The sequence below is a fragment of the Dendrobates tinctorius genome, unplaced genomic scaffold (genome assembly GCF_039654945.1).
Source record: "Dendrobates tinctorius isolate UK_male_01 unplaced genomic scaffold, ASM3965494v1 ptg000192l, whole genome shotgun sequence".
Taxonomy (NCBI): Eukaryota; Metazoa; Chordata; class Amphibia; order Anura; family Dendrobatidae; genus Dendrobates; species Dendrobates tinctorius.
Window position 1 is genome coordinate 4,412,501 of NW_027361859.1, and position 208,054 is coordinate 4,620,554.

Genomic DNA, 208,054 nt, shown 5'->3' on the forward strand with positions numbered 1-208,054 from the left:
TCCCCCAAAAGAAATTCATGAAACGCTGGTTTTTGTTCATTCTGCGTCCCAAAAATCGGAATAAAAAGCGATCAAAAAATGTCACGTGCCCGAAAATGGTACCAATAAAAACGTCAACTCGTCCCGCAAAAAATAAGACCTCACATGACTCGGTGGGTCAAAATATGGAAAAATTATAGCTCTCAATATGTGGTGATGCATAAACTATTTTTACAATAAAAAGCGTCTTTTAGCGTGCGACAGCTGCCAAATATAAAAACCGCCATAAATAGTAAATCAACCCCCCCGTTATCACCCCCCTTAGTAAGGGAAAAATAATAAAATAATTTTTTTTTCATTTATTTCCATTTTCCCTTTAGGATTAGGGTCAGAGTTAGGGTTAGGTTTGGAGTTAGAATTGGGGGATTTCCACTGTTTTGGTACATCAGGGGTTTTCCAAACGCGACATGGCGTCCTATCTCAATTCCAGCCAAAAAAGTTAAATGGCGCTGCTTCCCTTCCGAGCTCTGCCATGTGCCCAAATACCCCCATATATGGGGTATCAGCGTACTCAGGACAAATTGCACAATAACTTTTGGGGGCCTGTTACTCCTGGGAAAATAAAAATTGGGGTGAAAAGATCATTTTTGTGGAAAAATATGATTTTTTTTAATTGTACGGCTATACGTTATAAACTTCTCTGAAGCCCTTGGAGGTTCAAAGTGCCCACCACATATATAGATAAGTTCCTTGGGGGGTCTAGTTTCCAAAATGGGGTCACTTGTGGGGGGTTTCCACTGTTTAGGTACATCAGGGGCTCTCCAAACGCGACATGGCGTCCAATCTGAATTCCAGCCAATTTTGCAGTGAAAAAGTCAAACGGCGCTCCTTCCCTTCTGAGCTCTGCCATGCGCCCAAACAGTGGTTCCCCCCCACATATCAGGTGTCAGCGTACTCAGGAGAAATTGCACAATAACTTTTGCTGTCCAATTTCTCCTGTTACCCTTGGTAAAATAAAAAAATTGAACCTGAAGTAATTTTTTTTGTGAAAAAAAGTTAAATGTTCATTTTTTTTTAAACATTCAAAAAATTCCTTTGAAGCACCTGAAGGGTTAATAAACTTCTTGATTGTGGTTTTGAGCACCTTAAGGGGTGCAGTTTTTAGAATGGTGTCACTTTTGGGTATTTTCTATCATATAGACCCCTCAAAGTGGCTTCAAATGTGATGTGGTCCCTAAAAATAAAATGGTGTTGCAAAAATGAGAAATCGCTGGTCAACTTTTAACCCTTATAACTTCCTAACAAAAAAAAATTTTGGTTCCCAAATTGTGCTGATGTAAAGTAAACATGTGGGAAATGTTATCTATTAAGTTTTTTATGTGCCATATCTCTGTGATTTAAGAGCATAAAAATTCAAAGTTGGAAAATTGCGAACTTTTCAAAATTTTTGCCAAATTTCCATTTTTTTCACAAACGCAAGTTATATGAATGAAATTTTACCACTAACATGAAGTACAATATGTCACGAGAAAACAATGTCAGAATCACCAGGATCCATGGAAGCGTTTCAGAGTTATTACCTCATAAAGGGACAGTGGTCAGAATTGTAAATTGGCCCGGGAGTTAACGTGCAAACCACCCTTGGTAGTGAAGGGGTTAAACATTATTTTTTTTTTACTTTTGGCATGCTTAAATAGCCTCATAGAGACCTCTATGGTTGTTGTAGGCAGATCGCTTTGAGCGCCACCCGGTGGCCGGCGCTCAAAGCTCAGCAGTAAATCTGCTACTTATGGGCGATCTGCTCATCGCCCATATGTAGCAGAGCCGATCGAGTTCTGCATGCTATGGAGGCTTGAAGCATGCAGAACTCGATCGACTCTGCTACATATGGGCGATGAGCAGATGCAGGGGAGTCTGACTGCTGACGTACTATCCTGTCAGCGGTCAGAAAGGGGTTAATGTGCTTATGATTAGGTGATCACCTGAATCAAATCTTATTTATCGAAGGAATAGATAGGTAGGAAAGGAAAAATTTCCCCTAGTATCAATTTTGTCACTGAATTTTATTCTATCATTGATATTATAAAAAAAAAATGTTCCCATTTTACATGGTGATGCTAAGTTGTCTCAAATTCTGAATAACTCTCATTTGCGTTTTGTTGCTAAAAAAGCGCCATCATTAGGACATATACGTGCTCCCAGTTTATTTACAAGCTCCCAAAAGAATGGTAATAACACGTGGTTAAATTATAAGGGCTTTTACAAGTGTGGACATCACCCATGCAAAACTTGCAATTATGTAAGGAAAAATGATAATTACTTACCGGTAATTTGATTTTCCAGAGCCATGACTGCACCGCCCTCAGGAACATGAGAGATGGCATCCGCCCCCAGGAACCGGAAACCTGTAAAAGAGATAAAAGAAGGGGGCGGCTCCTCTCTCCTCAGTTTGTTTCAGAGTTTGCAAGGTAACCGCCTCATTAGTTCACGTGTATATTTTACTTAAGTCACTCTTATCCTTCTTTTTATACATTATACTTTTCCCATATATACGTATATTTTTGCTTCACACAACCATCACCAAGATAGGGCAGGAATCAATGCGGTGCTGTCATGGCTCTGGAAAATTAAATTACCAGTAAGTAATTATCATTTTTTCCCTTCCCCATGACAGCACCGCACATAAGAGGAAGAGATAGAATAGACTTCTTGGGTGGGACAACAGCAGATAACACCTTTCTCCCAAAGGCAAGATTCAAGAGCCCTAGATCTAGCCTATAATGATGGAAGAAAGTGGATGGTGAAGACCATACTGCTGCTCTGCAAATCTGTTCCACAGATGCATTCGCCCTTTCTGCCCAGGATGTGGCTATGGCCCTTGTAGAGTGAGCCGTTACACCCAGCGGGAGAGTCTGACCTGAGGAAGAGTAAGACAATGAAATATCCATACGAAGCCATCGTGCGATGGTTGATTTTGAAGCCTTTTTTCCCTGGTTTGTCCCCTAGAAGGAGACAAAAAGGGCTGATGACTATCGCCATGATTTTGAGACCTTTATATATTGGAGTAGGCAACGTCTGACATCCAAGCAATGAAAGGTTTGCGCTCCCTGGGATTTCGGGTTGGCACAAAAGGAGGGCAAATTTATTTCCTGGTCCCTGTGAAATTTGGAATTGACCTTCGGGAGGAAGGCCAGGTCAGTCTTTATGATTAGTCTGTCATCCAGAAAGGTAGTATATGGGGGATTTACAGAGATAGCTTGCAGCTCGCAGACACGCCAAGCTGACGTCAGGGCAACCAGGAGCACTGTTTTCACTGTTAAGGCCTTTACCGAAATAGTAATAGGCTCGAAAGGAGGAGACGTTAGGGTATTTAATACTATATTTAGTTCCCAGGTAGCTACATTAGTCAATAATTTCGAGGGTCTGGTTGTGAAGGAGGCTCGATTGAACCTATAGACCCAAGGTTGATCGGCAAGTTTTTGGTCAAACAATGCACCCAGGGCAGATACTTGCACTTTTAGGGTGCTCGTGGACAATCCTCTTTCTAGCCCTTTTTGGAGGAATTCCAGGATCTCCTACATTGGGACTTTCTGGGTTGTTTCGGATTACTGTCGGCCTGAGAACCCCAGGAACTTTTCCCAGATTTTTTGGTATTTGAGTGAGGTTACCTTTTTTCTGCTAGCGAGCAGGGTGGTCACCAATGGGGCTGAGAATACCTTTGCTAAAAGGAGTCCCCTCTTAAGTTCCAAGCGGTGAGATGAAGTCTGTGCACTTGAGGATGTAGTACTGGGCCCTGGTGAAGGAGATTCGGGATATCCGGGAGGATACATGGGTCCGAGATAGACATGCGTCTGAGCCATGTGAACCATGCCCTTGTTGGCCAGAAGGGCACAATAAGGATTACTCGTGCTTTGTCTTCCCGAATCTTTTTCAGGACTATTGGGATTAAAGGAATGGGGGGGGAATGCATAGGCTAGGCGAACTTCCCAGTGGTGTAGCAGTGCATCCACCCTTTCTGGGTGTTCCCTTGGGTTTAGAGAGTAGAACTGTTTACTTTCCGATTCCTTCTTGTGGCAAACAGATCCACTTCTGGTGTGCCCCAGACGGCACAGACTTTCTCAAATATCACAAGATTTAGGGAACACTCCCCCTGGTGTAATACATGCCGGCTTAAGAAGTTGGCCAGAAGATTGTCTGTCCCTTTCAAATGTGTTCCCGTCAGGGACAAACGGTTGCTTTCTGCCCATATGAATAACTCTCTGGCCTCTGCCATCAGGGATGTTGACCGTGTACCCCCTTGTTGGTTTATGTAAGCTATGTAAGCTGTTGTCGGATAATATTGCATCATTCTTGCCTTGAATTTCTTTTACAGAGTCCACTGCGGCATCTGCCAGGAATCCTGCCGCTTTCTGTAGGGAAGGTATTGCTTCTAGCAGCCTTTCCCTTGTGCATTTACTTTTTATCTGCTCACTGAGTTCCTCTAACCACTTGACCATAGCACACGCTGTGCAAGTGGCGGCTACCCCAGGTTTAAATGACCATGCTGACGCCTCCCAAGCAGATTTTAGAAAAGCATCAGCTTTCTTGTCAAGGGGATCTTTTAAGGTACCCATGTCTTCAAATGGCAGGGCTATCCCTCTAGAGGTACTGGCAATAGCAGCATCCAGTCTAGGAGCTTTTTCCCATTTTTCGCATACCTCTTCATCAAACGGGTATTTACGTTTAAGTGTTTGTGGTATGGATATCTTTTTGTTGGGCTTTTTCCACTCCCTTTTGATTAAATTTAATAGATTATCGTGGAAAGGGAAAACTCTGTGTTTCCTCCCCTCTAAATTACTAAACATGGAATCCTGCACTGTCCGTGTCTCCCTAGGCATTTCAATCCCCATGGTAGACCTGACACGTTTGAGTAACTTTCCGATATCTTCGGATAGAAAATAGGGGTGACCTTCTTCCTCGTCCGAGGAGTCCAGGTCTGAGTCCTGATCAGTATGAATCTCTGTAGGGGGTGGGGTTGGGGTGGGTGTGGTGGAGCTGAGCGCAGTATGCTGCTTTAACTGCTCCTTCACTGTTGACTTTACTTCGTCCCGGATAATAGTTTTAATATTCTGGAGTAGGGACGGTGATTCTTCGGCCACTTTCCTAATACATGAGCGACAGTTGCTTGTCGTATGTTTTAGGGAGGGTTTTCCTGCATAATGCACATGCTTTGTTCTTTTGTTTGGACGTGGCCTTTTTTGCCTAGGGAAGACATGACATAGAGGGCATCATTACCCACACATTTTTGCCTTACAAAGGCACTCACCCAAACCCCCGGGTACCACGGTAGCCTCTGGGTCTTCATCTGGTGTGTGCACTTCAGTTGCGGGGCTGTCATGCTTGACCAGCTGCTGCCGCCGCCTGAGTGCGCCTTGTTTCTTTATCTGGAGGAGCAGCGTGCGCGCTCCTGGAACAGCTCCCTCCTGGAAGTGGCCAGCACACCGTCTTCCCCCGGCGTGTGACGTCACTTCCGGTGCGACCGGAAGCCGTCTCCCATTCAGTCGGCGCCAGCGTCGTGAAGGGCAGGCCTCCTCCCGGCCAGCCTCCCAACAGGAGCGGCCGACGGGGAGTTCAGCGGGGGGATGAGCGTGGCACTGACAGCCCCCCCCCCGGCTGGGATTACAGGCGCGCGTGACCAGCTGCCTTTCCCCCCCATACGGACCTTGGCCTCCAGATCGGACTTCATCAGAGGGGGATCCCCCCGGAGGTATGAGACCTGCCACAGGCATCCACCTGCAGGAACACGAAACCAAAGTGAGGAGAGAGGATCCGCCCGCTTCTTTTATCTCTGCTACAGGTTTCCTATTCCTGGGGGCGGATGCCATCTCTCATGTGCGGTGCTGTCATGGGGAAGGGCAAAAAATAAAAGATTTACTTCTACCGCAAAAGATCTTTCTTATCCAATTACTACACACATGAATTATAACATAGAAGAAGGTTTAATTCATGTAATAGAATGTGTGACCTGCAAATTACAATATGTGGGATGTTCAATCAGCCCTTCTAAAAATTATTATGCATTTATAAAGCGCCATTTATTCCATGGCGCTTTAAGTATGAAAAGGGGAAATATAGACAAGTATAATAAACATGTGTAAGACAAGGGACACACAAGTACATAAGGAGAGAGGACCCTGCCCGGGAGGGCTCACAGTCTACAGGGATGGGTGAGGATACAGTAGGAGAGGGTAGAGCAGGTCGTGCGGTGGTTCAATAGACCGAGGATCATTGCAGGCTGTAGACTTGTTGGAACAGGTGGGTCTTCAGGTTTTTCTTGAAGGTTTCCGTTGATGGTGAAAGTTTGATGTGTTGCGGCAGAGAGTTCCAGAGTATGGGGAAGCACGGGAGAAGTCTTGTATGCGGTTGTTGGAAGAAGAGATAAGGGGAGAGTAGAGAAGGAGATCTTGAGATGATCGAAGGTTGCGTGCGGGTAGGTACCTGGAGACCATGTCACAGATGTATGGTGGAGACAGGTTGTGGATAGCTTTGTATGTCATGGTTAGGGTTTTGAATTGGAGCCTCTGGGCAATATGAAGCCAGTGAAGGGCCTGGCATAGGGGGGAAGCTGGGGAATAGCTGGGAGACAGGTGGATTAGTTGGGCAGCAGAGTCAAGGTGATCTCATTGAACGGTAGTTCACATTAGGCAGTTAGAATAGGGACACGTTCAATGAGATCACCTTGACGTTGGTGAATGGGCTCACATCTTTTGGCCAAATTTTGTGCTAAGTATCTCATATGTTTTTTCTAAATTCCAAAAGCCATTATGCTATTCACATTTCATATATTTCATATTTGAGATAGCAGACAGACATTGTGGGATTTCAGTCAGTAAGGAGGCGAGGTTGGGTCCAGATAGGTAGATCTGCGTGTCATCGGCGTAGAGGTGATACTGCAAACCATGGGATTCTATGAGCTGTCCCAAGCCGAAGATGTAGATGGAGAATAGTAGGGGTCCTAGGACAGAGCCTTGAGGAACACCGACAGACAGGGAGCGAGGTGAGGAGGTGGTGTGTGAGAGGGAGACCTTAAATGTTCGGTCTGTTAGGTATGATGAGATCCAGGATAAGGCCAAGTCTGTGATGCCAAGAGATGAGAGAGTCTGTAGCAGGAGGGAATGGTCTACGGTGTCGAAGGCAGAGGACAGGTCCAGGAGAAGGAGGACAAAGTAGTGTCGCTTGCTCTTGGCGGTTAGTAAGTCATTAGTGACTTTCATTAGGGCAGTTTCAGTTGAGTGATGCGGTCGGAAGTCAGATTGTAACCGGTCAAAGAGGGAACAGGAGGAGAGGTGGGAGGACAGTTCAAGATATACATGCTGTTACAATAGTTTTGAGGCGTAAGGGAGAAGAGATATCGGGCGATAGTTAGACACAGAGGATGGGTAAAGGGAGGGCTTTTTAAGGATGGGTGTGATTGAGGCATGTTTGATGGATGGGGGAAAGACACCATTTGTAAGTGAAAGGTTGAAGAGGTGTGTTAGAGATGGGATGAAGACTGTGGCCATTTTAGGGATGAGATGGGACGGGAGTAGGTCGAGGGCACAAGTGGTGAGGTGTGATCTTGACAGAAGGGTGGAGAGCTGATCTTCTGTCATGGTGGAGAAGCTGGCTTTTGTAGAACAAGGCTGAGCGACTAAGGGGGGCATTGGGGGCTGTGGGCCAAAGTTTTGTCTGATCGTGTCGATCTTCTGCTTAAAGAAGGAGGCAAAGTCTTCAGCAGAAATGAGAGGCGAGGGAGGAGGTGCTGTGGGACAGAGTAGAGAATTGAAAGTGTTGAAGAGCTGTTTAGGGTTGTGAGACTGGGAGGATATGAGGGATGCGAAGTAAGTTTGTTTTGCAGCAGAGAGCGTGGACTTAAAGCTGGCAAGGAACTGCTTGTATGCGCTGAAGTGCTCAGTAGAATGGGTTCTCTTCTATCTCCGCTCAGCGGCCCTGGAAACCCGTCTCAGTTCTTTGGTCAGGCTGGTCAGCCAGGGCTGCCTGTTGATTGTTCGAGTTTTACTCTGCGTGAGGGGGGCAGCCGAATCAAGTGTTACTGTTATTGTGGTGTTATAAAAAGTGGCAGCAGCATCTGTGTCATCAAGGGAAGCTATGTCTGTAAAAGGGAGAAGGGACTCAGAGAGTGATTGTAGATTGAGGTGTTTGAGATTCCTGCGAGGATGAGCGAGTTTACGGAGCGGGGGTTGCGCAGTAGGAGAGGAGATGAAAGAGAATGTCAGTAGGTTGTGATCAGACGGGGAGGGGTGAGTTATTGAGATTAGTGAGGGAACAGAGATGGGTGAAGATAAGGTCCAGCGTGTGACCATCTTTGTGAGTGGCCACAGAGGACCATTGAATGAGGCCGAGGGAAGCCTTGAGCGATAGAAGTTTAGAGGCAGCCGGGGTGGAAGTGTCAATGGGGATGTTGAAGTCGCCCATGATGATGGTGGGGATGTCAGCAGAAAGGAAATGGAGTAGCCAGGTGGTGAAGTGGTCAAGAAAGGTGGAGATGGCTAGTTTTGGGGGGTGGTAGATGACAGCCGGTTGGAGGGGGAATAGATGCGGACAGAGTGTACCTCGAATGAGGGAAGAGTAGCGGAGGGTGGCAGAGGAATTGGGGTAAAGGAGCAGGTATCAGACAGGAGCAAGCCAACTCCTCCACCATGTTTGTTGCTGGGGCGAGGGGTGTGAGAGAGATGGAATCTGCCATAGGAAAGCGCAGCTGGAGAGGCTGTGTCAGAGGGAGTGAGCCAGGTTTCAGTGATGGCATGGAAGGAGAGTTTGTTGGTGATAAAGAGGTAATGGATAAATGACAGCTTGTTGCAGACAGAGCATGCGTTCCATAGGGCTCCAGGTAAGGGGGTTGGGGGAGTGGGGGCTGGATGAATGGGTATGATGTTATCATGATTGTGAAGACGTGTAGAGGATCGTGGCAGGGTGATAGAATTGAATGTAGGGATGTGTTGAGGAGGGCCAGGATTTGGGGATACGTCGCCAGCAATGAGGAGTAGTAGACAGAGCATTAGAAGGTGGGAGGAGGATAGGACATGATGTGGTCGTGTGTGTCTGGAGAAAAAGGATTGTATGTGGAGGAACAGTTGTGACGAAGAGGTGAGATGGCTGGGAAGGATGGAGGGGGAAATGACAAGTTCCTTACTGGGTGGAGGGATTGCAGGAGTTAGGGAGAAATAGTGTAGTATTGGGGTCATAGTAAAAAGAAGGCGAAACATAGTTGTGGTGTTATAGTCCGTTACCTTACAGTCAATTCCAGTCCAATTCTAGTCTAATTCAGAGTATTGTACTTAGAAATCTGTACTTTGAAATATGGATTTTGAAATAGATGGAGTTGACTACATCTGGAGCAGACCCATGGTACTGAATATATGTGCAGCTAAAGACAATCAGGTGTGAGTGAAAGTGGGGTGTGACTGCCCAGGCCAAATGCACAGAGTTAAGGAAAGGTCATAAAAGGGGGAAGGGGTTACACAGACCACTTAGATGTGTGGCAAAGATAACAAGAATGGAGTACAATTATGGATACAAGAAGATGGGTAAGCAATGCATACCATATAAAATACAATGCAGTTCACATGGGGGCATTCAGGAGCATGAGAGAGAGGTGGAATTCAGCAATGCATACCATATAAAATACAATGCAGTTCACATGGTGCATTCAGGAGCATGAGAGAGAGGTGGAATTCAGCAATGCATACCTGTGGGAACAGAAGAACATCTCGGTCAGATGGTGATGATGACAATACTGTAGGAGTCATGAGTGGCCAAATGCATTCTAGACTTCTAGTCTAATTCAGAGTATTGTACTTAAAAATCTGTACTTTGAAATATGGATTTTGAAATAGATGGAGCCCACTACAAAATAGTCGGCTCCATCGAAATAGATTTCGAAAACATCTTTCGGAAGCCACAAGCTCCACTGCCCATAATATTTCAGCAATGGGCAAAATGGTTCATGCAGGCAGTACTAGCACCATTGTGGCTATGGGTATTGAAAAGGTTAATAAGCCCACGAGAGGAGGTGATTATAGACGCAGAGTCCTCAACCGTGAATCCTTTTGGATTTTTAAATTAAATACAAGAGTGCCCCTTTGGTTTAAATAAACGACTAGACCTTATTTTGCAATATGATTGAAAAAAAAATTTTTTTTTGCTCCTGTTCCCCCCCCCCCCTTTAGTGCGCTTTCCTAAGTTGTCATAATATGATTCCAATGAATGTATTTCATTACAAGTTATAGGTTTTCCATAATAAGTATACTTGTATTTTTTTTTTTAAACCATAATTTTTATTGAAGTTTAACAATAAAAATAGAAATTAAACATACAGATTATGGGCAGTTACAATCGTTTATACAGTCTTCCAATCTGTTATCTTTAATAATAATAAGCAATTATCTCTTTTCTGGTTTCCAGTTTCAAAATTTAACAATCATTATAGAACATTGAAACCCCAATGATTGAGCCTCCACCTCTACACCAGACAGCCTGAACTCCTATATGCCCCTTAACCTAATCTCGCCTAGAATCCGAGTACTCCAGCCATTTTCCCCAAGTAACTTCAAACTTATACCCTTTATTATTACTGATTGCTATAATCTTTTCCATACTACAATTATATAGCATCTTAGCCCTTATTTCTTGAACAGTAGGAACCTGCGAAGTTTTCCATTTGCTCGCAATACATCCTCTAACCACAGTCAAAAATTGTACAGTTATTATTGCATCGTTATGATCCATATCTTCCAGGCCTATGGACAGCAATGCAGTTTCGGGCCCCATCTCCACACCATAGCCCAGTATCGAGCTTAAACATTGTTGTGTCTCCGCCCATACAGGCTGAATCAGCTCACACTCCCACCAGATGTGTAGCAACGAGCCTGGCTGTTTATTACACCTCCAGCACCCGTCTGATAATTGAGGATAAATTTTCTGTAAACGCGTTGGCGTATAATACCATCTATATAAAATTTTTCTTGATATCTCCAAATGATTAATACAATGGGACATTTTTTTGTGTATTTGAAAAGAGTAATCCCATTGTTCTTCCCGAAAATGTGTTTTTAAATCAATTTCCCATTTCCCCACAAATGGTAGGGAGTGCGAACCGCCCACGTCATTCAAGACCTCATACGCTCATGAAATTCCCCCTTTTGTATCTTTGTTGACTTCAAAGAAGTTTTCGTATGGTGAGACCAAATCCTGTTGATCCGTTTTAATACTTGTTAGCAGGTGTCTAATTTGGAGGTATTTATAAAAATCCCTCTGATGTACCCCAAACATTCTAACTAGATCACTAAACGGTCTAAGGACCGAGTTACTCATAATATCTCCAACTTTTAGTAGTCCCTTCGCGATCCATTCTCCCAAATCCAAATTTTGGATCAAGTTACCCACTACATTCATAGGAAGCTTATGTATTCTTGTAGGGAGTAATTTTTGTCCTATCGTCTGCAACCAGGTGTTTGCTCCTGCTCGTATCGTAGGGTGTCTTGGCAATTGCTCCTTTTTGGCCAATCTGAGATGCCACATATACGAGGCCATAGAGGGATGCCCCACTATTTGCGCTTCCAGTTTTACCCAAGCCTTTGTAGAGTTTCCATCCCACCAACATCTTAGCTGATCTATCAACGTAGCACGATAATATGCTCGTACACATGGGCAACCCAGCCCCCCCCTTCTTATTGGCAAATACAAGAATTTCGCTGATACTCTCACTCTCCGTTGGTTCCATATGTAATTCATTAAAGCAGACTGGAGTTTTTGGAGTGTGTGAAGTGGGACTTGGACAGGCAAGTTGCGAAAATAATATAAAATTTGGGGTAATACCATCATTTTTACCACTGAAATCCGGCCCAACCAGGAAATCATTGCTTTGGAAAATGACTGCAACTCCTTATGGATATTCTGTAGTAAACGTGTGTAATTTGTTTTCCCCAAATTTTTGATTGGGTAGGTTAATTGAATCCCTAAGTATGGAATTGAGTCAGCCCTCCATGTCAAAGGATATTGTTCCATTAGTTTCTGTTTTGTAGTCTGTGGGATACCCATGTCAAGGATTAAACATTTACTTAAATTAATTTTGTAATAGCTAGCTTTTCCGAATTGGGTAATAAGTCTTAATATGTGGGGCAGGGTTACTTCAGGATTCGTGACACATAATATAACGTCGTCAGCAAATAGACCTATCTTATTTTCCATAGTACCCACTCTGATCCCAGAGATTTCTTTCTCCATTCTTATAGCCTGGGCGAATGGTTCCATCAATAAGACGAATATCAATGGGGAGAGAGGGCACCCCTGCCTCGTTCCGTTTGTGATATTAAACCCAGGAGACAAATACCCATTTGCATATACCTGGGCCGAGGGCCCAGAGTATAAAGCCATAATGGAAGACAGAATGGGTCCCCCAAATTCAAAACATCTAAGCGTCCTTTCCATAAATCCCCAGTGGATTCTGTCAAACGCCTTCTCCGCATCCAATGACAGGAGCAGAGAAGGCGCCCGACTCCCCTCCACCTCAGCAATCAGATCAATAAGGCGTCTGGTTCCGTCACTGGTTTGTCTATTTTTGACAAATCCAACCTGATCCCAATGGATCAACTCGGGAAGGATGTCTAGAAGTCTCAAGGATAGTACTTTAGCAAATAGTTTAACGTCCGTGTTCAAAAGCGAAATTGGTCGAAAGTTTGCCGGGGTATTTGGATCCTTTCCTGGTTTGGGTAGGGTAATAATATGAGCCTTCAGCATTTCTGCTGGAAAGGCACCATTCTTGGAGGCTTCTTTGAATACTCTCGCCAAGTAAGGAGAGATCAGATTTTTATATTTTACATAATAGTTGTTTGGGATGCCATCTGGTCTTGGGGCCTTATTTAGCTTCAAAGTATCAATAGCTCTATGAATTTCCAATATTGTGAATTCCTGAGATAATTTTTCTTTCTGTATGGGTGATAGCGTGGGTAAGTTTATTGAATCTAAGAATCTCCCTATTTCTGCATCACTTGGTTGGTGGGTTTGATTATCTCCTTTTAAATTGTATAAAGATTCATATGCGATTCTCTGAGGATCTATTATTTTTCCCTTATTGGGGCCGTTTAAATATGGGATACGGGATTTTGCTGCACGTATTTTCACCTGTTTGGCCAATAATTCCCCAGATTTATTTCCATGCCAATAATATTTCATTTTGAGTTTTTGGAGGGCTTTCTCGTATGTATGTAAATTAAGCTCATGTAGCCTTTTATGAAGGTTTGAAATCTCAGCCGCTCTTGTGGGAGAGTATGATCTTTTGTGCAATCTATGTAATCTTCCCAATTTGGTTTGAATATCATATACTGCATTTTGCGTAGATTTTTTATAATGGGAAGCCTGCTTTATAAAATGCCCCCTCATTACTGCCTTATGTGCACACCATAGGGTTGCGTCCGATACTTCTCCATTATCATTTTGTATAAAATAGTCTTGAATGGGTTGTTGCGTTTGCGAAGCATAAGTGGGGTGGTTCAGGATATAAGTATTGAGCCTCCAAATTGGGGATCTATCTATGACATGCTTCTCTTCAATTTCCAGTGTGATAGGAGCATGGTCGCTCCAAGTTATAGTACCTATGTTAGCGGTTAATACTCGAGGGATTATTGTTTTATCAACTAGAAAAAAATCAATTCTCGTGTACGTATTATGCGGGTAAGAAAGAAACGTATAATCTCGTGTAGATGGGTTTTTAAGTCTCCAAATATCATACAGTTCTTGCATGTGACACAGTTTGGCAAGTGGGCTGGGATTGAGTTTATTTGATCTGGTTGTAGTATCCATATTGGGCCACAACGCTACATTAAAATCCCCTACTATTATAAGAGAACCTTTCTTGACTTTAATAGCTTTTGCTATTATTTTCTTAATGTGAGTATATTGTCCTGTGTTGGGGGCATATATGGTTACCAGTGTGTATGGGATGTTGTTGATTAAACACTGTAGCATAATGTATCTTCCATGAGAATCTATAATTTGGTTAGTTAGGGAAAAGGCCACCGTGTCCCTTATTGCAATCGGCACCCCACCTTTTTTCCTATTTGCCAGTGCTAAAATCACATGAGGGAATCTTTTATGTTTGAATCTACTCGTATCTTCACTGTTTAAATGAGTCTCCTGTATACACAATATGTCCGCATTGGACCTCAATGCCTCCTTCCATAGTATTGACCTCTTGTAAGGGGAATTTAAGCCCTTGGCATTTACAGATAAAAACTTAATCACCATCTATGAGTGTGACCAAGAATGCTAAGTGCCGCTGCTGTGTATAAGGTATACTGGTGGGATATACTCCCCTGTGCAGGCTTACCAAACATGCCATGAAACATACAAACTCATACTTATCCTGGGCATTGGTGCCCACATGAACAAATTGCTTCTCACCCCTTTTCCCCACCCCTGTAGATCCGACTGCGAAGTACTGCCACTGTGAATGTAAAAAACAGTAAACACAAACACAAATAACATTCAAACTAATAGCAATGCCCTCTAAGGCACACATACAGAGAGCCTTTGCAGGCTGCCTGTCAAGGGTATCGGGAGCCCAGCAAAAGCTTAATAGGCCACAAACAGCCTGGGCCTTGACATAAGTCCCAAACTTGGACCAGTACCAGAAAAAGTACCAAATTTGGAGAAAAACAGCACAAAAAAACATAAAATTTGGGAAGCAGTAAAAAATCAAAAAGGCTGCATGAAAAATCTCCATATGAGGGAAAAAAAACACAAAACCAAAAGCCAAAGTTCCAAAGATCCTGGTGAATGATCCATGTCCAAGTCCCGATAGCCGTAAGTAATGGGGTCCTGCCATAAATGACCCCCGACTTCTCAGACCCGGACAGTCATACCTCAACAGGTTTTACTGCTCTCAATTTGTATAACCAAAAAGAACGAAGCCATCAAAGTTCCCCTGATAAATATCAACCACCAGAGGACCTCCTCCAGATTTCCGTTTTCTGTTCCAGAAGACTAAGCCAGTTCCTTATTGCAAGCTGCTCACGCTTGAGACCATTCCTCCAAGATTGGTCGTAGTAGTGTGTTTTTCCCCCTAAGCTCCCCATCTTTAAGAGGGAGATTCCATTCTTTACAAAGGCGTAAGGCTTGCTCCAAGTTGCTCGCCACATGCTTGCGTCCATCTTTCGTTATTATCAACTTCACTGGGAACCCCCACTTGTACGGGATATTATGTTCTCTTAGGATCCCTGTGCATGATGAAAATGTTCTCCTGCGTACTAGAGTGAAAGCTGACAAGTCCGCAAATATAATTATGTCTTTAAAGCGGTCGGGCAGAGATGGCGGACTTCGAGCAGCTTCCATCACCTTTTCTTTTATATGAAAGAAATGGATTCTTACTATAACCTCTCTCGGTATTGCGGTTGGGAGTCGGTTTGGCTTGGGCAATCTATGCGCCCTGTCCATAATCAGATCGAGCTGTGAGGTCTCCGGCAACAGACATGAGAAATAGTCAGTAAGAAATTCTTTAAGGTCTTCAGTCTTCACCGTTTCCGCAATGCCCCTCAAACGGATGTTGTTGCGGCGAGATCTGTCTTCCATATCTGCTATTTTCAGTTTTAATGCATCTACCTCTTCATCCGTGGACACCACTGTGTCTACCACCTCATTGTGCGCAGCGGTTAACTCCGCCATCTTATCTTCTATGTGGGACGTGCGTTCTTCCAGAACATTAATGTCCTTTTGCATAGATCTAAGCATATTTTGCTTATCTTTTTTAAAGGTAGACATTATTTCAGACATAAGTTGTCTCATAGTGTGCTCGTTTAGTGGTTCTCCAGCAGAGGTAAATACATTGCTTTGTCTGTATTCTTTAGAGCCGCTTGAGGCCCTTGAGCCACTTCCATGAGGGGAAGCCTGGGGCTGGATATCCCCACCGCTTCCATCCCTCTGCGCCGTGGAGGTTCCAGAGTCAACCCCATCCCGGTCCTCCCTGCTATACTCGGGTAGGTTGCTCGCCCTATTTTCCCCCTCCGCATGCCTCCATGGGGATTCTCCTACCTCTCCCCTTGTGCGTGGGGCGGATGAGCGCTGTGTCTCTATGCCGCGTCTGTGCTTCCCAGCGCCATTTTGTTCACTTTCCGCCGCCGGATAAAACTGGGTGAGCTTAAGGGGGCTTTTCCTGCCCTTTCCTCTGCTGCTGCGAAGGTCTTTCATGGCCCCACACTCCCACTACTGTCCGCAGTCTTTCGGGTCTGGAGCCGTTGCTGTACAAAGCTGTGTGCCGCTTTATGGGGTCAGTATGCACCGGAGAAGTTCTACTATGCTTCTGTCTCCATGTGCAGCAGGCCACGCCCCCCCAGTATACTTGTATTTTTGTCATTCTCTTGTCCAAGTGGATTTAATTGTGTGCTCTTAAGATTTTTAATTACTGCACCTGTTTTGTCATGTGCAGTTAAGTATTTAAGGTTTGGACAAGGGATCTCATTTCATACCATGACTAAGACTGCAAGAGGTTGAAACGCGTTGGTTGTTATGGGGACCCCAACCTTCCATCCCTTTGTTCATTTGTATTTTTGATACATACATTTTAATATGTCTTGAATAAAATAATTGATTTTATTGGATTACGTGCTGGAGATATTTTTCCTCTTCCCCTCATATACGGCGCAAATGACCTTGTCACAATATAACAGGTCTTTTTATCATAGGTACACTTCAACTGTGAGACAGAATGAAAACAAATCCAGAAAATCTCATTGTATGATTTTTACAAAATTAATTTTACATTTTACAATAAGTACCATATATACTTGTGTATATGCCGAGTTTTTCAGCACTTTTTTGTGCTGAAAACGCCCCGCTCGGCTTATACATGAGTCAATTGTCCCAGAGGGCCAGCGGGGGAGGTGGTGTGACGGAGCAGCGTGTCACAGTAGGCTGGAGGCTGCGGCTGTACTGTGCCCGCTGCTAAAGAGAAATATTCATTTCTCTTATAGCACACACCGTGTCACCCACAGCCGCCGGCTTCCAGAACACATCCTACTCACCTTCCTGCGCGCCCTCGCTGCATCTCGTTGGTTCCGGCGCCAGCAACCTTTCCGGCCGAGCGATCACATGGTACCGCTCGTTATGGTAATGAATATGCATGCCTCTCAACTCCCATAGGCGTGGAGTGAATATTCATTAGTTTAATGCATGGGGTCACATGATCGCTCGGCAGGAAGAGCTGCTGGCGCCGGAATGAGATGCAACAAGGGCTCGCAGGCAAGGTAAGTAGGAAGTTTTTTTTAAATAGGAAACATGCACACAAGGATAGGCAATAAGGAGCCATGCATACAAGGACAGAGATGAGGGGCCAATGCATACCCGGATTAAACTCGAGTCAATAAGCTTACCCATTTTTTCGTGTCAAATTTAGGTGCCTCGGCTTATACTCGGGTCGGCTTATACACGAGTATATACGGGTACACTGGCTGGAATCTACAGAACATTGTAACTTCACTGCAGGATCATGTGTGTTGGTGGGTAGTAGTCAGCCCACAGCAAGGACATCAAGCTAGGCTTTACAGAAAAGGGAGGTGGGAGGAAGAGACGCAAAGGCAGCAGTCCGGATAATTGGCAGACACAGAGCTGCACCCTGATTGATCCACCCAGCAGATGAAGAGCAGGATCGCTGGGTTATTGCTGACTCACAGCACAATAATTGCCTTTATATACTGTTCACAGCCCAGCGATCTTGCTCTGAATCTGAAGCAGTACTGCTTACCCTTCACATAAATGTCAGCAGCACTGATCACAACCAATATCCGTTACAGTGGCGGCAAGAGCACAGAGCGGCAGACTGCTGCTCACTTTCCTTGATGCACTGCATCGTGGGAGAATGATGTCAGCAGAGCAGGGGAAAATGGGGATTTCCTGGAGGTGACTTCATGAAGGGGAGTTTTGTCACAATCCAGCGAGGACATTTCATGAAATTGATCCACTGTAGCTTAGACTGTCCATTCTAACAGTGTCTGTCAGTTATCTTGTTAGGATTATAATTATTATAAGGATTATTGTCATAGAAATATTAAGATCCATGAAGCCACACTAAAGAGGTGGCATTCTCCCCCTTTGTCTCATCCTCTCTCTTTTCCAGTAGGAACAAAAGCTGACGTCTTGAGTTTCTTGGAAATAGACTTGTACAATGGGCATAGGTAGGACATTGCGGGTAGCTGGGAAGTGACAATGCTAATTAAAGTGCAGGTGGCTCCTTTTGAACCAAAGGACCCTTTCTTTCCAAAGGAGATGTCTATTGTGAATGAGACAGAGATTTATAGATTGGACAGGTAATTAGAAAGGAAAGGCCTTTTAAGTTTTGAAAGGAAGGGAAGCAAATATCTAACACCTTTTAGAGATACAGTGGGGAAAAAAGTATTTAGTCAGCCACCAATTGTGCAAGTTCTCCCATCATTGAAAGATAAAGGGTAAGAGAACGATGCAGAACGGTGGGACGGGGGTTTCCCATCTTGAACTCCACAGTGCTGTTCCTAGTGTTCACTTTGTAACTCTTCTCTGTCTTCATTATTAAATCTTTCATGGCAGGCCTGTAATTGACATCATAGGTAGACAACAACTTTGAGAGTCAAAATCAGAAAACAAATCCAGAAAATCACTGTGTCTTATTTGGCAAGATTTATTTTTCAAATTATGATGGAAAATAAGTATTTGGTCATTAACAAAAGTTTATCTCAATATTTTGTTATATATCCTTTTGTTGGCAGTGACAGAGGTCAAACGTTTTCTGTAAGTCTTCACAAGGTTGGCACACACTGTTGGTGGTATGTTGTCTCATTCCTCCATGCAGATCTCCTCTAGAGTAGTGATGTTTTGGACCTGTTGCTGGGCAACACAGATTTTCAGATCCCTCCAAAGGTTTTCTATGGGGTTGAAATCTGGAGACTGCCTAAGCCACTCCAGGACCTTCATGTGCTTCTTACAAAGCCACTCCTTCGTTGCCCTGGTGGTGTGCTTGGGATCATTATCATGCTGAAAGACCCATCCACGTTTCATCTTCTATGCCCTTGCTGATGGAAGGAGGTTTGCACTCAAACTCTCACGATACATGGCCCCATTCATTCTTTCATGTAAACGAATCAGTCGTCCTGGTTCCTTTGCAGAGAAACAGCCCTAAAGCATGATGTTGCCACCCCCATGCTTCACAGTAGGTATGGTGTTCTTTGGATGCAACTCAGCATTCTGCCTCCTCCAAACACGACAAGTTTTGTTTCTACCAAACAGTTCTACTTTGGTTTCATCAGACCATATGACATTCTCCCAATACTCTTTTGATTAATCCAAATGCTCTCTAGCAGACTTCAGATGGGCCCGGACATATACTGGCTTACGCAGGGGGACATGTCTGGCACTGCAGGATCTGAGTCCCTGGTGGTGTCGTGTGTTACTGATGGAAACCTTGGTTACGGTGGTCCCAGCTCTATGCAGGTCATTCATTAGGTCCCCCCGTGTGGTTCTGGGATTTTTGCTCACCGTTCTTGTGATCATTTTGACCCCACGGGGGAGAGATCTAGCATGGAGCCCCAGTTTGAGGGAGATTATCAGTGGTCTTGTAGGTCTTCAGTTTTCTTATTATTGCTCCCACAGTTGATTTCATCACACCAAGCTGCTTGCCTATTGCAGATTCAGTCTTCCCAGCCTGGTGCAGGGCTACAATTTTGTTTCTGGTGTCCTTCGACAGCTCTTTGGTCTTCACCATAGTGGAGTTTGGAGTGTGAATGTTTGAGGTTGTGGACAGGTGTCTTTTACCCTGATAACAAGTTCAAACAGGTGCCATTACTACAGATAATGAGTGGAGGACAGAGGAGCCTCCTAAAGAAGAAGTTACAGGTCTGTGAGAGCCAGAAATCTTGCATGTTTTTAGGTGACCAAATACTTGTTTTCCACCATAATTTGAAAAATAAACCTTGCCAAATCAGACAAGCTGATTTTCTGAATTTGTTTTCTCATTTTGACTCTCATAGATGTGGTCTAACTATGATGTCAATTACCGGCCTCGCTCATCTTTTTAAAATGGGAGAACTTGCACAATTGGTGGCTGACTAAGTACTATTTTCCCCCACTGTAGCTATTGTTCCTCCAGGATGAGCGTTCTTCCATCCAAACATCTACAATAGACAGTTGGGCATCGGTGGAAAATTATGAATATTGGCGCTTGCATAGATCCAATATCGATGGGACATGCATTTTTAGCTTTATGACTAATCGGGGGAGAATATGCATGTTTTCTCATAACTGTAAAACCTGACTATAAGCCTCAAATAGTGGCCAGATAACTGACACCAGCCATGTCATGTTTACGATCCCAAAGCAAGGTCAGATAACAAGGTGGGTCAGATCCTAGTAGCAACACTTACAATCACAAAATGAAGCCAATTGTCTAAACAAATAGCTGTCACAGAGTGTCTGATCTGACATGTACGTAGTTAGATTGGGAGACAACGTGTGTTGTACACGCATCGTGCAGCATCTCACTAGCACGGCCATGGACTTTTTTAATTCAGCTGGTATGACGTGAAGCACAGGAGCATGCCAAGTGCATTATAGCACAATCATGCTTACCAATATCATTTTTCTTTATTTAAAAGCTTTATATTTGCTGTGCCTACTTTTTTTATCTTTTTTTTTTTTTTTTTTTTTTTTAAATCCTGCTTAATATACCGTAATATTTTTATAAGCTTCAGTATTTTGGACAAAGATACAGAACTGATCTTGATGCAGAAATGTCTAAAGTTTTCTGTAAGGAATATACAATACATTTTATGTAAGGTAATGTAGAGATTGTGCTACCCCAAAATCTAATTTTTTTTTAAAGCTAATCTGTGCAGTATTGTGATATACACCACCTCTATACATCTTGTTTTTTATTTTTTTATTTGTGCCTTTCGTTCCTCCTGAATTTCACTTAATTCCTTGTACCCACTTTGTTTACCTGCGGCTCTACCTAGCTTAACAGCTGGCAACGCTAGCCTCAGTGTCAGTATCTGAACCCTTCGCTGACCGCGGTTATCATTTCAGTATTGGAAATAACAGAGTTGTTTCCTGTGTCTGTGGAAAGCAGCACAATCACAACACACCACATCCACAGTGGTGATAGATCTCACATGTCCCCACATCACATCCACAGTGATGATAGAGCTTCACATGTCTCCATATCCCATCCACAGTGGTAATAGATATTCACATGTCCCACATCACATCCACAGTGGTGGATAGAGCTTCACATGTCCCCACATCACATCCACAGTGGTGATAGACCTTCACATGTCCCACATCACATCCACAGTGGTGATAGAGCTTCACATGTCTCCATATCCCATCCACAGTGGTAATAGATATTCACATGTCCCACATCACATCCACAGTGGTGGATAGAGCTTCACATGTCCCCACATCACATCCACAGTGGTGATAGAGCTTCACATGTCCCCACATCACATCCACAGTGGTGATAGAGCTTCACATGTCCCCACATCACATCCACAGTGGTGGATAGAGCTTCACATGTCCCCACATCACATCCACAGTGGTGGATAGAGCTTCACATGTCCCCACATCACATCCACAGTGGTGATAGAGCTTCACATGTCCTCACATCCACGGTGGTGATAGTCCTTCACATGTCCCCACATCGCATCCACAGTGGTGATAGAGCGTCACTTGTTTCCACATCGCATCCACAGTGGTGATAGAGCGTCACTTGTCTCCACATCACATCCACAGTGGTGATAGACCTGCACATGTCTCCACATTACTTCCACAGTGTTGATAGAGCTTCACATGTCCCCACATCACATCCACAGTGGTGATAGAGCTTCACATGTCCCCACATCACATCCACAGTGGTGATAAAGCTTCACATGTACCCACATCACATCCACAGTGGTGATAGAGCTTTACATGTCCCCACATCACATCCACAGTGGTGATAGAGCTTCACATGTCCCCAGATCACATCCACTGTGGTGATAGAGCTTCACATGTCCCCACATCACATCCACAGTGGTGAATAGAGCTTCACATGTCCCCACATCACATCCACAGTGGTGATAAACCTTCACCTGTCCCACATCACATCCACAGTGGTGGATAGAGCGTCACATGTCCCCACATCACATCCACAGTGGTGATAGAGCTTCGCATGTCCCCACATCACATCCACAGTGGTGATAGAGCTTCGCATGTCCCCACATCACATCCACAGTGGTGATATACTTTCACATGTCGTCACATCACATCCACAGTGGTGATAGAGCGTTGCATGTCCCCACATCACATCCATAGTGGTGATAGACCTTCACATGTCCCACATCACATCCACAGTGGTGGATAGAGCGTCGCATGTCCCCACATCACATCCACAGTGGTGATAGAGCTTCGCATGTCCCCACATCACATCCACAGTGGTGATAGACCTGCACATGTCTCCACATTACTTCCACAGTGTTGATAGAGCTTCACATGTCCCCACATCACATCCACAGTGGTGATAAAGCTTCACATGTCCCCACATCACATCCACAGTGGTGATAGAGCTTCACATGTCCCCAGATCACATCCACTGTGGTGATAGAGCTTCACATGTCCCCACATCACATCCACAGTGGTGATAGAGCTTCACATGTCCCCACATCACATCCACAGTGGTGGATAGAGCTTCACATGTCCCCACATCACATCCACAGTGGTGATAGACCTTCACGTGTCCCACATCACATCCACAGTGGTGGATAGAGCGTCGCATGTCCCCACATCACATCCACAGTGGTGATAGAGCTTCACATGTCCCACATCACATCCACAGTGGTGGATAGAGCGTCGCATGTCCCCACATCACATCCACAGTGGTGATAGAGCTTCGCATGTCCCCACATCACATCCACAGTGGTGATATACCTTCACATGTCGTCACATCACATCCACAGTGGTGATAGAGCGTTGCATGTCCCCACATCACATCCACAGTGGTGATAGAGCTTCACATGTCCCACATCACATCCACAGTGGTGATAGAGCTTCACATGTCCTCACATCACATCCACAGTGGTGATAGACCCTCACATGTCCCACATCACATCCACAGTGGTGGATAGAGCTTCACATGTCCCCACATCACATCCATAGTGGTGATAGACCTTCACATGTCCCACATCACATCCACAGTGGTGGATAGAGCGTCGCATGTCCCCACATCACATCCATAGTGGTGATAGACCTTCACATGTCCCACATCACATCCACAGTGGTGATAGAGCTTCACATGTCCTCACATCACATCCACAGTGGTGATAGACCCTCACATGTCCCACATCACATCCACAGTGGTGGATAGAGCTTCACATGTCCCCACATCACATCCATAGTGGTGATAGACCTTCACATGTCCCACATCACATCCACAGTGGTGGATAGAGCGTCGCATGTCCCCACATCACATCCACAGTGGTGATAGAGCTTCCCATGTCCCTACATCACATCCACAGTGGTGATAGAGCTTCACGTGTCCCCACATCACATCCACAGTGGTGATAGAGCATCACTTGTCCCCATATTACTTATGACATTTGAGTATTGTGAAGAATCTATAGGGATGGATGTGTGTGGATGGATGCACACAGCACATTATAATCCCCTATGTACAAGCCTTTTACTTCCTGCTTTGTCCAATCAGTCATTTTTATTTACTTGAGACACTAATTAGGACAGGACTATTTAAAAATACAAAAAGTGACAAGACTAAAAGAAATACAAAACATTTTATTAAAAAAAAACGAAGGGGAGCAGGTCAGCACCTACAGCACTGATAAATGTGACCAGTATATAGCATAGGCAAAACTTGAGGTTTTCTCTCGTAATAAGCAATATGTAATTTAAGCAGTATAAAGTGCAGTGCTTAAAAAGATGGTGATGGTCACCTACGTGTTGTCACATAAGTTCATAGTAAGAGATATAATCAGTATCCATTATGTGCAGCATTGTAATAAATAAAGGTGCACAGTAAGGTACAAATAGGGGTGAGTAAAAGGTGCCTATATACTCACGTATAAGCTGAGATTTTCAGCCCATTTTTTTGGGCTGAAAGTCCCCCTCCCGGCTTATACACGAGTCATATACCAGGAGGTCGGCGGGGGGAGGGGGGAGCGGGGTTGTCAGGTCATACTTACCCCCTCCTGGCGCGGTCTATGCAGCCCCTCTGCTTCTCCCGGTCTCAGGCTCCTTCCTTCGGCGGTCACATGGTACTGCTCATTAAAGTCATGAATATGCACATATTTATGACTTTATTGAGTGGTACCACGTGACCGCTGAAGGAAGGAGCCTGAGACCGAGAGAAGCAGGGGGGCTGCAGAGACCGCGCCAGGAGGGGGTAAGTATATGCTATATTCACCTGTCCCCACTCCATCACTGCCCACTGCTCTGTCCTCTCCTCCACGTCCTCTGGCTTTGATGTTCAGGTCAGAGGGCACGGTGACGTGGTTAGTGCGTGCCGTGCTCTGTGCCTGAACGTCACTGACAGAAGACCCGGCAAACAGAGCGACGCGTGCCAGGGATCGGTAAATATCGCCAGTGTTGGGGTCCTGAGCTAGCGGCTGCACCAGCGCCTGTCCCCGCCTGCTCAGGACACCGGCACCGGGCCCCCAGCGACGATAAGTGAGTATGTCATTTTTATTTGCAGCAGCGGCAGCATATGGGGGCATAATCTATGGAGCACCTTATGGGGGCATAACCTATGGAGCATCTTATGGGGGCATAACCTATGGAGCATCTTATGGGGGCATAACCTATGGAGCATCTTATGGGGGCATAACCTATGGGGCATATTCTATGGATCATTTTATGGGGCATAATCTATGGAGGATCTTATGGGGGAGCATTTTATGGGGCATAATCTATGGGGCAGTGTTATGCATGGGTCACCGAGGAGGAGAGCGCAATAGGCTATGCAACCAGAACACAGGAGAGGTTGGTCGCTCAGCGGATTGCAGACCCCTGATCTTAACAACAACTAGCAGTAGCCGTGGACTGTTCCGACGTTGCCCTAGACACTTCGTCACAGCCGGAGGACTAACTAAGCCTAAAGACAGGTGAAATCTAAACTGCCCCGGAGCAGATCCCCAAAGGAATAGACAGCCCCCAAACATATATTGTCGGTGAGACAAGATGAAGCACAAACAGACAGAAAACAGACTGAGCAAATGATGGGGCCCACACTGACTAGATAGGACGGGACAGAAAAGGCACTGTCTGCAATCATGCAAAAACCCTAACAATTCCAACATGACTGATGTACAAAAATACTGCGGTTTGCACAACCTCGCCCCCACTATACCAGCACTCAGGTGTGAACTGGCGGCTAGCAACAGGCTAATACAGCAGGGGACTGAGCAAACAAACACAAGATACAAAAATACAGGGCAGGAGCCAGCAGCCCCAAGGGGAGTAAGCTGACCCCTGACAGCAAGGCAAAATCAGATGCAAAGGGTTTAGCAAATGACACTTAGCTGAAGAAATGCAGGATCAGGCAGGAGACAAAAATCCTCAGTAAGCAAAGAAAGGAGTATCACCGGCAGCCACTGAGAGAAGTCTGCTCGCTTATGTAGTCCCAGTCACTACCCCCACTCCTCCAATTATCCTCTGCAGCTGTTGGGTTAACATCATGTTGACCAGCTCCGCTACCGGCAGTATCCACCAGAGGGAGACTTGCCTCAAAAGTCGGACCAAGAGAGTTCACAACAGGACAGCATATAGGGGCATAATCTATGGAGCATTTTATGGGGCAGCATATGGGGGCATAAACTATGGAGCATTTTATGGGGCATAATCTATGGAGCATTTTATGGGGCATAATCTATGGGGCAGCATATGGGGCATAATCTATGGGGCAGCATATGGGGCATAATCTATGGAATATTTTGTGGGGCCATAACCTTTATGGAGCAGCATATGGACCATATTTTTCTATGGAGCATCTTATAGGGGCATTATTAACCTTTGTGCAGCATTATATGGGGTGTATTTTGTATAGAGCATCTTATGGGGCCATCATGAACTGTATGGAGCATTATATGAGGCTCCTGATTCAATATGGATTTTCAAAAACATTTAACCTACTGATGTCTCAATTAATTTCACTTTTATTGGTATCTATTTTTATTTTTGAAATTTACCAGTATCTGCTGCATTCTCCACCCTAGGCTTATACGTGAGTCAATAAGTTTTCCCAGTATTTTGTGGCAAATTTAGGCGGGTCGGCTTATACACGGGTCAGCTTATACATGAGTATATATTGTAAGTATTTACTAACCGGAGTTCATGCTGTTGGTGCTGGCACTGCTATGCCACACTCCAGTGACACCACCTAATAGCACTGACTTACAGGCCTCTTTATGATTTTTCACTGAAGACTTCATTAGAAAAATTTGATGACAAATACATTGAAGTATAAAGCTATAAAAAATTCTGTAAAAGAAGATAAATTAAAAATTGCACAACCTCCTGACTTGATATCATAATTTATTAGTCCTTGCATTGAAGTCTACAGTTTGTACCTCCTGTCTTCGTCAACTAGTAATTGAATTTTAATGCAATTTGTTTCCAAAAGCAGCATTTATGAAAAAATATTTATTTTTCTTGGCAGATGACTGTGCGTCAGAGGAACATGTGACAGTTACTGATTTTGAAGCAACTGTTGATGTTACCACACCATATATATGTGAAGAGCATGACATTATTCCAGATATACCGCCAGCCCCTCACAGCAAAAATCTGTCATCTATTCCTTATCAACAGGTCCAATCTTCTGATTCATTACAGACTGATAAGCAAAATAAAAGGGATGCTAAACATCAAAAAGCTCATACGGGGAAGAAGCCACTTTTATGTTCAGAATGTGGGAAGCGTTTTACCCAGAGAACAAATCTAACTGCACATCAGAGAACTCACACAGGGGAGAAGCCATTTTCATGTTCAGAATGTGGGAAATGTTTTACCCAGAAAACAAATCTAACTGCACATCAAAGAACTCACACAGGGGAGAAGCCATTTTCATGTCAAGACTGTGGGAAATGTTTTACTACCAAAGGAAATTTACGTAAACATAAAAGCACTCACATGGTGGAGAAGCCATTTTCATGTTCAGAATGTGGGGCATGTTTTAGCAACAAAATAAGTCTTACTGTACATCACAGAATTCACACTGGGGAGAAGCCATTTTCATGTTCAGAATGTGGGACATGTTTTACCCAGAAAATATGTCTTGCTGTACATCAGAGAATTCACACCGGGGAGAAGCCATTTTCATGTTCAGAATGTGGGAAATGTTTTACCAAGAAATCAAGTCTTACTGCACATCAGATAACTCACACAAGGGGTAAACCATTTTCATGTGCAGAATGTGGGAAGTATTTTACCTTCAAAACAAATCTTGTTAAACATAAGAAAATTCACACAAGGGAATAGCCATTTTCAGATCAAGAATATGGAAAATGTTTTACTAGCAAAGGAGATCTCTGTAAACATAAAAGCACTCACACGGGGGGAGAAGCCATTTTCATGTGCAGAATGTGGGAAATGTTTTACTAGCAAAGGAGATCTAGGTAAACATAAAAATACGCACAAGGGGGAGAAGCCATTTTCATATTCAGATTGTGGGAAAAGTTGTACCAACAAATAAATCTTGCTGCAAATCTGAGAATTCACACAGTAGAGAAGCCATTTTCATGTCCAGTATGTGGGAATTGTTGTTCCTGTAAATCCACTCTTTTTATGAATCAAAGAATACATGCAGAGAAGCCTCTTCTTACACATCAGAGAAAATACACAGAAGTAGTAATTTCATATTTTATTTAATAATTTATTAATGATTTGTATAAGGAAAGTTACAGTAAGAGTTAAGTCACAAGTCTAAAAGTGAGAGCATTTTAGAACGTAAAATGATACTGATTGCAATGACCAATAAACATCAGCAAGTAGAATGCATATAACAATCCTAAATGTTTCACCATGTATATAGAATACTTCATCGTTATGTGAACACTATAACTGTATCTTAAAGGGGTTGACCAGCACTTCTTTGCTAAGGCAAACGTCAGACATAAAGCATGTGACAACTAATAAGGATGATGTCTTATTAATCAGATGAGACCAAGTGGAAACTGGATGGTTCCCTCTTCAACTGTCCTAATCAAGTTCAGCAGCATCTACCCACAAGTGATACCAGACCACATGAAAGAGAAAGGTGTCTGGCCACCTTTTTATACTTATGACCAAGGTTTAATAAACAACTGCCTTTAATACTAATATACATCGTTTTGCATCTATCTTTTATATTGTCTATATGTTAAGATATTGCTGTAGGACCTGTGTAGTTGAGGGAGAATTGGTATGGTTTGTATAGAAGTGTTGAAGGAAGAATTACATTAAGGATCTTCGGTTTGTTAATACGCTTCCTTTATTGAAATTGTCCTTTTTTATAGAATTGATCAATTGATTGCTAAATGTCTCATTTTGAAATACAGTTAGAAATCAATATGTGCATATGCACTTTATGTATTGCCTTCTGACCATAAGCAGCACTGGCTTCTCCCCTTCTCCCACAGAGGAATCACGGAGGACACTGGTACAGTTGGCAAGGTACTCCTTCACCATCTTTCCCTCCTTGTCAGGGCCTGGCTCTGTTGGACTTGATGTGTGTCTCCCTTGTCTCTTCTACTTGTTTGCAAAGGAACTATGACCTCTGTCGCCTGCATTGTCAGATGGGAAATTTTCTACTAATTGTTCGACTAGGGCCTTCTGGTATTCCACCATTTTACTAGCCCTTTACACAGCAGGAAGGATCACCCTGTGTATTTTCTTCCTCCATCTCTACATGCTCCATCTCTCCATCTTCTTTAATTGTGAGCATTTGAGTAGACACAGAAAGCAAGATGGTTACACTGATTATAGTGTCATTGCCGCTGACCATCTTGGTTGATTCCTCAAAGTTTTGTAGAAGCTCACAGATGTCTGACATCCATGCCTACTTTTTGGTGTTATGTGCGGAGGATGAGCAGAATACTGACGGGCATGTTATAGCTGGTATTCAACTATTGCCTTCTGCTGCTGACAGAGCCTTGCCAACATGTGTAATGTGGAGTTCCAGCCCGTGGTCATGTCGCACACCAGTTGGTTAGCTGCCACTTTCAAGTGCTGCTGCAGCAATGCCAGACCGGCTGCAGCTGTAGCTGACTTGCGAAAATGGGCGCACAAGCTATGTAACTACAAATGTAGCCTAGGCAAATCTGGGTAGGTTTTCAGAAAGCGCTGAACCACTAAGTTGATCACGTGGGCCTGGCATGGTAACGTATGCAAACTTGAGAAGCTTCAGAGATGGCACCAGGTTATGGCCATTATTAAACAGGACAATGCCTGTTTGTAGATTCACTGGTGAAAGCCACAGATCTGTCTGGTCTGTTATACCGTTCTACAACTCTGTCGCGGTGTGCTGTTTGTCACCTCAACAAATTAGTTTCAGCAGAGCTTGTCGCTTTACCGAAGCAGTGCTGCAGTGATTCCAGCTTGCGACTGATATGGACGACGTGCTCCGAGATGACAGTTCAGAGATGGAGGATGAGGAGGAGGGTGTCCAGGAACTGGTGGAGGTGAAGGAAACCCTGATGGAACTACTGTCACTAGCACGTGTGCTGTCCCTGGGTCTGAATTGGTATCGACCTACACAAGGTTCATCCAGTGTGCAGTCAGGGAATGGTAGGTTCTCTAGCCACAACCACTTGTCCACGTGTCAGTCGTTAAGTGGACCTTCCCATTAACTGCATTGGTCACGGCATGGGTATTGTTATGTGACATGTGCTGGTGTAAGGCGGTGGCAGCACACCGGAAAATATAGTGGCAACTGGGGACCGCAGACCGACGGACGGCCCCTTGAGGTTGTGGAAAGCCTCAGTAGCCACAAGTCTAAACGCTAATATTTCCAGAGCAAGCAATCTGAAAATGTGTCCATTACGTGCTTTGTCCTGTGGGTGGGTGGCTGCAGGACTGGCGCCAGGTTTTTGTGGGCCCTGGGCGAAAGAGTCTCAGTTGGACCCACATACCACAATTCATGAAGTACAGATATGGCAGAGAAATATAGGTATAGTACAGTGCCTAAGATTTCACTTCTTGACATCTATTGCAAATTCTACAATGGGTCAGAAACTGGGCAGTATAGTCCTCCATACAGTATTATGGGCACCACATAGTGCTCCATACAGAATAATGAGCCCCATATATTGCTCCATACAGAATAATGAGCCCCATATATTGCTCCATACTGTATAATGGGCCCCATATAATGCTCCATACAGAATGAGCCCCATATATTGCTCCATACAGAATAATAAGCCCCATATATTGCTCCATACTGTATAATGGGCCCCATATAATGTTCCATACAGTATATGATGGACTCCATGTAATGCTCCATACAGTACAGGATGGGCCCCATAGAGAATGAGCCCCATATATTGTCCATACAGTATGAGTCCCATATAATGCTCCAGAGTATATGATGGGCCCCATAAAATGCTCCATACACTATTGTCCCCATATAATGCTCCATGTGTAATGGGCCCCATATGCTCCATGATGAGCTTCAATCTCAAAAAACGCTAAACCCGGACATTTATCCATCAAATTAAAACTAAAAAAGGCCAGGTAACCCAGAATTATAATCAAATAATTGATGCATTTCTGACCTTCTATAAAGACCTATATCAAATACGCTGTAATGAATATTTGGAAGAAAGGAATCAGAGGAATATCGACACGCAATCCTTTTTGCCCTCTCTGCGTTTACCCAAATTATCTGACCTTCAGCGGGAAGTCTTGACTAGGCCCTTTGAACTCCAGTCCATCCTGTCAGGAGGCTAAAAAGGCCAATCTCCAGGTCTCGATGTGTTCCCAAAGACCTACTATAAGACCCTCCTAGAGGATTTGTACCCATATTTACTAAACATGTACAATGCGGTCCTGGGTGTAAATCCCCTCCCCTCTCAGTCCTTAGAAGCACATATATCCCTCCTTCATAAAGAAGGAAAAGGTCCTAAATGCTGTTAGAGTTACAGACCCATATCTCTACTAAATGTTGACCTAAAAATATGCGAGTCTTATATCTAGACGCCTGGTAGAGTTGTTACCGCAACTCATTTCTTTTAACCAAACTAGGTTTGTGTGCCTGGCAGAGAGGGGAGGGATAACGCAAACAGAATCTTGCATTTGGTACAATATGGTAAAATAGGACTCGTCTCGACTTACTGGGGACGGACGCGGAAAAGACCTTTGACCGGGTGGACTGGACGTTCTTACGCGATACACTCCTGGCATTCCATATTCCATATCCGTAAACAACTGATTGATGCAATATTTCAAATGTATACAACACCCTCGGCACGGCTAAAAATTAACAACTTGTCAGACCCTTTTCGGATCCAGAATGGCATAAGACAAGGCTGCCCTAATTTTAAAGTAAATTCTACAAAATCGGAAGCACTGATCTCAATATCCCCAAAATCTCTGTTGACAAACTCAAAAAACTTCACCCATTTAATTGGCCTTCCAAATACATAACAAATTTGGGCATCAAGATTGGGAGGTCGGCTGGGGAGCTACTAGAGCTTAATGTTATGCCTACATTGAATAAAGCTATCACCATAGTACAATCATGGAAAGTGCCTTTCCTATCCTGGATTGGCAGAAAAAAACCTGCTGAAAAACATAATCCTGCCCAAATTCTTATACTTATTTCAGATGCTCCCTATCCACATTCCCAATCATTATCTTGCCAAAATCAATTCCTTTTTTTTAAACTTTATTTGGAAAAACAGACGTCCCCGCATTAATGCTAACACGCTTGCGTTACCCAGATCCAAAGGAGGCATGGGTGCCTCAGATATTTTTAAATACTATAAAGCTGCAATGCTCACTAGAGTGGTGGATTGGATTAGAAAACCCCCAGAAAAATTATGGCTATCTATTGAGGAGCACTTGGCTCCCACCCTCCTGAGAGTTCTGCCCTTATTGTATGATTACATTAACTCAAAACAACTAATCGCAAACAAGATCACGTTAGCCATTCTCAAAATATGGAGGTGTGAACATCCCAGAGCTACCCCTCCCTTATCACCGATTTTAACACTACAAGACATCACAGGCCCTATCCCCTCCAAATTGCCCAAAGATTTTGTCAGTGCTACCCGGCCTTCGTTTAATCTGCCAATACTAATAGACCAAATGTTCGCTGATGGTTCCCTGTTGATCCTCTTGGAGCTTCAGGCATTTGAATCGCAGCTTAACATTTCTTTCCTTCATTACAACAGATTGAAGGACGATTGCCGTAAATATAAAGGCCAATTACACTTGCTCCATCCAATCACTCGTTTTGAACAACTCTGTGTGCTGCAGAACTCACCAAGAAAAGTTTTATCTATAATTAGCTAGTTCTGGAAAAAGCTTGCCCAAAGAATACAAGAAAATTCTTATAAAGTGGTGTCTCGCTGGTATCGTACCCCGTCTCAATTACCCTTTCTTATGAGGAAAGGTTGCAGGATTTGGGAATGTTTAGTTTGCAAAAGAGAAGACTGAGAGGAGACTTAATAGCTGTCTACAAATATCTAAAGGGCTGTCACATTGTAGAAGGATCAACTTTATTCTCATTTGCACAAGGAAAGACTAGAAGCAATGGGATGAAACTGAATGGGAGGAGACACAGATTAGATATTAGAAAAAACTTTTTGACAGTTAGAGTGATCAATGAGTGGAACAGGCTGCCACGAGAAGTGGTGAGTTCTCCTTCAATGGAAGTCTTCAAACAGAGGCTGGACAGACATCTAACTGGGATGATTTAGCGAATCCTGCTTTGAGCAGGGGGTTGGACCAGATGGCCCAGGAGGTCCCTTCCAACTCTACGATTCTATGATTCTATGATTCTATGATTCTATGAAACGAATGGCACCCCTCCACTTCGGAGTTGTGCTGGAGATGCAATGGAAAAGCAGGAACCTATTTAAACATTTAGTGGTCTTGCCCAAAAATTATGCTCTATTGGCAATTGGTGGCTGGAATAATATCTCCTGTGCCATGGTAGGGTTCCAGTGCTGCAGTCTCAATCTACTCTACCTACCTCTATGGCCAGAAAACACTTTAGCTTCAAAAATGGCTAGCAATATAATAGCAGCAGGTAGATTCTTAATACGCACTCTATGGAAAACGATCCAAATCCCCTCTAAGAAAAAAGTTCTCAAGAAAATTGATCTATTATATTATACAGCAGAATTAGTGGTTAATACGCAAGAATAAATCAATATTTTCCAGAATGTCTGGGAACCTTGGGTCAAATACAGATCCAGACCCGAGTTTATTCTCGAAGTTTCAGACTCTGAAAGAGACACAGACATACCCTCATACCACCTAATCCTTCTCTGCTTACTCCATCAGATCATTCCCCCCTCCCCCCTTTTTTTCCCCTTGCTTTCCCTTTGGGTTCTCTCACGGAACTCCCCTTCACCATTTTCTTTCCAAACTGTACTTCTATGGTTAGCATATTTTTGTTGTTATAACTGAGTCACAAAACGTGTCCTTCTAGTTTATGTTGCCTTTTGAATACATTGTTGTGACGAAGAGATGGGTTCTCTTGCTGTTTCAAAAGGTCTAAATTCTGTGACTCTTTATGACCTGTTTTCATCACTGTTCACTTGTTTTAACCTAAACTCAATAAAAAGAATGTTGAAAGAGGGTGGGCATGTCATAGGAGAGAAAATGTGGAAGCCAGGTGGCAAAGTGATCCAGGAACTGATGGGAGGGGCCCAAAGGACGATTCAGCACCGACACTCGCATGGAGACAGGGATGTAGAGTCTGACAGCATGGACCTCAAAAGAAGGGAAGACAAGTGAGGGTACTTGAGGGATAACCTGAAAGGTACATTTGGGTGATAGGAGCAGACCAACACCTCCACCTGGTCTGTGTTCCGATCTTGGGGTATGAAAGAAGTCTAGTCCACCATAAGAGACAGCAGCAGCAACGGAGGTGTCTGACTGCTGGATCCAGGTTTCAGTAAGAGCCAGCAGGTTAAGAGAATTAGAAAGAAAGAAGTCATGGATGAAGGAGAGTTTATTACTCACTGAGCGAGAATTCCAAAGGGCACAATTAAAGAGAAGGCATGCAGGGAATATTAATGAGATTTGAGGGGTTTCTGAGTGTAGCAGTTGAGGGGTTTGACTTACTATAACATGAAGGGCCAGGGTTGGGAGAGATATCTCCTGCGACTAGGAGAAGGAGGATGGAAAGAGTGAGCAGATGGTTAAGTGATTTGTGAGAGCGTCTCTTGTGTTGGATGGTGGGACTGAACAGATCTGTGCAGTTTAGCAATGTGAAAAGCGTGTGAGTGCTATACATAGGAGAGTTGAGGACTGTGGGGCCGATATGGAAGGAGTGTAAAAAGTTAATGCACGGACAGTGGATGTGAGTGAATGCAGTAGCCAGGATATAAATTATACAAATGCATATGGTGAATAATTGTTGCAATCCAAATGTACTGGGAATAGATTTGTTTAATTGTCTTACCTGTCTCCTGCCCTGTCTCCTGCCCTGTCTAACTGGGGGCTTGGTCCAGGAACAGGCTCAGCCAGAACCCAAGATATCCCTCCCTGACAGATTTTCTGGAGGGTGAGATCAATTCTTGGTGTTTCAACAAGCCTGTAAATTGTATTTCAGGCTGCGCCCTCGTTCATCAGGGAGTGAAGAGCAACAGGTGGGAATCATTATGTCCCTTCTTAAAGGGGATCCCCAATCCTGGGCCTTCTCCCTACCGGACGATTCTCCATCATTAGAGTCCGTGGACGAGTTCTTTGCGGCTTTGGCGCTAGTGTATGGGGATCCTGATGGCGTCACCCTTACGGGATCTCGAATCCGTAGGTGTAAACAGGGAGCCCAGGTCGCTGAGGTGTACTGCTCAGAGTTTAGGAGATGGGCCACTAATACTCAGTGGAATGACCCTGCACTTAGGAGTCAATTTATGCAGGTTTTGTCTCCAAAGTTGCAGGATACTCTGGTGCAGTACGCCGCTCCCAGGTCGCTGGAGGCCGCCATGTCCCTTGCCATCCGGGTGGATAGACGCCTTAGGGAAAGACATATACAAAAAGTGCCCCCTGATGTCCTCGCTAGGGAGGAGGACCCACCAGTGCGGACGGAGGAACCCAGACAGCCCGGTGTTGTTGATACAAAAAAGGGGGTGTCTGCGGCTCGTCGGGGTATGCTTTTCCTGTGGGAAGCCTGGCCATTTTATGAGAGCCTGCCCAGTTCATGCCAAGTCTCCTGATGAACCCATGCAAGTAGGAGGAGCTAGTTTGTTTACGGAGATGCCTACGGTTCGGGGAGTGGGGTCGGCATGTTTGTATTGTAGGCAGACTGGTCATGTCCTGAAGGCTTGCCCATTGCGCGCCAAATTATCTGTGCCATCTGAGAAGCCGCATTCCCCTGGTCGCTTGGAGGGAGGCGACCAGGGAGTATACATTTCCTCCATTTTGCCCTTCCAAAGAACCATGTCAGCAGAGGTCTTGGCTGGCGGGGTACCGGAGGTGATACCGGTGTTTGTGGACACCGGAGCAGGAGTCAGTCTGGTGGATGCTCGCTTTGTCCAGACTCCTGGTCTGAGGTGTAGGACGCTAGCCCAGCCTATAAGCGTCCGGGCCATAAACTCTGTTCCACTGAGCCAGGGGAGCTTGACCAAGGTCGTAGAGAATATCCATCTGCGATAGGACATCATGAGGAGTCCTTGTCATGCTACGTCTTGGAGGGAATGCCAGTACCTATTGTTTTAGGCCTCTCTTGGCTGAAAAGACACAACCCGGTAATAGATTGGCGGGCGAGGGAAGTAGTCAGCTGGGGGCACTCGTGTGAGGAATGCTGCCTAGGAACTACTGTCTCTGCCGTCTCTCTTCAATGGACCCCTTCCTCTCCGGTGAGGGCAGCAGATGTGCTGCAGGAGAGTAGGGGCAAGTCTCAACCCTCGCCATTGACCAACCCTGGGAGGTGCAGACCTCGTGGTGGAAGGGGTTGGAGGCTGGTGTACCCCTTGGTGAGGTGCGGGGGTGTGAGTGTGGTGACACAGGGGGACACCTCTGTTGTCAATCCCAGAAAGAGTTCTCCAAGTGGTGACAAACGAACGAGTGGCAATAAACGTTCAGGTCCGGACTTGTGTGTGAACGAGCGTGTATGGGTGGCCACCAAAAAACATCCAGTGGAAGTGTGTTGTGGAGTCTTACCAGCTCATACCAAAGATACACATACACAACCCGTTCCCCAGGTCAGAGCTTCGGAGATGTGTGTTGCCTCGAGAACATATGTTGCCAATACCAGCGGGCTCGTTTCTCATCAACCTGACATGCAAGTAGTTGCTGGGGCGAACTCTGGGTCTGGGCATTCCGCTGTTGGCGGTTCCCTGACGGGGAGCTGTCTTGAAGGTCCAGAGGCCCCTCATTAAAGGGAGGGTACTGTCATGATCCATGCTTGATCAGGACTGATATAAAGCACAGGTAACCTTTTTTTTCCCCTAAGCTGTGCTTATGGTTGGTTTTTGCCCCTGGTGGCCATTAGGATTATTGCACTGTGGTGTCATTTGTTCTAAGTTTGCCCCCTGTGGTAGTGAGCGTCATTGCCCTCTAGTTTCTTTTGTTTAGTGTACATGATTATAATGCAGGTGTGATTGCTGGCTCTGCTATAAAAGATTCACAGGTGTTGCAATCAGTGTTGGTGATAGTGTTCATTTCAACCATCCTTGGTGGAGGAAGGAGCTGGAGAGGTCCTGGCAGCTCAGTCAGAGCCCTGGTGTGAAAGGAGTCATAGGGGATTTCCTGGTAGCTCTGACAGAGCTTGGTGGCAGCGATTCAGGAGGAGAGCTGCATGCTGGTGGTGGACTCTGTTTCCAGGAGCAAGTGCAACAGAGTAAAGCTAAGTTGTGTTTCCCTGTTTGTGTTTTCTCCTTAGTGTGTATTAGTACAGCGGTGGGGCCAGTGCCTGCGCCACCCAGCTCCCTAGCAAGGGATAGGTGTAGGGTGTGCTAGGGCGACAGGTTCCTGATTGGCGCCCAGTGCGTAACCGGCATAGGGAACGTTAGGAGCGTTAGGGACACTGACTCAAGGGAGTGCAGGAGGTCTCCACGTCCCCTTTCCCTATTGCAGGGCCCACCGTTGTAACTGTTTCCCTACCCCTTGTCTTGTTGTTTTAGTTACCAGTCTGCGAGCCGTGTCACACAGGACAGTATCACGTGCCGCGTCCTGTTGTTTTAGTTACCGGCCTGCAAGCCGTGTCACACAGGACGGGTCCACGTGACACTGGGGTTGTCAGTGTGTTCTTAATGACACTCCTGTTTTCTCCACCTCTCCCCAGTCTCATGATATTTATTCCAGATTATTTGGCTGATTTTTCTGATGTATTTAGTGAGAGTAAGTCTGCGTCTTTGCCTCCTCATAGGAGTTATGACTGTGCAATTGAGTTAATGCCCGGGTGTAAATTTCCCAAGAGTCGGCTTTTCAACTTATCGGTACCCGAACATGATGCTATGCGATCTTATATCAAGGAGTCGTTGGAGAAGGGTCATATTAGACCATCCTCTTCGCCCTTTGGTGCTGTTTTGACTATCGTATTGACTATCGTTTCCTTAACAAAATCACTGTTAAATATCAGTACCCGTTACCCCTAATTTCTGATATATTTTCCAGAGTTAAAAGTGCCGGCTGGTTTACCAAGCTTGACCTCAGGGGGGCGTATAATCTTATTCGCATCAGGCACGGGGATGAATGGAAGACAGCGTTTAATACTCCGGAGGGACGTTTTGAGTACCTAGTGATGCCTTTTGGGCTCACTAATGCCCCTTCTGTCTTCCAATCCTTTATGAATGATATTTTCCGGGACTTTGTTGATAAGTTTTTGATCATTTATCTGGATGATATTTTGATCTTTCCCAGTGATTGTGATTCTCATGTGGAACATGTCCGGATTGTGTTCCGGATTTTGAGGGAAAATTCCCTGTAAAGGGATCAAAATGCCTCTTTGGTGTACAGAGGATTTCATTTTTGGGATTTATTTAGTCTTCGTCGGCTATTGAAATGGACCCGGCCAAGGTACAGGCCATTTATGATTGGGTTCAGCCCACTTCTTTGAAGGCTTTCCAGAAGTTTTTGGGTTTTGCTAATTTCTATCGTAAATTTATAGGTAATTTTTCTGGTATTGTCAAACCACTGACCTGACCAAAAAGGGCGCTGATGTGGTGAATTGGTCTCCAGAGGCAGTCTCGGCATTTCAGGAGCTTAAGCGGAGATTCACTTCTGCTCCGGTTGTACGGCAACCTGATGTCTCACTTCCATTTCAGGTGGAGGTAGATGCTTCTGAGATTGGTGCAGGAGCTGTTTTGTCCCAAAAAGATCCAGGGACTTCTAAAATGAATCCCTGTGCCTTCTTTTCTCGAAAATTCTCCCCATCTGAACGTATCTATGATGTGGGGAATCGGGAATTGTTGGCCATGAAATGGGCATTTGAAGAGTGGAGACATTGGTTGGAGGGAGCTAGACATCAAGTTGTGGTCCTCACCGACCACAAGAATTTGATTTATCTTGAATCAGCCAAACTCTTGAATCCTAGACAGGCCAGGTGGGCCTTGTTTTTCACGCGTTTTAATTTTGTGGGCTCTTTTCTTCCGGGCACTAAGAATGTTAAGGCGGACGCCCTTTCTAGGAGTTTCTTTGCAGATTCTCTTATTGTGATCGAGCCTACTGCCATTCTAGGTGAGGGGGGTAGTCCTTTCCGCCATCTCGCCCGATTTGAGACGTGCCCTGTAGGAATTTCAGGAGGACAAACCTGAGCGTTGCCCTATGGGAAAATTGTATGTTCCTGACCAGTGGAGGAAGAGAGTAATGTCTGAAATTCATTGCTCCGCGTTGGCTGGTCATCCAGGTATTTTTGGTACCAGAGATTTGGTGAGTCGGTCTTTTTGGTGGCCTGCCTTATCTCGTGATGTCAGGAATTTTGTGCAGTCCTGTGGGACTTGTTTTCAGTCTAAACCCTGTTCTCGTTCTAGTGGGTTGTTGATGCCCCTGCTGGTGCCCAAGAGGCCATGGACCCATATCTCAATGGATTTTATTTCTGATCTTCCTGTCTCTCAGAGAATGACTGTTATCTGGGTGATTTGTGATAGATTTTCTAAGATGATCCATCTTGTACCACTCCCAAAGTTGCCATCTTCTTCAGAGTTGGTGCCCTTGTTTTTACAACAAGTGGATTGGTTGCATGGGATTCCTGAGAACATTGTGTTGGACAGAGGAGTCCAGTTTGTTTACAGATTTTGGAGAACTTTTTGTTCCAATCTGGGAATTCAGTTATCTTTTTCCTCTGCGTTTCATCCTCAGACCAATGGGCAGACTGAGAGAACAAACCAGACTTTGGAGTCCTATTTGAGATGTTTTAGATCTGCTGATCAGGATGACTGGATCTCATTTTTGCAATTGGCCGAATTCTTGCTAAACAATAGAGCTAGTTCTGCCACTTTGATGTCGCCCTTTTTCTGTAACTTTGGGTTTCATCCTAGATTTTCTTCAGGGCAAGTGGAATCTTCGACCTGCCCAAGTGTGGACACTGTAGTAGAGAGATTGCAGCAGATTTGGGACCAAGTGGTGGATAAGTTGTCCCTCTCTCAGGAAAAAGCCCAACGGTTTTCCAACCGGCATAGGACCATTGGTCCCAGGTTTATAGTGGGTGATATGGTTTGGCTGTCGTCAAAGAATATTCCCATGAAGGTTGTGTCTTCAAAGTTCAAGCCAAGATTCATTGGACCTTATAAGATTTTGGAGATTCTTAATCCTGTTTCTTTTCGATTGGCTCTTCCAGTTACGTTTAAGATCCAGAACGTGTTTCATAAATCTCTGTTGAAGAGGTTTGTGGAGCCAGTAGTTCCTATGGCGGCACCTCCTGACCCTGTATTGGTTAAAGGCAATGTGGAATATGAGGTAGAGAAAATATTGGATTCTCATTTGGCTAGACGGAGACTCCAGTACTTGGTCAAATGGAAGTTATGGCCAGGAGGATAATTCTTGGGTCTCTGATTCTGACATTCATGCCGATAGATTGGTTCGTGCTTTTCACCGGGCCCATCCTGATCAGCCTGGTGGCGTAGATGAGGGTTCGGTGACCCCTCCTCAAGGGGGGGGTACTGTTGTGAATTCACTTTCTGGCCTACCTCTGGTTACTGGTGAAGGTAATGGAGATGGTTATATTGACAGAGGGGTCGCGAGTTCTCTTTCCGGGCTCCCTCTGGTGGTTACAGGAGGTAATGGAGCTGATCTAATTAACAGAGGCCTGCCACCTAATAATGAGGAGGACGATTGGACATTGGGAGTTTCTGACTGGATTTAAGACAGCCAACTCCCTCTGTCCCTGCTGGTGATTTTTTCCTGCCTCCTGAGGTCTTAGTTTCCAGCTCAGTCCCTGCATGCTCAAGCTAAGTGTTCTTGTAAGGGTCCTGTCAGCGCCGGCGTGCAGCCTCCACTGAGCAGGGACTCACCCGCACTGTAGGGGGGCCCGGGGTCAGGTACAGCCAGAAAGTACAGGCAAACAGGACCTGGGGACGCTGAAGTTTAGCAAGCAGTGAAGGACCTACGGTCATGTGACTGCAAGGGGCGGGGCTTAGCATCCTGCTTCCAGAGATCGGCAGGACACAACTACAGGAATGCTCAGTCAGGCCAAACGGAGGTCATACACAGAGATAGCAGTAAAGTACCAGGGATGAGACAGAACAGATAGTCGGGGCCAAGCACGGCTCAAAACCAAACAGACATAGAAGGTACCAAGCAGAATCCAACAAGCAATATCCAGAGAACAGACCGAGTCGTACACAAAGTACCAGGCAACCAGAACACAGCACAAACACACTCGGGGTCAACACAACTCTGCCAAGGGCGAAAGTATAACTGACGGGGATGGGAGCTTCCTGAGGCTATAAGAAGCTTTCCCAGAACCAATGAGAGGCCACCATAATAAGCCCCAGGTGTGCAGGTAAGAGTCTGCACTGAGATCAAAACATTAACCCTAGAAGTGCAGGTCCACCAGCACTGGTATCATGACAGTTCTTTTGCTATTGTTCACATTTGATTTGGTTTTGTCTATTTCAGTTTTGTGTGGTCAGCCAGCCCCGGCTGGGGCTGTGCTGAATTTCCATCCTTATGTTACTGTTTGTGCCAGTTTGTTTTTGTCCCTTATTAGATTGGCCTCTCTTTGCTCTGCTTTCAGAATATACCAGAGTGCTGATATAGTGGGCGAAGTCTAGTGACTTCAGTATTTTTTGCAGGGTTTTTTGCGTGATTGCAGACAGTGTCTTTCATTTCCTGTTCTGTCTAGTTAGTTTGGGCCCCATCGTTTGCTCAGCCTATTTTCTTACCTGCGTTTGTGTTTTCATCTTGTCTCACCGACAATATATGTTTGGGGGCTATCTATTCCTTTGGGGTCTGCTCTGGGGCAGTTTAGATTTCCCCTTTCTTGCTTTAGGCTTATTTAGTTCTCCGGCTGTGTCGAGGAGTCTAGAATCATCGTAGGTATGCTCCACGGCTTCTGCTAGTTGTGTGGATAGGATCAGGGGTCTGCAATCTGCTTAGTTACCAACCTCTCTGGTTTTCTGTGGCTTAGCTTGGTCTTGCTTTCCTCCTCGGTGACCCAATCATAACACCCTACATAAATGCATCCTCAACCTGTGTCTGAGGCTTGCTCTAAGATCACTCACTATTTTACCTCGCTAGCAATCAATCAACTAAGTTAAGACAGCAGGAGACAATAAATGAAGAGATAAACAAACAAGTTTGCAGGCCTACATGGATAAGCTTCTGTAAGAAGTTCCATCTACGGCAGCAACATTTACTGTCATTCATCTAGCTAATGCCCTTTTCAGCATTCCTCTACACCCAGACTGCCAATATCTTTTTGAATTTACCTGCCGAGGTCCCAGTATACATGGACTATTATGCCTCAAGGGGTCCAGAACTCCCCTAATCAGTTCTCTCGAGCTCTCCAGGTTTGTCTCCAGCCATGGAAGGATATTCACTCTCAGGTCAATCTGCAGTACGTTGATGACCTCCTCCTGTGAGCCCCCGATGAGGACTGCTGCATGTCATTTAGTCTGGATCTCCTCTTGTTCCTTTCCTCACAAAACTGCAAGGTCTCACTAACCAAGATATAGTGGTGCCAGAGCAAATTTATTTTTCTCAGACACTGCATCTCCCAAGGACTTAAACATCTAATCACTGAGAAAAAGGAAGCTATATATGGAATCCTCACACCTAGAGGCTTCAAGCAACTTCAATCTTTTCTTGGACTTTTTACCTACTGCCGCCAGTGGATCCTGAATGCCTCGCAACTCCTAACACCGCTGTATGATGATCTTAAGTCAAGTGCAGTCAGCAGTTCCTATTTCAGACTTTCTTCTAGCTCCAAATGCAATATTGCTGCTCTGAAAGAGCCTATAATGTCAGCACCAGCACTTCGTATACCAAACTATGATTTACCTTATACTCTTTTTATCAGTAAAATTGACAGCTACGCTGCTGGAGTTTTATGCCAGAAGCAGGGAAGGAACATGTGTTCTATCATCCTATTGGATACTTTTCCGCTAAACTGGACCCTGTTGCTCTTGCCTCACTGTCCTGTCTCAAAGCCGTTCATGCAGCTCACAACCTCTTGGATAAGGCAGCAGACATAACTCTAGGACTCCAAATTGTTCTCTACGCTCCCCATGACATACAACCCAACCTCTCCCATACGCATCATCAGCACCTGTCTACTTAGCGACACCTCAGACTCCAATGTTGTCTTCTCCTTCCAAGCAATTTAACGCTGAAGATATATACTGTGCTCAATCCACCCAGAGACCCCCCAACCCTCCAAACGATCTTTTGCCAAATGAATTGGGCTCCTTCAATCATGACTGCCTGGAACACATGCTATTGGAGACTCAATATTTACTTTGGATATCGGAAGCACAGCTACCAGGAGCCGACCTTGTGGTCTATACAGATGGATCCAGATATCCTGATGACACCGGATGATTTCCCACCGGATGGGCTGTAGTGACCCAAGAAGAACTTATCTCAGCCGGATCCTTGCCACCTTCAATGTCAGCACAGGTAGCCGAACTCCAAGCTGCAACTGAAGCCTGCAAGATTGCAGAGGGGAAGGTGGTTAATGTCTACACAGACTCTAGATATGTTTTTGGAATTGCCCATGACTTTGGGTGACTGTGGGCTGCTAGAGAGTTCCGAACCTCAGCCGGGACCCCTGTGAAGAATGCCGAAGCAACTCGCCAGCTAATGGAGGCTCTGACGTTCCCAAAGGTGGTTGCAGGCATTAAGACCAATGCTCATGGCAAGTTGAGCTCTGTAGAAGCAAAAGAAAACTACTTCGCAGATCAGATGGCAAAACAAGCAGCCCTGTGGGACCCAGGGAAAGAGGAAGTAAGGGTGTATGTGTTCACGAGAAGTAGAAACAAGGATATGCGGGAAGAAGAAGAACCACACTATCAACAAGTACTATTTGGCACTGGGCATAACTACACCAATACAAGCCTACACCAAGTCCTGTCTGGTCTGTGCCACTTGTAACACAGGGAGGACAGCAAGAACACCCCAGAAACATTTGGCAAAGCCCCTCTACCCCTTTCAAAGGATTCAGGTCGACCATATCCAGATGCCTAATTTCAGAAGATACGAATATGCCTTGGTGGTGGTGAACATGTTCTCAGGATGGCCAGAGGCTCTCCAGTAGCCAACATGACAGCCAGGACCATGGCAAAAAGACTTATGACAGAAGTGGTTTGCAGATATGGTATCCCTGAAGTTGTGAAGAGCGACAAAGGTCCGGCCATCACGAAGGCAAACACACAAGAATACTTTTGGGACATGGCCAGGGCGGGACTGGGCTTACACACTCACAAAGCAGCAGTAAGGTTGAGCAACTCAATGGCACCCTCAAAAACAAAATCCTCAAAATTAGCCAGTAAGGATCTTTACCCTGGCCAGATATTCTCTCAATTGCCCTGTATTCTGTCCAAAACACTCCCCAGGGGGATACACAGACTGACAGCCTATGAGATTCTTTTCAGTGGTGCACCCAAGTTAGGATGCTATTTCCCTCAACAGCTTAGTGCAGGACATGATGGGTTGGTAATTGTATTAACCAAAGAATAGTGATGAGCGAGCATTAAAATGCTTGGGTGCTCGTTGCTCTGGCCAAGCAAATTGGAATACTCGGCTACTCGGACAGAACTAGCCCAATGTAAGACTATGGAAGACCCGAGCATTTTTACTGCGATCCTCCCCGGGGTCCTTTTAAGGTCTAAAAACGTCTGAAAATGACGGAAACACTGCTCAGATTACATGGGGACATCATGGAGATCGCCCCTGGAAGCATTTCTGACTCCTAGTTCACAGCTTTAAACAATGTTGTCAGAGTTATATGCCATTTTTACCGGTGCGCCAAAAAAAATACCAAAACTAAACCAAAACGGATTTTGCTGTGAAATATGTTGAGGTACATCCTTTCCAGGTTAATGACTTGTATATAAGGCAAAATAATTAACCCCAGACCAAAATGTTCCTCCCTTACTTGGGCTATGTTCAAACGCAGCGTTTTTGAAGTGTTTTTCAACTTTAACATTGCATTAAACCAATACAAATGCATTTACTTGGAAATGTCATTGTAACATTTAACAACCCTAGCTTGCCATGTGGTGTGTGACACATAAGCAGACACATTTTGTTTCATTTATGAAGGAGGGACTCTTAAAGTCACAGCCTATTTTTACCGGGGCATCAAGTGGCATTAATCTTCTTAAAGGGCCATTATTAAACAGTGGGTCTCCTAAACTGTTAATGCCTATGCAGTGAGTGGATGGGCTGCCAAGAATTGCGACATACCACAATACCCCTTTCACGAGAGGTATAGGAGGGCTTCCAGAAAAAATGTTGCATTGAATGCAAGGCCTGGCTTGCCCCAAAGTTACATGCACCCCAATAAGCCTTTCAAGCCACGTACAGAATGGCCACTGGAAAATCCACTTCCTTTATTCATTTTGTACTCCCATACTCTTTTCTTATGCATTGACTGCAAAGCCTGCCCTGCCGCCAAGTCATATGCACCCCAATATGCATTTGAACCCAGGTACTGAATGGGCACAGGAAAATCCACTTCACATTATTCATTTTGTACTCCCATTCTGTTTTCTTATGCATTGACTGCAAGGCCTGCCCTGCTACCAAGTCATATGCACCCCAATAACCCCAATCCCCCCTTGGAAGAAACATGGAGGAGGGCCTCTTAACCAAAAATGTCCCATTAAAAAGGAGCGGGTCTCCTAGACTTGTAATGCCCACACACTAAGTGTATGGGCTGGCAAACATTTCCCCTGTGGGGTACACCTCAACCTTTTTCAGAACAAGTATTTTACGCACAGCATAATCACCGACCCTTGTTAATAATTCGACACTGGCTGTAGCTGCACTGAACACGTTAACCCTTTTGATCTAGTGGCGGTGGATGATGAGACTTGGAGGAACGCCTGATTAAAATATAGGCCCAATTTCTAGTAGTGGGTCTCCTAGACTTGGAATGCCCATACACTTAGTGTATGTGTGGCGCCTCTGAGGCTCAGTTGCCACAGAGGTACTGCACCTCCTCCTGAGGTGTGGTGCCCCACCATCCAGGTAAGTTGGAGGCTTCTGACCACGTTCCAACACTCGCACCCCACACAACAGAGTAGTCCAGCAAAACCACATTGCGGCTCCTTGTTTAGAGAGTAGCAGAGCACCTTTGGTGGTTCCCTGCTTGGAACACTAAACGTGCTGGGAGGCGGGTGGAGTGGAGAATACATAAAAGAGCGGGAAGGTTTAGAAAGTCAGTCAGTAGGTCAGTCTGAGAGAGGAAGCCACTCAGAGAGGAGTGAGGAAAGAAGATCCCTGAGAGAGGGATGGAGGAAGGAGGTGCTGCAGCAGACCTGAGTGACCCAGGTCTGCTGGCACGGAAAAGGAAAGAAGGAGAAAGACATTGAACTGAAACCTGATCTTCCATAAGAAGGAAAGAATAGTACGGAACGTAGGAGTAAAAGGGAACAGAGAGGACATGGGTTAGAGGAAGAACCCTGCCTAGAAGTTCTAAGTGCAAGGCCGGGGCCCGGTCCCCGAGGTTGTATGGACACTAACGGTTCTGCAGCAGACACCGGTTGAGTAGTGGGCTGTAAATGCACTACTCCCATCTAAGACTTGGGGGCACAACAGCAACTCGGATAGTGAGCCGGGACTCAGGAGTAAGGAGTCCCCGAAGCAGGCTACAGCTGTCTGCCGTACAAGTAGAGAATGCTCCCTTTCCATCTTGCCTGGAGGTTGACTGAGTCCCTGACCCGGAACACAAGGCACGGAGGAAGGCACCTGTGTGTACTACAGACTGTGAGTAAAGCTTTGGAACTACAAGCCCTGGTGTCCTCCATTCATTCTTGTGCCAACCCAGCACCGCTACATCTGGGTACCAGCTTCTACACCGCTTGTGCCTCTCCTCTAATTCCACATCTACACTGCCCTGGGACTACAGCTCCACCTGTGGGGAGCTTCACCATCTTGGCGGCAACACACCATCAGTCCCAGAGGATCTGCATGCAGCGTCGGCCTAACACCTCACTTGCGAACACCACAGATGGCGTCACAAACTATTCATTTAACTACATTCCACCACCATTCCAATTTCCCCATTACTTGGGCGCCCAGGGCCACGGTCCAGGTCACCGCTGCTGTGACACATCCCGCTGATACCGGCCTGGTACCGAGTACCCCACGGCCCTGGGAGGGCGACCCATATGAGCTGGCAAACATATCCCCTTGGGTGTGTAGATATTTTTTGTATTTTGGTGATGGGCATCAAAACACTCTTGTCAAAAAAGAGTGGCTGGAGCATGACGGAATACGTTCACCCTGGTGTTCGAGTAATGGTGGACGGTTAGGATGAGGAGGAGGAGGACACCAAATAGCCAAAATCAGGAAGCGTATACCCATGTTTGGTTGTGAAGTGCATGAGAATACACCTCCCAAAAAGACACTACATTGGAGTACTGTTATCTCTGCCGCCAGCGTTTTGAGATGGGAATTTTTTAAATAAATTTGCAAAAATGGGCCTCTGGTACTGCACCATTTTGGTACACCTGTCTGCCTATGGAACAAGAGATTGAAAGATCTCCTTGTAGCGTGGGTCTAAAAATGTCACTAGCCAGTAATGACTGTTACCCAATATTTTGACAATACGAGGGTCACGGGAAAGGCAGCCATGCGTGCCAGACTGGTAACAGGCAAGCTTTCCATGTCCACACCAAGAGGACAACTGACCAAGGTGTCCTCCTCTTCTTCCCTGTCCTCAGGCCATCCACGCTGAACAGATGGTATGATAGTTGTGGTTGTAGTCCCGTCTATAGGGCATGAAAGTAGCTTCTGTTCTTCCTCCTCCTCCTCTTCCTCATTGTCAACCAATCTACGTTGGGATGACATGAGGCGGGGCTGTGTGTAATCACCCTTGATCCATGTCCTCATGCTCTGCCTGCAATGCATCCTCTTTCATTGTGAGCAGAGAGCTTTTCAGAATGCAGAAATCCACAAAACTGATTCTACTCCTACAGGCCCACCTACTTTACCTGAACAAATCAATAATCTACCTATTATTACCCAACACCATCAAGGACATAGGGAATTTATGAAGATCATCCCCAAACACTGGTTTATCTTACAGGGTGACAAGACAACAAGCGATTTTTTTACCGAATTATCCAAGAATTGTGTTTAGTAAAGCTCAAACTGTATGAAATCTGGTAGCCCCTACCATCAAATCTTCTTCATGTATATTATCAGGTGCACCACCTAGGGGTTTTACACCTTGTGGTACATGCCCTTGTTGCATTCGTACCAATTTCAAGAAAGTAATACAAACCACATTTACTGATTCCCATTACAAATCAATGTTTAGTATTAGGGATACCATTATGTATTTCACTACTGGTGTCATTTATGTAATCAGGTGCCCGTGCAATAACATTTACGTGGGTAGCACCAAACACAAATTAATGGATTGGGTGAAAGAACATTTTAATAATAGTGAAAAAGGTTTTAGTGGCCATCCCCTTTCCAGACATTTTAAAGATTGCCATAATAAATCAACAAAAGGGGTATTGTTTTGTGGCATTCCAGTGGTACGTAAAAACAAAAGGGGTGGTGATTACCTTAAGCAGATGTCCCCTGTACAATCACGGTGGATTTTCACCTTGGATTGTTTAGCCCCTAGGGGCTTCAATCAAGAGGTTGATCTTTATGCTTTTTCATGACGGGCATTATTTACCCTGTTTTAAATATATTTAAATATATTTTAGCATATTTATTAATCCATTTTATTTTTATTCCACTTTATCAAAGGCCATTTTTATATATCCATTTATCTCTTAAATACATGCATATAATTTTTAATGTGATTGTATTTTATTATATTCTCCCTTTTAATATATATCTTCACAGTTTTCATCATATATATTTTGTAACTCATTTAAATAATAAAAAATAGTTTTTAATGTATTTTTCTTTTTATTATTGTCCCATCTTTTAAGTACTTATTGGGTTATATATATATGCCATAAACTTTAGTGTGCCTAACCCCATATATCAGCAATGGGCATGTTGACCATTCATCCTTTATCAGTGTTTTTTTTATGGTGGCAGATGAGGGGAGGTCTGGGTTATGTTATATAAAGGGATGGGCGCAGCAGGGGCTGACAGCCCTGACGAAGAAGGTCTGTGTACCTTGGAAATGCGTTGGCTCTGCTTTTGGCCCACTTGCGCTCCCTTGCCTGCTTCACTTGTGGTGACGTCACCCTAACCCAGCCTCCTTTTCCCCACTGCACATAGGCGGGGCCTCTCGACCGGACCGCGCCGCCATTGCCCACCTGACCCAGCAGCTGTCAGTTCCAGAGGCCCACTGTACCACTGCAAAGTGGGGACACCCCCCTTGGTGCCGCGCCACTGTCCTCACCGCAGCTTCTCGGCCTCCACTCCACATGCTTGATGCATGTTACATGCTGGATCTAAAGTATCTTTGCAGACACCGCACCTCTCCATTCACATAAGGGCTATATTATTTGTTGCTTACCTCCAACTGGTGGCTGTATGATCTAGTACTGGTACATGGAGCCACATATTCAATCTATTTATTCACACATATATATCTTTGTTATTTGGTTTTGGCATTTATATATTTCTTATATCCATTGGCGAATGTCTACTTAGGGGACTATTTAGGATTATTGCACCTTTGGTACAGATAGCGAATGCAGGTATCCATCAGTATATTCAGTTTTATTCTTTTTTTTGACTGAGTGCGCACAGACAGCCTGTATACCAGCAGCTGCTATTTTGCTCTTCTGTCCTCCGTTTCATTTCAATCCAGTTTATCCCCCTTTTTTCTTGCACTCAGGAGCGCCAGTGTATATCGCATTTACACTAAAAATGTTTTTTTTGCCTTATCAGATTTGTGTCAATAAGTATGTTAACAGACTGACACACAGGACAAAAAAGGAAAACCAGCCTAAACTGGCCAAACTTTGAGCATGATATCAGCTGGCACGGAGATACCACACCGACAAATGTGTGACCTGTATTTTTTTATTTTTTTGGCTAAAAAGTGCTGTACAGTGACAGACAGCAAAAAAATTTGAATTTAGGGCTAAAAATACCAAAATATTTAGCAGACGTATGGATGAGGCGTGTCACAGATATACCGTACTGTAAAATATGTGGTCTTTTTTTTTGGGGGGGGGGGTTTCAGCAAAATAATGTCAAGAAATTGTGTAAGACACTCAAAAAAGAAAATCTACTCATCCGTGCCACATAAAAATTAAATATTTCTCTGCGCACTCAAAAGTGATTTTTGAAACCCCTTTAAAATTGCAGGATTTCACGCTGTGTTAGGAAAGGGATAAGGCTGTATTGTGCACTGTCAAAAAGCAAATGGAGAAAAAAAAAGGGCTCTGGATTGCTTTGCAATAAAAAAAAGCTCTATTAACTTTGGCCAAAAAATTTTTCCAAGCCAATTACACCTGTGGCTAGGTATATTTGGTCGATATATCCTACAGGTAGCAGCAGCATCACCACCACCACCAGTACACAGGAATGGACTGGACCCTCTTGATGTATGCAATGATATGTATATACACACATACAGAGCCTGCAGGCCTTGCACTGATATGTATAGAGCGACATACACTACCCTGCCTACCTAATATTGGAACCTATATACTCTGGAATTAGTCCTTAGAAGGGCTGTCGGTTTAGCTGGATTTGAGTAGTTTACGATGGTAGAACCCAACACTGACTAATAAATCCCCAATTCTGACCCTATCTTGGCAGCAGCTCTCCCTACACTATCTAAATCCAGAGCTGAATGCGCCAAGCAGGGAGGCGTCCTGTCTCTTATACCCCTGATGATGCTGTGCGGCCAGCCAATCACTGCACGACCACAACAAAGATGGCTGCGGCATTTCATTGCCTGGCAGACAATCTTTGCATTGTGATTGGGTCTCTAAAGTCCGACAAAAAAGCTGGGTGGAGACCCGAGTTACCGACAAGTAATCCCGGAAATGCTCGGTGCTCGCAGAGTACACCGAGTACCGTGATACTCGGGCGAGTAACGAGTAGTGGCAAGTACAATCGTTCATCAAGAACTGTCAGTAACACATGCAAAGGTTCTGTCTTCCATCCCCGATCCTGACCAAGATGAGTTCGCCCACAGTTTGCAGCCCGGGGACTTCGTCCTGGTCTAAAGGTTCACCAGGAAATCGCCGCTTGAGACCAGATACGAGGGGCCATACCAAGTACTCCTGACAACACCTACCTCAGTGAAACTTGAAGGGAGATCAACATGGATGCACACTTCACATTGCAGAAAAGTGGACCAACCACCCAAGTAATACATATCCTTCACATTATCTACCTAACACTGTTATGTATAGGAAAGGGGAACCAACACTTTCTGGTCCAACTCTTCAAGCACAGTGGTGGCCACATATGGGTTTGATGCCTGTAACATAATATGGTGATGGCCATGATTCTCCTATAAAACCCTTAAAGACCAATTTGATTTATTACATAGGGATAAATACACCTGACTTCCACATTTGTAAAGACTGCACCAAGGGGGAGGGGGGGCAAGGGCTTAGCATTGCCCATCTAATGGACAGTAAAATGAAGAGTTCGAGAGACACATATGGAGAGATGTGTTGGGTTTTTAATAGGGACAGCTCAGGTTAATAACTGGATTTAGGGAGGACTGTGAAGGACAGGATGCCTAATGAAATCAATTATTAACCTTACATAGGCTAGTTTAAATGTGGTGTGGCAAGATGGCATCTACGTCCTGGAACTACGCCCTGAAATCCTTGGACTGTGAGGTGGTTACACTGAAGACCATATATGGAATAGACCCAGAGTGGACCTAACACAGACTGATTCAAGGCTGAAGCTGTGCAATACCCTCTTCCTGCCTGCTGCATGATCTTTTGTTTGTACTAATAAAGTTCTTTTTAGTGCCAGCTCTTGTCGAGAGAAGAGGACACATCTGACCCTGCGTCCGATGTCTTTCTTCTATGCATGCACTTGGCTCATATTTATTAGGTTAGGGGCAGGCAAATCACTAAGATCTCACCTTAAGAGATCACCCCAACACGCCCACCTTTTAATTATTTATAACGGGTCCTTTGCATCTTATTGCCTCCTCTCCCATGTCCCAATAAATTTTAAGTTTCCTATAGCATCACAATCAATTGTGAGATGGGGAGGATGCTATCAGAGGCTTAGCACCCTCCTCCACCACCCAATTTAATTTTACATCCATATCTAACAACCTCCTGCCCTCCCCCTGCTCATAAGTCCTTTATAAATTCCCCTTTCACCAATGCCAATTCCCCACACCCCTCATTGTCCTCCCCTCTGCATCCCATCGTTGTTCTCTCCACCACCCCCATCATTGCCCTCTCCACCATCTCCATCATTGCCTTCACCACCACCCCTTCATTGCCCTCTCCACCACCCCCATCATTGCCTTCTCCCCCACCTCAATCTTTTTCCTCTCCAATACCCACTTCATTGCCCTCTCCATTATTGCCCTCTCCAACACCCCAGTCATTGCCCTTTCCACGAACCTCTATCATTGCTTTCTCCCCACCAATCCCATCATTGCCCTTTCCACCACAACGCCATCATTGCCCTCTCCATCACCTCCATCATTACCTTCTCCCCAAATACCCCCATCATTTCCCTTTCAACCACCTCCATCATTGCCTTCTCCTCCACCACCCCCATCATTGCCCTTTCCACCACCTCTGTCATTGCTTTCTTCCCCACCACCCCATCATTGCTCTCTCCATCACCTCAATCATTGCTTTCTCCTCCACCACCCCATCATTGCCCTATCCATCACCCCCATCATTGCCCTCTCCACCACTTATATATACACACACACCACAACTCACCTCTATGCATGTTCCTCGCAGCTGCAGCATCTTCATCACCGGCAGCTTTCTGACACAGACGCGCACTGAGTGCTGACGTCATCCAGCCACGCTGTTGTGTCAGACAGGAAGTGACGGGCAGGAAGCAGGACTGATCCTTGCAGCTCCGCTCTGCTGCAATTTTCTCTTGTAGACAGCAAAGTTGCAGGGATCGCTCCCTGCCCACCGCTCCCTGGAGCCTTGGGGTCAAATAAACAGGCCAGATTGCCCTCAGTGTTAGCCGCCCTACAGGGGCCTCCCTCCACCTCTGGTCCCCGATGCAGCCGTACCAGCTGCACATGCGGTATGTCCTCCCCTGTCCCAAACAATAAACGGATATGTTCCCTCCACAGTGTTTACTGAGAAATATATGTCCAGGGAATTTTGCAAATCTGTCCTGACTATTGGTTCATCAAGGAGAGCTAGCTTAAGGCACCAGTGACATGGTTTGGTCTTAAAAGCGGAAACCAAAGAAAGATAGCCAAACATGTGATCAACAAGGAAAGTTGGAACCAAAGACAAAAAGGCAGCAACACTTACCTGCCCAGATCTTGAAACAAATGCACTACAGGGTGCAGCCAGCCCATAAAGCAAGCAGCCACTCTCCACCTACCCATTCTTAGAGGAGGTGACTGCCCAGTATACAATTGCACAATAAAGGCCCGCATAGGGTGCTGTTCACAAAAAGGTACTGCACAGTGTCTGGTTCACAGCCTATTAGTCACGCCCTTTTCGATTAGGCGGGCTGGCCAGCACACTCTCAGTGCATAGCTATGGGAACACCCCTCATGAGAGACCAGACGTGTCTGGGCTTGGCTGCACCTTTATTGTGCAATTGTATACTGGGCAGTCACCCCCTCCAGGAATGGGTATGTGGAGAGTGGCTTCTTATCTAGTATTTTGCACCTGTGTTGCTGACATCTTGCTTTATGGGCTGGCTGCACCCTGTAATGCATTTGTTTCAAGATCTGGGCAGGTAAGTGTTGCTGCCTTTTTGTCTGCTGCTTAAAGAAAGCTGGGACCATTTGCTTTATCTTGCAAAAGTGGTAAGAGGTAGCACCACGTACAAGAGGTGCCCGAACAATTTGATAAAAGGAAAACATAATTACGCAAGGTAAAAGGGAAACCACTAGGTAATATTCTAGGTAATATATATACGTCAGCCTAAATATGCTTTCCAGACAATATAGTTTGTGCATCAATATGTGCAACAAGTGCATCCCTATTCTGACCAGGAAGTGCTATGCACTATAATAGCAGCATGCAAGGTGAGGACTGAAACTACCAAAGAACTGATTAGCAAAAGGTGTGTGTGTGTGTGTGTGTGTGTGTGTGTATATATATATATATATATATATATATATCTCAGACCAGAATATATGTCCTCCTTAAATAGAGAAGAATGGCAGTTATATGGAAGTATCAGTAGTGTTGTGCCCAGAATATCAGAGGCAGCTCCTTGACCATTTCCTTTGACCTCATGATTCACATTTGGTCTGACATGCACTGTGAGCTGTGAGGTCTTATATAGACAGGTGTGTGCCTTTCTAAATCAAGTCCTATCAGTTTAATTAAACACAGCTAGATTCCATTGAAGGAGTAGAACCATCTCAAGGAGGATCACAAGGAAATGGACAGCATGTGACTTAAATATGAGTGTCTAAACAAAGGGTCTGAATACTTATGGCCATGTGATATTTCAGTTTTTCTTTTTTTAATAAATTTTTCAAAAATTTCTATATTTCAGTTTTTTTCAGTCAAGATGGGGTGCAGAGTGTACAGTAATGAGAAATCAATGAACTTTTTTGAATTTACCAAATGGCTGCAAAGAAACAAAGAGTGAAAAATTTAAAGGGGTCTGAATACTTTCCGTACCCACTGTAATTATTTGTACTAAATGTCCAACTGGGGGTCTTTATGTAGGGGAGACAGGACAAAAGCTTAGAACAAGATTGAATTCTCATCGTCACACAATGAAAGAAAAAAGTATAGATTTACTTTTGGCCAAACATTTTTATATCCCTGATCATAGGACCATGGACAGGAAATTACTTGTATTAAAAGTAGAAATGGGCGAACCCGGACAGTAAAGTTCAGCATCCCTAACAAACACCTACTGTTCGGGCACAAACACCAAACACGGACTTCACCTGGAAGTCCATGTTACTGTTTGGGTTCAGCTTCCCGAACACTGTGTGTTTGTCGCGCTGTCATGTGCCTGCTCCTACTATTAGCTGTAGAGGAGAAGACCGGGCTGTGGGTGCTGACAGGGCACCGTGTCCGGAACTGCTGGGGCCGAACCTATTGTTGTAGGGGGTAGGAGATGGGAGACGGAGAAGACCCTTAACCTGTGTAGAAAGGGCGTGGCGAGCCAGGGAGGAATAAAAGGGTTTGCGCGGGAAAAGAAGGGGGCTTCCCGCCAGAGAGAGAGGAGTTAGAGAGGACCGCCGTCGGGCTGCGGGGAAGCTAGGCCGCATAGTAGTGATCACGGCCGGGTGCGGTGAGGACACCCAGGTTTTGGTGGGTGTGCGAAGGAGCGCACACTGAGTGGAGGATTGCAGTGAACAACACTTTGCTGCGCTGTAGCATAACCAAGTCACGCTAAGTGCAATTAATATATAGACTGCCATTCTGAATAGCTCTTTCCCTGTTTACCCCTCATCCTTTATCTGTTTATTTCCTGTTGCTCCCTGTGAGGAGGTTTCCCCTGTATTGATAAAACAAGTAATTGTTAAACCCTGCTCTGTGCTTCTGTGTCACTGCATCCGAATATCTGTGTTACAGTTGGCGTAGTCGGCAAGATGCAGTCCTTGGACACAGACACTGCAGACCAGTCCACCATGAGTACCCCCAGGTCTAGCTTGCCATTGGGGGCCATGCTTAGCAATTTCCCAAAGTTCACGAGAAGAAATATGATGTTGTGGGACTGGACTGAGAGGGTTAAGAGCATGTTGCAGATGCTCCCCATGACTCCTGCTATGCAGGTTGAGATAGCTTTAATGACCCTGGATGGTGAGGCCAGGTACTCTGTTATGTTCCGCAGCCCCATCCCTCACTAGCGGGATACGTTGGAGAAGATGGTGCAGATCCTACAGTAGAAGAAATGCATGGTGATCCCACTGATGTGGGAGAGCTGCGGATGCGACTGTTTCACCACGTTCAGCGAGAGGGTGAGACTGTGACGCAGTATATCAATGCATTGCAGGAGTTGCATGCGCACATCACTAAAAGGGATGATGTGGAGACCATGGGAGTGGGACCCCCTGATAGGATATTGAGAGATCAATTTGTGTCAGGTCTCAGGGACACGCCGCTTAAGCAGGCTTTGCGCGAACGCCTGCGCACTAGCCCAAGTATGACCTTCTTAGAAGTAGGGGTGGAGGCACGCGTGAGAGAGCAATGAAGTACTTGCCTCGCTCACAGCCGAGTGTCCCAAATCCTGGGAATTCCAGAAAAGTTAATGCGACCTGAAGTGGTACAACTGGCTGTCATGCGAGGAGATCCCTGGACTCTAGCAGTTACAACGACACTGGAACCCCCGCCTGGTAGCACGAAGGAGGGTCGTAGGATCTTAGACCAAATGCGGGATGAATTAACGGGACTATCACCGCCACAGGTGCAACAAATGGAAGATGTGCTAGAGTGTTATCAAGAGGTCTTTGCTCGCCATGAAGGTGACTTCGGTTGCACTCAGACCATTGCTCATAAAATCCCTACGGGGTGTGCCGCGCCAGTTTGGGAAAGATACTGACAGATAGCTCCCCAGATGTACAAAAAAGTGAAGGAGATGTTAGCTCACATGTTGCAGAGTGGAGTGATATGACAAAGTCAGAGTCCGTGGGTGGCTCCCATTGTTCTGGTCCGAAAAAAAGATGGGTCCTTACGTTTCTGTGTCGACTGCAGACGGCTTAATGCCTGTACGGTGCGGAACTCCTATCCGTTGCCAAGAATTGAGGAGTCCCTATCAGCCTTGGGACAGGCAAAGTACTTTTCTTTCCTTGATCTGGCCAGCGGGCACTGGCAGGTGCCCATGGCTGAACATAAACGGCCAAAGACGGCGTTTATGTTGCCCCTGGGACTATTCGAGTTTAACTTTATACCCTTTGGCCTGACTAACACTCCTGGGGATTTGAATTTCGAGGCCACAGTGATCTATCTTGACGATATCATCGTCTATGCGCCCACCTTTGAAGAACACCTCCGGTAGCTGGAACAAGTGCTAAGTCGGTTACAGAGCCACGGCCTGAAGGTGGAACCACAAAAGAAGTCCTCTTTTTCGCAAACAGATTGAATATTTGGGGCATGTTGTGTCCAGTGAAGGGGTAAGACCTGCACGTGAGAAGGTGGCGGCTGTGCAAGAGTGGCCCACCCCCACGACGGTGAAAGACGTATGGGCCTTCCTGGGACTTGCTGGGTACTACTGAAGATTTGTGAAAAATTTCACCCACATAACCAACCCATTGCTGGAGCTGCTAAAGGGGGTGTCGGCCGGCTCGAAGAACCGTACCATTCAGTGGGGAAGCCATCAAGAAGAAGCCTTTCGAGCTTTGAAAATGACCCTGACGGAGGCAATACTCGCCTATGCAGATTTCTCACAGCCCTTCATTCTCTATACCGATGGAAGTTTACATGGTCTGGGGGCAGTTCTGTCACAGATGCAAGGGGAGAAAGAATGAGTGACAGCCTATGCGAGCCGGTGTCTTCACGACTCAGAATGGAACCCAGACAGTTATAGCTCTTTCAAGCTGTAACTGCTGGCATTGGAGTGGGCAATGACAGAGAAGTTTGCGGAGTACTTGTCCGAATCAGAGGTACTGGTACGGACGGACAATAATCCCCTGGCCCACCTGGAAAATGCAAAGATGGGGGCCTTAGAACAACGATGGGTGGCCCGCATGGTGAAGTATCTGTACAAGATTGCCTAGCGGGCTAAGGTCAAGAACACTCATGCTGATGCTCTCTCCAAGGTGACTCACAAGCGACCTGAACGTGATCAAAATGAAGAGCTTGAGGCTGAAGAGATCCCTGATTTCCAGAACTTGGCCAAGTTGTTAGTGGCGACGCAGGGACAAATCAAAGAGGCATCTGAAAATCAGGTGCTAGGGCAGCCCCGGGACGACTGGGTTTGAATTCAGCAGGTGGATAAGGAGATGGATAAGGAGATCACCCAGCTGCGACAGTGTTTGGCACTGAAACTCCCCAGCCAGAGAGAGGAACGCCCTGTCTCCTTGAACCTTGCGGATTGTGGGGTAATGGGAAAAGCTCTATTTTAAGGATGGATTGTTATATCGGATGGTACAACTGTTACGAGAAGAGGGGGTCACTTGGCAAGTAGTGCTCCCAGAGAAGTTTATCAGAGTAGTGGCTATGGAGGCTCAAGAGTGAGGGGCTCACTTCGGTCCAGAGAAGGTGTTCTTGTGGTTACAGAAGTTGGTGTATCACTCACAATGGAGGACTGTAGTGGAGAAGGCTTGCCAACAACGTCAGAGCTGTGAGCTGGCCAAACCCCTAGAGCAGCAGGCCCCGATACAGACCATAGTGACCTCTGCTCCTTTGGAGGTTCTGATGTTTGATTTCTTGACTGTAGGCCTGGCGCATCTTGGATATGAACATTGCCTGGTGATGACCGACAAATTTCAAAGGTTTGCTGTGGTAACCCTGACCAGAGACCAAACCACCTAGACAGCTGCGCAGGGCATCGGCCGGGATTTCATATGCGTGTACGGCTGTCCAGAGAGGATCTATTCCGACCAAGGCGCCTGCTTTCAGGTGCAGGTGATGGAAGAATTACACCGTTTATACCAAATTGAGAAATCCAGAACTACTCCTTACCACCCTCAAGGGAATGGGGCCTGTGAACAATTAAGTCAGACACGCATCCAGATGCTACACACGTTAGAGGAAGATCGGAAGATACGGTGGCCTGAGTTCGTGGCTGAGCTAGTGTGGGTGTACAATAACCGAGTACACAGTACGACAGGGTTCACTCCGTATACCTTGCTGTTCGGGAGAAGGGGGCGAAAGATTACTGAGTTGAATTTGGACCCGGAGGAGGACTACCCATGGATGGGGGTGTCTTCCTGGGTTCGAGAGCATCGGCGTCGACTGCAGACTCTCCCTTGGCTGATATGGACGAAGTTCCAAGAACTCAAGCATCATGAAGCGCCACCTATCCGAGGGACAGCTCTGAGACCTGGGGATCAGGTACTGATCCGGAATAAGCGGCCCCGGGAAAAATTGAGAAGCCGATGGGAGCGAACCCCGCATCGAGTGACATGACGAGTCGGCTCTGATGGGCCGGTGTATGAAGTTCAGCCTGAACAAGAGGGAGAAGCACCCACCCGAGTGGTCCACCGTAGAATGCTGCGGCCTTGCCTGTCCAAGGGACCCAAGGGTGGAGCGAAGACACCAAAAACTACTGAGGTACCCACTTTGATGGTTCCAGACTTCAACGGAGAAGAAGAGGTGCCAGTCTTGTTCCCAGATCCCAATGCTTCGCCACCTGCCGCTCTCAGGTAGGTGAGCGATGAGTTACCAATGCTTGAAGCCACAGAAGCGTCGAGCCCACTGGACCAGAGTAGCTCTCCACCTCCAATTAGTCAGCCCGAATTGTGATGATCAGAGTGAACCACAGCTGGGGTGCCTCCCACCTGTTATGAGCTCTGTATGGCCCACTTCACACAACTGAGTATAATAATGCTTTTCATGGATGCCACATGTCCCCTATTTAACCTATGGTGCTGCACTCATGTCCATGTTTTCCCAGCAGCACAGATGACAAGGGCTAATATAAGTCTATGGGTCCGTGTAAACATGCCGTACGTGTGCCAATCCTGAGCCATACATATGCTGTATGTGTGCCATCCGTGTTTAACATTGAAAGGCTTTGTAATTTCATTTCCAGTATCCATATCGGAAAAACACGAATGGCACATGGACAGCACACTGATCGAAAACACTTGTGACACTGATATCGGTGTAACACGTACGTGTTTTATATGGACATGTGAAGGGGGCCTAACAGTGTTGTTGGTGGGGCAAGTTTGATGTGCTGCTTTAGTGGTGCTGCTGGGTGATCCCAGCATATTCTCAACATATTTTGAGCTAATTTTGTGTATTTACATTACTGAGTAGATGCTAAGAATATGCTGAGATGGCTTGTAGGCAAATTTGATTTCCAATTTTTAAAATTGGGAAAGGTGAAATTCCTATTTCTTTGGGAATTATACATTTTGTTCAGTAAATATATATATACCCATAATCCTAATCCCAAAAGGCTATGGTCACTTCAACAAACATATTTTAAACATAATATATCATGGTAGTTGCCATGAGAAATAAGAAGTGAGGTGAGAGCGTGAATGAATAAAAAAATATAATTTTTATTAATTACCAATTTTAAAACAATGATTTATCAACATTAAAAAGACAGGGCAAAATGGTCTCCAAATAAAGGGGGAAGAGATAACCAGCAGCAATTGGATGAAGGTATTTTGAGATTTTATTAAAATGCATAGTGCATAAGTAACCAAAAAGAAGAATAACAAATTATATAAGGTCCATGATACCTAAAAGAAAAAACCTTCAAAAATGGCTGGTATTCATGCAGCCATTGCAATAGTTGCTAAATATTCTGACAGAGGTGCCGAAAGCCCTAAAGAAATGCAGCCTATTTATAATATAAGGGAAAAGAAGGACCAATTGTGGCAAGAAAACAGCGTAGAGAGTAATGTAATGGGGATCAATTATCCCATATATTGATGCAAAAATGAAGTTTGCAAAAGAAAGAAGTCCAGTGCATAGCAAGAAGTTATGGATAAGGTTATCCTAAAAGTTTGGTATAAATTAGCTGTAGCTGGCAACTGGAACACAGGGCAATCACTATGGGACTTATGCACAGAGTGGTAGATGCTGGTGATGCTCTCCCTTGCCGCCCGACCAGCGCCGTTTCGCAAATGTTGCTTCTTCCAGGGGTGTTAGGTTCTCACCTCACTTCTTATTTCTCATGGCACCTACCATGATAAATTTTGTTCAGTAAAGTCAGTTTTATATAATATTCATTTTTATCTAGTAAATAATACTCATTTTTTCTTATTGCACTTTAATGGGTGCTCCCATATTTCCAGGATGTGAAACAGTAGTAGATGTGGTTTTCACAAATGGAACAGGCATCTGTTTCGCTGTTACTGGAGAGATGGCCAGAATTTTGTCTATCTCACCATTTACATCACTGTGTGATGTTGCCCCATGCTCAAAATAGATGTAAGTTCCCTTTGTGGGACTTATACTTTAAGGAAATGTACCTTGAAAGTATTTATTTTTGTGTTAAACAACTTTCCAACAGGCCCTGAGCGAGACATAAGTGTTTCTTTTTTGTCTGGAGTGTTTCTTTAGTTTTTTATTTATACATTAATTTAAATTACAGTAGTTATTCATTGGCTAATTATTATTATTATTCACTATTATAGCGCCATTTATTCCATGGTGCTTTACATGTGAAAAGGGGCATACAAAGACAAGTACAATAAACATGAGCAATACAAGGCACACAAGTACAGAAGGAGAGAGGACCCTGCCCGCGAGGGCTCACAGTCTACAGGCGATGGGTGAGGATACACTAGGAGAGCGTAGAGCTGGTCGTGCGGCAGTTCAGTAGACTGAGGATCACTGCAGGTTGTACGCTTGTTGGAAAACAGTAGTTTTCTCCCACATATGAGGTATCAGCGTACTCGGGACAAATTGCACAACTTTTGGGGTCCAATTTCTCCTGTTACCCTTGTGAAAATAAAAAATTGAGGGCTAAAAGATTTTTTGTGAAAAAAAGATTTTTTATTTTCACGGCTCTATATTATAAACTTTAGTGAAACACTTGGGGGTTCAACATGCTCACCACACATCTGGATAAGTTCTTTGGGGGTCTAGTTTCCAAAATGGAGTCACTTGAGGGGGGTTTCCACTCTTTAGGCACATCAGGGGCTCTGCAAAAGCAACGTGACGATCTCAATTCCAGCCAATTTTGTTTTAGAAAAGTCAAACGCCGCTCCTTCCCTTCCGAGCTTTGCCATGCGCCCAAACAGTGGTTTACCCCCACATATCATCGTACTCAGGACAAATTGCACAATAACTTTTGGGTTCATATTTTCCTGTTACCCTTGGGAAAATAAAAGTAAAATTAGTTTAAAGTTAGTTTTTAATGAAAAAAGTTAAATGTTCACTTTTTCCTTTCACATTCCATTAATTCCTGTAAAGCACCTGAAAGGTTAATAAACTTCTTGAATGTGGTATTGGTCAGCTTGAGGGGTGCAGTTTTTAGAATGGTGTCACTTTGGGGTATTTACTGCCACATAGACCATTCAAAGTGACTTCAAATGTGATGTGGTCCCTAAAAAAAAATGGTTTTGTAAATTTTGTTGTAAAAGTGAGAAATCGCTGGTCAACATTTAACCCTTATAATTTCGTAACAAAAAAAATGTATTTCCAAAATTGTGCTGATCTAAAGCAGACATGTGGGAAATGTTATTTATTAACTATTTTGTGACATATTTCTCTGATTTAAGGGCACAAAAATTCAAAGTTTAAAAATTGCAAAATTTTCCAAAATTTTTTACACAAATAAACGCAAGTCATATCGAAGAATTTTTTACCACTAACATGAAGTACAATATGTTACTAAAAACATTCTCAGAATCTCCAGGATCCGTTGAAGCATTCCAGAGTTATTACCTCATAAAGGGACAGTGGTCAGAATTGTAAAAATTGTCCCGGTCATTACCATGCAAACTACCCTCGGGGGTAAAGGGGTTAAAGAAATGACAGCTCCCCCTAGAGCTCACAGAACGGGGTCAAGAATTAACTCCATAGCTGCTTTGCTAAGCAGCACCAACATATCCAAGAATCAAGCAATACCGTCGCTTTGCATCGTCTACAACAAAGGCACGGCGCCTCTCAGTGACCGAAGTGGAAACAGAGGGGACAAGCACTGGCCTGGATGTTACAATTAGATGTAGTAATAAGAGGGTCCTCATTCTGCATTCAAGCAGTGGCAGCACATAGACATAGAACAAACAGCAAGGACAATGAAACTTTTGCTCCCTGTCATGTCCCTGTAACGGGGGCCAGGGTGTCAGTCGTGGCGAGGGGCTTTTGTGTCATTTCCACTCCCTGATGCTCCCCTACAGAAATATAAGAATGTCCATTTTGTGGTGTACTGTGCGTGTCAAGTGCTTCTCCCACCTGTGGGTCAGGAATCTCTTCAGCATTCAGTACTCCAGTCCTTTTCAGGCACACACAAACATAACCAGAGTCCTGGATCTTTTCCAATAAAACATTACTGAACTCAGGCTACTTCATAACAGTTACAGTCCATCCATTTTCACAATACATGAGAATCCCATCTCCTGCACGTTCCCTGGTCTGCCCCTTCTGCTTTTCTTCCTGCACCGTGGTATCCAAGCCCGAGAGTCTCCGAATCTTCCAGCTAGCTGTTACTTTGTGCTCCCCGTCCACATTCCCCATTCGGGGTGAAAATTTCAGGTTGCCTTTTGCAATCCCTGTTCGGACCGTAGGTCCCGGACATCACGGAAGGTGACCCACAGACTAGTCAATGATCCTTCCAAGCTGCCTTGCTTCTCACGTGCTCCAAGAACAAGCATCCCCAGACCTTCCTTCTTAGACCTCTTTCTGTCTCCAGCCACTGTAACTCCCCACATTGTTCTCTCTACTCTCCCCTAGAACTTCCAAGAAAAACTACTGTTCCCTCTGGTAACTCCTCCCACCAACTATTCCATTGGTTTAAACAATGAACTATTAGGGTGTGCGCACACGCTGCGGATTCTGCTGCGGTTTCGCAGCGGATTTGGCCGCTGCGGGTCCGCAGCAGTTTTTGCTGCGGTGTACAGTACCATTATTCCCTATGGGAATAAAAAACCGCTGTGCAGATGGTGCGGATTTTTCTGCGCGGTTTTGAAACCGCAGAAAGAATTGACATGTCAATTCTTTCTGCGGATTCCCCTGCAGTTTGCCATCTCCTCCATTGTGGAGATGAAAAACCGCAGGGCAGAACCACAGGCCAATCCGCAGGTAAAACCGCAGGTATTTTGACCTGCAGATTTACCTGCGGATTTGACGAAATCCGCGCGGCCAAATCCGCACCCCAATCCGCAGCGCGTGCACGTACCCTGACTATCTTATCTCAATCTACATCTCCCTATATCTAAATCTAACATCTTACTTTCTAGTTCTGTAGTGCCCTCTAGTGTCCCAAGCACTACATAACCCCACTGTTATTCTATACAAACCTCTGTACTATCCCTAAATTTAGGCATATTACATGACAAATACATTCACATTACAATATATGTTGATAACAGCAGAAGACCTTACATTACATTAGCATTGCTAAGACATCAGAGTGCCGCACTAGACACCTAGGAGTCCAAAAGCGGGGAGGTATGTGACGTACCAGGTCACCCCCTTATATCCCTGCATATACTACTGTCTTACCAAAAAGACAGTAAGCGTCGGGGTGGACGCATCCAGGAACAGTTCTACATCCCTCAGCTTACAGGTAACTTTAGGGTGTGTGCACACGCTGCGGATTGATTCGCGTGGATTTATCAAAATCCGCAGGTAAATCCGCAGGTCAAAAGTCCTGCGGATTAGCCTGCGGTTTTGCCCTGCGGTTTATCACCTCTACAATGTGGAGGAGATGGCAAACCGCAGGGGAATCCGCAGAAAGAATTGACAGAATTTCCATTTCCCATAGGATATAAAGGTACTGTACACCGCAGCAGAGACTGCTGCTGATCCGCAGTACCAAAACCGCTGCGGATCCGCAGCAGAATCCGCAGCGTGTGCACACACCCTTAGTTTTTGCACATTTATCCTTACTTGGGCATGTATATATGGGGCTCATGCACACCACTCGGTTATCATGTATTGGCCCATAGAGACATACATACATACATATGTATATGCATTTTGCATAGGATATTCCCTTATATGGGGCTCTTGCATACTACTTGGTTATCTTTTGTAACTGCTGGCCCATAGAGAGTATATTCGCTCATGCACATGCACTTTACATTGGATACTTACTTATATGGGACTCAGGCATACCACTTGGTTATCTTTTGTATTTATTTGCCCATAGAGAGATAAATATGCATTGCACTTTACATAGGATATATACTTTGTGCAAAGTGCACTCTATTTAGGACATTTATCTTCTTATTACATGTACCATAATATATGCACTTTGTCACAATTTGTTCAGAGATTTTCTATCCAGTTACCCAATCTATTATGTTTATGCACTTTGCACTTTATATAGTATACAACTATAGGTATTGTGCTTTGTGACTTAAAATGTATATATACTTTACGTCCGCTTCTTTCTGGTTATTTCTCCCACCCCTATTCAAATTTTTATTACTATGTAACTAATAAAATTTCACTTTATGTTCATAAAAGACTTGTATTCGGTTTGTTTCTTCTTTTTATGCTCACAAAGCCTTGCCAACATGTGTAATTTGGAGTTCCAGCACATGGTTACATCGCACACCTGTCGGTGAGCTGGCACTTTCAAGCGCTGCTAAAGCACTGCCAGACCGGTGGCAGCTAAAGCTGGCTTTTGGAAGAAAGTAGAACTTGGCACTCCTTCAATGCTGAAATAATATATTTATTGCACAAAAAGAAAAAACAGAAGGATCCACATAAAATAGTTGATGTTTCAGCCTAAATGGCCTTCCTCAGAACATATAGTGGATCAGTTGTGAATAATAAATGCTGTAAAGGTGGTGAAGCCTACAGTAGAAATAAGACAGACCGCGCTGCTGAAAAAAAGCACAACCGTGCACGGTCTGTGATCTGCCATGCTTCCTGCTCGCTCTTCCTGTGTGACACAGCAGTGCAGCTGAATGACGTCAGCATTCAGAGCACATCTGTGTCAGATAAAAAGCTGCCGATGACTAAGATGCTGCAAGGAACATCGGAGAGGTGAGTGGTATGTGTGTGTTTGTGTTGGTAGTGGAGAGGGCAATGATGGGCGTGAAGGAGAGGACAATGATAGGGGAGGTGGGGGAGAAGGCAATGATGGAGGTGGTCGAAAGGGCAATTATGGGGTGGTGGGGGAGAAGGCAATGATGGAGGTGGTGGAAAGGGCAATGATAGGGGTTTGGAGAGGGCAATGATGGAGGTGGAGGGGGACAACAATGATGGTGGAGGGGGAAACGATAGGGGTGGTGGAGAGGGCAATGATAGGGTGGTGGAGAGGGCAATAATGGGGGTAGTGGAGAGGGCAATGATGAGATGCAGGGGGAGGACAATGAGGGACGTGGGGGATTGGGATGGGAGGAAGTGGGACTTACAATGGACTTGCAAATGGGGAGATCGAGGAAGACGTTAGATATGGATGTAAAATGAATTGGGTGGTGGAAGAGGATGGTAAACCTCTGATAGTGTCCTCCTCCATCTCACAATTCATGGTGATGCTTTTGGGGACTGGGAGAGGAGGCGATAAGGTACATAGGACTCTTTATGATGAACTGTAAGGTGGGAGAAGAGGCTGTCACAGACTTGTAATGAATTGAGATGTGGAGGAGGATACTCAGTACCTGATAGCATCTTCTCCCACTTTCCAAATTTATTTTGATGTTTGTTGTAAAATCTCTTATTCTACATTCTCACATTTCCAGGTTTTTATTATCGGACAGCACACGGACCCATATAGAATCTGAGAATGAGATCCATGAGTGTCAGAGAATGTCCTGTTCTGATCTGATTTTGAGGATCAGAATAGGACATGCTCAATGCATCTGTAAAAGGGGGCAGCACACCAACACTGCACACGAATATAGGAATGTAGCCTTGTTATGGATAGCACGGTCCCTTAGTATAGTGTACTCACTTATTATGTATAGCAGTCTCTTAGTATATAGTGTACTCACTTATAATGTATAGCAGTCCCTTATTATATAGTGTACTCACTTATAATGTATAGCACAGTCCCTTAGTATATAGTGTACTCACTGATGTATAACACCATCCCTTATTGCGTACCATCCTCTCTAATTATACATGGTGTCGTCCCTTATTACAGTATATAGCTTCCTTTGCTGTTATGTACAGTGCTGTATCTTACATAGTGTATTCTTGTTATTTTTAGTTATTCACAGCGCCCTCTCTGCTCCGTACACCTCATACACACATGGCTCCGCTCCGTACACCTCGTCAACACATGGCTTTGCTCCATACACCTTGTACACACGGCTCTGCTCTGTACACCCAATACACATTCGGCTACGCTCTGTCCACCTCGCACACACGCGGCTCTGCACACCTCGTACACACACCTGGCTCGGCTCCGTATACTTCATACACACAGCTCCACTCCGTACACCTCGTACACACGGCTCCGCACACCCCGTACACACACAGCTCCGCTCTGTACGCCCTGTACACACATGGATCCGCTCCGTACACCTTGTGCAAACAGGGCTCTGCTCCGTACACCTCATACACATTCGGTTCTGCTTCATACACCTCGTACACACGCAGCTCCGCTCCATAAACCTCATACACACATGGCTTTGCTCCGTATACCTTGTATACGCTCGGATCTGCTCCATACACCTCGTACACACACGGCTCCGCTCGGTACAACTCGTACATGCACGACTCCGCACACCTCATACACACAGCTCTGCTCCATACACCTCATACACACACAGCTCCGCTCCGTACACCTTGTATACGTGCGGCTCTGCTCCATAAGGCTCATACACACGTGTCTCCGCTCCGTACACCTCGTACACACACGGCTCCGCTCCGTACACCTCGTACACACACGGCTCCGCTCCGTACACCTCGTACACATGTGGCTCCGCTTCGTACACCTCGTACACACGCGGCTCCTCTCCGTGCACCTCACACACACACGGCTCCGCTTGGTACACCTCGTATATGCGTGGCTCCGCCCACCTCATACACAGCTCTGCTCCATACACCTCATACACACACAGCTCCGCTCACACGGCTCCGCTCTGTACACCTTGTACACACAAACGGCTCTGCTCCGTACACCTCGTACACACATGGCTCTGCTACGTACACTTCATACACACACGGCTCCTCTCCGTACACCTCGTACACACATAGCTCTGCTCCGTACACTTCGTACACACACGGCTCCGCTCCGTACACCTCGGACACATATGGTTCCGCTCCGCACACCTCGTGCACACACGGCTCTGCTCTGTACACCTCGTACACACACGGCTCTGCTCCGTACACCTCGTACACATACGGTTCCGCTCCGTACACCTCGTACACACACGGCTCTGCTCTGTACATCTCGTACACACATGGCTCCGCTCCGTACACCTCGTACACATATGGTTCCGCTCCGCACACCTCGTACACACGGCTCCGCTCCGTACAACTCGTACACACGCGGCTGTGCTCTGTACACCTCGTACACACACGGATCCGCTCCGTGCACCTCGTACACACATGGCTCCGCTTCGTACACCTCGTACACACATGGCTCCGCTCCGTACACCTCGTACACACGCGGCTCTGCTCCGTACACCTTGTACACACACGGCTCCGCTCCGTACACCTCGTACACATATGGTTCCGCTCCGAACACCTCGTACACACACGGCTCTGCGCTGTACACCTCGTACACACATGGCTCCGCTCCGTACACCTCGTACACATATGGTTCCGCTCCGCACACCTCGTACACACGCGGCTCCGCTCCGTACACCTCGTACACACGGCTCCGCTCCGTACAACTCGTACACACGTGGCTCTGCTCTGTACACCTCGTACACACACGGCTCCGCTCCGTGCACCTCGTACACACACGGCTCCGCTCCGTACACCTCGCACACACGTGGCTCCGCTCCGTACACCTCGCACACACGTGGCTCCGCTCCGTACACCTCGTACACATGCGACTCCGCTCCGTACACCTCGTACACACGCGGCTCTGCTCCGTACACCTCGTACACACACGGCTCCGCTCCGTACACATCGTACACACGCGGCTCTGCTCCGTACACCTCGTACACACACGGCTCCGCTCCGTACACACACGGCTCCGCTCCGTACACCTCGTACACACACGGCTCCGCTCCGTACACCTCGTACACACGCGGCTCCGCTCCGTACACCTCGTACACACGCGGCTCCGCTCCGTACACCTCGTACACACGCGGCTCCGCTCCGTACACCTCGTACACACGCGGCTCCGCTCCGTACACCTCGTACACACGCGGCTCCGCTCCGTACACCTCGTACACACGCGGCTCCGCTCCGTACACCTCGTACACACGCGGCTCCGCTCCGTACACCTCGTTCACACGCGGCTCCGCTCCGTACACCTCGTACACACACGGCTCCGCTCCGTACACCTCGTACACACGCGGCTCTGCTCCGTACACCTCGTACACACACGGCTCCGCTCCGTACACCTCGTACACACGCGGCCCTGCTCCGTACACCTCGTACACACACGGCTCCGCTCCGTACACACACGGCTCCGCTCCGTACACCTCATACACACACGGCTCCGCTCCGTACTCCTCATACACACACGGCTCCGCTCCGTACACCTCGTAAACACGTGGCTCCGCTCCGTACACCTCGTACACACGCGGCCCTGCTCCGTACACCTCGTACACACACGGCTCCGCTCCGTACACACACGGCTCCGCTCCGTACACCTCGTACACACACGGCTCCGCTCCATACTCCTCATACACACACTGCTCCGCTCCGTACACCTCGTAAACACGTGGCTCCGCTCCGTACACCTCGTACACACGCGGCTCTGCTCCGTACACACATGGCTCTGCTCCGTACACCTCATACACACACGGCTCCGCTCCGTACTCCTCATACACACACGGCTCCGCACCGTACACCTCGTACACACGTGGCTCCGCTCCGTACACCTCGTACACACACGCCTCCGCTCCGTACACACATGGCTCTGCTCCGTACACCTCGTACACACACGGCTCCGCTCCGTACACCTCGTACACACACGGCTCCGCTCCGTACACCTCGTACACACGGCTCCGCTCCGTACAATTCGTACACACGTGGCTCTGCTCTGTACACCTCGTACACACACGGCTCCGCTCCGTGCACCTCGTACACACACGGCTCCGCTCCGTACACCTCGCACACACGTGGCTCCGCTCCGTACACCTCGCACACACGTGGCTCCGCTCCGTACACCTCGTACACATGCGGCTCTGCTCCGTACACCTCGTACACATGCGGCTCTGCTCCGTACACCTCGTACACATGCGGCTCTGCTCCGTACACCTCGTACACATGCGGCTCTGCTCCGTACACCTCGTACACACACGGCTCCGCTCCGTACACATCGTACACACGCGGCTCTGCTCCGTACACCTCGTACACACACGGCTCCGCTCCGTACACACACGGCTCCGCTCCGTACACCTCGTACACACGGCTCCGCTCCGTACACCTCGTACACACGCGGCTCCGCTCCGTACACCTCGTACACACGCGGCTCCGCTCCGTACACCTCGTACACACGCGGCTCCGCTCCGTACACCTCGTACACACGCGGCTCCGCTCCGTACACCTCGTACACACGCGGCTCCGCTCCGTACACCTCGTACACACGCGGCTCCGCTCCGTACACCTCGTACACACGCGGCTCCGCTCCGTACACCTCGTACACACGCGGCTCCGCTCCGTACACCTCGTACACACGCGGCTCCGCTCCGTACACCTCGTACACACGCGGCTCTGCTCCGTACACCTCCTACACACGCGGCTCCGCTCCGTACACCTCGTGCACACACGGCTCTGCTCTGTACACCTCGTACACACACGGCTCCGCTCCGTACACCTCGTACACACGGCTCCGCTCCGTACACCTCGTACACACACGGCTCCGCTCCATACACCTCGCACACACAGCTCCGCTCCGTACACCTCGTACACAAACGGCTCCGCTCCGTACACCTCGTACACACACGGCTCCGCTCCGTACACCTCGTACACACGCGGCTCCGCTCCATACACCTCGTACACACGCGGCTCCGCTCCGTACACCTCGTACACACACGGCTCCGCTCCGTACACCTCGTACACACACGGCTCCACTCCGTACACCACGTACACACACGGCCCCGCTCCGTACACTTCGTACACACAAGGCGCCGCTGCGTACACCTTGTACACACACGGCTCCGCTCCGTACACCTCGTACACACGCGGCTCTGCTCCGTACACCTCGTACACACGCGGCTCCGCTCCGTACACCTCGTCAACACATGGCTTTGCTCCATACACCTTGTACACATGGCTCTGCTCTGTACACCCAATACACATTCGGCTACGCTCTGTCCACCTCGCACACACGCGGCTCTGCACACCTCGTACACACACCTGGCTCGGCTCCGTATACTTCATACACACAGCTCCACTCCGTACACCTCGTACACACGGCTCCGCACACCCCGTACACACACCGCTCCGCTCTGTAAGCCCTGTACACACATGGATCCGCTCCGTACACCTTGTGCAAACAGGGCTCTGCTCCGTACACCTCATACACATGCGGTTCTGCTTCATACACCTCGTACACATGCAGCTCCGCTCCATAAACCTCATACACACATGGCTTTGCTCCGTATACCTCGTATACGCTCGGATCCGCTCCATACACCTCGTACACACACGGCTCCGCTCGGTACAACTCGTACATGCACGACTCCGCACACCTCATACACACAGCTCTGCTCCATACACCTCATACACACACAGCTCCGCTCCGTACACCTTGTATACGTGCGGCTCTGCTCCATAAGGCTCATACACACGTGTCTCCGCTCCGTACACCTCGTACACAAACGGCTCCGCTCCGTACACCTCGTACACATGCGGCTCTGCTCCGTACACCTCGTACACATGCGGCTCTGCTCCGTACACCTCGTACACATGCGGCTCTGCTCCGTACACCTCGTACACACACGGCTCCGCTCCGTACACATCGTACACACGCGGCTCTGCTCCGTACACCTCGTACACACACGGCTCCGCTCCGTACACACACGGCTCCGCTCCGTACACCTCGTACACACACGGCTCCGCTCCGTACACCTCGTACACACGCGGCTCCGCTCCGTACACCTCGTACACACGCGGCTCCGCTCCGTACACCTCGTACACACGCGGCTCCGCTCCGTACACCTCGTACACACGCGGCTCCGCTCCGTACACCTCGTACACACGCGGCTCCGCTCCGTACACCTCGTACACACGCGGCTCCGCTCCGTACACCTCGTACACACGCGGCTCCGCTCCGTACACCTCGTACACACGCGGCTCCGCTCCGTACACCTCGTACACACGCGGCTCCGCTCCGTACACCTCGTACACACGCGGCTCCGCTCCGTACACCTCGTACACACGCGGCTCCGCTCCGTACACCTCGTACACACACGGCTCCGCTCCGTACACCTCGTACACACACGGCTCCGCTCCGTACACCTCGTACACACGGCTCCGCTCCGTACAATTCGTACACACGTGGCTCTGCTCCGTACACCTCGTACACACACGGCTCCGCTCCGTGCACCTCGTACACACACGGCTCCGCTCCGTACACCTCGCACACACGTGGCTCCGCTCCGTACACCTCGCACACACGCGGCTCCGCTCCGTACACCTCGTACACACGCGGCTCCGCTCCGTACACCTCGTACACACACGGCTCCGCTCGGTACAACTCGTACATGCACGACTCCGCACACCTCATACACACAGCTCTGCTCCATACACCTCATACACACACAGCTCCGCTCCGTACACCTTGTATACGTGCGGCTCTGCTCCATAAGGCTCATACACACGTGTCTCCGCTCCGTACACCTCGTACACAAACGGCTCCGCTCCGTACACCTCGTACACACACGGCTCCGCTCCGTACACCTCGTACACATGTGGCTCCGCTTCGTACACCTCGTACACACGCGGCTCCTCTCCGTGCACCTCACACACACACGGCTCCGCTTGGTACACCTCGTATATGCGTGGCTCCGCCCACCTCATACACAGCTCTGCTCCATACACCTCATACACACACAGCTCCTCTCACACGGCTCCGCTCCGTACACCTCGTACACACGCGACTCCGCTCCGTACACCTCGTACACACGCGGCTCCGCTCCGTACACCTCATACACACGGCTCCGCTCTGTACACCTTGTACACACAAACGGCTCTGCTCCGTACACCTCGTACACACATGGCTCTGCTACGTACACTTCATACACACACGGCTCCTCTCCGTACACCTCGTACACACATAGCTCTGCTCCGTACACTTCGTACACACACGGCTCCGCTCCGTACACCTCGGACACATATGGTTCCACTCCGCACACCTCGTGCACACACGGCTCTGCTCTGTACACCTCGTACACACACGGCTCTGCTCCGTACACCTCGTACACATACGGTTCCGCTCCGTACACCTCGTACACACACGGCTCTGCTCTGTACATCTCGTACACACATGGCTCCGCTCCGTACACCTCGTACACATATGGTTCCGCTCCGCACACCTCGTACACACGGCTCCGCTCCGTACAACTCGTACACACGCGGCTGTGCTCTGTACACCTCGTACACACACGGATCCGCTCCGTGCACCTCGTACACACACGGCTCCGCTTCGTACACCTCGTACACACACGGCTCCGCTCCGTACACCTCATACACACGTGGCTCTGCTCTGTACACCTCGTACACACACGGCTCCGCTCCGTGCACCTCGTACACACACGGCTCCGCTCCGTACACCTCGCACACACGTGGCTCCGCTCCGTACACCTCACACACACGGGGCTCCGCTCCGTACACCTCACACACACGGGGCTCCGCTCCGTACACCTCGTACACACGCGGCTCCGCTCCGTACACCTCGTACACACGCGGCTCCGCTCCGTACACCTCACACACACGGGGCTCCGCTCCGTACACCTCGTACACACGCGGCTCCGCTCCGTACACCTCGTACACACACGGCTCCGCTCCGTACACATCGTACACACGCGGCTCCGCTCCGTACACCTTGTACACACACGGCTCCGCTCCGTACACCTCGTACACACACGGCTCCGCTCCGTACACCTCGTACACACGCGGCTCCGCTCCGTACACCTCGTACACACGCGGCTCTGCTCCGTACACCTCGTACACACGCGGCTCCGCTCCGCACACCTCGTACACACGCGGCTCCGCTCCGTACACCTCGTGCACACACGGCTCTGCTCCGTACACCTCGTACACACACGGCTCCGCTCCGTACACCTCGTACACACGCGGCTCTGCTCCGTACACCTCGTACACACGCGGCTCTGCTCCGTACACCTCGTACACACGCGGCTCTGCTCCGTACACCTCGTACACACGCGGCTCCGCTCCGTACACCTCGTACACACGCGGCCCTGCTCCGTACACCTCGTACACACACGGCTCCGCTCCGTACACACACGGCTCCGCTCCGTACACCTCGTACACACACGGCTCCGCTCCGTACACATCGTACACACGCGGCTCTGCTCCGTACACCTCGTACACACAAGGCTCCGCTCCGTACACACACGGCTCCGCTCCGTACACCTTGTACACACACGGCTCCGCTCCGTACACCTCGTACACACACGGCTCCGCTCCGTACACCTCATACACACACGGTTCCGCTCCGTACACCTCGTACACACGCGGCTCCGCTCCGTACACCTCGTACACACGCGGCTCCGCTCCGTACACCTCGTACACACGCGGCTCTGCTCCGTACACCTCGTACACACGCGGCTCCGCTCCGTACACCTCGTGCACACACGGCTCTGCTCTGTACACCTCGTACACACACGGCTCCGCTCCGTACACCTCGTACACACACGGCTCCGCTCCGTACACCTCGTACACACGCGGCTCTGCTCCGTACACCTCGTACACACACGGCTCCGCTCCGTACACCTCGTACACACGCGGCCCTGCTCCGTACACCTCGTACACACACGGCTCCGCTCCGTACACACACGGCTCCGCTCCGTACACCTCGTACACACACGGCTCCGCTCCGTACTCCTCATACACACACGGCTCCGCTCCGTACACCTCGTACACACGTGGCTCCGCTCCGTACACCTCGTACACACGCGGCTCTGCTCCGTACACACATGGCTCTGCTCCGTACACCTCATACACACACGGCTCCGCTCCGTACTCCTCATACACACACGGCTCCGCACCGTACACCTCGTACACACGTGGCTCCGCTCCGTACACCTCGTACACACACGGCTCCGCTCCGTACACACATGGCTCTGCTCCGTACACCTCGTACACACACGGCTCCGCTCCGTACACCTCGTACACACACGGCTCCGCTCCGTACACCTCGTACACAGGGCTCCGCTCCGTACAACTCGTACACACGTGGCTCTGCTCTGTACACCTCGTACACACACGGCTCCGCTCCGTGCACCTCGTACACACACGGCTCCGCTCCGTACACCTCGCACACACGTGGCTCCGCTCCGTACACCTCGCACACACGTGGCTCCGCTCCGTACACCTCGTTCACACGCGGCTCTGCTCCGTACACCTCGTACACACACGGCTCCGCTCCGTACACATCGTACACACGCGGCTCTGCTCCGTACACCTCGTACACACACGGCTCCGCTCCGTACACACACGGCTCCGCTCCAGGGACCTCCTGGGCCATCTGGTCCAACCCCCTGCTCAAAGCAGGATTCGCTAAATCATCCCAGTCAGATGTCTGTCCAGCCTCTGTTTGAAGACTTCCATTGAAGGAGAACTCACCACTTCTCGTGGCAGCTTGTTCCACTCATTGATCACTCTAACTGTCAAAAAGTTTTTTCTAATATCTAATCTGTGTCTCCTCCCATTCAGTTTCATCCCATTGCTTCTAGTCTTTCCTTGTGCAAATGAGAATAAAGTTGATCCTTCTACAATGTGACAGCCCTTTAGATATTTGTAGACAGCTATTAAGTCTCCTCTCAGTCTTCTCTTTTGCAACCTTTCCTCATAAGACAGGGTTTGCAGACCGGTCACCATTCTGGTCGCTCTTTTCTGAACTTGCTCCAGTTTGTTGATGTCTTTTTTAAAATGTGGTGCCCAAAACTGGACACAATATTCCAGATGAGGTCTGACCAAAGAGGAGTAGAGGGAAATAATGACTTCACGTGATCTAGACTGTATGCTTCTGTTAATACATCCTAGAATTGCATTTGCCTTTTTTGCTGCTGCATCACACTGATGACTCATATTCAGTCTGTGATCTATTAGTATACCCAAGTCTTTTTCACATGTGCTGTCACTTAGCCCTATTCCTCCCATTCTATGCTCACTAGACATCTTTGAGCCTGTTTCAGAAGAAGAAGTTTCCAAGCTCCTCACTTCTGCTCGGCCTACAACCTGCAACAGTGACCCTATTCCTTCACAGCTCCTGCAGTCTCTCTCACCAGTGGTCACCACTCACCTGACTAAAATATTTAACCTCTCTCTTTCTTCAGGTATATTTCCCTCCTCATTTAAACATGCCATCATAACCCCTTTACTTAAAAAGCCATCCCTGGACCAGAACTGCACTGCTAACTACAGACCTGTCTCTAACCTTCCCTTCATCTCTAAACTCCTGGAACGCCTGGTCCACTCCCGTCTAATCCGCTATCTCTCGGATAACTCTCTTCTCGACCCCTTACAATCTGGTTTCCGCTCTTTACACTCTACTGAAACTGCCCTCAGTAAAGTCTCTAATGATTTAATAACAGCTAAATCGAAAGGTCATTGCTCCCTGCTGATTCTCCTGGATCTCTCTGCCGCATTTGACACTGTGGATCACCAGCTCCTCCTCACTATGCTCCGCTCTATAGGCCTCAAGGACACAGCCCTCTCCTGGTTCTCCTCCTACCTCTCTGACCGCTCCTTCACTGTATCTTTTTCCGGCTCCTCTTCCTCTTCTCGTCCCCTTACTATCGGGGTCCCGCAGGGCTCAGTCCTAGGCCCTCTCCTCTTCTCTTTATACACTGCCCCTATTGGACAAACAATCAGCAGATTTGGGTTCCAGTATCATCTCTATGCTGATGACACCCAATTATACACTTCTTCCCCTGACATCACCCCTACCCTAATTCAAAATACCAAGGATTGTCTGTCTGCTGTCTCTAGCATCATGTCCTCCCTCTATCTGAAACTAAATCTCTCTAAAACTGAACTTCTTGTGTTTCTCCCCTCTACTAACCTCACTCTACCTAACATCGAAATAACCCTGGAGGGTTCAACCATAACTCCCAAGCAGCATGCCCGCTGTCTTGGGGTCATATTCGACACTGAACTTTCCTTTACTCCCTACATCCGATCACTCAGTCGCTCTTGTCACCTGCATCTTAAAAACATCTCCAGAATCCGACCTTTTCTCACCTTTGAAACTGCTAAGACTCTTACTGTCGCTCTTATTCATTCTCGTCTGGACTACTGCAACTCTCTTCTGATCGGTCTCCCTCTTACCAAACTTTCTCCTCTCCAATCCATCTTGAATGCGGCAGCCAGGGTCATATTTCTGTCCAGCCGCTTCACCGATGCCTCCATCTTATGCCAGTCATTACACTGGCTACCTATTCGCTACAGGGTCCAGTATAAACTCATCTCTCTCACCCATAAAGCTCTCCACTGTTCTGCACCGCCTTATATCTCCTCTCTCATCTCTGTCTATCGCCCTACACGTGCCCTCCGTTCTACAAATGACCTAAGACTAACATCCCCCGTAATCCGAACCTCGCACCTCCGTCTCCAAGACTTCTCTCGTGCTGCTCCAGCTCTCTGGAATGCACTTCCCCAGACGATCAGACTGATACCTAGCCCTGACCTATTCAAGCGCGCTTTGAAAACCCATCTCTTCAAAGAAGCCTATCACATCAACTACTCAGCAAGCTAACTTTGCCCTGTTCCCTCCTTCCAAATATTATTCTGAATCTGCACCCTACTATTCATCTGTCTCCACACCCTTCATGCACATAACTGCACTTGATACTTGTCTATTGCACTTAAACACACGGGCTGATGACCGGATCATGCAGCTTTATATGAAAATCCCTATTATAATTGCCAGACCTGAATTAACAAGCATTTCTCACCTACTGTGTCCCCCCATTTCCTTGTAGATTGTAAGCTTGCGAGCAGGGACCTCACTCCTAATGTCATTGTTTGAATTGTCTTAACTTGTATTGAATTTATTGTCTGTACATGTCCCCGCTTAATTGTAAAGTGCTGCGGAATATGTTGGCGCTATATAAATAAAAATTATTATTTATTATTATTATTCTATATATGCTTTTTTCGTTTTTATTGCCCAGATGTAGTACTTTGCATTTCTCCCTGTTAAAAACCATTCTGTTAGTTGCTGCCCACTTCTCCAGTTTATTTAAATCTTTTTGAATCCTCTCTCTCTCTTCTCTAGTATTAGCTATCCCTCCTAGCTTTGTGTCATCAGCAAATTTAATCAGTTTACCCTCAATTCCTTCATCTAAATCGTTGATAAAGATGTTGAACAATACAGGGCCCAGGACAGAGCCCTGTGGTACCCCACTTGAGACATTCTTCCAACTGGATGTGCAGCCATTTACGACCACTCTTTGGGTCCGATCACTAAGCCAGTTATGAATCCACCTAACAGTTGCCTTGTCCATTCCATACTTAGTCATTTTTTCAATAAGGATTGTATGAGAGACTTTGTCAAATGCTTTGCTGAAGTCAAGATATACTATATCTACAGCATTTCCTTGATCCACCCAATCAGTGATACCGTCATAGAAGGAAATTAAGTTTGTCTGACATGACTTATTAGTTACAAACCCATGCTGACTCTGTTTAGTCACTTCATTCTTATCCAGGTATTGACATACATGTTGTTTAATAATTTGTTCAAAGATCTTTCCTGGTATAGAAGTCAGACTCACCGGCCTATAGTTGCCTGGGTCCACCTTCTTCCCCTTTTTGAAGATAGGAACAACATTTGCTCTTCTCCAGTCTTCTGGCACTTCTCCTGTTATCCAAGAATTTTCAAAGATTATGGAGAGGGGTTCAAAAATTTCTTCTGCTATCTCCTTCAGTACTCTGGGGTGTAATTCATCTGGACCTGGAGACTTGAATTCATTTAGGTTAGCTAAGTGTTTCCTCACTATCTTTCTGTTTATAGATATCCTGGATTCTTCTATTCCCTTAATAGGACAGTGAATAACAGTTGATGTTACATTTCCTTTCTGAGAGAAAACAGATGCAAAATAGGAATTTAAAAGTTCAGCCTTCTCAACATCCTGTCTTACCATTTCATCATTTTCATCCTGTAAAAATCCTATAGCATCTTTGACTTTTCTTTTACTTTTGACATATCCCCAAAATCCTTTATTATTGCTTTTGACATCTCTTGCAAGCCTCAATTCATTTTCAGCTTTAGATAATCTGATTTGTGCCCTGCAGGTTCTGCAGACAGCATTATATTCTTCTTTAGATATGCCTCCCTCTTTCCATTTTATAAACATTTTTTTCTTCCTTTTTAGCATGTGCTTAAGTTCTGTGTTCATCCATCCTGGTTTCCTTAAATGCTTCCTATTCTTCCCTCTTTTCGGAATTGTTAACAACTGTGCTTTGAGAATTTCATTTTTCAAGATTTCCCATCCTTCCTGGACATTTTTGTCTTTAAGGATATCCAGCCATTGGATCCCTCCAATTCTCTTTCTGAATCCCTTAAAATCTGCCTTTCTGAAATCTAACCTTGACGTCTGAGTCTTCACAGATCTTCCGCCTCTAGTTATCCAAAATTCTAAAATAGCATGGTCGCTACCTCCTAGGGTCCCAGCCACTTTTACCTCCTCAACCATTTCCTCCCTGTTTATAAGGATTAGATCCAAGGTAGCAGTTCCCCTTGTTTTCTCCCTTACCTTTTGGAAGATAAAGTTGTCAGCAAGAGAGGATAAGAATTTCCTTGACCTGTTAGTTTTGCCTGAGAGAGATTCCCAACAAATGTCTGGATAGTTGAAATCTCCCATGACAACTATGTCATATTTTTTGGAGAACTTGGCGATTTGATGCATAAAGAGTTCATCCATATCTTCAGCTTGCACAGGCGGCCTGTAGTAAATGCCTACAATGGTGTCCTTTCCATTGTTCTGTCCTTGTATTCTTACCCAAACAGTTTCCACAGAACTCCCAGTCTCTGAAGCTTCAATCTCTGTGCAGATATACGCGTTTCTAACATACAATGCGACACCCCCTCCTCGTTTATCAAGTCTGTTTCTTGCAAATAAGTTGTATCCTTCTAGTCTTGTATTCCAATCATGTGTATTGTCCCACCAAGTTTCAGTGATTCCAATGACATCATATTTCTTTTCCTGTGTTAGTAGTTACAATTCTCCTTGTTTGTTGCCCATGCTTTGTGCATTAGTATAGAAACATTTTAGTTTGTGATTGGTTTCTCTTTCTCCAATATTTTTATTAATTAGATTCTTTCGTCTTTGTTCTTCCTTTCCACTTCTAATAGCAGAGTTCTCAATAGCATTTGTCAGGTGTATGGCTTTTTCTGGTCTTTTGCTTCCCTTCCCATGTTGTTCTAGTTTAAAGCTCTCCTTACAAGTGTAGCAAGGCGACTTCCAAATACATGCTTTCCAGTCTTCGTAAGGTGCACCCCATCTCTAGCAAGTAGTCCATCGTATAAGTAGTTCAAGTAGTAGTAGTTCCGCTCCGTACACCTCGTACACACGCGGCTCCGCTCCGTACACCTCGTACACACGCGGCTCCGCTCCGTACACCTCGTACACACGCGGCTCTGCTCCGTACACCTCTTACACACACGGCTCTGCTCCGTACACCTCGTACACACACGGCTCTGCTTCGTACACCTTGTACACACACGGCTCCGCTCCGTACACCTCGTACACATGCGGCTCTGCTCTGTATACCTCGTACACACGCGGCTTTGCTCCGTACACCTCTTACACACACGGCTCTGCTCCGTACACCTTGTACACACACGGCTCTGCTCCGTACACCTTGTACACACACGGCTCCGCTCCGTACACCTCGTACACACGCGGCTCCGCTCCGTACACCTCGTACACACGCGGCTCCGCTCTGTATACCTCGTACACACGCGGCTTTGCTCCGTACACCTCGTACACACACGGCTCTGCTCCGTACACCTCGTACACACGCGGCTCTGCTCTGTATACCTCGTACACACGCGGCTTTGCTCCGTACACCTCTTACACACACGGCTCTGCTCCGTACACCTCGTACACACACGGCTCTGCTCCGTACACCTCGTACACACACGGCTCCGCTCCGTACACCTCGTACACACACGGCTCCGCTCCGTACACCTCGTACACACACGGCTCCGCTCCGTACACCTCGTACACACACGGCTCCGCTCCGTACAAATCGTACACACGCGGCTCCGCTCCGTACACCTCTTACACACACGGCTCTGCTCCGTACACCTCGTACATACGCGGCTCTGCTCCGTACACCTCGTACACACACGGCTCCGCTCCGTACACCTCGTACACACACGGCTCCGCTCCGTACACCTCGTACACACACGGCTCCGCTCCGTACACCTCGTACACACACGGCTCCGCTCCGTACACCTCGTACACACGCGGCTCTGCTCCGTACACCTCTTACACACACGGCTCTGCTCCGTACACCTCGTACATACGCGGCTCCGCTCCGTACACCTCGTACACACACGGCTCCGCTCCGTACACCTCGTACACACACGGCTCCGCTCCGTACACCTCGTACACACACGGCTCCGCTCCGTACACCTCGTACACACACGGCTCCGCTCCGTACACCTCGTACACACACGGCTCCGCTCCGTACACCTCGTACACACACGGCTCCGCTCCGTACACCTCGTACACACAGGGCTCCGCTTCGTACATCTCGTACACACACGGCTCCGCTCCGTACACCTCGTACACACACGGTTCCGCTCCGTACACCTCGTACACACACGGTTCCGCTCCGTACACCTCGTACACACGCGGCTCTGCTCCGTACACCTCGTACACACGCGGCTCCGCTCCGTACACTTCGTACACACACGGCTCCGCTCCGTACACCTCGTACACACACGGCTCCGCTCCGTACACCTCGTACACACACGGCTCCGCTCCGTACACCTCGTACACACGCGGCTCCGCTCCGTACACCTCGTACACACGCGGCTCCGCTCCGTACACCTCGTACACACGCGGCTCGGCTCCGTACACCTCTTACACACACGGCTCTGCTCCGTACACCTCGTACACACGCGGCTCCGCTCCGTACACCTCGTACACACGCGGCTCCGCTCCGTACACCTCGTACACACGCGGCTCCGCTCCGTACACCTCGTACACACGCGGCTCCGCTCCGTACACCTCGTACACACGCGGCTCCGCTCCGTACACCTCGTACACACGCGGCTCCGCTCCGTACACCTCGTACACACACGGCTCCGCTCCGTACACCTCGTACACACACGGCTCTGCTCCGTACACCTCGTACACACAGGGCTCCGCTTCGTACATCTCGTACACACACGGCTCCGCTCCGTACACCTCGTACACACACGGTTCCGCTCCGTACACCTCGTACACACACGGTTCCGCTCCGTACACCTCGTAGACACACGGCTCTGCTCCGTACACCTCGTACACACGCGGCTCCGCTCCGTACACTTCGTACACACACGGCTCCGCTCCGTACACCTCGTACACACACGGCTCCGCTCCGTACACCTCGTACACACACGGTTCCACTCCGTACACCTCGTACACACACGGCTCTGCTACATCCCCCCTGTAAACCCCTCCTGACCCCACACATAAACTTCCCCTCATCCAGCACCATGACAACCAGCACAGCAGAGTCCTGCATACACTGAGGCCCCTGATCATGTGACCCCTGACTCCTCCCCTCCTGTGACCTCATCCCAGGTCCTGTGCGCACAGAGCAGCCATATATGTGGAGTGCGGCTCTGCAGGTGGAGGTAGGTGCTGGAGCCCCGTTATTCTCTCTCAGGATTAGCCGCTGGTCACACTCGGCCATTTTTCCTCCCCATATAATAAATGCTCTTTACCATCTCTGTGCTGTTCCGTTCTCCATGTTTCCCCCCTGAATACACACGTTCTCCCCCGTTGCTGGTCGCTGGGGACTGACCTGTGTATATAGTGTGCGGCTCTGCAGGTGGAGGGCTGTGGGATTATTATTAGTTATGATTAGAGCCCCATTGATTCCTGGCTGCTGCCCATGAGGATGGGTTACATACAATCTAGCGTGTGTGTATATATATATATATAACTAGATGGAGGCCGGATGCTATCGCATCGGGAGGGCGGTAATGTCACGATGGGGGCAGGCTTTGCAGCGTTGAAAATCTCTCCCCCCATGTGCTCACCCACCTCTCCACTCTCTCCCATGTGCTCTTTTCTTTTTTTTTAATCAAGTACTTTTTAGTAAGGCATATATCAAAGATGTAATCCAGTCTGACACAAACTTCAGACAGATACCAAAATTACAAAGCAGATTGAAACATTTTCATTTAACATGAACTAGCCCCGATACCCTGTGTGTGTTAACTACCTTACATAGTTTTGTATCATCTGCAAATATAATTAAATAGTAGGGGGCCCAATACAGAACCCTGTGGTACCCCACTAGTAACCCTGGCCCAATCTGACTATGCACCATTAATAACCACTCTTTGTTTTCTATCACTAAGCCAGCTACCTACCCATCTACACACATTTTCTCCTAGCCCAAGCTTTCTCATCTTACTTACCAATCTTTTATGTGGGACAGTGTCAAATGCTTTAGAGAAGTCGAGATAAATGACATCCAATGATTCTCCTTGGTCCATTTGAGAGCTTACATCCTCATAGAAGCTGATCAGGTTAGTTTGACAGGAGCAATCCGTCATAAATCCATGTTGATATGGAGTTAAACATTTATTAACACTGAGATATTCCATAATGGTATCCCTTAGAAACCCTTCAAAAATTTTACCCAAAACAGATGTTAAGCTTACCGGCCTATAGTTTCCAGGTTCCCTTTTACACCCCTTTTTGAATATTGGTACCATATTTGCTTGCCGCCAATCAAAAGGAACAGACCCTGTTTCTATAGAGTCTTATAAGGAATAGAGGCCTGTCTATCACATTACTTAACTCCCTTAATACCCGAGGGTGAATGCCATCAGGGCCTGGTGATTTGTCAATTTTAATCTTACTAAGGCAGTTCTGCACTTCTTCCTGGGTTAGGCAGGTAATACTTAATGGGGAGTTTACATTATCACTCTGCATTTCCCTGGCAAATCCTTTTCCTGTGTGAACACTGTTGAGAAAAAAGTATTTAAACCATTTGCTTTTCCCACATCGCTCTCTATGATTTCACCCTCATTGTTCTTTAAAGGGCCGACACCATCAATTTTAGTCTTTTTACTGTTTATATAATTAAAGAATAGTTTGGGGTTTGTTTTACTTTCCTTAGCAATGAGTCTCTCAGTTTCCACTTTTGCTAAATGTATTCGTTTTTTACACATTTTATTTTTTTCTCTATAACTTTTTAATGCTTCTTCATTGCTTTCTTGTTTTAGCTTCTTAAATGCCTTGTTCTTGTTATTTATTGCCCTTTTTACATCCTTATTTAGCCACATTGGATTCATTCTGTGAGGTAAAATATTGTTTAAAAACAGTCAGTGAAATATCTTACCTCACAAAATGAATCCTCATCAGTGTCAGTATTGTCTTTTGCTTCCTCCCCTGCCCAGGAGATGCGGTATGCTCCGTACACGGTCAGACACAGACAATTTTTAAAATGAACTTTCGTTCGTGGGAAAACCCCTGTAATGTGACCGGCTTCCTCTGCCTGTAGACACGTCGCGCATCTGCTGCCGGGATCAGCTGAATGATTCATTTTGCCTTCTCACGACAGATGTGAAGCTTCTGAACAAGGTGTTAGCGGATCGGCTGACAGGTGTTATCTCTAAGCTGATACATCTGGATCAGTCTGTCATTATGCCTGACAGGTCCATGGCCGTTAATTTGAGAAGGCTATTTATGAATATGCAGCTGCGGGCCGATAACTGTGGTCAGAGGGTTATCGCATCCCTAGATGCCCACAAGGCATAGCGTAGAATGGGGATATTTGTGGCAGGTTTTACATTGTATGGGCTTTGGGCCGCAATTTATATATTGGGTTCAATTGCTGTACGCACAACCAGTGGCTAGAATTAGGGTGTTATCTCACACCATAAAGTTACACAGAGGGACGAGGCAGGGGTGTCCACTCTCCCCTCTTTTGTTTGCTGTGGAACCGTTGGCCGCCAAAATTCGACAGTCGTCCGAAGTCTCCGGGTTCAAGTATGGGTCCATAGAAGAGAAGATAGCGCTCTATGCGGACGATATATTATTGTTTTTGAGTGATCCACACACTTCTCTGAGGGATTTGGGTCTCTGTCGGGGTTGGTAATAAACTGGAATAAATCAATTTCTGTTTAAGGTTGATGCTCCAGGGGATGAGGTGGGGAAAGCCGTGGAAGGGGGCAGACTTAAAGTTGCAGATCAGTTCAAATATCTTGGGATATGGATCTCTGTGCAGATTACGGACTATTTGCATGAAAATCTGACTCCTGTTCTGGGGGTTCTTAAGGCAAAGGTTGGGGCTTGGATTAAACTGCATTTATCGGTGGTAGTCCGAGTTAATCTTATTAAAATGATTCTGATGCCTAAGGTGTTGTATGTCCTGCACAACGCACCTATTTGGATACCCCGGGGGAAATTTAAACAGATTAATTCTTTATTTCGAAGTTTGGTATGGGGGAAACAGTATCCTCGCATCAGGCTGGAGACACATTAACGGCCCAAGGATGAGGGGGTTTAGCTTTGCCTAATCCGGAAATATATTTTCTTGCGGCTCAATGCCAACATCTTAGGGGTTGGGCGCACGAGGTGACTTCTAACGTAATACAGCATCTAATAGAGGGGAGTGACGAAAAGATGTCCTGTGGTACAGTTCTTGGAAGTCGGTTCACTAGGGAAAACCTACCCAATATTATTTCTGATATATAAACTGTGGGAGAGGATTAAACAAATTTATGGGGTCACCGGCCTAACTAGATTTTCTCCGTTATGGTACAATGATAATTTGCCGGAATTTGTGGCGCTGAGATGTTTGCCGGAATAGCAGGCTAAGAGGATACGCTATGTCTTCCAGATACTGGATCAACTCGAACTGAAGCCCTTTTCTCAGCTGCAAGCAGTTTGGTCTTAAGGCTTTTGGGGGATTTCAATATGCGAGGATGAAACATGTTCATGGGGCTCAGAGCAGGGGCGAATGCCTCAACATCCAGGGAGATCAACATCCAACACTGCGGAGACACCATCACGTGTTTCTCAACGCAGTGATTCTAGAGCACTGCCCCCATCCCTTATGGGAAATATGCAAAACAGAAGCCGCGGAGACACCATCACATGTTTCTCAACGCAAGCAATGACCAGCCAGGTCTTTCCCCGGGAAGGAACAACCACGGGAAGGGCAGTCTCCAATGAAGGGAACCACCTATGCCAAAACATGGTATCCATCCACAGACAGCTGTTTCGGGGTATTGCCCCTCATCAGCGTGGAGTTGGAAGTTTTACTAGGCATTGCTCCTACCAGCCAGTTTCCTACTCCACACTGATGAGGGGCAATACCCCGAAACAGCTGACTGTGGATGGATACCATGTTTTGGCATAGGTGGTTTCCTTCATTGGAGACTGCCCTTCCCGTGGTTGTTCCTTCCCGGGGAAAGACCTGGCTGGTCATTGCTTGCGTTGAGAAACGTGATGGTGTCTCCGCGGCTTCCGTTTTGCATGTTTTGCATATTTCCCATAAGGGATGGGGGCAGTGCTCTAGAATCACTGCGTTGAGAAACACGTGATGGTGTCTCCGCAGTGTTGGATGTTGATCTCCATGAGTTCATTCATCCTCATTTTTCACAGTCTTTTACTAGGCATTGCTCCTACCAGCCAGTTTCCTACTCCACACTGATGAGGGGCAATACCCCGAAACAGCTGTCTGTGGATGGATACCATGTTTTGGCATAGGTGGTTTCCTTCATTGGAGACTGCCCTTCCCGTGGTTGTTCCTTCCCGGGGAAAGACCTGGCTGGTCATTGCTTGCGTTGAGAAACATGTGATGGTGTCTCCGTGGCTTCTGTTTTGCATATTTCCCATAAGGGATGGGGGCAGTGCTCTAGAATCACTGCGTTGAGAAACACGTGATGGTGTCTCCGCAGTGTTGGATGTTGATCTCCATGAGTTCATTCATCCTCATTTTTCACAGTCTTTTACTAGGCATTGCTCCTACCAGCCAGTTTCCTACTCCACACTGATGAGGGGCAATACCCCGAAACAGCTGTCTGTGGATGGATACCATGTTTTGGCATAGGTGGTTTCCTTCATTGGAGACTGCCCTTCCCGTGGTTGTTCCTTCCCGGGGAAAGACCTGGCTGGTCATTGCTTGCGTTGAGAAACATGTGATGGTGTCTCCGCGGCTTCTGTTTTCATGTTCAACATCCAGGGAGACCTAGTGTTGGAGTATGTTTGTGGGGATGGGACTACGAGGGGGGTTATCTCCTCCTTGTATAGAGACTTATTACATACTCATCTACTGAGATTTCAGATCCATGCGAGGGCTAAGTGGGAAAGAGAGCTGGGCTGCTTGGAGGATGAAACATGGGAGTCTGTTCTGGAGTGGATACCAAAATTGTCATTGAGTGAACCGTACAGGTTGTCTCAGCTTTATATTTTACATAGCGTGTACAGATCTCCGGAGGTTATGTATAAGGCCGGACTACGAGCTACCTCTGAATGCCCTCGATGTAAGAATGAAAATGCTGGAATGCTTCATGTGTTGTGGACGTGTCCAAGGTTGGCTGCTTTTTGGTTGGTGGTTTTGAGTCCGATACAACGGGCTTATAGATGCATGGTCCCAACGGAACCAGTGGTTTGTCTGTTGGGATATGTGCTGGAGATAAAAGTGGATAACAACCTCAAGGTGGCAATTGCCAGACCATGGGCATACCCACCGTGGGGCGGGGGGCAGCTGCCCCCCCTAGAAGCAGAGATGCACAATTAAAGAACACCTGGCTGCGGTAGTGGGGAGCGAGTTTACTTTTCCCGCCGCCACGCACCCCCATGCACCCCATCCTCGCCCTCCCCAGAGACTCACCGTAGCCCCGGGCCCTCACTGCTAGTAAATCCCAACTCTATGTGCACAGGACCTGTGATGAGGTCACAGGAGGGGAGAAGTCAGGAGTCACATGATCAGGGGCCCCGGTTGGTGAATGCAGGACTCTGCTGTGCTGGTTGTCATGGTGCTGGATGAGGGTAGGGTAAGTTTGTGTGGGGTCAGGAGGGGTTTACAGGGTGGATGTAGCAGAGCCGTATGTGTACGAGGTGTACGGAGCGGAGCCGCGTGTGTACGAGGTGTACGGAGCGGAGCCGCGTGTGTACGGAGCGGAGCCGCGTGTGTACGAGGTGTACGGAGAGGAGCCGCGTGTGTATGAGGTGTACGGAGCGGAGCTGCGTGTGTACGAGGTGTACGGAGCGGAGCTGCGTGTGTACGAGGTGTATGGAGCAGAGCCACGTTTGTACGAGTTGTACGAAAAAGAGCCCTGTGCGCACGAAGTGTATGGAGCGGAGCCGCGTGTGTTCAGGGTGTATGAAAAAGAGCCCTATGTGCACGAAGTGTACGGATTGGAGTCGGGTGTGTACGGAGCGGTGCCACATGTGTACAGGGTGTACGAGAAAGAGCCCTGTGTGCACGAAGTGTATGGAGCGGAGCCATGTGTGTACGAGGTGTACGGCGCGGAGCCGCATGTGTATGGAGCGGAGCCGCATGTGTACGAGGTGTAAGGAGCCGTATGAGTACAAGGTATACGGAGCAGAGCCGCGTGTGAACGAGGTGTATTGAGCAGAGCCGCGTGTGTACAAGGTTTACGGAGTGGAACTATGTGTGTGTACGGAGCATGGCCGCGTGTGAACAAGGTGTATGGAGCAGAGCCATATTTGTACGAGATTTACGGAGTAGAGCCATGTGTGTGTACCAGGTGTACAGAGTGAAGCAGTGTGTGAACGAGATGTATGGAGCAGAGCCGCATGTGTACTAGGTGTTAGATTCCTGCCGCTGCTCAACAGGAATCCAGAGCCTCACATTCTGCGGTCTCCCATTATCTTTCGACCGCAGATGAGATTGCTCAGCAGTCTCGGCGTCCCAGACGCACTGCCCAGACCTGCTCTGTGGGTCTGGCTGTTGCTGCCACCTTTGGGTCAGCAATGCAGGCTGCACAGCAGCAAATCACTCCAGAGGCTAAGTCCTCTCATCGCGCTACTGGGCATGCTCACGAGACGATCTCCCATTGGAGATCGGGAGTCACATGCTCAGGTCCTTCTCCTGATCTGATTGGTCCATCTCAGAGATCTGGAAGGTCCCGGAAGCGCATGGCTATAAAAGGTCCGCATGGCCGCGCGCTAGTTTAGTCTCTAGTTGCTACTGTGTGAATGATGATGGATACATGAACCTGTGAATGACTCATTAAGATCCCCTTCCTCTGATATTAAGAGTATATAGGGACTTAGCTTTAGAGTCTGCGCCAGCCAGTGGCAAGCTACAAGCCACAACAGCATGCTCCACAGCGCTAGCGTCCGACAGTGCGCCTGCTTCCTGGCATTGGCGATTAGCGGCAGTGTCTGTCGCCGCGCTGCAGTCTGCAGCTCCTTTCCGCGTCCGCAGTTGCGACGCCGCACGCACAGTAGGTCTAGACGGACTCTGACCCTCTGCCTAGGGCCCAGCTCCTGTGACCATATATCGTGCGTGCACTTATCTGAGACCTGTGAATCCAACAGGCTCAGCGTTTGTTAATTCCGTAGGCGTCTCTGTGAAGCTAGCAGAGTACGCCCAGCGCACACCGGGTGATGTCTAACCCTCGTGCAATATACCGCTGTTACAGAACCACTCAGCACCCAGAATATGTTGTGCAGTTATATGTATGGATAATAGGTTCCATGGGAGATGCATGTCCCTAGTGCATCAGCATTCCCCTTTTGTCCGCCCTCCCCCCACCTTTGTAATTCCCACAGTAAACATCGGCAGGCTCAGGCCACCTGCGGCTTTTGTAATGCATGTCTGGCCTGCCACTTTTCTATTGGCCTGCCCTCTGTATCTGTGTGATATATTCTGTGTCCTGTGAGTAAAGTGTTGTCAGACTGGAAATACATGGAGAAGCAGTGATCTTTTATAGGCACCCATGTAACCCAGGGATTCCAGCCAGCGTCATTCATTCAGACTCCAGCCAACGCAGAGCGGACCTCTGAAAACACGGGGTGGTACTGAAAGAGGTACCCCAGCTTGGTAGACCCCGTTACACTGGTGGCAGCCAGCGGGATATGATACCCCTTCTACAGGAGGAAAGGAAAAGGAATGAATGGAAAATATCTGGTGGAAGCCCGAGGGTTGATCGCCAGCAACAAAACAAAAGCGGATTTGATAGCAGCTATCATGGAACACGACAGTGCAGCGCCCCCCAATGTGAATGTGGAGGAGACCGAATTCCAGAGGGAGGTAAAGAACAGACTGGCGTTCTATGGCCTAAACCCTGCAGTAGAGATCATACGAGAGGTGATGGCTGATGTGCGTACTGATCTGAAGGAAAAGATGGCCGAGCGGACCAGGATAGAGCTAGCCGAGATGGAGATGGCAGAGCGGACCAAAGTGGAGCTGGCCAAGATGGAGATGGCAGAGCGGAGAGAGGAGAGCCAGCGAGCAGGGGAGCTCTGGCCTTCGACCAGGTACCTTCAACAGTAAGCCACAAAAAGATCCAGTATAATGCCTTCCGACAGTTGGAGGAGGCAGAGAAAGACATTGATGGCTTTCTACAGGACTTTGAGCGGCAGTGTGCCCTTCATCAAGTGAAGTCGGAGGAACGGGTTCAGATTCTGGCCAGCAAGCTGACAGGCCGGGCTGCAGATGCCTATCGCACAGTACCTGATGAGGACTGTATGGACTATGAGCGAATCAAAGAAGTGATCTTGGCCCGGTATGCGCTGACACCAGAGGCCTATCGCCAAAAGTTCCGCTGACTTATAAAACGCGTAGCCGATACCCACGCTGAATGGGCCTGTAAATTACGGCGGTCACTGCTACAGTGGGTACAAGGGAGCCAAGCAACCACTAAGGAGGATGTCCTCCAGCTCTTCCTGTTAGAACGATTCTTTAATGGACTAAACCCCGAGACACAGGAATGGCTTCGGGACAGGCGGCCAACGACTCTTGAGGAAGCCGCTCGTCTGGCCGATGAACATCAAGATGCCAGGAGGCCGCAGTTTTCCGGATCAACGGTGGTCACTAGGGGCCCGCCCATGGACCTGGAGGGCCCCAAACCACCGAAGATTGTAGGGGGACCAGCTAGAAACCCGGCTTACCACAGTCCCCCTGGGGCGCGATGCCACACCTGCCGTGAGCTGGGCCACCTGCAAAGACAATGCCCCAACCGGACTCAGCATACCCAGTGGCAAAGGCGGGAACAGCTACCTTCAGCCGGGCTGCTGTACACTGCTATCAAGGCGAAGCTGACCCGGCATTGGGGGCTACGACTAACCAAGGGGTGGAAGAGATGGAGGAAGTGCTGCATGAAGTAGACCCCGTGCAGGCAGCCCGGGCAGATATTCGACAGACAGCATCGACAGGTCGTGTGGGTTAATGGGAAACGTATGCAGGGACTAAGAGATTCCGGAGCAACTTTAACCCTTGTGAAGCCTCATGTTGTCCGGGACCAAGAGAAGACGGACCAGACAGTGGCAGTCCGTGTAGCAGGGGGAGCTATACATCGACTACCCACTGCCAGGATTCACCTGAACTGGGGAGTCGTGGATGGCCTTGTTGAGGTTGGCTTGATGGAGGATTTGCCTGCAGACGTCTTGCTGGGAAATGACTTGGGGCCCATGTTGTCTGCATTCTCGGTGGCCCCTCTGGCTGAGACCTATCCTGTGACCACCCGGAGACAAGCTCGAACTGCGGAGGCGGAATCACACTCAGAGGAGGCCCAGGTAAGACATCCCAGCCCTACACTTATTCCCATAGCCAGAAACATTTCTTGGGCCACCCCAGATGAATTTAAGAGGGAGTTACTTGAGGATCCTTCATTAGAGGGATATCGTGGGAAGGCACAGGTGGGGAGAGGAGTACTGGAAGGGGAACAGTTTGTATGGAAGCAGGGACTCCTCTACCGGATCACAGAGCAGCACCACACATGGACAAGCCCCACTATAAAACAACAGCTGGTAGTTCCCAAGAAGTATAGGCAGGAGCTACTGCGAATCTCTCATGATATACCCTTGGCCGGGCACTTCGGCGTCAGTCGCACCAGGCATCGTCTGACACAAAACTTCATTTGGCTGGGGGTAACCTATGATGTTCGTCAGTACTGCCAGACCTGTGACAGTTGTCAGCGCATTGGCAAGAGGGGGGATCGATGCAAGGCCAAATTACGCCCCTTCCCCATTGTGGAGGAACCATTTAGCCGAGTAGCGGTCGATCTGATAAACCCTGTCCGTCCGGGAAAAAGTATATATTGACAGTGGTAGATTATGCCACACGGTATCCAGAGGCGGTTGCGTTACCTAACATACTGGCAGAGACGGTGGCGGCCGCCCTGCTCCAGGTTTTCTCACGGGTTGGATTTCCAACCAACTGTGGAAGCTGTGCGGCGTAAAGTCCATTAGAAGCGCCCCGTACCACCCCCAAACCAATGGGTTGTGTGAACGCTTTAACGGGACATTAAAACAGCTCATTGGGACTTTTACCAGGACCTACAGGGACTGGGAGAAATTCTTGCCACACCTCCTGTTTGCCTATCGGGAGGTGCCCCAAGAATCCACGGGGTTCTCCCCGTTCGAGCTGGTATACGGGAGACGGGTAAGGGGACCCCTAGACTTAGTGCTGGAACACTGGGAAGGGGAGGGCCTCATAGAAGGGGTACCTATTGTACCCTATGTGCTGGAATTCCGGGACCGCCTACAGGAGCTGACTCAGGCTGTACGTGAGAACATGCAGGCGACCCAGCGGCGCCAGCGCATATGGTACGATCGGAGGGCAAGAGAGCGCACTTTGGAAATAGGACAGAAGGTCCTGGTGTTAGAGCCCACTAAGCAGAATAAGTTTCAAGCTGCATGGCAGGGGCCCTACCAGGTAGTGGGGAAAATAGCAGACACAACCTATAATGTCGCCGAATGTGACGACCCCAGGGTTATCCGCATGTTCCACGTGAATATGCTGAAGCCCTACCGGGAGTGCCCTGAAGAGGTAGTGGCCATCTGTGCACCTGAAGCAGAGGATTTAGCCGGACTTCCCTTGCCGGATGTCTTAGGGGAAAGGACTCAGTCTAAAACATGCGACCAGGTACACTTGGGTGAAGACCTAGGACCCAGGGAGAGACAGCAGGCGGAGGCGTTGTTGAGGCTGCGACAGAGGATGTTTTCAGAGAGACCGGGGAACACTCGCCTGGCACAACACAAAGTTGAGACCGAGGATCAGACCCCCCTGCGACAAAACCCCTTCCGCGTCCCTGAGTCTGTACGAGAGGGGATGCGACAAGAGATACAAGAGATGTTGCGTTTAGGGGTCATTGAAGAGTCAGATAGTCCCTGGGCATCCCCCGTAGTGTTAGTGCCCAAGAAGGATGGGACTACACGGTTTTGTGTAGACTATCGTAAGCTCAATGAGAAAACTGTGACGAATGCATACCCCATGCCGCGTGTGGATGAGTTGTTAGACCGGCTGGCGGGGGCAAAGTATTTGACCACCATCGATCTATGCAAAGGCTACTGGCAGATTCCCCTTAGTCCTGACGCTATTCCCAAGTCAGCATTTGTCACCTCGTTCGGCTAAGGCCTCTTTCACACATCAGTTTTTTGCCGTCAGGCGCGATCCGGCTTTTTTTTGTAAAACCGGATCCGGCAAAATGCAATGCCGGATCCAGTTTTTCCCCATTGACTTGCATTAGCGCCGGATCGCGCCGGATGGCATTGCGTTTCATCCGTTTTTTGCCGGATCCGGCTACTTGTCTCATTCCGGCATCTGGAAAAAACGGCTACTGTAACGTTTTTTGTCTCCGGCGAAAAAGCCGGAAGCGCCGGATCCGACGCTTCCAGCTTTTTGCTACAATGAAAGTCTATGGGCGCTGGAATGCGCCGGATCCAGAAAAAGACGGATCCAGCCACCGGATCCGTTTTTTTAAGTCTGCGCATGCTCAGATACAATTGGCCAGCCCCCAGGAAACAGATATAACCTGCTAGACGGATCCAGCAGAAAAACGGATCCGTTTCTACAGTTCTCCAAAATTTATGCCGGATCCGTTTTTTCTAAAAATAGCCGGATCCTGCCTGACGGCAAAAAACTGATGTGTGAAAGTAGCCTTATTCCAGTTTCGAGTTATGCCATTCGGGATGAAGAATGCCCCGGCGGCCTTGCAAAGGCTGGCTGACCGGCTTCTGGATGGTCTCCAGGACTATGCTTGTGCCTACCTGGACGACATCGCCATCTACAGTGCGACATGGGAAGAGCATCTAAATCACCTAGAGACAGTATTGGACAGGATCCACCAGGCCGGAATCACCCTGAACCCAAACAAGTGTCACGTGGGCAAAGCAGAGGTTCAGTATTTAGGGCATTGGGTGGGAAGTGGGAAACAGCGACCAGAACCAGCCAAGATTGAGGCCATAGCCAAATGGCCCATCCCACGCACTAAAACCCAGGTCATGGCGTTTCTAGGGACAGCGGGGTATTACAGGAAATTCGTTCCCAATTACAGCAGCGTAGCAGCGAAACTCCTAAACCCTTCATCCAATTTTAATGTGGATACCCTCAAATGAAAGCTGAAAGTCTGAACTTCAACTGCATCTGAATTGTTTTGTTTAAAATTCATTGTGGTAATGTCTAGAACCAAAATTAGAAAAATGTTGTCTCTGTCCAAATATATATTGACCTACAGTCATATGTTAAAGTTTGGGCACCCCTATTAATGTTAACTTTTTTTCTTTAGAACAATTTTGGTTTTTGCAACAGCTATTTCAGTTTCATATATCTAATAACTGATGGACTCGGTTATATTTCTGGATTCAAATGAGGTTTATTGTACTAACAGAAAATGTGCAATCTGCATTTAAACAAAATTTGACTGGTGCAAAAGTATGGGCACCTCAACATAAAAGTGACATTAATATTTCGTAGATCCTCCTTTTGCAAAAATAACAGCCTCTAGTCGCTTCCTGTAGCTATTAATGAGATCCTGGATGAAGGTATTTGTGACCATTCCTGTTTACAAAACAATTCCAGTTCAGTTAAGTTTGATGGTCGCCAAGCATGGACAGCCCGCTTCAAATCATCCCACAGATGTTCAATGATATTCAGGTCTGGGGACTGGGATGGCCATTCCAGAACTTGTAATTGTTCCTCTGCATGAATGCCTGAGTAGATTTGGAGCGGTGTTTTGGATCATTGTCTTGCTGAAATATCCATCCCCTGCGTAACTTCAACTTCGTCACTGATTCTTGCACATTATTGTCAAGAATCTGCTGATACTGAGTTGAATCCATGCGACCCTCAACTTTAACAAGATTCCCGGTGCCGGCATTGGCCACACAGCCCCAAAACATGATGGAACCTCCACCAAATTTTACTGTGGGTAGCAAGTGTTTTTCTTGGAATGCTGTGTTTTTTAGCCTCCATGCATAACGCCTTTTTGTATGACCAAACAACTCAATCTTTGTTTCATCAGTCCACAGGACCTTCATCCAAAATGTAACTGGCTTGTCCAAATGTGCTTTTGCATACCTCAGGCGACTCTGTTTGTGGCGTGCTTGCAGAAACTGCTTCTTTCGCATCACTCTCCCATACAGCTTCTCCTTGTGCAAAGTGCGCTGTATTGTTGACCGATGCACAGTGACACCATCTGCAGCAAGATGATGCTGCAGGTCTTTGGAGGTGGTCTGTGGATTGTCCTTGACTGTTCTCACCATTCTTCTTCTCTGCCTTTCTGATGTTTTTCTTGGCCTGCCACTTCTGGGCTTAACAAGAACTGTACCTGTGTTCTTCCATTTCCTTACTTTGTTCCTCACAGTGGAAACTGACAGGTTAAATCTCTGAGACAACTTTTTGTATCCTTCCCTTGAAAAGCTATGTTGAATAATCTTTGTTTTCAGATCATTTGAGAGTTGTTTTGAGGAGCCCATGATGCCACTCTTCAGAGAACTACTTGCAAGTGGCCACCTTAAATACCTTTTCTCATGATTTGATACACCTGGCTATGAAGTTCAAAGCTCAATGAGGTTACAAAACCAATTTAGTGCTTCAGGAAGTCAGTAAAAAGTAGTTAGGAGTGTTCAAATCAAGAAAATGATAAGGGTGCCCATACTTTTGCACCGGTCAAATTTTGTTTAAATGCAGATTGCACATTTTCTGTTAGCACAATAAACCTCATTTGAATCCAGAAATATAACTGAGTCCATCAGTTATTAGATATATGAAACTGTAATAGCTGTTGCAAAAAACAAAATTGTTATAAAGAAAAAAGGTTAACATTAATAGGGGTGCCCAAACTTTAATATATGACTGTAACTGTATCTGTATAGATCATGCTGTTGTGATAATGTGAGCTGTCTAGAGGGGGGTGGGCTTGCATTGTTGTGTTTGGGTTTGTTTTATTTAGCTAATAAAAATCTATTTGAGTTAAAAAAAAAAAAAAAATACATATACATACATTCATTATACAAATAGAAAAACTAATAGTGATAGACATGCGCAGAGAGTGTTAGGCGTTGGGTTCCTGTCGCTGCACAGCGGGAATCCCGAGCCTTGCCTCCGGCGGTCTACCATTCTTCCCCAGCCGCAGAGGAGGTTGCTCAGCAAACTCGCCGGTCCCGGCGCTCTGCCCAGACCAGCTCCGTGGGTTTGCTTGCTGCTGCCACCTCTGGCACAGCTTTGGCAATGCATGCTGCTCAGCAGCGAGTTTCTCCAGGGACTAAGTCCCGATGTCGGGCCACTGAGCATGCCCGTGGAGTGATCTCACATTGGAGATCGAAGGTCACATGCTCAGGTCCTGCGCGTGTTCGGATTGGCCCATCCGAGAAGCCAGGAAGGTCCCGGACGCGCACGGCTATAAAAGGTTCGCATGGCCGCTCGGCCATGCGCTAGGATACACTGTATTTTCAGACTGAGGAGTGAGTGGTGTATGCACGTATGAATGTCTCTGGTGACTGACTCATTATGAAACCCCAACCCTTGGTACGCATGTGTTGTTCAGCCTAGCCTGCTAGCTCCCAGGCTTAGGTGTAGGTAGGGCAGAGTCGGAGTCAGGCATTAGTCCCCATCAGTGACTCAGCACGCCTCAGTGCACGTGCTCCACACTCCGTAGCCAGCGTCTATAGCGGTGTTTACAGCAGCGACACTGTGCGCTCAGTGGGCCTAGAGGAACTCTAACCCCGTGTCCTTGGGGTAGAGTTCTGTGGCCGCTTTCTGTGTGCTTTTTGGCCGGGCTCTGTGAGCTAAACAGGCTCCGGTATTTGCGTTCAGCGTTTGTGCGGCTCTATGAGTGAACAGAGTTCGCTCCTGTTCACACTGGGTGACGTAACCCACGTGTGACTGTTTTCACGCCGCTCTATTCTTCTGCCATTACCTAGCAGCAGTGTACCACCTCTGCACGGTGGACCCCGGGCTGCGAACGCACCTACTATTATTTATAATTTGGTGCGTTCCGCCAGCCCTAACATTATCCTAGCGCCAGGGTCTGGCTAGTAATGGCGGACGAACAACGACTGCACAGGTACATCCAGCAGCTGGAGGGTAGGTTGGCAGCGCTAGAGCGTTCCACCTCAGCTGCGGATGTTACCTCGGTCGCTGTTCAAGCAGCTACAGAGGCTGTCGCCCGTGTCTCCATGGCCAGTCCTGCCCCGACCTTGTCTCGCCTCCCGCTGCCCGACAAGTTCTCGGGTGATAGTGCATCATGCAGGGGTTTCGTGAGTCAGTGCTCCATTCACCTGGAGTTGCTGGCCACACGATTTCCCTCTGAGCAGGCCAAGGTGGGATTTATCATCTCCCTCCTGTCGGGCAGGGCCTTGGAGTGGGCCACCCCACTGTGGGAGCGGGATTCTTCTTTGTCCAAAAGAATGGAGAATTACGTCCGTGCATCGATTACAGGGGTCTTAGCGCCATAACCGTTAAGAACAAATATCCTCTGCCCCTGATATCGGAACTGTTTGATAGGCTACGGGGAGCGAGAGTGTTTACTAAGCTTGATCTGTGGGGAGCCTATAACCTGATTCACATCCGTGATGGGGATGAATGGAAGACGGCATTTAACACCAGAGACGGGCACTATGAATACCTGGTGATGCCCTTCGAGCTATGTAATGCTCCAGCCGTCTTCCAAGACTTTGTGAACGATATCTTCCGAGATATGCTTACCACCTCTGTAGTAGTCTATCTGGACGATATTCTCATTTACTCTCCAGATATTGACTCCCACCGGAGAGATGTTTGCAAAGTTTTCCATCTCCTGCGGGCAAACTCCCTTTATGCCAAGTTGGAGAAATGTGTGTTTGAGCAGAAGTCCTTGCCTTTCCTGGGCTACATCATCTCTGCCCAGGGTTTGGCCATGGATCCTGCCAAACTGCAGGCGGTGATGGATTGGCAAGAACCCCACTCTCTCAAAGCGGTGCAGCGCTTTATGGGGTTCATAAATTACTATCACCAATTCATTCCCCATTTCTCAACTTTGGTAGCGCCCTTGGTAGCCCTCACCAAGAAGGGTGCAAACCCCAAACTGTGGTCGGAAACTGTCTCCAAGGCCTTCGCTTCAATTAAATCCCACTTCGCTAGCGCTCCCATTCTACATCGCCCCGATGTAATAAGCCCTTCATTCTGGAGGTGGATGCCTCTTCTGTCGGTGCTGGAGCGGTCCTGTTCCAAAAGGACTCGCAAGGTTGGAAGCACCCATGCTTCTTCTTCTCTAAGATCTTCACACCGGCGGACAGGAATTATTCCATCGGGGATAGGGAGTTGCTAGCAATGAAGCTGGCCTTCTCAGAGTGGAGACACCTACAGAAGGGGGCTCGCCACCCTTTCCAGGTGTTCACCGACCACAAAAATTTGGTCTATCTACAGACAGCCCAGCGGCTGAATTCTCGCCAGGCCAGATGGTCCTTGTTCTTCTCCCGATTCCATTTCACCCTGCATTTTCTCTCCGGGGAGAAGAACGTCCTGGCCGACGCTCTTTCTCGCTCCGTGGTGTCATCGGAGGAGGAGGAGCCTCGGCTGATAGGCCCATCGGAGAGCCTGAGGACCGTGGCTCCGATTGCTCTTGAGTCAGTACCTCCGGGCAAGACTTTTGTCCCTGCCCATCTGCAACCGGAGGTCTTCTCTTGGGCTCATTCGTCCAGGGGGGGACGTTTTGGGACCAAACGGACCTCTGATCTCTTGGCAAGGACGTACTGGTGGCCGCATGTGGCCTGTGACGTCAGGGACTATATTCAGGCGTGCGTCTCTTGCGCCCAGAATCGGTCCTCTCGGCAGCGGCCCGCTGGGTTACTCGATCCCCTGCCGGTAGCGGACAGGCCCTGGGAGATGGTCGGTATGGACTTTGTGGTGGGTCTGCCCAAGTCCAGTGGCAGCACCGTCATTTGGGTGGTCACCGATCATTTCTCCAAGATGGTGCATCTGGTGCCTCTCTCATGGCTGCCTTCTGCACGGGGCCTGGCAGCATTGTTTATTAAACATGTCTTCCGCCTGCACGGTATGCCGGATAAGATTGTCAGCGACCGGGGTCCTCAGTTTGCGTCTCGGTTCTGGAGAGAGCTCTGTTCTCTGCTCAGCATCGAGCTAAATCTCTCCTCGGCCTATCATCCCAAGACGAATGGGTTGGTTGAGAGAGCCAACCAGACCCTGGTGACATATCTGTGACATTTTGTCTCGGCCAGGCAGGATGACTGGGCATCCTTGCTGCTGTGGGTGGAGTTCGCTTTGAACAACGCTGTGGCCGACTCCACCGGTCAGACCCCATTCCTCTTAAATTACGGCCAGCATCCGCGCGTCCCTGTGCCCATGCCCGTGTCATCCACCAACTCTAGGGTGGCAGACTGGGCAGTGGAGGCACGTGACATTAGGGATCGGATGCAGGATGCTATTCGAGCCTCCAAGGAGAGAATGAGGGCCTCCGCTGATACACACAGGCGTCCTGCTCTGACCTTTGCCCCTGGCGACTTAGTGTGGCTTTCTGCCTGAAACATCAGGCTGCGGGTTGAATCCGCTAAGTTTGCACCGCGCTATATTGGCCCTTTCAAGGTCCTCGAGCAGATCAATCCTGTGGTCTACCGCCTAGCCCTTCCACCACACTTGGCTATTTTTGACACATTTCATGTGTTCCTCCTTAAGCCGGTTCACATGTCCCGGTTTTCTGAGCCATCTGCCGGGACATCAGACCTGTCGTCTGACGAGTTTAAGGTCAATGCCATTGTGGGATGCAAGATGATGCGGGGCAAAAAGTTTTATTTGGTGGATTGGAAGGGTCATGGTCCAGAGGCTCGGTCCTGGGAGCCGGTAGAGAACCTCCACGCTCCACTTCTCATTGCGGAATCCGAGCGGAGCGAGGCTCAGAGAGGGGGGGGCCCTAGGAGGGGGGGTAATGTTAGGTGTCGGGTTCCTGTCGCTGCACAGCGGGAATCCCGAGCCTTGCCTCCGGCGGTCTACCATTCTTCCCCAGCCGCAGAGGAGGTTGCTCAGCAAACTCTTCGGTCCCGGTGCTCTGCCCAGACCAGCTCCGTGGGTTTGCTTGCTGCTGCCACCTATGGCACAGCTTTGGCAATGCATGCTGCCCAGCAGGGAGTTTCTCCAGGGACTAAATCCCCATGTCGGGCCACTGAGCATACCTGTGGAGTGATCTCCCATTGGAGATCGAAGGTCACGTGCTCAGGTCCTGCGCGTGTTCGGATTGGCCCATCCGAGAAGCCAGGAAGGTCCCGGATGCTCGCGGCTATAAAATGTTTGCATAGCCGCTCGTCCATGCGCTAGGATACACTGCATTTTCAGACTATAAGGAGTGAGTGGTGTATGCATGTATGAATGTCTATTAAAAAAAATATATAAGCCAGCTCACCGACTTTCATAGGAGCACGGATCACTATCCCACAATGGTAGATTCAACAAAGAAAGGAAAAAATTATCCAGCTCCACACGATACTCAATTTAAGAATTTATTCCAATGAAGATAAGGTTCGAGTCAGCTCCAGGGTTGCATAGCTCACACAGGAGCGGCATTTAGCGACGCGTTTCGATCGCTGAGTGCGATCTTTATCAAAGCTACTACATCAAAATCCCACACAGGTTAAAAAGGAGCAGCGTCCAATCCAAAATCCAATACAGATCACATGATTGGAAGGTCCTGTTCCATTAATACAATACAGACAAACAACGAATTTGTGAAATACGTCTCAAAAATACATATAAAATATGCAAAGAGAACACTGTATGAATGTAAAAAACACCCATAATAGAAGAGATTCACAATTTTATCAAAGACAATAAAACTACATGTATAAATTTATGGATCATGTGACCGCAAAAGCTGACCTAATCAGCGCAAAAATCAATTAGCGGTATCACATGTATTTATTGCAAAACATGAAAAATATCATACACAAAATATATACATGCGAAATAAAAAACACTATAATATAAACATGCTCTGAAATATTAATAATGAAACATGATTTCATTCTTTTTGTTTAATCCATCAGGAAATCTCGTCCCCAGGTTAAAAATCCAGAAAGCCTCCCGGGTGAGCAGAGTTCTTCTGATATCACCACCCCTAGAAGATTTCCTGATTTTTTTCGATACCTGTCACCTGCAGGGAAGCAACATTGCGAGAATGGAAGTTAATAAAATGTCTGGCTGCAGAAGAAATATTACGGACTCCACTTGTGACATTAATCACATCATATAGATGTTCAGCTATCCTAGTCTTTAATTTTCTAGATGTACAACCTATATAGGATTTATTACAAATAGTGCAATCAATTTTATACACCACAAAATCAGTATTACAATTAATAAAATTATTAATTTTAAACGATGTAGATTTGTCATTATTATAAAAAAATTTAGTTTTTACCATGTATTTACACGTCCTACAGTTATTACCTCCGCATTTATAATTGCCTTTATTATCCAACCAAGTACCCCTATTATTTCTAGATGAGAACAGACTTGGTGATAAAATATTACCTAGAGTGGGAGCCCTACGTGCAACTATATTACATCCCTCTCCCAAAACAGCAGCCAAAATAGGATCCTCATATAATAGAGGTGAAAATTTATTAATAATCTTTTTAATTTCACCAAATTGTGGGCTAAATTGAAAACATATAAACGGATTTTTGGACATAACAGATTTTTTATTCTTGTTATCAACTGAAACACAACTATCTTCTGTAACTAAATCCAAAGCTCTGTTCAACATCCAATTAGGATAATTCCTATTTCTCAATTTATGACAAGACCTATTAAGTTCCTGCCGCAAACTGTTATTATTCTTACAATTCCTTTTAATTCTTGTAAGCTCACCCACAGGAATCGACTTTACTGTATGTCTCGGATGACTGCTATTAGCATGCAGGATAGTATTTCCTGCCATTGGTTTGGAATAGGTACGGGTAGAAATAAGCTGACCTGGAACACCCTGCAAAAATAAATCTAAAAATGAAATATCATTTTTATTGTGCACAAAAGTAAATTTTAAATTGTAGTCATTAGAATTAATATATTCCACAAAGTCTGGTATGGCAGATACATCTCCTCTCCAAATAATTAAAGTATCATCAATGTATCTACCATACCAGACAATGTAATGAGCAAATTCATTAGACAAAGAATACAAAAAATTATGTTCCCAAAAGGCCATAACGATGTTTGCCAATGATGGTGAAAATTTTGCACCCATCGCTACGCCCTTACATTGTTGATAACAAACATGATCAAACGAAAAATAATTATGAGTCAAAAGATAAGAAGTGACCTGTAACATAAAATTAATTAAATCAGAAGAATAATCACTATGTTCCACAAGATGGAATTCCAAATCTTCTAGAGCAATGTTGTGGGGTATATTTGTATAAAGAGCTGTGACATCACAGCTCAGCCATGAATAATCTGGTAACCACTTTTTCTGTGTCAAAATATCAAGAACATCACCAGTATCCTTAATAAAACCGGGAATCATACGAACTAGAGGTTGCAATAAAGAATCCAGCCACTCACCCAGATGCTCATTGATGGAACCAATTCCCGAGACTATAGGTCTCATAGACGGGAAATCATCATTACATTGTCTGGTATGGTAGATACATTGATGATACTTTAATTATTTGGAGAGGAGATGTATCTGCCATACCAGACTTTGTGGAATATATTAATTCTAATGACTACAATTTAAAATTTACTTTTGTGCACAATAAAAATGATATTTCATTTTTAGATTTATTTTTGCAGGGTGTTCCAGGTCAGCTTATTTCTACCCGTACGTATTCCAAACCAATGGCAGGAAATACTATCCTGCATGCTAATAGCAGTCATCCGAGACATACAGTAAAGTCGATTCCTGTGGGTGAGCTTACAAGAATTAAAAGGAATTGTAAGAATAATAACAGTTTGCGGCAGGAACTTAATAGGTCTTGTCATAAATTGAGAAATAGGAATTATCCTAATTGGATGTTGAACAGAGCTTTGGATTTAGTTACAGAAGATAGTTGTGTTTCAGTTGATAACAAGAATAAAAAATCTGTTATGTCCAAAAATCCGTTTATATGTTTTCAATTTAGCCCACAATTTGGTGAAATTAAAAAGATTATTAATAAATTTTCACCTCTATTATATGAGGATCCTATTTTGGCTGCTGTTTTGGGAGAGGGATGTAATATAGTTGCACGTAGGGCTCCCACTCTAGGTAATATTTTATCACCAAGTCTGTTCTCATCTAGAAATAATAGGGGTACTTGGTTGGATAATAAAGGCAATTATAAATGCGGAGGTAATAACTGTAGGACGTGTAAATACATGGTAAAAACTAAATTTTTTTATAATAATGACAAATCTACATCGTTTAAAATTAATAATTTTATTAATTGTAATACTGATTTTGTGGTGTATAAAATTGATTGCACTATTTGTAATAAATCCTATATAGGTTGTACATCTAGAAAATTAAAGACTAGGATAGCTGAACATCTATATGATGTGATTAATGTCACAAGTGGAGTCCGTAATATTTCTTCTGCAGCCAGACATTTTATTAACTTCCATTCTCGCAATGTTGCTTCCCTGCAGGTGACAGGTATCGAAAAAAATCAGGAAATCTTCTAGGGGTGGTGATATCAGAAGAACTCTGCTCACCCGGGAGGCTTTCTGGATTTTTAACCTGGGGACGAGATTTCCTGATGGATTAAACAAAAAGAATGAAATCATGTTTCATTATTAATATTTCAGAGCATGTTTATATTATAGTGTTTTTTATTTCGCATGTATATATTTTGTGTATGATATTTTTCATGTTTTGTAATAAATACATGTGATACCGCTAATTGATTTTTGCGCTGATTAGGTCAGCTTTTGCGGTCACATGATCCATAAATTTATACATGTAGTTTTATTGTCTTTGATAAAATTGTGAATCTCTTCTATTATGGGTGTTTTTTACATTCATACAGTGTTCTCTTTGCATATTTTATATGTATTTTTGAGACGTATTTCACAAATTCGTTGTTTGTCTGTATTGTATTAATGGAATAGGACCTTCCAATCATGTGATCTGTATTGGATTTTGGATTGGTCTCTGCTCCTTTTTAACCTGTGTGGGATTTTGATGTAGTAGCTTTGATAAAGATCGCACTCAGCGATCGAAACGCGTCGCTAAATGCCGCTCCTGTGTGAGCTATGCAACCCTGGAGCTGACTCGAACCTTATCTTCATTGGAATAAATTCTTAAATTGAGTATCGTGTGGAGCTGGATAATTTTTTCCTTTCTATGTATGAATGTCTCTGGTGAATGACTCATTATGAAACCCCTACCCTTGGTACGCATGTGTTGTGCAGCCTAGCCTGCTAGCGCCCAGGCTTAGGTGTAGGTAGGGCAGAGTCGGAGTCAGGCATTAGTCCCCATCAGTGACTCAGCACGCCTCAGTGCACGTGCTCCACACTCCGTAGCCAGCGTCTATAGCGGTGTTGCGGCAGCGACGCCGTGCGCTCAGAGGGCCTAGAGGAACTCTAACCCCGTGTCCTTGGGGTAGAGTTCTGTGGCCGCTTTCTGTGCGCTTTTTGGCCGGGCTCTGTGAGCTAAACAGGCTCTGGCATTTGCGTTCAGCGTTTGTGCGGCTCTGTGAGTGAACAGAGTTCGCTCCTGTTCACACTGGGTGACGTAACCCACGTGTGACTGTTTTCACACCGCTCTATTCTTCTGCCATTACCTAGCAGCAGTGTACCACCTCTGCACGGTGGACCCCGGGCTGCGAACGCACCTACTATTATATTTTGGTGCGTTCCGCCAGCCCTAACAGAGAGAAGAGGACCCTGCTCTTGCGGGCTTACATTCTACAGGATTCCCCATTATTCACACTTATAAATTTTTCCTTAGCATAAAAATAAATGTACTTTATAATCTTTGTGATGCTTAAGGTCCCATCACACACAGCGAGATTGCTAGCGAGATCGCTGATTTTGTGACGTCACAGTGATCTCACCAGCGATATCGCTGTGTGTGACAGGCATCAGCGACCGCCCCCCTACCCGCTGGGATCGTGCAGGAATGTCCTGGGCCATTTTGTGATCGTTGGTCTCCCGCTGGCCAGCGTGCATCGCTGCGTGTGGCAGCGGGAGACCAACGATCAGCGATGCTGGGAGCTGGTATCCAATATAAATATCAGCTAACTAAGTGCGCGCGTCACTTAGTTACCCGCTGAGTACCTTGGTTACCAGCTCCCTGCGGGAGCATGCTGGCAGCGCTGTTCCCGGTGACTGGTGCTGACCGCGGCTGACATTCTGCTCTCCTGCCCTGCCGGCAGGAGCGAAGAATGAATAAAAACCCGACGTGGGGTCATTCTTACGCTTAAGAACGTTTAAGAACATAAGGTTACATCTTTCATACACAAAGTTTTGATTGCAAGGTCTCGTTTTCACTCCGCATTCAGATGTTTGGCAGACTTTCTTTGGAACTTGATTGTGACTGCTTATCCACCATCTGGACTGTCCTGCTTTGTAACCTTTCATCAATTATTCTCTGCCTTCCACATTCAGGAAGATTAGCCACAGTGCCATAGGTTGTAAACTTCTTGAATATGTTGTGATCTAAACTAAGCCAAAAACAAAAAACACCCCTAAAAATACCTTTTTATTAATGAGAATTACACAACAATATATGTTTAAAAACATCCGATTAGCGATAATGACTTTGGACTCGAGGTAGTGGTCTTATGGGGAGTGAAGGCTGGGAAGGTGTTATAATATATACCAAAAACTCCTCCTAGTAGGCCCTAGAATGTGATGGCCAACCTGACAGCGGAGGTTGACCCCCTAATATTGCGATGTGGCGCCCCCCGCTCAACGACGGCTCGACAGCTATCCCTTCAATCCTTAGAACACAAAGGACACACAAAACACATAAAACAGAAGTGCACGTGGGTCGATATCAGATTAAGCCACTAATAGGTGTGGATCTCCACTAATGAATGCATACAACCTAGATCTCCTCCACTGTAATCTAAGTGAAAGAGAAAATCCTAACCTGCTTTAATAGTCTGAGAAATCAGAAACAGGAGTAAATATGTAATAAAAGCCTGTCATATAGACTATCTAACAATCCCACAGCAAGAGTGTGGCAATCAATGTTAGGTGACCCATTGCTGTATAGAGATCAAATTTCCAATGTGGTAAAAAAAAAGGCTATATTCTCAACCTCCCTCAAAGAAAAACATAGGAGAATAGTACTCCAATCCTAAAGTGCAGATGTGCTTAAAAACAGTTAATAGCTCAAATTTAAGGAGAACTTAGCTGTGTATTCAAGGTGAATCCCTTGTTCCAGCTATAGAGGTAGGCTCATCCCTGGTCCCAACATGCTTTTCCCCCATCCATATTTGCTTGGGGGATCATCAGGGGACTTGCATAATGAAGGCACCTTAATAGGTCTGAGAACGGGTATCAATCTGCCCACCCCAAGGAGATTCTGGGCTGTGTGTTGTGATAGAAGGAACATCAATATCTCTGGAGATGGACTTGTAATTTGTAGCTATGGCAGTATGTTTAGGGTCATTGCCCTGCTTGATAGTGAACTTGTGCCCCAGTCTCAAGTCTTTTGGAGCCTCAAACAGGTTTTCCTCCAGGATTGCCCTGTATTTAGATCCATCTTCTCATGAACTCTGACCAGCTTCCCTGTTCCTTCTGAAGAACAGCATCTCCACAGCATGAAACTGCCACCACCATGTGTGACGGTAGGGATGGTGTTTTCAGGATGAGGTGCAGTGTTTAGTTTTTCACCACACATAACATTTTGTATTCAGCCCAAAAAGTTCTGCTTTAGTCATTTGCCTCATGCATGCTAGCTGAGTCCCCTACATGGCATTTTGAAAACGGATTGCCACTTTTTCATAATGTTCAGATTTGTGAAATATACGACTAAAGCTTGGGTGACATGGCCGTTGATTCTCCCATGCGAGATCATTTAAACGAAAATGCTAATGTCGCTCGAATCAAACTCTGAGTTTGATCCAGGTGGCAACTTAGTGTGACCTGAATATCTCAAAAGAATCAGAGCACAGGTGTGGAGAAGACACAGAACTTAATTTCTTCTCCATTGTCTATATCCGTGGTAATCGGACTGCACTCTGATGACATCTGAGCACAGTCCAATGTTTCACATGTACCCATAGACTTATATAGGTCAGTGTGATCCGATTGTCAGATGCTCTCGCACTATCTTATATGCTCTGCAAGGGATGTATGTCAGTTTAGGTTGACAGCCATTGATAGGTTTGCAGTTGTGCCATACTCCTTCCAGTTTTGGATGATGGATTGAACAGCGCTGCGTGAGATGTTCGGAGCTTGTTTTTTTTTTTTTTATATAACCTAACCTGTTTTACTCTATTCCAATTTTATTCCTGACCTGTCGGGTTTGTTCCTTGGTTTTCATGATGCTGTTTGATCCCTAAAGTTCTGAAATAAATATCTGAGGCCTTTACAGAACAGCTTTAGTTATACTAAGGACAAATTACACGCAGGTGGACTGAATTTACTGATTCTGTGACTTCTGGAGGCAATTGGTCACTCAGGATTTTATTTGGGAGTATTAGACTACTGGGGGATGAATATAAATGCATGGCACAATTGTTGGATTTATATTTTTAAAATAATAAAAAAAAATTATCTTTTCCTTTACATTCACTATGGCTGGCTTCACATTTGCGTTTGGCCGAGCTGCAGATGGCTGCGGACTTCCTCGGTGAAGCTCCGCCCACGGCCGCACCTCCTCCGGTCAACTCCGCCTACGTCTGCATGCGGCCTGCGTACAAATCTTTAACATTGGGTACGCAGGTCATGTTGATGTATGCAGATGCCTCCACGTGCGTCGTTTTGATGGTGCAGCGACCGCATCAAAATTGCAACACGACCTGCGCACCTAATGTTAAAGATAGGTGCACAGGCCGTATGCAGGTGTAGGCGGAGCTGACCGGAGGAGGTGTGGCCGTGGGCGGAGCTTCACGGAGGAAGTCTGCAGCTCGGCCAAACGCAAATGTGAAGCCGGCCTAATGCTTACTACTTTGTGTTGGTATCACTTAAAATCCCAATAAAATTCATTTAAGTTTGTGGGTGTAACAAGAAAAAATGTGAACAATTTCACTGGGTACAAATTCTTTTTCAAGGCCCTGTATGTAGTTCTGCCTTATATATTGCCAAGGGGATAAAAAGGTTCTTTAGAAAGTTTCCCAAGCAATTCCAAGCAAGCGGTCTGTAAAAAATGAGTAGCACACAGATGCCATCTATATGCTGACCACATTTTTTTTTTATCAAATTCATTTATTTGAATGGCTGAGTTTGTTCTGCAAAATGGCCCAGAGTAGAACATGTCTTACTTTTTTTTTTAAGTGAACAGGGCAGAAATAGATTTATATGGGCCTCAGGGTAAATTTTGGGCCTGCGTGCTATGCATATCAGCATCTTTTCAGCTGCCATTGATTCATAGAATGGTAGAGTTGGAAGGGACCTCAAGGTTCATCGAGTCCAACCCCCTGTTCAATGCAGGATTCATTAAACCATCTTAATCAGATGTCTGTCCATCCTCTATTTCAAGACTTCCATTGAAGAACTCGCCACCACTCGTCATTGATCACCCTCAATGTCAAAAAGTTATTTCTAATATCTAATCTGCATTTTCTCCTATTCAGTTTCATTCCATTGCTTCTCATGTGCAAATGAGAATAATGATGACCCCTCTAAACAGTGACATCCCTTCAGATATTTGTAGACAGCTATAAGTCTCCTCTTAGCCTTCTTTTTTGCAATCTAAACATTTCCAGATCTTTTAACCGTTCCTCGTAGGACACACTTTGCAGTCCGCTCACCATCCTGGTAGCTCTTCTCTGAACTTGCTCCAGTTTTTCAATGTCTTTTTTAAAATATGGTGCCCAGAACTGGACACAGTACTTCAGATGAGGCTTGACTAAGGAGGAGAAAGTGGGATAATTACTTTGCGTGGTCTAGACTCTATGCTTCTTTTAATACATCCTAGAAGTGTGTTTGCCTTTTCTGCTGCATCAAACTGTTGACTCATGTGCAGTCTGTGATCTGTTAGTTTACTCAAGTCTTTTTCATATGTGCTGTTGCTTAGTTTTATTCCTCCCATTCTATAGATGTAGTTTTCATTTTTCTTGTCAAGATGTAGAGTCTTGCATTTCTCCCTATTAAATACCATTCTATTAGTCACTGCCATTGTTCAAGCTTATCTAGATCCTTCTGAATCCTTTATCTGCCTCTCTAGTGCTAGCTGTTCCTCCTAGCTTTGCATTGTCTGCAAATTTGATCAATATACCTTCAGTTCCCTTATCTAGATCATTTATAAAAAATATTGAACAACACTGGGGTCAGGACAGAGCCTTGTGGTACCTCACTTGTACCACAAGACCTAATTGGATGTGCAACCATTTATTACTTTTTGAGTATGATCACTGAACCAGTTATGAATCCACCTAACTGTAGCCTTGTCAATCTCATCTTGGGCATTTTTTCAATAGGGATAGTATGAGATACTTTAGCACATGCTTTGCTGAAGTCGAGATACACTATATCTACCACATTTCCCTGATCCACCCAGTCAGTGATTCCATCGGTGATAACATCAATACCTAAATTGCTATGGGCCTCAGGGTAACTTTTGGACTTGGGGCCATACATGTCAACATCTTTTCTGCTGCCAGTGATTGGATATAAAGTGTCCAGTAACTGTGTTATTACACAGAATTCTTTATGATGTTACTTATCTGCTCATCTTCTTATTCAGGTATCTACAATATTGAATCCTCTCAGTGGAGATCTTCTATATAAGAAAATTTTCCTGATTAATTCATCAAAGATGGAAAAGAACAGTGACAAGATGGCAGAGAGGATATTACAACTGACCCTAGAGATCCTCTTCCGACTTACTGGAAAGGTGAGGGATTCTGATGACCTCGCATTACGTCATTCATATCTATGGGAATAATAGATTGACAGAACTGGAGAGGTGAGGACTCTGGAAATGTATGTAGTGAGTTTTATTAATGTGTCTCTCCATAACTAGGATTACACGGAAATGAGGAAGACATCTTGTGACCACTGTCAAGCCCATGTGTCTGAGGGATGGGAAAGACCCCTGAGCTCAATCACAGGAGCTCCATCTGATACCTTGATACATGAGAAAATCATTGACAAGAAGATCCTTCAACTCACCTACAAGATGATTGAGCTGCTGACTGGAGAGGTGACAATGCTGAGACATTATCCAGTAACATTATGAAGGGGTCGGGGGATGACTGTGACTTTGTATTTGTCAGGTTCCACTAAGGTGTCAGGATGTTGCTGTCTATTTTTCTATGGAGGAGTGGGAGTATTTAGAAGGACACAAAGATCAGTACAAGGACGTCAGGATGGAGGTTCCTCAGCCTCGCACATCACAAGGTAATAGACAGGATATTAAATACTGCCTGTAATTATCTGTATGTAAAGAATGAATTCAGTCCCTGTATGTGTTTCCTCCAGATCTACCCAGTAGGAAGACAACACCAGAGAGATGTCCCCGTCCTCTTCTACCACAGGATTGTAACCAAGAAAGTCCCAATGTTGCTCATGATCATCAGGTAGATGGAGAGAAGGTGTCATGAGATCTCCTCTATGATGTGTAGACGGCTGTGAAGGTCTTGTGCTCAGTCTTGTTTTATCCCCCAGTATTATATGTTTTATACTTGTGTAATGAGAACAGTGGAGATGGCAGGATTAGAGCTGATCATCGATGTGACTTTTACAATGTTTGTTTTAGTGTGAAGATTTGACCCATACAAATACTACAGCGACATGTGTGAGAAGTGATAAGCGGTGTAAAGAGGAAATTCTTTCAGATAACAGGGCAGGTGAGTATTAGCCTGTATATTTTACTTATTCAGTGATTGGTACAAATATGTGTTTGATTCTATTAAATGCATACTATTTTCTGCACCTCAAAGTATGCCCAATGCTGTGCTCCGCCATCGAGTTTTGCAAGTTACCTGTTGCATCTATGTGACATCGTCTTCCTAGGCCAGGTAGAGATACACCCTTGTCTTAGTGTTGAGACTTCAGAGTTCAGTTATTCAAAATGCTCCAACAATTCTTTTACATTGTGCTGTCATCTTGTATTTGTGTATAATTCCTGAATACCCTGTTGGTTAATTCTCTGCTACCCAGTTTCTGGACTAGCCCATCAGATGCAGTAAGCATAACAAACTGGTGTTGGACTGTTCAGATTGTGCAGTTATTTTTCAACTCTCCTGTTATTCCAGCAGCCTCTCAGTCCTGGCAGATAGCCTTCTACTATCCACAAGGATTATCGCACTGGTTGCTTAAGCAGATGAAACTATCATTGTTCATATTATGCATTTATCTGTCACGGAGTGACTGTCCTAGAGTGACACGACCCAATGATTGGTCGGTCACCAAACAGCAGATCAAAAAACACACCATGGACACAATAACAATGGTGGGCCCTGACGATAGGGAACAGGGCAATGGATACCTCCTGCACTCACCTAAGGATGTGCCCTGATCTCCCTATCGTCCTTATACGGGTTTTTTCACCCTGTCGCGGAGCAGGATAACTAAACCCTCACTTGCCCTGCTCCTATTCCTAAGTAGGGAATTGGCAAGTGAGCACACTGGTCCCACCGCTGCACTAAAACAATGCAAGGTAAGGTGAGATAGGCACCAAAAGGGAATGGGGAACAAAAATACAACACTTAGATTTCTCTGCTGCAATACAGCGCACAGCAGAGTAAGGCACCAGATCACAGCTTTCAGCTGAAGCACCAGAAAGCTCCTCTCTCCAGATCGGTTGGTCTCCAAAATGACCTGTATAACCAACTGTCAGCTGATGCATCAGGTGACCTTTTAAAGGATGGTGAAAATGGTCACCATCTGCATCAGCAAACCCAGCAGCAATGCAAATACACCAGCAGGCCAGTGGGAGGAAAAAACCTGACATTAACCCTCGATGGCCCAAAAGGGAAAAAGTTTTAATATCAAAAGCTAGATCTGCCACAGATCCAAAAATGGATCGTGACATTATCCTTGCAAAATGCTGGTGGTTCTTCTGCCTCTCTGAATGCTACTTTGGAGTAGCAGTTTCCCTCTGTTCTGGCCCTATGGTTTACCCTGTGCCCTCCAGCCGACTATGCCAACTCTTTGAGTCCATGTGCCCACCTTTACCTGCAGCTTCATGACTCTACCTCAGTTAGGGGGTGGAACAAGCTATAGATTTGTGAACATAGATCTACAGTTTGCTGGATTCAGTTTAACCAATGTAAGGTTTTCCACACCTGCGGAGGACAATCTTGTCCATTTCATGGTGACATTGCCATCTGCTGCACTTATTACCCTCTCTGAGACTGGACAAGGCAGTAAGTAGACTAATGGCAAAGTTCATGGGGTCAGATCACAAGATACCTTCTCGAGAAAGGACACAGTCCAGATATGACTGATCCTGGCTGGTGAGGTGGTGCATCTGCTTTTACTGATGTGTGTCAAGTTGGCGCAGCTGATGATAAAATATCTGGCTCATAAATTATGTTTGCTACTGCTGTGACTACTTGTGTCACTGATAGAAGTGGTGGAGCATTGACTCTGCAGGACGTGGAGAGGGACTTTCAGGTCAGACATACAGACAGTAGGTATCTGCTGGGTGAGGGCTACCACAGGCTGAAAATAGAGCTTATCCAGGCAATACTTCAGGTTTGTCTCATATTCTGCTTTTAGAGAGAGGATCTAACTGAATGGCTATATCCAATAGTCATCACTTTGCTTGATGCTAAAGTTACACCAGTTAGACTGCATGCAACAAAGAAGTCATCTTGCAATGCTCATCAGTGTGACTAAAGACCATGCTATTTCACTCTCCTCCACAGTATATGACATTTACCGTATTTTTCGGACTATAAGACGCACCGGACCATAAGACGCACCCCAATTTTCAGAAGTAAAATAGGGAAAAAAATAATAATGTGTCAAATGGGGGTCCGTCTTACAGTCCGAATTCAGCTTACCTGGGAAGGGATCCGGCACAGGTGGAGGAGTGGTCACAGGGGTCATTCAGTGGTCCTGGCTCGTGCGGTGGTGGCTCTGTGCTGGGGCAGCTGGGCTGTACTGGGGCAGCTGGGCTGGGCTGTGCTGGGGCAGGTGGGCTGTGCTGGGGCAGGTGGGCTGTGCTGGGGCAGGTGGGCTGTGGCAGCTGTGCTGGGGCTGGGGCAGCTGGGCTGGGGCAGCTGGGCTGTGCTGAGGCTGGGGAAGCTGTGCTGGGGCTGGGGCAATTTTGCTGGGCTTGGGCAGCTGGGCTGTGCTGGGCTGGGGCAGCTGGGCTGTGCTGGGGCTGGGTCAGCTGTGCTGGGGCTGGGTCAGCTGTGCTGGGGCTGGGGCAGCTGTGCTGGGGCTGGGGCAGGTGGGCTCTGTGGGGACGGCGCATGCGCAGGTTCAGATCTCGTCCCGAGATCTCGGGGGACGAGATATCGTTGCCAAGATTTGAATCTCGTCCCCCGATATCTCGGGACGAGATCTGAACCTGCGCATGCGCCGTCCCCGGACTGGCGGCCATCTTCCCGGCGTCCATGTTCCCGGAGGCCATCGCAACATGGCGGCGGCCAGCAAGGGATGTGCGGGGGCCTCCGGGCCTGGAGGAAAGGCCGGCGGAGCCGCCGCCCCTGCACCGGAGCACACAGAGCCGCTACCCCTGCACCGGAGCACAGCCCGCTGCCACCACCGCACTACAGAGCCCCGCGGCACCCGCACCAGCCTCCAGCCATGATCGGAGGTTAGTATATTGCGACCATAAGACGCACCCCCCACTTTCCCCCAAAATTTTGGGGAAAAAAGTGCGTCTTATGGTCCGAAAGATACGGTAATCATTCATCATTCTGTGTCTTCATTGTCATCATTATCAAGTTCACAATGAGAGTAAGCTATATCATCTGTATGAACCTGGGACAACTCAGTGTCAGCATCTAAATCCACCTATTACTCCTCCTCCTCAAATCCTCCTAGTTCCTGATGTCAATAATACTGTACGGTAAATCTCCAGATAATCAGAAACATTTATCTTGAGTTCAGGAACCGTATCAGCTTTAAGAGATACTTAAATAGGACCTATCACCTTCACACATACTCCGGTATATTACAGTAAGGAGATTGTAGATATAAATAAATTACCATTTATAAGAATAACTATAATTAATGAATTATGTCATGATAGAATCACAGTTATGAGAACTGGCAGCTTAGCGTGCTGTGTTCTAATGAGACACGTCCCCAGATTATAGGCTGAGAACTGGCAGCTTAGCGTGCTGTGTTCTAATGAGACACGTCCCCAGATTATAGGCTGGTTGCTAGTCAGCGCCTCTGGTCATCAGCAGTGTAGTAACCTGAAGAGCTTATTTACCGAATTGTACCATTATAGAAACACGGAAGTGTATATAAAGGGGCTTTCTGTTTGTATGCCTGTGTATATGCACATGTGTATATATATGTGTGTATATCATATATATAAATATATATGCGTGTGTATATTATATATATAAATGTATATGTGTGTGTGTGTGTGTATATACACTCACTGGCCACTTTATTAGGTACACCTGTCCAACTGTGTGTTAAGACTTAATTTCTAATCAGCCAATCACATGGCGGCAACTCAGTGCATTTAGGCATGTAGACATGGTCAAGACAATCTCCTGAAGTTCAAACCGAGCATCAGTATGGGGAAGAAAGGTGATTTGAGTGCCTTTGAACGTGGCATGATTGTTGGTGCCAGAAGGGCTGGTCTGAGAATTTCAGAAACTGCTGATCTACTGGGATTTTCACGCACAACCATCTCTAGGGTTTACAGAGAATGGTCCGAAAAAGAAAAAAAATCCAGTGAGCGGCAGTTCTGTGGCCGGAAATGCCATGTTGATGCCAGAGGTCAGAGGAGAATGGGCAGACTGGTTCGAGCTGATAGAAAGGCAACAGTGACTCAAATTGCCACCCGTTACAACCAAGGTAGGCAGAAGAGCATCTCTGAACGCACAGTGCGTCGAACTTTGAGGCAGATGGGCTACAGCAGCAGAAGACCACACTGGGTACCACTCCTCTCAGCTAAGAACAGGAAACTGAGGCTACAATTTGCACAAGCTCATCGAAATTGGACAGTAGAAGATTGGAAAAACGTTGCCTGGTCTGATGAGTCTCGATTTCTGCTGCGACATTCGGATGGTAGGGTCAGAATTTGGCGTAAACAACATGAAAGCATGGATCCATCTTGCCTTGTATCAACGGTTCAGGCTGGTGGTGGTGGTGTCATGGTGTGGGGAATTTTTTCTGGGCACTCTTTGGGCCCCTTGGTACCAATTGAGCATCGTTGCAACGCCACAGCCTACCTGAGTATTGTTGCTGACCATGTCCATCCCTTTATGACCACAATGTACCCAACATCTGATGGCTACTTTCAGCAGGATAATGCGCCATGTCATAAAGCTCGAATCATCTCAGATTGGTTTCTTGAACATGACAATGAGTTTACTGTACTCAAATGGCCTCCTCAGTCACCAGATCTCAATCCAATAGAGCATCTTTGGGATGTGGTGGAACGGGAGATTCGCATCAGGGATGTGCAGCCGACAAATCTGCGCCAACTGTGTGATGCCATCATGTCAATATGGTCCAAAATCTCTGAGGAATGCTTCCAGCACCTTGTTGAATCTCTGCCACGAAGAATTGAGGCAGTTCTGAAGGCAAAAGGGGGTCCAACCCCTTACTAGCATGGTGTACCTAATAAAGTGGCCAGTGAGTGTGTATATATATACACTCACTGGCCACTTTATTAGGTACACCTGTCCAACTGTGTGTTAAGACTTAATTTCTAATCAGCCAATCACATGGCGGCAACTCAGTGCATTTAGGCATGTAGACATGGTCAAGACAATCTCCTGCAGTTCAAACCGAGCATCAGTATGGGGAAGAAAGGTGATTTGAGTGCCTTTGAACGTGGCATGATTGTTGGTGCCAGAAGGGCTGGTCTGAGAATTTCAGAAACTGCTGATCTACTGGGATTTTCACGCACAACCATCTCTAGGGTTTACAGAGAATGGTCCGAAAAAGAAAAAAAATCCAGTGAGCGGCAGTTCTGTGGCCGGAAATGCCATGTTGATGCCAGAGGTCAGAGGAGAATGGGCAGACTGGTTCGAGCTGATAGAAAGGCAACAGTGACTCAAATTGCCACCCGTTACAACCAAGGTAGGCAGAAGAGCATCTCTGAACGCACAGTGCGTCGAACTTTGAGGCAGATGGGCTACAGCAGCAGAAGACCACACTGGGTACCACTCCTCTCAGCTAAGAACAGGAAACTGAGGCTACAATTTGCACAAGCTCATCGAAATTGGACAGTAGAAGATTGGAAAAACGTTGCCTGGTCTGATGAGTCTCGATTTCTGCTGCGACATTCGGATGGTAGGGTCATAATTTGGCGTAAACAACATGAAAGCATGGATCCATCCTGCCTTGTATCAACGGTTCAGGCTGGTGGTGGTGGTGTCATGGTGTGGGGAATTTTTTCTGGGCACTCTTTGGGCCCCTTGGTACCAATTGAGCATCGTTGCAATGCCACAGCCTACCTGAGTATTGTTGCTGACCATGTCCATCCTTTTATGACCACAATGTACCCAACATCTGATGGCTACTTTCAGCAGGATAATGCGCCATGTCATAAAGCTCGAATCATCTCAGATTGGTTTCTTGAACATGACAATGAGTTTACTGTACTCAAATGGCCTCCTCAATCACCAGATCTCAATCCAATAGAGCATCTTTGGGATGTGGTGGAACGGGAGATTCGCATCAGGGATGTGCAGCCGACAAATCTGCGCCAACTGTGTGATGCCATCATGTCAATATGGTCCAAAATCTCTGAGGAATGCTTCCAGCACCTTGTTGAATCTCTGCCACGAAGAATTGAGGCAGTTCTGAAGGCAAAAGGGGGTCCAACCCCTTACTAGCATGGTGTACCTAATAAAGTGGCCAGTGAGTGTATATATATATATATATATATATATATATATATATATATATATATATATATATAAAAAATTTTGCCAGAGCTATATAAAGACCACTGCAGTTTTATGAAAGTATTAAAATCAGCTTCTCTACATGTCTGACAGCCATTCCAGTGTTAGCTGAATTCCAACCAGACTACACCTCATCCTACTCAATGTGCTTCTGATTAGGTGATCACCTGACCCAAATCTTATTTAACGAAGGAAAGTATAAAAAAAAACTCTGCTGTGGTGTTCACAATCCTCTTGCAATAGGACAAGCTGGATGGCAAAACAAAAGCAATAAGAATGAAAAAATAATTTTGCTAAAGTAGTTGAAAAGAAAAGTCTTGAGTGAGGAGAAGAAGGGCTCAATTCCGGCTTTCACTAGCAGATGGATACAGTGAGCGTCATGTTGCCTCCTTCCTTAAAATTTCTAAGACGGCAGTTCATTACAACAAGGTCAAGCAGCAGACATTGGGGACAACAAAGCTGCAGACCTGGCGGTGATATGATTGCTAAGACTCTCAAGTATACCCGGCATAAGGAGTATTGGGGGAGGGGGGGGGATGGCTTTGATTGTATTACTACAAGATATGTGAATTGTTACATGTATATTGATATCCACTGTTTATTGTTTAAAATCTTTTGAAACCTAAATAAAAATAACTGGTTTAAAAAAAAACAAAGCTGCAGACCGGCAGAGGGCAAAAACCACTCTCCACTGACCGGGATGACCGTCAACTTATTCGAATGTCACTCAGCAACCGCAGGATGACATCAAGTGGCCTACAAAAGGAATGGAAAATGGCAGCTGTGGTGAAGTGCATGGCAAGAACAGTTCGTAACAGGATCCTAGAGGCAGGGCTCAAGTCATTTAAAGGTAGAAAAAAGCCTTTCATCAATGAGAAGCAAAGCAGAGCCAGGTTGAAGTTTGCCAAAGACCATAAGGATTGGACCATAGAGGACTGGAGTAAGGCAATCTTCTCTGAAGAGTCTAATTTTCAGCTTTGTCCAACACCTGGTCGTCTAATGGTTAGACGGAGGCCTGTAGAGGTGTACAAGCCACAGTGTTTTGCACCCACTGTGAAATTTGGTGGAGGATCGGTGATGATCTGGGGATGCTTCAGCAAGGCTGGAATTGGGCAGATTAATCTTTGCGAAGGACGTATGAATTAAGCCGCATACAAGGTTATCCTGGAAAAACAGTTGATATCTTCTGCTCAGGCTATGTTCCCCATCTCTGAGGACTGGTTTTTCCAGCAGGACAATGCGCCATGCCACACAGCTAGGTCAATCCATGTGTGGATTAATGACCATCACATCAAATCCCTGTCATCGCCAGCCCAATCTCCAGACCTGAACCCCATTGAAAACTTCTGGAATGTAATCAAGAGGAAGATGGATAGTCACAAGCCATTAAACAAAGAAGAACTGCTTACATTTTTGTACCAGGAGTGGCATAAGGTCACACAAAAGCAGTGTGAAAGACTGGTGGAAAGCATGCCAAGATGCCTGAAAGCTGTGATTAAAAATCATGGTTATTCCACAAAATATTGATTTCTGAACTCATCCTGAGTTAAAACATTAGTATTATTGTTTCTAAATAATTATGAACTTGTTTTCCCAGCATTATTTAAAGTTTGAATGCACTGCACTATTTTAAAGAAAAAATAATTATTAAGATGGAGTCTTGTATCTTGCCTTGTCATGCAAATTCCCGTGTGTTCTGATTATTTAAGTCCAGGCCATGTGTTCCTCTTTGCTTGAGTATTTTGTCGCTGTTGGCTCCTGAGCTCCTGCCTGTCTACTGGTGGACTCCCTGCTGCTGCTGCTCGTTACTCGGTGCTCTGCCTCTCCATGTTATGCTGCCTACAGTCCTCTGTGCGTCTCCCTGATGCTGTCTGTGCTTAACTACTGTTCTAGTGTGGAACTATCCACCTCTAGATTTGTGGTGGCCTGTAAAGAATCCTGACATCACCAGCTCCTCTAGGCCTGTGTTTTATGCTGCGGTGCTGGACTTCTGTAGGACTTTCAGCCCAAAAAGGTGCATATAGTAACCTTCTCCTGTTAATGCCACTCCTGTATAATGCTGGTCTTCTCTGTTTAAGTGCCATGTGCATTTCCACCCATATGGTTGCTGGACTTCTGCACTTTAGTGCTGTGTGCGTGCTCATTCATAATATAGCTGGACTTCCTTATAAAACGCGGTGTGCTTACTCTCATACTTACTGCTGGACTCCCACGGTAAGTGCCTTGTGCACACCTGTGTCAAATTAATGTTGGACTGGTTCATATTAGCGGTCGCGCTCCACTCTTCAGTTACACTGGACATTTCCATATTGTGCTGTGCATTCGTTACTATTGCAGGAAGTGCTCTGTTAGTTTTGTTTCTCTTGTTAATATACTCCTTTGCATCAACTTTTGTCTCAGTTTTGTATTATCCCACGCAATCAGATTCCGTAGTACCCATATAATTATTACACTACCTTTTACCATAGATCAGGTGACAATTCTTTTGCTGTCCTCATGATTCACAATCCAGAAACATCAGTGACTGGATGAAAGATGCAAGAGTCTGTCTGGATCCCCGCCTCGCTCTTCAGTTACACTGGACATTTCCATATTGTGCTATGCATTCGTTGCTGTTGCAGGAAGTGCTCTGTTAGTTTTGCTTTACTTGCATCATTCTATATTGTGATGTGTTTTCATTACTATTGTAGGAAGTGCTGATAGTTTTGTTTCTCTTGCTAATATACTCATTTTCATCAACTTTTGTCTCAGTTTCGTAATATCCCACGCAATCAGATTCCGTAGTATCCATATGATTGTTACAAGATACTCAGGCCAATTAAGGAATCTGCTGGGATAATGTCGACTGAGACAAAGTTGGATTCAGTTGTTCTCTATGATCCACTCTTTACAGGGGGATATAGAGGCTCTACAAAACAAGGTTGCTAACTGGGAGGCCCATTTTGGACATGCGCGTCAGGATTTAAGTAATCAGATAATAGCACCTGCGCCTCCCCCCCAGGCCAGCTACTGCCAACTAGCCCTCCCAAGTTACCACCGTTTAGGTTGAGTGGAGGCTGCTACATGTTTCGTGGATTTGTAAATCAATGCCTTTTGTATTTTGATGTGCGTGCCGCCCACTTCCTTACTGATCAAGACAAGGTTTTATGTATAATCATGTTACTTACTTCCTGAGCTCTCACGTGGGCAAATCCGCTTATGGAGACTCGTGACCCTCGTTTGAATAACATTGACGATTTTCTTGTTGCAATGTCTATGATGTTTGATGATCCTAATCATTGCACTACAGCTGAGACCACCTTGCCATCATTACGTCAGGGTAAGCGTTCGGTCATTGAATACCCTACTGAGTTTAGACGGCTGGTGGTGGATATTATTTCTTATGCCCAATTACCCATTTTTAAGAGGGGATTGTCTAGTGTGATAAAAGACGAGTTAGCTTATGCAGATGCTCCACAAGAGTTAGACACTTTTATACAGCATTGTGTACACATTGACATATGAATTACTGAACGTAGACTGACCTTATGATTGGCCCATTGAACTGCTTCCAGGGGCAGCTATTCCATTCAAGAATGTCTACCCACTAGTAGCTCCGGAGCTGCAGGCTTTGAAGGAATACATTAATAAGAATTTGTCTAAGGGTTTCATTCGTCCCTCCTCATTACCTGCTGGAGCACCCATCTTTTTTGTAAAAAAGAAAGATGGAACTCTTAGACCTTATATTGATTATCGGGAGCTCAATAAGGTAACCATCTGGAATCGCTACCCTTTACTGTTGATTCCTGAACTGCTGGAAAGAATACAAGATCTTCTCTAAGTTGAATCTTCAAGGAGCGTATAATTTGATTTTGGATCCGCTCTGGAGATGAATGGAGATGTGGGTATGGGCATTTCGTATATCTTGTGATGCCTTTTGGTCTCTGCAATGCTCCGGCAACCTTCCAACACCTGGCTAATGATATTTTTAGAGCTCTGTTAGACCATTTTGTCGTGATCTATCTGGATGATATTTTGATTTTTTTTCTGATTCATTGCAGGAGCATGTGAAAACTGTTCTAAGACGTCTGAAAGAGAATCATCTGTACATTAAGCCTGAGAAATGTGAGCTCCATCGCACAGAGATTCAATTTCTGGGGTATATCATCTCGCCACAGGGGCTTAACATGGAGGCAAGTAAGATCCAGGCTATTCTTGATTGGCCTGCACCTAAAAATGTCAAGGAAGTACAGCGTTTCATCAGATTCACAAACTTTTATAGACGATTTATTAGTAATTTCTCTGAAATTGTTCGACCCATTACACAGCTAATTAAGAAGGAAAAGACTTTCTTGTGGTCTTCTCATGCTCAGGAAGCTTTTGATTGTCTTAAGTCCCTGTTTACTTGTGCACCTGTACTGATTCACCCTAACCCAGCACATCCTTTCATCGTGGAAGTGGACGCTTCAGACTGTGGTCTGGGGGCCATCCTTTCACAGAGAACAGGAGAGAAGAGTCTGTTACATCCATGTGCTTTTTTTTCTCGCAGACTTTACGCTGCAGAAAAGAACTATGATGTGGGAGATAAAGAGCTTCTAGCCATTATCGCTGCATTTAAGGAATGGAGGCACGATCTGCATGGGGCAGCTCAGCAAGTTATTGTGCTCACGGATCAGCGGAATCTGGAATTTCTTAGATCTGCTAGATGTCTTTCTCCACGGCAGGCTCGTTGGAGTCTATTTTTGAACCAATTTAATTTTCTCATTTCGTACCGCCCAGGTTCACGTAATGGGAAAGCGGATGCTTTGTCCCAAATCTATGCCAGGGATTCCGAACCTGGGACCCCGTCTAAGACCGTCTTGTTTGATGCCAACTTTGTCAGAGTCATTCAGAATAAGGACTTATGGAAGACCAAGGAGGCCTATGATGCAGACCCATTTCTCGCCAACCCGACTCCTAATGTGAACTTAGTTCTCAAAAAACGTATGAACGTTTATACGTTCCAGAGGCCGTAAAGCTGCAGGTCCTCAAGTTTGTCCTTGACTCCAAGTTGGCTGGTCATGGGAGGGTACAGAAGACACAGGAGTTCCTGAGCCGTTTCTTTTGGTAGCCTACCTGTCTTAAAGACGTGAAAAGCTACATTCTCTCTTGTGAGGTATGTGCACGCTTTAAGACTCCTCGTGTATCACCTATTGGATTGCTACAACCATTACCCGTCCCCTCTCGCCCTTGGGGGTCTATTTCTATGGACTTTATAGTAGAATTGCCCACCTCTGGGGGAAAGAATTCTATTCTGGTGGTAATAGATAGCCTTACTAAGGCTGCCCACTTCATCCCTTGTACTGGTCTTCCCTCAGCCAAGGAGACTGTAGATTTGGTCATCCAGAATGTGTTCCGGCTGCATGGAGTTCTGGATGAAATCATCTCGGATCGGGGAGTGCAGTTTACATCCAGGTTCTGGAAGGGATTCTTGGTGCACTTGGTGTTAATGTTTGTCTGTCGTCTGTCTTCTGCGTATCACCCTCAAACTAATGAGCAGACGGAGTGGACTAATCAGACCCTGGAACAGTATCTTCGATGCTATATCAGCCATTCGTAGGATGACTGGTTGGAGTTGCTTCCGCTAGCAGAATTTTGTTACAACTCTCAGAGTTCATCTACTAAAGTAACACCCTTCTTTTCCAATCCGGGTTATCATCCCAGTATTCTTCCCAGATCACCGATCGATGCACTGGTGTCTTTAATTCAAGAGCGGTTGGCAACAATGAGGCAGAATCTGGAAACCCTGAAGGAGTTGCTATCTACTGCACAGGAGAGATGTAAAAGATCTGCCGATAGGTTTCGGAGGCCTGCACTTATATTAAATGTAGGGGACTCGGTGTGGTTATCCACAAAAAACTTGAGATTGAACGTTCCGCTACAGAAACTGGGACAAAAATTCATTGGCCCGTTCAAGATCTCTGGGATCTTGAGTTCCGTTGCATGTCGTCTGAAATTACCAAGTACCTTGAAGGTACATCCTGTGTTTCATGTCTCCCTATTAAAACTAGTGTCTCCTGACATGCTTGTGAAACACAACATGTGACTCACCCCACTAGGTAGACCAGTTAGAACTCCGCTGTTAGAGTAGTGATGGGAGGAGGATCAAGAGGTATATCCATGATATATGCAGCAATGTTGGAAAAGAGAGTGGCAAGTCTGGAGACTCCTGAAGAATAGGTGGCAAGTTGATGTAGGTGATTTTATAGATGATGAATGGGAAGATGCATTGCAAGAAGTCACAAAAGTCTCGATTAGTGAGGCGAAGAGAGTGTCGCATCTTTATTTGCTTCACCGAGTATATTGAACTTCTGTACGGCTGTTGAAAATGGGATGTGCTAGAGAGGCTAATTGTTGGAAATGTGGAATGCCCAATGCGGATCTGATACACATGACCTGGAGCTGTCCCTGGTTACGTAGGTTTTGGAGGGATGTGACTGATTTACTTAATGCTGTATATCAAAGTCAAATGGTACTAGACCCTAAAATGGCCGTTCTGGGTCAGGTGGAGACTTTGCTGATTTCAAAGAGATATCAGCTGGCAGTCTCACAAATACTATATCAAGCTCGTAAGAGAGTGGCGGCTCACTGGAGGGGATCTTCTGTACCCACAATCATGGAAGTTACTGATGCAGTTAATAATAATATAGATATAGAGAAATATGTGTATCAAAAGAGACGAACATGTAAGAAGTGGGAGGATATATGGGCGCCCTGGTTGGACACTCTTGGGTTGGCGCCTTCTAAATTAACGTGGATGAGAGCGTTGAGGAGGTTATAGCTGGAAAACTGTAGATGTAAGGGACCAAATTCATCGGGAGAAAAGAGTATTTGTTGGGTGAGGGTGGGGGGTGAGATGGGAGGGAATTTTATGGGGCTCCAATGTGATTATGTAATACACTGGGAATTATCCTGTATGTGATTACCTGTTTTTTCATTTTTTGAAAATGTTCAATAAAAAAAAAAAATTGTCTCCAAATATTTTTCTGGGTCATATTACACCTCCTCCTCAGCCTGTGTTCGTGAACGGACAAGAACAATTTGTTGTAGAGAAGATTCTGGACTCTAGAATCTGCAGGAATCAGCTACAATACCTCATAAAGTGGCAAGGATATCCATCTGAGGAGAACTCTTGGGAGCCAGTGAGTAATATCTGTGCTCCTCAAAAGATTACTCAGTTCCATTAAAGATATCCTGAAAAACCTGGCCCTGGATCATCCTGAGGCCGCTTCTGAGGTGGGAGTAATGTAAGGATTCTGGGCTTTCTTTTGTCCCTGTTCGCCTTTTCCAAGATGTATTCTTGTATCTCGCCTTGTCATGGAACTTCCTGTTGGTTCTGATTATTTAAGTCTGGGCCGTGTGTTCCTCTTTGTCCGAGTATTTTGTTGCTGTTGGTTCCTGAGCTCCTGCCTGTCTACTGGTGGACTCCCTGCTGCTCAGTACTCGGTGCTCTTCCTCTACACGATATGCTGCCTACAGTCCTCTGTGCGTCTCCCTGATTCTGTCTTTGCTTAACTACTGTCTGGATTTCTAGTGTGGAACTATTCGCCTCTGGATCTGCTGTGGCCTGTAAAGAATCCTGACATTACCATCTCCTCTGGGCCTCTGTTTGTTGGGCTGTGGTGCTGGACTTGTGTGGTACTTTCAGCCCAAAAAGGTACATATAGTGACCTTCTCTTCTTAATGCCACTCCCGTATAATGCTGGTCTTCTAGGTTTAAGTGCCGTGTGCATTTCCACTCATCTGATTGCTGGACTTCTGCACTTTAGTGCTGTGTGTGTGCTCATTCATAATATAGCTGGACTTCCTTATAAAACGCGGTGTGCTTACTCTCATACTTTCTGCTGGACTCCCACGTGTAGTGCCTTGTGCACACTTATGTCATATTACTGTTGGACTGGTTCATATTAGCGGTCGCGCTCCACTCTTCAGTTACACTGGACATTTCCGTATTGTGCTGTGCATTCGTTACTATTGCAGGAAGTGCTCTGTTAGTTTTGTTTCTCTTGTTAATATACTCATTTGCATCAACTTTGGTCTCAGTTTTGTATTATCCCACGCAATCAGATTCCATAGTACCCATATAATTATTACACTACCTTTTACCATAGATCAGGTGACAATTCTTTTGCTGTCCTCATGATTCACAATCCAGAAACATCAGTGACTGGATGAAAGATGCAAGAGTCTGTCTGGATCCCAGAAACTCACTCAGCTTTTATTAACACACACTTATTACAAGCAAACAGGTCGCAGGTGAGGATGTTACCTTTAGTAGCAAGTCAACCCTATTTGTATCAACTTCTGTGCATGTTATCAGGCCAAAATCACCAGGGTATGTAAACTTTTGATCAGGGTCATTTGGATGCTTTTGGGTTGTCAGTATGATTTAAAAAGAGAAAACACAGTAGTTTGACAATAAATGGCTTCACCCAACCACTAACCATGAGTGGAGAAAAAAGTTTTGATGTTATCTTTCATATTCTCTGAAAAAAGGCCAAGAAAGCAAAAATTCTGCCAGGGTATGTAAACTTTTGAGCACAACTGTAATATTAATTATGTAAACTATGGGGCAGGTCATTGAGGGATCAGTGACCTGTCAGTAATCTTTATTATGAATAACTAACCAGATTACCACATGAAGACCCTCACAGGCCAGCCTGAAGCACGAGCATATCATTAACTCAAAACTGAAAATAAAGATTTAACAACAACCACAAAACGGATTTCATCAACCAAGGTATTATTTTAATCAGTATAACGGCGCCGACCTGACACTGTCTGTAGTGTACTGTGCACAACCCTGCTGACAGGTTTTCATTTCAGCTGAGTGATAACTCAAAGACCCAAGATTGTCAACCATGACAGGATAATGACACTGCTTCAAATTCATTTTCATGTTCCCCAGTGCTCCCATATACGTCTATAAGACAGTGTTTTACTTGTACTCCTTTTATTTATCTTTTTTTTTTTAAAGTAATTTATTAAACAACAACAAACAGATGCACACATTTTGTAAATAACCAATGCAATGTACACACGATCATCATAATATCTGTAAAGGGAGAAGAGCAACAAGTTTGCATATTGAGTTATTTGTACAGATCTCAATTTCATAGGTCCTCACTCTCTTGCGAGGCCTATGGATAATCTAGGAGTAGTTACAAGAACCCATTATTCATCTATACAAATGTTTGGTTATACCTAACCCAGAATGATACATTACAACCAACATTTTCCCGTCTCCCAACGGCACACATGAGAGAGGGGATCCGCCCAGTCAGGACAGGAACCCTACTGAAGATAAAAGGGCGGTACCTCTCCCTCGCTTCAGTTGGGTTTCCTGTCCTGACAGTGACCCTTGTGCTGAAGACAGCGGTCACATGTACCTGCCCCTCTTCCGTGCCGGCGTGGAAGATCAGGCTGGTTTCCTGAGCGCTGTGTGTCGGGAGGGGGAAGCGCTGTCCATGGGTCCCCCGGGGGCTCAGTGTCCGTGCGGGCGCAGAAGCAGCACAGCTGGGGTCCTGGGGCTCTGCTGTGGCTGCCGCACCGCCCTCTCCCCCTCTGCCGCGTCCAGAAGCAGCGCAGGAGCGTCAGGGAGCGGCCGCTTCTGGGTCGCACCCCCCTGACGTCACGCACAGGGCACGCTGGGAAAGGGGCGTGCCCGCGTGACGTTGGAAGGCGGCGCCGGCGATCCAAAATGGCGGCGCCCATAGTAAACGCCGGCCGGCAAAAGGAGATCCCGGCGGCATGGCAGGGGGGGAGGGGCTGTGGGGGTAACCGGAGGAGGCGGAGAGTGCAGTGGATCCCACAGAAGACGCACTGATGCCCAAGGCTTCAAAATGGAAGTGGGACAAGACGAGCAGCGACAGCAGCAGCAACAGCAGCGTCAGCAGCAAGACCTCTCGCCAGATGCCAGGCCGAGCCACCAGCATACCAGAAGCAGTCGCTCGAGTGGTGGGAGTGGCAGTCATAAACGCAACCGGCATGACTCTGAGACGTCCAGGAGAAACGTCATGAGTGCATCTGAGGAGCCTCCGAGATCGGTACCCCTGATTGACAGCGGTGGTGAGTGATCTACGTGAATGTCACCCTTATGGTAACCGGGTTCTATTTTCTCTGTTTGATCACTAGGGGTCGAGGAAGGCCAGCAGCAAAACCAAAAATAGAGAATGTGCGCTATGTAGAAACCCGCTGGCAGATCAGTGGCAGAAAGACCTCTGCGCTGACTGTATAAACAAAACTATACAGGAGGAGACCCCTGATTTGGTGACTAGCCTTAAAGAGTTAATACAACAGGAGGTGAAAAGCTCCCTAAAGGCAGCCCTCAAAACGAAAGAGAAAAGAAACCATAGCAGGAGCTCCGATTCAGAGGCCTCGCCAAGGCAGAAGGGGCGGGATAGATCCTTGTCCCCCTCCACCTCCTCTTAATCTACTCAGTCCTCAGAATCCTCCTCGGACAGCGATATAGGCGGCCGTCCATGTTTCCCAACAGAGGACGTAGAAAAGCTGGTCAAAGCTATTAGGGCAACAATGGGCCTTAAAGAGGAAAAGGCTACAAATCATTAGAGGATGTAATGTTTGGAGGACTGGAGGAAAAGCGAAAACGTACCTTCCCTGAAAATGATAAAATAAAAGCACTAATTGACAGGGAATGGAAAAAACCAGAGAGGTCAGGGGGCTTACCTTCCACATCAAAGAGGAGGTACCCTTTTGAGCAGAAGGATTCAGAAACCTGGGAAAAAGTCCCTAAAATTGATGGGGCCATAGCCAGATCCTCAAAAAAGGTATCCCTACCATTAGAGGACTCTGGCGTGTTGAAAGACCCGCTTGATAAAAAAGCAGACGGTTTCCTAAAACACATCTGGGAAGCTTCAGCAGGTGGATTGAAGCCAGAGATAGCTGGTACCTGTACCGCTCGTGCCCTCATGCTCTGGCTGCAACAAATAGAGGACCAGATCAAGGATAGAGTTCCTAGGGACGAAATTCTGTCTAATTTGACACTGGTGCACGGAGCAGCGGCTTTCCTAGCAGATTCCTCTGCAGACTCCGCAAGATTGACAGCTAGAGCAGCAAGCCTGTCAAATGCGGCAAGACGAGCCCTGTGGCTTAAAGGGTGTCCCGGAGATTTACCATCAAAGCATAGGTTATGTTCTATTCCATGCGATGGCCAATTCCTCTTCGGGAAAAAACTAGAAGAGATTTTGGAACATGCGGGGGATAGGAAGAAAAGCTTTCCCCGATTTCCGGGAGAACCTAAAAAGCAGCCCTTTCGGAGGAGGAGATTTAACAGGGGTCATCCCCCGGGAGATAGAAAAAGCTGGGACTTTAAAGAAAGAAGAGGATCGGGCTATATGTTTAAAGGGCCCTCCACTTCCTCCAAAAAATCTCCCCAATGACATTGGGCCGGAGGTAGGGGGAAGGCTTTCTCTCTTCCTTTCCGCCTGGGCAAGTATCTCCCCCAGTACATGGGTCCTAAATATAATCAAGGACGGCTTAAAAATAAAATTCATCTGTCCGCCCAGGCATACCTTCATAATGACACCCAGAAGGAAAGCCCAAGAGGAACAGCTGGCCCTGGAGACGGAAGTCTTGGGACTAGTGAAAAAACAAGTCCTACAGGAAGTCCCAGTGCAAGAAGAAGGAAGGGGGTTCTACTCCCCCGTCTTCTTAATACAAAAACCAGATGGCTCTTGGAGAACCATTATCAACCTGAGGAGACTCAATCAGTGGGTAGACAATTGCTCCTTTAAAATGGAGTCAATCAACACGGCCACAAAGATCCTGTTCCAGAATTGCCTCATGGCAGTGATAGACTTAAAAGATGCCTACTATCACATCCCAATTCATCGGGAGTATCAAAAATATTTGAGAGTAGCGCTCTATGTCCAGGGGCAGGTGAAACACTACCAATACGCAGCCCTTCCGTTTGGCCTGTCTACAGCCCCCAGAGTATTCACCAAAGTGATGGCCGAAGTAATGTCTTTTCTGCGTTCCAGGGACATAGTGATCGTCCTATACCTGGACGACTTTCTGGTAATAGGGAGGTCGGAGTCCCACTACACAAATCAAATGAAGGAAGTGATAGCAATTCTAGTAGGACTAGGATGGATAATAAACATCCCCAAGTCAAGGATAACCCCAGTAAAAGAGCAATCCTTCCTAGGGTTGATATTGGTCTCTGAGCAACAACGCTGCCTCCTACCAGAGAGCAAAGTGACCAAAATAAGAGGCCTAACTCGCACAGCAATACAAAGGCCAAATATGACACTGAGGAACGCAATGTCCCTTTTAGGCTCACTGACATCATGCATACCCGCAGTAGCATGGGCGCAGTACCACTTAAGGCAACTACAGTGGGAAGTTCTGTCAGCACAGAAACAAAAGGGCATTTAGAAGGCAAACTATGTCTCTCAGTGGCTGTAAGAGATTCCCTGCTCTGGTGGACTGTAGAAAAGAATCTAACAGCCGGGGTCCCGTGGCAAAAACCAGTCGAAGACATCATTACGACGGACGCGAGTGCCACAGGATGGGGAGCACACCTGAGATCCCACTCAATACAGGGGACCTGGTCCTCGCTAGAAAGGGATCACGGTTCAAATGTAAAAGAACTATGGGCAGTGGAAAAAGCCGTGAAACATTTCCTTCCCTTACTTCGGGGCCGCCACACCCGGGTCATGACGGACAATCAGGCAGTAGTAGTCTACATCAATCACCAGGGGGGAACGAGATCTCGGGGCCTCATGCAAATATCGGATCTACTCTTCCAGCTAGCAGAACAACATCTGTTATCCATCACAGCACTGCACATAAAGGGGGCAGAAAATATACAGGCAGACTTCCTGAGTCGCAGGCATACAAGACAAGGGGAATGGTCTCTAAACCCCCAAGTCTTCCAATAAATAGTTCAGGCCTGGGGCAAGCCAGAAATAGACCTGTTCGCTACCACACACAACCGGAAGGTCAGGAAGTTCTGCTCACTAAATCCAAAGGAAAACCCCTTCACAGTAGATGCCCTACAAATACCCTGGAAGTTCATCCTGGCCTATGCATTTCCCCCGATAACAGTGATCCCAGTAGTGGTCAGGAAAATCAGGGAGGATCGAGCGAGAATAATTCTTATAGCTCCGTTTTGGCCGAGAAGGCCTTGGTTCTCCTTTCTGAGGCTCATGTCAGTGACAGATCCATGGATACTACTGGAGATTCCAGACCTGCTTTCCCAGGGACCAGTGGTCCACTCTCAGGTGAAGGGCTTCCATCTAGCAGCCTGGAATTTGAGAGGGCGCTACTGATTCGCCAGGGATTCTCTCCAGGGTTAGTCTCCACCCTGTTGAAAATTAGGAAACCTATAACATCCCAAATCTACGGTAGAACGTGGAAAAAGTTCCTAGACTTCCTGGGGGAACCCTTGGGGGATGTAGCGCCAGTGGGACCTATCCTAGAATTCTTACAGTCGGGGCTACAACTGGGGTTAGCCACTAACACACTCAAAGTTCAAGTCTCAGCTTTGGGGGCCCTATATAACTGCAACTTAGCAGCCAATAGGTGGGTGTCCCGATTCATAAAGTCCTGTGGCAGGTCAAGGCCAGTCATTATCCCAAAGATACCACCCTAGGACCTCAACCTAGCCTTAGAGGCCTTAACCAAAGACCCCTTTGAACCACTACTAGAGCTGTCACCAAAGCTACTTACACTTAAAACTGTCTTACTGGTAGCCTTAACATCAGCCCAAAGAGTCAGTGACCTATAAGCTCTATCTATATGTCCTCCATATACACAGATCTTGGATGACCGAGCGGTTCTAAGACCAGACCCGGCCTATCTCCCCAAGGTAGTCCAAAAGTTTCATAGGACTCAGGAAATCTCCTTGCCTTCTTTCTGTAATAATAATAGAAACCCGGGGGAGCAAAAGTTCCATACATTAGATGTAAGAAGAGCCATAGTACAATATATGTCAGTAACTAGTCAGTGGAAGAAAGATCAGTCCCTTTTTGTAGCCTTTCAGGGTAGTAGAAAAGGGCACGGGGTAACTAAGAGTACCATTGCCAGATGGATCAGGGAGGCCATTATGTTATCCTACTCCGCAAGTGGCGCTCCGGTTCCAGAAGGCATCAAGGCTCACTCCACCAGAGCCGTGGCTACCTCCTGGGCAGAGAAGTCTGAGGTATCGATTGAACAAATTTGTAAAGCCGCTACTTGGTCCTCACCTTCCTCCTTTTTTAAGCACTACCGACTTGATCTGTCTTCCTCTACTGACCTAACCTTTGGTAGAAGGGTGCTGCAAGCGGTGGTCCCTCCCTAAGGTGTCTTATTCTACAAAAGTCTCTCATGTGTGCCATCATGGGAGATGGGATAACACCAAGGTTACTTACCGGTAGCCGGTTTTTCCGGAGCCCATGACGGCACCTGTATATTCCCCCCTTTTCACTCCTTTTGGTGTGCACTATAGTTTGGGTGTTTTTTTAGTTAGATATAATGTGGTGATAGTTTTACTATGTGTACTAACCCGGGGGGCCTCTCTTGCTCTGTAAACCAACTGAAGCGAGGGAGAGGTACCGCCCTTTTATCTTCAGTAGGGTTCCTGTCCTGACTGGGCGGATCCCCTCTCTCATGTGTGCCGTCATAGGCTCCGGAAAAACCGGCTACCGGTAAGTAACCTTGGTGTATCTAACATAAAACAAAAAGCTACTACTCCTACCCTGCTGCCAAAACACCCTCCATAGCACTGAGGACATTATAAACCTATAAAGTCAATACATTCTTCACTTCAGCTATTATGCTAATAACAGACCACTATCTATGCGTTGTTATAGTAAGGTGAGATGTATTCCATACATCCCAAATTTTATTAAACTTCCCCAAGCAACCCCTATTCTGGTACAGTGTCCACTCGTAAGGTGTAATTGAATTTACTAGTTCATTCCAAGCTCTAAGAGAAGGATGTTGATTACCCATCCAGCATAAGGCCAATATTTTCCTGGCTAAAAAAAGTGTCTCCCACAGGAAAATTCTGAAGTGGTGTCCCCATATCTCTTCCTCCAGCACACCAAACAGACATACCAATGGAGTGAGAGGAACAGGAGAACCTATGAGGGAGGTTAACAACAAGGTCACCTCGCTCCAAAAAGATAGAATAGTTGGGCATCCCCACACCATATGTATAAAATAGTTCATGTAGCTGTCAGGGAGAGTATGAGTCAGACACCACCTTTATGAATGTTCACTGAGCATTTCGTTAGAAAAATTTGATGACAATCACCTTGAAACCAATGCAATAAGAAAAAGTTGTAAAAGAAGAAAAAATAAAAATTGTACAACCTCCTGGCTTAATATCATATTTTATTAGTCATTGCATTGAAGTCTACAGTTTGTACCCTTCTTCGTCCACTAGTAATTAGAGTTGAGCGATACCAGCCGATACTTGAAAATATCGGATCGGAATGGATCGGCCGATCTTAAAAAAAAGTATCGGTATCGCCGATTCCGATACCGGGAACCAATGCAAGTCAATGGGGCCAAAATATCGGAATTAAAAAAAACCCTTTCTTTCCTTGTAGGTTAATTCTACATGAAGAAAAACAACTAAGAATAATGTAGAATGTATTGTGGGAGGTGGAGGAGACATTAAAGCCATAGAGGTTTAGCCCAATCAAATGGAATAGCAGGAATTAAACTTTTTTTTTTAAAGATGTTAGGAGTTACAAAGATATTGACTATGTTAGCCTCATTTATATTTTGCCAGACATGTATGTCTTCTTCTTCTACTTCCTTTTTTTACATTCTTCTTCTTCTTCTTCTACTTCCTTTTTTTACATTCTTCTTCTTCTTCTACTACTTCCTTTTTTTACATTCTTCTTCTTATTCCTTTTTTTACATTCTTCTTCTTCTTCTTCTACTTCCTTTTTTTACATTCTTCTTCTTCTTCTTCTTCTTCTTCTTCTTCTTCCTTTTCTTACATTCTTCATATTCTTCTTATTCAACAATTATTATTCTACATATTCAGCTTCTTCATCTTCTTCCTATTCTTCTTCATCATATTCTTGTTTGTGTCAGGCATTCCTGTAGTTGTTATCTAGAAAAGTTAGAAGTTTACACCTTCCGTTCTGCCTGTCACAAAAGATTTACAACAGGATTTGTCCGCGTTCAGTTTGGCCTGCAGAAGCAGGCCTTTTCCAGGGGCACCACGAGGAGGAACGGACTCACCCCCATACACTGCTTAGTCTTCTTCTGCTTATAAATAAGATAATATCATTTGCTCAGAGTATTAGTCTTATGCTTAATGTTCTTCTGCTTTGTTTTTTTTATGCTTCTTTGTCTTCTCTCTCTTGTTGTTCTGCATCTTGGTGGTTGTCTTCCTGTTCTTTGTCCTCTTGAACCAGCTGACGGTACTGGCACCCGGAGGGGCAGCAGAAGGAACAAGAGCCAATGGCACTACCGAGGACCAGCTGACGGTGCTGGAACCCGGTTACTAAGCAGGAGGTACCTGTGCTACAAAGCACTACCAAGGACCAGCAGACGTTGCCGGAACTCGGATACCGAGATGGAGGCACCTAGGCCAAAGGCTCTGACGAGAACCAGCTGACGGTGCTGGAACCCGGAGGGGTAGCATAAGCTGCAAGAGCAAATGGAAATAGCGAGGACCAGCTGACAGTGCTGGCACCCGGAGGGGCAGCAGAAGGAATAAGAGCCAATGGCACAACCGAGGACCAGCTGACGGTGCTGGAACCCGGTTACTAAGCAGGAGGTACCTGTGCTACAAAGCACTACCAAGGACCAGCAGACGTTGCCGGAACTCGGATACCGAGATGGAGGCACCTAGGCCAAAGGCTCTGACGAGAACCAGCTGACGGTGCTGGAACCCGGAGGGGTAGCATAAGCTGCAAGAGCAAATGGAAATAGCGAGGACCAGCTGACAGTGCTGGCACCCGGAGGGGCAGCAGAAGGAATAAGAGCCAATGGCACAACCGAGGACCAGCTGACGGTGCTGGAACCCGGTTACTAAGCAGGAGGTACCTGTGCTACAAAGCACTACCAAGGACCAGCAGACGTTGCTGGAACTCGGATACCGAGATGGAGGCACCTAGGCCAAAGGCTCTGATGAGAACCAGCTGACGGTGCTGGAACCCGGAGGGGTATCAGAAGTTACCCCTGAAAAGCAAAGTTGGCATGCCGCAAGCTGGCCGCAGTTACCGAATCACACAGTCCTACAGGGGGTGCTTGTCCTACTGGCACTATGGAACAAACCTTTCTTACCAGAACCCGCAGTCCACATAGGAAGCACCTAAACTGCTGGCACCCTAGCCTCGGCTAACCCAACCGCAACACGACATGGCAACTTGGGGTGGCAAACTGACATTGACACTTCCCGGAAACAGCAGGCAGGGCTGGAACCAAGCTGGGCAGGAGGGAGTACCCGTGCCAAAGTCAGTTATGAGCAGCAACTGGCGATGTTGGAGCCCAGGACAAGCACTTAGCAGGCTGAGGCCTGATGTGCTGTCAATTGGGAGGCAGCAGGACAGATTGCCATCAAAACAGCAGGGGAACAGCTGACGTTACTGAACCCCACAAACACAGGAGCTAGTGTTTTACTCTGTGAAGACGGCACTTCCGAGCAACAACTGGCTGTGTTGAAGCCCAGGGACAAGCACGGAGCAGGCTTAGGCTGCATTGAAGAAATTTTAAGATCGGTTGTAGACTACTAATTTGAACCAAGCTCCACTTAGGCCTGTGGATTCACTGATTTTCGTATTTCCCCTGTCCTCCAACCCCGCCAGTTACAGCTCCGAAGTGGCGTCTGCACAATCCACACTTGTTCCTGTGTTACAGGTGTTCAGTCCGGTCAGTTAATCCCCTGATGTGTGTCCGGCAATGTCGCCTGCTCTGTCCACATTCCGATAATGGGAATGTGGACAGAGCAGGCGACATTGCCGGACACACATCAGGGGATTAACTGATCGGACTGAACACCTGTAACACAGGAACAAGTGTGGATTGTGCAGACGCCACTTCGGAGCTGTAACTGGCAGGGTTGGAGGACAGGGGAAATACGAGAGACAGTGGAGCCACAGGCCTAATTGGAGCACGGTTAAAAATCAGTAGTGGTACGACTGTGTAGGCAGCAGGAGACTTTGCCATCCACACAGCAGGGGATCAGCTGACATTACTGAACCCCACTGAGACACGGGAGCAAGTATCTCTTTCCGTGTGGACGGCACTTCCGAACTACAACTGGCTGTGTTGAAGCCCAGGAAATAGGAGGGTGTAGGCAGAGGCCTACTGAATTTTGAATGAGGTGACAGCAGGAGAGACTGCCATCCACACAGCAGGGGATCAGCTGACGTTACTGAACCCCACTGAGACACGGGAGCAAGTATCTCTTTCCGTGTGGACGGCACTTCCGAACTACAACTGGCTGTGTTGAAGCCCAGGAAATAGGAGGGTGTAGGCAGAGGCCTACTGTATTTTGAATGAGTTTACAGCAGGAGAGACTGCCATCCACACAGCAGGGGATCAGCTGACGTTACTGAACCCCACTGAGACACGGGAGCAAGTGTCTCTTTCCGTGTGGACGGCACTTCCGAACTACAACTGGCTGTGTTGAAGCCCAGGAAATAGGAGGGTGTAGGCAGAGGCCTACTGTATTTTGAATGAGTTTACAGCAGGAGAGACTGCCATCCACACAGCAGGGGATCAGCTGACGTTACTGAACCCCACTGAGACACGGGAGCAAGTGTCTCTTTCCGTGTGGACGGCACTTCCGAACTACAACTGGCTGTGTTGAAGCCCAGGAAATAGGAGGGTGTAGGCAGAGGCCTACTGTATTTTGAATGAGTTTACAGCAGGAGAGACTGCCATCCACACAGCAGGGGATCAGCTGACGTTACTGAACCCCACTGAGACACGGGAGCAAGTATCTCTTTCCGTGTGGACGGCACTTCCGAACTACAACTGGCTGTGTTGAAGCCCAGGAAATAGGAGGGTGTAGGCAGAGGCCTACTGAATTTTGAATGAGGTGACAGCAGGAGAGACTGCCATCCACACAGCAGGGGATCAGCTGACGTTACTGAACCCCACTGAGACACGGGAGCAAGTATCTCTTTCCGTGTGGACGGCACTTCCGAACTACAACTGGCTGTGTTGAAGCCCAGGAAATAGTAGGAGGGTGTAGGCAGAGGCCTACTGTATTTTGAATGAGTTTACAGCAGGAGAGACTGCCATCCACACAGCAGGGGATCAGCTGACGTTACTGAACCCCACTGAGACACGGGAGCAAGTGTCTCTTTCCGTGTGGACGGCACTTCCGAACTACAACTGGCTGTGTTGAAGCCCAGGAAATAGGAGGGTGTAGGCAGAGGCCTACTGTATTTTGAATGAGTTTACAGCAGGAGAGACTGCCATCCACACAGCAGGGGATCAGCTGACGTTACTGAACCCCACTGAGACACGGGAGCAAGTATCTCTTTCCGTGTGGACGGCACTTCCGAACTACAACTGGCTGTGTTGAAGCCCAGGAAATAGGAGGGTGTAGGCAGAGGCCTACTGTATTTTGAATGAGTTTACAGCAGGAGAGACTGCCATCCACACAGCAGGGGATCAGCTGACGTTACTGAACCCCACTGAGACACGGGAGCAAGTATCTCTTTCCGTGTGGACGGCACTTCCGAACTACAACTGGCTGTGTTGAAGCCCAGGAAATAGGAGGGTGTAGGCAGAGGCCTACTGTATTTTGAATGAGTTTACAGCAGGAGAGACTGCCATCCACACAGCAGGGGATCAGCTGACGTTACTGAACCCCACTGAGACACGGGAGCAAGTGTCTCTTTCCGTGTGGACGGCACTTCCGAACTACAACTGGCTGTGTTGAAGCCCAGGAAATAGGAGGGTGTAGGCAGAGGCCTACTGTATTTTGAATGAGTTTACAGCAGGAGAGACTGCCATCCACACAGCAGGGGATCAGCTGACGTTACTGAACCCCACTGAGACACGGGAGCAAGTGTCTCTTTCCGTGTGGACGGCACTTCCGAACTACAACTGGCTGTGTTGAAGCCCAGGAAATAGGAGGGTGTAGGCAGAGGCCTACTGTATTTTGAATGAGTTTACAGCAGGAGAGACTGCCATCCACACAGCAGGGGATCAGCTGACGTTACTGAACCCCACTGAGACACGGGAGCAAGTATCTCTTTCCGTGTGGACGGCACTTCCGAACTACAACTGGCTGTGTTGAAGCCCAGGAAATAGGAGGGTGTAGGCAGAGGCCTACTGTCTTTGTAATGCGGAGACAGCAGGAGAGACTGCCATCTCCACAGCAGGGGAACAGCTGGCAGTGCTGAACCCCACTAACACTTGAACGAATGTGTTTGGCTCTGTGGAGACGACACTTCTGAACACCAACTGACGCTGTTGGAGCCCAGGATTAGGCGAGGAGCAGGCTGGGGCCTACTGGATTTTGGCAGGTGAATGCAGCAGGAGACTTGCCATCTCCACAGCAGGGGAACAGCTGGCAGTGCTGAACCCCACTAACACTTGAACGAATGTGTTTGGCTCTGTGGAGACGACACTTCTGAACACCAACTGACGCTGTTGGAGCCCAGGATTAGGCGAGGAGCAGGCTGGGGCCTACTGGATTTTGGCAGGTGAATGCAGCAGGAGACTTGCCATCTCCACAGCAGGGGAACAGCTGGCAGTGCTGAACCCCACTAACACTTGAACGAATGTGTTTGGCTCTGTGGAGACGACACTTCTGAACACCAACTGACGCTGTTGGAGCCCAGGATTAGGCGAGGAGCAGGCTGGGGCCTACTGGATTTTGGCAGGTGAAGGCAGCAGGAGACTTGCCATCTCCACAGCAGGGGAACAGCTGGCAGTGCTGAACCCCACTAACACTTGAACGAATGTGTTTGGCTCTGTGGAGATGACACTTCTGAACACCAACTGACGCTGTTGGAGCCCAGGATTAGGCGAGGAGCAGGCTGGGGCCTACTGGATTTTGGCAGGTGAAGGCAGCAGGAGACTTGCCATCTCCACAGCAGGGGAACAGCTGGCAGTGCTGAACCCCACTAACACTTGAACGAATGTGTTTGGCTCTGTGGAGACGACACTTCTGAACACCAACTGACGCTGTTGGTGCCCAGGATTACGCATGCCGCATGCAGAGGCCAATGGGCAGCGGTTTTTATGGAGGTTGTGGACTACTACTGATTCTAACCATGCTCCACTTAGGCCTCTGGCTCCACTGTCTCTACTATTTACCCTGGCCTCCAACCCCGCCAGCTACATCTCTGAAGTGGCGTCAGCACAATCTACACTTGTTCCTGTGTTACTGGTGCTCAGTCCCATCAGTTGATCCCCTGATGTTTGTCCGGCAAGTTCGCCAGCTCTGTCCTCATTCCCACTACTGGTTATGGGAATGTGGACAGAGCAGGAGACCTTGCCGGACACACATCAGGGGATAAACTGATGGGACTGAGCCACAGGAACACAGGAACAAGTGTAGATTGTGCTGACGCCACTTCAGAGATGTAGATGGCGGGGTTGGAGGTCAGGGGAAATAGTAGAGACAGTGGAGCCAGAGACCTAAGTTGGGCACGGTTAAAAATCAGTAGTGGTTTGAATGTTGATGGAGCTGGTGACTCTGCCGTCCACACAGCAGGGGATCAGCTGGCATTACTGAACCCCAGTAACACAGGAGCTAGTGTGTTTCTCTGTGCAGACGACACATCTGAGCGACAACTGGCTGTGTTGAAGCACAGGGATTATAGTTCAGGTGGTAGAAAAATGAACACACCAGCAGACCTGGATACAGTTGCCAACCACTAATTTAGTCTGTAAGAGGAATGGCAAAGTCTTTGGAGATCCAGGCCTTGTTCATTTTCAGAAAAGTCAGCCGGTCAACATTATCGGAAGATAGTCGCGTGCGACGGTCTGTTAGTACACCACCTGCGGCACTAAAGACACGTTCCGATAATACACTGGCAGCAGGGCAAGCCAGCACCTCCAATGCATACTGGCTAAGCTCTGGCCATGTATCCAGCTTAGAGACCCAAAACTTGAAGGGGGAAGAGCCATCTGGGAGTACAGCGACAGGGCAAGACATGTAGTCTGACACCATCTGACGGAAGCGTTGCCTCCTGCTGACTCGAGGCGTCGCTGATGGTGTAGACAATTGTGGTGGACACACAAAACTTTGCCACATTTGGGCCATAGTGGTCTTGCCTTGTGCTGCGGCACTGCCTCTGCTCCCTCTTTGTGCAGAGTTTCCTCCACTGCCTCGACGCACAGAGCTGCTTTGTAAAGCACTTGCAACAATGCTGTCGGGTGGAATGGAAAACATTATGGACTGCACCAGTGACTCTTCGTACTCCCGCATTTTACGCTCCCGGTTCAACGTTGGTATGAGCCTTTGTACGCTGTCCCGGTAGCGAGGATCTAGGAGGGTGTACACCCAATAATCAGCCGAGACGAGAATGTGGGCGATGCGGCGGTCGTTTCTCAGGCACTGCAGCATGAAATCAACCATGTGCTGCAGACTCCCAACTGCCAAAGAACCGCTGTCCCCTGTTTGAGGCGTGACCTCGACCTGCTCTGCATCACCCCACCCTCGCTGTACATACTGAGTAGAGGTTTGTGTACCTCCCTCCTCTGGAGAGATGTCTTCCTCCTCCATCGACTCCTCCTCATCCTCCTCACAAAGTGTCCCCTGCCTAGGCCTTTGTGAGGAAACACGTAGCGCAGACTGTCCAGAAGCAGATGGCATTTGGGACTCCTCATCCTCCACCTCTTCTGAAACCTCATCCCTTAGTGCTTGCAGTGTTTGTTGAAGCAGGCAGATAAGGGGGACAGTCATGCTGACTAGTGCATCATCTGCACTCGCCATCCGCGTGGATTCATCGAAGGCACGCAAAACGAGGCAGATGTCCTTCATAGAGGCCCACTCAATGGTGCTGAAGTGTGAACGGCGCACAGTGCGACTTGTTTGCGCCTGATGCAGCTGGTACTCCATGACTGCTGCCTGCTGCTCACACAACCGCTCCAACATATGTAACGTTGAATTCCACCGGGTGGGTAGGTCACATATGATGCGATGTTCTGGAAGGCCAAATCGTCGCTGCAGAGCAGCGAGGCGCGATCTTGCCGTGCTGGAACGTCGCAAGTGAGCGCACTCTATGCGGACCTTGTGCAACAGTGCATCAAGATCCGGATAGTCCCTCAGAAAGCTCTGCACGACCAAGTTAAGAACATGTGCCAGACATGGGATGTGTGTGAGGTTGCCTAGGCCAAGAGCTGCCACCAGATTTCGGCCATTGTCACACACTACCAAGCCCGGCTGGAGATTCGCTGGCCCAAACCACACATCGCTCTCCAGCTTGATAGCATTCCAGAGCTCCTGCGCTGTGTGGCTTCGATTCCCCAAAGAAATTAATTTGAGTACAGCCTGTTGACGTTTGGCCACGGCTGTGCTCATATCGGTCGTAACAGGCTCCTGCTCTGCTGTTTCTGAGGAACTTGAGTAGGAGGAGGAGTCTATGTGTACAGACTGGAGTCCTGCAATCCGTGGCGTTGGAAGAACACGTACAGCGCCACTCTCCAGATCCGTACCCGGCTCCACAACATTGACCCAGTGGGCAGTGAGGGAAAGGTATCGTCCCTGTCCATGGTTACTGGTCCACGCATCGGTGGTCAGGTGGACCTTGCTACTAACGGCGTTTAGTAGCGCATGTTTTATTTTGCCCTCAACATGTTTCTGCAGGGCAGGGACGGCTCGCCTGCTGAAATAAAAGCGGCTGGGCACGTTGTATTGGGGGACTGCCAATGCCATTAAGTCCCGGAAGGTGTCAGTGTCCACCAGCCTGAATGACAGCATTTCAACTGCCAGAAGTTTGGCAATGCCAGCATTCAGAGACTGTGCTCGGGGATGGTTTGCCGAGTAAGGCCGCCTTTTATCCCATGCCTGTGCTACCGATGGCTGTGATGGATGGGAACGTGCTGTTATGGGTGGAATCTGACAGGGTCTCCGGACAACAGTGGCAGAGGTTCTTCCTTGGCGATCCTGTGAGGAAGCCGAACCAGCAGTGTGTGAGCTGGAGGAAGAGGGCCCAACACGAACTGAAGAGGTGGTAGGTGGTGCTGTACGTTGGCCTACGTCTTGAGGGTGTCTCTGCAACTCCAACTCGTGCTTGGTGCGCACATGTTTCCACATATTTGTGGTATTGAGGTTGCTGACATTTCTCCCTCTTTTGACTCTCTGATGACACAGCTTGCATTTGACAAAGCAAATGTCATCTGCAACTGTGTCAAAAAAGGACCACGCACTGCAACTCTTGTGAGCGCCCGGTTTGCCTTTGGAAGGAGGAATGCTCCTAACGGGTGCCGAAGTGGAGGGTACAGGCAACCAAGTCTTCCCCCTCCCTCTGCCTCCTGTTTTGGCCGGTAGGGGAATCTCTTCCTCCGAGCTGCTCCCACCACCTTCCTGTTGCTCACGCCATGATGGGTCAAGGACCTCATCATCTTCCCTCCCCTCTTCAAACAGCTGCTTCTCCGGGGTTGTCTCGCCAGCACCGTACGCACCAGAAAGTGGCAACTGAGTCTCGTCATCATCTGATGCGTACTGAGGTGTGCTGACCATAGGCACTGGCCCACTCGCCTCTTCAGATTCAGAGGGACAAAGAAGTTGCGCATCACTGCATACTCCCTCTTCTTCACATTCAGGAATGCTGCTTGGCTGGCCCCCTCTTTCCAAGCCAACAGATTCCGAGAACAGAAGTAGAGATTGTGATGGCTCCTGTCCATGTCTCTCTGACTGCCTGGGCACTTTGGCAGGTGGTGAAGAGACAGATGGTTGCTCTTCGGTGCTCTGACCCTGAGAGGATGCGGAAGTAATTGAAGTCGATGCGTTAGCTGCCATCCATCCGACAACGGCTTCAATTTGTTCCTCCCGCAGCAGTGGGGTACGTTGAGGTCCTACAAAGCTGCGCATAAAGGACTGTTGCCTGCTAAAACTGGGGGATGCTGATCCACTGGTGCCCGCAGCAGGCCCAGAATCCCCACGTCCTCTACCTGTAGAATCCCCACGTCCTCTCCCTGCAGAATCCCCACGTCCTCTCCCTGCTGAAACTCCACGCCCACGCCCACGCCCCCGCGCCTTACTCCCTGCCTTCTTCATCTTGCAAGACTGCTTAAGATAGGCAAAAAAGGACAAAGGGGGGCCTTAGTGTGCTTATTCCTGAACAGCTGGTTACAGGTACAAGAAACACTAATTTTATGAAGTGTGTGTGTGTGGACTAGACTTTAATAGGAGCTGATGTGGCCTACACAAGTTCAAAATGTAGTGTTTGGTGAACTTTTTATGTGGTTTCTTTGTTTGAAACAAACTCAAAGTATGAGAACAAAGAATTGAAACTGATAGTATCACCAACTTTTTGGAGCTATTACAATGCAGGCAGGTAACCTACAATGCAAAAGATGAGGCTCCAAAAAAATTGGGTAATACTAATCTGGCTGCGCCGGCAGGGCACAAGCCAGAAAAAAAGGCTCCTCTATCTACTCCTATATAGTGTTTGCAACCAACCAATGTTGATGGATACGGATGGATGCACACTAATAGGAGAAGAAAAAATGAGCTGCACTCAGAGACAAATATGTGTGAGGCAGTGACGCACGTTGAGCGTCCTACAACCAGACGTAGCTGCAGGACACTCTACTCAGCGTGAGCTGCACTCACACACAGTCAGAGACCTCTCAGACAGCCGTCAACAGTGCAGCTAAGTGGGCACTGGCACTGACAGGCTGCAGAAAGGCTCCGCTGTGTACTCCTATATAGTGTTTGCAACCACCGTAGATGGAGACGGATGGATGCACACTAATAGAAGAAAAAATGAGCTGCACTCAAATAAAAATATGTGTGAGGCAGTGACGCACGCTGAGCGTCCTACAGCCAGACGTAGCTGCAGGACACACTACTCAGCGTGAGCTGCACTCACACACAGTCAGAGACCTCTCAGACAGCCGTGAACAGTGCAGCAAAGTGGACACTAGCACTGAAAGGCTGCAGAAAGGCTCCGCTGTCTACTACTAGTGTTTGCAACCAACGTATATGGATACGGATGGAAGCACACTAGATTGAAATTATTTAAAAAATGCAGCTCAAAAAATAAAAGATGTATGAGGCAGCAGTGATCACACTGGGTGGCCTACAGCCTGACGTGGCTGCAGGACCCACTCCACAGCGTGAGCTGCACTCACACAGCCCTTGCAGACAGCTGTGAAAACAGCGCTGCTAGGGAAAAGCAAGCTACAGTGGTGGTTTATGTAGCCTGGATAAAGCACAATATTGTTTTTAGAATCGCTATTTCTAACTGTCCCTCACAGTCTTCTACAGCAGCCTGTCCCTAACTGAATTCACAGCAGAGTGACCAGAAATGGCGGCTGCGGTGGCTTTTATAGTGCATCATGACATCATTTCGGCAGCCAATCACAGCCATGCCAATAGTTAACATGCCTACATGCCTAACAGGATGTGCCCACACTTCGGAGGATTCCCATTGGCTTAATCAAAGCAAGCAGGCTCATAGCATGATGGGAACTTCCTATTCCGATTCCGATCCCGGAATCCGATATGAAAAAAGTATCGGAATTAAGTATCGGAATTCCGATACCGCTAATATCGGCCGATACCCGATACTTGCGGTATCGGAATGCTCAACACTACTAGTAATTGAATTTTAATACGATTTGTTTCCAAAGGCAGCATTTAAGGATAATTTTTTTTTCTTGGCAGATGACTGTGCATCAGAGGGACATCTCACAGTTACAGATTTTGAAGCAGCTGATTATGGTATCACACCATATATATATGATGAGCATGACATTATTCCAGATATACCGCCAGCCCTTCACAGCAAAAATCTATCATCTATTCCTTGTGAACAGGTCCTATCTTCTGATTCATTACAGGCTGTTGAGCAATATGAGAATAACAAAAAGGATGATGAACTTGAAAACGCTCATACAGCGGAGAAGCCATTTTCCTCTCAAGAATGTGGGAAATGTTTAACTAGCAAAAGAGATTTTGGTAAACATAAAAGAACTCGCATGAGGGAGAAGCCATTTTCATGTTCAGTATGTGGGAAATGTTGTACCAGGAAAGCAAGTCTTACTATACATCAGAGAATTCACACAGGGGAGAAGCCATTTTCATGTGCAGAATGTGGGAAATATTTTACCCAAAAATCAAATCTTGTTAGACATAAGAAAATTCACACAGGGGAAAAGCTGTTTTCTTGTTCAGAATGTGGGAAATGTTTTACCGACAAAACAAATCTTGTTGGACACAAGAGAATTCACACAGGGAAGAAACCATTTTCATGTCCAGAATGTGGGAAATGTTTTACTCAGAAAGCAACTCTTACTGTACATCAGAGAATTCACACAGGGGAGAAGCCATTTTTATGTCAGGAATGTGGGAAATGTTTTTCTAACAAAGGAGATCTCGGTAAACATAAAAGCACTCACACAGGGGAGAAGCCATTTTCATGTCCAGAATGTGGGAAATGTTTTACCCAGAAAGCAAATCTTAATGTACATCAGAGAAGTCACACAGGGGAGAAGCCATTTTCATGTGCAGAATGTGGGAAATATTTTTCCTGCAAAACAAATCTTGTTAAACATAAACAAAGTCACATAGGGAAGAAGCCATTTTCATGTCCAGAATGTGGGAAATGTTTTACCAAGAAAACAAGTCTTACTGTACATCAGAGAAGTCACACAGGGGAGAAGCCATTTTCATGTCCAGAATGTGGGAAATGTTTTACTTGCAAATGGAGTCTCATTAAACATAAAAGCTCTCACAGAGGGGAGAAGCCATTTTCATGTTCAGAATGTGAGAAATGTTTTACCAATAAAGCGAGTCTTACTGTACATCAGAGAATTCACACAGGGGAGAAGCCATTTTTATGTCAAGAATGTGGAAAATGTTTTACTAGCAAAGGAGAACTCTGTAAACATAAAATCACTCACACAGGGGAGAAACCATTTTCATGTTCAGAATGTGGGACATGTTTTACACAGAAAACAAGCCTTACTGTACATCAGAGAATTCACACCGGGGAGAAGCCATTTTCATGTGCAGAATGTGGGAAATGTTTTACCTGTAAAACAAGTCTTGTTACACATAAGAAAATTCACACAGGGGAGAAACCGTTTTCTTGTTCGGAATGTAGGAAATGTTTTAACAACAAAGCAACTTTTTCTGCACATCAGAGAATTCACACAGGGGAGAAGCCATTTTCATGTCATGAATGTGGGAAATGTTTCGCTTTCAAAAGGCAACTCATTAGACATAAAAGCATTCACACAGGGGAGAAACCATTTTCATGTTCAGAATTTGAGAAATTTTTTACCCAGAAAACAAATCTTACTGTACATCAAAGAATACACGCAGAGGAGAAACCATTTTCATGTTGAAAAGTAAAAACAAAAAAATAATATTTTCTTACACATCAGAGAAATTACACAGGCAGTCATTTCATAGTTTATTTCATATTTTTCGTATTGATGAATCGTACAAGAAAAGTTGCAGTAAAAGTTAGGTCACGTCAAAAAGGGAAAGTAATTTAGAACACTAAATGATAATGATTAGGAAATGTACTGATTGCAATGACCAATTAGCAATAGCAAGTTGAATGCATATATTGATCCTAAATATTTCACTGTGTATATAGAATACTTTACCATCATGTGAGCACTATAGCTGCATCTTAAAAGGGTTGACTCTTGTCTACTAAGTCAAACTTCAGACACCAAGCATGTCACATCTAATAAGGATGATGTCTTATTAATCAGATGAGACCAAGTGGGGACTGGATAGTTGACTCTTCAAGTGTCCTAATCGAGTTTAACAGCATCTACCCACACATGATACCATATCATACGGAAGAGAGAGGTGTCAGACCGACCACATCTTTAAAACTTGTAACCAAGAATCAATAAACAGCTTCCTTTATTACTAACTTATATCTCTTTGTATCTATCTTTTGTATTATCTATTTATTAAGATATTGCCATACGACCTGTATAGTTGAGGGAGCGCTATACATCCTGTATATCTTTGAAGGATAAAAGGAGAAATAGAGTCCAGATCCATTTCAAACAATATTTTATTAGTTATAAAGGCACATAACAGAGAAACAGGATTGTAAAACTATAGTAGACTGGGTGATAAGATAAAAGAACCCGGAGCCAGATAGAGAAACAAGTCAGCTGCCTTGATGGTAAGTATTAAGGACGTACTCCAATAGAAATTTGTGCAAATAGCAAAGATTATCCAATAGTGCCCAGAGATTTCTGCTAGGGAGAAATCAATCCCATTATAAATTGCACTCAGCCCAGATCATAATGCCCATATGGTAACTGGCTAGAAGCAACCAATATTGTGGTGGAGTGAGCAACCCTTGTCAGTCAAACAGTAATCAAATAGCTAGCGCAAATATCTGTGCATAGTATACAGTATATAGACTGGGGAAACAGACTCCACTACAGGGTTAATTGAAATTTAGCCTCTAGAATCAGTGCAAACTTGTCAGGCCGGTTTCACATTTGCGCTTCAGGGCGCAGCGACGGCCTGCGCACGGCCGCCGCTAAGCCCCGCCCCCTGTCGTGCCTCTGCCAGTAGCTCCGCCTCCGGGCACATGACGCTTCATGCGTCCCCTATCTTTATCACTGAGGACGCAGGCCGTGCGCAGTATGCATTTGGTGGCGCCTGAGTCCTTTTGACGGTGCGCCGAGCGCAACCAAATTGCAACAGGTTGCGTTTGCCGCTGGTCGGCGCACCGTCAAAAGGACGCAGGCGCCGCAAAAACGCATACTGCGCACGGCCTGCGTCCTCAGTGATAAAGATAGGGGAACGCATGCAGCGTCATGCGCCCGGAGGCAGAGCTACCGGCGGAGGCGGGGCGGGGCTTAGCGGCGGCCGTGCGCAGGCCGTTGCTGCTCCCTGAAGCGCAAATGTGAAACCGGCCTAAGGCAGCACATTGCCAACATAGTATACACTATCCACGGTGAGGGATAATCTTTGCTATTTGCACAAATTTCTATTGGAGTAGTTTTTGAGGTCCTTAATACTTACCATCAGGCAGCTGACATGTTTCTCTATCTGGCTCTGGGTTCTTTTATCACCCAGTCACTATTGTTTTACAATCCTGTTTCTCTGTTATGTCCCTTTATAACTAATAAAATGCATATTGTTTGAAATGGATGTGGACTCCATATAGTGAGATTTAATGAGGCATTATCTTTGTATTTACAGTAATGGAATAAGAATGTTTTTTTTTGGAGTTTTTTCTTTATATCCTGTATAAAAAATTAATCGTGCAGGCGGTGGCGCCTGTGCTGTAGCATAATTGGATATACTGTACATTTCTTGATAAAAAAAAAATCTTCCTCAAAATGGCGCCAGCCGCGCCTGCACAGTAGCACAATTCGGAACACGATAGATACTACTGCGCAGGCGCCAGCGCCATTTTGCTAGAAAGATGGCAGCGCCTGCACAGTAGCATTTATCGGATCGCCTTATGTGGTCAAAAATGTCTGTTTGGCCACATGGCAGGACTAGGAAAGAGAGCTATTTGTCTGAAATAGATTGTGAATGCCATGAAACGTTTGAAGAGACCCTGACATGCGAAAACAGCAGAAACCCCCAACAAGTGATGCTATTTTGGAAACTAGACTCCTCAATGAACTCATCTAGGGGTGTACTGAGCATTTTCAACCTACATGCAAATCACAAAACTTAACATTGAAATATGACATTTTTGTGGTAAAAATGTAACTTCTTATTATATGCAAATTTTCACAAGGGTTAAAAGATGAAACTATACCCCACAATTAATTGAACAATTTCTTATGTCATCAGAAACTACTGTGTGGCTATTGGAGCACAGATTTTGCTAGAATAGTTTGCAAGCGATGTTTGGGGAGCCCCAAAGGTGCCAGAACAGCAGAAAAACCTCAAAAGTGACCCCATTGTAGATATTGCACCTCTCAATTGATACATCTATAGCTACATTGACTTTTGTAACATGCACGATATACTTTATTCTGTTGAACTGCAAATATGCCAGTTTAGTGCTCATATGTTGCACCCCTATACAGTGCAGTGCCACCAGACATTGTGCCCCATACAGTGTAGAGTTCCCATATGTTGTAGTGCCCCCATACGTAGTTGTAGTTCCCAGCTTGTTCTCTTCCCTCTACAGTAATGCCAAACATGTGGCCGCTTATTGTGGTGTAGGCACTGTGGGACTCGGAGGGGGCATTTGGAATTGGGAGCACAGGATTCTCTGGATTTTATGTGAGGGGGCGGGAGCCATGTCACTTTTCCAGAGTTTTTACTCCGTCAGTAACGTGGGAGCCCCCTATAGTTCGAGTAATAGATGACAGATCTGAGTGGGGGCTGATTTGTGTAGGATAAATTAGTTTTTATTGGTAACATTTTGGGGTACTTAATTTTTGTTCGCTTTCAGTAAGGCTGAATCACATTATTGTGTTCTACGCTGAGTACTTAACTCAAGGTTTCCATGTAAATCCCACAAAAATGCGTTTCAGACCAAACCCCCAATGGAACCACCCACAATAATGAGGCAGATGGAGACACTTTGGAGTACGTTTGGCGTTTCTTCCGTTGGTATCCATATTTTTAGGTCATCACAGATCTATGGTTAAACACAATTGTGCGCTAAAAAAATGCCTAAAATGATAGGACACTGCCAGAACAGAGACCAGACTGAGTCCAAAGTGACTCCATCTGCCTCATAAGTGAGTGGTTCTGTCAGGGATTTGTCTCAATCGCAGCTTTTGGAATTTACACGTAAACCCCGAGGTGAGGTAAGCTCTCAGCGGAGATTGCAGAATAAATGTAATTCAAACATTTCGATTTTTGGGAGGTAGAATGAACAAATAGAAAGCAGTACAAGAGTAGTTCTTATTTTTTTTTTTCCGATGTTCACCGTGCAGTACAAGTGATAAGACAGATTTATTCCTTGGGTCGGTGCGATTACATCAGGTTTTTATGTTTTGCTGCTATCACATATTAAAAATTATTTTTTCTAAAAAGAGTTTTTTTTATCGCCATTTCCTAAGAACTAACTTTTTATTTTTTGGGAAGAATAGAGCTGTATGAGAATTTATTTTTAGCAGGATGATTTGCAGTTTACAGTGATACCAGATTTATATAGTTTTTTTATGCTTTGCTTTTTTTGCACACTAAAAACATTATTCTACAAAAAGGAATTTGTTTTTGCATTGCCATATTCTTAGAGCTGTAACTTTTTCTGAATGAGCCATATTAGAGCTTGTTTTTTTTGTGAGACAGTTTAAAGTTTTTATTTATATCTTTTTTTATATATGACTTTTTGATCACTTTTTTGTGAGTCAGTATGATGAAAAAGCTACATTTTTGGTATGTTTTTTCTTTTTTTATTACAGCGTTCGCCATACGGAATAAATGGAATAAATAACATGGTACTTTTACAGATCTGGATGTTCCGGATGCGGCACTAGCAATTGTGTACTTTTTTTTGTTTATTTTTGTCTTAACACAATGGCTGCGTTTTGATTAGCAATACAGCTTTTCGTGATTTTTGTGCTATTTTTTTTTTTTTACATTTTTTATGTAACTTTTTTTTTTCCTTTTCCACATAGCCCCACTGTGGGACATATATGTTTTTTGACCACTGGTCTCATACACTACAGTACTCGTGTGCTGCAGTGCATGAGACCTGTCAGTGACTCACTGACACTGCCTGTAACACACAGCTTATAGATGGATCTCACATGCAACTGTAATCTGGGGTCATCACATTACCTCGGTACCATGGTAACCAATGGCACCCTATTCTAATTGCGGGGTTCCGATGGTTACGAAGGGGGTCTTGAACCCTTTTAGCCAATTAAATATCGTTGTCGTGATAGCCAGGAGTATTTAAAGAGTTAATCAGCCGTGATTGGTTAGAAAACCGTCCATTGCCGATACCGCATTGTTTCGGCAGTAATGCACAGCTGTCACCCGTAGAAATTTTGGCTGCCAGCGGCACTATAGACTTATTCCCGATTTGCCATTTTAAAACGGCAATGATGGAATAGGGCTCCTTAATGACCAACGTTTTTATGCATACTGTCGGTCGTTAAGGAGTTAAGATTTGCTTTTCTATTCCATTTTTTCCACATATGTTGAGAACAGCAGATCCTATGGAACTGAAACCCAGTCTAAGACGTCCTTCACACACCCTGATATTTCCGGTACTGGAAAAACTAGTGCTGGTGCTATCCATGTCTGTGTGTAACATACATGTGACATCCGTGTGCTGCATCAGTGTGGCACACACTGGTGCCTGGGGAAAAAGCAGTACAGTTAGCTTTGTGTCCAGGTGCTGGATGCAGCTCTCAGCTTTGTTGCCTGGCCTCCCTGTGATCAGTAAGTTCAGGTGACGATGATGAGACTTGTAGTCATCACCGTCCGTCTGTGTGTCGCACGTATTAAATACCAAAAACGGTGTGGGATCCCCCTTGGTTTTCCTAACCAGCTGAGGGAAAGCTAACATCTGGGGGCTGGTGTTACTATTCTGGTGTGAGCAGATAGCTGGATGCAGTGACAGGAGGCAGAGCAAGGGTTAACAGGTTTAATAACGGGAATACTCCACACAGGGAGACAAAGGGTTAAACGGGATTAAACAGTTCAATAGGTAAAGGATATGGTGAGTGGGAGGATAACAGTTCAGATAACAGCAGTTCTGATGACAGTCATGGGTTCCTAATTCCACGAAGTGAGTATTGCTGACAGTGGCTGGTGCGCTGTCTTTTCCAAGAAGGGGTCATGTGAGCAACAATCTCCAGTCTTCTGGCAGCAGTGGTTGGTCTCCGGTACCTTTCACTGGGCCCCAGTCCATATACTGCAGTGGCTAACAAGGCTACCGGCCGCGGTCCTGTACGAGCCCAACGTGGCTCTGCAAATATACTCTGGTGAAATCAGCGTGCAAGTGTCTGGGCAAACATTAGCTGGAATCGTCCGGGCGCAAGTGTCAGTCCCGCATGTGGTCACTCCTATGGGGCACGTGTACTGTACTCACAGACACTGAGCGTATGGCACCTTTCTCTCTGATAGTCACCGACACACTGCACCTTTTCTCTGTAGTCACTGGGCACACTGCACGACTTTCTCTCTGGTCCCCGCTGTTGATGGTGGGGTTGCTGCACGAACGCTGGCTTGCATAATGCTGGTGCTCCCAGGACGGAGCACTGCTCTCTCTGGCTGCTGCTGAACACCCGGTTTCCCTGAGCGCCGCAGTACCTCTGTCACTGGACTGCTGCGGCACTACCGCTTTCTCTCCTGGCAGCGGTCCCTCTGTAGACGGTGGGGCCCTGCTGCAGTGCCGATACTCTGTGGTGTAGGAAGGGGAAGCAGAGGGCACCGATCACTGCTCTGCGCGCTGCTCTGCGTTTGTGGAAAACCGACCTGCTGAGCGCGCTTTTCTTTTATCCCCCCACTGCTGCGCGTGCTTTCCCTTTTGTCTGTCCCCGCCCTCATGGGTCAAGAGGTCAACCCGGCTCACCAATGCTCCCCCCCGGGAACAGGGGAAGGTCCGCCACACTAAAACTTCCCCCCAGGAACGGGATGCAGCCTTTTCATTTCTGGACCTGGCATGCAGGTACCCATGGTCCGGTCGTCCCCCTTACACTGGGAAGGGGACAACAGCCATAAATGTTACCAGCATATTAATAACAGCTCACAGCTGTTTGTTTAGCCTTTAGTGGTTATTATAGAGGGAACCACTATTGTTACTAACTTGCAAAAGTTAAACCGACAGCTGCGGGCTGATATTAATAGGCTGGGCCAGGGCCAAGGATATTGGCCCTCTCCTAGATAAAGAACATCAGCCCTTAGCTTCAGCCTAATAGAGAATTCACATTAGGCAGGTTCCCAGCAGCGAGAATCGTCTTGTCATGGCTGTTGAGTACACATGAATTGGCCAATTTATGCACTAAGGCTATGTGCACATGTTGCAAAATTTTTTGCAGATCCACAGCGTTATTTGATTGCGGAATTGCACCAAATCCGCAATGTATTGCCCAAGCAATGTTAATCAATGGGAATCCAGAATTGGTGTGCACATGCTGCGGAAAAGCATTTTATTTTCTGCAGCATGTCAATTTTTTTTGCGGATGTGCAGCATTTCTGCACCCATTGACTTCCATTGAGTCAGTCAAATCCGCAGCAAAACCGCAGGTGTAAAAAGGTTTGTGGATTTGCTGCGGAGTTGCGTGCCAAAAACTCTGCAGAAAGGAATGCGGAGAATGTGTGTGGGCAGAGAATATGTGCGTGTCTGTCTGAGGGTATCTGTGTGTGCGGGTGTCTGCATGTGTGTGCAGTTTTGTCTGTATGCTGGTGTATGCGCGGCTGTGTGTGGGTCTGGGTGTGTGCAGGTGTGCGTAGGTGTCTGTCTGCGGGTGTCTGTCTGCAGGTGTCTGTGTGTGTAGCTAGGCATCATCTGATGGGACTACTACTCCCATCCGGCCTATGTCTGCTGTCACATATCACAGTGACAGCATGAGCCAATGATGGGACAGTAGTCCCATCATCCTGCGACTGTGTTCAATTGTAAAACAAAGAAAATAAACATTCATACTCACCAAACAAGTAATCCCGACGCCCGCATCTCCTGCAAAAAAATAAAATAATAAACTAACATATACTTACCTTTCTGCCGTAGTCCATTTAGTAACACGTGTCCCACAACGATCTCTTGTGTAGAACAGTCACATCGGGAGATGCGACTATTCTACAGGGCCTCCGGTGATACACTGACAGGAGGTAATCCTTCCACAGTGTATCGCTCCGCCACCGTGAGAGTTCACCGGAGTTCATGCTGTCACTTGCGGCACCGCTGTCTGAGGAAATTCTCAAGCAGCGATGCCGTAAAGTGAGAGCGCAAACTCAGGTGAACTCTCAGTGATGCACTGCAGGAGCGATTATCTCCTGTCAGTGTATGACCGGAGGCCTGGTAGAGCAGTCACATCTTCCGATGTGACTATTCTACACGTGAGATCATCATGGAACACTTTATTAAATGGAATATGACAGACAGGGAGTATTTATGTTGGTTTGTTATTTTATTTTTGTTGCAGAAGATCGAGGGAGTTGGGGATTAGGCGATGCAGTAAGTATGGTAAATTAAGATTATGCTGAGCGCTGCGGCAATCGGGTGTCAGCTTTATGTGACAGCTGACACCCCGCAGCAATGCCCACGATCAGTGCTAGCACCGATCACGGGCATTTAACCCGTCTGATGTCGCTGTCAGTAGTGACAGCGACATCGCTGGGCATCGCGCAGGGAGGGGGCTCACTGCACACTTCCATCAGGATGTTATCCTGATGTTCTCCATGGAGATCCCCAGCCACAAGATTGGAAAGTGGCTTGTGAGCATTTACTGAGAGCAGGACCTGAGACGCCTCTTTCTCTGCTTTTCCGATACCTATGTGATATTCTGCAGTGCAGAGTATCAGATCAATGACACAATATAGGGATGTCCCAGGATGGGACAATATAAAAAATTAAAAAAAAATATTCAAAAGTGTAATAATAGTGTTACAAAAATCCCTAAAGAAAAACAAAAAACAAACATTTTTACAATACACTTATTTATGTAAAAAACCCCAAAACAATAAAAGTACACATATTTGGTATCAATGAGTCTATAACGACCTGCCCAATAAAACTGTCCCACTTTAGTGAACACTGTAAAAAAAAGGCAAAAAACAATGCTTTATCATCTTACCGCTGAACAAAAAGTGCAATAAAATGCGATCAAAAAGACAGATGTAATTAAAAATGGTATTGCTGAAAACTTCATCTTGTCCCGCAAAAAACAAGCCACCAAACAGCTCCATCAGCGAAAACAGAAAAAAATTATAGCTCTTAGAAAAAAAGCAATGCAGAAATAATTATTTTTTCTATAAAATAGTTTTTATTGTGTAAAAGCGTCAAAACTTAAAAAAATATATGAATGGGGTATCAATGTAATCGTACAGACCCAAAGAATAAAGCTGCCTTACCAATTTTACCACACGTGGAATGGCATTAAAAAAAAACAATTCCTGAATTGCTGGTTTTTGTTCATTCTGTCTCCCAAACATCGGAATAGAAAGTGATAAAAAAATGCTTACTTATCGGTAACGGTGTATTTTGGAGCCCATGACAGCACGAGAGTGAGGATCCGCCCTTCAAGGACAAGAAATCTACAGACATAAAAGGGCGACACTTCTCTCCTGCATCAATTGCATTACAAAGCACGAGAGGACTTTCAAGGCTAGTAGCAAAATACTTTATATACATTATTCCGTACACAAAATAACTTTTCACACGTGATTATGCCAAAGTAAAAGAAGTGCTCACCCACACGGAAGGGAGGGAATATAAGGGAGCTGTTGTGGGCTCCGAAAAACACTGTTACCGGTAAGTAATTAATTATTTATTCGGTCTCCTATGACAGCACCATGAGAGAATTACAGAGAGGTAAGAAATTTAGTGAGTGACCACAGCCTGAAACACCATTCTCCCAAATGTGAGGTTGGGAGGAGGCACCCATATCAAGCCTATAATGCTTATAAAATGTGGAGGGAGAAGACCATGTAGCCGCCTCACATATCTGCTCAATCGACACCTCCGATCTCTCTGCCCAGGAAGTTGCCACGGCTCGTGTGGAGTGAGCCTTCAGACCCTCTGGAACTACCTTACCATTTGCTGTATAGGCAAAAAAATTGCTTAAATAATCCACTTAGCTAAAGTGCTTTTTGAAACCTTAATCCCCTTTCTAGTCCCCTGAAAGGACACAAATAAAGAACTATCCCTTTTCCAAGGGTCTGTTACCAAAATATATATAAGTAGGCATCTTCTGACATCTAGAGAACGGAGCCTCTCTTCCTTCTGATTCCCGGGGTTGGCACAGAAGGAATGAAGAACCATTTCCTGCAGTCTGTGAAACTTAGAGGCTACTCCCGAAACTGGGTATATGGTGGAAGTCTGGCCAGGGCCTGAATCTCACTAACCCTATGGTTCAATGTTAATGCAACGAAATGGGCTGACTTAAGGGAAAAATTTTTTATTGGGGATAAATCAATAGGCTCAAAGGGAGACTCTGTCAATGCTGTTAGAACTAGGTTCAGATCACAAGGCATTATACTCTCTTTAAGGATGGGCCTAGACCTAGCCAATGCTCTAAAAAATGTAGTCACCCAATAATTGCCCGCCAGATCACAATTATATAGGGCCCGCAGAGCGGATACCTGGACTTTCAGGGTGTTTGTGGATAGTCCTATCTCTAAGCCGTTTTGTAGGAATTCCAGAGCTTGGCTTATTTGAACATTTACCCCAATCTCTGCACCTGAGGCTGAGGATAGAAACTTATTCCAGGTTCTGGCATATATCCTTGTTGTGAATACTTTCCTACTCTGAAGTAAAGTGGTTACAAGTTTATGAGAAAACCATTTCCCTATCAATAGCGCCCTCTCAAATTCCACACCGTCAGATGTAAACTGGACACTCATGGATGGAAGATTGGGAGAGGAGATCTGGGAGTTCCGGAAGACCGCATGGGTTGGTGATGGACATCCTCCTCAGCCAGAAAAACCACAGCCTCTTGGGCCAAAAGGGGGAGATAAAGATAACACGCGCCCTGTCCTCCCGAACCTTCCTTAACACCAATGAAATTAAGGCTATTGGGGGAAAGGCATATGCCAGATTGAAGTCCCATGGAATCAACAGAGTATCTACTGCTTGCCTACCTTCTCTGGGGTTTAGAGAGCAGAAACGATGCACATTCCTGTTTCCCCTGGTGGCAAAGAGGTCTATGTCCGGACATCCCCACATATACACATTCAGGATGAAGACAGTTCGGTTTAACACCCACTCTCTCTGCCTGAGTTGATTGCAGCATAGGAAGTCCGCTTTGATGTTCTCTTTTCCTTTTATGTGCAGGGAGGTTAATGACAGCAAATGAGCTTCAGCCATCTGAAATATATGATATGCCACTTCCATCAAAGAACTGGACTGGGTCACCCCCGGTGATTGATGTAGGCCACCATTACCTGATTGTTGAAAAGTATTCTCACATGTTGATCCTGACGAAGGGACGAAACGCGCGTTGGGGCGCTGGTGGAGGACCGCAATTAGCCGACCACAACTATATGTAAGTGCCTTTAACAGATTTTGTCTTCTTGAACACAGCATCCACTAGTAAATGATATGATTGCCGTTTTCGTACTGCGATATGCATATGGCTTGTATAGACAGTGGTAATGTCTGTGTATTGCTATGAGCACTAATTTGCATACTTAGTAGGTCAGGCTTCTGTCGCTGTCTCCTCCTATGTTAACTCTGTAGTAGCCTTGATACTGTGTCTTGTATATTTTTTTTTTATCATCAAATTATGTAATAAAGTAAAGATTTATTTTACTGGCATGGTATACTTATTTTGCTCTTCTTTGGTTGATCATATTGGTGAAGTTGTGCTATTTTACTCCATGGGTTTTTGTGTTTCACATGTTGACCCTGTAGGGACATAAGGAGCCATCTTATTGCCAGCTCCACTGCCAACAACTATTTCAGGTTAGAAGAACCAACCTGCTCATACCTTGTCCACCTCCCCTGGTCCATCACCTCCCCCAAATGAGCACCTCAACCCGTGGGGCTGGCATCTGTAGTGACAATCCACGAAATATGGTTTACCCAGGGAACCCCTCTGGACAAGTTTGATAAATTTAACCACCAAAGAAGGGACTGTATCGTAGAGGGGAACAGAGAGAGCTTTCTTTCTAGGCACCCTCTAAGCCGGCAGTTGTTACGCAATACTTCCCACTGTAAGGCCCTAGTATGGAATTGGGCCCACTGAACAGCCGGAATACAGGAAGTGAGCAACCCTAAAAGGGACATCGCCATCCTATGGGACATAGATGACTGCCTTCAAAAGTTGATGCCGAATACCTTCTAATTTGGGCACTATTAGCTAACTCCAGAGTCTCAGAGTCCAGCACAAGACCCAGGAATTCCTGCACCATCAGGGGTTACAAACGTGACTTTTGATACTCAAAAGCCTCAGTCATCCAAATAAGGGACCATAGGTATGTGGTAGTATGCATTCTTAAGATCCAATACTACTATAAAGAAATTTTTGAAGAGCAATTTTATTGCCGACCTAATAGACTCCATCTTAAAGGGATGCACTACCAGGAACTTGTTCAGACCTTTTAGATTAATAATGGTCCAAAGGAACTGTCCGTTTTTAATCAAAAAGAGGGGGGAATAAAAACCCCTACCTCTTTTTGACACAGGATCCTCCACCAACTTATGCCATAGTTCCAGGACTTCTGACTCCAGGGCCTACTGAACAAGTGGGAGTTATCAAATTTGTCCTGTGGTAGTGAACGGAATTTCAACCTTAGTCCTGATCTGATCAGTTTATGAATCCATCTGCTATTTGAAATTATTGACCAGGCCGGGTAGAAGGCCGACAGCCTTCCCCCTACCTGGGCTGGCAGTCATTGGGGTGGTTTCCTGTGATCTCGGGAGGAGCCAAACATGTACCCTCTACTTTTTCTTATCCTGTCATCCCATCTGCTTTTTTCCCTGAAGGATTTTATACTGCTGAACCTTCTCCTGTTGAAGGAAAGTCCATAGTAACGGCCCGACAGGTTAGGAAACTTCTTTTTATTGTCCCCCGCCTTTCCCAGAAGATCGTCCAATACTGGTCCGAACAAGTGTATCCCCTTCACAAGGGATTGCGCAAAGCTTTGACCTGGCCTGGATGTATCAACACTTTAGCTATAAGGCCCTTCGGGCTCTATTAGAAAGGGGCTAACATGGCGGCTAACATGACTGAGACCGCTGATGCATCTGACAAAAAAGCTGCAGCTCCCTGCATCATGGGAAGCGTAGTCAAGATGCTTTCTCTGGATGCCTTGTCCTTTATTTGTGACTCTAACTTGTCCAGCCAGACCATTAAAGACCTGACTGTACAGGTGGCTGCTACTGCCGGCCTAAGGGACCCCGCCAATATTTACCAGGCACCTTTTAGAAGGGTATCTGCTTTCTTATCTAATGGGTCCTTCAGATTTCCCATGTCCTCAAAGGGTAGCGAGGATTTTCTAGGTGCTTTAGCGGCCGCTGCATCCGGCTTTGGGGCTTTATCCCACGAGGATGAGGCAGACTCCTCAAATGGATACCTTTAACAATGTCCCGAGATTCCCAATTAATCACAGGCTTATGTAATTGCAACCAGGGGAACCCCAACACCAGTCACGCAGGCAGATTGTCCATAACAAAAGCAAGAAATACATTCCTGGTGCAAGGAACTCACTTTAAGGAGAAACTCCACCAAGTCAGAGTTAATAAAGTTCATGGACGACCCACAATCCACGAAGGCAGAAGTGGACATGGAGCCACTCCCACAACAAAGTTCCACTTGCAACAACATTTTTGAAAATGGAAAAAAAGGTACCTGAGGTTAGTTTCACACTAGCGTTTTTTTGCACTGCGTTTTGAGTGCACATCAAACGCATAAAAAAACGCTTACAAACGCTTGTAAACGCAGCGTTTTTTGGAACATAATCGTGTGCGGTAAGCCAAAAAAAGCAGTGATTATATGCGTTTGTAAGCATTTTGCATGCGTTTGCGTGATTATTGCGCATAATGTCACAATCAGGATTAAAAATTATTGACCAATTAAGTGACTCATACTCCACCAATTGGACAGCAGTGGGTGTGTGTTATTGGAATTCCTTATCTAGACCCAGTTTACAGCTATTCTTCCCAGTTGCTAGCAGTTTATGAAGACATGGATCTGCGCTGGAAAAGCTTTCACTTCAACTTGGATCTGGACATCAGGATGGCTCAAGCTTACGCAGTTGCTTGCCATGAACAAAGAGAGAGACAGCGAAGACCTCAGCGTCGGCGTTTGTGGATTCATCCTATTGTTGAACTCCGGGAGAGCCGTGGAGCGTACCACACCCTCTACAGCGAGCTACAGGAAAACCCGGATATATTTATGGATTACACACGGATGTCCCAACAAAGCTTCATGTATTTACTTGGTCGTGTACAAGATGTCATCCGTAGACAGGACACACCGCTCCGTCGTGCGATTCCTCTCGAGGAACGGCTCCTGGTCACATTACGGTACGTAATATAGCAAAAGCACTGACTGCATAATATTATTTGTTCTTTGATGTACTATTATATTCTGGCAGAATTCTTGATCTGCCATTTATTTAACAAAAGTATGCTGCATTGTTTTGAGGCCATTTTTTAAAGAAAAGGATGCATATTTATTTATCGGTGTGCCCCTTTTTTGGGTTTTTTTTGATGTGTTAAAAATCCCTATACACAAATATAAATTCTTGTTGGTTCTTTGTGTCCCAGATTCCTGGCTACTGGAGAGACCCTCTCTTCTCTGCACTTCCAGTTCCGTCTTGGAATATCCACCTTGTCTGGAATAGTTGCAGACACCTGCCGGGCTTTGTGGGATGTTCTCTGTCCAGAATTCATGCCCCTTCCCACCATGGAAAAGTGGTGTGAAAATGCAGAAAGATTCTGGACAGTCTGCAATTTCCCTAATTGTTTGGGTGCGGTGGATGGGAAACACATCAGGATTATAAAACCCAAAAGAACTGGATCAGAGTACTACAACTATAAAAAGAACTTCTCTACAGTACTAATGGCCATTTCGGATGCAGACTGTAAGTTTCTTGCAGTGGACATTGGTGCATTTGGGCGTGGTAATGACTCCCAGGCTTTTAAGAACTCGGACACGGGTCGGAGGTTGTATGGCAACCAGTTCAATTTCCCCATGCCACGGCCTCTTTCCAACACCGAAGCTCTGCCACAGCCCTTTGTAATGGTTGGGGATGAGGCATTCCAGATGTGCCAACACCTGCTCAAACCATACCCCAGCCGGGACTTGGACCACACAAAAATAATTTTTAATTACAGGCTGACCAGGGCCAGAAGAACTGTTGAGTGTGCCTTTGGTATACTAGTGTCCAGATGGCGAATTCTCTCCACAGCCTTTAATCTTAAACTAGAAACCGTGGATGAGGTGGTGAAGGCCTGTGTTGTTCTACCCAATTTTATGATGGATAGAGAGCACCCTAGTTTTGAACTAGATGATTCCTCTCCTAACCCCTTACCTGAATTTAATCAGCACCCTCTATGGTCATCCGTTGAAGCAGGGCAAATGAGGGACCAATTTGTGGCTTACTTCACCTCTGATGTAGGACGGCTGGCCTGGCAAGAGCAAATGGTGTAACCAAATTTTTATGTGTTGTGTATGTTAATAAAACACCTGTGTTTATACCTGTATGGTTTTTTCTACAAATTTCAAAGTATTATACAAGGGCAGGTTCACGAACAAAGACGTGTACTTTCTACATCATCTCCTCACTTTATAAACACACATTAAATAGAGGATGAGGGTTAAGAATGGGTCACTGACGAGAAAAAAGCAAAACAAGCTAAGTCACAGAAAAACAGAGAGGTTGGTAACTATGCAGATTGCAGATCCCTAATCCTACCACACAACTAGCAGCAGCCGTGGAGCGTACCTACGATGTTCCTAGACGCTTCGTCACAGCCGGAGGACTAAATAAGTCTGAAGCATGAAAAGGGGAAAACTAACTGCCCCAGAACAGACCCCAAAGGAACAGATAGCCCCCACACATGTATTGACGGTGAAACAAGATGAAGGCAAAAACGCAGGCAGGAAAATAGGCTGAGCAAACGATGGGGCCCAAACTAACTAGAGAGGAAAGGAAAGACACTGTCTGCAACCTGCAAAAAACCCTACAAATATAATGTCCAACACTTCTGATAGCAAAATTAACCCTGAAGTCACTAGACTTCTCCCACTATATCAGCACTCTGAAATATTCTGAGACAGAGCAAAAAGAGACCAAACCAGTAAGGGACAAAAAGCAAATTGGCAAAATACTGATAAATAAGAGTGGAAATTCAGCACAGCCCCCAGCCGGGGCTGGCTGACCACACCAAAAAACTGAATAAACCAACAAAATCAAGTGTGAACATTAGCAGAAAAACTTAGCTTTAGATGACTGGAACAGAACTGAAAACCAAGAGCTGACAAGCCAGAAGGAATCACCAGCAACTGAATAGGGCGTCGGCTGTCTTAAATCCAATCTGAGACTCCTGAGGTCCAATCGTCATCCTCATTCTCAGGTGGCAGATCTCCACCGATCAAATCAGCCTCACTACCTCCTGTTACCACCAGAGGTAGTCTGGAAGGAGAACTTACAACTGGTGAACCAGAGAATGAACTCACAACACAGGCCAATAACACCCAGAAACTTATGAAGAACTTGCAGTCTTCATTGGCCCCTATCTCCTCCCTCTCATGTCCTGTGTCTGCATTGAAGCATTACAATGAAACACTTCAAAGTGCCCTGGATGAATTTGCTCCTCCTATACATAGAACACCACAACACAGACGGCGACAACCCTGGCACACCCTGCAAACACGTTTCCTGCAGGTGCACCGAACGTCTGTGGAGAAAATCCAACCTACCCGAAGATTTCATCCATTATAAGTTTATGCTTCGAACATACAATACTGCCCTTCACCTCTCAAAACAAACCTATTTCAACACCCTCATCACTTCACTGTCCAATAACCCTAAATGTCTCTTTGACACTTTTCATTCTCTACTCAACCCAAGAGTACAGGCCCCAACCACGGAGCTTCGAGCTGACGATCTGGCCAATTACTTCAAAGAAAAAATTGACCAGATTCGACAGGAAATTATCTCCCAATCCCCTCACACCATGCACTATCCTCCCTCCCCCACTGCATCTAGCTCACTCTCTGATTTTGAACCAGTCACAGAAGAAGAAGTAAGTAAGCAGGCTCCTTGCTTCTTCTCGCCCAACCACTTGCACCAGTGACCCATTTCCGTCACATCTACTCCAGCCCCTTTCCCCTGCTGTCACCCCTCACCTAACTAAAATATTTAACCTCTCTCTCTCTTCTGGTATCTTTCCCACCTCATTTAAGCATGCCGTCAAACATCCACTACTTAAAAAACCATCCCTCGACCAAAACTGTGCCGCTAACTATAGACCTGTCTCTAATCTTCCCTTCATCTCTAAACTCCTGGAACGCCTGGTCCACTCCCGTCTTGTCCGCTATCTCTTTGATAACTCTTGACCCTCTCCAATCCAGTTTCCGCTCTTTACACTCTACTGAAACTGCCCTCACTAAAGTCTCTAATGATCTACTAACAGCTAAATCAAATGGTCATTACTCTGTGCTAATTCTCTTGGATCTCTCTGCAGCATTCGACACTGTGGATCATCAGCTCCTCCTCACTATGCTCCATTCCATTGGCCTCAAGGACACCGTTCTCTCCTGGTTCTCCTCCTATCTCTCTGACCGCTCCTTTACTGTATCTTTTGCTGGCTCCTCCTCCTCTCACCTTCCCCTTACTGTTGGGGTTCCTCAAGGATCAGTCCTAGGCCCCCTCCTCTTCTCTTTGTATACTGCCCCTATTGGTCAAACAATCAGTAGATTTGGTTTCCAGTACCATCTCTATGCTGACGACACCCAATTATACGCTTCTTCTCCTGACATCACGCCAGCCTTTCCAGAAAACACCGGCAATTGTCTAAACGCTGTGTCTAACATCATGTCCTCACTATATCTGAAACTGAACCTGTCAAAGACTGAACTCCTTGTGCTTCCTCCCACTACTAATGTACCTATACCCGACATTGCCATTTCCGTGTGTGGTTCCACTATTACTCCCCAGCAACATGCCCGCTGTCTTGGGGTCATACCTGACTCCGAGCTTTCCTTTGCCCCCACATTCGATCACTGGCTCGCTCTTGTCATCTGCACCTCAAAAACATTTCTAGAATTCGACCTTTTCTTACTTTTGACTCCACAAAAACTCTTACTGTTTCTTTTATTCATTCTCGTCTGGACTATTGTAACTCTCTTCTAATCGGTCTCCCTCTTACCAAACTCTCCCCCCTCCAATCTGTCTTGAATGCTGCTGCCAGGATCATATTCCTCGCCAATCGTTACACCGATGCCTCTACCTTGTGCCAGTCATTACACTGGCTACCCATCCACTCCAGAATTCAGTATAAACTTATTACCCTCACCCACAAAGCCCTCCATGGCTCCGCACCACCCTACATCTCCTCCCTTGTTTCAGTATACCACCCTACCTGCGCCCTCCGCTCTGCTCATGACCTGAGGTTAGCATCCTCAATAATCAGAACCTCCCACTCCCGTCTCCAAGACTTTACACGTGCTGCGCCAATTCTTTGGAATGCACTTCCCAGGTCAATACGAGTAGTCCCCAATCCCTACAATTTTAAGCGTGCCCTGAAAACGCCTTTATTCTGACTGGCCTATCACCTCAACACATTAACCATCTCTGTGTGGCACAGCCAAAAGTTTTACCATAAGGCCGGGGTCACACTGGCGAGGAATACGGGCGAGTGAGAGGCGCTAAAAGCACGCATTAGACACGGACAAATGATTCTCTATGGGGTCACTCGCACCAGGTGTATATTTCTCATCCGTATCCTACGCTCCGTGCCAATCGCAGCATGCTGCGATTGTCAGCGTACTACGCCCGTAGTACGCCAATGCAAGTCTATGGGCGCGCAAAAAATATGGATTACTCACGGACCAGACGTGTGACCTGCGAGCAATACGCAGGTCTTTTGGCTGGTGACAGGAAATGGGCCAATCCATCATCAGGAAGCCTAGACATGCAAATGAGCTAAAAAAGCGCTCCAGACATCCAGGAAGTACGCCTCCACAGAGTACAGCAGCAGCATGGCGTCCCCGTACATAAATGTGGAGATGCTCATTGTCCTAGTGCAGGAGCGTCCCGAAATCTGGGACCAACGCGATGCAAATTATGCAAACCGGGCAAGAAAGGAGGCGTCATGGAGGCGCATCTGTCGCCAGATGTACCATGACTTTTGTGACCGACCACGTGAGGCGCAGCATAAAATTCGTAAGTACAACGCAAAACATGAGTAACCTTAGCGCGCAACAAAAAAGGAATATAGAATCAGCACCCCCCCTTCCTGTGCATGTACTTTTTGCCTCATGAGGCCGTTAGATTTGGATGTGACACGTGGCTTCACACAGCCATAATTTGGGGTTAGGCCACAAGCTCCTCATCCTCCTAGACAAAACAATTATTAAGTGTAGCTAAAGAGACCCTGTGTATCTGCCCAATTACATATGCCACCATGGGTAGAAAGCACACCCCAGAAGGCCCCATGCCTAGACTACTGGTAGAAAATGTTACCTCTCAAATATGTGAATTTGACAATATTTTCTGTCACATTGCAGTGGAAGATGTGATGAAACGCTGGCGAAGCATCCGGGACCAGTACCGCCGGGAACGCCAGCAGCGGTCCAGGAGTGGGGATGCTGGATATGTAAAAAGGAAGTACATCTATTATGACCGGCTCTCCTTCCTCGCCCCTATTCTGGATCTGAGACCGTAAGTACATACCTCACACCACATTACACAAATACTTTACAGGGCAAAAAATATTGATGTATTTTTGCCTCTGTTCTATTTCATAACAGAACTCAATCCAACCTTACGGATCGAGGAACGGCCTCAGAGGCAGAGCCCATAATAGATCCTGTAGGGGATGAGGTGGCTGGCCCATCTTCTCCCCCTACAAGAAGGATGGCAGAAGATGAGGCATCACAGGACAACCCATTGGCTGCCCAACACACAACACCACCAGGATGGTCTGCTGCTGCCCCATCACCCATCCTGGAAGAGCCGGGCAACTTGAGCAGCAGCCCAACTGGCCAGATCAGGGCATCCCCACAGGCTGCTCTTACATCACGGCGAAAACGAAGAAGGCGCCAGGTCACTATTCAAGAGAGCAGGGCCAATGTGGACACAGGGGTGCTCAATTATTTATCAAGAGTAACTACAGATGATGGGGAGGAGGCCTACTCACGTAGCCTCACCCTTTATCTCCGTGCCCTTACCCGTGAGGTCAGGCTCCGTATTAGGGGATGTTTTCAGATCCTGCTTGATGCAAGCACCCCCCTCAATACCCCATATGAGCTATTCGAATATCTGGAGAGGTGGCAGCTCTCCCCCCGAAATCTAATGCGCATGTGACCATCCACACAGATGCTTGCTCAAGCAGGGTCCGAACATCCTCTAATACGTGGGCCTACACCTCAACCCCTTCCTCCCACTACCCAACATTCTATTCAGCAGCCACAAATGTCAGCCTCTAGCCAACCCCACCAATATGGCCACTTGTACCCACCCAGTGTTGGAGGCTGGTCCTAACCTGGTTGGGGACGATCTGGCTATCTTGGTGGGTATGAGCCACGTGCCTACCACAGTCAACAAGATGCCCCTCATCATTACTCTGGCCAGTATCCCCAACAGTCCCAGGAGGCAGGACAATTCCAACATCATGGGCAACAGTATGGCCCCACACAGGGCGATGTTGGCCACAGTGTCCTGCAGCACCCACAGGCTGCTCTTCCACGGTCCCTTTCCCCAACCTATGAGGATTTATAAGTCTGATGGCCGTAGATGTCCAGTGCGGTTTAACTGGTGCTCCAAATACAAAGGAAAAAACAGGTGTTCTCCATCACCAAACTTTGCTACCTAATTTTACATTCTAATTTTTTTAAAAATTTTTCCAATCATATTAAAGAATACATCATGACAGGAAAGGCTACCTCACGCCTTTCAGACAGATATTACATGTGTGTACAAAAGAGAATATTTAAACGCGCTATACTGTAAAGTCAAAAGATGAAAATACACTACTCACTTGCTAATGCCTAGGAAAGGTGTGTTGGCCTTAGTGAAGTAGTCACCTTTTTTGCTAGCAAACTATAGTAACAAATCAAGGCGACCAGCCTTCAGAATATCACGCTCTCTCTATGTCTTAACAAGTGAGTTTTGTTTTTTCATCCTTTCCAGTATAGCATGGTTAAATATTCTCTGTTCTACAGACAGGTAATATCTGTCTGAAAGCCATGAGGTAGCCTTGCCTGTCATGGTGGAATATATCTATGATTGCAAAACATTCTTAAGAAATGTGAGTGTCATCTTTTAGCATTAATTTTGTTGATGGAGCTCACCTATTTTTTTCCTTTCTACTTAAATATTCTCATGCAGCAATGTTGTTATTGCCTAATTTTTTTTGGGTTATGTTATGCAATGTTACTTTTCAAAAAAGTTTAAGAAGGCACAAAGGGCCATTTTTGCCCATTGCCAAAATGTTCATATGGCAATATTATGTTTGCCTTTAAGAACCAAAAAAAAAGGCAAAACTAAAAATTTGTCTACTATAGTTAACGTCTCTGTGTGATTTTTCAAAAACCCTGTCAACATACTAACATACACTAACCAATGCAATGAAACAGTCATACAATCATAAGGGGTTGAGTAATATATATTTAGACACACTTAAAAAAAAAAATTATAACATAGACACAGCATTCTCTTGCCAAGAAGTTGCCCCCTCAGGTGAGATAAAGTAATTAGTGAAAATATCACGCACTTTGAGGCCAGAGAGCGGTCTACGTATAGGGTTCATAGGTGGTCTCACCCTGCGCACATTGTCCGGCCTACGCACAACACCATCAGAGGAGGAACAATCATGTATCCTGGTGAAGTTATGCAGAACAACACAGGCTTTCACAACTTCATTCACATTTTGTTCACTCAACTGAATGGCAGACTGGAGTACCCACCATTTGGCACAAAGAATCCCAAAGGAACACTTCACCAGTCGTCTAGCACGTAATAGGCGCAAGTTAAAAATTCTGCGCCTGTGGTCAAGGTTGCGCCAGGGATATGGCCTCATGACATTGCACGATAACTGAAAGGCCTCATCTGCCACAAGGACATAAGGGACTGATTCTTCAGGGGAGCCTGGTAGCTGGTGTGGTGGTGGTAGATCCAACTGGTTGGTGCGTAGCCGCCGAGCCATTATGGAAGTATTGAAGACTCTAGAGTCTCCCGTCCTTCCATAGGCCCCAATGTCAACAATTATAAACTTGTATTGTGGGTCTACCAGAGCCAACAATACAACAGAAAAGTATTGTTTATAATTGAAGAATTCGGAGCCAGAGTTTGGCGGCTTACGCACCCGGATATGTTTGCCATCCAGGGCCCCAATACAATTTGGAAACTGGCAGTCCTCCTCAAAGTCCCTTGATATCCTCAACTAGTCTTCCATCCTGGGCTCGGGCATGACCACTTGATGGAGTCTTGTCCAGATTTCTGTACATGTAGACCTCACTATGCCTGAAATGGTTGATCTTCCAATGAGAAACTCATGGTGGAGGGCGGCATAAGACAGGCCAGTGGACAGGAAGCTGTAGAACAACAGAAATTGATAAGTTTAGAATGCATAAAGTCCAAAAACATCAGTTACATGCCGACCAAACTTGGTAGGAATTGAGATAGAATAACACACACATATTTGGTTGCACAATGACTAAGTAATATGCAGGACATATTAGAGCTAACATTCTGGTGTGTAAGTTGAAACATATTTGGAGTAAGATGAGGGCATTAAACTTTGTCCAAGAAGGCAAAAAAACAGACTTTAGCACACACATTATGAACATAGAGAATGTGGTTGTGTAGTACATACCGTATTGTGAGTAGAAGTCGCTCCTCTGCAGATATGGCTTTGCGCATCCTTGTGTCCTGAAAGGTTATCCCAGGGCGCACTGTCTCCAAGAGTCGATCAAATGTGGCAATGCTCATGCGACAGTACTGGTAAAATTTCTCAGGATGCTCCCGCAGAGAAGAATAGAGGCGGTGAAAATGCCCTCTTGTGAGTCGTTGCCTCAAAAGTGGATGGACCCACATGCGTCTCCTCCTCCGCGGATCCACTATCACTGGGTATGGTTGCCCAAAGCGCCGTGAAAAAAGCCAGGTAAAGAGAACCTGCTCAGTTGTATTGAATCTCAGACCCTCTGCCATGCTGCACAAAGAACACCAACACACCTCGTGAAAGCAAGGTGACAAATGTACAGAATGTAGGCAGCCACCTGTTTCTGAGTGTCTAAATAGGGTGCAGGCTAATGATTTAAATTGTTTGCAGGCCTCAAAACCGTTAAATGTCCATTTTGCAAGGCTGCGAGAAAATCTCGCCATACGGATGCCATACGGATTACATACGGATTACATACGGATGCACACATGCGCAAAATACGCGACCTCACCTTGCTTACGGATGGAGCACTGTTTAGGGGTCATTCATCCGTATTACGCATGTAAACTACGGACTGTATTTTGCGCTGGTTAGTGTGACTCCAGCCTTACTAGGTTCCCCGCATCATGTTCCCACATGCTTTATGCATCCATTAGCCCTCTGCATCCGTACTGTTACACACAACATTATGGCTGGTGCATACAATCAGGGCAACTGTTACCACCCACCTTTCGTGTCTACCTCTTTCCTCATAGACTGTAAGCTTGCGAGCGGGGCCCTCATTCCTCTTGGTATTTGTTATGATCTATGTGATTATTGTTATGCTGTAATGTCTATTGTCTGTACAGGTCCCCTCTGAAATGTAAAGTGCTGCGGAATATGTCAGCACTATAGAAATAAAATGTATTATTATTATTACATAGCACTCTTTATAAAGAACTGTAAGGTGGGAGAAGAGGCTGTCACAGACTTGTAATGAATTGAGATGTGGCGGAGGATGCTCAGTACCTGATAGCATCTTCTCGCACTTTCCAAATTCATTTTGATGTTTGTTGTAAAATCCCTTATTCTACATTCTCACATTTCCAGGGTTTTTTTTATTGGACGGCACACGGACTCATAGAGAATCTGAGAATGAGATCCATGAGGGTCAGAGAATGTCCTTTTCTGATCTGATTTTGAGGATCAGAATAGGACATGCTCAATGCGTCTGTAAAAGAGGGCAGCACACCAACACTGCACACGGATACAGGAATGTAGCCTTGTTATGTATAGCACGGTCCCTTAGTATAGTGTACTCACTTATTATGTATAGCAGTTCCTTAGTATATAGTGTACTCACTGATGTATAACACCATCCCTTATTGCGTACCATCCTCTGTAATTATATATGGTGTCGTGCCTTATTACTGTATATAGCTTCCTTTGCTGTTATGTACAGTGCTGTCTCTTACATAGTGTATTCTTGTTATTTTTGGTTATTCACAGCGCCCTCTCCGCTGCGTACACCTCATACACACATGGCTCCGCTCCGTACACCTCATCCACACAAGGCTCCGCTCCGTACACCTTGTACACACTGTTCTGCGCTGTACACCCAATACATATTCGGCTACGCTCTGTACACCTTGTACACACGCGGCTTCGCACACCTCGTACACAAACCTGGCTCGGCTCCGTACACCTCATACACACAGCTCCACTCCGAACACCTCGTACACACGGCTCTGCTCTGTACACCCCGTACACACACAGCTTCGCTCTGTACATCCTGTACACACATGGATCCGCTTTGTACACCTCGTACACACAGCTCCGCTCCATACACCTTGTTCACACATGGCTCTGCTCCGTACACCTCGTACACACACGGCTCCGCTCCGTACACCTCGTACACACACTGCTACGCTCCGTACACCTCGTACACACATGGCTCCGCTCCGTACACCTCGTACACACACGGCTCGGCTCCGTACACACGCGGCTCTGCTCCGTACACACACGGCTCCGCTCCGTACACCTCGTACACACACGGCTACGCTCCGTACACCTCGTACACACACGGCTCCGCTCCGTACACCTCGTACACATGGCTCCGGTCCGTACACCTCGTACACACACGGCTCGGCTCCGTACACCTCGTACACACGCGGCTCCGCTCCGTACACCTCGTACACACACGGCTCTGCTCCGTACACCTCGTACACACACGGCTCCGCTCCGTACACCTCGTACACACACGGCTCCGCTCCGTACACCTCGTACACACACGGCTCCGCTCCGTACACCTCGTACACACGCGGCTCTGCTCCGTACACCTCGTACACACACGGCTCTGCTACATCCACCCTGTAAACCCCTCCTGACCCCACACAGACACTTCCCCTCATCCAGCACCATGACAACCAGCACAGCAGAGTCCTGCATACACTGAGGCCCCTGATCATGTGACCCCTGACTCCTCCCCTCCTGTGACCTCATCCCAGGTCCTGTGCGCACAGAGCAGCCATATATGTGGAGTGCGGCTCTGCAGGTGGAGGTAGGTGCTGGAGCCCCGTTATTCTCTCTCAGGATTAGCCGCTGGTCACACTCGGCCATTTTTCCTCCCCATATAATAAATGCTCTTTACCATCTCTGTGCTGTTCCGTTCTCCATGTTTCCCCCCTGAATACACACGTTCTCCCCCGTTGCTGGTCGCTGGGGTCTGGCCTGTGTATATAGTGTGCGGCTCTGCAGGTGGAGGGCTGTGGGATTATTATTAGTTATGATTAGAGCCCCATTGATTCCTGGCTGCTGCCCATGAGGATGGGTTACATACAATCTAGCGTGTGTGTATATATATATATATAACTAGATGGAGGCCGGATGCTATCGCATCGGGAGGGCGGTAATGTCACGATGGGGGCAGGCTTTGCAGCGTTGAGAATCTCTCCTCCCATGTGCTCACCCACCTCTCCACTCTCTTTCCCCATGTGCTGACTTCTCCCGTCTGTTCTCTCTTCTTTGACCTGTCTATCCCATGTGCTATCCCCCATCTGCTGTCTCTCTCCTTCCTGTGCTGTGTTCTCCCCTCATGTGCTGTCCCATTTGAGCTGTCTCCCCCTTGTGCTCTGTCTCTCACCCCTGTGTCTGACCGTGTACAGAACATACCACAGCTCCTGGGCAGTGGAGGAAGCAAAAGACAATACTGACATTACAGCAGGAGATCGCAGAGGATACATTTTGTGAGGTAAAATATTGTTTAAAAACAGTCAGTGAAATATTTTACCTCACATAATGTATCCTCTGCGATCTCCTGCTGTAATGTCAGTATTGTCTTTTGCTTCCTCCCCTGCCCAGGAGATTCGGTATGCTCCGTACACGGTCAGACACAGACAATTTTTAAAATGAACGTTCGTTCGTGGGAAAACCCCTGTAATGTGACCGGCTTCCTCTACCTGTAGACATGTTGCACATCTGCTGCCGGGATCAGCCAAATGATTCACTGCGCCTGCTCACGATGGATGTGAAGCTTCTGGCCAAGGTGTTAGCGGATCGGCTGACAGGTGTTATCTCTAAGCTGATACATCTGGATCAGTCTGTCATTATGCCTGACAGGTCCACGGCCGTTAATTTGAGAAGGCTATTTATGAATATGCAGCTGCGGGCCGATAACTGTGGTCAGAGGGTTATCGCATCCTTAGATGCCCACAAGGCAAAGCGTAGAATGGGGATATTTGTGGCAGGTTTTACATTGTATGGGCTTTGGGCCGCAATTTTTATCTTGGGTTCAACTGCTGTACGCACAACCAGTGGCTAGGATTAGGGTGTTATCTCACACCATAAAGTTACACAGAGGGACGAGGCAGGGGTGTCCACTCTTCCCTCTTTTGTTTGCTTTGGCTGTGGAACCGTTGTCTGCCAAAATTCAACAGTTGGCCAAAGTCTCCGGGTTCAAGTATGGGTCCATAGAAGAGAAGATAGTGCTCTATGTGGACGATATATTATTGTTTTTGAGTGATCCACACACTTCTCTGAGGGATTTGGGTCTCTGTCGGGGTTGGTAATAAACTGGAATAAATCAATTTCTGTTTAAGGTTGATGATCCAGGGGATGAGGTGGGGGAAGCCGTGGAAGGGGGCAGACTTAAAGTTGCAGATCAGTTCAAATATCTTGGGATATGGATCTCTGTGCAGATTACGGACTATTTGCATAAAAATCTGACTCCTGTTCTGGGGGTTCTTAAGGCAAAGGTTGGGGCTTGGATTAAACTGCATCTGTCGGTGGTGGGCCGAGTTAATCTTATTAAAATGATTCTGATGCCTAAGGTGTTGTATGTTGTGTGTGTATATATATAATATATATATATATATATATATATATATATATATATATATATAGATATATCCATAGATATTTCCATAGATATATGTTTATAGATATTTCCAAAGATATATCTATGGATATATCTATGGAAATATCTATGGATATATCTATGGAAATATCTATGGATATATCTATGGATATATCTATGGATATATTCATAGATATATCCATAAATGTTTAAATAGATGTTTCCATAGATATAACCATATATCTATCTATAGATATATCCATAGATATATCTATAGATATTTCCATAGATATATCCTTCGATACTTCCATAGATATATCCATCGATATTTCCATAGAAATATCCATAGATATTTCCATAGATATTTCCATAGATATTTCCATAGATATACCCATAGATATATCCATATCCATGTTTATTAATGAACAATGTTTCATTAAAAAAAAAAATGACGTGGGCTCCCACGCAATTTTCTGCGCCAGAAGGGGAAAGCCAATGGCCTGGGGCCAATATTTGAAGCCTGGGAAAGGGGTAATACCCATGGCCCCTTCCCAGGCTATGAATATCAGCCCACAGCTGTCTGCATAGCCTTTACTGGCTATTAAAATAGGGGGACCCCCCAAAAAATTAACATAGGGTCCCCCTATATTTTATAGCCAGAAAGTCTATGCAGACAGCTGCGGGCTGATATTCATAGCCTAGGAAGGGGCCATGGATATTGGCCCCCTCAGCTACAAATACCAGCCCGCAACCACCCCAGAAATGGCACATCTATAAGATGCACCAATTCCGGCATTTAGCCTCTCTCTTCCCACTCCCGTGTAGCGTGACATTAAGCCTGGTTAATAATGAAGAGGTGTCAATAAGACACCTATACATTATTAACCTTATAATAAAGGGTTAACAAAACACACACACCTAAGAATAAAGCATTTTAATTAAATAAAACAACACGGTTTTCATATTTTTATTGCCTCCTGCAGTCCATCACTGAGGTTACCTGAGTTCAGAGTCTCACTTTACAGCAATGCTGCGTGAGAATTAGGGTTAGGGCTACGGGACCTCTTTCACAGTGGGGAGGGATAGACAGCTAATCCTCCTCCTGTCATTTCATTACTGGAGCCCCTGGAGGGCGGTCGCATCAACTGATGTGGCTGCTCTCCACGGTAGATCGTTGCGGGACCCTTGTTATTAACTGGACTACAGCGGAAAGGTAAGTATAGGTTGGTTTATTATTTTATTTTTATTACATGAGATCGATGGCTTCGGAGAATTAGGTGTGTGCGGTGAGTATGTACTCTGTTATGTGTTATATGTTATATGTTGTATGTTCTTTATGTTATATGTTGTATGTTCTATGTTCTGTATGTTATATGTTATATGTTCTGTATGTAGTTTTTTTTTACATTCAACACATTAGCCGGATGATGGGACTACTACTGTCCCATCATTGGCTATTGTGTCTCTCACTGACTGGGTGGCAGGCATCGCCCGATGGGACTTGTAGTCCCATCGGACGATGCCTACATACACACTGTTGTAGCTGCTTTCATTCTGACCCAGAGTCAGATATGCCAGATCACCAGTGAGGCCAAATTAGGAGTTTACGCCCTTAATTTACAAGCTCTTGGAGACAAAAGAAACTGCAAACGGGCCGTGGGCAAATCACTTTATCTGACGTAATGAAACACAAGGCAATCTTTTATACCATTTACAACAATATGTAATTCTATGTAGCCCCCACCACTTCCCCAGGGTCATACCTTGTTTACCATGTACCCAGAACACGTTGTGGCTGACTAATGAGAACATATATGATAAGAAGCATATTTTCCTTGAAGAGGAGACAGGCAAAACTGCTGTGTCATAAGAATAAATTCTAGCAATGAAAGGCAAAAGGCAATTGAAGAATTAAAGGCAGTTAAGGGCATTTAAAGGCAACCCATTACCCCTTCTACATCAATTTCCCCCTTTTGTAAATGGTATAACCTTTGCCACAGGGTCAGCTGATGTACACAAAGGAGCTACTGTCTCATGGGTCTAGTACCCATAAAGGGCCTTCCCACCTGCTTCGCCCATCCACCCTCAGTGTAGACACTCACTTTCCCCATCAGCAATGTCTATCTGGGGTCTATGATGCACTAAAGAAGGTTCAGCCTTAGACTCTTTTTTCACACATACATTATTCAGTAGCTTAAGCAATACATATATTAGCGCTTTTACAGCTACATAAAACAATAAGCAAAACAACAAAATTTGCATACAAGTCTGTACAATGCCAAGAATCCATCCTGCTAGGCCATTAAACCAATTTGCTGGATTTATGAAAGAGAATGTGTTACCCCACCAGGAGTCTGTTTGCACTGTGTTGTTTTAACCATTGGTCTCTAAAGGGGGTTTTACACATAGCGATATCGCTAGCAATATCGCTAAAACGTCACTGAGTTTGTGACGTTATAGCGATATTGCTAGCGATATCGCTATGTGTGATACTTGCCTCCAACCGGCTCCCTCGCTGTCCTTCGCTGATCGGGCGGCTCCATTTCTCGTCGTCTGCTTCCTGCTGGGCCTCCTGCTGGTGCCGACGAGCGACGCTGGACGCGGGCGGGAGGACGTCTGGATCGCTGTGTGTGAAAGGTGAGTATCGTCCGCTGTGTCGCTGCTGCATCGCTGTGAGATCTTTCTGTGTGAAAGCTCACTAGCGATCATTTAGCGATGCACCAGCGATCCTGACCGGGTCATATCGCTGGTCGGATCGCTGGTGCATCGCTAAATGTAAAAGGGCCTTAAGTTCACCTATTTTGTCTATACTGGCCCTGATCTGGAGATTGCCAGCAGGGTCGATATAATTACAACAGGTGGGACCAATTATCTGACGCATTCCTCCTCCTTTTGCTGTCAGGTAATCTAGTACTATAGTATGTTGGTTAGTAACTATGATTAATTTTCTCTGTATTGTATTAGTTTCATTAAGAACTTCAGGAATCTGGAAAATCTGATCGTCCAGGTAGTCGGTAGCTTCTACTAATTTATCCCACATTTCTGTTATGAAGGGATATATTAGCATACTACTGAATATTTTATTTGTTATCCCCATTTCTACTAGATGCGGCTTACCATTTGGCTTATTGTCTGCAGCCCTTCTATACGAGGTGTGAATTGGAACTGCTGCAGTGTCTATTTTACTATGAGGAACTATGAAAGTGGCTGGTGTTAGTTTAGCAAGAGTGCAGACCCCTCTTATGTCCGGGCTCACCCACCTGTAGGCACGATGTCCGCAAACCAAGAATACTCCGTCAGGGAGAACACAAACGTGACCAGGGGTCTGTATACATTGGTATAAACTCAAAAGTCCTGACATAGGCTTATGGGCACACCAAGTATTATTCATTTGTTTTCCACTTATACCAGATGTACATTTACCCCTTTCTTTCCTTATTATTTTACCCGTAGATGCTTTACAGCCTTCAACACCATCTTGGTACACCGTCTCATTAACCTGTGTTTGATCGCGAGTGTATATGCGGAAGCAATTATTGTCCTCCCCACAGGTGTTTGCTCCAGTGTGTTGAAGACTGAACCACAGTCCATCATTGGGAATGGGGTCTGAGTGAGGGATTTCAGTCCTCCTCCTGGCGACCATATTTCCGAAGTCTGAATCATATTCCCGCCACCACATTTGTACCCTAGGCCGTGTTATATTAAACTGAAACCAGGGATTAGCGGCCCATCCGATTATAGCCAATGAGGCAGATATATCACGACGCACATCTTTTCCCCAAAACCTAGATTGAGTCCAAGTCTCATTGTGTATGCAGTGTGGGGTTAATACCTTCCATGGCTCCAGAGGTAAGGCTAAGTACGGCATGGTCCTCGCAGATACTGGGCTGTGTGTACAGATCCAACAGTCTTTCGGTGTCTGTCCTTCCATGTCCTTTATAAGAAGAGCATGATGTCGAATAAGTTTGTTCCAGTCAACATTTAAGAGTTTATCCTGTGTCTCTGTAGAGTGCAGTAACCCTGTCACTGCCAGCAAGGTGATTAGGAGAACAGTCATTCTGCTGTTGAAAGGACCTTCTTCTAGTGACTGGCGTGGATCCAGGTGGGCTTTCCCTCAAGCTTTACTGAGGTGGATGTGGTCAGCTGGTCTTGGAAGGGGCCGTCAAATCGTGGGTCCAGGCTCCTTCTCACGTGTCTGTGTATAACCATCCAATCACCTGAATTCAGCTGATGCACATCTGCACTGGCATTAGGATCTGGAATGGATGAGAACACATGTTTATACACCACATTAAGTCTTTTCTGCAAGGCCTGGGCGTAGGCTGTCATAGCACCGTGTTGCATTTGTAGCACCTGTGGGAAGTACAGACCAGTCTTTGGTGCACTACCAAACAGGACTTCAAAAGGAGACAAATCTGTCTTTCTATTTGGACTGTGCCTGACTGAAAAGAGCGCAAGAGGCAAGCACTCTACCCAGTTCTTTCCTGTGTCTGCCATGTCCATTTGAATTTTCGGTTTAAGTGTCCCATTTAGTCTTTCCACTTTCCCACTACTTTGTGGCCTATATGGTGTATGAAATGCTTGCTGTGCACCCAGGGCCTGCAAGACTTCCCTCATTATTTCTCCTGTGAAGTGGGTACCCCTATCATAGAATCATAGAATCGTAGAGTTGGAAGGGACCTCCTGGGCCATCTGGTCCAACCCCCTGCTCAAAGCAGGATTCGCTAAATCATCCCAGTTAGATGTCTGTCCAGCCTCTGTTTGAAGACTTCCATTGAAGGAGAACTCACCACTTCTCGTGGCAGCCTGTTCCACTCATTGATCACTCTAACTGTCAAAAAGTTTTTTCTAATATCTAATCTGTGTCTCCTCCCATTCAGCTTCATCCCATTGCTTCTAGTCTTTCCTTGTGCAAATGAGAATAAAGTTGATCCTTCTACAATGTGACAGCCCTTTAGATATTTGTAGACAGCTATTAAGTCTCCTCTCAGTCTTCTCTTTTGCAAACTAAACATTCCCAAATCCTGCAACCTTTCCTCATAAGACAGGGTTTGCAGACCGGTCACCATTCTGGTCGCTCTTTTCTGAACTTGCTCCAGTTTGTTGATGTCTTTTTTAAAATGTGGTGCCCAAAATTGGACACAATATTCCAGATGAGGTCTGACCAAAGAGGAGTAGAGGGAAATAATTACTTCACGTGATCTAGACTGTATGCTTCTGTTAATACATCCTAGAATTGCATTTGCCTTTTTTGCTGCTGCATCACACTGTTGACTCATATTCAGTCTGTGATCTATTAGTATACCCAAGTCTTTTTCACATGTGCTGTCACTTAGCCCTATTCCTCCCATTCTATATATGCTTTTTTCATTTTTATTGCCCAGATGTAGTACTTTGCATTTCTCCCTGTTAAAAACCATTCTGTTAGTTGCTGCCCACTTCTCCAGTTTATTTAAATCTTTTTGAATCCTCTCTCTCTCTTCTCTAGTATTAGCTATCCCTCCTAGCTTTGTGTCATCAGCAAATTTAATCAGTTTACCCTCAATTCCTTCATCTAAATCGTTGATAAAGATGTTGAACAATACAGGGCCCAGGACAGAGCCCTGTGGTACCCCACTTGAGACATTCTTCCAACTGGATGTGCAGCCATTTACGACCACTCTTTGGGTCCGATCACTAAGCCAGTTATGAATCCACCTAACAGTTGCCTTGTCCATTCCATACTTAGTCATTTTTTCAATAAGGATTGTATGAGAGACTTTGTCAAATGCTTTGCTGAAGTCAAGATATACTATATCTACAGCATTTCCTTGATCCACCCAATCAGTAATACCATCATAGAAGGAAATTAAATTAGTCTGACATGACTTATTAGTTACAAACCCATGCTGACTCTGTTTAATCACTTCATTCTTATCCAGGTATTGACATACATGTTGTTTAATAATTTGTTCAAAGATCTTTCCTGGTATAGAAGTCAGACTCACCGGCCTATAGTTGCCTGGGTCCACCTTCTTCCCCTTTTTGAAGATAGGAACAACATTTGCTCTTCTCCAGTCTTCTGGCACTTCTCCTGTTCTCCAAGAATTTTCAAAGATTATGGAGAGGGGTTCAAAAATTTCTTCTGCTATCTCCTTCAGTACTCTGGGGTGTAATTCATCTGGACCTGGAGACTTGAATACATTTAGGTTAGCTAGGTGTTTCCTCACTATCTTTCTGTTTATAGATATCCTGGATTCTTCTATTCCCTTAATAGGACAGTGAATAACAGTTGATGTTACATTTCCTTTCTGAGAGAAAACACATGCAAAATAGGAATTTAAAAGTTCAGCCTTCTCAACATCCTGTCTTACCATTTCATCATTTTCATCCTGTAAAAATCCTATAGCATCTTTGACTTTTCTTTTACTTTTGACATATCCCCAAAATCCTTTATTATTGCTTTTGACATCTCTTGCAAGCCTCAATTCATTTTCAGCTTTAGATAATCTGATTTGTGCCTTGCAGGTTCTGCAGACAGCATTATATTCTTCTTTAGATATGCCTCCTTCTTTCCATTTTATAAACATTTTTTGCTTCCTTTTTAGCATGTGCTTAAGTTCTGTGTTCATCCATCCTGGTTTCCTTAAATGCTTCCTATTCTTCCCTCTTTTCGGAATTGTTAACAACTGTGCTTTGAGAATTTCATTTTTCAAGATTTCCCATCCTTCCTGGACATTTTTGTCTTTAAGGATATCCAGCCATTGGATCCCTCCAATTCTCTTTCTGAATCCCTTAAAATCTGCCTTTCTGAAATCTAACGCTTTCTATGGTTTCTGGGACTCCATACCTGCAGATCAGTTCTTTCATCAGTTTGTCTGCAGTCGTTTTAGCATTTGCACATTTTACCGGATAGGCTTCCGGCCAACCAGAGAAGAGATATACACATACTAGGACGTATTCATACACTCCTACCCTGGCTAGCTGTATGTAGTCAATCTGAAGTTTCTGAAATGGGTAAAGAGGCCTAGGTGTCCCTTTCTTAGGGACTTTTACTGTTTTACCTTGGTTGTGCTGTGCACAGATGAGGCATGATTGTACGAGTTTCATGGCTGCGTAACTGAAACCAGGAGCGATCCAGAAGGCATCTACCATGGCACACATGTGACTTTTTGAGGTGTGAGTGGGGCCATGTGTTGCTTGCGCCATGATTTGGAACAGGGACTTCGTTGGGCACAATTTATCCTTATTCTCCCATTCTCCTTTTGAGTTCAGCTCAGCTCCCAGTCTCCCACAGTGTTCCTTCTCTGTTTGGGCAGCCTGTTGCTGGAGGGATTTCAGGACATCTAGGCTCAGTGTGGCTGGAACACGCTGACTCCCCACCACCGTCCACTGCTTCCTAGGCCACCTTGCTACTACTTTAGCAGCCTCGTCCGCCCTTCTGTTGCCTTCTACCTCCACGGAGTCCCCTTTTGTGTGTGCTTTTACCTTGACAATGCCAACCTGGACTGGTAACATCAATGCCTCCATCAATTGTTTCACCAGCTCTGCATTTTCAATGGGCTTACCGGCTGATGTAAGAAACGCTCTGCTTCTCCAGATAGGGCCATAATCATGGGCTATTCCCCATGCATAATTCGAATCTGTGTAAATATTAGCGACTTTACCTGCAGCGGCTCTACACGCCTCAGTGAGTGCCTTCAACTCTGCCTCCTGTGCCGACATGTGAGGAGGGAGTGGTTCAGCTCGGACTACCTCATGTGAGGATACTACTGCATATCCAGTGTAGAATCGTCCATCCTGGTGGTATCTGGAGCCATCTACAAAAAACTCAAAATCTGCATTAGGAACAGGGTGTTTTTTTTTTTTTTTTTTTCTTCCTGTGCAAAACCCACTGCCTCCTGACTCATCAGTTCTATGCAGTCATGTTCATGCGTCATGTCAAAGTATTCTTTCTCACTTGCTAATACAGTAACCAATTCCCCCTTTTCTGAATCCACAGGCAGGAGGGTGGCTGGATTCAGAACGTTACATCTTTTGAGGGTGACATATTCAGGAATTAGTAGAGCACATTCAAGTCGGAGCTGTCTGGCCATAGACAGATGTTTTGGTTGAACTTGTACAAGTATGGAATGGATGTCATGTGGGGAATAAATTGTCAAAGGAAAAGTCAGCGTGATCTGACATGCCTTTCCTAGTAGTGTAGCTGCTCCTATCGCACGGACACACGTAGGTGACCCTCTGATCACTGGGTCTAATTGTGCTGAGTAGTAAGCTGTTGGTCTCTGTTTCCCTCCATGTTGCTGTGTCAGTACTGCGGTAGCATGTCCTCCCTGCTCTGTGCAAAACAAGAAAAATGGCTGGCCATAGTTTGGAATGCCTAAGGCCGGGGCTGACACAATAAGCAGTTTGAGAGAATGGAAGGAATCCATTGCTTCTTGAGTGAGATCATAGGGGTCTGCTGACAAGCAGTCATAAAGTGGTTGCATCATTTGTCCAAGGCCTGCAGTAGGTCACCAAGCTTAGTGAAAGTGCGTAGATCTGATGTGACCTGGGTAGAGGGAGATTTTGAATTGCCTGTTTTCTGTCTTCAGTCAGGTGTCTCGTACCTTTGGCAATATAATGTCCCAAAAATGTCACCTTTTGTTTGCAATACTGTAATTTGTCACATGAGACCTTACAACCCTTTTCTGCCCAAAAACATAGCAAGGAAACTGTAGCTTTCTTGCAGGACATCTGGTCCGGGCAGCAGAGCAAAAGTTCATCCACGTACTGTAATAGTACTATCTGTGGGTGAGGTGGTTGCCATTGCTCAAGGACCCCTGCCATTGCTGTTGAATAGATGGTAGGGGAGTTCTTTCCCCCTTGTGGGAGGACTGTCCAACAATATTGTTTAACTTCATGAGTTAATTGAAAATAGATACTGACAGTCAGGGTGCAGGGGTACAGAGAAAAATGCGTTCACCAAATCAATGACTGTGAAACATGTTGACGTTGCTGGGATCTGTGACAGTAATGTGTGTGGGTTAGGGACGATTGTGGTCACACTTTCTGTAACATCATTAATAGCCCTTAAGTCATGAACCATTCTATAAGTGTCAGGGGAACCCTTCGGTCCTTTTTTCTTAATGGGATACAAAGGGGTGTTGCAGGGGGCAGATCTTTGCACCAGAACCCCTGCCTTAACATACTCTTCAATATCTCTGCTCAGGGCCATTGATTTGGCTAGGCTCAAGGGGTATTGCTTTAAACAAGGAGGAGTGATTCCTTTTTTCAATTTAATCATGACAGGGGGAATGGGCAGCCGACCCACATCCGTTTTTCCCCTTGCCCAAACAGTGTCGGGCACTTGTCCCATTTCCTCATCCTCAGGCATTTTGGTGTCAGGTGTTAGTTTCACCGCTTTTGTCATATACACCATTGCCGCAATCTTACACAAATGTTTATCTGAGAGGGGACTTGTGACTGTAATACCCTCAGGAGAGTACTGTATGGTGGCCGGGATCGCACTCAACACATCTGCTCCCAGTAAATTCATAGGGGTATTGTCACTAACAATAAGTTTTGTAAGCACCTCTTGGCTATCTCGTAATTTTAGCCTTATTTGTTTAGTCATTAGGGCTTCTGTCACTTGTCCCTCTACCCCCACACATTCCATAATCTCATTAGTATTCATGTCTGGCATTATCAAGTCTTTTTGTACCACAGTCCTGGCTGCCCCAGTGTCAATCAAAAATTCTGCCTCTTTCCCTCCCGACATTGTTATGGTGGTCATCAAGGCAGGACCAGGTCCGGAGGGGACAAGAACAGGGCACACATGTGTCACTGGGTTGCCAGTTTCCTAGTCTGGATGTGGAGGAGGTGGAAGATTGGTCTGCTTACTCTCCTTTATAGGGTTTTTGCAATGGTTGGCGTAGTGCCCATTTTCACCACAATTTCTGCACTTCACTGTTTCTATGTCCCTAGGTCCCTTGCTACGTCTCCACTGTTTTCCTTGTGTTCCAGCATACATGACAGGTCGTCTTATTGTCCTTGTTCAACTCCTTTAGCCACCTTCAGGAGATCTTTTGGATCTACATTTCTCCATACAGGTCTGGCAGTCTGTACTGCGTCTCGTAAGCCTTTGTTCATACCGTCAATGAATGCATTTACCAGTATTTTAACATCAAGTGGGTTTATGGGACTGTATCCCATGTCTGCCCATTTCAGCTGTAACCGTCCAAAGTACATCTCTATGCTCTCTCCTTTTTGCTGTGTCACGTCAGTTAGGAATACAGACTGCTCTGATTGTTTCACTGCAGCCCATTGTTTTAGAGATTCACAGTACGTCTCCCCAGACCGTGCAGATTTATCATCCATGCCCCATCTTGATTCTTTGCCACATCTGTATGTGCCTTAATTATGTGTCCTAGTACGTCACCTGCCTTTGAACTCACCAAGCTCTCTAGGTCTGCCCAGGTATACTTATATGCCCACTGTATTTCCTTTATTTGTCTATAAAATGGGAAAGGTTTGTTTTCAGGGTTAGGCAACTGCTTTAGCATAGCCAGCTGATCAGAGGGGCTCCAGGGAAAATACTCCTGTATCTGTCTTATTCTAGTCACCCTTCTCGGTCTTGATGTGGATGTTTCTCTGGTGATGGGTCTGGTGGTGGATGTGACGGGATGATCGGTGGGGGTGACATGTTGTTCCACCGCTTCCTCCCCCTCAGGACCATTGCTAGCTTCTTCCCCAAAGGTCAATGCTCCCACTAATGAGTCTGCGTTCTCTGTCACTACATGTGATCTTGTCCGGACGGGATTTAGTGCAATTTTCTTAGGTCGGGTTGCAGCACAGGTCATGCAAGTGTTTCTCCAGTCTGAGTTTGGCTGACCACAGTGTTTACAAGTCCATCTGTCTTGTCTCGGTCTCTTGTCTGGGGCGCTAGCAATCATAGATTTTTGTGCATCAAAACAGTCATAATACACCTTACGTCCCACTGTAGTCTCTTTACTTCCATACTGTTGTATTTCCTCTGCCACACGACACCATTTATTCACTTGTTGCTCTTTCCTTTTATCTTTTATCAAACCTCTATTCTCCTCTCTGAAACTGTGCCATATCTGTACATCCAAACATCCACACTCTGGCATTTTTGCCTTTTTCAATATTGGTCCCACATCTTTCACTGCATTCTTTCCTTCTCTGTCTTTTACAATCTGCATAGCTGTCTTGGATCCCATTGGGGGCACCGACTGTACACAGAAAAAGTTGCCCATGGCTTCAACTTTTTCTCCCGACAGCTCACCTTTATTCTGAAATGCCCTTCCTGTGTACCTGGACCTTGTCTTACAGGCCACACATAGCAAGTCAGAGCGAGCCTGCCAAGGTGTAGCGGGAAGGCTCCTTGCCTCTCACCCGGTAGATCAGCTGGCTAGAATAGGAATAGGCCTTCATCCTACTAGCCCAGCTCCATGGAACGTGGGAAGGCTGCTTCAACTTAGGTAGCTCACCTTTATTCTGAAATGCCCTTCTAGTGTGCCTGGACCTTGTCTTACAGGCCACACATAGCAAGTCAGAATGAGCCTGCCAAGGTGTAGCCAGAAGGCTCCTTGCCTTCGCCTCTCACCCACAACTAAAAACCCCAGCCCTATACAAAATACAGCCTCATATGATTTTACTGCCAATTTAAACTGACCAAAATAACAACACTGCACAGAGTCTATCCCAGCTCTGTGCTACACAGTACATAACCAGTTAGTATATTGACTGAACAGATTGACAGATAATACAGATGACAATTATTATCTTATTACTCTATTATTCAACTCTCATACGGACATGCTCACTGGTGATGTAGGTTTTTTTTAACCGTGTTGTACAGCCTTTACCCAGAGATATGGAGAGATCCAGAGAGAGATTGCAAATGCAAAATAGTGTAAGAATAAATTTTCTCACCTTGCTGCACCTGCTGGATTTTGCATGTCCAACCTCCCAGGAAGCTCCCACATACGGATTCCGAATAGGCTGGTTACCACGGTCCCGCGTTCAGGCGCCAATCCTTCTATGTCAACACACATACACAGCCCCACACAGCCAGCAGAGCCCCCCTCGCAGACAGCCCGCGTGCAGACAACCCGTACACAGCCCCCTCGCCCGCACACACACAGTCCCCCGGCACACAGACCCACTCCCCCTGCCCGCAGACAGCCCCGTCACTCTGGATGGGAGAGGAGTCAGAAGCTGCAGAGCGACGGGGCTGCCTGTGACGTGTGCTTCAGCACCGCCCACAGCCCAGTCACTCAGGATGAGTGAGAGCAGTGTGCAGAGGCTGGGTCCCGCCTGCTGATGATGTCATGTCCATTTCCATAGTCAGGAAATTGACGTGACATTAGCGGATATGAGCGACGGCTGCAGCAAGGGTTAATGGTGGTCCAAAAAGATGCTCCAAGGATAAATACCCCCCATATATTGCTGCACAAGGGTTAATGGTGTTCCAAGTAGATGCTCCATACATAAATACCACCCATATGCTGCACAAGGGTTAATGTGGCCCAAGTAGAAGCTCCATATATGTTGCACAAGGGTTAATGGTGCCCCAAGTAGAAGTTCCATACATAAATACCCCCCATATGCTGCACAAGGGTTAATGGTGGCCCAAGTAGATGCTCCATACATAAATACCCCCATATGCTGCACAAGGGTTAATGGTGGCCCAAGTAGAAGCTCCATACATAAATACCCCCATATGCTGCACAAGGGTTAATGGTGGCCCAAGTAGAAGCTCCATACATAAATACCCCCCATATGCTTCACAAGGGTTAATGGTGGCCCAAGTAGAAGCTCCATACATAAATACCCCCATATGCTGCACAAGGGTTAATGGTGGCCCAAGTAGAAGCTCCATACATAAATACCCCCCATATGCTGCACAAGGGTTAATGGTGGTCCAAGTAGAAGCTCCATACATAAATACCCCCCATATGCTGCACAAGAGTTAATGGTGGCCCAAGTTGAAGCTCCATACATAAATACCCCCCCATATGCTGCTGACGTTATATATATAAAAAAAAGACATACTCACCTCTCTGTCGCTGGGGGCCAGGTGCTGGTGTCACCGCTGGCTTAGGCCCCGGCACTGGCTATATTTACCGTTCCCGGTAACATCGCTGTCTCCCGGGTCCTGTGCAGTGACGTTAGCAGAGGGCGCGCACTGACTACGTCATCGCGCCCTCCGCTAAATGTCACAGTCAGAGGATCAGGGAGACAGTGATGGAACGGGGACCAGTAAATATTGCTTTGCTCCCCATCCTCCCCATCATACTCATCCCCCTCCTGGCGCACGGTCTCTTCAACCCCTGCTTCCAGCATGATGTCGGCGTCCCAGCTGTTCCTGCATTCATCGGTCACATGGTACCGCTCATTAAATATGCGCATATTCATGAGTTTAATGAGCTGTACCACATGACCGCTGAATGCAGGAACAGCAGGGATGCTGAGATCATGGGGGAATCAGGAGGGCTGCAGAGACCGTGCAGAGACCGTGTCAGGAGGGGGGAGTATGGTCTCTGACACCCCCCGACCCCCGTATATGACTCGCGTATAAGCCGAGAGGGGGACTTTCAGCCCCAAACAATGGGCTGAAAATCTTGGCTTATACACGAGTATATACTGTACTTCACGTGATCTAGACTCTATGATTCTTTTAATACATCCTAAAAGCGTGTTTGCCTTTTCTGCTGCATCAAACTGTTGACTCATGTTCAGTCTGTGATCTATTAGTTTACTCAAGTCTTTTTCATACATGCTGTTGCTTAGTTTTATTCCTCTCATTCTATAGATGTCATTTTAATTTTATTTGCCAAGATGTAGAGTCTTCCATTTCTCCCTGTTAAATACCATTCTATTAGTCGCTGACCATTGTTCAAGCTTATCTAGATCCTTCTGAATCCTTTCTCTGCCTCTCTAGTGTTAGCTGTTCCTCCTAGCTTTTCATCACCTGCAAATTTGATTAGTATACCTTTAGTTCCCTTATCCAGATCATTTATAAAAATGTTGAACAACACTGGGGTCAGGACAGAGCCTTGTGGTACCTCACTTGAAACACTTTTCTAATTGTATGTGCAACCATTTATTACTTTTTGACTATGATCACTGAGCCAGTTATGAATTCACCTAACCGTAGCCTTGTCAATCTCATCTTGGTAATTTTTTCAATAAGGAGAGTATGAGATACTTTATCAAATGCTTTGCTGAGGTTGAGATACACTATATCTACCACATTTCCCTGATCCACCCAGTCAGTGATTCCATCAGTGAATACATCAATACCTACATTGCTATGGGCCTCAGGGTAACTTTTGGACTTGGGGCCATACATGTCAACAACTTTTTTGCTGCCAATGGTTGGATATAAAGTGTCCAGTAACTGTGTTATTACACGGAATTATTTATGATGTTACTTATCTGCTCATCTTCCTATTCAGGTATCTACAATATTGAATCCTCTCAGTGGAGATCTTCTATATAAGAGAATTTTCCTGATTAACTCATCAAAGATGGAAAAGAAGAGTGACAAGATGGCGGAATGGATATTACAACTGACCCTAGAGATCCTTTTCCGACTTACTGGAAAGGTGAGGGATTCTGATGACCTTGCATTACATCATTCATATTTATGGGAATAATAGATTGACAGAACTGGAGAGGTGAGGACTCGGGAAATGTATGTAGTGAGTTTTATTAATGTGTCTCTCCATAACTAGGATTACATGGAAATGAGGAAGACCTCTTGTGACTACTGTCAGGCCCCTGTGTCTGACGGATGGGAAAGACCCCTGAGTTCAATCACCAGAGCTCCATCTGATACCTTGATACATGAGAACATCAATGACCAGAAGATCCTACAACTCACCTACAAGATGATTGAGCTGCTGACTGGAGAGGTGACAATGCTGGGATAATGCAGTAAAATTATGAAGGGGTCGGGGGATGACTGTGACTTTGTATTTGTCAGGTTCCACTAAGGTGTCAGGATGTCGCTGTCTATTTTTCCATGGAGGAGTGGGAGTATTTAGAAGGACACAAAGATCAGTACAAGGACGTCATGATGGAGGTTCCTCAGCCCCTCACATCACCAGGTAATAGGCAGGATTAAATACTGCCTATTATTATCTGTATGTAAAGAATTAATTAAGTCCCTGTATGTGTTTCATCCAGTTCTACCCAGTAAGAAGACAACACCAGAGAGATGTCCTAGTCCTCTTCTCCCACAGGATTGTAACCAACAAAGTCCCCATGTTCCTCAGGATCATCAGGTAGATGGAGAGAAGGTGTCATGAGATCTCCCCCATGATATGTAGATGGTTGTGAAGGTCTTGTGCTCAGTCTTGTTTTATCCACCAGTATTCTATGTTTTATACTTGTGTAATGAGAACGGTGGAGATGACAGGATTAGAGCTGATCATAGATGGGACTTCTCCTTCTGTCTGACATTTACAATATTTGTTTCAGTGTGAAGATTTGACCCATACAAATACTACAGCGACATGTGTGAGAAGTGATAAGCGGTGTAAAGAGGAGATTCTTTCAGATAACCGGGCAGGTGAGAATTAGCCTGTATATTTTACTTATTCAGTAATTGGTACAAATATATGTTTGATTCTATTAAATGCATACTATTTTCTGCACCTCAAAGTATGCCCAATGCTGTGCTCCGCCATCGAGTTTTGCAAGTTACCTGTTGCATCTCTGTGACATCGTCTTCCTAGGCCAGGTAGAGATACACCCTTGTCTTAGTGTTGAGACTTCAGAGTTCAGTTATTCTAAATGCTCCAACAATTCTTTTACATTGTGCTGCCATCTTGTATTTGTGTATAATTCCTGAATACCCTGTTGGTTAATTCTCTGCTACCCAGTTTCTGGACTAGCCCATCAGATGCAGTAAGCATAACAAACTGGTATTGGACTGTTTAGATTGTGCAGTTATTTTTCAACTCTCCTGTTATTCCTGCAGCCTGTCAGATAGCCTTCTACTAGCCACCAGGATTATTGCACTGGTTGCTTAAGCAGATGGAACTATCATTGTTCATTTATCTGTCACGGAGTGACTGTCCTAGTGTGGCACAACCCAACGATTGGTCGGTCACCAAACAGCAGATCAAAAAACACACCAGGGACACAATAACAATGGTGGGCCCTGACGATAGGGAACAGGGCAATGGATACCTCCTGAACTCACGTGCCCTGATCTCCCTATCGTCCTTATATGGGTTTTTTCACCCTCTTGCTGAGCAGGATACCTAAACCATCACTTGCCCTGCTCCTATTCCTAAGTAGGGAATTGGCAAGTGAGCACACTGGTCCCACCGCTGCACTAAGACAACACAAGGTAAGGTGAGATAGACACCAAAAGGGAATGGGGAACAAAAATACAACTTAGCTTTCTCTGCTGCAATGCATCGCACAGCAGAGTAAGGCACCAGATAACAGCTTTCAGCTGAAGCACCAGTGCACCAGAAAGCTCCTCTCTCCAGATCGGTTGGTCTCCAAAATGACCTGTATAACCAACTGTCAGCTGATGCATCAGGTGACCTTTTAAAGGATGGTGGGAGTGGTGACCACCTGCATCAGCAAAGCAATTACACCAGCAGGCGGAAAAAACTGACATTAACCCTCAATGGCCAAAAAGGGAAAAAATTTTAATATGAAAAGCCAGATCTGCCACAGATCCAAAAATGGATTGTGACTTATCCTTGCAAAATGCTGTTAGTTCTTCTGCCTCCCTGTGTGCTACTTTGGAGTAGCAGTTTCCCTCTGTTCTGGCCCTATGGTTTACCCTGTGCCCTCCAGCCGACTATGCCAACTCTTTTAGTCCATGTGCCCACCTTTACCTGCAGCTTCATGACTCTACCTCAGTAAGGGGGTGGAACAAGCTATAGATTTGTGAACATAGATCTACAGTTTGCTGGATTCAGTTTAACCAATGTAAGGTTTTCCACACCTGCGGAGGACAATCTTGTCCATTTCATGGTGACATTGCCATCTGCTGTGCTTATTACCCTCTCTGAGACTGGACAAGGCAGTAAGTAGACTAATAGCAAACTGGACCAATTCCTGCTACTGGTTTAATTTTTTGATGTAAAAGTTCATGGGGTCAGATCACAAGATATCTTCTCGAGAAAGGACACAGTCCAGATATGACTGATCCTGGCTGGTGAGGTGGTGCATCTGCTTTTACTGATGTGTGTCAAGTTGGCGCAGCTGATGATAAAATATCTGGCTCATAAATTATGTTTGCTACTCCTGTGACTACTTGTGTCACTGACAGAAGTGGCGGAGCATTGACTCTTCTGGAACGTGGAGAGGGACCTTCAGGTCAGACAAACAGACTGCAGTTATCTGCTGGGTGAGAACTGCCACATGCGGAGTATAGAGCTTATCCAGGCAATACTTCAGGTTTTTCTCACATTTCGCTTTTATAGCGAGGGTCTAACAGAATGGCTATATCCAATAGTCACCATTTTACTTGATGCTAAAGTTACACCTGTCAGCCTGGAAGCAACAAAGGAGTCAGCTTGCAATGCTCATCAGTGTGACTAAAGACCATGCTATTTCACTCTCCTCCCCAGTATATGACATTTAGTCATCCTAGTCAGTGTCTTCAGTGTCATCATTATCAAGTTCACAATGAGAGTAAGCTATATCATCTGTATGAGCCTGGGACAACTCAGTGTCTGCATCTAAATCCACCTGTTACTCCTCCTCCTCAAGTCCTCCTAGTTCCTGATGTCAATAATACTGCACGGTAAATCTCCAGATAATCAGAAGCATTTATCTTGAGTTCAGGAACCGTATCAGCTTTAAGAGATACTTAAATAGGACCTATCACCTTCACACATACTCCGGTATATTACAGTAAGGAGATTGTAGATATAAATAAATTACCATTTATAAGAATAACTATAATTAATGAATTTTGTCATGATAGAATCACAGTTATGAGAGCTGCCATTTTGGGACTGGCAGCTTAGCATGCTGTGTTCTAATGAGACACGTCCCCAGATTATAGGCTGGTTGCTAGTCAGCGCCTCTGGTCATCAGCAGTGTAGTATCCTGAAGAGCTTATTTACCGAATTGTACCATTATAGAAACACGGAAGTGTATATAAAGGGGCTTTCTGTTTGTATGCCTGTGTGTATGCACATGTGTATGTATATATATGTGTGTGGGTGTGTGTATGTATATGTATGTATGTATGTGTGTGTATATATATATATATATATATATATATATATATATATATATACTAGCTGAAGAGCCCGGCGCTGCCCGGGCATAGTAACTACTTGTGGTTAGCTATAACAGATTATAATTATCCTCCATCCCATAGTCCCGTGCCCATATACCCATCATACATATCCACGATCCCATATGCCCGTGCCCGTATACCCATCATACATATCCTCCATCCCATAGTCGAGTGCCCATATACCCATCACACATCCTCCATCCCATAGTCCCATGCCCATATACCCATCATACATATTCTCCATCCCATAGTCCCATGCCCATATACCCATCATACATATTCGCCATCCCATAGTCGAGTGCCCATATACCCATCATACATATCCTCCATCCCATAGTCCCTTGCCCATATATCCATCATACATATCCTCCATCCCATAGTCCCGTGCCCATATACCCATCACACATCCTCCATCCCATAGTCCCGTGCCCATATACCCATCATACATATCCTCCATCCCATAGTCCAGTGCCCATATACCCATCACACATCCTCCATCTCATAGTCAACCATTATGACATCATAATGAGCGGTGGGGCTTGCAACCTATGATGACATCAGCGTTGCCATGGCAACCATTGTGACGTCATAATGAGGGGCGGGGCTTGATACGCACACACTGTTTCCCCATTATGCAGATAGGGGCATTATGACATCATAATGAGGGGTGGGGATTGACGTGCACACACTTTTTCCCCAGTATGTAGATAGGGGCAAAATTATTTGGTGAATTGGAACGCACGGGGTTAAAATTTCGCCTCACAACATAGCTTAGAACGCTCTCGGGGTCCAGACGTGTGACTGTGCCAAATTTTGTGGCTGTAGCTGCGACTGTGCGGATGCCTATCCCGGACATACACACATACATACATTCATACACACTTTGAGCTTTATATATTAGATATATATATATATATATATATATATATATATACAGCTCTGGCAAAAATTAAGAGACCACTGCAGTTTTATGAAAATATGAAGATCAGCTCCTCTACATGTCTGACAGCCATTCCATTCCAGTGTCAGCTGAATTCCAACCAGAGTACACCTCATTCTACTTAATGTGCTTCTGACTAGGTGATCATCTGAGCCAAATCTTATTTAATGAAGGAAAGTATAAAAAAAACCTCTGCTGTGGTGTTCACAATCCTCTTGCAATAGGACAAGCTGGATGGCAAAACAAAAGCTATAAGAATGAAAAAATAACTTTTAACCATGCCAAAGGAGTTGAAAAGAAAAGTCTTCAGTGAGGAGAAGAAGGGCTCAATTCTGGCTTTCACTAGCAGAGGGATACATTGAGCATCATGTTGCCTCCTTCCTTAAAATTTCTAAGACGGCAGTCCTTTGCAACAAGGTCAAGTAGCAGACATTGGGGACAACAAAGTTGCAGGCCGGCAGAGGGCGAAAACGACTCTCCACTGACCGGGATGACTGTCAACTTAGGCTAGTTTCACACTAGCGTTTATTCGACGCAGCGCACGGCGCCGCTAAGCCCCGCCCCCTGCCGGCTCCCTTGCCCTCCCCATCCGGTCATCGCCGCCTACTATCACACATGGACGCTTGCGATCTGCGCACCCTTTCTTTAGCATAGGGTGCGCAGATCGTTCGCTGGCCGTGCGCTAGTAGGATTTTGGCGTGCGCTGCGCACTTTTGAAGGTGCGCCGTGCGTGCCGAAATGCAACATGCCGCGTTCGGGGCGCACCTTCAAAAGTGCGCAGCGCACGCCAAAATCCTACTAGCGCATGGCCAGCACACGATCTGCGCACCTTATGCTAAAGATAGGGTGCGCAGATCGCAAGCGTCCATGTGCGATACTAGGCGGCGATGACCGGATGGGGCGGGCAGGGAGCCGGCAGGGGGCGGGGCTTAGCGGCGCCATGCGCTGCGTCGAATAAACGCTAGTGTGAAACTAGCCTTATTCGAATGTCACTCAGCAACCGCAGGATGACATCAAGTGACCTACAAAAGGAATGGCAAATGGCAGCTGTGGTGAAGTGCCCAGCAAGGACAGTTCGTAACAGGTTCCTAGAGGCAGGGCTCAAGTCATTGAAAGGTAGAAAAAAGTCTTTCATCAATGAGAAGCAAAGGAGAGCCAGACTGAAGTTTGCCAAAGACCATAAGGATTGGAACATAGAAGACTGGAGTAAGGTAATCTTCTCTGATGAGTCTAATTTTCAGCTTTGCCCAACACCTGGTCATCTAATGGTTAGACGGAGACCTGTAGAGGTGTACAAGCCAGTGTCTTGCACCCACTGTGAAATTTTGTGGAGGATCGGTGATGATCTGGGGATGCTTCAGCAAGGCTGGAATTGGGCAGGTTAATCTTTGTGAAGGACGTATGAATCGAGCCGCATACAAGGTTATTCCTGGAAAAAACAGATGATTTCTTCTCCTCAGGCAATGTTCCCCAACTCTGAGGACTGTTGTTTTCCAGCAGGACAATGCACCATGCCACACAGCTAGGTCAATCAATGTGTGGATGAAGGACCACCACATCAATTCCCTGGCCAACCCAATCTCCAGACCTGAACCCCACTGAAAACCTCTGGAATGTAATCAAGAGGAAGATGGATAGTCACAAGCCATCAAACAAAGAAGAACTGCTTACATTTTTGTACCAGGAGGGGCATAAGGTCACACAAAAGCAGTGTGAAAGACTGGTGGAAAGCATGCCAAGACGCCTGAAAGCTGTGATTAAAAATCATGGTTATTCCACAAAATATTGATTTCTGAACTCTTCCTGAGTTGAAACATTAGTATTATTGTTTCTAAATAATTATTAAGATGGAGTATTGTATTTTGCCTTGTCATGGAAATTCCTGTGTGTTCTGATTATTTAAGTCCGGGCCATGTGTTCCTCTTTGCCTGAGTATTTTGTTGCTGTTGGCTCCTGCCTGTCTACTGGTGGACTCCCTGCTGCTCCTGGTTGTTACTTGGTGCTCTGCCTCTCCGCATTATGCTACCTACAGTCCTCTGTGCGTCTCCCTGATGCTGTCTGTACTTAACTACTGTTCTAGTGTGGAACTATTTGCCTATAGATCTGCGGTGGCCTGTAAAGAATCCTGACATCACCAGCTCCTCTAGGCCTGTGTTTTTGGGCTGCGGTGCTGGACTTCTGTAGGACTTTCAGCCCAAAAAGGTACATATAGTAACCTTCTCCTGTTAATGCCACTCCCGTATAATGCTGGTCTTCTATGTTTAAGTGCCGTGTGCATTTCCACCCATCTGATTGCTGGACTTCTGCACTTTAGTGCTGTGTGCGTGCTCATTCATAATATAGCTGGACTTCCTTATTAAACGCGGTGTGGTAACTTTCATACTTACTGCTAGATTCCCAAGTTTAGTGCCTTGTGCACACCTGCGTCATATTACTGTTGGACTGGTTCATATTAGCGGTTGCGCCCGCTCTTCAGTAATACTGGACATTTCCATATAGTGCTGTGCATTCGTTGCTGTTGCGGGAAGTGCTCTGTTAGTTTTTCTTTACTTGCATCATTCTTTATTGTACTGTGTTTTCGTTACTATTGCAGGAAGTGCTCTGTTAGTTTTGTTTCTCTTGTTAATATACTCATTTGCATCAACTTTCGTCTCAGTTTTGTATTATCCCAAGCAATCAGATTCTGTAGTAACCATATAATTATTACACTACCTTTTACCATAGATCAGGTGACCATTCTTTTGCTTTCCTCGTGATTCACAATCCAGAAACATCAGTGACTGGATGAAAGATGCAAGAGTCTGTCTGGATCCCAGAAACTCACTTATCTTTTATGCACACACACTGATTACAAGCAAACAGGTCACAGGTGAGGATGTTACCTTTAGTAGCCAGTCAACCCTATTTGTATCAACTTCTGTGCATGTTATCAGGCCAAAATCACCAGGGTATGTAAACTTTTGATCAGGGTCATTTGGATGCTTTGGGTTGTCGTCATGATTTCAAAAGAGAAAACACAGTAGTTTGACAATAAATGGCTTCACCCAACCACTAACCATGAGTGGAGAAAAAGTTTTGGTGTTATCATTCATATTCTCTGAAAAAAGGCCAAGAAAGCAAAAATTCTGCCGGAGTATGTAAACTTTTGAGCACAACTGTAATATACATTATGTAAACTAGGGGGCAGGTCATTGAGGGATCAGTGACCTGTCAGTAATCTTTATTATGAATAACTTAAAAGATTACCACATGAAGACCCCCACAGGCCGGCCTGAAGCACGAGCATATCATTAACTCAAAACTGAAAATAAAGATTTAACAACAACCACAAAACGGATTTCATCAACCAAGGTATTATTTTAATCAGTATAACGGCGCCGACCTGACACTGTCTGTAGTGTACTGTGCACAACCCTGCTGACAGGTTTTCATTTCAGCTGAGTGATAACTCAAAGACCCAAGATTGTCAACCATGACAGGATAATGACACTGCTTCAAATTCATTTTCATGCTCCCCAGTGCTCCCATATACGTCTATAAGACAGTGTTTTACTTGTACTCCTTTTATTTATCTTTGTTGTTGTTTAATGAATTAAAAAAAAAAAAAAAACAGATGCACACATTTTGTAAATAACCAATGCAATGTATAGACGATCATCATAATATCTGTAAAGGGAGAAAACCAACAAGTTTGCATATTGAGTTATTTGTACAGATCTCAATTTCACAGGTCCTCGATCTCTTGCGAGGCCTATTGTCACGTGCCCCGTCCTGTGTGACACGGCCAGGGGGCCGGTAACTAATACAACAGGACACGGCACGTGTAATTGTCCAGTGTGATGCGGCCCGCAGGCCGGTAACTAATACAACAAGACACAGGGGATAGGGAAACATTTACAATGGTGGGCCCTGCGATAGGGAACGGGGGATGTGGAGACCACCTGCACTCCCCTGAGTCAGTGTCCCTAACACTCCTAACGTTCCCTATACATGCTCCTCACCTGTCGCCGATCAGGATACCTGTCACCCTAGCACACCCTACACCTATTCCTTACTAGGGAGCTGGGTGGTGCAGGCACTGGCCCCACCGCTGTATTAACATCAACATGAGGAAAGGTGACAAACAGGGAAACACTTAGCTTTGCTCCGATGCACTTGCTCCAGGCAACAGAGTCCAACACCTGAGTGCTTCTTCCTCCCACCGTGTCCAACACCTGGGTGCACTGTCCAGCAACGGAGTCCAGCACCTGAGTGCAGCTGTCCAGCAACGAAGTCCAGCACCTGAGTGCAGCTGTCCAGCAACGGAGTCCAGCACCTGAGTGCAGCTGTCCAGCAACGGAGTCCAGCACCTGAGTGCAGCTGTCCAGCAACGGAGTCCAGCACCTGAGTGCAGCTGTCCAGCAACGGAGTCCAGCACCTGAGTGCAGCTGTCCAGCAACGGAGTCCAGCACCTGAGTGCAGCTGTCCAGCAACGGAGTCCAGCACCTGAGTGCAGCTGTCCAGCAACGAAGTCCAGCACCTGAGTGCAGCTCTACACCATAGTTGCCACTCCACCAAGCTTTGCAAGAATTCTTCACTGACACCAAAGCTGCCATTCCACCATGCTTTACTCGAACTCCTCGCTGACACCATAGCTGCCACTCCAGGACTCTGACTGAGCTGTCCTGGACTCTCCTCAGCTCCTTCCTTAACCCAGCATGGTTGGAAAAGACCAACAATATCACCAACGTCAGTGAGCACAACTGACACACCTTTATTGAGTAAACACACCTGTTAGTGATTCCCGTGCAATTACACTAACCACCACCGGGGGCAAAACGATCTCTAAAAACACCAGTGCAATGACCATTCTGGCCACCGGGGGAAAACTATCTCTAAGCACAAAGCTTAGAGAGAGGAAAAAAAAAGGTTACCAGTACTCTTATCTGACATGATCCCACATGTATAATCTAGGAGTAGTTACAAGAACTCGTTATTCATCTATACAAATGTCTGGTTATACCTAACCCAGAATGATACATTACAACCAACATATCTAACATAAAACAAAAAACTATTACTCCTACCCTGCTGCCAAAACACCCTCCATAGCACTGAGGACATTATAAACCTATAAAGTCAATATATTCTTTACTACAGCTATTATGCTAATAACAGACCACTTTCTATGCGTTGTTATAGTAAGGTGAGATGTATTCCATACATCCCAAATTTTATTAAACTTCCCCAAGCAACCCCTATTCTGGTACAGTGTCCACTCGTAAGGTGTAATTGAACAATTTCCTGGCTAAAAATGTGTCTCCTGCAGGAAAAGTCTAACGTGGTATCCCCATATCTCTTCCTCCAGCACACCAAACAGACATACCAATGGAGTGATAGAAACAGGAGAACCTATGAGGGAGGTTAACAATGAGGTCACCACGCTCCAAAAAGATAGAATAGTTGGGCATCCCCACACCATATGTATAAAATCCGCATTCATTGTATGACATCTTAAACATTCTGAGGAATGGGACCACCCCATCCTAAATAGCCGTAGTGGGGTCAGATATGACTGGTGCACTATATACATTTGAGTCATTTTATTATTGGCTGATGGAGACACCCCGGTTGGAGAACCAAGGATCTCCTCCCAATCTTCATTCTGGATATCTGGAACTAGAGACCTCCACCTCTCCCATACTGACGATAAAGCAGTCAGAGCCTGCGTACAACATATAAGTATATAAGGTAGAAAAAAGATCCTGGGGGCCTTGTGATTTGAGAATCCCTATCAAAGGAAAGGACGATATTGCTTGGGTTGTATTTCTCTTACGCAAGTGTGATTGAATTGCTGATCTAAACTATAGGTATCGAAAAAATTGGGATCTCGGAACACCGTGTTTAATTTGTGTTTGCTCAAAGGACATTAGGACATTGTGATCATATAAATCATTAATCGAGGAAACATTACATGAGATCCAGAATTGAGTGGACGGGTGGTTTAATAGCATCGGGAAATAGGAATTGTTCCATAATGGCATTTCAGCTATAACGTCAACAAAGCGAACCACTCGTTTAAGTTGTTTCCAGATTGACCTTGCCAACCGGAGTAAGGGTAATAATCCAGAGACGTTAGGTTTGTCTGCTTCCAAAAACCCCAACAAGTAACCAGTCCCTACAGCATGAGCCAGATGGCTCTCCGAGTTAGGCAAACAATTATTGGGCATCCATCTACTCAGGGCTCTGACTTACCCAGCCAAGTACTATAAAAACAAATCCGGCAATGCCGCCCTGCCCAATTGTTTAGACCTATATAAGGTAGACAATTTGAGTTTATAAGGGGGAAGACTAGACCTAAAGGATGAGATTAATGAATTTAGGCCTGAGAAAAAGGATTTAGTGATCAGTACTGCACTATGTTGGAGGGAGTAACTGAGTTTGGGGAGTAGGATCATTTTAATCAGGTTAATATGTCCAAAGACAGATAATGGCAATTTACTCCAGATAGCAAATTTAAGGTAACAAGATCTGACAACGGGAGAATATTCATTTTTAAGTCGAGTCTACTATATTTTGAAATATTTATTCCCAGGTAACCTTTTATTTATCTTTGCTCATTAATTTTGGTAATGAGAAGACTTACAAAAATGCACGTACTACTCCAACCTTACACCTGCTCTACAGTCATGGCTTCTTTGTATATGACAATCCTGCTCCTCCTCTTTGCCTTATTTTATGCTATAGTTCATGTAGCTGTCAGGGAGAGTATGAGTCAGACACCACCTTTATGAATTTTCACTGAGCATTTCATTAGAAAAATTTGATGACAAGCACATTGAAACCAATGCAATAAGAAAAAGATGTAAAAGAAGGAAAAATAAAAATTGTACAACCTCCTGGCTTAAATCATATTTTATTAGTCATTGCATTGAAATCTACAGCTTGTACCCTACTTCGTCCCCTAGTAATTGAATTTTAATATGATTTGTTTCCAAAGGCAGCATTTAAGGATAATTTTTTTTTCTTGGCAGATGACTGTGCGTCAGGGGGACATCTCACAGTTACAGATTTTGAAGCAGCTGATTATGCTATAACACCATATATATATGAAGAGCAAGACATTATTCCAGATATACCGATAGCCCTTCACAGCAAAAATCTATCATCTATTCCTTGTGAACAGGTCCTATCTTCTGATTCATTACAGGCTGTTGAGCAAAATGAGAATAACAAAAAGGATGACGAACTTGAAAAAGCTCATACAGCGGAGAAGCCATTTTCCTCTCAAGAATGTGGGAAATGTTTTACTAGCAAAAGAGATTTTGGTAAACATAAAAGAACTCGCATGAGGGAGAAGCCATTTTCATGTTCAGTATGTGGGAAATGTTGTACCGGGAAAGCAAGTCTTACTATACATCAGAGAAGTCACACAGGGGAGAAGCCATTTTCATGTGCAGAATGTGGGAAATATTTTACCCAAAAATCAACTCTTGTTAGACATAAGAAAATTCACACAGGGGAAAAGCTGTTTTCTTGTTCAGAATGTGGGAAATGTTTTACCGACAAAACAAATCTTGTTGGACACAAGAGAACTCACACAGGGAAGAAACCATTTTCATGTCCAGAATGTGGGAAATGTTTTACCCAGAAAGCAACTCTTACTGTACATCAGAGAATTCACACAGGGGAGAAGCCATTTTTATGTCAGGAATGTGGGAAATGTTTTTCTAACAAAGGAGATCTCGGTAAACATAAAAGCACTCACACAGGGGAGAAGCCATTTTCATGTCCAGAATGTGGGAAATGTTTTACCCAGAAAGCAAATCTTAATGTACATCAGAGAAGTCACACAGGGGAGAAGCCATTCTCATGTGCAGAATGTGGGAAATATTTTGCCTGCAAAACAAATCTTGTTAAACATAAAGGTAGTCACATGGGGAAGAAGCCATTTTCATGTCCAGAATGTGGGAAATGTTTTACCAAGAAAACAAGTCTTACTGTACATCAGAGAAGTCACACAGGTGAGAAGCCATTTTCATGTCCAGAATGTGGAAAATGTTTTACTTGCAAATGGAGTCTCATTAAGCATAAAAGCTCTCACAGAGGGGAGAAGCCATTTTCATGTTCAGAATGTGAGAAATGTTTTACCAATAAAGCGAGTCTTACTGTACATCAGAGAATACACACAGGGGAGAAGCCATTTTTATGTCAAGAATGTGGAAAATGTTTTACTTGCAAATGGAGTCTCATTAAACATAAAATCACTCACACAGGGGAGAAACCATTTTCATGTTCAGAATGTGGGACATGTTTTACCCAGAAAACAAGCCTTACTGTACATCAGAGAATTCACACCGGGGAGAAGCCATTTTCATGTGCAGAATGTGGGAAATGTTTTACCTGTAAAACAAGTCTTGTCACACATAAGAAAATTCACACAGGGGAGAAACCGTTTTCTTGTTCGGAATGTAGGAAATGTTTTAACAACAAAGCAACTTTTTCTGCACATCAGAGAACTCACACAGGGGAGAAGCCATTTTCATGTCAAGAATGTGGGAAATGTTTCCCTTTCAAAAGGCAACTCATTAGACATAAAAGCAATCACACAGGGGAGAAACCATTTTTATGTTCAGAATTTGAGAAATATTTTACCTAGAAAGCAAATCTTACTGTACATCAAAAATTACATGCAGAGCAGAAGCCATTTTCATGTTGAGAATTTGAAAATTGCAAACAAAAAATTTTTTCCCACACATCAGAGAAATTACACAGAGAAGCAGTCATTTTATAATTTATTTCATATTTTTTGTATTGATGAATCGTACAAGAAAAGTTGTAGTAAAAGTTAGGTCAAGTCAAAAAGGGAAAGCAATTTAGAATACTAAATGATAATGATTAGGAAATGTACAGATTGCAATGACCAATTAGCAATAGCAAGTTGAATGCATATATTGATCCTAAATATTTCACCATGTACTGTATATAGAATACTTTACCATCATGTGAGCACTATATCTGCATCTTAAAAGGGTTGACTCTTGTCTACTAAGTCAAACTTCAGACACCAAGCATGTCACATCTAATGAGGATGATGTCTTATTAATTAAATGAGACCAAGTGGGGACTGGATAGTTCACTCTTCAAGTGTCCTAATCGAGTTCAACAGCATCTACCCACACATGATACCATATCATACGGAAGAGAGAGGTGTCAGACCGACCACCCCTTCAAAACTTGTAACCAAGAATCAATAAACAGCTTCCTTTATTACTAACTTACATCTCTTTGTATCTATTGTATTATCTATATGTTAAATTATTGCCATAGTACCTGTATAGTTCAGGGAGAGCTTGTATAGTTGGATAGCAGTAAGAATTAAGTTGAAGAGAACTTGTGCTGAGTAACCTACAGGTACTGTCAGGTCGGCACCATTACATTGATTGAAATTATACCTTTGTTGAAGACATCCGTCTTGTGGTTGTTATTTAATCTTTATCTGCAGTTTTCAGTTAATGAAATTCTCGTGCTACGGGGCGGCTTGTGGGGGATCTTCATGTGCTGGTCTGCTGACATATTCATCTGTATGGCTTATGACAAGTCACTGATCCCTCAGTGACCGGCCCCTTATTTTACATCCTGTATATCTTATTGTTTGGAGAAAAAATTACATTCATCATGCAGGCGGCGGCGGCGCCTGCGCTGTAGCATGATTGAATCTATAATATCCATATATTCATTTTATTTAGTGATATACATTTCTTGAAAAAATAAATCTTCCTCAAAATGGCGCCAACTGCGCCTGCACAGTCGCACAATTCGGAACGCTATAGATTCTACTGCGCAGGTGCCAGCGCCATTTTGCTAGAAAGATGGCAGCGCCTGCACAGTAGCGTTTATCGGATCGCCTTATGTGGTCAAAAATTTCTGTTTGGCCACATGGCAGGACTAGGAAAGAGAGCTATTTGTCTGAAATAGATTGTGAATGCCATGTCACATTTGAAGAGGCCCTGACATGTGAAAACAGCAGAAACCCCCAACAAGTGATGCCATTTTGGAAACTAGACTCCTCAAGGAATTCATCTAGGGGTGTACTGAGCATTTTCAACCTACATGCAATTCACAAAACTTAACATTTAGATGTGAGAACAAAAAGTTAATTTTTTTTCCACTAAAATACTCTTTTAGCACCAAATTTATAATTTACATGAGGGGTAATAGGAGAAATTGGACCCCACAATGTGTTATCCAATTTCTCCCAAATGTGGCAGTGCCCTATTGTGGTGGTTGTACACTACTGTTTGAGCACACAGCGGGGATCGGATGAGAAGGCGCTACTTGGCTTTTAGAACGCAGATTCCTTTTGAATAGATTGTGTTTGCTCTATTAGCTGAGCCCCTGAGGTGCGAGATCAGTGGAAACTTCCACAAGTGACCCTATATGTTGTAGCTGTTTTCATTCTGACCCAAAGTCAGATATGCCAGATCAGGCCAAATTAAGAGGTTACGCCCCAGATAACGAGCTTGGAGAAAAGCATGCACACAAGTTGTGAGCAAATCACTTTTCCTAATTTATTGAAAAAAACAAGCCAGCAATTTATACCATTTACAGCAAATGTAACTCAATGGGACATTGAAAGATGACATTTTTGTGGTAAAAATGTAACTTCTTATTAGCTGCAAATTTGTCAGTTTCAAAAGGGTTAATAGATGAAACTATACCCCACAATTTATTGAGCAATTTCTCCTGAATGAGGTGACGCCCCCATATGTCATCAGAAACTACTGTGTGGCTATTGGAGCACAGACTTTGCTAGAATAGTTTGAAAGCGACGTTTCGGGAGCCCCAAAGGTGCCAGAACAGCATAAAAACCTCAAAAGTGACCCCATTGTAGATATTGCACCTCTCAATTGATACATCTATAGCTACATTGACTTTTGTAACATGCACGATATACTTTATTCTGTTGAACTGCAAATATGCCAGTTTAGTGCTCATATGTTGCACCCCTATACAGTGTAGTGCCACCAGACATTGTGCCCCATACAGCGTAGAGTTCCCATATGTTGTAGTGCCCCCATACGTTGTAGTTCCCAGCTTGTTCTCTTCCCTCTACAGTAATGCCAAACATGTGGCCGCTTATTGTGGTGTAGGCACTGTGGGACTCAGAAGGAGGGGGCATTTGGATTTGGGAGCACAGGATTCACTGGATTTTATGTGAGGGGGCGGGAGCCATGTCACTTTTCCGGAGTTTTTACTCCGTCAGTAACGTGGGAGCCCCCTATAGTTCGAGTAATATATGACAGATCTGAGTGGGGGCTGATTTGTGTGGGATATATTAGGGTTTTTATTGGTAACATTTTGGGGTACTTAATAATTTTTGTTCGCTTTCAGTATAAGGCTGAATCACATTATTGTGTTCTACGCTGAGTACTTAACTTGGGGTTTCCATGTAAATCCCACAAAAATGAGAATCAGACGAAACCCCCGACAGAACCACCCACAATAATGAGGCAGATGGAGACACTTTGGAGTACGTTTGGCGTCTCTTCCGTTGGTATCCATATTTTTAGGTCAGCACAGATCTATGGTTGACCACAATTGTGCGCTAAAAAGATGCCTAAAATGATAGGACACTGCCAGAACAGAGACCAGACGGAGTCCAAAGTGACTTCATCTGCCTCATAAGTGAGTGGTTCTGTCAGGGATTTGTCTCAATCACAGCTTTTGGAATTTACACCTAAACCCCGAGGTGAGGTAAGCACTCAGCGGAGATTGCAGAATAAATGTAGTCCAAACATTATTCCGATTTTTGGGAGGTAGAATGAACAAATAGACAGCAGTACAAGAGTAGTTCTTATTTTTTTCTTTCCGATGTTCACCGTGCAGTACAAGTGATAAGACAGATTTATTCTTTGGGTCGGTGCGAATACATCAGGTTTTTATGTTTTGCTGCTATCACATATTAAAAATTATTTTTTCTAAAAAGACGTTTTTTCATCGCCATTTCCTAAGAATTAACTTTTTATTTTTTGGGGAGAAAAGAGCTGTATGAGGATTTATTTTTAGCAGGATGATTTGCAGTTTACAGTGATACCAGATTTATATAGTTATTTTATGCTTTGATTTTTTTCCACACTAAAAACATTATTCTACAAAAAGGAATTTGTTTTTGCATTGCCATATTCTTAGAGCTGTAACTTTTTTTCTGAATGAGCCATATTAGAGCTTGTTTTTTTGTGAGACGGTTTAAAGTTTTTATTTATATCTTTTTTTATATATGACTTTTTGATCACTTTTTAGTGAGTCAGTATGATGAAAAAGCTAAATTTTTGGTATGTTTTTTTTTCTTTTTTTTTTTTTTTTACAGCGTTCGCCATACGGAATAAATGGAATAAATAACATGGTGCTTTTACAGATCTGGTTGTTCCGGATGCGGCACTAGCAATTATGTGTACTTTTTTTTTTGTTTATTTTTGTCTTAACACAATGGCTGCGTTTTGATTAGCAATACGGCTTTTCGTGATTTTTGTGCTATTTTTTTTTTTTTTACATCTTTTATGTAACTTTTTTTTTTCCTTTTCCACATAGCCCCACTGTGGGACATATATATTTTTTGACCACTGGTCTCATACACTACAGTGCTCGTGTGCTACAGTGCCTGAGACCTGTCAGTGACTCACTGACACTGCCTGTAAGACACAGCTTATAGATGGATCTTACATGCAACTGTAATCTGGGGTCATCACATTACCTCAGGGTACCATGGTAACCAATGGCACCCTATTCTAATTGTGGGGTTCCGATGGTTACGAAGGGGGTCTTGATCCCTTTTAGCCAATTAAATACTGTTGTCGTGATAGCCAGGAGTATTTAAAGAGTTAATCAGCCGTGATTGGTTAGAAAACCGTCCATTGCCGATACCGCATTGTTTCAGCAGTAATGCACAGCTGTCACCCGTTTAAATTTTGGCTGCCAGCGGCACTATAGACTTATTCCTGATTTGCCATTTTAAAACGGCAATGATGGAATAGGGCTCCTTAATGACCAACGTTTTTATGCGTACTGTCGGTCGTTAAGGAGTTAAGATTTGCTTTTCTATTCCATTTTTTCCACATATGTTGAGAACAGCAGATCCTATGGAGCTGAAACCCAGTCTAAGACGTCCTTCACACACCCTGATATTTCCGGTACTGGAAAAACTAGTGCCGGTGCTATCCATGTCTGTGTGTAACATACATGTGACATCCGTGTGCTGCATCAGTGTGGCACACACTGGTGCCTGGGAAAAAGCAGTACAGTTAGCTTTGTGTCCAGGTGCTGGATGCAGCTCTCAGCTTTGTTGCCTGGCCTCCCTGTGATCAGTAAGTTCAGGTGACGATGATGAGACTTGTAGTCATCACTGTCCGTCTGTGTGTCGCACGTATTAAATACCAAAAACGGTGTGGGATCCCCCTTGGTTTTCCTAACCAGCTGAGGGAAAGCTAACATCTGGGGGCTGGTGTTACTATTCTTTTGTGAGCAGATAGCTGGATGCAGTGACAGGAGGCAGAGCAAGGGTTAACAGGTTTAATAACGGGAATACTCCACACAGGGAGACAAAGGGTTAAACGGGATTAAACAGTTCAATAGGTAAAGGATATGGTGAGTGGGAGGATAACAGTTCAGATAACAGCAGTTCTGATGAAAGTCATGGGTTCCTAATTCCACGAAGTGAATATTGCTGACAATGGCTGGTGCGCTGTCTTTTCCAAGAAGGGGTCATGTGAGCAACAATCTCCAGTCTTCTGGCAGCAGTGGTTGGTCTCCGGTACCTTTCACTGGGCCCCAGTCCATATACTGCAGTGGCTAACAAGGCTACAGGCCACGGTCCTGTACGAGCCCAGCGTGGCTCTGCAAATATACTCTGGTGAAATCAGCGTGCAAGTGTCTGGGCAAACATTAGCTGGTATCGTCAGGGCGCAAGTGTCAGTCCCGCATGTGGTCACTCCTATGGGGCACGTGTACTGTACTCACAGACACTGAGCGTATGGCACCTTTCTGATAGTCACCGACACACTGCACCTTCTCTCTGTAGTCACTGGGCACACTGCACGACTTTCTCTCTGGTCCCCGCTGTTGATGGTGGGGTTGCTGCACGAACACTGGCTTGCATACTGCTGGTGCTCCCAGGACGGAGCACTGCTCTCTGGCTGCTGCTGAACACCCGGTTTCCCTGAGCGCCGCAGTTCCTCTGTCACTGGACTGCTGTGGCACTACCGCTTTCTCTCCTGGCAGCGGTCCCTCTGTAGACGGTGGGGCCCTGCTGCAGTTCCGATACTCTGTGATGGGGGAAGGGGAAGCAGAGGGCACCGATAACTGCTCTGTGCGCTGCTCTGCGTTTGTGCCAAACCGACCTACTGAGCGCGCTTTTCTTTTATCCCCCCACTGCTGCGCGTGCTTTCCCTTTTGTCTGTCCCCGACCTCATGGGTCAAGAGGTCAACCCGGCTCACCAATGCTCCCCCCGGGAACAGGGGAAGGTCTGCCACACTAAAACTTCACCCCAGGACGGGATGCAGCCTTTTCATTTCTGGACCTGGCATGCAGGTACCCATGGTCCGGTCGTCCCCCTTACACTGGGAAGGTGACAACAGCCATAAATGTTACCAGCATATTAATAACAGCTCACAGCTGTTTGTTTAGCCTTTAGTGGTTATTATAGAGAAAACCACTATTGTTACTAACTTGCAAAAATTAGACAGCTGCGGGCTGATATTATTAGGCTGGGCCGGGGCCAAGGATATTGGCCCTCTCCTAGATAAAGAACATCAGCCCTTAGCTTCAGCCTAATAGAGAATTCACATTAGGCAGGTTCCCAGCAGCGAGAATTGTCTTGTCATGGCTGTTGAGTACACATGAATTGGCCAATTTATGCACTAAGGCTATGTGCACATGTTGCAAAATTTTTTGCAGATCCGCTGCGTTATTTGATTGCGGAATTGCACCAAATCCGCAATGTACTGCCCAAGCAATCTTAATTGCACCAAATCCGCAATGTATTGCCCAAGCAATGTTAATCAATGGGAATCCAGAATTGGTGTGCACATGCTGCGGAAAAGCGTTTTATTTTCTGCAGCATGTCAATTCTTTTTGCGGATTTGCAGCATTTCTGCACCCATTGACTTCCATTGAGTCAGTCAAATCCGCAGCAAAACCGCAGGTGTAAAAAGGTTTGTGGATTTGCTGCGGAGTTGCGTGCCAAAAACTCTGCAGAAAGGAATGCGGAGAATGTGTGTGGGCAGAGAATATGTGTGTGTCTGTCTGAGGGCATCTGTGTGTGCGGGTGTCTGCATGTGTGTGCAGTTTTGACTGTATGCTGGTATATGCGCGGCTGTGTGTGGGTCTGGGTGTGTGCAGGTGTGCGTAGGTGTCTGTCTGCGGGTGTCTGTCTGCAGGTGTCTGTGTGTGTAGCTAGGCATCATCTGATGGGACTACTACTCCCATCCGGCCTATGTCTTCTGTCACATATCACAGTGACAGCATGAGCCAATGATGGGACAGTAGTCCCATCATCCGGCGACTGTGTTCAATTGTAAAACAAAGAAAATAAACATTCATACTCACCAAACAAGTAATCCCGACGCCCGCATCTCCTGCAAAAAAATAAAATAATAAACTAACATATACTTACCTTTCTGCCGTAGTCCATTTTGTAACACGTGTCCCACAACGATCTCTTGTGTAGAACAGTCACATCGAGAGATGCGACTATTCTACAGGGCCTCCGGTGATACACTGCGGAAGGATTACCTCCTGTCAGTGTATCGCTCCTCCACCGTGAGAGTTCACCGGAGTTCATGCTGTCTCTTGCGGCACCGCTGCCTGAGGAAATTCTCAAGCAGCGGCGCCGTAAAGTGAGAGCGCAAACTCAGGTGAACTCTCAGTGATGCACTGCAGGAGCGATTATCTCCTGTCAGTGTATGACCGGAGGCCTGG

The 208,054-nt window shown here is 46.1% G+C and overlaps 2 protein-coding genes across 2 annotated transcripts in view; both read left to right on the forward strand.

Moving 5' to 3' along the window:
* Positions 1–28,338, forward strand: part of LOC141055949 (uncharacterized) — a 92,014-nt gene extending 63,676 nt beyond the window's left edge. Inside the window, exon 9 of the mRNA XM_073552646.1 lies at positions 26,678–28,338. Coding sequence (XP_073408747.1) covers positions 26,678–27,498 — 821 coding nt within the window. The 3' untranslated portion in view covers positions 27,499–28,338. The remainder of the gene's footprint in view (positions 1–26,677) is intronic.
* Positions 28,339–82,682: 54,344 nt separating this feature from the next.
* LOC141055950 (uncharacterized) lies at positions 82,683–201,355 on the forward strand. The gene is given in 16 exon segments (XM_073552647.1): positions 82,683–82,791; positions 110,425–110,574; positions 110,704–110,883; positions 110,957–111,080; positions 111,162–111,259; positions 111,439–111,529; positions 144,531–146,023; positions 146,025–146,219; positions 171,280–171,298; positions 187,334–187,485; positions 187,615–187,794; positions 187,866–187,989; positions 188,069–188,166; positions 188,363–188,453; positions 199,113–200,677; positions 200,679–201,355. Coding segments are annotated over 16 exon segments (4,839 nt in total). The 5' UTR covers positions 82,683–82,764; the 3' UTR covers positions 200,931–201,355.
* The last annotated feature ends 6,699 nt before the right edge of the window (positions 201,356–208,054 follow it).